Here is a 288,358-nt window from a genome sequence, read left to right on the forward strand (position 1 = left end):
CTTAAAGGGGTTGTTCACCCAAAAATAAAAAGTTGTTCCAAACCTGTATGAATTTCTTACTTTTATTAAGCCCATACAGATGTATGAATAAATTTGACATTAAAAAGGCATTTCCATCATTTACCAGTATGTAAAAATCAGAATATGGAAGTGTATGTCGTGGTACCCTCAGTTGTTAGAGGATTCATTTAGGGATAAGACTTCATAGTTGTATTTATGTGAAAACATTTGCATTTTAAATGCTGTTTATAGTGATATTGTGCAGCTTTAGTGTCTAAACATACAAAAGTATGTGTGCACATTTTCTGCTAATACCTATGAATACGAATGAGATCACCCGTGGTAGCACAAAAGGCTTGCCATCTCATTGTGTTGAGCTATTTGTCATGATGAGTTTAGTTCTTGCGAGAGTTTTATTAGCACATTTATTTGGCATTCACCAAAATGACTGTTAGAGATTTAAATCTATGAAGAACTGCTGACTGTTTGAGCAAAAGCGTAACATTTATAGAATCTATGATTACGTGTATAAGCCATCTGTGTGATATTTGCACTGAGGGGTTCGTAGTAGCTACTGCAACTCACTGGAAAACAATGCAATGAACAACCAAACACAAACCAAGTGAAAATCATTACATAACTTTGAGTGACTGTGTCTTTGGAAGTTTTGGAAGCATTTTATGATTAAGTTAAGGGTGTAATTTAACTGTGACATCAACTTCATTTAGCAATTCACAGAGCTGGTCACTGTGGGTGTTAGTAGACGCCTTTTTAGATGCAGACTTCTCTAGGAGGATTACTTGGCTCGCCATAGGTCTATAAATTGAATTTATCTGGCTATTTTCCTTATTTATTCACAGTATTTATTCATTGTTTGTAATGTGATAATTGTGTTCATTTGATAGTGTGTATTAATATCATTAATATTTTGTAGCAGGGTAAAAAAAAACATTATAAGAAAGATTATATTCCTTATGCTCTGTTTGTAGTGGTTTCTTATGAAATAAACTTAATTTTACCATGAATGATTGCACAAAGGATTGTGGACTGTACAGCTGACTCGATGTGATGTGTCATCTTTTTGTATTTTACTTTTTCCCTAAAGTCCACTTATAATGTTTAAAAAACATGATTTAGTAATACATCACCATTTTTACCCCTGCTTTGGCTGCTTCTCCCTCAAATAGTTTAACCATAACTAAAAATGTCCTCACCCTCAGGCAGCCAAGATATAGATAAGTTTGTTTCTTCATTGGAACAGAAGCAATTTAACATTGGATCACTTGTCCACCAATGTACACTCTGCGGTGAATGGGTGCCGTCAGAATGAGAGTCCAAACAGCTGATAAAAACAATTATCCACATGTAATCCATACAACTCCAGTCCATCAATCAATGTCTTGTGAAGCTGTGTTTTAACTTCAAACTGTTGGTTTTTGCCAAAATAAGAGTCCATAATACATTAATATATAAAACACTTTCTCCAATGTAAAATTCCTTCTCCTGTTGTCTCTAGCTACGTATTTATTTAGAACTGTTTTGGACTGTTTTCTCAGGTAAACATTGGTTGATCTGTGCATATTTCTCTCCTGATTCAGACAAAATAGCTTTTTCAATGGAGAAAGCAATACTGTGGACTCATATATTAGCTGGAAGCAATGGTTTGAAAAAAGTGTTAACAATGGATTGTTTTTTACAAACGTGCAGCTTTTGGCTTCTCCAGATGTTAACTGATGGACTGGAGTGGTGTGGATTGCTTGTGGATTATTGTGATGTTTTTATCAGCTGTTTGGACTCTCAATCTGATGGCACCCATTCACTGCAAAAGATGCATTGGTGAGTGATCTCCAAATCTGTTCTGATGAAAAACAAACTCATTTTCATCTTGGATGGCTGAGGGTGAGCGCATTTTCATTTTTGGTGAACTATTCCTTTAAATATATTTTTTTAATCCTAGTGTTGCTGGTCATTTTGAAATTGGAACAATGTACTTTTTCCTGAAAATGCTATCTTATATTATCACATTGGACTAAAACCTACTGACTTGTGGAATCTTTCCCCACCTTGTTGTACTTGTGGTGATACTAGATACTAGATACTAGATTCAATCTTTTTATAAATACATTATTAATTTTACAAAAAATGTCACTGAAATGAGTTCAGTGAGGCCTACAATCAGTAAGTTAAATTTAATTCATTTCAATTCACAATTATTTGTATTGTGTTTTTCACGATACACATTGTTGCAAAGCAGCTTCACAAAAGATGAAAGTTTCTACATTACAATTAGGAGTAATTTATCCGTGGTGGCTATCTCAAGGTGATATATGGCAGAAATGTACAGTGTTTGCATTTACATTACATTTAGTCATTTAGCAGATGCTTTAATCCACAGCGACTTACAAAACCAACAAAAGAGCCATAGTGCTATGGCACTTGACAAGCCATTTCTTGAAGATGGCTAAAGACTCATTTGCTCAAATTAAGTTTTGAAGGTCATTTGCAGAACGCAAGCTTCTAAAGTCTAAAGTAGTGAATTTAGGTAAAGGGGTGCAGAGCCAGTGGTTGTTTTGTAGGCAAACGTCAAATTCCTAAATTTTATATGAGCAGCTATTTGTGACCAGTGCGAACTACTGAGCAGAGGTGTTACATGCACTCCTTTTAGCTCGTTAAAGACTAAGTTTACAGATGCATTCTGGATTAGTTGCAGTGGTTTGGTAGAACTTGCTGGAAAACCTGCCAAGAGAGCATTTCAATAGTCCAGCCTGGACAGAACAAGAGCTTGAACAAGGAGCTGTGTAGCATGTTCCCACAGAAAGAGTCTGATCTTCCTAATGTTGTATAAAGTAAATTTGCAGAGCTGGACAGTTCCAAAAATGTGGTCTGTGAAATTCAGCTGATCATCAATCACAACTCCAAGTTTCCTGGCTGTCCTTAAAGGCGTTACGATTGATGCACCTAGCTGGATGGTGAAATTGTGATGAAGTGATGGGTTTGCTGAAACAACAAGCAGTTCTGTCTCGGCAAGGTTTAACTGAAGGTAATGGTCCTTCACCCTGTCAGTTAGATGTGCTGAGATGCAAACAACTATTGTCGGATCATCAGAATGGAAAGAGAGGTAGAGTTGACCGTTGACTGAATAGCAGTGATATAAAAAGCCATTTCTGAATGATAGAACCTAGTGATGCCATGTAGATAAAGAAGAGAAGTGGTCCAAACACTGAGCCCTGAGGCACCCCAGTAGCTAGATGTTGTGACTTGGATAGTACAATGACAAGTATTCACAAAAAAGAAAGGCAAATCTTGCTCTAAGGAGAATATGTTGATAAAAAAAGATTAAATCCAATATTTGGTGATAATATAGCATAAAGAAAGATTCACAAGGTCGTGTTTGACAAAGAACAGCAAATTAGGTAAAGGATTTTCAGCAAAGCACAAGGATTAAAGTATATTATTTCCGTACAAGTACTCGTTTTAAGGTTGGCCAAAGTGAACTTCATTTTCACAAGGGATAACTTCACATCGAAAACAACAAAACCAGCTCTGTTCAGTAATATCATGTCTTGTGTGTTATATTACTGCATGTGTTCAAAACCTCTTAAAGAGGTGCTCTTAACCTTCTTAAAGAGACAGTAATCAGATTAACTGGGGCCATAAGATGTATACACTAAGACAAACACATTAAAATGAATAAATAATAGAATACTTTAAGCAAATAATAAATACTTTATTAAGTAAAACCACCCATTTTTTCTACCTTGAGCATTGTAACATGAACAAACCACCCAGACCAATCAAGAACACACTAGCATCATGGTGGCAGGTTTTGCAACAAGCACCAGTCATATTTTCTTGTGTAAATCTAGTTGGGCCTATTTTTTGAAAGCTTTATTTCCTGTCCATCCCTTTCATTTGAAATGTGTCTCTGTGATTGTTTCTTTTCCACCGTTCTCTCTTTGTGTCTCTGTGTGAATCTGACCCTGGATGAGAGTTGTTTAGGATGAGCTCACGTTTGTCCCTCCTCCCTCTTTCTCTCTTTCTGTCTCTCTCGCTCTCTCTCTCGGCAGAGCACAATGCTACGGGGATTACGGGTATAATAGAGCGCAGGCCGCTCTCTGCCGGGCCTCATTGTCTATGAGAGGGGCACTATTGTGGACAGGACGTACACACACTCACCCCACTGCTGTGCTATACACACATATCTAAACAACCACACACAAAACACACAAACACAATTTTTCAAAAATTACATTTACAATAACAAAAAGCAAGTAGCTTGTACAGAAAAAAAGGTTCAAAGCTGTTACTGTTACCCTTAGGTACAAAAGCTAAACAGTACACCTTTGCACCAAATTTCCCCCTAAACCGTATATGTTAGGAACCTTATAGGTACATATTAGCACTTTAAATGTGCATTTTAGTATATAAATGGTACCGGCCCATTGACAGCTTTTGTACTTTTTTTTATGAAAGTGTAGATGAACATACAATATTATGGGCTCTAAAAGAGATGTTGTTTCCATTTCAGCCTCTAAATAAACAGAACGTTTTAGGAGTTTGAACATAAAATAATAAACTAAAATTATAAATGAAAAAAAAGAAGATATTTAAGATTTTGCACTATTTCTGGGTCACTCATCAAATTTGTTAACTTCCTTGCACAAAAGGTCAGATTTCTTTGCTTAATTGAAGCTGTTCAGATAGTTTAACTGATATCAGAGTGAAAAGTGAATAGAATTTTTAAATTTTGAGCACATACAGTGTTAGAACATAAGATCGGTGGGCGTGTTGCTTTTAGGTTTCTTTAACTACTCACTGGCTCACTCACTCACGCAGTATAAAATTAAGAATGATATTAGTGTAAGATTGAGATTTGAATCGTTCTCTGCTGCCCCCTACTGTTAATATTGTTCACTGATTCAACTACATCTGGGGAGTATCTGTTTGATTTATCAGTTGTTGTTTTTGGGGGGGGTTTCGTCTGCTGATCATTCTGAAGATTTATCAATTAAGAAATAAATGTATATCAAATTTGAAAGGCAAGAAAATATTTAATTCATTTATACATACTTTGTATCATTTTATAGGTGTTGGAATAATGTAATGAAATGTATCATTTTTTAAAACAGTTCGATTAAGTAATTCAAACTTTCTGTTTATCAAAGAATCACTTTATTGTGGTTTCATTAAGTAGCACTGATACCAATCAGAAATGTTTCTTGAGCAGCAAATAATTAAAATTAAAATTTCTTAAGTATCATGTTACACCGAAGACTGGAGTAATGATGCTGAAAATTCCGCTTTGATCACAGAAATAAATTACTTTTTTCAATACATTCACATATAAAAACAGTTATTTTAAATCGAAGAAATAGTTCCCAATATTATTCAGTTAACTGTTTTTATCTCCAGGTTGACAGCGCCCTCTGCTGGAATGTCTAATAATATTTTTTCACAACCGATAGTGTAATGGAAGAATATGGAATGATTTAGGGGTCTATAAGCGCCAAAGCAATTGGACCCCATTGCATTTGTACTGTTTTATCATTTATTCATTTCTATCCTAAAAGCAGGGAGTTCATTGTCTGTATTTGCATGAGTCACCTTTATGGTAGAGTACAAGTATATGCCATGTTGACAAATCAGGTCCTTCAATATAGTGTCTCCATAGTCATACCAAGTACAAACAAAACATTTATTTAACACATGTATATTTACTATATGCGTAATAAAACAGGTTGGACATAGTGTCATTTCTTTTACTTTACACACAACAATAAATAATAATGATAAAACATAACTGAACATCATTATTATTTTTGTAACAGTTTAATTACTATTTTTGCTGGGATTGCTGTGAATACATGTAGGATGAGTGTGTAAACTAGGCTATTGGGTCCGATACTATTCTAGTATGTAAGCTAACTAAAACATTATAGTTATAATAACTACATAAAACAACATACAGTATATTAGAATTAGATTTTGTAGGAATTGTAATAAGGCACAGTATACTATAGGCTGAGGGGATTAGATGCAAAGAGATACCTGTTGGGTGCACAGAATCAAAAACATAGAAAGTACTGATGAAGAGGACAAAACCCCTTTAAGCCATGTCATTTCATGAATGTTTATGTTCAGCAGTCTAACGGCACTCATCAATGCCAAAACAATTGAAAAGACCATTTAAATTAAACAAGGTGCACAGAAACCGATCAGGAATTCTGGTCTCCTTTGCCATAACCTGCTTTCTCTACCCAACATGCTTTTCCTCTGTGGTCTCAGTATCCCTTTCCTCCACTAACCACCTTTCTTCTCTTGCTATCAGTGAAGCTGTTGATACTCTCTGCTCCACCAACATCCTTTCTTGATAATAGTTGTTCTCTCAACACCAGGCCGAACATTTGATGTCATCTGCATCCTGTTTGCTGTTCTAACTCATTTTAGTGTATTGCATATAAATGAAAACAGGGAGTTCACAGTGATGCCATAGAAGAAGCATTTTTGGTTCCCTCTAAAGAAAGAAAGAAAGAAAGAAACAAACAAAAAAACTTTTTTTTCTTCACTGTAAAGAACCTTTTGTGGACTGGAAATGTTCTGTGGATGTTGAAGGTTCTTCATGGAACCACTGATGCAATTAAAGAACCTTTATTTTTTTTAAAGTTTAATATTTGCCCAACTAATTGTTACTGTTATTAATGTATCCAATTTATGTGAAAATTGACAAAGTAAGATTGCATACACAATTATTTGTCCCATTTTATGAACTACACACACACACACACACACACATATATACACAATTTATTTATTTATTTATACTTTTTATTTTTACTATTTATATTTACTTTTTTTAAATTATAACAGTACATATTAAATATTAATCCAAAGCAATGTCTTTACTTTTTAACATGTTGAAAAGTAAAGACATTGGGATTTCATTAATTTATTATGGTATTAGGATTTAATGTATTATCTGTTGTTATTCATGTGTTAAGAAAAATGTCATGGCCATTGGCACCATATGATTTTTATATTCTAGATAAATACAGTATATACCAGTGCACTAGCAAAAAAATATTATTTACGACGTTTTACTAATATTGCACAAAAGTCTTGGCGGAAGTGACTCAATAGCGCTTCATGCTGCAGAATAATGCACTTTTAACCGCTTAGAGTTTCACAAAATGTCTTAAAATCTCATGTTTTACTAAATGCATTTTAGTCTCCCACACTGGTCGCTTAAATTATCTTTTTCAGATTAATCATCTTTTATCACCGCGGTCAGACGGATATTTTTTTTTACTTTGGTCCTGTTTTCAGCGGAATTTCTGCTTATTTGGACTGAAGATGGACTGAAAACACAAAGCGACATGATCTGATATAGAATGAGTTAAATTGCCATATGAACTCATGAAATCAGATGTGAAATATTAACGTGTTTTTAAGTGTTGAAGTGACAGAAGTCGCTTAAGTGCAGTGCGCGAGATTAACCTCGTTTGAAGGGATGGACCAACATGAATCATAAAAAGAGTCTATTTATTGAAGGTAAGACACGGGCTTTATCTGTTTGTGTTTATTTGTGTCTTTGTTGTGTTTTAATGTGCAGTTTGCCTTGTGTTAGCGTATAAATATGTATTATCCGTCAGATTTCATCGAGTGTGCGTTAGCGCATGTGCTAACCGAGGAGCTTGCATACACGCTGCAAAAATATAAACATCTGAGGTGATTAAACGATAAATACACTTACATTAAAGTGTATTATGTTACAAATGTGTAGTTTGAAGGTCTGTCCTCTTGTTAAAGTATCTGTTTCAGTGTATGGATGCTAAAACAGACTGAGGCCTGATTCTATGCGACGATATAAACAAACTTAAGAAATCGTTGAATTAAAAAAATATGTCTTAAATAAAACTACATTTACTCATTATACCTTGTCATCAACAATAAATAAGACTATATCTATGCATTTATCGCCGCTGACTTTTTTTTAGCTGTGTTTCTCATTGATTTAACGTGGGCCCCAATCTCATACAGTAATATCAAAATATACATTAAATATTGTTTTCCTCTCACAAACGAATGACTGTTCTTCTGGTTTCATCATCAGCATTATTGCATTGCATCAAAATACATTATAAGGCATTAATTAAATGTTTGCATTTGTTACACTTGGAAAATCTAATTGAAGTGTTTCTAATTTGTATGCATTTTTATTAAGAAACACTTTAATGTTGGTTTGACAAAGCCTTGTCAGAAGAGTGAAAACAGCGCTTTACGCAATAGATATTTTACAGATACTTATGTAAATACAAAGAATGACAGGAAGTTAAAATGGCCATGTTTTTAAAATAAATGAATAATCAAAAACAATAATAGCGTAATTGATTTGTGATAGAAATAGTACTTCTTTTCCATTATGTCTGTCTGTTAACACCGTGTCTAAAGATTGATTGCTTTGTTCTGAAACAGAGACTTAAATTGTTAAAATGTTGCATTTTCTTCATGGTTTGGGTTGTTTTTTCAATGTAACATTTCAGAGCGTACCAAAGTGTGTTTATGCAAGTCTGTAAATGATATGCAAGATTTTATATCATTTACCAGTTAGACCATTAATCAGGATAGCATTCTTGTAATGAACCTGTTTTGGAGAAGAGCAATTACACAGCAATTTAAGACAAAGGCGATTTAAAAGATGTGCCAGGTTCAGATACAAACGCTGTAAATATGCCAGGTGTGAAAATGCCCTAAAACTACGTCAGTTGATGTGATGCAATGGTTTGAGGCTGTCTAAGTGAACGTTGCAAATCCATTTGTCCCGTTGTCGGAAGTAGTGCAAACACGTGCAGTAAATCAATATTTGAGCAGTGTATTTGTTTATTGTTGGTGACTTGGTCCTGTGTGACGCAACTCATCCAGCATAGACCGCCTCATTCATTTGAATGGGTTTTGTTTGCTTTTGACACAATGTGACACACTAATTACACATTGTAAGAAACATTGTATTACATAATCTTCCTAATATGCTGATTTGGCACTCCAGAGACCTGTACCATGTTTGTACTTAATAAAGCATGGAAACAACTATATATGTGACCATGGATCACAAAACCAGTCATAAGGATCAATTTTCCAAAACTGAGATGTATACATCATCTGAAAGCTGAATAAATAAGCTTTCCATTGATGTATGGTTTGTTAGAATAGGTCAGTATTTGGTTGAGATACAACTATTTGAGAACCTGGAATCTGAGGGTGCAAAAAAATCAAAATATTGAGAAAATTGCCTTTAAAGTTGTTCAAATAAAGTTCTTAACAATGTATGTTACTAATCAAAAATTAATTTTTCATATATTTACAGTAGGAATTTTACTAAATATCTTCATGGAATATCATCTTTACTTAATTTCCTAATGATTTTTGCCATAATAGAAAAAACCCATACAATGTATTTTTGGCTATTGCTATAAATATACCCCAGCGACTTAAGACTGGTTTTGTGGTCCAGGGTCACATATTGTCGGTTTCCAATTACCAAATTATTGAGTACACTCTTAAAAATAAAGGTGCTTCATGATGCCATAGATGAACCCTTTTTGTCTAAATAGTTACATAAAGATGCTGTAACATCTGAATAACATTTTTATTTCACAAAAGGTTCTTTGTGGTGAAAGAAGGTTCTTCAGATTATAAAAAGGTAACAGAGAGATGGTTCTTCAAAGACTGAATGGAGTGTACACATTTACTTGCATTTGTTGTAAGTCATTGTACACTTGTGAATCAAAATTTGGTGTTACTCATTTTTGAGAGACTGATTGATATCTCATGCACTGCAAAAGATTGGATGGTAATTGATGATGGTGAACGTAATATGTTTTGCTGGTCTGTACGATCAAAGTCAGTGGTGACCAAAACAGCATTTTTCAAAACATCTTTTGGAAGTAAGTCAAACAGGTTTGGAATGACATGAGGGTTAGTAAATGATGACAAAATGTTCATTTATGGCTATTGCTTTATTCCTTTAATATCTTAAGATCACTGCCGCAAGTGGAGGATTCATTGATGAACAAAGTTTGATGAATACAGCCAGTATGTGATCTAGAAATAGCTCATAACATTAAGAATGTCTTCAAATTTTTGAGCAGTTTCCATGAATCACTGGTGGTTTAAAGTCTTTTTGGAGCTCATTGCATCACAAATGCATATTGGAGTTAAAAATCGATGTATATTTTGATTTTATTTCTTATTCAATTGTTTTCAAAAGAAAATAAAAATTTGATTCCTTTTAAAATCATTTATTTTATGGCCATGTTCTGATGCGTTGTTCTGATGTGTTTGATAGCTCTGGATAAATGTGAGGACAGGAGAGATGGAGGCTTTAAGCAGACCTGGAGGTGTTCTCTCTCAGATGATAGTGAAGACGACAGCAGACATGAGTAAGGCCATTTAGCACAGAGCAGCTTACAGCCCACTCAAGCATCTCTGCATGAACGCTTCCTGCACGCTTAAAGCTGCTTTGACTCAAATGTTATTATTATGCTCAACAGAAACAGCAAGGCCAAATGGAAGTTAAAGCAATACAGAGCCCTACGTGATTAAATGATCACAAATTCTGCTAAAACCATACGTATAGTGGTTTGCTGCACTATTGCCCACTAGTCAATTGTGCCTTAAAGCCATTGGTTTGCCTGTAAGTTTTTCCAGGTCATGGCCAGTCTAGTTTTTGTCATCAGTACAGTCCTTCAAATGGAGGTGTTTAGTCAGTGTCCACTTTTCCCAAAGCAAATGCATGTTCTGAGTGAATGGCCCCTAAGTGTCTCTCTCGTTTTCCACCAGCGCCGCCCTTGTGACCATGGAGCGAGTGAGTGGCCAGCAGGAGCTTTCCCCTGAGGGAATAAAGGTATCCACAGTCCCTCACACATGCTCCATTATCTTTCATTTTCTTTCAATTATCTTTCAGCGATTGAGCTCCAGTCTTCTTTCTTTCTCTTTCCTGCTCCAATCTGGGTCTGTATTGTTTTCTTTCTGTTGGTGTTTTGCATCGTTGGTGTGTAACAGATGTATACCTTAATTATGTCTTACGGTGCAGTATCATGTCACGATTTTATCGCACAAAATAGATCTTTTTAATTTTGAGATGTATTTTTGAGAATATCCAGACTGGAAAATGCCTATCTATTTGAACAATTTAAAGTGCTCCTATTATGCCATTTTAAAGGTTGTTAATATTGTTTTATGAGTCTCCTAAAACAGGTTTACATGTATGCAAGGTCAAAAAACACTTTAGTTTTCTCAAAAAATAGATTTAATTTCACCTCATTTCTAAATGATTTGTAAATGACTCGTGCGAGAATCAGTCTCTCTAAACCCCTCCTTTCCGTGAGCCCTCACTGCTGTGATTGGTCAGATGGCGCAGTCCTTTATGATTGGTTTACCACGTACAGCGTTTGTCGAAAACAAAACGCCCAATGCCATAACTGATTGACAGTCCTGGATACTTGTCAATACATAGAAAAGATGGCATCGATTTTACCTTACTAATTCGAGCCAGAGGGAAACGGTTGAAGTGGCTGATCGACAAGTTAGCACAGACTACCGTGGAAAGTGCTTGCAGTTTGCTTATGTAAGCGAAGCGGGCACACCTCTATGTTGTAAACATCAGCATTGTATAATGCATAAAGCGGTTTTCACACCAAACGCGGAAAGCACTGCGATGGCCGCTGGGTTCATTGCAGCCCTTCAGAGCGCAGTGGCAAAAGTTCAACTAATTTAAACTTTGAGCGCGGCGTGCACTTTGGTCAACGCAGAAACAAGCCGTCCTCGTGCATCGCAAGCAATTGAAATGAATGGGTTTCATAGCGCAGTGCTTTCCGCATTCTGTGTGAAAGCCTATCTGTGCGCCATCCTTTACTCCAACTAATGAGACAGACAGACAGTCAAGCTGCATCAATCACAAATTTTTAGACTACAGTTTTTCAGACCCACAGCTACAGAAGCGTGATTTAGCCGGTTAGCAAAACATGTGCAGGGTTCTTTCACAACATAACATACACATCTATGTATTTTGAACGATCGCTAGAAAATAAAATTTTTGTAGATTCATCTTTTAAAAAGTGAATATAAAACAAATTTACTACAGTGTAGGATACAGCGTCTTCTCGACATGACGTAAACCACATGGAAATTTTACTGTGTTTTTGGGTGGGAATAACAGAATAAGATTTGAATTCCTGACGACTCGTTGAGGCAATTGTGAGCCGACTCTTTTTTTTTTTTTTTTTTTTTTTTTTTTTTGATTTGACAATAACTTTATTTATCGTGCACTGTCGGCTTCACAACTTTGTAGATAGTTTATGTTCACATACAGCTACATGACACACTGCATGAAAGGTCATATTTGAAAAGGAGTAATAGGAGCACTTTAAAACAACACAGTAGGGCTGCAGTGATTCCTCTGTTCTCTTCGAGTATTCGATTTAAAAAAATAATAATAATAAATAAATCCTCGATTGCATTTTGCCTGTGTCGAGTAATTGGCAAAATACTGGAAGTGGCTCATTCTACATATTAAACCCATTTAAAAAAAATAATAAAGCATAATGCTATTAGGAATTCTCAAATGCTATGGTTCAGTTGAATAATATATGCGATGCAGGTTTAATATATGAAGAGTTCAGATGCAAAAGCCTCTAAATCCATCTGACATATTTTTTTTTAAATTAGCATTTCTTTCTGGCTACTTTGTATAGGTTTCTATGTAAGTACTGGTACTTCTGATTGGGCTGAGGCTGGAATTTAGCGAGTTTGAAGTAAAAGTATTTTATGGACGTATACTATATGTCAGGAGCATTCACTCAGTATCATCATCTCATTTTTGACCGAGATGGCTTTTAGCTGGTTTTGCATCTGAACTCTTCATGTGCAATTGTTTACATGCGTACAGGTTACGTACGTGCGTCTCAGAGCGGCTCTGTTCACAGTAAATGCTGACGTACAGCTGTTATCATATACATGTGTGGAGCGTCTTAAACTCCATCTCTGGATTTTGCTGTGAGTTTGGATTTATTCTAACATTCATCTGGGAACGCAACATGAGATTTGTAAGGTAAATCATTTAGAAATTTATGAAGGAAAAAGAGAATACATCAATATCTTTCTCAATATGCTAACTGTTCATTTCAATTTCAAAATAAAAGTTCAAACCACGTTTTTATGTCCACATATTCAAGAAATTACGGTGGTTGTAGCTTTTCTATGATAAAGAAATGGACAAATATTAAAGATTAAGTGGACATTTGTTCAAATTAAATGTTGAATCAATATTAACAAGGATTCGATTGTGCAGTAAAGTGTGAAAACAATCGTCAGGCCGTTGGAGCCCTCTGCATGTATTTGTTATAATGCATGATGTACATTATCTCTATTGTTTATAATACATTATATATTTTAACAGTTTTGTTCAGTAAAACTATTACTTGCTTTTGATACTTTATATGAACTAATTATTATTGCTATTATATATGTATTTTAAGTCATTTTAAAGGCTATTGTTCACTTAGATCTGTTCTTATTGCAAAAAAAAAAATATAATTATCAGATTACTCGATTAATCATCAGAATAATCGTCAGATTACTCGATTACCAAAATAATCATTACAGCCCTGAAACACAGTGTTGCATTAAACAACCAAAATGATCACTAAAGCCTGAATTAAACTTTAAAACACTGCATCACTGTATGAATCAAATATACATTCATTATAATTAAAGGGATAAAGTGATTCAGTGAAGAGCATTGAGCGATTTTCTCCATCTTTTGTTGTTTGATAATCATTGAACTGATGCTAAAATTAGATTTATCATATTATTACTGATAGCTCATGTTAAGTTATTATAATTTTTTTTTTTAGATACGTCACCACACATGACCAGCCACAGTCATCTAATAGGCAGTCATTGCTTTAACATTATTATGAGGACATAAAAGTAGATTGTAGAAGTCTCCAAGATAGGTCACAATATAAAATTGTCAGATCGCCCACCCCCAGTGCAATACCAATTGATGTGTCATGAAGTATTACGGTACCACTTTTGTTGTTTTGAAGCTTTCCAGGGACAGAAATCTACTTTTCCATTTAGGGGGCAATATTTTCACTCTGGAACTGATTTCCAGGTCAAGTACCTTATTAAATGTATCTCCAGTTACTACAATTAGAATACTATAGATTGCTACAAATAAAATAATTTATTTATCAGCATCAACAAAAGTCATTGTTCAGCTGTAAAAGTAAAACAGAAGCTGCAGCTGACATAACATTTATGTTTGTCTAAATCAAAATGGTTGTTCAGACTGAAAATAAATACTAGAAAGCAAACAAAGAGCATTCAACATCACTAACGCAGTCTAAAGCCTGATTTTAAAAAATAGTTTCTAAGACACATTTGAGTTGCAGTTCTTACTAACCAATGTCTGCGATTCCACACATAGATTCAGACAGGACTAACATCTCCGTTTCTTATGGTCTGTTTTGTACATCTTGACTTTTTTTTTTTTTTTTTTTGATCAGTTTGGGGGATTGGGGGATAAAGGACCATCCCCAAAGTGTTAGCAACAAAGTGTAAAGTGCACAATTTTCTAAAATGTCATTATATGATGTAACATTTAAAAATGACTGGAATAGACAAAGGTTTAATTAAAATGGTAATGGTATAATACAACATATGTTCGGCCAACCGTGGTCAGTTACATGCTAATGAACTGTTTGATGGTTGGTATGGCTGGTCTGTTCAGTTGAGTATGACCTTATAACCTGACCACTTTGATCTGTCTTTGGCAGACTCCATCCATGAAGCGCTTCAGTGCTAATGGGTCTGTGGAGACTCATGAACGACGTCCAAATCAATTAAGGCCACTCAACAGAGCTAGCAAGCTTAGGTATTACTATTGTATTGTATTGTATTGTATTGTATTGTATTGTATTGTGTGTGTTTGTTTGTGTGTGTCTATGTATTAGGGCTGCACGATTAATCTTACTTTAATTTCTGCTACTCACAATTATATAAGCATAGTCATGTGAGATATATGCCCTCTGGTTATTTATACAGAAACTATTTCATTTTCTATTTACTTTTGTGTTATCTTGCTTTGGTAACACGCTTCCACTGCCTTTTACACTAATGGTTGCCAGATTTTCAAGATTTTAACTATACACAATAGGGGTGTGCGATATTACACTGATAGAAATTAATCTTTTCCAATAAGTTTAAATACATGTTTACGTTTTATGGGCATTTTAACTTTTTAACTTTTTTCCTAAAAGTGTGCATTACCTTTTGAGTCAAATTCTTACATTTGGGCTGTAACCAAACAAAAATGAAATCAGTATCAACAAAATTCCTCTTTGCAATGCAAAGGAAACACAGAAGCTGCACCTGAAGTGGCATTTAAATGTATTTACACACTGTTTAATGCAGGTCATGAATGCATTTAACCTGCAGTTACAAATGCATAAATAATGTTTTGATATTTTAAACACAAAACGTTGAATGATGATATTTCAAATGATTTAAATCATAAAAAGATACTTTAAATGTGGAACTAAAACCGCCGGTAGGTGTCAGTAAGTCAATTAGTAAGTGAGTCATTGCGATTGAACCGAATCATTTAAACGGTCGAATCATTCAGGAATGAAACACCATCATGTTGTTCAGAGACGCAAAACCAGCCGTAGCTGTGTTTGGAATGATTTTTGTTGACGAAATAGAGCAAAAACAGGCAATATTCTGTCTACGTACGCACTGTTAATGCACACACGCACTAATCTAGACTTCTTGTGATATGTGCACTGCACTCTGTTTTGAATGGTTTTTGCAAAATACTCGATAATGTCAAACTGAACATCGTTCAAACAACAATTATGATATCGCACACCCCTAATACACAAGTGCTGTGAGTTGCAAACAATGGCAAGAATGTATGTTGGAGCTTAGTGCCTTCATTTGAGTGATCTGCTCAAATGAACGATTAATATGTTTTCTTTCACTCTGTTTGCTGCACTAAATCTGCAGGCAAAGCTCAGTGATGAACTGTAATAAATCTGATGTAGTTCTCTATTATGTTGTTTGTGATTGTGTTTATAATAATATCAAACAATTCAATTTTGTTGTTGTTTTAATAGAAAAGAACATAAACATAATTTGGATTTGTTGGAGTTAATATTAGGAATTTCACTGGTTTAGTTACGGAGAGAAGATTCTTTTACCAGTTTTCATAATATGAAGAGTGGTAATTCATATGATGAACATAATACATCAAGAAACTAAATGTAGGAAAATAAATCAGTAAAATAATTCTGATAAAATGTAAAACTTACTAATTTTACTAATTGGATCGAAAATGTCAATAGTTCCGAATAATTGTGATTGCATTTAGAGCAAAATAATTGTGATTATCATATAGCATAGGGCAAATGGGTAAAAAAAGAAAATCTTTTTATAATTATTATAGCTTAAGGACTTAAAAATTCAGTTTTGTTTTCAACACTTGGGGTTGGGGGCAAAAAGTTCTCTTTAGATTGAATGTATTTGCTCACACCCTGTGTTATTGTTGATGGTCTCCCAGTGAAACAGCTCATTCAGTGAGTGTGTCTCCGCTCCCCAGTCGAACCAGCTATCTGATAATGAGTCCAGCGCCGTCTCAAGGAGTTATGGTTCAGGGGCGGCTCTTCCAGCATGCACAGTTTTCTCCCCCTATCAGAAAGCTGGAGCAAAGGTATGGTGCTGGATGAGCTGACATCGCCCAATAAAAACTGGCTGATTCACCTTCAGATATTATATTTTGATTGGGAGTAATACTGTCTTAAAAGTAGTGAACAGTAACAGACAAGCCTTAGCTGTGTTTATGCCTGTACTTTTGGTCAAAGAAGCTTCATTCACATTCTTGGCTGCTGAAAAAAACCTTTAAAATCAGGCACACTTGACTTTCCTGTTACTAAAACTTCACCCACTTCTATTTTGAAGCACATTGTGTGGTTATATGCCACATACAGTATTTCTTACAGCCTGTTGGTGTGATGAAATGTTTTTTTTCTTCGAGGTTCAGTAAGTTGAGCTCTATCTGCAGCATAATATGATTACAACAGATTTACTTTTCTACTCCAAAATGATCACAAATAATATTGATAGAGCTTAATTTGTATTGAACCCGGGACATCGGCTGTGACATTTCTTGAGTGATCTGATGTATTTTATAATTCTTACGCTGCCTGCCAATGTGTTTGTTGTCCAGATCTGATTTGATCCAAGGAGTTGAGCTGGACAACATTCTTCTCACCTGTCCTGAGATTTCAGGTAAGCAGACGGACACGAACCAATCAGTTCTCTCATTGTCATAATTTACAGAAAGCAAAACAGTTTATCTAACAGATAATCTTATATATTAATTGTTAATTTGGCTAATTTTAGTTCATTAATAGTGATTAATCTGAGATGCTTTGAGACCTTTGGAGATCTTAGAAACACTTGGTCAAATTAATGAGTTGTTGTACATGTCTGTTGTTCTACTGTACAGACTCATTAGATTCAGGAGACAGTGTTAAGAGACGCGTCCATCAGAAACGGCGGGCAATGAATGATAGTCCTGCTCCTGTGGGCAAACCAGTTGAGGTAAGACCATACCTTATACTTCTGTTTTACCCCAATAGTCTAAATGCAGAGACAGTGAATGTGCAGAAATCAAATGAGGGTTTCAAAACAAAAATCTTAATTTGCCCTTCCACAAAGTCTTAAGTTAATGGCATTAAATGTTGCATGCATTGCAAATCTTACTCAGTATTTTTGTATTGATTTAAGGGCATTTGTTTGAAAAAGCAAGATACATTTCCTTTAGATGCAAAATGAAGATATGTACAAAGTCTTGTTTACTGAGAATTTATGCTTAAAACAAGAACAAAAAAATGTAACAAAAATTGTTTTCCCTTTAAAATAAGTTGTTTTTTTTTCTGAGCCCATTGGCAGATATTTTCTTGTTTTAATCATAAACATTTTGATCAGTTTCACAGAAAACAAGATTTGTCATTCTGCTTCTCAAGTAAAAGTATCTTGTTTTAAGAATCTTTAGATATCTGCACTGGAAAACAAGACAAAAATACTGAAGAACATCACTTTTTTTGGAGTGTGATCAGAATATTATAAGCATTTGAGAGCAGAGCTAATCAATGCTTAAGGTTTTTTTGTAGTAAAATAAAAAGTAAAAATTCTTGAAAGATCGTTATGTTAAACAATAGTACAATCCATTGAACACGCTGTACTTCAGTAAATATGGTGCTACCCTTACTAAGGTCTATTGATATGTGTTCCTTTCAGTTTATTACTTACATTTTCTTAAGTAATCAATAATCAAAAAATCTGATAAAAAATTAGCCTTCCCGTTACGAAGTGATATTTGACTCCTTAAAGTGATTTACAGGGGAATTTTGTTTTTACCTTTGTAATGGCATGTTTCAAACTTTGTCATCTTTTATGTCAAATTTGTAAAAAAATTATTTTATAAAGCTTTTCAACATGTCTAATTAAAACAACAGCATAAGTTACCAATCAAGTAAAATCAGGATTAACAAAATTAATTTGTACTGCAGAGGTGGCACAGAAGAACACAAAGGTGACTTTTTAGATTTTCATATGTTTAATGAGGCTCAGAGGTGGCATGAGTGCAATCAAATTCATAAATTCATGTTGAGATTGTTTTAAATTAAAAAAAAAAAAAAATGAATATAGAATATTAAATGATTTAAATAACTGAAAAGATACTTTAATAAATGAAATTAAAACTGCCAGTAGGTGTCGGTTTTTGTCATAAAATAACAGACCACTAGATGGTGCAAATGATATCAGAAATGAGAACTGCCGTTAGCCGAGTAAAATTATGAATAAATGACGCATAGTAGTTCTGCTCTAAGCATGGACAAGTTTTGGAAAAGGTAAACGTAACGTTGATGATGAATCTACTTCAAAGATCGCAGCTACAACAAAGTGAAGAAAATATGAGAAAATCTGTTTAAAAAAAACAATTGAATTTTTTTTTATTCTGCAAAAGGGGGCTCGGCAGAAAAAGTTTGGGAACCACTGTCTTAGTTCATCACAATCTCCAAACACAGTTCCATTTTAACCAACAAAGCTCTCTACACTGCACAGTGAATCTCTTATTTACACTCTCTTTACACTTTGTTGATGAAAGGATTGGTGAGATATGCCTGTGATACATTACTCAGCGTTGCTAAAACCTGTAGAAACAGTTGAAGCTCCCCTCCAAACAAACACAGATATGCTGATCGGGTCAGTCGCAAATGCGACTGAAATGGTCGCACTGCAGAGCCCTTATTCACTTGCTAAAACCCTGCACGTTTTTGTCTTAGTTGTGTGTAATGTTAAGTGTGAAAGGTGTTTGAGTATTGTTTTTGGGTCTTTCCACACCCAGCAGCCCCTTCAGCCTGATGATTACCTCACAGTTTGTGGTAAATGTGGCCAGCCAAGTGAGGACCATGTAAAATGTGACCGCTGTGGATATATCCTACCTGCTGAGACTCTGCCCTTTCCTGCTGTTACATCAACGCTGCCCCCTCGCCCCTCCATTCGCTCACAGCCGCCCCCTGCGCCGCTTTCAATAAGCAAAAGCTTTTACGAGTCCACCTCTGGAGGCTGCTCTCAACAGATAGATGTTGTAATGAACCCATCGGTGCGGATCACGCATGGAGCGATGCTTCTCCCGCACAATGGAAGACTCGTTGCCACGTCGGGAAGTTCAGCGTCTAATGGACTCAAGCAAGCCGGAGGCAAGAAACAGCAGATCACCAAACCATGTGAATTAAATGACCCCAGTAAGTACACCTCACACTTTTACACCACATAACACTGTATGCTGCAAATGATCAACATGTCAAACATTTGTTGATTCGTTTTCAGTAAGACTTTTCCATTAGCAATACCCTATCATTAACAAGGACCAAAAGGCAGAGAAGTAACCCGTACGCTTACTGGCCACTTTATTTGGTACACCTTGCAAGTACTGGGTTGTAACCTCTTATGCCTTAATTCTTCATGCCATAGATTCAGCAAAGTGTTGGAAGCATTCCTCAGAGATTTTATATTGTCCGTATTGACGTGATAGCATCACACAGTTTTGTCCAATTTGTCAGCTGCACATCCATGATGCAGATCTCCCATTTCACCACATCCCAAAGGAGGCCATTTGAGTATAGTGAGCTGTCATGTTCAAGAAACCAGTTAGAGGTGATTTGGTGACATAACACCAGGGTTGCCAGGTTTTCACAACAAAACCCACCCAATTGCTACTCAAAACTAGCCCATTCGCGTTTCGAGAGGGGTCCCCTGTTAAAAATTGCATTCTGAGGTATAAAATACATGTTTTTTTGTTGGGGTTCCCCTGGTAAATTCGTACATTTCAGGCTAAATATGACGTTATTGGGGTCGCTTTAACCCACGGCAACAGTGTACAAGTAGCCCAATTCCGCTGGAAAGCCGTGGACTTGGCAACACTGCGTAACACGTAATATCGCTGGATTTATTTAGTTTTTATAACATCTTTCAACAAACCCAAGAACGCTTCATCGTGCATAACAAAAGATCATACAACTTGCAACTAAGCAACATACAATGAATGTTACTATTAATATTAACCATCACAACATAAATATACTGTATTATGTATATTCTTGTACTGTTTAATTGCAACTGAGTTAAAAAGCATATTTGATCAGGCTTAAAGGAGTAGTTCACTTCCAGAACAAAAATGTACAGATAATGTACTCACCCCTTTGTCATCCAAGATGTTTATGTCCTTCTTTCTTTAGTGGTAAAGAAATAATGTTTTTTGAGGAAAACATTTCAGGATTTCTCTTCATATAATGGACTTCTATGATGCCCTGAGTTTAAACTTCCATAAATGCAGTTTAAATGCGACTGTAAACGATCCCAGCCGAGGAAGAAGGGTCTCATCTAGCAAAACAATTGGTTATTTTCTAAAATAAAAAAATAAATAAAATAAAGTACAATTTATATACTACTTAACCTTAAACGCTCATCTTGTCTAGCTCTGTGTGAACTCTGTAATCCAGGTCAATACAGTTAGGGTCAAAAAGGTCATTTTCTCCTCCAACTTCAAAATCACCCTACATCGCTGTTTTATTTTTTATTTATTTATTTTTTATTAAGACTGTTTGATCTTCTTTGCATGTTCACTTTGTAAACACTGGATCAGTACTTCTGCAGAGATGTAGAACGATTTTAAAGTTGGAGGAGAAAATGAGATGGGATTTTTTCAACATACTTTAACTATATGGAATACACAGAGTTCACGCAGGCCTAGACAAGACGAGCAATTGAGGTTAAGTAGTATATAATTGTTGTTGTTTTTTTTGTTTTTTTAATAGAAAATAACCGATCACTAGATAAGACCCTTTTTCCTCGGCTGGGATCGTTTAGAGCCCTTTAAAGCTGCATTTAAACTGCATTTTTGTCGGGGGCACCATTGAAGTCCACTGTATGTAGAAAAAATTATAAAATGTTTTCCTCAGAAAACATAATTTTTTTACGATTGAAGAAAGAAAGACATGAACATCTTGGATGACAAGGGGGTGAGTACATTATCTGTAAATTGTTGTTCTGGAAGTGGACGACGACTTCAACCAAAAACTGACACCAGTAATCCTGATTGTGTCATTCACGTGTTTTCATGAAACGCAGTTGTGCTGTCCAGCGATGAGGATGAAGAAAGTGATGGTGTCAGCAGCACAGGGACCGTTAACCGCTTGGACAGCGTGTCGCCGCGGCCCGCGGACTCTGCCCACTCCTCTCCCGCTCCCTCTGGTGGTCGGGTGGAAGCGGCGGTTAAAGCAGCAGATGAACATGAGGACCCTAACAGTGACTTTTTCACACAGACAAACCAGAGAACCTTGGTGCCTAGGAGGAGTCGCATGAGAGATCCAGTAAGCGGTGTTATGTCTGTTTTTTTTTTTTTTTTTGTTTTTTTTTTCCACACTGTTGCTACATTTTTGTCTATTGAAATCAGGGCTCAGTATTTCAGATTTTCGCTTGCCCTGCCAAAATTTCACTGACCAATTTCTGTTGTTTGAAGTGTGTGTTTATTTTAAACATGTGACAAAGAAGATTCTGTAACAATTTAGTCTTTATTTTGTCTTTCAAACTTTGGTTTGAAAGGATGAATGTGAGTGTGTATGATTTTTATTATTAATATTATTATTATTAAACTCTAATTTTTCTCATGTAGTTTGGGAACACTGTGTGTGAAGATCCATCTGCTAAGAAAAGGAAAATGGGTCAGATGCAGAAGTTGAGCAGTATTATTCTGGATTGCAGGAGTGTAAGAATTGGCACTCTACGCAGGATGGTCACCAAACCTGTTGTGGTGAGATCAACCAAAAAACAGATTCATTTTTCCTGCAGAGATTGGAATTGAGTTTTTAAATCTAGTGTATGTTTTGTTTGTGAGTTTTATTGTTATTCATTGTGTGTTTTCTCTACCTTCTAGTTTACAGTAGAGTACATAAATCTGGAGACTGAAGGTAAGAATCTGCTATAAAAACATTAAAGTAAAAAGCAGGACGCTGTTAAGTCAGTCATAAAATAAGACTTAAGTTGTCATTTCTTTGCTGTGGTGTCATGATCGAAGGTCCCGAGGTAAATGTGTTGGAGTGCGTTTATTTGCTGTCGTCGGAGCTGACCAGATGTGAGTGGTGTACCGTCAAGAAGCTGCCGGTCCTGTTTCTGCAGACCACCGAAAAGGAGTGCCAGCGATTACAGACTCAGCTGCAGATGTCTCAGGACGAAGGAGGAATATGGTACGACTGCAACGGCAACAGTGAGTATCAGAACTCGATCACATTACGTTACTTTTAAAGGGTTAGTTCACTTCCAGAACAAAAATGTGCTCACCCCCTTGTCATCCAAGATGTTCATGTCTTTCTTTCTTTAGTCGTAAAGTAATAATGTTTTTTAAGGAAAACATTTTTAGCATTTTTCTCCATATAATGGACTTCTATGGTGCCCCCAATTTTGAACTTCCAAAATGCAGTTTAAATGCAGCTTCAAAGGGCTCTAAACGATCCCAGCTGAGGAAGAAGGGTCTTATGTAGCGAAACAATTTTTTAATTTTTTTTTTTTTTGGAGGAGAAAATAAGATGGGATTTTTTCGACATGCCCTAACTGCCATGAGTTCACACTGAGCTAGATGAGACGAGCGTTTGAGGTTAGAAAGTATGTAAATTGTAATTTTTTTTTTATTTTTTTTTTTTTTTTACATAACCGATCGTTTTGCTAGATAAGAGCCTTCTTCCTGGCTGGGATCATTTATAGCCCTTTGAAGCTTTTAAACTGCATTTTAGAAGTCACAATTCCAAAATAGAAGGGCACCATAGAAGTCCATTACATGGAGAGAAATCCTTTCTCAAAACACATAATTTGGTAACGACTGAAGAAAGACAGACATAAACATCTTGGATGACAATGGGGTACATTATCTGGAAATTTTTGTTATGGAAGTGAGCTAATCCTATAAAGCATCTCCTTAAAAGTGAAGTATGCAGTTTCTACGCTACTAGTGTTACCAAGGGACATTGCGATAATACTATCGCATTATTTCACTCATCATGCCCCTACAGTTATGCTTATCCCTTTAATATCTTTTGACATGAAAACGTTTTACAAAGATTCTTAAAGATTATTGAAAATATGAAATATGGCTAGCATTTTTTTTTTTTTTTTTTTTTTTAGAATGTTTAATCGATTCTCGATTTTTATTCATTTATCTTTTATTTTTAGCTAATCAACTTGAAAATGTAACTACAACATGATTCAAGTAACTTTTTCTTTATTAACCCTCAGGTTAAATAAAATTCTATTCCAAGTGCACCACACATGAAGTTGTCAAAATGAAGTAAATGTTAAACAAATCACTTGTTAAATATCTTTGCAGAAAAGATGCATGAACTACAACTGCATCTTGTACAGACATGTCTTACACATATTGTATGTTAAGAAATATTAAGAGGAAAATGCTTTAAAAAATCAAAAGTCAAGGTAATTCAAATTCAAAATGACTGTTCACTCCCATCTTCTTGCATGTTTTCCTATTCCACTGCCTGCTTTGCATCTTTGTTAACACAAAAGCGCATTTTGTGTGAATGGCGCCTATTGATGCGAGCGGTTAATCACGTGCGCCGACAGGTGGTTGAATCATTCTTTTCTCTTTACTGTTTTCATTGGCATATTGTCAGATGGTCTAATTCTAATGTTTGGTATTATTTCTATTCAAAATCGCAATTCCTCAATTTCTAAAAAATAAATAATTGATGAAATCTGAAAAATCACCCAGCCCTACATTTAGATCTACATTTAGTTTTATTGTCATATGACCCTGTTTAAAACACTGTCTTTTCAGAACTGGTAGTGAGTTTGTTTCAGGGCCACTTTATGCTCTTGGTTTTTTGTTTGTTGGTGGTTTTACTGCTTAAATTTGGACTAGGTCTGACATCTTACTCCTCTCTTTTTTCTGTCGATGCTCTCCAGCTGATGAGAAGTATATTGTATTGATTTTCGAGATCGGCCCCAGCTTGCAAGAACAGATGATTCTGGAGGATATCCTTGCTGAAATCGGCAAAAACAACAATCTGCAAGATTTCCCTAAGAAGATCACTTTTGATGAGGCCAACGTTCGACTGGTTGAGTACAATAAAGCCTCCAAAGAAAAAGAGAAGGTGACTTATGTTGCGCTCAATCGTGATAATTATGACTTGATATGTATTCAAGCTCAATGCCAGGATGTTTGTCCTTCACCTCAGGTTAAAGAGGTGAAAACTGCAGTATCAGCAGCACCTTCATCTTCAACCGCATCAGCCTCGGCATCCCTTTCGGTTGTCACAGTTACCGTGGCAACAGCAAATACAGCCCCTGGGGCCCCCATCACTTGTGCAGCGACGAGTGTGCGAACGCGCATGTCTGCTCGGCTCCAGGAGTTCTGTGAAGAGGATGACGAGATGGCAGAGCTCCAGCCAACCTTCACTGGTCCTATCATAAAGTAAGATTCTGACCAAACGTAACAGTGTGGCACAGTGATTTTTTTTTATTTATTTATTTATTTTTTCTCTCTCCCTTTTTTTTTTTTAATAATGTTTGGCACAGGGCTCAGTCTGGCCAGTAGTTCACATTTTTATTCCCGTTATTATCTTCTCTTGGCAGCTTGTGTTTAATCAAAATGTCATAACCTGATATTGTGATGAAAATGACAGACTTCTCTCTGCCAATCAACAAACTACACTTTTTTTCAATAATGTGTTGCACTCATACAGTTGAAGTCAAAGTTTGTTAATTTTACCAAAATAAGAGAGATCATACAAAATGCATGTTATTTTTTTTATTTAGTACTGACCTAAATAAAATATTTCACACAAAAGATGCATACATATAGTCCACAAGAGAAAATAGTTTACCATTATAATAGTAATTATAATATAATAATAGCTTACATATGTTAAATGTAACCCTAATGATCCACAGCAGTTTTTTGTTGTTGTTTGTTGTTGTTTGTTTTTTAGTGATAGTTGTTCATGAGTCCCTTGTTTGTCCTGAAGTTAAACTGCCTGCTGTTCTTCAGAAAAATCCTTCAGGTCCCACAGGTTCTCTATGATTTTGAGATCCATCTTTTCACACAGGACAAGTGAGGGACTCATATGCAACTATTACAGAAGGTTCAAACGCTCACTGATGACCAGAAGGAAAAACAATGCATAAAACGTCAGGGGTGTAAACTTTTAAACAGAATGAGGATGTGTACATTTTTCTTATTCTGCCCTTATTTTTGCCATCATATTTTTTCAAATATCATATTTTTTCATTTAGTTTTCCCTTTCAGAAGCTATAGAAGATACTTACAAAGTAGGTTAAATTTACCCTAATCTTCAAATTCACAAAGGTTTCACCCCCCAGCTCTTAATGCATCATGTTTACTTCTGGAGCACTTTTGCTTCTTCTGTAATAGTTGCACATGAGTCTCTCAGTTGTCCTCAGTGTAAAAAGATGAATATCAAAATCATACAGTCATTGTTGGAAAGAGTTCAAATACACAAAAATGCTGAAAAACCAAAGAATTTGTGGGACCTGAAGGATTTTTCTGAGGAACAGTAGCAGTTTTAACTGTTCAGGACAAACAAGAGACTCATGAACAACTATCACCAAACAAAAGAAGAAAAAAAAACACAACACAGTATTAAGAATCAAGTGTATGTAACATTTTGAACTTTTAAACTTTTTCAACTACTATTTTCTCTTGTGGACTATATATAAACATCTTTTATCTGAAATATCTTATTCAAGTCAGTACTAAATAAAAAAACGCATTTTGTACAATTCCTCTTATTTTGGTAAAAAATTAACATTTTACAGATTCTGCAAGGTGTATGTAAATTTCTGACTTCAACTGTATGTACGTCACAACATGTGAAAAAATATTCTCTTCAGAAATATGCATTTTTTGCTATGTTTTGTAAAAATGTTTTGACCTCAAAAATGTATTTACATTTTCAATACATTTTGTCAAAAAAATACATTTTTGCTATCCATATGTATATATAGATCCTAAATGAAAATAATCTGAGCCGATAAAGTTATTGTTGTTTTTCTGTAGGTTGTTGGTTTACCCCCCGCCACCTGCTAAAGGAGGAATCTCTGTAACCAATGAGGACCTCCACTGTCTGAACGACGGAGAGTTTCTCAACGACGTCATCATCGACTTCTATTTAAAGTCATTATCTTTTTTTGTGCCAATAATGACCAAATACAGTGTTTTTCAAAATAATATGTTTACCCCATGAAAGATTCTTTGTATGTGGGCATTAATTTGACATTATCTAATAATTGTGTGCTACTAGATACCTGTTTTTGGAGAAGCTGAAGAAGGAAGATGCTGTCCGCAGTCATGTGTTTAGCTCATTCTTCTATAAGAGACTCAATCAAAGAGAACGGAGAAACACAGTCGACACGTCCAGCTTACCGTGAGCTCACGTCATCTACGCACATGTACACATTTCCTCAGAGTTTAGCGGCTGTGCTGTCGGTTTAATACTAAGATGAATTTCACGTTTGATGTGTTGTAGCATACAGAAGAGGAAACACAACAGAGTGAAGACATGGACACGTCACGTGGATCTCTTTCAGAAAGACTTCATCTTTGTGCCCATCAATGAGTCGTAAGACACTGTTTATTTGTCTCTATTTAACTATCGATTACATGAGGAATTGATCATGACAGGAAAGATGCAGGTGATTGTCTTTCATTGTTATTCAAATGGAAGTTTGACAGTGTAAAGTCTTCCCTCAGTTTGTTCCTGTGGTTTAGAGAAGGGCGTTGCTTGTAGTATCAGCTCGTGTTTTTTAAAATCTTGTGGATTCATAACAATGTGATTGTTACACTTGATGGTAGAAAAAACAATCTGGAATCAATTTTTGTATGGGTCAGGGGAAATGGAAAGCTTGAATTGCTTATTATTTATTAATTTATTGGGTATTTCACACTGAATTAACATGTCAAATTGCTTCAAATGCTTAGTGATTCATTTCAAATCAGCTGCCTAAAGCGATGCATGTGTTGTCATGGTTTTTTTAATTAGACTTTTAATCTCATGAGCTGTCTTTCTATGTCCATCTAGTGCACACTGGTATCTTGCCATAATCTGTTTTCCGGGTCTGGAGAAGCCTCATGTTGAGCCAAACCCACTGTACCAGCCTCAAACTCAAGCCCAGAGCACTGCTGTCTCCTCCAGCCCGCCCGCTGATGGAGGTTCGGAAGAGCCGGACGACATCAGGCAGCACGCGGCCGCCCCGCACAGGTCTACGGGTGATGCGAACAGACAGCAGCAGTACACAGGTGAGCACAAGTGAGTCACACGAGTGAATGAAAGCAGACTGCGGCTGTGTCACTGCTTGATTTCCGTTTGTTTGTAATTCCAGATGGTTTACACAGAATAATCGAGTGTTATGGAACAGATGACTCCCGTCCTTCTGATGACCAAAGCTCATGTCAGGTAAGTCACTTCAGTTTGTGGTATCAAAGCTTACTTTTTAATGTAGTCGTGAAAATGAGGATATATTGTAGGGATGTAAAGATTTATTTGTTTACTTTGTGCAGTGTTACAGAAGATTTCTATTTAAATAGATTTTCTATTAAATAAATGCAGTTCTTTTGAATTTCCTGTTTATCAAGGAATCCTAAACGAAAATGAACACAGTTTTAACAAAAATATCAGCATAATTAAAATCAGCATATTAGAATGATTTCTGGAGGATCATGTGACACTGAAGACTGCAGTAATGATGCTGAAAATTCAACTTTGAAAAACATTCAAAAGCAATATATATTAACCCTAAACTTTTACATGTTTCTGTTCATACTTAAATGTTAAATAAAAATGTTACACATGCAAACTGCTGGTGACAAGGAAACAGTGGAACTATTTTAGTAAACAGAAATTGTAATAAAATAGTTTCCAACACTGCGCATTTGTTTGAGGTTTTCTTCATATTTACATGTAAGGATGTGAGGTCATTCAATACTACCTAAAAATAGTCACATTCAGTTTCTGATATTTGGATTAGGTTACTAGAGTTCACAAAGTTATTAATCAGGCTTACATAATGGAAAAATTATCAACAACAACATTTTATTATTATTAGTGGTGCACATAAGTTTTAAGCCTGACTCTGATAAGAGACCTGGAGATTTGGTTTGGTCCTCACACTACACAGTGTGACCCATTTTATATATATATATATATATATATATATATATATATATATATATATATAAAATAATAATAATAATAATAATAGTGATGATAATATAATTGGACTTTAGTAATAATATTATTATTATTATTATTATTATTATTTTTTAAAATAATAAAGAAAATGTGACCCAGGACCACAAAACCAGTCATAAGGTTAAATTCATATAAAAGCTGAATAAATATTTAAATATTTCATCAATATGTCAGTATGTCATCAATGTATTTTTTATGTGAATTTTCATCATTTTCAAACGTAAATTAGAAAGCTTTTAGCTTGGAGGGTTGCCATCAAGTACGTAATATGGATGGTGCATGGACGTGGACAGCCAAAGTATACTTTGGCCTTCTGATTAAGAGCGTTCAGTGAAGAGCATCACTGAATGAAATGTCGCGTTTTTGCATTGTGCTTTGAAAACGGCAGCGAATAGCCTAGAATTATGCTTTCAGTTCGAATTGAAATCTTATACACTATTGCAGTGTGTCAATCTATAAATGGTAATTGTGCATTAACAGTTGCAAACATGTCGGTATGCAAATGTGTGCTCTGAACTTACGTACACACCACATATTCTTATTTTGGTCACGCATGCGGACCACTTATGTGCAGCTCTTATTATTATTGTTTAATGTGTATTATGTGTGTTTGATTTTTGACAAGAATATGATGTGGCATGGGTACTTGGGTGATGTTTGAAAGTTTTGTTTATCTGTTTTCATGTTGTTATTGTTGTTTTCAGGACGAGTGTAGTGAAGATGACAGTTTGGTTGATGACTGCGGGAGCTTTGACAAAGCTGAGTGGACGTCCAAACCCACCATCTGTAAACAGTGAGAATAAAATAATTCCTTTCAGGCTGTGAATGTAACTTTGCATAGTTGATTTGTTCAATCAAAAATGGTGATTGAATTTAAAAAAGGAAAGAAAAGATCAGTTACATCAAATTAGATAAATGTGTCAAAAACATGTTAATTGCAGACATTAGCTTTGACTACCCAACATTACACCTGTTTGTCTAACCATCTAACAGCACAGTCTAAACCAGTATATTATAAACAATGATGGAAAAAGGGAAACAAAATCCAGGGTTGTGCATTATTCCATTCCAATTCAACTGCAAATTCAATTCCTGAATTTGAGATAAATCAACTTGTATGTATCTTTTGTGAAGCTTTATGTATATTTTTCAGCACTCACTGTCATGTTATTAAACTCCTCAGGCCTTGCATTCTGATCATGGATTCACTGCGTGGGCCGACCCGATCGACTGTGGTGAAAACGCTACGAGAGTAAGTTACTACTTCCACACAAACTACTGAAAATAAAAATCAGCATGAGGGGTCATGAACTGAGCAATCAAAATTTCCTTGATCTTTTGACATATAAGAGGTCATTGTATTATAAACACATCCTGTAATTTTCAGAACTCAAAACTTTCTTGTTAAAAACAGCTTATATTAAAGCCAGTCTGCCAGAACAGCAGGTTGTGGAATGTGCCACTCTATGACGTAATAGTGTGGCTAATTACCACCTCCACAGAAGATGATCAACGCCTGCTTCTGTTTAGCCCCGCCCACCGGTTCACACATGTAGTGTAAATAACAGGGGGGAAATGCAGGTATGCAGAAATCAAGCAATAAAGATGGCTCTGAAGACAAGATGCTGTGCTGTGCAGTGCCAAGTTGTGAAAAAACACAGTCTTTGCATTGACTTCTGATCTCTAAATTAGGAAAAAGTGGATGAACAGTCCCAGACCTCGTCAGTAAGAACTTGTTTTTTTTTTTGTTCGTTTTATCATATACATTTACAAAAATGTACAAACAAGGCACAGTTTGACACAGGATTTTCAGAAAGATTGAAACTAAAAGACGATGCTGTGCAAACTATGTTGGATCTGACAGTAAAGTTGCAACACAAAAGTGTGAGTAACTGGTTTTGTTATGTGATCTCTATTGCTTTGTCTGTTATAGTGTTGCACTATATACTGGTACTTAAAATGTATACCCTGCTTTTAAAAACGGTACGATTATGCATTTTACTAGTAACGGTACTTTTAGAATGTATTTTAATAAGAGCCGTATTTCTGCATGTCTGTGTTAGTGAATGGCGCAGACGCTCAGTTTTGTTTACTAACGTTACACACATACGCATGACGCTCGTGGTGTTTTCAGCCTCTGCCACCACAAAATACGAGTACATGAACACATGAACATTACCCCTAGAACTGCTCTGAGAGTCACTTCATGAGCATTTTGCCATTTCTTTTGCGGAAAACTATCATCATATAATGAAGATCCTGAAGGTCTTCACAGCAACCCGTCAAATTAAAAGTTCGGTTTAACTTGACAGTCAGAAATATATTATTATGTTACTTAATGTAAAGATAGTACTACTACTAATAATAAAAATATTATTAAAACAAGGTTTAAGGAATATTTACAAAAAAAAAAAAAAAATTACCAGAATTGATTTACCAGACAATTCTTTTCAGTATTTCTGAAAAAAAAAGAAAATAAATATCCTATAATAAATTAATTCTTTATCAAACTAATTATCATTTATAAATTAATTAAACATGCTGTTGATTATTAAAATGTAATGAAACGATTTAAAAAGAATCCAGAAAATGAATGGAAAACGGAGATTCATAAAAAAACTGAATTTGAGAAAAATAATGAAACGTATTTCATAGCGCCTTTAAAACATATTTTTTTTAAACTTCTAATAAATTGCTGTTAAATTATGCAAGTTTTTAATGATTTCAATTAATTAGACATACTTTTTGATAAATATTTTTTATGTAACCATTAAAATAGTCTAGAAAAATTAACATGGAATTTGAGAAAAAATAAAACAGATTTCATAGGGCCCTCTTTTATTTCATTTGCGTCTTTGTTTTATTGTAGTTGTCCTTTAGTTTGTTACTTGCATCTAGGTTCTTAAAATAATACTATATCATAAAATAAGATTTGGCTTTATCCTTTAAGCTAATTTACCAATATAGCAAAGATATCTACATACCTGTAGGCTCGGTAGTTGTTTACCATAATCCTGTGTAGTGGCACTGGCATGTGATTATTATTATTTTATTTTTATTTTTTTTTAAAGAGAGAATGAAATGCTTTGTTTTCATAGATAAAAAAAAAAATATGATCTTCATTTGGATAATCTATTATTCAGTTACTTTTCCTGTTGTTCTAAGTTGTTCCATGTTGTTATTCGTAGTATCGGTTCAGTAGTAGTATCGTGATTTTTTTTTTTTTTTTGTCCGTTATCGTATTGAAGTCAAAATTTTGCTATTGTGACAACACTAGTCTGTTATTACTGATTGATTAATATGTACTGATTTTTGTGTTATTTGTGCATTTTTAACCTAAATCACTGCAGCATTCATCTGTGAAGAATGTTGGCTGTCAAACATACATAAGTGTTAGCCAATCATAGCAGTGGGCGTTTCTGAGTCTTCAATCTGGCACGCCTATTCAAACCAAGTGTTCTGATGAGGGGGGGTCAAAAGAGGACAGAATTTTATTATTTATTTATTTTTTTTGTAAAAGTCTTGATAACATTATAAGTAGACCTCAGAGAATGGTACCAATTAATAAAATAAAACAGGAGCTTTAAGCAGTAATAGGAGTGGCCATAAGTTCTCACTTATGCTGGTATCTGTATTAGTGAGTGTTGACCTGATGTTTGTGCAGGTATCTAGAGGTGGAGTGGGAGGTAAAGAAAGGCTCCCAGAGAAGTTTTGGGAAGGATGTGATGAAGGGCTCGAGTCCTCGTGTGCCCCAGCAGGATAACTTCAGTGACTGTGGAGTTTACATTCTGCAGTATGTGGAGAGCTTCTTTGAGGTGAGAGGACTCATGGGAACTTTATATGTAAGGGTGGACTGGTTTCCCCACAATAAAGTCACACAGATTATGAAAGAAAAACAGTTTTTTAACATTTTGTTCCCTCACACTAATTTTTTTTTCCTAACACTCCCAGAGCTTCCTCATTTTCTTTATATTTGTGAGCCTGGACCACAAAACCAGTTATAAGTAGCACGGGTATATTTGTGGCAATAGCTAAAAATACGTTGTATGGATCAAAATTATCGATTTTTCTTCTATGCCAAAAATCATTAGCATATTAGGTAAAGATCATGTTCCATGAAGTTATTTTGTAAATTTCCTACTGTAAATATATCCACACTTAATTTGATTAGTAATATGCATTGCTAAGAACTTCATTGGACAACTTTAAAGGTGATTTTCTCATAGATTTTGTTGTGATTTTCAAATAGTTGAATCACAGCTAACAAACCATTCATCAGTGCAAGGCTCAACAACAATGCCATAATAAATTGTTTACATTGTTCTCCATTCATGTTGATTGTGTCACCAAAAATTGCTTTAGAGAAGAGAAAATTATTACATGCTGATGAAAGTTATAATAATTGATTCTTATTCTTTTTTTTATATATGTATTTTTATTTATATGTTTTTTTCAGAAGCCTCTTCCAAGCTTTCATCTCCCGATGAATTTATTGGATTGGTTTCCCCAGCAACGGATGAAAACTAAGCGGGAAGAGATCAAGGAGCTCATTCTGAAGCTTCAGACTCAACAGCAGCCCAATCCGGAGCGCTCCGAACAGACGGACGGCTGCCAGAGCCCCTGTGAGGATACTTTGGAGTCAGCTGACCTCATCCCTCCAATCAGCTCCTGAGCTCCACCCACGCTGCTACGCTTTCACCATCACATGACTTACGAACACTAAAAGCCAATCAGGGCCTTGTGTGATTGTACGCTGCTGGACAACTCTGCCGTTATTTCTTATGATCTTCTACTAGTTTTGATGATATGAAATTTAAAAAGAGTGTTTTTTTTTTTTTTTATTTGTATCGAATAAATTGTGTACATAAGCTAGGCTTTTTTTTTTTTTTTTATTTTGCTGCCTTTTCAGTTTGACATCTCATTTATTGTCAAGTCATCATTTCAGTTTTGCACCGTCTGTAAAATAAAAGTTTGTGTTCATCCTGATTATTTACTCTAATGTGCCTAGAGGGTTAAAGACAGTACTGTTCAGTATTCTGTTTGGACTTCAAGCCTCTGAAGGAAGCAAAAGCGTTTTTTTGTAAAATCAATATCCAAGCAAACGTTGTGTCCACAACAAAATAGACATTTTTCAATGTTCTGCTACTTGCCGTTCAAGAGTGCACATTTGCCTTGGTACAGTCTAATACAACAATATGAAGTGTCAAAAACCAGGCTTTGCTCTTTTTATGAATATCTTGTGTTCATATTTGAATTGACTCACACCGTTTGAAGTCTCAAGGCACTTTCACATGATTCGTGTTTACATTCCATAAAGCATAACCTGAAGAAGGTCAGGTGTTGTAATGCAAATGCAAAGCTCAAAGTTCAGTCTGATGTCATTCTGACCCTGTTTGCTGTAGGCTTTTAGAAGTGTAACCAATGAAGGTCAAACCATTGCAGCCTTGACTCAAGTCATGTGAAACGGCCCTTAGCTGTGACGTGAGTTTATAGGCATCAGTTCCCTTTTGCTAAGTATTTGTATCCATATAGTCATTGTCTGAAACTGAAGTGTGCCGTTTCATTTAATGTGCTGGTTGACATCCTTCTGACTGTAGCACCAACAAAAAAACTTTAAGTCAAGAAGGTCGAAATCATTGCTGGAGAAAGACATTTGATTTTAAATCTGCCATCTTGGTAGCTTGTGAGTGCTCACCAGTCTATGTCCTTGTCCTTGCACAGTGCATAATACACATTGTTTAAAAGTAGCTTTACAGAAAATCATGATGTTAATGTTTCTAATAGCATATCCTTAATGCCTAATGTAGGGCTATGATTTCCGTGATGTGGAAGACGCGGACAGAATCGCGGAGTCCAGTCGTAAAAACTGGATTTACTGAATAAGGCGGAATGTCACGGAATTTGTCATAGTTTTAATGAATTAATCAAAAGTAGGTCATTACACTTAAATCAAACCGCAATATGGACTAGTATCTGTAAATATTATGCCGCAAAAATACCATTTAAATGTGAATCCTACATGTTTTGCGGGTTTTTAGGGTATAATCACACAATTTAATTTCAATAGTAAATTTCCCTTTGTTTGCAAAATAAAAAATAAAAAAAGTTCGCTTAATTTTCAATAATTAAAAAATAAATGAAATGAATGCTTTTTGCCTTCATTTGATAACCAGAACATTTTAAATACACAACACAGAATTTCTTAGGATAAAAAAAAAAAAAACTTTCATAAGGCTATTTTAAGAATAAATTTTAATAAATTAAGTATGCATTCAAATAATTAGACATGCTAAAACACAGAATTTGATAACAGTAAAACATGGTGAGAAAAAACTGAACATTTCTTAGGGCCCTAAACATGTCATTTTTGTTAAAACATTATTAAACTGATGTGAAATTGTATAAGTTTCATGATTTAAATTAATTAAACATGCTCTTTGATTAATAAAATTTAATTTACCATTAAAAAGGAGTTGAGAAAAATTCAAATGGAATCCAGAAAACTTAAAATGAAAAACGGAATTTGGGGGAAAATTCAACAGATTTCATAGGGCCCTATTATTAGTTGCATTTAGCGTATTAGAGCTGGGAGATAATATAGTTTACATTTTGTAGTGATACAAGCAATCAAGCAGCAGATTTTTGCTATATGGTATGACCCTATGCAAGTGCCACATGTGTTCTGTGGAGGTTCCTTGTTTTTGTCTATGGACAACGACCAGCCAACAAAGACTGAAACACGGGGTGACAAGAGACCTGGGAACAATCAGACTAACCAAGGGGACAGACTGCAAACTGACTACAAATAAAGCACAGGAAACACTGTGAAATAAAAGTCCAAAGATAAACAAAAGGAACCTACACAAAGCACATGTGACAGCAGGTAGAGATGGTTTGCACTTAACGTCATGATTTGGTCAGTTACCTGGATGCACGGCCATATTGGCGATACTCCGATGTAAACAACAGTGTGGATTTCATAGCTAATGTAATATTAAATACATTGTTCTGCTAATTTATGCTGTCTAAACCAATATTTTGACAAACTGAAGTTAATAAGCGGTAAAGATACCACGGGCAGTGTTAATTAAGATTTTAGCCTAATATTTCACCTACCTGATGGGAAATTATAAGAAAAAACATGAATGTTGTCAAGATTCTTGCCCTGAAAATCCTATTTCAATTTGGCCAACCACAAACCCCTCTTGTTCCTCAGACAGTTTTTTTTTTTTCTTTCTTTTTCTTTTTTTTTTTTAAGCACTCTTCTCCTTGATTTGTTATAATTATTGGCAGTCTATAATACTCCAAATGGTTTTCCTGGTCCAACCGGTTAGTAACAGCCCAAAATATGACAATAACTGACCATTTTCAGCAGCAGTTATCAGCAAAATATGTTTTGTTCAGCTCAGTGGCATTGTTTACATTCGGTGCAGCCAGTATGGCTGATTGAAAACACTATGTTATATGTATGTGGCTAAAGTTGGACATACTTATACATCAAACTTAATGTAAAGATTATATTATTATTGTATTATAAAAAATAATATAATTACATTTTACTATGAAAAAAATAAGTCAATTCTTCAAAGTAGAATTAATAAATTGTAAATATTTTATTGTAGGCTATGGGCCTATATTTTAATGTTTTAACTATGTCCTATTCCATTTTAAAAGCTTGTTAAAATGGCCTTTTAAATATAAACCAATCTGACATTTATCCCTTTGGTGTCACGGTCCACTCCTGTTATGATGTAGATTTTTGAGGTGCACTCTTGTCATAAATTAATCTATTACTCTTCATACATAATTTGTAAAAAAAAAAAAAAAAAAAAAATATATATATATATATATATATAGGAGTACTAGACCTTTCATAATTAAAATAGAATTTAATTGTAATATAGTGAAGTAAACTTAGGTTTCCCTCTGAGGGAATGGGTGACAGTTAAAAGGTTAACCACTTACATGCTTTGTTTAAGCTGCCTTATGTTACACTCAGTCCTTTAATTATTATTTCTAAAGAGAACTGATTGATAATTAAACAAACGTCACAGTACAAAAAGGAAAAAAAAATGGGTTATTTGGTAAATCAGGTAATCTTGGATGTGTTCTAGTGAGCATGTGTGTGTGTGAACATCACCTAGAATCCTAAATCACAAATCATATTGATGTATCCCTTTTCTCAGTTCGTATTATTTGATGTGAACATCACCTAGAATCTTTAACATGAGTCATTTTGATGTATTTTCTCACTTTATATTGTTTGATGGCAGTTTTGGAGGAAATAGTCCCTTGCAAACACATGTTACAGACATGAGGGAGCCTGTTATATCAGATGAGTGGGCGCTGAGGAATGACAATAGTGCTTTGTAGAATTTGAGCTATTTAGCTAGCATTTCACATGTACAGTGCTAGACCCATCATCCTGGTCCTCCTCAGAGTTCACACTTTAGTGATGTAATGCCACTTTGACTGTCAGGTGGTCGCCTCAAATGTGCATTCTGGGGGCGATTTCTGAAGATAATGACTGATGCCCCACACATTAACTATGTAAAAAATACGATAATACAATACACCTCACTTGTGTTATTTTGTGTCTCAGCTGCACAAAGATTAGAATTTAAAATATATTTTAAGAAATTTATAAAAATGAACTGGGTGTTTGTAACTGAATGACTTAAAACACACACACACACACACCTTTAAAATACAGTAACTGCACCAAACTTATCAGCTCAAATTTATAAGTTTATATACTTATGTATAAATTTACATATTTATGTGCAATAAATGAATTGGGGGTTTGTTACTGAATGAATACCCTACCTTTAAAATTCAGTAATGACACCAAACTCAGTGATCAGTTCATAAGAATATCCAGTATATAGGTATGGTTTATTTCAACATATTGAATGTTTAAATCAAGACAACAACACCAGTGATGCAGCTTCAATTGAGTCATTTTATGTCAATGAATAATAATGTGCTTTCTAATAGTAAAAAGTGTTGCTGAGTTCGTCATTATTTTGTATATGTGTTTGACTTCAGATCTGTTCGCATGAGGTTTATAGCAGGTGTGAACAGTGATTAATAAAAGGGGCGGGGTCGGGTGGCGTTGCCATAAACCAGTACAGCTTGTGTGATTAGAGAGAGTAACGACTCCGCCCCACTTCTGTTATCACTGTTAAGTCACCCCCCCAAATCCACCCTTTGGGGCACTATTGGGCCCCCCTGCACTCGCCCACCTCAACTTTGGGGCAGGACACAATGGAACAAGCTTTCCATTGATGCATGGTTTGTTAGGATAGGACAATATTTGGCCGAGATACATCTATTAGAAAATCTGCAATCTCAAAAAAAATCTAAATACTGAGAAAATCACCTTTAAAGTTGTCTAAGTGAAGTTCTTAGCAAAGCATATTACTAACTAAAAATGAAGTTTTGATATATTTATGGTAGGAAATTTACAAAATATCTTCGTAATGATCTTTACTCAATATCCTAATGATTTTTGGCATAAAAGAAAAATCGATAGTTTTGACCCATACAATGTATTTTTGCCTATTGCTACAAATATACCCATTCTACTTAAGACTGGTTTTGTGGTCCAAGGTCACAAATGTCAAGTTCAGAAATGTCCTTAAAGAAAACTTTAAAATCACTTTTAATTTTTTGTTTATTTAATATTATTATTATTATTATTTAACAAATATAGTTAAAGATAAGAAAAAAAATTGTCATTCAAATTACAAAACAATTCAAGAATATATCTTTCTTAAATCTTCTTATGACCCATAAATAACTGTGAACAACATTTTAGTCCCCAATAAAATAAATGTTTCTAAACCTATGTATAGGGGAGAGTGGGAGAGTGGGGATGAAAGTAACAAAGTAATTTTCTCAGAGCCCTGACTACATTTGCTTTCCAAGCTACAAAATAATTTAATAAATAAATAAATAAAAATTCTAAACAATTTTGACAAGTCAGGTTTTGAAACATTTGATGAAACTTACATTTAAAATGAAAATGTAATTTGATTTTTTTTTTTTTTTTTTTTTTTTGCAAAAATAAAAGACAAAATGTGTTTGCAGTAACATACTGACAATCATAGTCAGGTACATCTAAATTGTTGTGTTACATTTTGACCCACCTGTGTATTACTTTTTTTTTTTTACAAAAAAACAAAAAACAAAAAACAAAAAAAACAAAACAAAACAAAACAAAACAAAACAAAACAAAACAAAAATATATATATATATATATATATATACATACATACATATATCTGTCTACAACACTACAGCATTATCTTCTAAAATTGTTTTTCTAAAAAAAAATTGTACTTTTTTCCCTGCTCTCCCCTATATACCGTGATGTTTTCAGTTCTGTATAAATAATGTGTGCATATTCCCAAACACTCTCAAAGACATGATCAATTCCCAGCACATACTGGGAAAAAAATACTTTGGATTTTTTGTTTATCATATTTATTTTCAGTGTACCTCTTATGAGTGTCTGATCCACTAGAAGCAGTTCTGCCGTCTTTACGACACTTATTCACTCCTACTTTCAATGCGAGGCGGTTGGCAACTCAAACGAGCTTTATTGTAGCATGGGCAAGTCGCTTTTATAAAACAATGTACCTGCATGTACTTGGGTGTTTTCAATTGGAAAACACTAGAGTGCGCTGTTTTCCGTTCGTTTCATCTAACAAGGCGTTAAAGATCACAAGCCGAACTATTATACTTAATTTCAGATCATGAGAAAATCCAGTGGGTTTCATAAAGCCATAGCATTTCTCAGGCGTAACTTAGGTGAATTCACCCGGGATGAATTAAACCCACACCGCGACCTACCGAGCGGAGGCAGGCGCTTCCATGGACGCGTTTGACGTCACAATGGAGCGTGGACTTCATCCCGGGAGCCGAGGCTGATCAACATCCGGGACACCGGGACTGAGTTCATGTGAATGCCTGCACACTTTACCGACTGACTCTACGGGCAGAGAGCAACGGAGGTGAGTTTCATCAGTACATGATGTTTGCTTTCGCGTTTAAGTTGGATGCGAGTGATTTTGGTTCATTGGGACGAAGCGGAAATTGGATAATTGTCAGTTTTGACAAAGAAAAAATTGTCCAGAGAGTATTGCGAAGCAAAACACAGGAAATCATCCCAGCATGAGTGCATCTAGCGGTGTGCTGTGTGTTCATGTGAGCGAGTGCTTTTATGGTTGTAAGACTAATGCATATACTGATGCATTTACTGTCACACCTCTGTGATCAGCTGATGGTCAAGACTGCTTTATATCACCGTGAGGCATCATTGCTTTGTTTTTTTAGTGTGTTCAAGTGTGTACGACCATTCATAAGGCCTTTACTTTAGAAATACATAATATTTCCCGGTCACCCAGACCTCATTTACCTTGCAAATGTTCGTGTTGTGCTTGTGTAAGGAATTCAAATGTTCAACCCAAGGCAAACTTTCAGTTCCAGACATTGTATTGCACTGTATTGTTTTTTTTGTTTTTTTATTCTATTTTATTTTATTCTCCTGCATGATCATAAAACCCAGAATGCATCTATGGACATTGCTTAGTAGGTTGTCTTAACAGTAAATTGCTCCTGCTGTGTCACAAGAAGTTGTAAATGCCCTTTGCTCCTTGGGAACTTTTACATGTTATTCGTGTCATATAGGTTTGCCTGTCACACATCTGTCAGTGTGTATGGAACTGGCCATTTGGGAACAGCTGAAAGAAAGCAGATATGTTGTTATGCTCTGGCTGTCCATTATAATGGAAGAAATACGAGAAGGACACACACAAACATTGTGCGTGTGTGTCAAACTGTCTGACCGCAGTGACACACCTACAGGTGCGGCTGCCTGGGAGTCATGACTCACTTCACTTGCACGTTAAAGACATTTCTGTAATTTTTGCCACAATTGTGTCTGTAGGCCTGTAATTACATTGGAAAATTTTGCAAATGAGCTGTGTTGTGTTGGTTCTACATATTTGAAATATTGAAATATTTGAATGGCTAATGTTTTTTCAGTAGAGTGATAGCTTGCATTCTTGTCCACATCCATCCAATCAACCACAGGTGGATTGAGCCCTGCCGTCCTTTTTTTTTTCCTTTTCAATAATCACTTTCACTTGGATGTCCACCACAATACTGTCACTACTTCCATTAAATTGCTACTTGTGTTGATTTGGTGTGGTGATCTATAAAAAACACTATAAAAAAACTTTCATTGCTCATTAATACTTTAAAAAAATATATTTTTTATGACAAGGCAAGGTTAGTTCAGGTTGTAAATTGTCATGTGGTGCACCTCCCTAAAATATTTCTGGTTAAGAATTTATACTGTAATATGATATTTATAAAATACTTTTTTATCTTATCCAAACTATTTAAGATCTGGGCATGTACATGGATTCAAGGTGCAAGGAAAATATGTTGTTACTTTTTTATGTGAAGGTTGCACCAGATGAGTAAATAAATTAGCAATTTAAATATATGTGTAATAACATGTGTGTACTGTGTATATTATGTATATATAAACACACACACACACATGCATGTATATATTTAAGAAAAATATGTTATGTTTATATATTAAATATATTTATATATAATATAAATTATATGAATATAAATATATACATGTGCTAAATATACACTGTATGTATGTTTTTATATACATATAAATAAATTAATATACACAGCACACACACACACACATATATTATGTACACAAAAGCTTTTATTTTTAGTGCGATAATCTTTGCCCAGCACTAAATTTTATTTATTAATATTGTGAACATTCTCATACATCATTGACCCACATGCATGCCTCTTGTCAAAGGGACCTCTTGATGGGACCTCTGCTACTATGATATTACCTTGTTCTCTGTACTATTGACAACCATTATTCATCTTTGACAGCATTCAAATATATCCATGCTAGACAGAGAATAACCATGACAACTCACCATTGTGGTAATATTAATGGCAAGCTTTTGTACATCTGTACATCACTGTACATCACTGATGCCTCAGGGTTAGTACAACCCAAGATACATATTTTGTCTTCTTTTTATTGGGTTTTGTATTCCAAAACCTGTTGGCTGCCTATGTAGGAAGCATTTTAAAGAATCATAGGCATGATGCAGACATGTTTTGTCTCTTGGAAATGTACTGAACTTGATTTGGGATGTAAATTTATTTTCTTTAACAACAGTGTAGTGTATGGACAAAAGTATATCCCTCCTTTGCTGCTTCCCATTCATTCAGTAAAGCACTGGTGAGGTCAGGCACTGATGTTGGACGAGAAGGCCTGGTTTGCAGTCTTACTTCCAGTTCATCCCAAATGGAATATCTAGCGGGGATAAAATTTCATGAACTGACTTGCAGAGATGGTGTCCTATCACAGTACCATTCTTGAATTTACTGAGCTCTTTAAAGCAACCCATTTGTCCCTACAAATGTATACACTTGGCAGTGGGTCTATTTAAAACACCTGAATTCAATAATTAAGAGTTGTTCCAATACTTTTTTCCATATAGTATAAAAACCTAATTTTTAAAACGAAAAACCTATTTTTTTTTTTTTTTTTTTTTTCAGAATTGTGAGAGAGAAACATTTTTCTCACAATTGCAAGTTCACATGCACAATTCTGACTTATTTCTTGCAATTTCAACTTCTTTAAACTTGCAGTTGTGATTTTTATCAAGTCCAATTTTGAGGGGGAAAAAGACTATTTTCTTACAATTGCGAGTGGATATCTACAAATAGATATTGCATGTGTCCTTTGTGGAAAAGACAATCCCAGAATGCATTGTTGCAAGATCTATGTAATAAATTGAAGATGGAGAGGTGAGAGAATAAATTAAAAATACTGGCTTCCTATTTCATTCATTTCAGCAAAGTCTCAATTACAATAGTTTAAATCAAAACGGTATATGTTTGATCTTAGAGTATTTGGTTTTGTTAGTCCAGCAATATGCTAACATCTCTACTGAAATCGTATGAGAATGGAGTCTCTAGTAGTGTGTCGTACGGACAGCGTTGGTTTTGTAGAGTTGCTGCCTATGCAGAGTTCCAAATAGGTCACTTATGAGGTTCTATTGCAGTTGATGACTACAGCCTGCTTAGGCAGTGTCCTAAAACACAGCATTATTAGCTTTTGGAACAAAGCCACTGTGTGTGAAAAGCTTTGTGCCGTGCTTAGCAGCCTAACTTGCTGCGAAATCTCTCGGCCCAAAATCAAGTTCCACATAATTATGTAAGGACAATCAAATATGATCTGACAGGAACTTAGGACTGATGTTATCATGTCACTAGTTAAGATAATTAGCATATTATTGAATCATGTGTTTACAGCTTGGGACTTGCTGTATGATTAACTGGGACAGGTTCACCTTAGACAAAAGTGACAAAAGACCGGTTGCATGTGTGACCTTTCTGCTGGCAAACAGGTTGTGGCACTTCAAACTCTTGATGGTTGAAGGACTTTATATTCTATGGAGTCTATATAAAGAAATAAAATCATTAACCGTTCTTTGTCAGAAATGTAGAGCAGTTATTTTGAGAATTGCTTGTCTGTCATGCGCGTATCTTGCGATGTAGAAACCTCTGCCACTGATTAACTTTTTTACCAGTGCTGTCACACCATGGTCAGGTCTTTTACATTAGCCTGAGAGTTTGACCTGTGATCGCGCTAAATAGTCAATCTTTAAGCTGACGTGAAAATCACAGAATACTTGAGCTCAGATTGAACTAATGTGGTAGCTGCTAAAAAGCTGTCAGAATAATGTTGTGCATTGTGTTGAGTGTTGTAACGAACTCCACCTGTTCTGTTGTCATTGTGAGGGTTACAGCTGACTGCACCTGGACCAGCCTTTATATAATATGTGACACCCTACAGTGCTTTGTGTTCAGTCTAACTCCTTCACTGCATGTTTGTTAATCAAGTACTACAGTTGTTCTGATGCTGATGCAGTTACTGGAAAATATGCAAAAGCTGTACATATTAATATTGTCGTTTTTTTTTCCTTTTCTCTCTGAGTATAACATAACATAACAAAACATAACATAACATAACACAAAGAATGGTAAAGGGGGAAAAAATGGCATTGTTTTACTATTAACATCAGAACAACTTTATAATAAATATATAATAATATAATATAAACATAATATAATATAATATAATATTAGTAGAGTAGAGTTTATATTATATTATAAAGTTTTGTTAATGTTGAATGTTACTGAACAAATGCAAAAACATTTTTCTTTACTGTTCTTAAGAGAAGAAATAACAAAAATATAATAAAATATAATATAATTTAATAAAAAAATAAATTAAATTAATCACAGAAGTCCTAAGAGTTATTATATTTTTTGTGTACACACATATTGAAAGTATATTATATTATATTACATTATAAAGTTGTTGATGTTTAAATGTTAATGTTGAATGTTACTGAACAAATGCAAAAACGTTCTTAAAAGAAATAATAATATAACATAACATAACATAATATAATGTAATATTAAATAATATAATAAACAAATTAATCACAGAAATCCTAAGAGTTATTATATTTTTTTGTGTACACATATATTGTTATTTTATGCTATGTTATGTTATGTTATGTTATATTATATCATTATAAAGTTGTTAATGTTCTTAAAATACAGTTCTTAAGAGAAATATACTATAATAATATAATGTAATATAATATAATATATAATAATATAATAATTACAATAAAATTAATCACAGAACTCTACTTTTAAGTTATTATATTTGTGTGTGTACACATTCAAAGTATAAATTATATTATGATATTATATTATATTATATTATATTATTATAACATTATGTTAATGTTGAATGTTAATAGTTAAAGGCAAAAAACATTATTTTTCTTGAGAAATATAATATAATGTAATGTAATGTAATGTAATGTAATATAATATAGTGTAATATATAATATAATATAATATAATATAATATAATGTGTTCACATTTTAATAGTTACTGAAAATATGCCAAAAAATAAAAATCTTTACTGTATAATTATAATTAAAATAAATGACAAAACTCTACTTCTATGATTTATCGCTAGTTCGTTGGAGATATAATTTAGGCACAATAATGTAAGTAAATGGTAATGTTATAATTTAGTGTCATATTTACGTTTCATCGCACATTTTCTCAGAAGTTGTTTAACTGTCTTTATATTCACTTTGCTGAGATGAGTGCTAAACATTTGCTGAACTTCTTTATTTGCTAGTGTTTTTGTGCAGTCAACACAGAGTCCTCTCATGATCTCATGCGCTGTGACAGTGAGCTCTCAGTCCTCTGCCAGCTCGCATTCAACAATCCAGATTTGTGTGCTGTGGAGGAAGAGTGGGCCTGCAGTGGAATAACTCAAACTCAGACTCCACGCTAAACTTTCTGCTGCTGAAATGTCAGTCCAGAACAGCAGTTTCTTTCCTTGCTTTCCCTCTCAGGCCTAACTACGCTTTTTGGCCCTTCGCCGTGTTATCTTTAATCTGTGTCAGTTTGTTTAACTACTGTCACATTGTCATGAATGGATGAGTTATTATTATAATGATATTGTCTCTAGAGAGAGTGATGCCATTATTTAAAAAGTAAGCATAGATTGAATGAGCAAGGTTGAATTTATTAATGACACTTTGAAATAATGTTTGTTGGACTAATTAACTAACTAATCCTAACTAATTAACTTATTGCACTTACATTTTATTCATTACTCATGTCTACCTTGAATTTAAATGAACTTGCATTAATTTTGTATAATAAGTTGTTCAGTATTAGCACTGAACTGCAAATCTGATTTAGTCCACTCTAATGCCCTTTACAGGAACAAACTGGCATGCCAGGGCAGTAATTTATCTAATCAGTTTTGATTTATTGTGCAGACATGAAGCAGTATCACAACATGCACGCAACTGGGTTAGTTACAATTTGAAGTTATGTAGTACAAGTGTTCGCAAATAATCGCTGTATTGTTTTCAATACCTAGAAGTGATAATAGCAAATCATGTTCAAATATTCCAAATGAAAGAGTACAGGGACACATGTGAGTGATGGAAACTATTGATGGAAAATATGCATTTAATCCTGGCAATGACAGCAATTATTGGAGACATAAATAGAAAAAAATAAATAGGGGTCGACACTTTATCGGCCCAGATATAAGGCGATGATTGAGTCCTCACGTAATGACAAAACATGGCTCTTTGTATTTTGATTTTGCCGCCTTGTGCTTTTTGAGTTTTGTAAGAGGCCTGTTATATTATATTATATTATATTATATTATATTATATTATATTATATTATATTATATTATATTATATTACATATTTTTATTATAAATTTGTTCTGATGTTAGTAGTTGCAGACAACATTGCAAAAAAATTCATTTACCATTCTTTAATATAATATAATATAATATTATTTTTTATTAAATAAATATAATATAATATAATATAATATAATATAATATAATATAATATAATATAATATAATATATAAAATAAAGACAAACATATGTTCCCCATTGTCTACATACTATGTTGACATTTACATATGTAAACTTTACTTTTGCTGATAACCAAATATTTCTTGTGCATGTAGTTTACAAAGCTTGTAGTAGTAGATTTTGGGGTTTATAATAATTTCTGATCATGAAACACTGGAGACTGGAGAAATTATGCTAAAAAAAATCTGCCTTTCTGAGCAACCATCTATAATGTGAGTAAATCAGTTGCATATGTGAAAAATGTTTATGCTTGGCGATCTTTAGCCTTTGGCTAATAAGTTGTTAAATTTCACTTACCAGTCATTGAGTTGTAGAAGGCAAATAAATCTGGTATAAGTCTGGCAAAAAAAACAAAAAAAAACAAGGCAATGGCGATTCTATTGCCAAGCTGCTGAGCCTTCTTTCATAAAATGGAAGAAACAAAAAAACTAAACAAAACAATTACCAACCCCAAAATGTTGAACAGTAGTGTAAACACACTTTACTTTTGCCATTGCATTAATAAAAGCTAAGGCTCACAATATTGTTGGACTGATATCGGAATCAGCCAATAATGCTTTTAAATGTAAATATCGGCATTGGTCTGATATGAAAAATAATGCCAATATGTCTTGCCGATAAGAGAAATAACCCGTATGTGCTCAAGGTGTGCTAGTGATTAGATCACGTCAGCAGTGTGGCTCATTTTTAATGCAAAGTTTTGCCTGAATGATGATTAGATTCACTGTTTTGGGTCACTGCATTTGAAGAGCTTAGAAGAGTTCAAATTGAGCAGATGATTTTACCATCACCGTCATCATCAGAACGCACTTCCACAGGACATTCAGCATCTGGCTCATATTCACAATCTCAAACATATTTGCAAAACTGTCATTTACAATGCCTTCAAAATTATTATTTTGATCTCTGGCAGCCTATTCACCACATCCACCATCAAATGACAGTGACATTTATGTTTTATTGCATACATTAACTGCTCTGCAGTAAAGCCATTCAAACTAATTCAAATTTTGCTGATGATATTCTTTTGTTTTATGTTTGTGACAATTACAAGTAATACATTACGTCATTATAGTCTATCAAACAGTGGAGGACTTGAGGACTAAAAAAGAATTGCATGTATTTAGTCATCAGATATTCACATATTTTTGCGCACAAAAAATATACTAACACTATTACAAACCTCCTGTCTCTAGCGACCCTATACACCTTTTACACAAAATTAATCAGAAAACAGACATTCTTTTATATTTTATTATTTTTTTCTAGTTTTATTGTTCATAATTAATAGATTAAAGAATACTAAGAAGGCTGATGCCGAACTTTAAAAAATGAATGAGGGAGAGGGTAGTAAATGACGAGGTGTATATGTGGTATATAAGGGTTAAGAGCATGTACAGTGGCAGCCTCCCCCAGGTCCTAAAGCACGTTCGGAAAGGAGTTTTAATTGTGTACGGGACACTGTTGGCCTACATCTAATAAAATGAAAGTAAAATAAAGAACATTTAAACTGTGTTTCTGATTAAATAAAGCAGTAATTGATGTCGATTATGAGTGTGTTTTGATTTAAAAGTCAAAAGCTATAGCTTACATAAATAAAACAACAACAAAAAATCACAAATGTGACCCTTGTAAATTAAAGGGGTCATCGGATGCTAAGTTCATTTTTTCATGTTGTTTGAACATTAATGTGTGTTGGCAGTGCATGTACAAATCTACCCTATAATGATAAAAATCCATGCAGTGGTTTTTAATTAATCTGTAAAAATAATATCCCCTTTTTCAGATCGAGCCATTCGCAGATGCCTGTCGTTGTGCCGTCACACCCACAGAGGCCGCTCCCACAATAGTTGATTGACATGAGCTCTTACCTTACACCAGCTGTAACAGTCCAGTAACTTTCATAGTTTTGATGCCAGAGCAGGGATGTAAATTAGACAAGAATATCTCCGATTGAGTGATTGAGGTGTTGTGTTGCTGGATGTAATAATGAACATAGTGGTCGTCATTTACTCCCGACATCTGAGCCGCTGAAGATGCAGTGGATTACATTTGTTTGTGAAGGGAATGCACCTCCCGATCTACATATATCCGTCTATGTTCATGCGAATCATTCATGATCCAGCTTCACTTACAGCAGAAGTGAGTATAAGCGTTTTTTATGAATCTTTGCGATCGCCTTTCCTTATAATGTGGTAGTTAGGAAGTTTAGCAGCTAAACGCGGCTAAATGCGGCTAATGTAAACAAGACCGTCTTTCCACAGAGAGAAGAGAGGGGCGGGGCGAGCAGAGCTCATTTGCATTTAAAGGAACAAACCCTTAGAATGAGATGATTTTTGCAGAGCTCATTTTGACAAGGTAAAAAGGGTGTTGTTTTACAAAACCATTGAGAATTTTTAATCAAAGTATATTAGACACTTTTCATTAAGACCCTAAAGAATCATATCAACTTGTGGAAAATGGGCATCCAGTGACCCCTTTAAGTAATTTTATAAATACTGATTTATTCATGAATGTGTAATGTATTTTTTTTTTTAAACAAATTATGAGCTCTAAAAGATTTTCAGAATTTGTACAACTCTTTTGCTTTAGACCATCTACAAATGTTAAATCTTAAAATAAAATGTTAAGGTTACGCCTGCATTTTTTTGAAGGAAAAAAATGCAGCGTTTGATTATATATATCGTCTATTTATAGTTATTTCCAAAGCTTCAATGTACTGCCGTTATAAAAGAACTTCATTATTGTTTATTTAATTCTAACAAATAAGTTCTTGTAAAAAACTAACCAAAATTAAAAATAATTTGCCTATCATTTCCGCACAGGAGAGACTTGGTGTTGTTTCCAAACATAAGGAAATATATCGGTATCGGCATTGGCAGGGGTGTTGCTCTCTGGTCTGGATGGTTGATAAAGAGCATTGCTGATAGTTGCTAGTATATCGTGGGTGGTTACTAGAGTGATCTCAGAAGAATCCACTGCCCGATTATGACAAAACTACTAAACTTGCACTTGTTTATATTGATTTAAAATCAATCATAATGTGCTGTGAATGGCCTCTGAATAATTAAAATGTCATTACAGTACAACAAGAAGGGCACTGACTTATTCAAACAGTCTGAGAAACTGAGACGTGTGGCTACATCAATGCAAGATAAAGCACTTTCTCTAGTCCTGAGGTCATGTTCCACCTCTCAACCTAAATCAATGCCTTCCCTATCCATTCTAATAGAATGACATAACCTGACCGCTTGCAGCTTCCTCAAGTTTCCTCATCCTGTTACCATCACATCAACGAGGTGTATGGAGAAAGTTAGTCTTCGCGTTCATCATAAAGGCAGTTGTTTGGCTGCCACAAGAAACCTGAAATTACAAAATTTGAATTTTACCATCTTTGCTTCGGGGCAAAGCAGTTAGGGGAAAAAAAGCAGTTGGAGAATGGACATCATGACAGTGCTGAATGGCTGATGACCCCCAAGAACTTTTTGTAGTGGCAGCAGACGAGGACAAAATAAATCAATTTCATGAATTTAAAAGCACTCCAAAAATCAATGACTGGCATTATAAGATCAAACACTGTGTTAGTGATATATTGCCAAGACTGTCTATGTAAAAAGATGGGTTTTTTTTGCTAAGTAGCCAAGACTTGACCCTTTTGTTTAAATACAGGGTTGGATAGATAAAAGCATTATAATTAGGGCCCTATGATTTTCGCAAATCACAGAATCCAGTCATAAAAACGGAATTTACTGAATAAGGCGGAATGTCACGGAATTTGTCAAAGTTTGAATGAATTAATCAAAAGTAGGTCATTACACTTAAATCAAACCGCAATATGAACTAGTATCTGTAAATTTTACGCCGCAAAAATACCATTTAAATGTGAATCCTACATGTTCTGTGTGTCTCTGTTTTAATGAATGGAGCAGACGAGCGCTTTTGTTTACTACACACGCTGAAGTGCATGTGACACAGTGATTTCAGCTTTTGACCGTTCCATTTTAGAAAAAACTAGTGTCTAGTGTATCATATACACACAAAAATGTAAAGGTAGACACTGCAACCCGTCAAAATAAAAGTCCGGTTTAACTTGAAGACACTGTGCCAGATATATATTAGTACTATTACTACTACAACTAAAATGAAACAAACATTATTTTTTAGGGTATAATCATACAACATTTCTTCCGTGTTTTAATTTTAATAGTAAATTCCCCTTTGTTTGGGAAAAAAAAAAAAAAGTTTGCTTAACTTTCAATAATTAATTTTTTTAATTTTCAATAATTAAAAGATAAATGAAATTAATGTTTTATGCCTTCATTTGATAACCAGAACATTTTAAATACACAACACAGAATTTCTGAGGGTGAAAAATAAAACGTAATTTGGGAAAAAATAAAACGGATTTCATAGGGCCCTATATAATGCAGCATAATGATACAGCATATGACTATATGTAGATGAACTGTAACGCCGATTGCAAGCCAAAGTCGTCGCCTGAATGGAGCAAAGCTCTGCATCCATCTGTAAACATCCTAGTGAAATGTCTTTCCAGAAGAACAGAAGCTGACGGAGAGATTCATGCTTATTGTCATGCACACATTTAACTATATTTCCATTGTATGGCGTAGCATGCAGGCTTGTTTTGACTGAAATTACACCTCTCACACACAAAAGTCACACATGTATCAGTAAATAGTGGAGAAGATTTTCTTTACATGTAATTTATTACTAAATTAAACCTAGACAGGACATTAGCTAAAGCAAGCACTCTTTGTAGGTTAAATGAGAAGTCCACTTCCAAAACAAAGATTCACATATAATGTACTCTCCCCCTTGTCATCCAAGATGTTCATGTCTTTCTTTCTTCAGTTGTAAAGAAATTGTTTTTTGAGGAAAACATTTCAGCTTTTTTCTCCATATAATGGACTGATATGGTGAACTTCCAAAATGTGGTTTAAATGCGGTTGAAAACGATCCCAGGCGAGGAAGAAGGGTCTTATCTAGCGAAACGATCAGTTATTTTAATAAAAATAATACAATTTATATAATTTTTAATGCCAAATGCTCGTCTTGTCTTACTCTGCCTGGACTGTTTTGTTCCGGTTCATGACAGTTAGGGTATGTCGAAAAACTCCCATCTCATGTTCTCCCTCAACTTCAAAATTGCCCTCTATCACTGTTTTACCATTTTTGTTAAGGGTGTTTGATCTTCTTTGCATGTTCAATTTGCAAAGACTGTGTTGGTACTTCTGCAGTGATGTAGGATGATTTTGAAATGATTTTTGAAGTTGAGGGAGAAAATACCATTGTTACGAGAGTTTTTTGACATACCCTAACTGTCTTAAACCACAATACACAGAGTTCAGGGAGAGCAAGACAAGATGAGCGTTTGAGATTAAAAAGTGTTTAAATATCATTTTTTTAATGAAAACAACCAATCGTTTCACTAGATAAGACCCTTCTTCCTTGGCTGGGATCGTTTACAAACGCATTTGTGATCGTTTGAAGCCGCATTTAAACTGCATTTTGGAAGTTCTAACTCGGGGCACCATATCAGTCCATTATATGGAGAAAAAAGCTGAAATGTTTTCCTCAAAAAACATAATTTCTTTACGACTGAAGAGAGAAAGACATGAACATCTTGGATGACAAGGGGGTGAGTACATTATATGTGAATCTTTGTTTTGGATGTGAACTTCTGCTTTAAAATGAATAAAAATAAAGTGCTTCTGATGCACAACATGTGAAACATCATCCTCTGCATGGTATATGTCTGTATTGTTCAGCCAGGGCTCCAGGACAACCACAAAAACGTTTTGTTTATCCATTTTTATTTTATTTCTCCAGCATGATCAGCAGAAGCGGTCAGATTGGTTCACCTTAAAGACTGCATATTCAGGCATTCTGCTCCTCTGATATACAGCTTTTTGTGTACTATTTAGTTTGGATGTCGACGTCTTCGGATGCAGTCTGTGAGTCATAGATGTTTTGAGTTAATCCACAGACATTGTTGACAAAATAGCATAGATTATTACAATGTGTATATTGGCATCCGGCATAAAACGTGCCAAATCGGCTGTGCGGATCACTCGACTGTGGCGACCCCTGATAAAGGGAGCAAGCTGAAGGAGAGAGAGATTACAATGTGTATATTATAGAAAACAGACTCCAGTCAGACCATGTCAATCTATTTTAATAGTGTTTTTGTCCACCGTGTTGATTTTGATCATTTCTATTCCTCAGAGCTCATGATGGAGACGTGCTATCAATTTAAAGATATGCTTTTATTGTTTTATAGGAGGCATAATCTGTGCCAGTCATCAATCTGGGTCAGTTTGATTAGGACTTTGATTTTGTAGGAACAGAATGAAATATATTTTGCTCTTATTTAAAGATATTTTAACATATTTCAGGTTATAATTTTGTGTAATTTTGTAGTCTCTTCAAAGAGCTGTGAGCCAGTTTGTGAGTAAACCCACACGTGTAATGTCACCCACATGTGTGGAACGGTAATTACATTGAACAGAGTTGCATGCGCATTCTCTAGTTAGTTATTAATTCTTACAAGAATCATTGACGTAGTGTACATTTTTTTGTTAGTTTTGTGAATAACTCTGTCACTCAAAAATACTTTTAAAATGAAATTCATACAGTTAAATGACAGCTGTTTTCATGTTAATGAAGAAAAAAGCCTCATTCAAATAATTAAATTAGAAATAAAATCAAAGCTGTATGGTCTATCACATGATTGTGTGTGTGCGTGTGTGTGCATGTTCTGGAATATATGGTTTATGAGAACACGTGTATAATGACATGGATACTACAGTGTAAGCATGGTTTATGAGGACGCTTCCTGTGCCCTCGTAAACCGAAAGGCTTAAAAACATGCTAAGTGGTGTTTTATGAAATTCAAAAATTGGCAGTAGTTTCCTGTGAGGGGTAGGTTTACTTTAGGTGGTACTTTAGGGGTGGGGCAATAGAAAATACAGCTTGTAAAAACCTTTACACCTATGGAGAGTCCCCGTAAACCACATATGCAAGAGTGAGTGTGCGCGTGTGTATATAGGGGACCCACACACCATAAACCTTTTATTTCAGCTAGTTGTGAAGGCAGCGTTTCTCCTTTTAATTTAGTTTAACCTAAAGTACTAAAATAACTAAAAATGAGTAAAACAAACTAATAAAACAGATAGAGTAGATTCTTAAGAAACTGGCACATGTTTGTTAAATTAGATTTTCCATTATCTTTATCATAGATATTTTTATATCTCACTGACCCATAAATGGAAATGATTATACAGCAACACGAGACCAGGAAGAAATGATGGGTTCGGTTTGCGCAGGTCCAGTGGTACTCAATAAATTTTACAACATTGACAGTAAGTTACTTCATGAACTTTGGCCTTATTTTTGAGCTTAAAGGAAAGAGTTGTCGCGGAAACATTTAAAGAGCGTGTGTATGAGTTTTTTTTTTTTTTTTTGAAATAACAAAGAAATTGGATGTTAATTAAGTCTCCAGGGGAGTCTGAATGTGGATGAGGGTGGTGATACAGTGTGTTGCGGGACGGGTAGTGAGTCCACAATTCCAGGTGGTGGGTGTCTTTGAAGCGTTGATAGTGATCTTGCTCTGATGTGCCATTCCTGGACCCTGAAGCTTTGTTTGCGCTGCCAAACTGGTTTCGGGAGATGTGATGGGGGACTTACACAGAAGGCACAATAAAGCGTCAGGTTTCTGCTCACAGTTTGGCAGCAGTGATTCGTTTTCAGATCTGTGTCTTTGACCTGATACTCTGTGAATGTGACCTACCTGTCCAGGGTGACCTTCTAGTATCTAGTATGTAATCGTCATGCCTGGCTGAAGAATTTACTTATTTACTTTTAACTGTGAAAACACAGATAGTTATTGTCTTGTCAGGAAGGACACACCTAACCCATATAGATCTGACCCAACCCGGCCACACTGACATGTGCTCCACTGCTCAAATCCAATAACTTCAATGATTTCATGTACTAGTTGAACTGTGGTGAGCAAGAGTTTTATAAGACATTATGACTTCAGGCCAGAGTAGTAGATCAGTTAACTTGAACTGACTGAATGTGGAAAATCTGACAGGTCATAAATGAAATCAAAATCTGAGTTTTGTGGTTTTTAGTCTGTGTTTGTTAGTTTTGGTGTTTGTTGTTACAGTGTGTCCAGAGCAGTCGCAATGTGATGAGATTCCAGCAAAAACTAACTGTCTAAAGTAAAAAAAAAAGGCAAGACATGGCAAAAATCAATCACAAAGCCAATCAGAATCAATCACAGCCAATCAGAAGCGGCATGGCCGGGCTCATTCTGCTATCGTGACCAAGTACATAATCAAGTTAATTGTTCATAGTTTCAGTGTTCAACCATTATTTTCAAGTTCTGTCTGGTAAATGATCCATTGTTGCTTCCATTGAAGCTGTTAAGAACATCCAAAGTGATAAGATGTAAAGAAAGACTAAAAGAAAAATCCAAAGAAATGTAAAACATGATCAGTACCTGTTTGTTCCTGTTCCCAGCCACAGTGTCGCAAAAATGAAAATCTAAAAAGCAAAATTATTTTTTTTGGCTCATACGAACATTTTCATTTCTATGCTCAAGATTTTTGGCAATTTTGAATTTTCCAAAATATCTACTTTTAGACAGTTTGTCCAATTTTTACCAAAATTGGCTCAGATCATCTTCAAAGCTACCAAAACTTTTTCATATACCAACCAAAGCATTTTCGTAAAGCATTGGTAACGTTCTTCAAAATGTGAGAGACCACAAACATAAGAACAAAAAATCCTAGATTTAACCTTTTTGCTCCTATAGTATGTGGTGTGCCACGATGTGACAGAGACAGTACACCACACACCAAGATTTTCAACCAGAGTCCTGACTGTGAACATGGGAAATCTTGCAAAATCTCTCGAGACTTGAGAATAAACATCACACAACAATTCTATATTCAATATATAACAATTCGAGCTTTATTTCAACAAGACAGTTTGTCTTTGCCTTATGTTTATTCATATTGAAATCAAGTGACAGACAGTATTGTTTGGAAAAGGCTTTGGTTAATACCTAATCAATATTTCCTGCAATTACAAAAAGGGTTAAGGAAGTATCATTTAAAATTATGCACAGGCTTTACCCAGCAAAATATTATTTGGTCAAATTTAAATCTGATATTGATTTAGTTGCTCCTTTTATGTCAGTTGCCCTAAAACAGTGGTACTTTTATTTTGGCATTGCCCTTTTGTAAAACTATTTTGGCAAAATATCTGTGATTTTGTTGTACAAAATATTGATAATCATTTTTTGTTATGGACATTTGTATTGTATTATTGATTCCCTGCAGAACAGCAAAGAAAAGCGCATTCACGTCTACATGGTAAATCTTATTTTTGTGCATGTACAATTTCATAGCACCTATTCATATTCATAAGTTCTCCTGCAAAAAAAAAAAATTGTTTTTCTTTTAGGAAGGAAATGGAGGATTATAATGATACATTACTATTTGCTATAAAACAAAAGGCAATTAAAACGGTGAAAGTTTGCAAATGCTTTAATATTTTTATATAAAAACTTGTATTTGTATACTGCCCCTCTAGTGTATAATTGTTTATATCATGTATAATGTTTTTCACATACATGTAATTTTATCTTGAAAACAAAAAAAAACACTTGGAGAATAAACATGGTGGACGATAGGCAAGAAGATTATACAATAATAGCGTTTGGAATGATTTTGACAGAAAACTTACGAGAAAAAAAAGAAAAGGCTTTGGATGAAGTCGTGAATTTTTCATCTCTGCTGTCCAAATCCTTTTGTGCTGTGCCATGGCTGTGTTTGTTATGCTTCCGTCTTCTGTCAGCTCGCTTTCTGATTGGATATTGTTTTGTTTCACGTGATAATTCGCATGTTTGTCCTCAGGGTTCCCCCCACACATCACATCACATCCACATTTTGAATATTTACAATTCACGATCGGGGCGCCTCCAACGTTCTTCCGAGCAGATTCAGTCACTTATAACACACCTCACACCGCAGGTAAATCTGATAAGATAATCTTTAGAACCACCAAGATAATCGGACACTACCTAGGATTGTCGGAAGGTGAAAAATCAGCCCAAAATCAGCCCGATTATCTTGTGGTGTGTACCCAGCTTAAGTAGTTTTGACGCAGCACCACCTACTGGTCAAAAGATATACAATATTGACATTTCTGCTTATAACTGTTGTCCAGTTTGGCCAAAAATCAAAAGATTGCTGATTTGAACAGTATCCAATTATCCTATGTTTGCCTTTTTTTTTAGGTATCAGCTATTTTGAGTCTTGTAGTAAAATTCTGTATCAACAAATGTTTTTAACAGGGGTCTTCAACCTTGCTCCTGTAGAGCTACCTCACTGCAGAGTTCAGCTTCAACACTAATCCAGCACATCTGGACCAGCTAATCAGCTGTTCACAGCTACCTAATTACAGACAGGTGTGTTAAAGCAGTGTTGGAACTTAAGTCTGCAGGAAGGTAGCTCCAAAGCCACTAGAAGGCAAGCCTGCAACCATTAGCCGAAAAGGGCGTAGCGGTTAAAGCTGATGCTTCCGGTCTGGCAGTACGTGGGAAAGGAGACCAGAGGCCGTTTTTTTTTTTTTTTTTTGAATGGGTGTCAGTGAAGGAGAGGCTTCACTATGCTGAGTAAACAGCTTTTTAGAGGAAATGGCTTGTCATTTAATGGATCCACAGCCTATCTGCTAATCTTCAACATGTTTTACACTAACCAGTACTTTTGGATTTAACTATTTTAACACAAAAATGCTGTTTTATGAGAGAATTCACTGACTTTTTGCGACAGGTGTTATTCAGCTTACGGCACTTCTCATTTATTCCTATGGTGTCCGTAAAAAAAGGCACAACTCTGACTGAAATTCAATACACTGTATATGTCAGACGTACAGTGCCGTTGCACTACGGGTGTCCCGAGTTCGAATCCCAGCTCGAGGACCTTTCCTGATCCCACCCCCCTCTCTCTGTCCCACTTTACTTCCTGTCTGCTCTCCATGATCCTATCATAATAAAAGGGAACAACACCAAAAATATATATATATCTTACTGTCACAGCTGGTTAGGACGAAAACATGGCAAATACAGCTTTTATTTATCGTGTGTTGCATTGTGTTGCACCTGGTTGCTCAGTGTTGTGCTAAAACATACTCCTAATATTTGACCAAATTAAAGTTTAGTTTAAATATGCATAAACCTTTCATGGTTTACATGGATTATATGTTTGTTTGTTTTTTGTTTTTTTGGTCAAATTTGTGAGTGTTTTAAATGATCTTTTCTTAAAGGAAATCATATATTTACATTTAGTATTCTGGTTATTTATTGTAGAGTAGGTGGTAAGGAGTTGGTGTTTAATTAATAATTAATTCATTTTCTGCCTATATGCAGAAAAAAAAAGTTCCATTGTTTGGATGAGATGTTAAACTGAGTCCTGACTCTCTGTGATTATTAAAAATCCCATAGCACTTCCTGGCCAAATTAACCATTGGCCCATTGGCTGTCGTCCATCATGGCCTCCCAATAATTCCCATCAGTTGAATTGACTGTGGCTTCCGTCACGTCATCCAAGTGGATGCTGCACACTGGTGGTGGTTGAGGAGATGATATATATGATGATAATATGATTAAGCGCTGTGGATATATAGTAGTACATAGTAAAGCACTGTCTAAATGCCTCATTCGTTCAGTTGGCGCAGCATAATAGCATGTTTAGGTATAACATAACCAGCTCTAAGAATCTGAAGAAGTTTCCCTGTCTGCATTCTCTGTTCCCTAAATGGCAGCCAAGCTAGTGTTAACAGAGTTAACTTACATGACGTAAAATGAGTGAACAGCCTTGAGGTGGGAACTCTTACATTCAGACAGCTGGACAGTGGAGATATTCAGACAAACGCAGGGGTCGAATGAAGCATTTTAAAAGTTGGAACTTTTTACTTTAAAAAACACCAAGTGCATCAGTCCAGTGCAAAGCTGATGCAAAAATACATAGGGTGACAAGGTGATTGTTGCATTCAGATGTGGAGACTTGCGCCACAGTCACTCCATTGTTGTTTTGGCTGTACTTTGGCTTGTTGTCCTGCAGACAGATTTGTGTTCATTCTGCAGTCTGAGTTATGTGATCTGGATAAAGCACCTCTCTGTGTTTTGCTCCATTTATCTTTCCCTCAGTAGTCCTTAGTCTTTCTAATGAGGCCCATCCCAATGTGTCTAGCTGCCAGGTTATTGAATTTCATCAAATGTTTATTTGCAATTACCCAGTAGGCCTTGTTATTACTTTGTTGTGAAGGTTGTGGCAGTGCTAATGAGAATTTTCATTCTACGTGAAATGAAATAAATAAGCTGAGAAAATAACTAACACCCCCTTGAGATTTGAATGTAGTGGTGCTACATTTGGCAGAATTTTGCCATTATATTCACATATAAATTTTAGAGTGAAGAGTTTTTTTTTTAGGATATTTTTTAATAAAATGTTTACATTTTGAATTGAAAAGAAGTATCATAAGGCATAACGGAGTAACAGGCAATTTAAACAAAAATATCTAAACAAAAACTTTAAAAGATTTAATTAATCTTATTAATTAATGTAATTTATAGTCTAATTGTAGTAATTTATAGTCTACAAAGGCTCTGATTGTTTTTCTGATGAGGTGCAATCAGTTGTATGACACTACAAACATTACATAATTTTGGATGAAATTGTTGCAAAAAAAAAAATAATAATAAGAATAATTTTATAATAATATTACAATTTTTACTGCAAAAATGTAGGTATTAGAGATGTTCATTTTGGTTATTTTTTCTAACCGACAGCCGACGCTCGTTAACCAACAAGATTATTTTAAATTAGAATTGAATTATTTTAGAGAGGATAAGTGTCTGTGACTTGTTAAAAATACTAAAATTTGTTTTCCAGGGATAAATTTTACATGCGCAAAAAGCAGCAAACAACAGAACATGAGGATTTACATGGACACATCACATCACTCACCTGCAGTGCTTTTGTCGACGGAGAAAAACATAATAAAGCTAGGCTATTCGCAAGTTTCTGGGGGGCACTACTGTAAAAAAGAATGTGGGTACAACTTCCGGTGAGGTGGCGGACGTAGTATACTAATGGTATTTTGTGTGCTAATTAGCAAAGAGGCTAAGTGTTTTTTAGACCATTGTTTACTTTGTAAAGATGCACACCTTTATGAGAGATGTCATTACGTTCTTATGGACAACATATGCTTTTCCAATTTGTGTTTCCACATCATTAGCAAGTTTGGATCACTAAATCTTGAATGACTGTCAACTAGTGAAATGACATTTGAACCGAGACATCAGAGCTTGTGTTAAAGGGCACGGCAGATTCGAGGCTTGTTTAACGTAGAAATCACTTTCGTAGAAGCCTCACTTTCTGTCCAGTCGTGCGTTGTTCACTTCCTTAACTCCCTTACTTTTCGAGTACGTTTTCATTGGGGCCTATTTAATAATTACACTTTTAAATACCCAGTCATACAAATAATATGAAGAATACAAATAATTTCAGGAAAATTAAATATATGCCATAAGCAATTAATATATGTGTACATTATTCTTCTATTTCATCATATTGATATTCGTACTGGCATTTAATGGCACTATTCAGTGGGTAAATTAATTCATCAGAGTCAGAAATTCAACAAACAAACCCAGACACGGTTCATCTTTTATTTGTGCATATAACACGGAGCTTCACAGGCTTTTGGCTGCTTTATTTTTTACTAACCACCAGATCGCGCTGTTTTCGACACTCTCGAAGCTTTGAATCTTTTCACAAAACAGTCACAGGAAAGTCTCGGTGCTTCATGAGGCTTCATTTGGATCGTGGCTGGAAAGGGATACAGCTCTGACCAGAAACTAACAATGAAATGAATTGTTCTACCTATTGGATTGTGTTTGTTTAACGTCTGCACCTACCCCAACCCTAAACTTAGCCCTTACTATAATACAAAAAACAGTTTTATTGTTGTACAGTGTGACAAAAATAACGTTAGATTGATGTGCGCATGCCCAGTAGCTAGAGCTGTATTCCTTCTAGCCTCAACTCTTCATTTGCCCGTCACTCCTGTCAACTGTTGAATGAATGAGTGTCACGTCCCGCGTGTTTACTTTGAACCGGAAGACGCTCCCACTTTTGACGCAAGGCCTCATGGGGTGTAGGAAACTTGTGGATATATAATGAATGAATAGACCTATACAATAAATATTTTTACTTGATTAACAAAACAAAAGAAAAAAATGTAGCTAGTATACAACAAGTAGCTATATGCAGAATTTGGGTTCATTTTGTGCTGCGGGAAGGGAAGACGGCTGAAAGCGGCATCCTATTGTTCTTTGTTTTACAAAAGCAGAATGATTTGTTTTTATTGTAAATGTACACAAATAAAAGCAAAACGTTTCCTGTTTTGATTATCTGTATGACTAGAAGGAGTCGTTTCCACTGTTAGAAAGAAAAAAAAAATCAAGTGATTGCACCGACGCAGCATTGTCAAGTTAGTTTGTGTGTGTCACAGTTAAGCATTGCTAACTTGACAATGCAGCCTTTCCATATCGTAATCAAATACAGTCAGCCAAACATATGGAAAAATCACACAGCTTAATCGTTATTAACGTACTGCCATGATATAATGCCAAACAATTTGGTTTAAATAAGGTTTACATAATAAATAGTACTTTGCCATTCAAATACATCTCGAATACGGAAACATTTGGATTTGTGTCGTATGAGAGACCCAACGGTAGTTTCAGTTACGTTTTAGCCTAAATGAATTTGTTTTGGCTTGTTGTTTATATAATCTGGCTTCTTATACTTTTCATTCTTGTTCTTTTCTGAATACTGTTAAATTGAAAGGATTTTTTGTGGAGCGAGCGGAACTAAAATAGCCTAGCCTGTGTTTATAGTGTTTGTAAACATCAGGTCTATTTCTGAATGTAATAATAAAATGTGAATTAACGTTATAGGCCTACGCAATTTATCTTTTTCTCTCTCTCAAAAAAATGCAATTTTATTTTATTTTAACCATCTAGCAACGTTTTAAAATATTTAGATAAATTACTGGGAAAAAAATGTTCTTTTAAACCGTTTCACTGATTGTGTTAATCAGTCAATATTCTTTCTGTCAATGAGCATCCCTAGTAGGTATACAGTTTTTGTGATATGCCTAAAATTATTGGTATTGTAAATGAGACATTTAAAAAGACATCAAACATACAAATGCATCAATGTTTTAAACATTTTCAGTGATTGTCAGTATTATAGTAGATTATCTGTTCTTCTTCTGTTGGTATTTCATTTGTTCTCCCCTGTTTCTTTCTCAGTGGTGAAATGGATGATGGAAAGCCGGTGTGGGCGCCCCACCCTACGGATGGGTTCCAGCTGGGCAGAATCATCGACATCAGTGCCGATAGTCTGACCATCGAACCTCTCAACCAGAAAGGGAAGGTGAGGAGGAGCTTCTGCAAAAATACAGGGTCACATTTAAAGGAGTAGCCCACTTCCAGAACAAAAATTTACAGATAATTTACTCACCTTCTTGTCGTTCAAGATGTTCATGTCTTTCTGCAGTCGTATTTTTGAGAAATTTTCTCCATATAGTGAACTTCTACGGTGCCTGGAAGTTTGAAATGCAGTTTAAATGCAGCTTCAAAGAGCTCTAAACGATTCAAGCCATAGTGATCGGTTATTTTCTAAAAAAAAAAAAAAAAAAAAAAAAAAAATACGATTTATACACTTTCTAACCTCAAATACTTGTCTTGTCTAGCTCTGCTTGTACTCCAGTGTGTGTATTCCAGTTCAAGACATTTAGGGGATGTCAAAAAACTACATCACTGTTTTACCTTTTTTTTTTTTGTATCGCTTTGATCAATCGTTTCGCTAGAGAAGACCCTTCTTCCTAGGCTGGGATTGTTTAGAGTCCTCTGAAGTTGCATTTAAACTGCATTTTGGAAGTTCAAACTCATGGGCACTACAGAAGTCCACTATATGGAGAGAAATCCTGAAATGTTTTCCTTAAAAAACACAATTTATTTACTGAAGAAAGAAAGACATTTAAAAATCTGTATTTCTAAGTTTTAACGCAGACCAGCTGTTCTCCTGGTTTTGTTTGATTAATTGATTGATTGATTGATTGATGTAACTTTATTGTCAAACTTTTTACGTCTGAAATTTTTCTTGCATAACAGTATGTTTGTTGCACACTCTTTAAAAACAAACAAAACACAATTCACAAACATAGACACAATAAATACAGTATAATTAAAAAAGAAAAATAATTCCTGGCATTTTCATTTTACATGGCCCTTATTCAGCTCTAGGACAGCCTGATATACAAAGGAATGTTTTAATTTCACTTGATTAAATCTTGGGACTTTAAATCGACAATTAGATGATAAAAGCACAAATTCATGATACAACACATGACTAGGATTAGAAACAAGAAACAAACAAACAAACATTAAAAATATCTTCACCTTTTAGATTTCAGTGGATGTCAAATAATGACCCAACACAATATTAAAACTGAAAAAAAAAAAAAAAAATGTCACAGTGAATTTTTTGGCACAAACCATTTTCATCCTTATTTTTCTACTTTGTGTCATATTGCATTTTTTGTTGACAGATTAATTTGCCCTTGTTTCAACAACAAAAGATATGAGAATTTTGCAGAGTTTTATGGTTAGGTGCTTCTTATTATTTGCGTTTAGCCTTGTTCCCCCCCGCCCCCCCCCCGCTGTATGAACAGTTCCACGGCATAAATCATAGTTTATCTGATTCGAAAATGTGAATTTGCAGTCTAAATTAACTGTGACACTAAAATGAGACTGTGTACAGCAAAATAATGGCAAGAAAATGTTTTTCTCACAAACAAATGACTGTGCTTGATTATGAGCCAGTTGTTACAGTGAATGAATTAGTAACTTGCTTTACTTATATGAATATTCTAATGAATCCTTCATTAAATGTGACCCTGGACCACAAAACCAGTCTTAAGTAGCATGGATATATATGTAGCAATAGCCAAAAATACATTGAATGGCTCAAAATACACAATTTTTCTTTTATGCAAGAAATGAAGATATTAAATAAAGATCATGTTCCATGTAGATATTTTATAAATTTCCTACTGTAAATACATCAACTTAATTTTTGGTTAGCAATATGCATTGCTAAGAACTTCATTTGGACAACTTTGCGATTTTCTATTTTTTTTTTTTTTTGCACCCTCAGATTCCAGATTTTCAAATAGTTGTATCTCAGCCAAATATTGGCCTATCCTAACAAACCACATTAATAGAAAGCTTACATTAATTGTATAAATCTCAATTTCAAAAAATTGACCCTTATGACTGGTTTTGTGGTCCAGGGTCACAAATGAACTCCCTAAATCCATCAGAGCAGTTAATAATCATTATATTACTGACTTCAAATATTTAAAATATGCTTAAAATATTGAAATGTTGGGGGTTTATGAAACTTCTGATCAATAAACTGTAATCATCAATGACTCGATTTAATGTTTTATTAAAATAATAATGATTATATTATTATTAGAATAATAATGATTAAAAGTTTAGTTGCTATACATTTCATGAACCTCAAGTACACAAAACATTATTTCAAGACGCTGATTGTTAAAAATAATGGGCAAGGGTGAACGGGAGCTTCATTTCTGTAGAAAACACAGGAAGACAAACATGACCTATACTTCAGACTGGAAATAAAAGTGCTCACTCTCTCACTGGTTGTCAGGGAACAGCGGTAAAAATCTTAATTAAAAACTACATTCCCACGTTTAAGTTCGGAAAGATTTAATAGCTTTTATTAAAATGCTTGTGCTGTAAGAACAAGGAACTGCTAATGTGATCTGTTAATGAAAGTACTCACATTTCTTGTCCTGTTCTGTTTCTGTCAAAAACATTTTTTGCACTTCACAGATTCTTTGCAGAATGATTTAAACTCTTCGGATGAATGCTTCTGTTTTCAGAGCCACTGCAAACACATCCTGTTGCCCATATGGAGTCTGGCGCTCTCTGGAGCTTGACAAACATTACAGTAGCCATAACTCTGTGTGTGTGTATTTGTGTTTTCACGTGTGGCAACTACAAGACCGAGTTTTGTGTGCAGCATTACATCCAGCCCATGTGATTTGTGTGCAGTGTGATGTCGCCGGGATATGAAAGCACAATAGGCTGTCTGTTCACACGCTACAAAATGTGTGTGTGTGTGTGTGTGTGTGTGTGTGTGTGGAGTACACACTACTGTCTGATATTAGAACACAAGCATGGAGGTTGAATACATAGAGCCTAACCTTCACTGTTGCATTTGATGTGTTTTCTAAGGCGAGCATCCGTATTGCTTTTGAGCAATCCAGTCTCTAATCCCACGTATTAAGGGGTCAGTTCGCCCAAAAATGAAAAATGTTTCTCACTCTCATGTTGTTCCGAACTCATAAGATTTTTGTTCATCCTTCAGATATTTTTTATGAACCCTGAAACCTGCCATGCAACCAAAATGAATATATTTCATTCATGCATTTATTTACAATTAAACATCGATCAACACACATACATGAAAAAAGGGGTGCATGGAATAAAGATCATAATCATTGTGGGACCGGTTTTTTGTAAGGTCTATAATGATCATAGCTTAGATTTTTAATTCGAAATGGTGAAATTTAACAAAATTAATTAGCTACTTGCATCTTTCACTGTTGTAACTGAAGCAGTGCACTTTCAATGGAGAGATGTGTGTTTTGAAGATGAACAAGAGTCTTTTGTTGGTTTGAGGATGAGTAAATGATGACAGAATTGTAATTTTTAGGTGACGTACCCCTTTAAGCTTAAGCATGTAACTAACACCAGTTTTCATGTTTTTAGTGTCCTGTATGCTTAACATTAAAGTCTTTGTGTTCCAGACCTTTCAAGCTCCTGTCAATCAAGTCTTCCCTGCTGAAGATGATGTCAGCAAACATGTGGAGGACAACTGTAAGTGACAATGTGTTTGAGATGTTCAAACATGTTGGATAAGATGACAGAACTTACTGATGATTTCATATTTGTGTGTGTTACAGGCTCATTGATGTACTTGAATGAAGCCACGCTACTAAATAACGTCCGTGTGCGCTACAGTAAAGATAAGATTTATGTAAGTATATTCTCTCGTGAAGATTCTGTATGTATGTCCACTCTACATGTCAAGATGTCTGGAGCCCAAAGTATAATTTGCTTGTTTGCAAAGACAGCACATGAAATACAACTCCAATCCCAAAAAAGTTGGGGTGTTTCGTGAAATGCCATAAAATCAAGAATATGTTATTTGTTCATTCTTTTTAACCTTTATGTAATTGACTGAAGTATAAACAAAAAATTCCAATGTTGTCAGTGGCTAACTTTTACTTTTATTTGGTAAATATAACCAAATTTTTCATTGCAGATTTTCATGGCTGCAATACAGTCCAAAAAAGTTGGGACAGAGGCATGTTTTTAACTGTGCCACATTAACTTTTTAATTACAATGTTTAATTGTTTGAGAATTAAGGATAAGAACAGTTTAAATTTTTCAAGTAAAATTGTTGTCCAGTCTGGCTTAATAAAAGATGCTCTGCAGTCTGTGATCGTTGTTGTCTGATTCTCCTTTCATGGCTGGTCATACATTTTCAATAGGAGACAGATCTGGACTGCAGACAGGCCAGTTGAGCACATTCAGTCTGTGTCTATGAAACCATGTTGTTGTAGCACTTGCAGAATGAGACGTGGACGTTGTCTTGATCTAATAACCATGTACTTCCCATGAAAGACGTCATCTTGACGGCAGTCTATGTGTTTGTACAAACCCAATACATGCCTACATTTCAATGGTACCTTCTCACATATTCCAGTCACCAGTGCCGTTTGCTCTGCTGCAGCCCCATACCATGACAGTCGTTTGCGTTTGCATCTGTCGCTGATGAAATCTGGATAGTCCCTTTGATCTTTGGTAATAAAAACTCAACATCCATTTTTCCCGGAAACAAGCTGGAACGTGGACTCGTCTGACCACAGGACACATTTCCATCTTCTTTTTGACTATCTGAGATGAGCTCTGTCCCAGAGAACCACATGATGCAGCTGCAGAATGTGTTAAGTGACAGCAGTTTTCCGAAGTACTCCTGAGCCCATGTGGCTATATTTAAAGGAACTCCACTTTTTTTGAAAATTCATTGTCCAACTCCCCTAGAGTTAAGCAGTTGAGTTTTACCGTTTTTGAATCCATTCAGTCTTTTCCAATTTTAAAACTTGACTCTTCTGTAGTTACATCGTGTACTAAGACTGACGGAAAATGAAAAGTTGCGATAGGCTGATATGGCTAGGAACTATACTCTCATTCCGGCGTAATAATCAAGGAACTTGCCGTACCAGGTGCAATGATATTATACAGCGCCTGAAAGTGACCGGCACTAAGTTTGTGTAGATGCAGAGTTGCAGCCGGCAGAGTTGACTTCTGCACAATATCATTGCGCCTGCTGCACCGTCTTTGTACACGATGTAACTACAGAAGAGTCAAGTTTTAAATAGGAAAAATATTGAAACTCTTTGGTCATTTTTGAGTGAGATGTTAACGGTCTAATCGGATTCAATGATCTATGCTAAGCTATGCTACAAGTGCTACCGCCAGACCTGGAGATCGGCTGAATGGATTCGAAAAGGTTAAAACTCAACTGTGTAACTCTAGGGCAGTTGGAAAATAAGTTTTAAAAAACACTGCAGCATGACGGTTTCTTATGCAATGCCTTCTGAGGACTCAAACGTCATCCACATTCACCTGAGGCGTCTTGCCGTGCCCCACACAGACTGACATTTTTTCTGGATTCCCTGAATCTGTTCACAATATTATGTGTGTGGTAGTTGGTGAAAGACCTGAATTCTTTGTGATTTTCTATTAGGAAATGTGATTTTTGATTTGTTTGACACATCATGTTTTGTCATGAAATTTGGCACAAAGTGATAAGACATGATCCAACTTGTCTTGCAAAGAATGAAATGCTCCTTTTAATACCCAAACATGATATTCTCACCAATTTCCATTTCACCTGCTTACTGTGAACTCTTTCAAAACAGTTTAATTTGGATATTCTATAATCTTTTCACGTTTATTTTGCCTCTGTCCCAACTTGTGTAGAGTGTGTCGCAGCCATGAAAATCAAAATTTGGTTATATTTACAAAATAAAATTAAATGTTGACCACTGAAAACATTGGAACGTTTTTCTTTGTACTTTAGTCAATTAAAGGTTAAAGAGAGTGAACAGATAACATATTCTTGATTTTATGGCATTTCACGAAATGTCCCAACTTTTCTGGAATTGGGCTTGTAAATTTCATAATCAGCCCACTCCACTGATTTCCCTGTGCTGCCACATTTTTCTCTTTACTTAGATTTGTACGTAAACAGCAGTGTATGTGCAAGTGATTTGAACGCTTAAATAGAAAGGTTTACTATGTAGTGCACATACACCATCTAGGATTGTGGTTATTAAAGTGTGCTTTAAAAGTGTGTGAAACAGAGCAGAATGCAGAAAACTAAAAACCCAGGCTTTTAGTGTCACCAGAAGACCGCTTCAGCCTTATGAAGACATTGTTTCTTTATAGTAAATGTAGTAAATGAGTAAAAAAAAAAAAAAAAGTATTTTTACAAAAATGGGACAATAAATGCTATTTTTATATATTTGTTGCATTATATTAATTTATTAAAAAACACAGTACCATTCAAAAGTGTTTTTAGGGAAATTATTTCGTTTTAAATACAGTTTAATGTAAAAATTGAAATGTTTAATTTATACATTAAAATTCACTTTAATTTTTAAAGTAAAAGATAATATAACATACTAAGGAAAAAAAGCCTTATTAAATTTAAAAAAAAGGATAACTATAAAGTACTTGCCATTTTTCATAAAGTCCTAAAAAATCTGAAAATGGTTGACTGCCAAATAAAATAGAAATGCATTCATTGGCTGCTTTCCTTGTGTTGCAGACGTTTGTTGCCAACATCCTGATTGCTGTGAATCCATATTGTGAGATTCCCAAGCTGTATTCTCCAGAGACCATTAAACAGTACCAGGGCCGATCGCTGGGTACTCTGCCTCCTCACGTCTATGCAATTGGTAAGCAAGGCTGCGAGAACAGGCATGGGCTGTGTTTTGTGTGGGTGAACCTAAGTATATGCTAAATTCAATGCAGAGGGAGTGAAATTAAGGCTTCTCAGTGATGTACAAAATAGATATAGAGAGTTAGCTTGTATAAATACTCCATGTATATGCTCATAGTTTTTATTTCTTGTATTTAGCGGATAAAGCTTATCGTGACATGAAGGTGCTGAAGATGAGTCAGTCCATCATTGTGTCAGGAGAGTCAGGAGCTGGAAAAACCGAAAACACCAAGTTTGTTCTCAGGTATAGAAAGGTCTCGTTTATATAACATATACAGTCTCATTTATAAAATGTGAATGAAGCCGTGCACTTCTGTGTAATCATTTATTCTTTGCTTGATGTGTGATATGTTTTATTCAGTTAGTCTTTTCTCTCACAGGTACTTAACTACGTCTTATGGTACAGGTCAAGACATTGATGAAAGAATAGTTGAAGGTACGTTTTAGGGAATTTACTATACTAATAGAAATTAGATTTTTTTCATAACTAATGTAAGTTACAGAAAACATGACAAAGAAGCAATTATTTTTTGTCACTCAATTCTAGCAAACCCACTGCTCGAGGCATTTGGGAATGCCAAAACTGTCCGAAACAACAACAGCAGTCGCTTTGGGAAATTTGTGGAGATTCACTTTAACGAAAAGGTTTGTTTTGTACAAAAGTCTCACTACAAACAGAAAACTGTTCTGCACTGAATGTGTAGTGATGCAGATGTGTGATTTTGTACATGAATTAGTTGCACGTTTATTTGAACGCGATGCTGATTTGTTTTCCAGAATGCTGTAGTAGGTGGTTTTGTGTCCCATTACCTGCTGGAGAAGTCCCGTATCTGCACGCAGGGTCAGGAGGAGAGGAACTATCACATTTTTTACAGGCTGTGCGCTGGAGCTCCTGAAGACATCAAGGGGAAGTTCCACCTCAGCTCTCCAGAAGCTTTCAGGGTTTGTGAATTCTGCATCTCACAGACCCCACATCAGTCTGACACGTACACTTACACTACACTTTAACTACTCTAGAATATCCAGTAAGCAATTTCACAATGTCAATAAAGACAATAACACACACCATGACAGTTATTTTGACATGTTTCAATTCAGGTTGACACATTTATGATGTGATCATGCAAAGTGTTGAAAAATGTGAAATTATTTAAATAGAGTAATCCTTGACTGTTCTTTCAAAGAACATGTTTCTAAACATTTCTTGTATACATTTTCTGTTTCAATCCAGTATCTGAGTCGAGGATGCACAAGGTACTTTTCTACCAAGGATTCAGACAAGCTGGTACCTCAAAACCGCAAGAGTCCAGAGGTAATACACGTATCTTCAATTCATTCTCTGAGAAGATACCACCAATGCAGTTTAAAACATCTTAGGGCCCTATGATTTCCGCGATGCGGAAAACACGTACGGAATCACGGAATCCGGTCATGAAAACGGAATTTACTGAATAACGTGGAATGTCATGGAATTTGCCAAAGTTTAAATGAATTAATCAAAAGTAGGTTGGACTAGTGTCTGTAAATATTACGCCACTAAAATACCTTTTAATTGTGAATCCTGCATGTTCTGTGTGTCTCTGTTTTAATGAATGGAGCAGACGAGTGGTTTTATTTACCACACACAGAAGCGCGCTTGACGCTCGTGGTGATTTCAGCATTTGACCGTTCCATTTTAGGAAAACTAACATCATATCATATACACGCAGAAATGTAAAGGTAGACACGGCAACCCCTCAAAATAAAAGTCTGGTTTAACTTGAAGACGTTGTGCCAGATATATATTACTACTATTACTACTACTACTACTAAAATTAAAAAAAAACATTATTTTTAGGGGTATAATCACACAACATTTCTTCCATGTTTTAATTTTAATAGTAAATTCCCCTTTTTTCCAAAAAAAAAAGCTCAATTTTAAATAATTAAAAGATAAATGACATTAATGTTTTATGCCTTCATTTGATAACCAGAACATTTTAAATACACAACACAGGATTTGTAAAAAGGGTAAAAAAAAAAAAAAACTTTCATAAGGCTATTTTAAGAATAAATCTGAATAATTTAAGTATGCATTCAAATAATTAGACATGCTAAAACACAGAATTTGATGACAATAAAACAAACAAAAAAAAAACGTCATTTTTGTTAAAACATTTATTAAATTGATGTGAAATTGTATAAGTTTCATGATTTTAATTAATTAGACATGCTCTTTAATTAATAAAATTTAATTTACCATTAAAAAGCAGTTTTCATAGGGCCATAACTCCAAAGGTTCACTGGGGAGAGCTCACTTACTTTCCTTTTCACACTAAAACATAAAAAGTAGACATTTATGTTTTTTGTTAGTTTGGGTGGGGATGAATTGATCATGAACATCTGAAAAGTAGGCAAGACGCTACAGGCAAAAACAATTATCATGCATGGGTTAATTTTCAGATTTTGGGCTATTTGGATTTTCATAAACTGTTGTTTTAGACCAGTGCAAAGAAAACATCATTTATATGATTTTTTTTTTTATTGCATGTTATCTATTTGCTTCTGTAGATTTCAAATACAATGCATATCTTTAAAAGGCTTTTTCTAATTTTTATTGCAGTTATGTTACTGTCTGGATTTTGAAAATCTTTACAGAGGCGATTGTTCATACATAATTTGCCCATTTGGCTGGTTTTATACAACATTTTTTTTTTTTTTTTTTTTTTTTTTCCTGGATCTTGACAGTGTTTTCTGATTTATGGAGTGAAAACCTTTGGCTCTAATAGGTCAACAAAATGAAACAGGAACTGTGTGCAAAGTAGCAGATATTTAATTGCATAATGCCTAATTTGCATTTGATTGTTAAACATTTCCAAAAACATAAACTTAGTGCAAAAATGTTTGCAATTCATCAAGTAATCAATCAACTGAGGATGTTTGGAGATATTTGTTACTTTTGTTTATACTATTCACCCAAGATGTCTTGCCTTTAGTAAAACCTCAGTTAAAGCCTCTAAGCCTTTAGCTGTTTTTGACAGATTTCACACTTTTTGACACAAACGTAAATATTCAAAAGAATTTACTGAAAATAATTCACAGTAATATATGTGACCCTGGACCACAAAACCAGTCATAAGGGTTAATTTTTTGAAATTGAGACTTATACATCGTCTGAAAGTTGAATAAATTTAAAGTTAAGTTATGATGTATTTACGGTAAGAAATTTACCAAATATCTTCATGGAACATCCTTACTTAATATCCTAATGATTTTTGGCATAAAAGAAAAATGGATCATTTTGACCCACACAATGTATTGTTGACTATTGCTACAAATATACCTGTGCTACTTATGACTGGTTTTGTGCTCCAGGGTCACATATAATCTTCTGATTTCAATATTAATCAACACTTTAGTAAAGCTTTAGATAAAGGGGGCAGTAGCTGATTGGTGTGATGGTAAAAGAAGAGTCTTTGATGAGGGTCATTCGAGGGTCACTGGGGGATGTGATTCTGGATTTATGGCAGCATTGATTCAGCATGAAAAAATCAGTGCAGATTCAGCTTGTCCTTTACAAGCATCTTCACTTGTTTTTGGTTGGTCTACGGCATGATATTAATTCCCAGAAACAAGGTCCTTTTGTTAATGTCCTTGTGTATCAAATTGTATATAATTTATGCATGATTATGTTCATACTAATCCAATCAGTGCACTTATCATTTGTAACATCATTGTCTGTGGTTGTGTCTGTTTGTGTGTCTCTGATACATCAAAGGATGAGAAGGTGAATATGTGTGTTGTGTGATCAGAGGGGCTTTTTTTTCTTCTCTCTCTCCTTTTGTGATAAATACATGACCTGGGTCCAATGTATTTCTTAGAGGACAGTGAGAAGTCATGGTATGTTATACATACCATGGTTTGGGTTGTTCCTGTAGTTAACAAACCTGAAGGAATATCCTGGGTTACATAACATTTGATTTGTCCTTTTAAAAAAGAAAGCAAAAAATGTGGGTTATGCTGGTTACGTATGAAATCTTTCTGTGTAAAATTATATTCAATTCTGTAACGTTTTCTTGCAGTTTCCATGTAACACTTAAGCGCTTAAAAAAGAAAGATGTTTGACCCAGATCTTGTAAAAAATGGGAATTTTCATTTCTTGGGAGCAAAACTGTTTTGGCTTATCTTGGCTTTTCCTAAGGTAATGGGATATTCCTCTCTTAATATTCTTGTTCATGATTTGCCACAAAATAGTAGTACTATTATTATAGCAGGGTGCAAGTCTAGTGCACTTTTAAAATCCACCACATTGAGGTAAAAGATATTAATGGTGTACTGTGATACTCTTGCTATACTTGCAGTTTTTGTGTCCATTAGCATTATCTGCTCCTCTCAGAAGACACATTTCTCTTTAGCAGGTGCATTTGTGTACTAAAATACCTTCAGGTTCCTTTCAAGTGTTTTTGAACAGAAGGCACAAACCCAAAATGCCAGCAACTTATCAATTTATTGACTATGGTTTTGGCTCGGTTTCTGGGGGATGCAAAATCTTTGTCATTTAAAAATATCCACACAGTTACATCAGACTCATGATTGTTGGAAATTTTGTGAAAGTCAGGATAGTAGTTAATCTGTAGCTGTCACTGAACGTTTCACACCTTAAAGAGACAACTCCCATTTTACAAACTCTGCAAGACAACAGCCACAATGAGACATGAACCATGAGGAATCCTTTCAGCATACCACTGCTGCATTTGGATAAATCAAAACAATGAATTTAGTTCTATCTGCATTCTGCTGCATCTTGATGTTCAGATATGTTGACAACACCAGGCTCAGGATCTACGTCTACACTTCAGTTGAATGGCCACATAAAATTCACATGGGAAAATGTTGAGGACAACAAGTGCCTTTTTTGCGCTTTACAATGCAGAGGGTGGAGTGTCAGACATCAAAGACTGTAGAAAACCTACATGCACCTGCCATTTTCCTTTTTACTCAGATGAACTCCTATGACCTGAAATTTCACATTGTTTCATAGCTTTCAGTAAGGTTAATAAAAATATAAGTTTAAATCTATAGGCTAACGACAAGGTTTGTATATAAGATCGGACTGAAGTCTTTAAAAATCATTATAAAAATTAAAACGAACTTGAAATTAACATTTCATTTTATGAATTTAATTTTCATTCTGGCATATCACAATGGTATGAACACAGTTCCTTAACCCTTGTGGCTTAACAAATCGGCTGGGAGATCATATGTTATTTTATGCACATCACTCCGAAGTCAAAAGAAAGCCGCATGTTTGAGCTGACAACAAACCGACCAGCTCAGAAATCAAGGTAGCTTCTATATGTGGTTGGAGAGTCTAAAAAAAATAAAACAAATTACAGAACAAATTCCAAAAAAGATTTTTCAAAAAGCACAGCGTTCTCTATGACAGTCATGAGTTTCATATTGTAGCTTTGTGGATACATTTGAATGATTGTGTGTCCCACCATAAAACTGATGATGCCTGATACACTACATAGCCAAATGATGTGCTCATGAACGGACCTGGCTGTTTCAGCTACACCAAAAACTGTCAGTTGTGAAAATGATAGAAAAATCCATGCATTATCCTTATGCAAGCATATTTTGTCTGAATTGGAGTTTAGGCATGTTCTAAAATTTGTTGTAAGTTGTCATAACAGTAAAAATGAGGAGCAATTCCTGTTTAATGCCAGTGATTTTAAAATTAAATATTCAAGAGCATATGGTTTCGGTGTTCTGCTGCACCCATAATATGGTTATGTAGCACTGAGTAACAAAACCTTGAAATAAATTGACTCCAGTTGCTGTGCTGAGTTTTATTAGAAGTCAGGTTCCTTGATTAACTCACGTTTCTGCTCTGAGTCTAACTTGACTGTTGCTCCTCAGCATCTGAAGGCAGGTCCTCTGAAAGACCCTCTGCTGGACGATCATGCCGACTTTAACAGAATGTGTGTGGCCATGAAGAAGATCGGACTGGATGACACGGAGAAGTTCAACCTGTTCAGGGTGGTGGCAGGGGTTTTGCACCTCGGAAACATTGATTTTGAAGAGGCTGGAAGCACCTCAGGTAAACAGAGAGCTTCAGTTATAAAACACACTGTTTTTGGTGGTAGCAGTTAAAATCATCTTGCCAACAACTTATTTAAAGATGATGATAATCCAGCCTATGACAGTACACAGACTGAACAACTGTTTGGTTTACAGTAGAATTAGTTAGTGACCATCAGACAAAATATGCTGATACGAGTATATATATATATTTTTTGCATTATTTTTTTGCACAAAAGCTTTTATTCTGACAGTAAACACACAAGCCAGAAGTGGATTTGTGTTGTTATTGGTAACTAAAACTATTAAATATCATTTTTGTTAATTGAAATAAAAATAAAATATAAAAGTTAGATGAAAACTTGATCTTAAAATTAAACTTATTTTATTTTAGTTAGTTGCCAATGCAACATTTCTGAGTTTCATTTTCATAAAATACAAAAACTAATGCTAAATATTGATATGTGTGACCCTGGAACACAAAACCAGTCATAAGGGACAATTTTTGGCAATTGGGATTTATACATAATCTGAAATCTGAATAAATAAGATTTCCATTGATGTATGTTTTGTTAGGACAATTTTTGGCCTGAGATACAACTATTTTAAAATCTGGAATCTGAGGGTGCAAAAAAATAAAAAATATTGAGAAAATCACCTTTAAAGTTGTCCAAAGTTCTTAGCAATGCATGTTACTAATCAAAAATTAAGTTTTTATATATTTACAGTAAGAAATTTACAAAATATCTTCATGGAACATGATCTTTACTTACTATCCTAATGATTTTTTACCCATTTTGACCTATACAATGTTTTGTTGGCTATCGCTACAAACATACCCATGCAACTTAAGACTTGGTTTTGTGGTCCAGGGTCACATTTAAAAAACGAATAAAAGGATAAAAGCACATAACATTACAAAAAACTGCAAATGAAAACTGAACATTTGAAATTAATAGCTACTAGACAATACTGATATGTACTATAATAGTATACAAATTATACAAATTATTATAAAGTGATACTGGTGTTACCAAATGTTTCAACAATGATAGTAAAATTTGAGATTACTTACTTCAAGAGGACATCTTAAGTGTTCCTACAAAAGTGGCTTAATACAGGAACTAAATGATGCTTTAATATCTAAATACCGAAAGATTTCTTTAAGGGTTTGGGTTATTGATCCTATGTAACATATAAAAACAGTGGAAGTCAAAATAAAGTTGCTACCATAATAGAAAAATGGTAGGTTGAGATCTCATTTTAGAAAGCACTGAACATATGCTTTGACATATAGGCTTAAAAAATAATAAAGCCAATACTCAGCATTGAGTGTAAATCGCACAACGGTTCCCTCACAATAAACATAAGGCTGCATTAACCATTACCTTATTTATGTACCACATCTTAATGAAAATGGGAAAAAAAATATTTACTGACCTGTGTTCATGTGTTTGTGTGTTTCAGGTGGCTGTGTCTTAAAGAAGACGTGTGGTCAGTCATTACAGTACTGTGCGGAGCTGTTGGGTCTGGATGAGGAAGATCTGAGGGTCAGTCTGACCACCAGAGTCATGCACACCACTGCAGGGGGCGTTAAAGGCACAGCCATCAAGTAAGAGCTGCTTCACTCTCTCTCTGATGAACAGTTAAACTGAGACGCTTGCAGTCCAGTGGATAACCGTTCACTTCTGTGGTCTTCCGTAGGGTTCCTCTGAAGGTGGAGCAGGCCAGCAGCGCTCGTGATGCTCTAGCTAAAGCCATCTACAGCCATCTGTTTGATCATGTGGTCACCAGGATCAACCAGTGCTTCCCCTTCGACTCGTCTGCTCACTTCATTGGTGTGCTGGACATCGCTGGCTTTGGTAAAAGGCTTATGAATACTCAGTTCAGTACACTGTTTTTGAGTCACCTGAGCCATTAATGTCATGTGACTGATCATTCAGATTTCTTGCAGCCTAGTTGTGGCATTTGCCAGCAGGGACCAAGTGTTAACTAACTCTTAAGCTAACCAACCAAACCCTGATTCATGCTTATGCCACACCTCATTTTGTCTTCCTTTTCCTCAGAGTATTTTGAGCACAACAGTTTTGAGCAGTTCTGCATCAACTACTGTAATGAGAAACTCCAGCAGTTCTTCAACGAGCGCATTCTCAAAGAGGTGAGTGATTGAGCTGACGTGCGTTCACAGGTGTGAGTAAATCAGCTCATTTAAGGCAGCTTCAAATGCAGATTCATCCAGTCAGAATTTACAGCCATTTCTAGATGTCTTTTACATCTGACTATAGTTTTGGTTACATTTTCTGTAAAATGATATTACTACGTTTATAAGCACTAGACTTTTGATACTTTTATTCAGCAAGAACACATTCAACTGATCAAAAGTGACAGTAAAAACATTTGTAATGTTACAAAATATTTCTGTTTCAAATAAATCCTGTTTTTTTTTTAACTTTAGCCTGAACATAGAATGAAAAATCATATCAGTTTTCACAAAAATATAAAGCAACGCAACTTTTTTTAATAAGAATTTTTTCCTTAAGTATTTTCAAATGCATTTATTAACTCATTAACTCATTTGTCAACACAATAGAAACTAACAGTTTATTATTGTTATATACATTAAATACAGATATTACAGAATCAAATTCAACACATATACAGTACAGCCATTTATAGAAGCCAGTTTCTGCTACTTCTGCACTGATTAAAATTGCTAAGTGACTTTGTTAGGCTGAGTTCATTCAAAATTGGCCATTGTAAGGCATGAACTGGACTGATATTATGTTTTTTGTCTTGTGTATGGTTAACAGGAGCAGGAACTGTATCAGAGAGAAGGTCTGGGGGTCAATGAGGTCCATTACGTTGATAATCAGGACTGTATAGGTCTGTGTCTCATTAATCTGCTTTTATATACACACCAATAAACCAGAATACAGAAACTTCTGGCAGCCTAAATGTGATTATTGATTGTATCTTCTTCTGTTCAGACTTGGTGGAGTCAAAGTTAGTTGGCATCTTGGATATCCTGGATGAAGAGAACCGGCTACCTCAACCCAGTGACCAGCACTTCACTGAAACCGTCCACAGCAAGCACAAGGACCATTTCCGCCTGACTGTGAGTCACGCTTTACTCTTCATATCACTTCAGTGTTTCACTCTAGTTTTGTGGCTTTATTTTTCAAATCTTTCACCATCTCGCAGGTTCCCAGGAAGTCCAAGCTGACAGTGCACAGGAATGTCAGAGACGACGAGGGCTTCATCATAAGACACTTTGCTGGAGCCGTCTGCTATGAAACGGTACACACACATTGATCTCTCCATTTAGGGAGAAAACAAGACACACTGTAATTTGTTTGATTAATACAACAGAAAGACTTAGAGAAGTTCACTTCCAGAGCAAAAAATTCCAACATCCAAGATGTTCATGTTTTTTTGTCTTCAGCTGTAAAGAAATTATGTTTTTTGAGGAAAACATTGCAGGATTTCTCTCTATATAGTGGACTTCAGTGGTGCCCCCAAGTTTGAACTTACAAAATGTAGTTTAAATGCAGCTTCAAAGGGCTACTTATCTAACAAAAAGATCAGTTATTTTCTAAAAAAAATTGACCATTTATATACTGTTTGACCTCAAATGCTCATCTTGTCTAGCTCTGTTTGAACTCTAGGTTTTCCGGTTCAATACATTTAGGATATTTCGAAAAACTCTCATCTCGTTTTCTCCTCCAACTTCAAAATCGTCCTACATCGCTGCAAAAGTACCACCCCAGTGTTCACAAAGTGAACGTGCAAGGAGCCCTTTACACCCTTTACAAAAAAAGTTAAAACAGCAATGTAGGACTATTTGAAAATGAGATAGGAGTATTTCGACATACCCAAACTGTCATGAACCGGAATACACAGAGTTCACGCAGAGCTAGACAAGACGAGCATTTGAGGTTAAAAAGTGTATAAATGGTCAATTTTAAACAAATAACCGACCTTTTCGGTAGATAAGACCCTCGACTGGGATTGTTTAGAGCCATTTGAAGCTGCATTTAAACTACATTTTGTAAGTTCAAACTTGGGGGCATCAATGAAGTCCACTATATCGAGAGAAATCCTGCAATGCTTTCCTCAAAAAACATAATTTCTTTACAACTGAAGAAAGAAAAACATGAACATCTTGGATGACAAGGGGGTGAGTACATTCTCTGTAAATTTTTGTTCTGGAAGTGAACTACTCCTACAAAAAGACACTCATTCACAAATTGGTCATGAGTACTTCTGCTTTAGTCAACATACACAAATCTCCCTCACCAGGCAAGGATTTACCAGTTTATCAAATAGACCACAGAGCAGCTTGTTTTTTTTTTTGTTGACTGTGCTCAAGAATCAAGTGGCACACACACTGAACCCATGTTTTTTTTTTTTTAAATGTAAAAATGGCAATTATTCCAGATGCAGCCTCTGTTGAAATGTATTGTTTTTTTCAAATCCATTGTTGAAGATAATTAAACTAAAAACTAAATGGAAATTTTAAAAAAGAAAGAAAAAACAACAAAAATTATATTAAAGTAAAAAAAGCTTTAATAACCTTGTATTCATAATGAAACAGGTGGTTGAAAAACATGTAGCGTCCACTAATAGGGCTATTGGTAGATTTAGAATCTAACACTAGGGGGCGTTAATGGTTCATTTAAACATCTGAGACGATAATGTCAGCATGACAAACTATCAGCCTGGTCAGTGACTCAGATTAGTAGCCTGTGGAGTCTATTAGACACAGAATGCAGTTTTAAAAAAGCATCTTGTCGTATTTAGCAAGTTTAGATAAGGAACACATGTGACCGCACATTCAGTATTACGGTAATGTGCTGTATTAAAGCCGACAGATAAACTGTAGAACTTAAGTATGTGATACTGAGATTATACCACGACTGAGCAAGTTTTATGCACATCACTGTAATGCACAACCATTCATTTGTAAATATTTATAAATATTGTTATTGTAACTGCAGCATTTTACCATAATTTTTAAATGTATCTGCTTTCTAGAAAAGGAATTTATATTTTTGTTCTGTGTTCCGCTCTCTCTTTCAGACTCAGTTTGTTGAGAAGAATAACGACGCTCTTCACACGTCCTTGGCGAGTCTGGTGAGTGAGTCGAAGGATAAATTCATCGGAGAGCTCTTCGAAAACTCCAACCACTCCAAAGACACCAAGCAGAAGGCCGGCAAACTGAGCTTCATCAGTGTAGGCAACAAATTCAAGGTCAGTCTTTATTTGACAGCTATTTGAGGGGAAAAAATGAACAGACATGTTCCAGGTTCCTGCGGTTTCTCAAAATGTCTTGAAAAGATATCTTAAATGGTATAACAAAGGTCATCATTCTCATTTAATAAGTCTTGGAGACAGAAAAACAGGAACTGTGATATGGCCTAATGTGATAGTTAAACTTAAGAAGACTGCTATTTAATTAAATTAGTGTGAGCACTGCACATTCAAAGTCACAACGTGCATTCTACATTCTACAGTGATTTCAGAGCAGTTCACAAAAACCCAGTGCTTATGATCTGCCTTCGATGAATTATGACAGTGTTCATGGGCAGTGCTTTATGGTGTTTATACTGTAATACGATGAAGATGGAAACATTTTTTTGATTTCACAGTAAAGTGTATCTGGCATTTAATTCACCATAAACTGTTTTTTTCCGGGCTGTCCTGTCACAGGAAGGAAGGAAAGACTAAGATCATTATTTAGGACATTCAGTATACAGAATTTACAAGTATCACCACAATAATCTTTTCAGTGCCCTTCTTAAAAAGTGTTATTATCGTATCAACAAAATCCAATATGAGTAGACCTATAAATCATACATATTAATAACAATTTCAATTAATATTGAATAAAACAGCTCTTGCAGACACCTTGTTTTGCAGTTGAATGTTTTCTGTAGTATGTGTAATTAAGTATATTTATTTATTTTGAGATTGTAGGGGTTTATACTATATGGACATACATTATCAATGTTATTTGTTAAGGACTTAGACTTACATTTCATACCCAGTTGTTGTTGCTTAATTTTTTGATTTTTTTCTTTTACAGACACAACTGAATATTCTTCTGGAAAAGCTGCACAGTACTGTGAGTCATCGAGCCCAACTTAGATTTTTGTTATTGTTTTCAATTTTAGCTAAATGCTAAAAGTTACCACATACATTAGTTGAAACAGATGACATGTTTTTGTGAATTACAGCAGGTCATGATTGTGCTGCTGCTGCTGTGTGTTTCAGGGTTCAAGTTTTGTCCGTTGTGTGAAGCCCAATCTGAAGATGGTTGGCCATCGATTTGAGGGCGCTCAGATTCTGTCTCAGCTACAGTGCTCAGGTTAGCACACGCACACACACAGTGCAGCATGATTTACCTGCACATATCAAGTCAAGTAGAGCTTTATTGTCATTCCGCTACATGTGTGGACAGTGGAACGAAATGTCGTGTCTCTCAGGACCACGGTGCTACATAAATAAACTTAAATATAGACATGCAACAATAGACGTAAGAGCAATTTTTAAGCCTATATATTGCTATCTTACAGAAGCGGTAATCTAACTATACATATAAACCGTTGACTATACACATAACCTAAGACCGACTATTCAGTAATATAACACGTTACACAGAGCTGCCAGTGTCATCACATTGTTTGCTACAGGATTTTGCTTCGCCCTTTCAAGTTCAAGCTCAAATGTGTCAAACGTGTCCTGAATTAAATACTGGTTTTGGTACTGAAATAAACATGAGAAAAAATGTATATTGTTAGAAAAAAACGTAATTATCCATGCATTTTTTTTTTTTTTTTGGTCCTGTTTAAATGATGAAAAATATTTTTTTAATTATCTCTCAGTCATTACAGAATTGCATTGCATTATACCTCCCACAATATTTAAACTACAGAGCTTTGATCATTAAAAATAAAAACATTTAAGTATCATCTTACTAAGACATAATATTGACAGATAATGAGTAACCACTGATATTTATATGCATGTTATGTAGATTGTCTGTTACTGTAGTCTGAAGTAGTCAGACACAGTAATAGTAAAAGTAGTCAAGATTGTAATAAATATTTCAATAATTTACATTACATGTTTTCAGAATTTCATCTTACTATTTGTCCACATATATATTAGCATCTGCGCCAAATTGCATGTTTTTGCTTAAAGGAGAAGTCCACTTCCAAAACAAAGATTCACATGTAATGTACTCACCCCTTGTCATCCAAGATGTTCATGTCTTTCTTTCTTCAGCTGTAAAGAAATTATGTTTTTTAAGGAAAACATTTCAGCATTTTTCTCCATATAATGGACTGATATGGTGACCCGATTTTGAACTTCCAAAATGCAGTTTAAATGCGGCTTCAAGCGATCACAAATGTGGTTGTAAATGATCCCAGCTGAGGAAGAAGGGTCTTATCTAGCGAAACGATCGGTTATTTTCATTAAAAAATACGATTTAAATACTTTTTAATCTCAAACGCTCGTCTTGTTGAGGGAGAACATGAGATGGGAGTTTTTCGACATACAGTAACAGTCATGAACCGGAACAAAAACAGTCCAAGCAGAGTAAGACAAGACGAGTGTTTGACATTAAAAAGTATATAAATTACATTATTTTTATGAGAATAACCGATCGTTACGCTAGATAAGACCCTTCTTTCTCAGCTGGGATCGTTTACAACCGCATTTAAACCACATTTTGGAAGTTCAAAATCTGGGCACCATATCAGTCCATTATATGGAGAAAAATGCTGAAATGTTTTCCTCAAAAAACATAATTTCTTTACGACTGAAGAAAGAAAGACATGAACATCTTGGATGACAATGGGATGAGTACATTATATGTGAATCTTTTTTTTGGAAGTGGACTTCTCCTTTAATCCTCACTATATCATACTATATAAAAGCCTGATGTATCCAATATGATACTCAACAGAAAACTTTTTTAAGATTTTGACTGAGGGTTCCATAAACTGTTAAAACGCCACAAGATTGTAAATTCAGGTGTCAAGGAGTAAAGAGTCTTTGCTATCAAAAAAACCTAGTCAGAATTTGCAAGCAGACAGTTGGACTGCTACATCTCAGAAGTGTTGTTTGCTCCAGGATCAAATCTATTTATATTGTAAGTGGCATGTGTGCTGCTTGTATGTTCTCTCGTGGTGTGTCTGAGAGTTCCTGTTTTTGTTTTTTCAGGTATGGTGTCTGTACTGGATCTGATGCAGGGCGGCTTCCCCTCACGAGCACCGTTCCACGAGCTCTACAACATGTACAAGCAGTACATGCCCGCCAAACTGACACGGCTCGACCCGCGACTCTTCTGCAAGGTGTGTTAGATCAGAACATTAACACAATCAGTGTGTAAATACATGTGTAAGATGATATTTAATCTTTGTTCCAGCAACTACTCCAACAACTACTATTGAGTAGATATTAAAAGCATTTTTTGTGTTTTTTTTTTTTTTCTGCTCAACAGGCTTTGTTCAAAGCTCTCGGCCTGAATGAAAATGATTATAAATTTGGTTTGACAAAAGTTTTCTTCAGACCTGGAAAGGTAATGTATTTTCCACAAGAGAAATGATCCGGCTGTTATTTTATTTTATTTTTTTTGTTTAGTGATAGTTGTTCATGAGTCCCATGTTTGTCCAGAACAGTTAAACTGCTGCTGTTCTTCAGAAAAATCCTTCAGGTCCCACAAATTCTTTGGTTTTTCAGCATTTGTGTATGTGAACCCTTTCCAACAATGACTGTATGATTTTGAGATCCATCTTTTCACACTGAGGACAACTGAGGGACTCATATGCAACTATTACAGAAGGTTCAAACGCTCACTGATGCTTCAGAAGGAAATGCAGACAATTGTATTTTTCTGTATTTGTGACCATAAATTCATGCTATTGACTGATTTCATGGTACTCAGTTTGCGGAGTTTGATCAAATCATGAAGTCAGATCCAGATCATCTGGCTGAACTGGTGAAACGTGTCAATAAATGGCTCATCTGCAGCCGCTGGAAGAAGGTGCAGTGGTGTGCCCTGTCCGTCATTAAACGTACGTAACAAACTGATTGTAGCCCTTTAATTATGACCTTAAGTTTTTATACAGAGGAGAACCAATTCTTCAGAAATTAAGAAGAAGAGAAAAAATTACCCATTGGTTCACACTTTGTTTAGATTCAGTCCTAGCACACTCCAGACTTACATAGACCTCATGAGATGCATCTTGGGATGCTTTTGGGAAAAAAAAAAAAAAAGCAATAAAACAATAGATACAAATAAATTAAAAAAAGTAATTACAGAAATGAATAAGGACTAAAATAATAATCCTTTACCCTCAATTTGAGTTTTTCTGTAACATTTTCTTCTTGCTTCGTCAGTGAAAAATAAGATGCTGTACCGAGCCACGGCGTGTATCCAGATGCAAAAGACTGTTCGCATGTGGCTGTGCAAGAGGAAACACAAACCACGGTGGGCGGCACTTCCTCTCGTCTTCAGTGTTTTTTAGTGGTGTAATACAGTGGCTATCAATTACTGTAGGAAATATATTCATATATTATAAATATATTCAATATATTCTATTCATTAAAGAATCCTGAAAAAATGTATAGCGGTTTCTTCAAAATATGAAGCTGTTTTCAACATTGATAATAATAAGAAATGTTTCTTAAGCAGCATATGTGACCCTGGACCACAAAACCATTCATAAGGGTCAACTTTTTGTGATTGAGATTTATATATCATCTGAAAGCTGAATAAATAAGCTTTCCATTGACTTGGCTTGTTAGGATAGGACAATATTTGGCTGAGATACGACTTTGAAAATCTGGAATCTGAGGGTGCAAAAAAAATCAAAATATTGAGAAAATTGCCTTGAGAAAGTTGTCCAAATGAAATTCTTAGCAATGCATATTACTAATAAAAGATTAAGTTTTGTTATATTTACGGTAGAGAATTTACAAAATATCTTCATGGAACATGATCTTTACTTAATATCCTAATAATTTTTGGCATAAAAGAAAAATTTATCATTTTGACCCATACAATGTATTGTTGGCTATTGCTACAAATATACCCGTGCTACTTAAGACTGGTTTTGTGGTCCGGGGTCACAGAATATGTTACAGAGGCTGTGTGTAAAACCTCAGGAATACTTGAGTAAAAGTGAAAAGCATTAATGTGTTTGTGTGTGTGTGTGTGTGTGTGTGTGTGTGTTAGGATCGATGGGCTGGTGAAGGCACGTAACCTAAAGAAGAGGATGGAGAATCTGAATAAGGCGGTGTCTGGACTAAAGGAGGGAAAACAAGAGATGAGCAAACAGATGCAGGAACTCGATTCCTCTATTGATGCCCACATACGTAAAATAAAGGTGTGTATCAGAGATTAAAAAACAAAAACTGTTCCAAACATGTTCAGCACATATTCCTGAAAACTCCTGTTCCTCATCCAACTTAAAAGAGCTGTAGATGAAGAACTATATCCTGTACTGTATCTTCTCTCTCTAGAACACTGTAATGAGCCGCATAGACATCGACCATGAGCACCAGGCTCTGGTCACACGCTCACAGGAGCTGCTCAGCGCCATGCAGAAGAAGAAACAGGAGGAGGAGGAGATGGAGCGTCTGAGACACATCCAAGAAGAAATGGAAAGGGAGAGGAAGAGACGTGAGGAAGAGGAACAGAAGCGTAAACAAGAGGAACAAGAAAGACGCCTGTGAGTATACAACATGAAATGATAGTCAAATTGAATTACTAATTCACCCTCATGACATTCCAACACCAGATTACTGCTACATGAAACAGAAAAGGTGGATTTTTTTAATCATATTCCAGCTAGTATTTTCTATTTAATAAAAGTGCATAAGGATCATAAGGACCATCAAACTATCATCAAAGTGCATATGACTCATGCAATAGTCACCCTATATTAAATCACTGAAAATATATACTGTACCCTATGTTTCTTAAGTAAAAAAGTTCAGGAATGGACTACTTGCACAACTACTTCCGCGTTCTTCTTGTTACGGCTCGGTAGTATCCGGTTAGCGTTCAGCGCACCTACATACAGACAGTTTCTCATGAGAGCGCAGATTATTACTACATTTTAGGGCTGGCATTTCTTTAAAAAACAATTAATCATATTCTCTGCGTTAACATGAATTATCTTCAACCTGCTGAAATGTTACTATAAATATATTTTTTCCCATTTTTAACATTTGTATAGCAACACTTTCACTACAAATAGCCTACCATCATTAAACTATGGACAGTGTAGTAAAACCCGAGTTATTTGTGGTTATATGGTTTAACTTCAATTGAAATTTGTTGGTTTTATTTGTAGTAAAACCATGGCTGATTTGTTTGTGTGCGTTGGTGCTCTTATTCCGAGCCCATACTGCTTGTTCCATTGTTTAATTAACAATGTTAAACATTTGAATAATTTTTAACAGTAACACGCTGACAGTGCGACTATTGAACATTCATATTTTGGCATTAGACTACATACAGTGAAATGATGACAGAATATGACACAGAATAGTGACTAACATATTTAATACAGATAAATAAAGGTTCATTATGATCTTATTCATCAGATCTCACAAACACTGCAGCGTCACGATTAGGCCACTATAGAGCACTGACACCCTGTTGTGAACAATCGCGTATGATTACTAGCCACCGCTTTTGCAGATCTGTTTATGTTGGATTAAAACTTCACATTCCATTGAGTTTGGAAAACTCTGTACTCAGTAATCATCAGAATATGTCTTCTCCTGTCTCCTTAAATTTCCGAATTTGAAATCATCCCATGAAATCTAATTTTAGTAGGCGTTTAAGTCAACTAGATGATTACAGATGATTATATTGAAAATGTTCATAACCAGAAATAATTGAGCCGTAAGATTTCAAAGCAGAAGTGCATCACGAGGCTCAGTGCGAGTAGTCCATTATCTTCATATAGTGGACTTCAGTGGTGCCCCCAAGTTTGAACTTCCAGAAATGCAGTTTAAATGCAGCTTCAAATGGCTCTAAACAATCTCATCCGAGGATGAAGCGTCTTTATTTAGCAAAATGATCAGTCATTTTTCAAACAAATTGACAATTTATATACTTTTTAACCTCAAAAGCTTGTCTTGTCTAAGTCTACGTGAACTTTTTTTTTCTGGTTCAGTACGGTAAATACAGTTAGGGTATGTCGAAAAACTCCCATCTCATTTTCTTCCCCAACTTCAAAATCGGCCTACATTGCTGCAGAAGTCTGACCCAGCCCTTTACAAAAAAAAAAGGTAAAACAGCAATGTAGGACGATTTTGACGTTGAAGAAGAAAATGAGACGGGAGTTTTTCAACCTACCCGAACTGTATTGACCCGAATTAGACAGACTATGCATGTGCATCGCAGAGACAAGACGAGCGTTTGAGGTTAAACAGTATATAAATTGTCAGTTTCTTTCAAATACGACAGATCTTTTTGCTAGATAAGACCCTTCTTCCTAGGCTGGGATTGTTTATAGTCATTTGAAACCGTATTTAAACTGCATTTTGGAAGTTCAAACTTGGGAGCACCATTGAAGTCCATTATATGGAGAAAAATTCGGGAATGTTTTCCTCAAGAAACATAATTTCTTATCGACTGAAGAAAGAAAGACATGAACATCTTGGATGACAAGGGGGTGAGTAAATTATCTGTAAATTTTAGTTCTGCAAGTGAACTTCCAACATGCTGCGCAATGGCACAACATGCGATTAAAGATATCTTTTCCATGTTTTTGTCCTAACTATCCACAATGTTGCACGCAAAATTTCTATTTTAGAAACGTTGCATTTCTATTTCTGCAACGTCACGGCTGGAACAACAACATACAAACTATGACAATTATAGTCTCAGGTACTGATTATGTGCTTTATTCAATGTTGAAAGTGTTTAATGTGAGTTTAAATATCATGTTGTGTGACATTAATAGCAATACTGAAAACAATAATAGATCATTTACCTCAGATCTTGAAAATAAATTTAAGCAAACATATATGTTAAAATTGCAAACTCAGTGCAAACCAACAAGTGTTTTCCATGACAAAGATGGTATCAGTCAATCAGTATGTATTATTATTAATGTTACAAAGGATTGATATTTATGACTGAATCTGTCACGTCATGCTGTCGCGTTTGGCTAATGTGTTTGCATGTGCATTGTGAGGAAAAATCTAAATTTAATTAAAGTTGGCATGAAAATAATATTCACAAGATTTAGATTTTTGATTTAAATGCATATTATAGATCTTACTGTGAATATTATAAATGCATATTATAAATCTTATTCATATAGTCGTATGTTTATTGTATTTTTTTTTTCTTTTTTGATGTATAATCAAAATATCAACTCAGTCTTTCAGTGAAATGTCAGTAAAATCTCTGTACTCTCTGGTGATGGATACCAGACTTCTTCTTCAATCATATAGTCTGCTTAATCTTTAAGATGGATAGAGCCAAGTCCCGCCCTACTTTTTTTCTTTTCTTTTCTAATAACGTTTTCTAATAATGAATATCATTTCACTTGGATATACAGTACAATACAGTACAATGTGGCAGAAAAGATCTGTATTCTATACTAATTCTGACGTTATTGTTTCCAGCTCAACTGAAGCCTCTGTCTGTCTGTTTGTTTTAGGAAAGCGGAGATGGAGTTAAAGAGGAAACAGGAAGAGGAAGAGCGTAAGAAAAGAGAGGAGGAGGAGAGGAGACTGCAGGTGACCTCAGCTTTATACATCACATTATTTCTTCTGCATTTCCCCTTCAAGTTCACCTCTAATTAATCTGAAATTAATCAGTAACACTTCACAATAAGGTGTTAATTGTTAACATTAGTTATAGTTAGTGTGCACTTTTTATTACTCTTTATTCATTGTTTGTTCATGATAGTTCACAGTGCTTTACTTATTTTAACAAACACAACTTGACTAGTACATGCTAAAATTATCATTTAACTAAGATTAATAGATGGTTTAGAAGTATTGTTTTTTAGTTCAATGTTAACTAACGAACCTTATTGTAAAGTGTTACCAGTTAATTTTTAGCCACACCTGCCGATAAGTGAGAATTTCCTGGCCAGGAATGCTTCTTAACAGCCGTGTATTTTGGATTGCTGTTATCAAAAATTTATTTTTGTATGAGAATAAGATTATTAAGCCTTGCATGTATGTGGCAAACAGCAACGTTCATTCCATATGATGATTTCCTGTATCATATAGCCTCATACTAAATCTCGTAAAAATGTTTATACACTCGTTTGGAGCAGCTCTCTATATTAGAGGATAAATCCAGAAGCAGGTGTCTTGTCTTATCTGGATTGATAAGCGAACGCCAAAAATCTGAATAGCAGTTCGAAAACGTACAGTAAATGCGACGTGCATTTTTGTGCCGAGCGTTCGTGTTGGTGTAAACAGGCATTTAGTAGACTTTGATAGAGCAGCAGGTTTTATTTGTGACATGCATCACTGCTGACATGTTTTCAGGAGGAGATGGAGCTGCAGTTCCAGGCAGAGAGGGAGCAGGAGGCGTCCCGGCAGGCTGTGCTGGAACAAGAGCGACGAGACCGAGAGCTGGCCCTAAGGATTGCTCAGAGCGAGGCTGAGCTCATCCCAGAGGAGGTGCCCGTGGAGGCCGGACTGCGCAGGTACAATATTTGCATCCCTCTGAATGCTGCTGCCAGCTCTCCAGCAAATATAATGCCTTTTGATATGCTTACCCAGCACACCCTACAGCTAAACATGCCCCATCTTACATCATACTGAGGAATGGGCTGAGGAAAAAACACATTATACAAATGAATGACAATACATGTACCATTACACATTTAAATGTTGGAGTATGTCCTACAAACACAGTCAATCATACAGCTGCAGGTTAAATGAATGTTCTGGGTTCAATGCAAGTTTAACTTAAAGGAGAAGTCCACTTCCAAAACAAAGATTCACACAAACAAATGGGGTCCCGATTTTGAACTTCCAAAAATGCAGTTTAAATACAACTTCAAACGATCCCAAATGCAGTTGTAAATTATCCCAGTGAAGAAAGAAGGGTCTTATCTAGCGAAACGATCGGTTATTTTCATTTAAAAAAATGAGTCTCAAACACTCGTCTTGTCTTGCTCTCCCTGAACTCTGTGTATTCTGACTCAAGACAGTTAGGGTATGTCGAAAGACTGTATTTTCTCCCTCAACTTCAAAAGTCATTTCAAAATCATCCTACATCACTGCAGAAGTACCGACCCAGTCTTTGCAAAGTGAACATGCAAAGAAGATCAAACACCCTTAACAAAAAAGGTAAAACGGCGATGTAGGGTGATTTTGAAGTTGAGGGAGAACATGAGATGGGAGTTTTTCGACATACACTAACTGTCATGAACCGGAACAAAACAGTTCAGGCAGAGCAAGACAAGATGAGCGTTTGGTAGGGGTGTGACGAGACACTTAACCCACGAGACGGGACGAGACACGAGACTGGGTTCACGAGAACGAGACGAGACGAGATTTTTTTTTAACTTTTCTTAAGAAATCCTCAATGATGAAATATATAGGGAAAATAGTGTTTTATTCAGCTGAAAAATACAAAATGCAAAGAAATGTAGATGCATTTTGAACTTCATGAAATTAAACTTTCATTTTAATTATATGCAGTAACAAACAACATTTAAACAAGAACTTCGCGATTCTGGATAAATTGAGAATCCCAGTTCTCAATGATTCTCTCACGATTCTGGAGAAAAAAGATTAGAAAACTAAACAAAATAACGTAATTTACTAGTGGTTCTGACAAACTGTTCATTGCTTAAGTCTTTTAAAATCATATAGTCATTTAAACAAAATAAAAAAAACATTCAATGAAGCAGTCAGTGTCTCAATTCATTAAGACTTGTTTGACTATTGAAATCTCCCGAATGAATGAATCAATGGCATACTTTTTTTAAACGGGCAGTTGTCTCCACCTGCTGGCGGAAAAGATACTTCTGTTATTTAAATGTCTGTAACACAGAAATAATGATTATATTGTGGTTAAAAAGACTGTTTGTGTTGCTCTTTCTATGTTCACATTTACCCTGACCCTCTGATTCATTAACATGAGCAGCGACAAAAAGTGCTTCTCACGCTCCACTGACGCGATGTGAAACAGTCCTAATAGTCATAGCTCGAGATCACAATATTTTAAGGATTAATCGTGCAGCTCTAATGTAAACACTGCAAAATGTTTCCGAGGAGATCGTCACGAGATCTCGCCAGATCCGACTGGTCTCGCGAGACACATTGGATCTCGCGAGATCTCCTGCCACGAGATCTCGTCACATCCCTAGCGTTTGGCATTAAAAAGTATATAAATTGTATCATTTTTATTAAAATAACCGATCGATTCGCTAGATAAGACCCTTCTTCCTCGACTGGGATTGTTTACAACCTCATTTGGGATCGTTTGAAGTCGCTTTTAAACTGCATTTTGGAAGTTTAAACTCGGGGCACCATATCAGTCCATTATATGGAGAAACTCAAAAAACACAATTTCTTTACGACTGAAGAAAGAAAGACATGAAGGTTTTGGATGACAAGGGGGTGAGTACATTAAATGTGAATCTTTGTTTTGGAAGTGGACTTCTCCTTTAATAGCAGCATCTGTGAGTAGAAACAAAGAAAAATCATATATGTGACCCTGGACCACAAAACCAGTCATAAGTTTTTTACATTTTTGAGATTTATACATCTGAAAGCTGAGTAAATAAGCTTTCCACTGTTCAAGATGCAACTATTTGAAAATTAGAGAAATATTGAACGTTGAGAAAATCACCTTTAAAGTTGTCCAAATGAAGTTCCTAGCAATGCATATTACTAATCAAAAATTAGGTTTTGATATGTTTATGGTAGGAAATTTACAAAATATCTTCATGGAACATGATCTTTACTTAATATCCTAATGATTTTTGGCATAAAAATCGATATATTTGACCCATACAATGTATTTTTGGCTATTGCTATAAATATACCCATGCTACTTACGACTGGTTTTGTGGTCCACATATACTGTAATCCACTTATAATGGAAGTCGACTGGCAAATCTTTGCCGAAGAACTAATGTAAACTGATCAAAAGTTAGCATAAAAACATTTATAATGACACAAATAAATGTTTCTTTTGAACTTCCTATTCGTCAAAGAAAATGTATCAAAATGTTAAAAACTGATTTCAACATTTTTATAGAGCACATTGTAAAACACTGTAAACTCAAATGTGTCAAAATGTCAAGCATAATTTAATTCCTCATGCTTTGACCCCTTTTCCTTGTCCTGAACCTGGAACATTTTTAGAAAGCATTAATGGTGGTGGGATTTTGAGCTGAGCTGAGCTGATTAGTTTCTCCGTCACTCTATGTAATGCTCTTCCTGTCTGTTTTTACAGTGTTGCACCACCACCACAAAAACTCAAGAGCTTGACCATGTAGGTTACATTTTTACTATGTCTCCTATTTTAAATCTTTATTCTTTAATGATCATTTTTAGATTAGTTTAAAAGCAGCTCTTTGTAAGCTTTTCATGAAACTTCAATTTTTTGTGAAAAAGGTTCTATGTATTTTCCTATTTAGCACCATGATTTAAAAATAGATCTGGCTTGCAGGCTATGTAGAGACTTTAAAATCATTCACAGTTAAATTCAGTCTGTTTCAGTTCAAGTCATAACAGTCTCAGCAGACAATCACCATAAATCATGACATTCAGACATGCAGTATTTACTCAAAACAGTAACTATGTAGCAGTTTATTGGATCATAGTTGGTCAAATGCACAAATGGACTATCCTGTGAGCAGTTTACTGATGACATCATATTCTAACATGTGTACCATGGTCCAATAATCATGTCCTTTAGGGAGGAAATGGCCAAGGAAATGTCCGATCTTCTGGCTCGGTGGGTAGAAGGGTTTGTTGTTAGCACTACAGATATACGCCATCAAAAATCAAAACATTATCCACTGAAATAAAAACAAAATGACCTTGATGAAGTCTGAAACTGTATCTGCATGAATATGAAAATCTGAATAATTCTGATCATCCTCAGTCCAATCACAGATATTTCACACAATATCATCTTAATCAAATGAATTCAGAGTCAATTATACTTTTACGTCTATCCATGAATGAAGGTTCCTTGTAATTTGTACTTTGTTCTTTTTCTAAAATTGATTTTGCTGTTATTGCTGTCATGATGTTTTTTAAACTCTTCTTTTCTTTGACAGATCTCTGATACCATCAGTCTTTCACAATTAAATTTAGACATTTTTGTAGCAAAATAATATTATTGGCTTTAATATTTGGGTCATTCTATAATTGTGGGTACATCTCATGTCCGTGAAGTATATTTTTAATATATTTTCATCAGTATAAAGCCAGATGCTTAATTTTCTAGTGCACCATTATATTTTTCCCAATCACACTCCTATATGTTGAAAAAAACATATCTTTTGTTCAGAAATTATGTTCATATTACACACAACCCTGGTGTTCAGCGATTTTCATTTAAGTTCATTTAAACATGAAAATGACCTCAAATATTAATTAAATTAATTTCATAGTTTTGCCTTCACTAAGATTAGGTCATCAAGACATTTGGGTGTGCACTTCAAAAATATACAGTGTTTGTGATATAACTTGTTTTATTTAAGTCCGAAAAAGCATTGTCCACTAAGTTATCCACTAGAGGCTTCTATGTTGAGTATAGGCCAAAAACACTAAAAATGTCAACTAAGTTACCTGTCAACTGTGTTACCCAATAGAGGTAACATAGTGGACAGTAGCAAACATAGATGGTATTTTATGCACATATTCCTACAGATCACCTTTAACACTTTATACAATATATATTGTTTCAGAGCAGCTATGTAAGGTCATGTTTGGGTTTTTGGGAAACAGGAAAACTTTCTTCACATTGTCAAATTCTAAATGTACCCCTAATTATAGAATGACCCATTGTTTGTTACCTTGTATTTGATTTAGCAGAGTGTTTTGTATATTTTATTAATTGTATGTTGTGTAATTTTTTTTTTTTTTTTAATGGTAAGTTGAGATCCTTGTTGTTTTTGTACCAGGAAGTAATTCCACTGTTTTTTAAGTAGCTTCAGTTTCAAAGTATGAAAAGTCAAATGCCTAGCCCTCATGAGACTGTATCCAGATTTTTTTTTTTTTTTAATCATTTGTTTTGTTTGTTTTCTTGTCGTGGGTTCAGAAGTCCACAGGTGACTGCCACAAACGCTCAAGCTGATGTGAAGAAATTTGAACTCAGCAAGTGGAAATATGCAGAATTACGGGATACCATCAATACATCCTGCGGTAAGAAAGCTTACTTGTTTTCATCAATACTTTTGAATGGACAAATAGGCTTACATTTGAATAGTAACCTTAGAATCAGAAATTACTATTTTGGATTTTACCTTTGGCTTTAAATATTAAAAATAATGAAACATTGTATTTCCAGGTTCTTCTTTATGTTTGTGAAACAGGAACATAGCACATAATCTGCTAAAATAATTGTGTTTTGTTACTTACACATTATTATTAACTTAATATAATGTCTGTTTTATTTCAGTTTCTAACTTTGTTTTCATATCCATCTAGATATCGAGTTGTTAGCTGCATGTCGTGAGGAGTTTCACCGCAGACTGAAGGTCTATCATGCGTGGAAGTCAAAGAACAAGAAACGCAATGCTCAGGATGAGCAGAGAGCACCAAAAGCCGTCACAGACTATGGTAAGAAATCCCACTGGAGATCTCCTTGAATAACTGAGATCGGTCAGATCTAGGGTTACAGGGTTCCTACTGGGTTTGACCATGTGTGGAAAAGTATGCAATTTGATTTAAGTATTTTCCAGGTCTGGAAAGCTATGGAAAAAAGAAAGCAGAGTATGGAAAAATATTTCTGTTTCCGGACTTTTGCCCCCATTTAGTTTTTTATATTAGAAAGTTAAGAATTTAATGAAAATAAATTTATCATAGAAGAAGTGAGGTTTCATGGCAGCTGTTTAGTGGGTAACACTTTATTTTAATGTGTCATAATACAGAGTAATTACCTAATTAAGTACTTAGTAGTAGCCGTTGTACTTACATGAAACTACTTGCATGTACTTACATTTTGTAATTATGTTTAGCTGGTCAAAAGATTGTTACATATGTATTGCACACTTTATACAACGTAATTAAAAATGTAAGTATACAGACATAAGCTGCTTAAAATAAAAGGTATCAAGATTGTACTTAAGTGTACTTCATGTGTATCTATACTGTTCACCTTCTCCAGCTGCACCTTAGTTTGTGCCATCAGCCCATTTCGCAGTGTGGTTTTTTGGCCGCCACAAACTATGCATTAAAAAGAGCTTGAAATATGGCATACTGCCCTAATAAAAGCCAAGTTTTAAACAGTTTTTTTACAGTACAAGTCTTTTTTTTATAGACCCTTGAACTCTGCTAATGTTTATGCCATCCGCACATTTCGTGTCATGGTTTCTCCTCCACCACACAGGATGTGTTAAATTGGACATTAGGCCTTGATATTAGAGGTACTACTGTAAGAAAAGCCAAATTTTGAGCAAGTAGATTTCTGTTAATTCATGTGCATCCATGCTCACACTTTATTCATAGTAAGATGGCATTGATGCACAAAGGAAATAGGTTGTATAAAACTAGAAATTGTAATTCGTGAACATGTGAAAAATTGCAATGCACATGTAGTTTTTTAAGGGCACAGAAAGGTTTCTTGTGTGTATTTATTCATTACTTTTTATTTTAGAGGTTCTGTATGTTGTCACTTTCGAGAAAATCAATGAAAAAAGCCTGAGAAAATAAAAATGTTTACAGATGACTCTACTATATACCAAATACAAAGCTGAAAATAATGCTCTATGAACCATTTGTTAAATATGACCTGAAAATCTACTAAGAGTTTTGGAAATTTGAGTCTGGAAAAGTATGGAATTTTGAATTGGAAAATGTGTAGGAACCCTTGGGTTAAGATGAAATGCGAATTAGATACTGTAGACAGAAATAATTTTTTGTGTGGGTTTTGTTTTAATAGTTGACATAATTGAAAGTCAAGGCTTCATTGGTGAGTAAGGCCAAAAAAATAAATCAACACCTAACTAACTCCCCAAAACATAACTAAAGGACCTAATGAAATAAAAAGAGAAAAAAATCCAAGAATTAGCCTAACTCACTCACCTAACAAAGCCAGTAGAAAACAAGATTTATAATAAACGAAATATCCCTCTTTCCCTGCTGCTTCCCTAACTATTTGAAATGTATGCTACTGTTCAAAAACTGTCGAATATTATAAATATTACGGTATATTTTCTATGAGAATATATGTTAAAATATAGTTTATTGTTGTGATCAAAGCTGAATTTTCATTCTAATTCAGAATGATCATTCTAATATGCTAATTTGATTTTCAAAAAAACATTTCTTATGCGTAATAAATTGTGTAATAATATAAGTTTTGCTGTGGCTGGTTGGGACCAAACTTTAGACTATGGAGATTTTTTTAACACTATTAACACTTGTCGTCCCATCCTCCTTCAGCCCAGCAGAACCCAGTTGTGCCTGTACTGCCTCGGCAGCAAGAGATTGTCATGAGCAGACAACAGCGCTTCTTCCGCATTCCCTTCATCCGACCGGGAGACCAGTACAAAGATCCTCAGAACAAGAAGAAAGGATGGTGGTACGCACACTTTGATGGGCCTTGGATTGCCAGACAGATGGAGCTGCACCCGGATAAACACCCCATTCTGCTGGTGGCAGGTCTGATTCACTTTCACTTCAAATGTTTTTCTTTCATTTGGAGACGTCAGTTCATTACATTACCTCGCTGTAATTTCTCACAGCATTACTTTTGCTCTTGAGAGAAGCTGTTGGTGTCAGTGAATAATTGTGTTTCTGATAGAGATATTCAGTATATTGGTAGCTAAGGCTGGGCGATGTGGCCACAAAATGATCACAATAATTTTTTTTTCATATCAGTTGATATCAATAATTATCACGATAAATGTCAAATTTTGATTTCTTTCAAGTTCAAAGACAGATTTTAATAAAAAAATGTCTAATGTTTAATGAGTAATCAAGAAACAGGTGTGTTACCTGATAAAATTAATAATAATAATATAACATTTTTTGTCTCTTAAAAATACACATTTGATAGTAGCTTGAGTTTGGATGCAGATGTAGATTTATGTTCATTATCAAAATCAGTAATATCTGTAAAAATTACCTAGCAACCTAGTTTTTATATGGTGAAAATTAATTAATTCTGACTATTTGAATTTTTTTTTTTTTGTTTTGTTTTTTTTTAATTAACCATTGCTCTTCTATAGTATCATCCATAGATCGTAATAACAGTTAAAACCACAAATATAGCGCCTCATAAATGCATATAGCTTAATCACAGAAAATATTGTAATTATATTCCATTACTCCTCCTTTGATACATTTAATTCACTGTGCAGGTAGCGCTACTACCACGGGGGCAGCCATGGCCTAATGGTTAGGGAGTTGGGCTTGTAACCGGAAGGTTGCGAGTTCGAGTCTCAGGTGTTTCATCTGGCTTTAAACAGACATTTGTGTTCTTCACTGAATTCAAGCGCTGTTCAGTGGCCTTTATCGAACTCTATCGAGGAAATTCCTTATCGACCGATAATTATCGCTATTGGTTTATCGCTCTGGTAGCTGTATCAGTGTTTTCCTTTTTTTTTTTTTCAAATTCTAACATAATGAGATCAATGCAGAGCAGTGTGACTTATTACATCACTACTTTTTGGTCAAATGGACTCTTATCACAAGACTATAATGACATGTTTTTTTATTTATACATTTACATTTATACATTTATTTTGTACATTTACAACACTATATTTTGTATTATATTACCTTTGCATCAAATTACCAAAAAAAAAAACTTGTTAAAGGAGTAGTTCACTTCCAGAACAGAAATTTACAGATAATGTACTCGCCCCATTGTCATGCGTCGTCTTTCTTTCTTCAGTCGTAAAGAAATTGTTTTTTGAGGAAACATTTCAGGAATTATCTCCATATAGTGGACTTCAGTGGTGCCCGTGACTTTGTACATCCTAAATACAGTTTCAGTGCAGCTTAAGAGGGCTCTAAACAATCCCAGCCGAGGAAAAAGGGTCTTATCTAGTTAAACGATCGGCCATTTTCTAAAAAAAATTAACAAATGTTATACTTTTTAACCTCAAATGCCCATCGTCCTACATTGCTCTTTTACCTTTTTTTTTTTTTTTTCTTCTTTGCACGTTCACTTTGTAAACACTGGGTCAGTTTTTCTATAGCGATATAGGGCGATTTTGAAGTTGGAGGAAAAAAAACCCTAACTGTATTGACCCAGATTACACAGAGTACACATGCACATGGCAGAGCTAGACAAGACAAGCATTTGAGGTTGAAATGTATATACATTTTTATTTTTTTAAATTTTTTTAGAAAATAACCAATCGTTTTGCTAGATAAGACCCTTCTTCCTTGGCTGGGATTGTTTAGAGCCCCTTGAAGCCGCATTTAAACTGCATTTTGGAAGTTCAAACTCACGGGCACCATACAAGTCCATTATATAGAGAACATTCTTGAAATGTTTTCCTCAAGAAACATAATTTCTTTACGACTCAAGAAAGACAGACATGAATATCTTGGATGACAAGGGGGTGAGTACATTTTCTGTACAATTTTGTTCTGGAAGTGGACTTCTCCTTTAAATGTAGCTGTTTATCACTTTTAGGTCAGTTAAAATAGGCTACGTTCACACTGCAAACATTAGTGCTCTATTACGATTTAAAGCAATGCATGCTTATTACTTGCATACAGCATGGCCGAAATTGGTGCTATCTTTAACAAGTACTAAATTATTATCAGTACTCACAAAGCAGTCTTTATGTTATTTTTTTTTTTCCTGCATTTTATATTTTGCTTTGATTAGATCTTAGAACATCAGTGTTTTGCACTGTAGTTGTGTGAATACTAGCAAGTATAAATAATTGATATTAGCCAATATATTGCTTCATTCTAGGTTTAGTTTCTAATGTGGAGTGTCTGTGTTCATAGGTAAGGATGACATGGAGATGTGTGAGCTGAGTCTGGAGGAGACCGGTTTGACTCGGAAGCGTGGTGCTGAGATTCTGCCCCGCCAGTTTGAGGAGTTCTGGGAACGTTGTGGAGGCATTGAATACCTTAAAAACGCCATCGAGAGCAGGCAGGCCCGACCCACCTACGCCACTGCTATGCTGCAGAGCATGCTCAAATAAACACACACACATACATCACAGCTCTAGTTGCATAAGGGAAGTCTGCCAACTCCTATGTAACCAGCACTGACTTTCACTTAGTCTTTTTTTTTTTAGACTTTTAATATTCTTTCTGGTTTTTGTTTTTTAGTCTTTCGACATTCTTTCTGTTTTGTTCTTTTTAATAGTTTTCTTTTTTGTTTTTTTTTAAGTAGCTGTCTCAATTGTTTTGGATTTTATTTGAATATCTGGTGCGTTGAATCATCTCATTGATCTTTAATTGCTGTTCTTGACAGTGTAATTGCCTCTAAACTGCCTCTTAATATAATTTACTTAATGTAATATTTTTGGTATGATACATGATGAAAATGATCAGTAATCCATAAATACTTCACTGGCACTGTTCCTTTAGAGAAATTCAACAGTCTTTTCCTAACATTGAAATCAATCTCACGTTGAAATAAAGATGACATGCAGATGTAAATACTGATATTGTTCAGCACTTTACATTATTCTGAGTTTTGTTATTCACTGTGAGTTTAACTGCTTGCATAAAGTATTTACAAAAGCTACAATACAGTAAATACAATAACTCTGGTAAGTAATGACAACTAAATTATGACTTTGAATGAAAAATGTTTAATAAAAAATAATGATTTTAATAATATGATTTCTTGTAATATTGTTATTGTCCCTAATGTTGTGATACTGTAAATCAACGATGAAATGTGTGTTTTGCAAATTACGCAATAAGATGCACAAGAAAAGGGAAGTAATTGTGATATCAGACCAAATATGTATAAGAGCAATATGCAAATGAGATTTATTTCTACATACAAAATCAAGATTTGTATGAAACGAAACAAGGTGCTGGTGTAGGCATGAGATATTCAGCTTTATAAAGCTGTCTGTTTTCTTCCAACAAACACAGTTGAGATTTTATATAGATATAAATCAGCACAATTGTACCAAATGTAGAAGTGACCAATGATTAAAAAAATACATAGAGAGTTATGAGAGCCTCATTTCAGGAATTACCTTCTATAACGTTTCACAATACAACAACAATGAGAAAAAAAATATATTTAATATAGTACAAACAACTATTAAATGCTAATATATAGCAATGTTTTGTTTAGAACTTTTAGAATCTTTTTACAGTTGTTGCTCGTTCAAATAATTTATTCAACAAAGTTCTTTTCACAAGACAACCATGCTACAAAACAAAAAATGTATTCACTATGCATGTGAGACCATTTGTAATTATACACCAAAAGAAAATTGTCACATACTATGAGAAGATTTTAACATTATGACCAAACAGAAGAATAATTTCCTCATTGTGAGGAAACCTGTAAACCTTTCTGGGTGTGAAAACCTGCTCGTTTCTTATGTTCTCATGAGAACGACAAGCAACACAACCAGTAGCAGTTCAGCTTGGCTCTCCATCTGTTCAGGATGTTGGGCCACTCATTCTACAGCTCTTGTGAGTTGTGGGATCGAGGGAAGTCATGGAAAGAAAATGTCTTTTAATGGCTGGATCAGCACCATTGGAAGACAGCATGACGTGACGTCCCACCCCTGTTAAAAGAGAATCAAGTTGATTTGCGTTTTTTGATGTTGTGCAATAAATATAGGATGTTTAGCTAATAGCTACATAAATTATGTTGGACTATTTATTTATTACTATTTATTATTATATATCCTGAAACCACAGAGTGAATAAACAGTTTTACTTACAAAAGTTATGTAATATAGTAATATGTGACCCTGGACCACAAAACCAGTCTTAAGTCACACGGGTATATTTGTAGCAATAGCCAAAAATTCATTGTATGGTTCAAAATTATCGATTTGTATTGATTTTGTATGTTTGCCCACTGACAAAGAAATGATCACTCAATAATTTTAATGATAGGTTTATTTGAACAGTGAGAGAGAGAATAACAACAAAACAATCCAGAAAAATGCATTTCAATGGATTTGCATTTTAATGAGTGAAATTATTATTTGACCCCTTCGCAAAACATGACTTAGTACTTGGTGGTAGTGTTGTCAAAAGACCCGGTACTTCGGTACCAAGTCGGTACTAAAAAAAATTAAATGTTACGGTACCAGGTTTTCTTTAAGTACCGGTGGTACCGAGCACCCGGTCAACCCGGTTCTTGCTGCGCTATGCGAAAAGTGCGCAGTTGCGTCTTCTTCATAAAAGCACAAAGACACAGCGACCGGCGGTGCTGCTGATGCGGCTGCTCTGAATCCGCTTGTTGAAAAGAAAGGAGGAAGGAGCCACGTGTGGAAATATTTTGTATTTGCGACTGATGACAAGAGCAACATCATAGATCATCAGAAACCCACTTGCAAACGGTGTCATCGAAGTTCTCTCTCAAAAGGAGGAAATACATCGAACTTAATAAAACACCTCAAAGACCGACACCCAGATTTAATGAAAGTTCAAGCAGGTAAGTTTTAATTTAATTTTATATTTAGAGCTTCTGTATAAAAAATTATACGTTAAATAAACATCGTCATTTGCTTAGTTAATCGTTAGCATAAGCGCGGCTAATGCTAACGCGAGAATTAGAATAAACTTCTTTATTAAGTGTTTAATGCTCCTATAGCATTTATTAAAAAAAAAAAAAAAAAAAAAAAAACAGGACATGATAGTGTACTATTTTTACACACCTGAGGCTTTTAAATGACCCGTGTAGCTAAAATATGTGTGTTAGAGAACAAATGTACAAATGTATGGTTAATGCCTTAAAATCGGTCCATCAGAAAAGCAGTTCTTGGCTATGAAATATAGTTTGCGCAGTTTGATTAAATAAAAGTACAGTCAAATACAGTCCTGTATAGTTTGGTAAAAGATACTATTCATTAACATGACTTAATATATTATCTAACATCAAGTTACAGTGAGTGAACATTAATTAATGTGTGTGAATGTTGTTTTATACAAACATTTGATCGTTCATGTTTGTTCATTGTGCGTGAAATAATGTCAACAGATACAACTTTTAATTTAAAATAAATTATGAATACATTTTGAAATTAAGAGAATAATTGCTATGTAACACTTGTTTATTAAGTCATGTTAAATGTTATCTTTTTGTAAAGTGTTTTTAATACTACAGTTTCCGTCTGTGTAACATTGATATCTTACACTCAGTATAAGTAATCTTATCTAACTTTGTTATAAAAAGCTGAGGTTTGTTATTTACTGAAAAGTTATATATAAAGTTCTGTTTAGCTGGTGTCAATCTAATATTGCATTTAGTCAGACTCAGCCCATTGTTTTACTGAAGTATATTATATTTTCCTTTTACAGCTGCAGGCTGAAGAAGACCACGAACCAAACTCCTAAGCAGACAATGGTTCCAGATGCTTTTGAGCAGCAGAAGTATGACAAAAAGGCAAGAAAACTGAACCGAGCTGTTGCTGAATTCACATGTATGGATTAAGTGCCAGTTTATACAGTGAAAAATGGGGATTCCAGCAAATGCTTCATCACCTCAGCTCAAAATACCAGCTTCCAAGTCAAAACTTTGTTTTATTTTTGTTTGTTATAAATAAAAATAGTGTGTTGTTCAATTCATGTTTTTGTGTTTTGATTTGGTACCGAAATTGGTACCGAGAACCGTGGATTTTCACTGGTATTGGTACCGAATACTGAAATTTTGGTACCGTGACAACACTACTTGGTGGTAAAACCCTTGTTGGCAGTCACAGAGGTCAGATGTTTCTTGTAGTTGGCCACCAGATTTGCACACATCTTAGGAGGGATTTTGTCCTCTTTGCAGATCCTCTCCAAGTCATTAAGGTTCTGAGTTCTGAGGCTGACATTTGGCAACTCGAACCTTCAGCTCCCTCCACAGATTTTCTGTAGGATTAAGGTCTGGAGACTGGCTAGGCCACGCCAGGGTCTTAATGTACTTCTTCTTGAGCCACTCCTTTACTGTGCCTTGGCCGTTTGTTTTGGGTCATTGTCATGCTGGAATACAGTACCTATCCACAACCCATTTTCAATGAGGGAAGAAGGTTCTCACCCAAGATTTGATGGTACATGCCCCCCTCCATAGTCCATTTGATGTGATGTCCTGTCCCCTTAGCAGAAAAACACCCCCAAAGCATAATGTTTCCACCTTCATGTTTGACGGTGGGGATGGTCTTCTTGGGGTCATAGGCCACATTCCTCTTCCTCCAAACATGGCGAGTTGTGTTAATGACAAAAAGCTTGATTTTAGTCTTATCTGACCACAACACTTTCACCCAGTTCTCCTCTGAATCATTGAGATGTTCATTGGCAAACTTTAGATCTGAGCTGCTTTGAGATCATTGACAAGATCCTCCTGTGTAGTTCTGGGCTGATTCCTCACCGTTCTCATGATCATTGAAACTCCACAAAGTGAGATCTTGCATGGAGCTCCAGACCGACGGAGACTGAAAGTTATTTTATGTTTCTTGGTGTTTGGAGATGGTCTTAAAGGCCATTCCAGCCTTGCATAGGTCTGTAGTCTTGTCCTTGACATCCTTGGACAGCTCTTCGGTCTTTGGCCATGGTGGAGAGTTTGGAATCTGATTGACTGCTTGCTTCTGTGGACAGGTTTCCTTTTATACAGGTAACAAGCTGAGATTAGGAGCACTCCCTTTAAGATAGTGCTCCTAATCTCAGATTGTTACCTGTATAAAAGACACCTGGGAACCAGAAATCTTGCAAATTTTAATTTATAACTTTGCAAATCAATTTATAACTTTTTTGAAATGCATTTTTCTTGATTTTTTGTCGTTATTCTGTCTCTCACTGTTCAAATAAACCTATCATTGAAATTATAGACTGATCATTTATTTGTCAGTGGGCAAACATACAAAATCAGCAGGGGATCAAAAAAAAAAAAAATTCCCCCCACTGTAAGTACAGTAACGATCATGTTCCATGAAGATATTTGTAAATTTCCTACCGTAATTATATCTGAACTTAATTTTTGATTAGAAATATGCATTGCTAAGAACTTTATTTGAACAACTTTAAAGGCAATCTTCTCTGTGTTTTGATTTTTTGCACCCTCAGATTCCAGATTTTCAAATAGTTGTATCTGGCCAATTATTGTCCTATCACAACAAACCATACATCAATGGAAAACTATTCAGCTTTCATATGCTTTCAGCTTTAAATTTCAAAATATGTACCCTTATGTCGTTTTGTGGTCTGGGGTCCCATATCATTTATAATCTCATCCTTAATGGAATTAATGGAATTGCACAAATGTGCAGTCCTGCTAAAACCCTGTGACAAATTTAGCAATTAATTAAACTCCACAACATGAAATTAGAACACAAGAACATGACATTAAGTGAGACCTGTGGCCATACAGTCACTGTTGAGAACTACTAGCAATTATTCAAAGGGTGATCAATCACACTTTTAGAATTCAAATTAAACCAATCTATGCATTTATGTAACTGACTTAAAAAAAATCTGATGACTTGTAAGATTAGTCTAAGCATTTTATCAAATGTTTTACAGATGTTTTACATCCACAACACAAGGTGATATCATGAGAGATCTGAACTTACCTCAGTGACGGTCATTACAATGTGTAAATCTTCTGATTAATTCGTCAGGCCTGGTATGGTGGTCTGGTCTCGGCCTCTATAAAACAGGACAGCACATACAACAATATGAAGCCCAGATTTCGAAAGGCAAACAAAGACATCAATATCACCTGAGGGGGAAAGAACATGTCATATCCCAAGGACAAATTCACAGGTGTGTGTGATGCATCACAATTTCTGTAAAAAAGACACATTAGTAAAGGTTTTTTAGATGCAAAACAGGCTTTGTTTTAGAACATGCTGGATTTGGTTTCCTTGAGTAAAGTCCTGCTTTATGGCAAAACTGGTAGCTTACACCAATCAGGCGTAATATTATGACCACCTTCCTAATATTGTGTTGGTCCCCCTTTTGCAGCCCTGAGCCGTTGAGCCATGGACTCCACTAGACCCCTGAAGGTGTGCTCTGGTATCTGGCACGTCCAAGTCCTGTAAGTTGTGAGGTAGGGCCTCAATGAATCGGACTTGTTTGTTCAGCACATCCCATAGATGCTTGATTGTATTGAGATCTGGGGAATTTGGAGGCCAACTCAACACCTTAAACTCGTTGTGCTTCTCAAACCGTTCCTGAACCATTTTTGCTTTGTGGCGGGGTGCATTATCCCTCTGAAAGAAGGAATTCCACCAGGGAATACCGCTTCCACGAAAGGGTGTACATGGTCTGCAGCATTGCTAAAGAAGGTGGTATACTTGTTAAAGTATCATCCACATGGATGGCAGGACACATGGTTTCCTAGCAGAACATTGCCCAAAGCATCACACTGCATCCGTGGGCTTGCCTTCTTCCCATAGTGTTCCCCAGGTAAGCGACGCACACACACCCAACCATCCACCTGATGTAAAAGAAAACGTGATTCATCAGGCCACCTTCTTCCATTGCTCCATGGTCCAGTTCTGATGCTCACATGCCTGCTGTTTGTGCTTTCAGTGGTGGACAAGGGTCAGCATGGGCACCCTGACTGGTCTGCGGCTATATAGTCCCATATGCAACAAACTGTGATACACTGTGTATTCTGACACCTCTCTATCAGAAGCAGCATTAACTTCTTGAGCAATTTGAGCTACAGTAGCTTATCTGTTGAGTTGGACTGCACGGGCCAGCCTTCACTGCCCACGTGCATCAATGAGTCTTGGCCACTCATGACCCTGTCACCAGTTCACCGCTGTTCCTTCCTTGGACCATTTTTGACAGATACTGACCACTGCAGACCATGAACACCGTACAAGAGCTGCAGTTTTGAAGATGTTCTGATCCAGTCGTCTAGCCATCACAATTTGGCTTTTGTCAAACTCGCTCAAATCCTTACTCTTGCACATTTTATCTGCTTCTAACACATCAACTTTAAGGACAAAATGTTCACTTGCTGCCTAATATATCCCACCAACAGGTGGCGTGATGAAGAGATAATTCATTTCTCCTGTCAGTGGTCATAATGTTATGCCTGATGTGTGTATATTTTCTGTTAAATTATATAATTACAGGAAAACAATGTACATACATGTATAAATGACATTGTACAAAATTATCAAAATGTAAATTAGTTCAGTACTAATTGTCATGAGAGTGTGTTGAATTTCAGTGTGGGAATTCCATGGAACAATGCTGTAGAAGTAGAAACCAAGAAAAAGACCGTTACATCTAACAATTTCCTAACAATAAATGTATATCTAGCAATGTAGATGTAAAGAAGATTAACTCAAATTAACTAATTACTAAGTAAAGTGAGTAAAGACCAAAAATAGTCCACCTAGAGCTGAAAATATCTGTGAGATGGGGATTTCAAAACAGAGCTGCCTTGCAATCCCAAATTAAATATCAAAACTAGTTTTAAGTATTTAGAACAGATTGTGACCTTATTAGATGCCTGTAGTTTAAAACACTGTTAAACAGGAAGATGCGTATTTCTTATGACTCTACACTGTTTTTAAATAGTATTCTTGAATAATTTTATCAGAATTTCTACATGTGGAAGCTTCAGTAGTTAATCCAGAGCGGCTGGAAGGGGAACATCTGATTGTTAAGTCAAAGAAAAGATAATATCCCAAAGATAAAAGGCACAGAATGAAAATGAAGAATGAGATAACTCTAAAGAGGGTGTAAAATGACATGAAGAATATACAGGAAAGCAAGAAAATATTTGAGACATTTTATACACACCAATTTTGTAAATAACACTGTCATCAAAGTGCCATATTTCTAATTCACTGTGAATAGTTATCCTAATATATGTCTTCAAATAAATATAATCCATATGCTTTTTTTTGTCAGGAATAAACAATTTATTTTCTTAGTTTGTAAAACAGTTTGACTTGGTCTACATATAACAGAATCATTGGGTATTGGACCTGGACCATTCCTTTACAAAATAAATACTTTAAAAACTGCTTATGCAGTACTGATGATGCCATTATTTTATTCATCTTTGACTAGTCAATATTTTAAAGATATATTTAACTCTATGTCTTGACTTGATAAAACAAATTATCTGACCGCAAAAATTTCAGAAATTCTGACGAAAAAAGACCTGCTTACACTAGAGTTAGTGTCTTTCTGGTCCGTACACATTTCCTGCACATAGATAACAAGAGAGAAATGATGGCATAAAGAAAGGTGAGCACCCCCACGAGGCACACTAGGGAAAGAAAGGGGTCTAGTGTCACGGAGACCAGCTCTGCACATCTCTCCCCGATAAATTGCCAGAATTTACCTACAGGACATCTAAAAGGGTCGAGAGAAACAGTTAGAACATGTACAGTGGAGGATTATTCTTAAAGAGAACCATCAGAGCTACACATTGACATCATTGTGTTTACATATTTCCACAGAACAGAGTAACGTTTCATTGAAAACTTCAAATTATCAAAAAAGCTACCAAAAATACTGGAGTACTGGCAAAAATGTCAAGTTTGCCAACGTATAGTCAGAAACTTGATTTACCTAATTAGAAAATACTAGATCTCACATTACAGACAAGCATTCTATTCAATTCCAAAACAGAATTGAATTTAGATTGTGGAGTCTAAATGTTCACAGCTATATGTGGTTGTTCTCTGAGGTACCTGCAAGCGGCACCATGACCTGGTACAATCTCACACTCTCCTCCATTGAGACAGAAATCAGGCTGGACCACACAGAGGCTCTGACATGGCAGTCCATCCACCGTTACGTAGCCTGGGTCACATAAACATTGCGCTTCCTTTGTCCAGAGGTTCACCACGCATTTGGAAAATTCATTGCAGGCAAGAAACTTGCAAGGGTCACCTTGATCAGCTAAAATGAAAGAAGAAATTAGACTCATCTCTCTTGTAGCAATTTATTGAGCTTCTGAGAGAAATTCTTTCCATGTTTCTGCTTTCTAGACAGACTGATGCAGTTTGAAATGAACAGAAATGGCCAGCGAACTAATGAACTGATGAAGACTCTTACCTGGTTCTATGTCTAGGGAATGGCTGTCAATCTTTATGTCCAAATTCTGGGATGCAGCATCACAAAACTCCTCCAAGACATGCTGGACAGCCTGAGTAATGTTGTACGGTACAGACTTGGCAAATTTCACCTTGCTATTGACCACCACACTTCCGTTTCTGAAGTTTAAGATCTCTAACTTCTTAAAGCCTGTTAGGTTAGACTGTAGATATGGGAGTAGCTGTGCACAGAGGAGACAAAAACATAGTTTATGTATGTTCACCATGCAAAACTGCAGGAGTTAGCAGAATCATTCATCTTTGAAAAGAAAAAATACTGTGATAGTGATGTTCACTATAAGAAATTGTTTCAACGAATCAAAGAAATAAAGAGTTAAAGTATGTCCTCTTAATGTAATATCTCACTATTAATGAGAAGTCCTTAGTTAAAGATGTTAATAATAAGCTAAAAGAAATCGAAACCGCTGCACTCACCAGTTCAACAAATTTGTTTTCCAGTGATCTGTATTCTTCAGAGCTCTTATTGAAAAGGTCTTCAGAGAACATCATGTTTGTGACACGCAGACTGAAAAACACAACTAGTTCTTTGCCTTTGCTAGCGGTGGTCATTGAAGGAGTTGTGAAATACTTCAGTAATGGTGCTTTTGTTGTCTCCAAGGGATATCCTTCATTTGGAAAAGAATATCCATTGTCATAACTCAAGAGGTCAATGGTCTCTGTACCTACTACATCTATTTGGTCTAATTCAGTGGCTAAGTCTTTTAAATGGATAAATGGGTCTTCAGTTTCCACATTCAGCACTTTGTCATTTTCTGACTCAAATACAATGTCCTGGGCAACAGTTGGTTGTACTTTTTCAGTCTGTGAATCGTAATCCTTTTCTACAGATGGTGGAGTAACGACTGATACATCTGTTGGGACAACTTCCTCAGTTTCCACATTCAGCACTTTGTCATGTTCTGTCTTCGTATAATTAAGTTCCTGGACAACAGTTGATTGTACTTTTTCAGTTGGTAAATCATCTGTAAATGCATCTGTTATGACTACATCAAAAAGTTCAAAGTCTGCAGGTGTAGTTGTCAAAGGTGCAAGTGTCTCCAAGGGTTGTGATGCCGTCTCTTCCGCTTGTTTTACAAGGACACCTTCTGTCAGAGTGTCTTCCTCTGGGAAACCATTAGTGATAGGTTATAAATTACATTTGAAGCAGTAAAATTTTGTGCACCAGTATGACTGGTTGTTTTATTTTCTTTTAGCCTTTTTTATGCCTCAATTCCAGTATTAAATTTAAATAAGAAAAGAATTAGACATTTTTAAAAATGTCTTTGACCAAACATTTGTATTGAGAAACACATAATATAGCATGGATCTCTCACCTGTCTCGGTGAGCTGTGGTTCCTCAGTACCTCCAACAATAGAGGGAAAAACCTGGACAACAGTTGATTGTACTTTTTCAGTTGGTGAATCATAATCCTTTTCCAAAGGTGTTGGTGTAATGACTGATAAATCTGTTAGGACTCCTTTAAATAGTTCAAGGTCTGCAGATGTAGTTGTCAAGGGTGAATCAGTTTCGAGTGTCTCCATGGGTAGCGATGCAGTCTCTTCTTGTTCTATAAAGAGATCTTCTGTCCGAGTGTCTTCTTCTGGGGAATCATTAAAGATAGGTTAAAAATTACATCTGCAGTGCAAAATAGTTAATTTTTTGGAACAGCTTGACTGTTCAGCAATAATCTTAATTCTCTTATCCCCTACAGATTTTAGAGTTTATTTTCTTATATAGCCTTTTATTCTCAAGTCCAGTCTTAAATTTGAATTATAGAGCCTATAGAAATAACTATACATGTGTCCGGGTTTTAGATCATAGCTAAAACTTGGTTATCGTGTTAACAAATTTAAATATAATTCTAAAAATCTCTTTGACCAAACATTTGTATTGAGAAACACATGTAACATATAGATCGCTCACCCGTCTCTGTGAGCCTTGGCTCCTCAGTACCTCCAACAACAGAAGGTAAATCCTGCACAACAGTCGATTCTACTTTTTCAGTTGGCGAATCATAATCCTTTTCCAAAGGAGTTGGCATAACAATGGATACGTTTGTTGGGACTATATCAAAAAGGTCAAAGTCTTCAGGTGTAGCTGTCAAATGTGCAAGTGTCTGCATTGGTTGTGATGTAGTCTCTTTCTCTTTTTCTACAAGGACATCTTCTGTCAGCGTGTCTTCTGGGAAATCATCAATAATAGGTTATAAATTACATTTGATAAAATTGCATTTTGAGTATTAGTATGACTGTTTAGCATAAATCTTAATTCTCTTATCCTAAAAAAAATGAGGTAGAAGACCTAAAGCAGCTGCTGTCACTTCTGTACTTGATTGTCTTATTTACTTTTAGCCCGTTATTCTGCCTCGACTCCAGTTTCAAATTTAAATTAAAGCTTCAAACAGCGTTGGAAGGGCTATTGCACCCGGGCTCACTGCTACCCGTGGCTTTAGGAAAACAGCGAAAGGTGAGCAATATGCATTTAAAGTGGTAAATATAGGAGGAATATGTCAAAGTCATTTATATGTGCCAAACTTCCTGCTGCCAGCTGGTGGCGTTATGACTATAACTGAATATTGGCATGTAGATGTCTTCAAGCCTGGGCTCTTACCAAAGATGTGAAGTCTAGTGTAGGTTGGACATTGCATGTTTAAGGTAGTGGAAAACAAGTAATTTGCTGTTGCCAGCAGGTGGCACTTTAATTGTAACAGAATTTTGGCCTTTAGATGTGTTCAGGCCAGGACTTTTATGGAACAGGTGAAGTTTGAGGCAGATCAGACATTGTATGGCTGAGTTATAAGAACTTCCTTTTACATGGTGAAATATCAAACTTTGTCAGGTCGGCACAGACATGTCCTTTAACAAAAACTCAAGATCTTGGCAATTTAACATCGCAAAGGCCTTTACAGTAAACTGACCAAATATAATGTTGATGTCATTAAATCTCTATGAGAAGTTTGTTACAGCTTAAAAAATGCCACTTCCTGTTGCCAGCAGGTGGCACTATGACTATAACTGAATATGGTCATGGGCATGTGTTATGAAACATGAATTTTGGTGCAGATCGAACATTGTACTGTATGCCTGAATTATAACAACTTGTTTACTGGTGAAACATCAAAGTTTGTCAGGCCACCACGGACACGCCCTTCAACGAAAATGCAAGATCTTTGCAATTTAATGTCACAAAGGGAATTGGATTACACTGACCAAATTTGGTGTTGATCTGGTTAAATGTCTAGGAGGAGTCTGTTCAAATACAACATCTGAAAATGGCACAGAACTGTACATGTATGTGAAATATAGCTTGAGGGGCACTTTGCTGAAATTGTATAGATGACATTTTGCCACACCCACTTCTAAAAGCCATATCAGTAGTACATTTTTACCACTTTTGGTGTGTGCAAAGTTTCACGAGTTTTTGAGCATGTTTAGGCCCTCAAAAATGCGATTTTTGGAGGAGGTTAAGAAGAAGAAGAAACTGAGCACCACTGGTGCTCTGGCCCTAATTAGAGAGCCTGTAGAGTTTTGTAATCAGATCTGTGATTGGGAACTATAAATATGTCACTGTTTCAGATAGCTAAAACTTGACATTTTCTAAATATCTAAAGATATTTCTAAAAATATGTTTGACCAAACATTTTTATTATAGAAACACATATACACTGTAAAATCTAATTAGTTGGGCTTACTTAAAAAAAGCATGCAAACCGATTGCCTTAAAAAAACTAAGTAAAGTGAAATAAGAATAGTATGTTGTACTGACAAATGCTTAGTTAGTATAGTTTACTTACACGGGAGCTCTAGTAACTAAAAAAGAACTGTAGGGGGTACTTGATCATTTACTTTAGGCTTACACTTGACTTTGTATCGCTACTCACTCCCAGAGTGCATTGCGGCATGAATAAATTATGCAATTGCTTTGTTTTACTGTTGTTGTTTTTATTTGCTAATTTTATTTACTGACTTGTGTCAGCAGTAACACAACAAAAAGAGAAAATAAAATAATATAATGGTTATTGTCACAATTAATAAAAATAAATAAAATTGAATTGTTACCATTGTTGTGATTCACATGCTGAATGTTGAAGTTTGTGACTTGAGCACATTACCACAAATATTAAAAGATTGTCTCAACCCAATAAAGTTTCTCAAGGTGTTTATGAAGAACAATAAAATTGAAAAAGATCATTAATAAAAATAAAAAATACATTAGCTAAAGAATTGGAAAGATTTAGCTAATCGAAATATCAGAACTCGAAGGTTACCTTCTAAAAGCAACCAACTTATTACTTTTCTTCCCTTGAAATCAAAAACTATGACTTCATGTTGCATTGCTGCATCAATAGGAAAAAAATTATAAGAAGAAAAGCAAAGTTCCAAGTGCCCAACCAAACGGAACATTAATCACTATAATGGTAAGTAATTAAAAAAAAAATAATAATAATAATAATAAAAATAAATAAAATAAGACACACCAACAACATTTTACGAAAATCAACATCAATTTATGAAGTCAGCTTATGTGATGTTCTCTCAAATATATAGTTGTATTGAAACAACATTCAAGATGACTTTGGGAAATGAGTGAATGTAACTATGAAAAATAACTGCAGATTAACAATTGCCACCTCAAAAAAAAATTGCTTTTCTTCTTCTTCTGTTGTTATTTTGCAAATTAGCAACATATTAGTGCACTGCTGCCTCTCACTGGTTTATTAATGTTATTGGTTCCTTTGTGGCTACTTGAATATTTTAAGTAAGCGTCACTCAAAGTAGTAAGTAAACTTTTACTCGCTTGAAAGTAGCTGTAACTTAATAAAACCTAGTAAGTATAGCAACTAAGTAAAGATAACTAATTAAATCTAAGTAAGGTAAACTATTGGATTTTACAGTGTAGCTCTCTCACCTGTCTCTGTGAGTGGTGGCACCTCAGTATCTCCAACAACAGACGGTAAGTCCTGGACGACAGTTGATTGCACTTTTTCAGTTGGTGAATCATAATCCTTTTCCAAAGGTGTTTGTGTAATGACTGATAAATCTGTTAGGACTCCTTTAAAAAGGTCTAAGTCTGTAGGTGAAGCAGTCAAAGGTGGATCAGTTGCGAGCTTCTCCATGGGTAGTGATGTGGTCTCTTCTTGTTCTATAAAGAGATCTTCTGTCCGAGTGTCTTCTTCTGAGAAATCATTAATGATAGGTTATAAACTAGATTTGAAGTACAAAATAGTTTGGTGTTTCAGACATTTTCAAAGTTAATTCTAAAAAACACATTTTTTATTGAGAATCAAATACTGTAGATCTCTCACCCATCTCTTTGAGCTGTGGCTCCTCAGTATGTCCAACAATAGATTGTAAGTCCTTATCTTTCTTCGAAGCGGACTCTGTGATCATTTCAGGTAGAGATTCTGAGGGAGCTGGTATAGTAGGGAAAACATCCGCCACTTCTGGTTCTGAGGTTTTGTCCTCTGTAACCAGATCTGGTATCTCAAGAACTCCCTCATTAATCTCAGGTCTGGAGAGTTGATCCTCAACCCCAAAGCCTTCCACATGTTCAGGTTTACCAATGTCTCTGCCTGGTTGAATGCTGTCATCTGGCACAAAGGGCAAATTATCACCATCTTCGGGTTGGTAATAATCAATATTCTCAACCAGGTAAATTTCTGTGACAGAAATCTCTGGTGGTCTAATCTTAATCATCTCTGCAGGAGGTTTGGTTAAACCTTCAGTAGTTTTGGGAACTTCACTCGTGATCTCCACAGCGGGCTGTTCAGTTTTGATGCTGCCTTCATATTCAACAACATCAGCAGGTTCGGATTCATCAGCTTTTCTTTCAGGTTCCACCCTCTCGCCTTCTTCTGTTAACTGAAGATCCTCCTCAAGTTGTACTGTCTCAGTTTCTGGCTTACTGGTCGCTTGAACATCATCCTCTTGTTTCACTTTAATCTCCACATCAGTTTTATGTTCCCGAACATCTTCTTTTGATTCTATAATGACCTCTGGTGCTGCCTCTAAAACTTTTTCTTCAGGTTCTGCTACTTCATCCTGTTTAGTTGATTTTCCAATCTCATGCTCTGGTTCTGGTAGGACAGCCGTTCCAACAGGCTCTAAAGTGCCATACTCAGCATGAGTTTCTGTTACTATTGTCACTTCTTCAGGTCGTAATACCTGATCTTCTAAAACAACGTCTTCAGTTACATCAGTATCTTTGTTAGATCCAGTTACTTCTACAGTTTCTGTTGTCACAACCTCTACCTCAGGTAGATCAACCTCAGACTTGGTCTCGTCCTCTGGTTCAGCCATCACCACTATGGTCTCATCTTCCTTTACTGCCATTCCAGTGTCCACTGGTTGAGGCACCTCTGGAATTTCATTAGAATCTGTCACTTCAGTTATTGGATCAATTGGTTCAGTTGAAGGTTGCAGAGTGATGCTAAAGTCGGTTGTGACAGCCATCTTTGGTTGTTCAGACCTAGGACTAATGGTTGTTGCAGTGGTGAACAAAATGTGGGCGGTGGTTACTGGGGGAAATATGATGTCATCTTCTGGTATCGTGTTTAGGTTAAAATCACTATCTAGTGTAGATTTCTCTGTAGTTCTAGGCTGTTCTTTACTCGGGGGTATTGCTGAGGCAGCAGCTGAAGATGTTGGAGTCAAATTGTTGTCTTTATCAGCAATAACATCCGGTTTGCTGTCATCCTCACTTTGAACTTCCTCTACTGGTGGAACTTGAAAAATTTCCTTTATGAGTTCACCAGTTTCCACTTCAATAGTTTCAAGCTGGTGTATAATGACTGCATCACTGTCAGGTTCAACTGTTTCTGATTCTGGTTTTACTGTTGTGGTGCGGTCTGTGTCCAAAGGTGGGTCTAAAATGGTCTCCAAAATATTCTCATTGTCATCTGATGAAAAATGAACTTCAGTCTTTGGTCCTTTTGTTGGAAAACTGAGGTCACCATATGAACCTTGATCGAAGGGCTGCAAATTGCAAACAGTTGTGCAATTATGTTATTGCATTTAAAGATGTTAACTCTGTTTCATAAACATATAAAATAAGTAACAAGGAGAACAAAAGAATTCAAACATATAGATCTGGTCCTGGATGCTGATTGGCTGATACAGCACTGCAGTCTAAATAAAATATGCAATTCACTTGCAGGTATCAAGTGTTCCCCAGCTGCTGTATATATTACTATTAACCCTTAGTTTACATGTATATAGTTTACAAATATATATTTTAGTGGATGATACTTTTAATTTTTTAAGCAATAAAGCACTTGAAGCTATGCTATATGTCAATATGAAAGGCATCACAAGCATTTCTCTGTGACCTGTGGCCCTTTAGCCATGACTATATTGACAGTGTAGAAAGGTCTCTTGTTCCTAATTACTTAATGATAATTGACATTAGTCACCTCAGTTATAATGTCTTCAGAAACCTCAGTGACAGGCAATATGGTTGAGAACTGGTCTTTGCCTGATGAGAGAAAATGTGTACACAACTTATAAATACTATGCAATGATAATCAAACAAGATGTTTTTTAATGAATTGTAAATGGAATTTATTATTATTATTATTATTATTATTATTATTATTTGTTTGTTTTGCATATACATTTACCTGTCTCAAAGGTCAGTGAATTAAGATCAAGAAGAGATGCCTTTTTGCTCAGTGCTTTAACTATCATATCCTTCAGACTTGGTCCTGTAGATGAAACATCCGTGCCAATATCCAGATTTACATCAGCAATGGTAGGTGAGGTAGTCTCAAATACAGCTGTGTAAACTGCAGATAGTCCTCCAGGTCTAGACAAAGAGAAGCAATGTACATTTATATTTGGGCATTTTTATCCAAGCAATAGAAGCTGAAGGTGATGCACACAAAGACTATACACATTATGCAACACATATAAACACATTATCTAACTTTTACCCTTTACGTGCTTCTGCCTCACTTGCATATAGGAAATGAAACAAAGAAAAAGAAAATCAGATGCAACAAGTTATCAGATATGTACCCTAATTAAATGGAAAAAGAATACAAACACAAATAGGCTTATAATTTAGTGTCAATGTAAATAATTATTTTCACAGCAGTAATTCAGAGCTCAGGTGATAAGTTTGTGAACAGTGAAGTCATATTAAATGAGTACACCTACCTAATTCTTAAAACACTGACATTCATAAATCCAGGTAGGTCAGCAAAAGCATGTTGCATCTGCAACAAACAAACAAGCATGCAGTTTATCATCTTATGTTGCCTATATGAGTGTATAGGCAAATGTATTAACCAGTACTGCCAGAATCTCCAGCAGATTCACAGAATGTGAACATTTTTAAATCTAGTTCCCAGCATGCTTGGCATAAGAATGGATAAGGAGAGTCAATGTTGAAATTAAGTGTTATTTTATGTGTTGTGGATGGCTATATGATGATATACACTACACTAACTCTTTTTGTCAGCCTTGTAATCATGTTAATTTGCTCTTGCAATTATAATTTCTCCGAGATTTTAAGGCTTGCAGGAACAAATTACTCCATTTAGCACATAAATGGAGAAATGCGTAAATTATATATACAACTGCATCTCAAAACATTTTAATATTGTGAAAAAGTTCATTTTCAGTGAGGTGTGACATGGAAGTGATCAGCCTGTGAAACTGCTGATGCACTATTGAAACTTCAGCTCATCTGTATGTTGTTGGATCGACTGTTTCTCATCTTTCTCTTGAAAATATCCCATAGATTCTCAGTGGGGTTCAGGTCAGGCATGTTGGCTGGCCAATCAAGCACAGTAAGTTCATGGTCAGCAAACCACTGGTGGTTTTTGCACTGTGGGCAGGTGCTAAAGCCCTACTGGAAAAGGAAATCAGCATCTCCATAAAGCTTGTCAGCAGATGGAAGCATAAAGTGCTCCAAAATCTCCTGGTAGACAGCTGCATTGACTTTGCACTTGATAAAACACAACGGACCAACACCATCAGACGTCACAACACCCCAAATCCTCACTGACTTCAGAAACTTTCACACAGGACTTCAAGCAGCTTGGATTCTGCGTCTCTCCAGTCTTCCTTTAGCCTCTGGGATCATAATTTCAACATGAAATGAAAAATTTACTTTTATCTGAAAAGAGGACTTTGGACCACTGAGCAACAGTACAGTTCAATTTCTCCTTAGCCCAGGTAAGATGCTTCTGACGCTGTTTCTGTTTCAGGAGTGGCTTGGTAGCCCTTTTTCCTGAAGACGTCTGAGCGTGGTGACTCTTGATGCACTGACTCCAGCTTCAGTCCACTCCTTATGAAGCTCTCCCATGTGGCTTTGCTTGACGGTATTCTCAAGCTTGCGGTCATCCCTGTTGCTTGTGCACCTTTGTCTACTCAATTTCTTCCTTCCAGTCAACTTTACATTTAATATGCTTTGATACAGCACTCTGTAAACAGCCACCCGTTTCAGTAATGACCTTCTGTGACTTACCGTCAGGAGGGTGTCTTCTGAACCATTGCCAAGTCAGCAGTCTTCCCCGTTATTGTGGTTTAAAAGAACAATAGATACCTGGAATTTATACTGTAGGGATGGAGGTTTAATAAAACTCAAATGTAAATTAGACTTTTTTTTTCATTTTTGACTTTCATGAGCTGTAAGCTCTAATCATCAAAATTAAAACAAAAACACTTTAGAAATATTTTACTTTACATGTAATGAATCTAGAATATATGAAACTTTCAGTTTTTGATACATTACAAAAAAAATTAAACTTTTTCACGATATTCTAGTTTTTTGAGATGCACCTGTATTATTGAAAGAAAATCATATGCACACTTTCATTCCTCAAAAACACTGAATTGTGGATCATTGTTTGGTCATTTGCACAAACCTGATCCTGAAGATGCCTTGACAGGTCAAGATACTGAGGTGAATCTGTGTCTCTCAGTATCTCCTGATACCCATAGTCCAACAGTGTAACGCTGAATTCTATGACTTGATGTACTGGCTGCTCTGGAACTACATTGTGAAGATCCAACTCCTGCAAATGTATTACAAGAACTATTTAATAATTACTGCAACAATGTATAACTCCCCCATAATTCCCCAAAAGGTTTTCACAACTTTCCGGGTTAAATATTTTATTTTAAACATTTTAACTCAAGAATTTGTGCAAGTGCAGAAATAAGAATTTGAAAAACAATTCCCTTTCCTCCACTACACACCTACAAACTGTTCAGAACATCATTCTCTATACTCCATCCTCTGCCACCACCTTCCAGTTCCTCATCTTCTAGATCTGAGCCACTCTCACTCATATCAACAAATCAACAATACATCTCTCACTACTGAAAAGATTCTATCCGTATTTGAAGGAGCATAAAATTTGCATAAAAATAATACAATTTATATACTCGTCTTGTTTTACTCTCCCTGAACTCTGAAACCCTGAAAAACTCCCATCTCATGTTCTCCCTCAACTTCAAAATCGCCCTATATCGCTGTTCTACCTTTTTTTGTTAAGGGTGTTTGATCTTCTTTGCATGTTCACTTTGCAAAGACTGGGTCGGTACTTCTGCGGCGATGTAGGATGATTTTGAAATGATTTTTGAAGTTGAGGGAGAAAATACGATTGTTTTTCAACATACCTTAACTGTCTTGAACCTGAATGCACAGAGTTCAGTGAGAGAAAGACAAGACGAGCATTTGACATTAAAGGGGTCATCGGATGCCCATTTTCCACAAGTTGATATGTTTCTTTAGGGTCTTAATGAAAAGTCTATAATATACTTTGGTTAAAATTTCTCAATGGTAGTGTAAAACAACACCTTTTTTACGTTGCCAAAATCAGCTCTGCAAAAATCATCCTGTTCTGATCAAGGTTGCTTTAAATGTTGATGAGCTCTGCTCACCCCGCCCTTCTCTTCTCTCTGTGGAGTGACGAGTCTGTTTTCTTTAGCCGCATGTGCCGCGTTTAGCCATTGAACTTGCTAGCACGTTATCAGGAAAGGGAGTAAATGACGACCACTATGTTCATTGTTACATCCAGCAAAACACAACACCTCAGTCACTCAGTCGGAAATATTCTTGTCTAACTTGCATCCCTGCTCCGGCATCGAAACAGTGATCAACATTAATGTTCAAACAACATGAAAAAGTTAACTTTGCATCCAGTGACCCCTTTAAAAAGTATTTAAATTGTATTATTTTTATGAAAATAACCAATTATTTCGCTAGATAAGACACTTCTTCCTCGGGTTGGGATCGTTTACAACATTCAACAATATCATACAACATTACGCATTTGGGATCGTTTGAAGCTGCATTTAAACTGCATTTTGGAAGTTCAGACATGGGGCACCATATCAGTCCATTATATGGAGAAAAATCCTGAATTTTTTTTTTTAAACATAATTTCTTTACGACTGAAGAAAGAAAGACATGAACATCTTGGATGACAAGGGAATGAGTACATTATCTGTAAATTGTTGTTCTGGAAGTGGACCCTTAAGCAGGCTCGGGTAACCCCAATGCAAAAAAAAACAAAACACACTTAACACTTAATTCTACAGCAGTTGAAAGCCAACTTGTCTCGCTGCTTCCTTTACTGTCAAAACCCATAAGGTTATGTTCAGTTAGTTCTCTACTTTCCTTTACAATGACAATCTCAGGTACTTTTTTAAAAAAAGCATTGTTAGCCTATGGTTCTGTTGGTACCAGCATAGCTCTGCGATTCAGTGTTTCCCAAAATCATAGTTCCAATGAACATTCGCAGGCAACACTGCAAAGGTGGGGTTGGAACTACAGCTCCTGACCTGTGGTTAGTATGACATCCAGACTTAAATAGTTAATGCTCAACTGCTGTGGTTTAAACGATGTCCAACAATGTTCCTACAGTTTTATGACCAGCTAGTTTATTTCTCAAAAAAATCATTTTACTATGGTAGTTAGGCACCCCTATCCGTAACTGAATATCTGTGGCTGGCAAGAGCTAAATCCAAATAATCAGTTTTATTCATTCTGCTGGTCCTCTTTAATGCCACTTTAAATCACCAGATCCTCTCTGACCTGGGCATTACAGAGTCTACCAAATAGGTGGCTTTAGTATTACCTAATAAGTTAATCCTTCGACGTTTCCTGGAGAGGAGGGCTGTCTGAGTCATTTACTGGAGTGTCTTAAGGTACAGTGTTTGGTTCCCTCTGTTTCTTTACATACACATCCTCACTGAGCTCGATCATTAAGGCAAATGGCTTCTCTCATCATTTCTTTACAGATGATATGCAGTTTTACCTGTTGTTCCAACCTGACAACACCATCTCAGCTTGTATTTCTGATTGCCTTTCAGACATCTCATCCTAGATAAAGAAATGCCACCTTCAGCTCAACCTTATGAAAACAGAGCTCCTTGACAGAGTCAACCTGTCAGTCAACCACAACATGACTGTTCAACTGGGTTCAACACCAACAAAGACAGCAAGGAACCAAGATATCAGGTATAATGAAACTGATTTCTTCGGGCTACTTCTTTTTCTGGAATGTAGAGATGAGGATGATGCAAACCAGGTATAGCATGTTACTTTAAAATTGTTTGGAAGGCCTATTAGCTATAAGACTCTAATATAGCAAGCATTTAAAAAAAATCCCAAAGCAAAAATGTTCAAAGCTGGAATCAACCTCAGATGACTAAGTTAAACCATGCAATGTACTGGAAAATTCCTGGCTACTTGGAGAGAAAAAATCCAATATTCTACCAACCTACTTAACTGTGTCTTACCATATCAGTGGGCTTTGTAGGGCTAAATAAATCACTGACAATTTTTGGAGGCATTGATCTGCAGTAGTGATCACCAGCAATCAGGCTCCCATGCAGTAATGATAGACTGAAGCCAGATGCTTTGCGATACAAGAAAACCGCACATTGTAAACTTCCATCACCGTGAGAAGCTTGAAAGATTTTCCATACTCAAAGATCTTGCTCTAAAGTTACTTGAGGCAGCCATTTCTCTATTCTAGATGTATCTTTTGGTTTCTAGGATGTGAGAAAATGACTACATTTATCAACACAATTAGGTGTAAAGTTATCAATGTGGTGGAAAGGCATAGGTGCAGATATAAATAGAAGGGTCAAAGAGTTTGCAGGAGAAGTGACTCTCAAATCTACACTATATCCACTAGGTCCATGATACAAAGCTGGAGTAGACCTCTGCATCCACATAGGTAAGATCTATTTCTGAATTGTAAACCAGGAGTGTCTGTTCCTGTCCTGCCAAGTTTAGCTCCAAATTGCTTCAGCATACCTGCCATACAAGGGCTGTATTACAGTTCAGTTTTTGATTGCCTTTCCTCACTAATCTCTCTAACCTCACTTTCCTCACTAACAGGCCTCTGTTTCATGGCCTCAGATGTGTCATTGCTTAAGTTACGCAAAAGCCCACTACTGGCAGAACCCATGCAATGGGTTTAAATGGAATGCAATAGGTCCTAGATGACTTGGAATCCGCTATGGAGCGGTTTTACTATTTATATATTTTTTTCCCTTGCAAATCTATTTATGCACTATTCTATAGACTTATATAGATACTAAGCTATGCAAACCTTAGGAAATCACATTGTGTGATTCATTTTAAATAGTCTCTTCTCTTAAATTTTGTCTTAAAGGGAGACTCCTACATATATTGTTATTTTTGTCACCCGCAAAAATAACCCTTTTTATTGCGCTTTTTTTTAAATTCTGACAATAGTTTTTTAATGCCAAAAGAGGGTTTGCGCTGGCAAAGCTGTTAGTAAATGTGGCCCCTAGAACAACTGTCTACAACAGGGGCATCCAATTCTGCTGGTGGACGGCCACCTTCCTGCAGAGTTTAGCTTTAACACCAGTTAAACTCACCTGAACTAGCTAATCAAGGTCTTCAAGATTACTGAGGTTCTACTTTGCCTTGACACACTCATGAATTCCCTAAACAGTTCCTCTCAGGGGAATCCCTGCTCCCATTTTGAAGTGTGTTCCACCTCATCAAATGGACAAGGGAAGTTTGCATGGACAGACCCTTGACCCTTTGATTTTGAGGGAGTAAAGACATTTCCAAGTTGAGTTCCAAATTTTAGTTTGAACTATAACATTAAACACCTCAGCCACCACCAGCAACCCTCATTTTCCAGCAGACAGTTCAGAGCAGTGCATTGTTGCAGCAGCTGGACCTGCACATAGCTCTGATGGGCTTTGAATTTGTACACCTAATAAAGCTACGAGGTAAATAATGCACAATATATTTAGCAAATCTGTACATTCTGTCTATGTTAAGCTTAGGCCAAGACTTATTGACCTGATGTTCATTGCGTAAAATTACAGCAGAGCAAAGGCTGCTTGTACTTTAAGCAATGTTTTAAAAAATACATTTCAGTCAAGTACTGCTGCCAGTTTTTATAGTAAATGTATATAAAGTAAATGAAGTATGTAAAGTAAATTGTGCTCCAGACCTGTGAGGCAGTAGAGGTGCTTGTTGTAGTGCTGACAGTAGTAGATTGATCTGTGGGAACAAATTCATCTACTGCTGCTTCAGTCAGGACTTCCTCTGAACCTGAACAACAGAGATTGAGATTAGTTAAATTTACTAAAATGATAAGGACTTCTTAGTGAATACTGAAAATAATTCAACTATACCTTGTGGTCGTTGAGTTGTTGGTTCTCCAGTTATATTTCTATAAATGTAAAATGAATATGTTTAATGATATTAAACAATCACGGTTCATCATTTGTTCTATAGATTGTGTGTGTGTGTGTGTGTGTGTGTGTTTAGAAGAGCAGTCTTACCTTTCTGATTTTCCACTATTCATATTCACCCTCTATAAAGGAAGAGCAAACACATTACAAAACAAATTTGGCTTGACTAAACGTTTAAATAGTTCACCCAAAAATGAAAAAGTAATCACCCTAAGGCCATCCAAGATGTAAATGATTTGCTTCTTCATCGGAACACTCACCTTTATTTCTACAGCAACAGATTTGGAGAAATCACTAGTTCACCAGTGGATCCTCTGCAGTGAATGGGTGCCATCAGAATGAGAGTCCAAATAGCTGATAATAGCTGATAGGTTGCTTCCAGCTAAAACATAAGATCTCTGTCTATATTACTTTCTCCAGTAAAAAAGTCATTTTGCCTGTTTACAGGTGAAAACAGTCCAAAACAGCTCTAAACAAATATGTTGGTGGATTTTGATGTGAGAGGACAACAGGAGATGGACCTTTTTACTAGACAAAGATTTACTACAGATTATGAACGTGCAGTTTTTCACTTCACAGGATGTTAATTGATGGACTAAAATGGTGTGATGTTTTTATCAGCTCTCATTCTGATAGCACCCAATCACTGCAGAGGATCCATTGGCAAGCAAGTGATGGAATGCTAAATTTCTTTAAATCTGTTTTGATGAAGGAACACACCAATATACATCTTGGCTGGCCTGAAGGTGAGTCAATTTTCAACAAATTTTTATTTTTGAGATGAACCATTCCTTTAATTTATTTTAAAATATGTTATATGGCATCTTTTGACTGTACAGTATTATGTGAATTTTTTTATTAGTTTACCCTGTAGATCATGTCTAAGTGTTCCTGTGAATTGCTGAAATTCATGGCGAGATCTGAGATGCACATAGAGTCATGCTGGCATTTGTGGACCCATTTCTGGTACTCTAAGCTGCTCGGAATTCTGTCCAGAAAGATCCGGAACGCCTCCCATACAGCCTCCTGGCAAACTGACAAGGTAAATAAATAAGTGTTCAGGTGAGAAATGTTACAGTGTACGTAAAAATCTTTCTGGATCGGATTGGTAGGTAAAATATATTTTTCTAAATTGCAAAGAAATAAAACTGAAGTTACACAACAAAGGTATTTCATATTTCATAAATAATTACTTGTGTAATTTTGACTAATTATACCCATTTATTCTCTGATACATAGCGTACTGGGAATATTTCTCTACATCTTAATACAGTTCTCATAGATGGGTCTATTTTATGACTAACTGCTTATTTATTTATGCATAATAAAACATTTTTTTTCCTCTCTTTTCTTCTCTCTCTCTAACTTGAAAAGAACATTTCAGTGAATACAGTATGTAATTTGGGCATAGTTTAATGTACAGCAGATTTGGACATACTTCTGTTTGATGTACTGATTTTTCAAGGCAGGCATTTTATTGTGGTGAAATTTATGATAATTTACAATGTGAAACAATATGGCTTGCAAGTTTTTGGTCCGTCTCTGTCTGTCTCTGCTGCCTGTTCCCAAACTGTGACTTAAAATGACTGTCCGTTTCACATAGATGTGTCCAGTTTTTGGATCATATAACAAAATTATTTATTTTCTCACTTTAATTCACATACTGAAAAGGGGTACAAAAGCACTTTTGTTTGTTCTTTGTTAATGGTAATTTTATTTACAAACCCAAGCTCAACAGTTCTGAATTATCTAATATAAGTGAAAAACACCCTTAAGGAGAAGGCCAGCAGTACTACTAGCACATGCTACAGGCAAATCGGATGTCTCATTTGTCTGACACACCCATTTCAAGTCTCTACTAATGAGCTAATGACCTGAATCAGGTCTGTTTGTTACAGGAGACATACAAATTGTACAGAGTTTAGAGGGCAGCTTCCAGGAACAGGGTTAAGAGCCAATGCACTAAACAAAACCGCAGATGCATTTAAATGGGTTAAACTTTCTAACATAGACGATATTCCTTTTACATGTTTTACATGCGTGAGTTACCTCTCAGTGTGTAGTATGTTTGATGGCTTGCTATGACTTCCCTCATTGTCTCCTGTGGACATACTTTCACCTCTGAATGGAAGAACTCTGACCTCTTGATGCGATGCTTTTCCATTTCATACATAGTCCTCACCCCCGAATTCTGCTTTGGTGGGTTTGGCAGGTTTGTTAAGCTGATAGCGGGAAGGGACTCTGATGGATTTAGCCTGCTTCGGTCTGTAAGAACAACAACAAAAAATTAATTCGTCAAAAATAAAAGGTTAGTAACTTTGTTGTAGCTTGCCATATTTCGGTTAAAATATTCTTTATGAGATTACGATTTCTCGGCTCCCAAAACCTCCATGGAATTACAATACACAGTCTTTTGCCACAGCTAGGATATTATTCATTGCTTGCAGATTTGTTTCTTCACTGCTCGAAGGTCAAATGCGTTTTGGTGAAAAGAGTGAATCTGAATTTGTCCACATGTTGAATTTGCCTGTTGATTATCATCTAGAGATTTTTTATGTATCTTGTGAATATGCAAAACATTTGTTCCTAAAATCTGTAGACACCAGGTCAATCTGAGGACACATGTTAAATTTTGTTGTTGTTTGGTGATAGAGGGCATTACTGGGAGAAAAAAGCTAAAAGCCCACATGATCTATTCTTTTAAATTTATGGTAATTTTCTCTACTTTCCAATTCTGTTCACATCTATAGTCATTTGCAAGGGTATATTTGAAACTTCTTGTTGTTTTATTTAAAACAATTTGCAAAAAACACTATATGAAAACAACTTAAAACACAATTATATGTTATTTATCAAAACAAAATTTGGTTACATTCTACACATATTGGTGTCCAATAATTCCATATCTCTTCAGTAAGTTACAGTACTAATCACAATATATGTCCAGAAGTGCCGCCTCATTTTTGACCGTAACATTTAAACATTTAAACCAAATTTTCTGTCCTTATCTACCGTCTTGTGATAAAAGTTGACTTTGTTACCTTGAATTCCTGTGACGGACACAATAAAGAAGAAGAGTGTGAAGAGATGCCCACATTTCAAAGACATGCTGACTTCAAGTCTTACATCTAACCCCATGCTGTATTGAAACAGCACAAGTCTTCAGGTGCAAAGTCCTTTTTCTTGGATATATCCGTCAGAAGCAGGAAACTCCATTATGTTCCCTGAGACCTAGTAGCCAAGCACTGAGACCTAAAATGGAAATGAACTAAATTAAAATGGATTTTCGGTGTCTCACAGAAGACAAAAATATGAGTGTGAAAATCAGAAACACAAAGAACGCAAGAGAGACTAGGTACAGATAAACGATACTAAGACTACTAAGACGTAGTCTTGGTGTAGAGGCATGACATTGTGTGACAGATTACGGTGAAGTAGTTAAAAAAGCAAGATCTGTTTCTGGAATAATCTGATTATCTGATGCTCAGACATAATCCTGCTTTACCCGTGGCCACCCACCTCATCCAATTAGTGGCTTTTCCATTCAAGCATCCCAATTCATCTGGCTACCGCACCGTCTCTGACCTCAGGAAGTAGCAGCGCTCACCCCCGTACTGTACCACTCGTACCTTCCATGTGAGTGTATGTGTGGACAGAGCTGCCAATGATTTGTAACCTTATTGTTGGGTTTAAAGTTGGTGCTCATTTTCAAAAATGGATGCTATTTAAAGCCTGTTGAGTCTGACTGCTTTGAACTATGACCGCCATGAAAGGGATGAGTGGATGAAAGTAAGTACCACTTCCATTGACGGTCCAAAGGCTTAGTCTATAAATACAGTACTAATGCCTTGCTGTTGGATAAATTGCATGTCACTGCTGTTTTCTTTTCTTTTTTTGTTTTAAATATCAGTCCACAAATCAACTGGTTTTGAAAAATCATTTTTATGGTCAAGAAGTACTTGCTTTAATCATTTCAGTCTTTAAATAGCAATTAAGTAATATAATTTTAATATAATATTTTATGTGTAATTTAAAGTTTGTAATATTTGTAGTATGTCATATTAATTATGTGTATATGCACATAATTGATCACGCTAAAATTTTAAGGTCAGTAAACCGTTTGTCTTGCTTAAAAAAAAAAACAGTCCTTTGCATGCCTATTTAAGTACATTTTATTTTTTATGTTTCATTTCATCTTTAAATGACACTCTGATCAGAGGTACAGGCTGGAGTGTGTTTACGGGAACACTTCAGATGACGACAGAGAGGTTACGTCATCAGATGCTGAGGATGTCAACGTGACTCTGACCCAGACTCCAGGGTTACGCTGACTGATACTCGTGTGTCCATTTCCGTCAACATGGTGCTCAGTTTTTATACTGTGAACTCTGAAAATCCTAAATTCATTGAAAGCTAGTGTGTAATCTACAGCCGTCATTCAATAATTTGTGCTTCGTCAGTATAGTCCACACATAAACCAAACATAAAACCAAATCATCTGGTCACTGGGGTTCCCCAGGGATCAGTTCTTGGACCCCTCCTCTTCTCCATATACACTACATCACTGGGACCCATCATACAGGCACATGGCTTCTCCTACCATTGCTATACTGATGACATCTTTCATTTCAACCAGGTAATCCAACGGTAGCTGCAGGGATCTCGGCGTGGATGAAAGAACATCATCTGCAGCTCAATCTGGCAAAGACTGAGTTCCTTGTCTTTCCTGCCACTCCGACTCTACAGCATGACTTCACCATCCAGTTGGGTTAATCAACAATTACCCCATCAAGTTCAGAAATCTTGGTGTAATCTTTGATGACCAGCTGACTTTCAAAGACCATATAGCTAAAACTGCAAGGTTTGCATTGCACAACTTTAGAAAGATCAGGCCCTTTCTAACAGAGCAGGCAACACAACATCTTGTCCAGGCCCTGGTCATTTCTAGGCCGGACTACTGCAATGCTCTTTTAGCTGGTCTTCCTTCATGCACAATCAAACCTCTACAACTGATTCAAAATGCAGCAGCACGACTGGTCTTCAACGAGCCCAAAAGGGCCCACGTCACACCTCTCTTTATCACCCTGCACTGGGTCCCGGTTGCGGCTCGCATCAAATTCAAGACACTGATGCTTGCATATAAAACAGCCACAGGCTCAGCGCCCGCCTACCTCCATTCACTGCTACCAATCTACACTTCCTCCTGAACTCTGAGATCCGCTAGTGAGCGACGCCTCGTTGTACCATCACAAAGAGACACAAAATCACTGTCCAGAACATTCTCTTACACCGTTCCTGGCTGGTAGAATAATCTTCCCATCGCTATCCGGAATGCTGACTCCCTAACAACTTTCAAGTCATCTCTTTCGATACTATTTGTTCTACTCTTTTCCTTTTCTTCCCTTTCTAGCTTGTACTTATCTGAACAATGCCTGCTATATGGTATTATGAGCACTTCCTAAGACGTTTTGCCTCTTTAGGACTAATCGCTTGATGTATTCCCCACTTGTAAATCACTTTGGGTAAAAGTGTCTGCTAAATGAATAAATGTAAATGTAAACATAAAGTACATACATCGCAATTAAACTTACAATTATCTCTCAGCATCAGCAAAATGAAACAAACAAACGCAAAATCTGTCTGGCTATGTAATCTCACTATGTAAACAGAATTCCTGATAAAGGGCTAATGATATTTTGTAAGGAAGTCTAATCCGATTGAACTGTTTTGTTTTGGTGACTGGAGAGCTGTTTACTGTCTGGTCAGTGCTTTATTGCTTAATTTGCTTCAGAAATCTTCAAATAGGCCAAAGCCTCATGAATTATTTGTGGTACATCCACTAAAATTGGAATCACTAAGACATTTTTATGTTTTGGAAACAAACAAACATACAAACGACCAAAACAGAAACATATTTTTAAAAACATGTTCAATATTGCAACAGTAATAATCTTAATAATTAGTACTGTCTGAAATAACGTTTTTGTATTTTCCACTGTTATAATGTATTCCATATGTATTCAGACGTTATGGTGTCAGACCCCTTTTACAGCAGCCTTTACTTCATTCTAGTTGGAAAACATTGTGTTACATAATGAAAAACATAAAGCCTTAAGATTATTTATGTTTTTGCTGTACATTTTTGATAAATATAATCCTCCTTTGTTGAATAAAAGTATCATTATCTTTCAAAAACAAAAATTAGTTTTCAAGCAAACCTGTGCATTACATTACTTTGTTTAAACTCTTTAAAACATTAATTATCAAGATGTTTCAACGTTTTACAAACAAAGTTTATTCATCAGTACTTTTTGTCTTTTTCAACAGTAAAACTAGATTGTGAACATGTGTAAATGGATGTTTGTGTTAATTTTCTTTAAATTAAATAACATATGCTGTCATGTTTCATGTGCAGTCATACATTTTTAAAGATTTAGTTCACACAAAAATGTCAGTTCTGTCATCATTTACTAATTCTCATGTTCCAAACGTGTATGACTTGTATGTGTATGTATAATACAAAATAATACATTTCTCTCTCCCTCCAGAATATCTCAGTTTTATTATTACTATTATTTTCCTTTATAAAATAGTATGTATGATACAATATTGTTTGGATCCCACTGGTAGAAAATTTCTCCCCATTAGCGGCACACAGTCACAATCACTTGTAAATCTTATTAATCACTTTATGATGTTTAGAAAACATGCAAACAATATTTATATTGAGGACAACATACATTCAGGCATTTTTGTTTTGCTATAACATTATTTTATAGTCACAACGTGTGACTCTATGAAAATATAGAATATATAAAAAATCATTCACTGTTGCCAACAAATATTCTGCAGTCAACTGCTAAAGCAACACACAGAACAGAATTATGTAAATATACTAAAAATGTTTTTTACCCAACACAGACCTATAGATGCAAACGTGTGTAAAATACACTGTAATGGTGGAAATAATGGTGGAAAAATACAAAATTATTAGTGCATGTACATTAAAATATAAATATATGTGAAAATATAAAAATCATAGTTAGTAGTTACATGTTATTTCCACATGAATGCACATTAACTAATGATTTGTTAACAATGCAGTCAAATAAGGTTTTAAACGAAAGTTGCGTTAGACTAGTCACCCTTACTAGTAACCCTTAACATGCATGGGAAACAGCGCCGTCTAGTCATTGTTTTCAGCATAACAACACTTGACAACTCTTCCCTATCCTTTTCCTACACACGGTAATAATGAATGAGTAGTTTATGGGCTTGGATTGTTTACTGAAAAATAATAGGTTTAAACCTCACAAGCGCTGTACAGAGAAAGAACAGCAAACGTTGTTGGACAGTAAATTATACCTGAATAATGACATTAAATTATGCACACTGAAAAGTTAAAAACGGGTTAAATATGCTTTGACCAAACGTCCCTTTGAGCAATTATATTGCCGCAGTCTGTCCTCAGTTTCTTTATAATGAATATTCATTATAATGGGCGGGACATTAAGGGGCGTGTCTATTCTGTTTAACGTAGCCTGTTTGATTACACTCGTCAATTAGAAGTGAGTTATCAGTGGATTTTCTCGAAAATTACTTGTATTCGACGTTAAATTGATATGTATTAAAATGGTTATACACTACATAAGCGTCTTAGACTGATATCCTAATGTTTGGTGGAGAATGGAGGAGAAATCTTCCTCAGGTTATGAAGGTAATTACTCAGTATACACGCTACAGGTTAATGATATTCTATCAGGTTAATAATATACAAGGTTTTTTACAAAAAACGTTAACTGTTATTGAGTTTTTAAAGCGATTATTAGATGGTCAAATACAAATAGCATGTTGCTGCAAATGTCGGTTTTAACTAGCGTTACCGTCCCACATTAGCTTATCCGTTAAAAAGGGAAAACTGTTCTCACGGATTATGTCGTTTATTTTTTGAACATTTTATGAAGCATTGTGGACATTGTGTTCCTATTTATTTAAGTCTCTTCGGTAATTTTTTTGTATTATAGCTAGAACATAACATTAGAAATGTCTTTGATTTTCTAAATAAAAATATTCCTGTGTTGTCATGTATTATATCAGCTTCAGATACATGCTTTTTAAATAATGAACTTATATTATTATTGTTGTTGCAAATTAAATAGTTCCTACAGTTCACAGTTAAATTGTATGAACTACCATGCTGAAAAAACAAAACACAACAAAAAAAAAAAACATATTAAACTAGCCTAGGCTGGTTGGCTGGTTTTAGCTGGTCTCCCAGCCTGGCTAGGCTGGTCAGGCTGGTTTTAGCTGGTCTCCCAGCCTGCTGACCAGATATGACCAGCTAAAACCAGCCAACCAGCTTAGGCTGGTAAATTTTGTTTTGCTTGAAAATGTGTGCGGCTTGTATCTAGTATGAATGTGATGTCAGAAGTAGACTAAGTCTTGCTTATGATGAATTGTTGCTTTATCTCTGTAGGAGCGGTGAGCTGGTATATGAGTCTCTCTAAACTGGCTCTGGCTGTGGCTATTATTAAGATCAGACCTTCAGGTGGAGCCAGACAGTTTGCTGAGTCTCTGGCTGATAGACTCAGACAGCAGGATGAAAGCTGGAGGTCCGAAGTTAAAAGTCTTCATGAAGATCTGCTGCGTCTTAGACAAGAGCTGCTTCTCACTCGCTTACTCTTCAAGACGAAAACTAATGCTGGGCCAAGACATGGTAGGACTCTATATCAGTCTGTTTTAGACCTAGAAACTATGAGCATTTATTGAATCTAAAAAATAAATTGATAAATATAGCTTTTTTTTGTTCACGTCATGCTCTGAAATATTTCCAACATATTTTTGATACTCATTTTATACTTCAAAAATAAACATTACTATTAAATAAAATAAATTTTCACAACATCTCATAAATAAATCTGTGGATTCTGCATTATAGCAGAAACATTGCCTAGTGTAGGCAATCAGAACTTGGTCTCACCGCAAGAACATTGTGGAAAAAACTGCATGGTAGCATCTTTTCTTGAATTTTGAAATGCCGCAGCATGTTTAGACTAACTACTGCAAATGCACTATAAAGTATATCGAGAGGTGGAAGTGAGGTTGTAGAAAGTTTTGCAGTCTAGAGATGTAGTCAGAAATGCACATGACCACATCCCATTTTTAGTGGAAATGCTGTTTGTCCTGAGCGCATTGTGGACGCTGCTCTGTCACCCAACACATAATTGTGCAGCAAGAAAAGGGTTTCAAAATTCCCTGCATTGAACCAAAACCACAGTGTAAACCGCTGTTTCCTTCTTAATCCTTCACATTGCATCACTTTCTGTTAACTTGACGGGCTTCTTTGTATTTGTGTGCGGCTCTTGGCTTTTCATGAAAGCGATCTAGCGCATGACAAAATAAGAGGAGAGATTTTTGCCACAAAAGATCAGATCACAAACCTGCCTCAGGCAGATGTCTTAGTAATGTCAGGTATATTCTCATTAACCTCACTCAGTAAATGATTGATTTTTGACTGTGTGGGAATTAGTACAGAAGCATTCCATTCAGATTAAACACACTTTAGAAACAGTTATTCCTGCAGGCAATAAGTCACCTAGATCCACTCCACCCAGCCATGACCAGAATGATCTACACAAAATCCCCATATCAACCTCATGAAAAAAAGCACAAATCGTAAGTCAAATTAAGACAAAAGATGGGCAGTTTTTAATCTTTGACTTGATTTATTTTGCCAAGTCTTAACGTATAATGCCACCTATAGTCCCATGTCACAACTCCACCGTCTGAGTCTGTGATTGGATTTTATTTCACCTCAAGAGTAAGGTTGGGTACGGCAGATATCCATGTCTCATATTCGTGCCACTTAAATGCCTGTGCTATCGATTAAAATATTTTTTCCTCTGGTGCTCCAAAACTGACATAAGAAGCATCATTACTGCACGCGATCGCTAGTTAAATTAAGCTGCATTCATGTGATGTCAGAATAACCAGAAAAACAATTACCTGACTGAGAAAATAGACTGAGGTAGCCTACTGTTAGTTGGCTACAATAAACATGCTTAAATTATAATGCATAAAGCTAAACGACCTAAAATGTGGCTGTATTTCACAATAAAGGATTCTGACACCTTGACGTGCAGCAAATGCTTGTAAACGGTGAAACTCATAAAACCTAATAAATCATATGAGAACACACTGTTCACTGCACAGGAATGTATCGTCAAGAATGAGGATGAACTGATAGAAACTCACTAGCCCACACTAAAATTATGCAGATCAAATGCACAAAAGAGCATTTGGAGAAACAAAACTTACATGATTGAACTGGAAAAAAAGTTTCTCAATCAGGACTCCAAATTAAATTTGCAGAGGAGCTATGGCAGTACCATGCTTCCCTCTTCCAAACAAATCTAACTTCTTCTACTCTACAGCCTGGTTAAATAATTGGGGTTTTAGCCGTAAAGCACATTATTGTTATAGACATATTGTTTGTATTTCGCTATAAAACTGACAGATTTTGAAAGCTGAGACTTTGTAATATCTCCCAGTGCTCCCAAACCGGGCCATCTGCATGCACAGTAGGCTGGAATGTACTCTTAAAATATTATAACTTTAATCTCGTAATTGCTATGAATTAATTCTCATAATTTTGACTGTATTTTCAAAATATTTTGACTTTATTCTTGAAACATTTCAAAATTATTCTCGAAATATTTCAACTTTATTCTCAAAATATTTTGACTTTATTCTCATAGTTTCAATTATATTCTCGAAATATTTCAACTTTATTTTCATAATTTAAACTTTATTCTCAAAATAATAATCCTATTTTTTATTTTTTATTTTTTTTTACCATGGCACTAAAATGCCTTCTGACAAAAGCAACTATCAGTGCTGAATAATATAATATAATAAATATATAATTCAACCTTTAATATAAGCACATTTTACACTATGAAGTGTTGAAGACCATTTTCAGTTTGTTTGCTTTTCTCTGACACAGGGGCCTAAACTGTTGCCATGTTGAATTCTTGGTTTGGTTCACTTTGGGGAGGCAACATTTCAGAGTCTACCAAAATGTATTTATGCAAGTCACATGAAAGTCTATCTTCTCACTGGTCAGAGTGCACCTGTTTATGTTCAAGTTACTTCTGCTGGCTTGTTAGCTATACTAATATATAACATTTTTCAGTTAGAGTGGGAATCAAGGCTTCTCGAGACAGCATAGAACGTCTTTTAAACAACATTTGGGGTGTAGAGGATGTAGGCGCTCTTTGATTTGTCAACTGCGATAACTATTGCGATCAGCCACAGAATCAGATGCTGCAAAATGTGTTTTCCATTCTGAATTGTGATTGTTGCGGTGTGGATCTAAGCATGTTCGTTGTGTTTCCTTACCAAAAAGTAGTATACTTAAGGTTCATTTTATTAAGTATACTTAAAGTTCAAGTATATTTTTAGTATACTTTATGTACTAAGTATACAAATATAAGTAGTATACTTGTAAGTGTATTATTTCAGTACTCCTTGGGACTAAATTGGCCCACTTTGTAGTATATAAAAGTGTGGAAGCATCTGTTGTTTCAGTTTCTTCTTTGCTTATGTTTCTTGGAAATTCTATACGGAAGATGTGTAATAGTTCCGAAACATATGCTCTAAATGCACCAAGAGTACAAAACAATGGACAAATATTTAATCTTTATTGTAAAATATTTACAAGATTAGATGGTCTGATTATCACAGAATGATGCTGATTTGCTGTGTTTTGCTTTCACAGGTCAAGATACTGCCAGAGTACTCTCTCAGGAAGACCCACAGCAGTTAAAGAGCGACTCTGGCTGTGACACTGATAACAGCTCACAAACACAGATATATGGTGCTCAGGGACCATGTTTGCCTCCAACTCCTCCAAACAGTCAGAATGTTTCCCTCCTAGACAGGAAATGGCGCCAGGACCACAGGCTGTTAAAACACATGCAGTTCCTGCACTGTTTGAGTGGCTTGCGCAGAGGCTATGAGCCGTCTATGTGTCATGATGGTGATGTGGTCTGGGATTCAGTAGTGCAGTTGCTGGATTCCGTGGTGGAGGTTTTCAGGCAGATACATGTTGGACAGCCTCTGCATCACCCAGAGCAGCTGCGTCATGCCACACAAGTGGTGGCACAGACCCTGAGTCGAGGAGCAACACAGAACGGGTGTTCAGTGCAGCACTTTAGCAAAGTGAATGACCTGTTGAAGGAGATGATCGGCCTATTGCTAACCAACCAACAGCTCAATTCGGTAAGAGAGAGATTTGTGTACTGTGGGTAAAGCCAGTTGCAGCCCAGACAAGAAGTGGGCCAAGAAATTTATAGATATCACACCAGACGCATCTTTCTGTACTTGTGTGCTTAAAGGGGTCATCGGATGCTAAGTTCACTTTTTCATGTTGTTTGAACATTAATGTGTGTTGTCAGTGTATGTACAAATCTACCCTATAATGATAAAAATCCATGCAGTGGTTTTTAATTAATCTGTAAAAATAATATCCCCTTTTTCAAATTGAGCCATTCTCAGATGCCTGTCGATGTGGCGTCACACCTGCAGAGGCCGCTCCCACAATAGTTGATTGACATGAGCGTCTTACCTCAGACCAGCTGTCACAGTCCAGTAACTTTCCTTGTTTTGATGCCAGAGCAGGGATGTAAATTAGACAAGAATATCTCTGATTGAGCGATTGAGGTGTTGTGTTGCTGGATGTAATAATGAACATAGTGATCGTCATTTACTCCCGACATCTGAGCCGCTGAAGATGCAGTAGATTACATTTGTTTGTGAAGGGAATGCGCCTCCCGATCTACATATATCCGTCTATGTTCGTGCGAATCATTCATGATCCAGTGTGTATAAGCATTTTTTTATGATTCTTTGCGATCGCCTTTCCTTATAACGTAATAGTTAGGAAGTTTAGCGGCTAAATGCGGCTAAAGTAAACAAGATCGTCATTCCACAGAGAGAAGAGAGCGGCGGGGTGTGCAGAGCTCATTTGCATTTAGAGGAACAACCTCTTAGAATGAGATGATTTTTGCTGAGCTCATTTTGACAAGGTAAAAAGGGTGTTGTTTTACAAAACCATTGAGAATTTTTAATCAAAGTATATTAGAGACTTTTCATTAAGACCCTAAAGAATCATATCAACTTGTGGAAAATGGGCATTCAGTGACCCCTTTAACAGTGTTGGGAAGGTTACTTTGGAAATGTAATAAGTAGTGTAACTTTTAATTACTTTTTGATTACTTTTCTAAATTTCTAATATTTTCAACTGTTAATCATTTTGAAACATTTAAATCAGGCAGAGTTAACCTTACAGTAGCACTTAAAACTGATTACTGTCAGACTTTCGAAATCCTTTATCACTTGAATTAAGATTATAATAAGTAAGGGATAATATACATCTTTATTTTGCGATAACAACTGGCTGAATGTACATTATCTCACTTATTACACAGCTGCTTGATAGATTATTTAGATGTTTTGTGTCAAAATTATTAGACACGAAACACTGATCTGAGTTGAAATATTTGAAAGCAAAGCTTCCATGAAGAAATCAGTTGCTAGCAAACGGCAAGTTCAAACTAGACATTTTAGGGATACAGTGCAGTCATACACTTTTTCTTACACAACATTTCACCACATAAATAATTAAGTAGTAGTACTAGTTTGTTAGTTATCTTATAACCCATTACAATGTACCAAAAAAAAAAAAAAAGCTGCGTTTGTATGAAACAATAGAGCAAGTCCATGATACCAGGATACCAGGTACAAGAAATTGTACACATAATATTAAATTAAGCTTTAATATTTTATTAGCTAACCAAACTCAAAGCTTCCGCCAAGAAAAATTATCAAGCATATAGCACTGACTTAAGTCTCCCCGAATGAGTCTGAGCTGTGTAATAATTTAATTTAAAGTACAGCCACCACAAATTCAGACTTTTTTTTTTTTTTTTTACTTATATTTTTGGGCTTTTTATGCCTTTTATTGTGATAGGACAGTAGAAAGATGACAGGAAAGAGCTGGGAGGAGAGAGGGGAGCGGGATCGGCAAAGGACCTCGAGACGGGAATCGAACTCGGGTCATCGTGAGCGCTATATGTCATAACAAGATCATAACATAAATAACATCATAACAAGAAACAGTTTAATAGGTATGATACTGGGTTTGAAATCAAATGTTTGCATAGTTATGACAGAAAACACTAGCATCTAACAATGCCTTGGAAAGTTTTGCATAAACCCAAATAGGAAATAAAACAGTTATTGAATAAGCATGTGTCCTATTCTGTGTCCTAAACTCCTGAAACATTGGTGTCTCATTTTAGAGTAGTCAATACAATTTATGAAAGAAGTCAATTAAATCTGTAAGTGGGTGTGTGAAAAAATTCAGATGTAATCCCCTTTGTAATCACTGGCATTTTTCAAAAGTAACTGTAATTTAATTACATATTTTTTCTCAGTAACTGTAACTAATTACAGTTACATTTATTTTGTAATTAAATTACGTAATTCCGTTACATGTAACTAGTTATTCCCCAACACTGCCCTTTAAGGCTGCAGTCCAAAACACTGAATCACAATACAGGCAGAAGTTCACTTCTACAATGAACAAAGCAACATCAGTGAGTTTGAGATTTGGTGTATGAAAAAAAAACAATGAGACAGCTCAAATAAGAAGATTAGAAAGGTACTATATTATTAAATTTCCCAATAAATGTCTGTACAAAACACATTTTCCAGCTAAGAGTGAGGTCATTATGTACATTAAATGAGAAGTCCACTTCAAGAAAAACAATTTACAGATAATGTACTCACCCCCTTGTCATCCAAGATGTTCATGTCTTTTGTTTCTTCGGTTGTAAAGAAATTGTTTTTTGAGGAAAACATTTTTCTCCATATAATGGACTGATATGGTGCCCTGAATTTGAACTTCCAAAATGCAGTTTAATCGTGGCTTCAAATGATTCCAAATGTGGTTGTAAACGATCCCAGCCGAGGAAGAAGGGTCTTATCTAGCGAAATGATTGGTTATTTTCATAAAAATAATACAATTTATATACTATGTCAAACACTTTTCTTGTCTTGTCTTGCTCTCCCTGAACTCTGTGTATTCTGGCTCAAGACAGTTAGGGTATGACGAAAAACTCCAATCGTATTTTCTCTTTGAAATCATCCTATATTGCTGTTTTACCTTTTTTGTTAAGGGTGCTTGTCAACGGTCACTGTCACTCGTGTTATTTCTCTGTCGCTGGTAGTGTGAACGCAGCTTAATAGGTAGCAGGTTAGATGGGTTTGCTGTATGTCTTGAGAAGAACACCCTACTTGCTCTGTAAACATTTGTTAATGTTGCTGCTATCATAGCAGTGAGCAGTGGTTGTTGAGGCTGTGGTGTTATTGTTGTCTTTGATGCATGAATATTTGTTTAAAGTTTTCAATCTCTTCCAATGCATCAAAATACAGTGTTTGCAACATTCTTATGCTTCATTCAAATGTTTCTTGTTTACATCAGAAACTATTTCTTGAGGCAAGCAGCATGTAATTGTTGTCCTGCTACTAATCACCCACTGTCAGAGTGCTGGGGTTCGGCTGCACTCTTAGCAGAATACTGCTGTCTGCTCGACCTTGTGTGTCTGCTAGCTACAATGTTAACAGCTGACTGATGCGATCTGTGCCTGATTATGTTTGAAGATTCTTCATCCACATTTATTAATGCTTCAGATCTGTTCTCAAGATGTAGAGTGGGGGGGTAAGATACCAGTCCGGTCAAAGCCGTATCTGGGGTGGAGGATGCTAATGCATCAATATGTGACAAGCAGTTTGAAAGGATAATGATTCAGTTATAAGGATATTTATTGCTTTTTCCATCTTCAATTGATTAGAGTAGGAGTTTTCAAACTGTTCCTGGAGTTTCCCTAGTACTGCACATAGATATTTACCTTATTGGGCACACGCAGCTCAAATCATGAGATAAATTACTCAGCTGATGGGTTGTCAGCTGAGTTCAGTAAGGGGAACATTTAAAACAAATCATACTGTAGAGGAGAGTTTGCAAAAGAAACTTTCATTGAAAGATGGACCAGCCAACTGTACTGGATCTGAATCATGTGCAAACCGAAAAGGCGCTGATACTCATTTTTATGCAATGATATTAGCCAGTCATTACAGTTGCTGTTTACTGACAAGCCTTATAGAATCTCTACAGAGGGTAAAAGTACCACTAATTTAGTAGTTTATAATAGACCATTAGTGATGACACCTGCTTAACAACTGGAGAAAACAGGTTTGAAATACTAAGAATTGTTTTTGATCCTGCCAGACCTGACTAATGCAGCATAACTCAGAGACGTGAGTTAGGTGTGTGCCTGGCTAAAGAAATGAGTGTTCAGTCTGATTAAATCTATTCTGACAGACTCTGTGTGAGGTTATTTATATAAACTTTGTGATGCCTCAAGGCAGCTAGCAGGCTCTTAGTTAAGCCAGTGTGTGTTTCCTGGCCAGGGCCCCAGTGTGTCAAACTATAACATTTATTAACCCAGATTCCAATAAAGGACAGAGGGACCTTTTCATGAACAATAGATACTGTCAAAAATTTTTAAATGGGTGGGCCTACATAAAACAGGGTGGGCAAAGTGTTTTGTTCATTTAATTTCAACATTTATTATTAAGCTCACAAGTTAACACAAAAAGCAATGAGCAGTTGTTTTTTTATTAACTATAATATTAGCAAAGATTAATACATTTTGTAACAAATGTATTGCTCATTGTTTATATAAGTAATATATGCATCAACTGCTGTTAACTAAAGGAAGTTTATTGTAAAGCATTAATTTAGACTGAGACAACAAGCCTTCACAGATGATCTCATAATGAAGTGTCTCTGTCAGCACGCAATTAGAGTAAACATCGAGGAGCATAGAAATGCACACAGCTCCAAATAGCCTATGCAGTTTGTTGTGGAGAACAGTATCTAGCATGTGTATGTGTTTCTTTCCATGAAGGACGTGTCTGTTAAAGGAGAAGTTCACCTCTAAACAAAAATTTACAGATAATGTACTCACCCCCTTGTCATCCAAGATGTTCATGTCTTTCTTTCTTCAGTCGTAAAGAAATTATGTTGTTTGAGGAAAACATTTTAGGATTTTTCTCCATATAATGGGATGGTCTTATCTAGTGAAACGATCGTTTATTTTCATAAAAATGATACAATTGATATACTTTTTAATGTCAAATGCTCGTCTTGTCTTGCTCTGCCTGAATTCATTTTTTTTCATGACAGTTAGTGTATGTTGAAAAACTCCTGTCTCTTTTTCTCCTTCAATTTCAAAATCGTCCTATATTGTTTTACCTTTTTTGTTAAGGGTGTTTGATCTCCTTTGCATGCTAATTTGGAAAATGCGACTGGGTCGGTACATTCTACATTTGAAATGATTTTTAAAGTTTTTGAAAAAATATGATCAGAGTTTTTCGACATACCCTAACTGTCTTGAGCAAGAATACACAGAGTTCAGGCAGAGCAAGATAAGACGAGCATTTGAGATTAAAAAGTATTTAAATTGTATTTTTTTTTAATGAAAATAACTGATCGTTTCGTTACATAAGACCCTTCTTCCTCGGCTGGGATCGTTTACAACCACATTTGAGATCGTTTGAAGACGCATTTAAACTGCATTTTGGAAGTTCAAACAAAAAACAAAAAAACAAAACATAATTTCTTGAAGAAAGAAAGACATGATCATCTTGGATGACAAGGGGGTGAGTGCATTATCTGTACATTTTTGTTCTGGAAGTGGACTTCTCCTTTAAGCAGATCAAACACCAGTGCTAATATGATGCTTCAGACACGCTTTGCTCAGAAGATTCTGGAGCTCAGAATCTTTAACTCCATCACCCGCAGGTGGTCTGGTTTCATTTGAAGATGGTCTGGATTCAATGCTAGGGCTTAGTTTCAATTGGGATATCAAGTAGATAGTTTTGATCTGATTGATGCTTGTGTTACTGTTTTCAAATTCAGCTCTGCAAACAAGCGCATTTTATTATTGTGTCCTTTCTTCGTAAACATGGCATTCTGGGTGGGACTAGCAGAAACTGACCAATCATCATTTTGACAAGTGTATGGTATGCACCTAGGAAGAGGGGAAAATAAGAAGCCCCCTGTAATTCACCATGAAAAGTTAATATTAAAAAAAAAAAACTAAATATAAAAAGTTATAGTGAAATAAGACATTGTTTATTATTATCGTTTAATAAATTACATCCATTTGGAAAATTACCAACTTCTCATTGGGTGCGCCACAGATGAAAGTGGGTGGGCCTAATAATATAATATCTTACGTAAATTAGAACATCATACACTGGTAATACACAACAATGCCAACGCCAATATTTTTAATATTTTACCAATATACAGTAGGGGTGTGACGAGACACTTATCCCACAAGATGGGACAAAACACGAGACGAGACGAGATTTTTTAACTTTTCTTAAGAAATCCTCAATGATGAAATATATAGGGAAAACAGTGTTTTATTCAACTGAAAAATACAAAATGCAAAGAAATGTAGGTGCATTTTGAACTTTATGAAATAAACCATTAAACCATAAAACTTCCATTTTAATCAGTTATATGCAGTAACAAACAACATTTAAACAAGAACTTTGCGATTCTGGATAAATTGAGAATCCCAGTTGTTTTTAATAAATTGGAGACTATGATTCTCTCACGATTCTTGAGAAAAAAGATTAGAAAACTAAACAAAATAATGTAATTTACTAGTGGTTCTGACAAACTGTTCATTACTTAAGTCTTTTAAAAACATATATTCATTTAAACAAAAAAAACAAAAAACAAAAAAAACATTCAATGAAGCATTCAGTGTCTCAATTCATTAAGTCTTGTTTGACTATTGCAATCTCCTGAATGAATGATTCAATTACATACTTTTTTTATCGGGCAGTTGTCACGAGATCTTGTGAGATCTGACTGGTCTCGACTGTCCAGGGATTTCAGTTTTTTTTTACTTTTACAATGACAAAAACAATGGCTGCGTCTGAAAGCCTAGTCAGCTGACTTGCTGCCTCACTGCCCTATCAGGCAATGACTTCGAAAGCTGCAAAGGCAACTCTAGAAACAGTTTCGGACAGACTTCAGAGGCAGCATAACGTGAAGTTGTTGCTAGTTTACCATACAGTTAAGTTGTACATTTAGTAGAAAAACAATCTTAAACAGTCATGTATAAATGATTTAATACATAAAGACCTCAATGTCATTGTCATTGAAGGTCTGTGTGTCAGAAAAGACGGCAGAGAATGGCATTTTTTGCTTAAAAAATAAAATTATTTTCTGTTGTGTTTTGGAGGGTTCACAACCTGGTTGAGTTTCATCAGATCAGTCTGATACGGTCTCCTTCTGCTCTTAGTGCTCAGTCCATGGCGTGCTGTCAGAGTGTTTGCTGGCTCTGGGAGGAAGTCCTGTGGTGAGAACTGCACTTGTTCAACTCCTGATGTCTCAGATCATTCAGCTTGCACAGCAGCTATGGGATACCTGTAAGGTAAGTTACTCCACCCTATATCTAGAGATCACTGTAAAAATATCACCAAACAAAAAATTCCCCCTATTGAGGGACTTCCTTATGAGGGTAAGTTCAATCTTGTTCAGTCTTGAAAAATATTGTCATAGAATAATGATTAGTAATGAGCAGAAAATGCCTTCATAACAAGCATAACCTGCCAAAGTCTTTCTGTGGTTGAATGGTCTGTTGGCCGAATGAAATAGATCCGGTACAGCTGCTTCTGCACAAAGGTGTATTGGTATCATGTGCAGTGGCCTACACTCTTAAGACTTTTTGTTGTATTTTTGCCACAACTTATTGGCTTTTTCCAGTACTTTTTCCAGTCACTGTAATTGCCCCTTAATTTCACAAATGATTTTACAGTAAGTCAAATCCTGTCATCCTGCATCACCCTTGCAGATTTCATCAGGATCGGACAAAAAAATCTGTAAAAAGATATAACTTCTATGTCCACCCCTAGACTATACAAAAGGTACCATAAAACAGGTACCATAGAACATCTACAACCCCAATTCCAATAAATCAAGAATGTTATCTGTTCATTCTCTTTGACCTTTATTTCATTGAGTAAAGTACAAAGAAAAAAATTCCAGTGTTTTCAGTGGCCAACTTTTAATATATAATATTTATTTAATATCACCAAATTTTAATTTTCATGGCTGCAACACACTTAAAAAAATTGGGACAGAGGCAAAATAAAAGTGAAAAGATTATAGAATATCTAAATGAAACCGTTTTGAAACAGTTCACAGTAAGCAGGTGAAATGGAAATAGGTGAGGATATCATGTTTGGGTATAAAAGGAGCATTCAGTCTTTGGAAGTGAAGTTGGATCATGTTTCATTATCATTTCTCACTTTGTGCCGAATTTCATGACAGAAGTGTCAAACAAATCAAAAAAACACATTTCTTAATAGAAACTCACAAAGAATTTAGGTCTTTCACCAACTACCACACATAATATTGTGAAAAGATTCAGGGAATCCAGAAAAATGTCAGTCAATGTGGATGACCTTTGAGTCATGCTGCAGTGTTAAATATAGCCACACGGGCTCAGGAGTACTTCAAAAAACTGCTGTCACTCAACACATTCTGCAGCTGCATCAATAAATGCAGAGCCAGAGCTCATCTCAGATAGTCAAAAAGACGACAGAATGTGTGCTGTGGTCAGACGAGTGCACGTTTCAGCTTGTAACTTGGAAAAATGGACACTGAATGTTTATTACCAGAGACCAAAGGGACTATCCAGACTTTCATCAGTGACAGATGCAAACGCAAACGATTGTCATGGTATGGGGCTGCAGCAGAGCAAACGGCACTGGTGACTGGAATATGTGACAAGGTATCATTGAAATGAAAGCATGCATTGGGCTTGTACAAACACATAGACTGCCGTCCATGGTTATTAGATCAAGATAAGGGCAGGTCTCATTCTGCATGTGTGTGTGGTTTTGTAGACATAGACTGAATGTGCTTGACTGGTCTGTCTGCCGTTCAGATCTGTCTCCTGTTGAAAATATATGACCAGCCATCAAAAGGAGAATCAACAATTAAACATTGTAATTAAAAGGAAAGTTGATGTGGCACAGTGGCTCTGTCCCAACTTTTTTTGGAGTGTGTTGCAGCCATGACAATCAAAATTTATACAGTTTATACATTTATACATTCATATAGTTATATTTACCAAATAAAATTGGCCTCTGAAAACATTTTATTTTGTACTTTAGTCAATTAAAGGTTAAAGAGAATGAACAGAAAAGATATTCTTGATTTTATGACATTTCACCTTTTCTTGATTTCTGGTTGTACATGGAGTTACAGTTAACGCAGTTACAATTTGGTTGCTACTATTTCAAACAGAAATTGTTACTTTAGACCCTCCCCATCTGCTATTGCCCAAACTGTGGGGGTGTAATGGTTTAAATTCCTCACGGTTTGTATCCCAGTTGTACTGTATTACTGTGTCCTAACCAGACACGACGCAACAGAATCAATCAAAAATCACAGCCAATCAGAAGCACGTTTGGGTGGGATCTGTCTTCAAGAGCATTGAAGACAAAATGGATAAGTACATAATCCTATTTATAAACATGAACGTTTTTTAATGTTATTAAATACAATAATTTTCACAGAATACGCTTCATGAAGAGTTGACAGTTTGAACATGTTTGTTTCCTTAAAATTGTTTTTAAGATCGGAGATAAACTATCTATTGTTGCTTTCAGTTTGATTATAAAGGTCACGCAAAATGATATTCAAACTCATTAATTCCTTTTAATACTGAATGAAGCACATATTCAGTACTTGAGATTATCATTGTCATAGGATGTATGCTGTTGTTCCATAGAATCTGTTTCTAAAAATGAATCCAGAAAAGATACTTTTTGTTGCATGTCACGGCATCGCGTTGCATCTGGGTAGGACCCAGTGTAACGCTTTTTCCTGACCATGTAAATGTAATCAACATTCATCAGTTCATACTCAACTCAAATATATTTAACATTTGAATTAACGCGTTGTTTTTGCCCCATGTGTACTTATTTTGTGTGTGCTTTCTATGCCATAGCTGTCCGTGTCAGTGTAAATGGCTTAATCAGATTTTGGCCATTGCACTGAAAAATATTTTCATTCATCCAGTTAAAAAAAGATAAAAAAAATTCACATCTATATTTTATAACTTGAGCCAATGAAAAATAAATAACTTGCATTAAACAATATTTATATGAAAACTATTTTATAAAACCTGGCATGAAAGTGTATTTTTCTTGTTGAAGAATGTGAATTAATTTACATTTTATTTTTGATCTAAACAAAAGATATAGATGTAATCAAAACAAAAATTCCCATTTTAGAAATATTATTACAGATTATTTATAATTACTGCAACTGACTTCCAGTCACAGCCTTAGATGAAATCAGCTGAAATAAAAGAGAATAAATCTCTCAATATATCAGCAGAGGAGGATTAAACAACTCCACAAACAGCATCATCAGCTTCACTTATAACTAACCAGGGGTGCTTTTTCCAAAAGCAACTGTGGTCGCAAGTTCTGTTGTTACTAACAGAGTTCAATGGAACTTGCATCCGTGACTCGTCTGATCACAGCACATATTTCCATCATCTTTATGACTACCTAAAATGAGCTCTGGCCCAGAGAACCCCATGGCATTACTGCATAGAATTGAAACTGCATATTAAGCTGGAATATGAGATCATGCACATCTAATAAATTACACACTTCTACCGGATTCTGTTTGTCATAGTTTACCCAGATGGCTGAAACAGACTCTTATATACAAACCACAAAAATAAATACACATTCTAGCTTTCCAAATGAAGACAACAATTACTACAAACTAACCCTATCCGACTTAAAATAAAATGTTATTTACTTTATTTGTTAATCATTTTTAGTGTTTAGGACATCCCTAAAAATCTTGGAGGTTTTGTGGAGGTTTGATGATTTAGCTCATTTCTGGAGCTTGACCACAAAGTATAGTCAAGTAAACTCATACTCATAAACACACACCAGAGTACTTAGTTAGAGAGACCATACATGCCATTTTTCCCTGACACGTCCTGACCAGGTTTTTTTGGGGGGCTTTGTTTTTTCCAGTTTTCACACTTGCTGAAGGTAATGACGGAAATATAGTTTGACCAATAACATGCAGGCATTGTACATAATCAACCAATCGTGGCGCATGAGAAGGTGTGATTTACAGAGAATGGTCAAAGCGATGCAAATACATATACATATTAGGTGTGTTTGACTTGAAGCAGCAGTGTGCACACCGATCGTTGTATGACATCAAAGCACCGCAAGAGCAATTTAAAAGCATGAGGAGCCATCTGCTCTCTATAGCTCTCTTTCATGCCATACAATGGTCAGTCTGCACAGTGCAAACAAAACCAAAACCTGGATATTTTAGGCCAGGGGTGCCCAAACTTAGTCCTGCAGGGCCAGTGTCCTGCAGAGTTTAGCTCCAACTTGCCTCAACACACCTGCTGGGAAGTTTCTAGTATGCCTACTAAAAGCTTGATTAGCTGGTTCAGGTGTGTCTAATTGGGGTTGAAGCTTAACTCTGCAGGACACAGGCCCTCCAGAAACGAGTTTGGGCACCACTGTTTTAGGCAATATAGAAATCCTGGCCAGGACGTATCTATGTAAAATGGCAATTATGGTCACCCTAGATTCGTAATTTGCACGCAACAAGATCATTGTGCATGTCTGGCAACTCACTTAAAAAAGACATATCTGAAACACGTCTGAAGTTTGCAAACATGCACTATTTGACAAAACAATGCTATGAAAAAAAAAATATATATTCCTGCTGTACAGTATGGTGGATGATTGGGGCGGCTTTGCTACTTCAGGGCCTGGACAGCTTGCTATTATTGACTAAAATGAATTCCCAAGTTTATCAGGATATTCTGCAGGAAAACATAATGCCATTGTCTGCCAAAGTCAATTGGAGTTGACAGCTTTATGACTTATTGTAAATAACAGAATGGCTTTAAAAAAACAAAAACATTTTCTGACGTTTCTCAACCAGAGTCCTGACCTCATCCTAAATTTAGACTTTGGCATGATCTGTAGAGAGTGATTCACACGCTTACCTTTATCCGAATATTACAATATTAGAGGTCGACCGATATTGGATTTACCGATATATACTTATATAACTAGGTTGGACCACACTGGCTGATACCGATTAATCGAACGATAGTTTTTAAAATGGATACTGAGCGGAAAATAAATAGAGCTCCACTATTTAAAAAAATACTGATCCATACTTTTGAATAAAAAATATTAATATGACTTATATATTGATCATTACGGTTAGTTCATTGTTCATTAATGTTAAGAAAAGCAACTAGAATTTTTTAAATATATCAGTAAATGCTGAAATGATCACACTCTAACAAGGAACAATACTTCTATTCTACAGCTTTTATCAATCTTAATGTTACAAATGGACTCATATTGTAAAGTGTTACCATTACATCAGCAATTAAGCTAAAGATGGCCATCTTTAAATATCTACACAAAGGCCACAGTATTGCAATTGCATACATATGGATATTGTGTTCTTTCACAATTTAACTGCTTCTATTCTAGGATGTTTGTGGAGATGTAATCAAAATATAAAAATATGTTAGTCACACAACAGGCAAAAGGTCTAGAAGAACTCGCAGCTATCCGGTATCACACACACTGGACGCTTCGCGTTCAATTCAAGCGGCTGTCTGCAAGACTTTATTTGATCACCAAATGGGCAAAAATATACTGTTGTCCTTTCTCCACTAATGCAGCATCTAGTCAACAAATTCATCACTTAGTAATGACATAAAAACATGCACTACAGTATACTGTACACACCGTTTCGTTGTCAATGTTTTAAATCTGCCTTTGAAGTGTCCCGCTCTGTGCAGCACGCAGTGTCATGTGTCTTAACGAATGGCACGTGCTGTCAGTGATTTCCGGCACTAGAGGCTGCTCTCGTGCTGTATAACAAAGACTATAGGGACTTTGCTGTATAATGACGACCTTCTCACAGCGCTCCAGCAATGGATCCAACCCAGAAAAAACTATCAGCATGGATTTTTGCAGATAACCAATAGTTCCGCCAATCAACTATCGGTGCCATTTAATCGGCAAAACCGATACATCGGTCGACCTCTATACAATATTGTCTGTTTTTGTTTTATATTCATTCCACTTCACTCATATTCACTGACCAATTTGCAGTGCATGTGTTGTTTGGTGGCATGCAAAACTTTGGCTCATTTTGTAACAAGTTTTTCCTGGTAAAGAAGACATTACCAAACACAAGACATTACACTAATCTTGTTTACTAAACAGTGATTCTGGCTCAAGTCGTACATGTTCATACTGTATATAAAGGCTCGGTAATGGTAGGGACTTTTCTTGTGCAGAGGTCCAGAGAGGAACAGCATCATCAGGTGGACTGGATCTGCTATGAAAATTCCTTCTATGTGTTTTGGCTGCTGGAACATCTTGCCCAGGACAGTGATTATGATGTTAACCAGGAGCTTGTGATCCAGCTGGAAACTAAAGCATTCCCTCTCGCAGATGAGTTTCCCCTATTCTCTCTGTATATGTGGCGGATCGGAGGTCTCTTCAGGGCAGGACACACATGAGCAGATGTAGACTGCTTCCAAAAAAATTTTGCTTTTTAAGAGCTCATTTTACATGTGGTGCTTTAATAAAAAAAAATAATTAACTGTTAATAAATTTTAAACCGGTCAGTTTTTCTTGTGTTCTTTGGATGCCTTGTGTTGATAAATCATGGGTTGTTTTCACTGTGAAGTGTAACACTAAAATCAGTATTACACCGCATCAGCATATTAGAATGATTTCTAAAGATATTTTTCCAATAAATAAATACATAAAAATGCATGGCATCTTAGAGTCAGAGAGTCAGAGTAGCTTTATTTTAAGTAGCACGTGTATATTTGTAGCAGTAGCCAAAAATATATTGTATGGGTCAAAAATTTTTATTTTTCTTTTATGCTAAAATCATTAGGATATTAAGTAAAGATCATGCTCAATGAAGACATTTTGTAAACTTCCTACTGTAAATATGTCAAAACTTAGTTTTTGATTATTAAATGCATTGCTAAGAACTTCATTTGGACAACTTTAAAGGCGATTTTCTCAATATTTTTATTTTGTTGCACTTTCAGATTCCAGATTTTCAAATACATCAATGGAAAGCTTATTTATTCAGCTTTCATGTGGTGTATAAATGTCAATTTTGAAAAATTGACCCTTATGACTGGTTTTGTGATCCAGGGTCACATTTGTGGCAGTCAGTTTTGATGTTGTGGTGGGCTGCCACAAATAAATCAAAGTATGGGAGAAACATCCCACAGTACAAAAAACCTGAGTCCAACTTTACTTAACACCTTAACTACTTTTGTAGCTGGCGCCACTAGCCAGACCTATAAACAAAGACAGACCAGAATTTAACCTCGAGCCAAGCTTGTGCATCTGGTTAAACCCTCTATACAGCCTGTTGTGGTGATATGGGTACGAATCCATACCAGCTTTTGAACCTTGCCTGCAAATTAGGAGGAAATGGCGGAAACAATACAAAAGAGAGGCAAAACAGAAGTCTGGGAGTTAGTGGTGATGAGAATGGCACCTGCAAGTGTGGCCAACCGTGCCAGATTATTTGCTTGCGCCAACTGGGTACTTCAGTTTCCTCTGTTAAAAGCCCCGCCGAAGCTCCAAAACTCCTTTTCCGGCCTTTTATATTGATTGGCCGCCCAGACGCTGCCTGCTTCTCGCAACTGATACACACACACACAGCACGAAAACTTGCACGCATGCACACACCTAGCAAGCTTAATGCTGGTGGAATTATCCCTTTTTGTTGTTTTTTGTTGTTGTTGTGTGTGAACTTTGAACTTTAAGACTGTTTCCAAAAGAGCTGAATTAAAGGGAAACAGACTTTTTTTGGTGTTTTTGTGAACACGAGGACTCTTTATGGTTTCTTTTTCAATGGACTTGATCTTGACAAAATTGAATTTAACAAGTGAAAAGCATGTGGAAATCCTCTTTCTCAACGAATTAATCCTTGTTTGTGTTTTTTTGTAATTATATAAATGTTGTAGAAACGAAGAAAAAAACATTGTAAAATTATTTCGTTTTCCTTTTTCATGTGATGAAAAAGATTTTTCATGTGATGTTTCTTTTGTGTGCATATACTTAAATAACAGTCTGCTCACTTTAAAGGAAAGTTTTTGTGAAGTGTGTTATTTAATACATTTGTACTTTTTGTACTTAATTCATTTGTACTATATGTGAGTGTAGCTGTCAGGCCAGTCACATGGAGTTGAGGAGTCTGATAGCTTGGGTTAAGAAACCTGCACCTTCTGCCAAATGGTAGGAGGGTGGGGAGTTGGTGTGAGGGGTTTGTGGGGTAATTTGCAATGCAGCTTTGTGGATAAAGTGTGTATGTGATGGAGAACAGAGAGATGATCTTCTCAGCTGTCCTCACTATATGCTGCAGGGTCTTGCAATCTGAGATGGTGCAGTTCCCAAACCAGGCAGTGATTCAGGTGTTTAAAATCCTCTGAGCAGGATTGCCTGTAACAAATTCCTGCCATGGATCTAAAGACGACACCCATTCTAGCCACAGAAACAGAGCCCAATTCCAGGCCCAGCACAGTCTCCAGCTTCTCCTGTGTCTTTGCTCCCTCTGGTGTCTCCGCTATCTCCACCTCAGGTCAGCAAGCAAATGGTTCTGTCTTGGTGAATACAATCAATCTTACATACAAAAAAAATGTCCTGGCTCTTCCAAGCTTTATAATGGCAGTGGGTAGTGGTCCAGATTTTAAAGCAAAATAAAGTGCGTCCATCCATCATAAAAAGTGCTCCACACAGCTCCAGGGGGTAAATAAATGTTAAGAAAATGCTGTGTTAAGTTTTAATTTTGTCACTGTGTTTCTGTTTTTTGTCACTGCTGTGTCCCTGCTTCTTTTTATTGTAGTCCTGTTTTTCTCGTGTTTGTCTCCATGGTTCTTAAATACACCTATTTATCTTTTAGTTGCCTGTGTTTGCCCCTTGTATATACAATATAGTCCTGTGTTTTCAGTTGTGCTTGTCAGTTCCCATCATTACATGGTGTGTTTAAATTTCTTATTCTTTTTTTCTATCTATCTCTTACGTGTTTTGTTTTGATTATAAAAGTATTTCACTTTTTTTAATTATCTCTTTGCATTCTTTGTGCTTGTTAACTACACATATTCCTGATGAGACGCCTATGTCAGTGGTTCCCAACCACAATCCTGAAGGCCCCCCAACACTGCACATTTTGCATCTCTCCTTGGTCTAGCACCCATTTCAGGTCTTAGAGTCTTATTAATGAGCTGATGATCTGAATCAGGTGTGTTTGATTAAGGAGACATGCAGTGTTGGTGGGCCTCCAAGAATGTGGTTGGGAACCACTGGTCTATATGAAAATTATGGCTTTCGCTGTTGCTATACAGTGCTCTTGCAACCATGCAATGTTAGAGCTAACAAAAAGGGGTGTTTTTTCTCTAACTTGTCGCAGGGCAACTGGTTCGCCCACATCTCTTTTCAAGCAGTGTTCCAAAAGAAACCGGTCCACTGTAAGAGCTTTTAGGTGCTCAGACAGAAGAGTGTAACAGAAGTCTGCTCATTATGAATTTCTAGCGCCCATCCAGGCACCAACCGGTGTAGTCGTGGCCGAGGGGTTAAGACGATGCAGGTTTGAACTCTGCTGACTACTAGGCACCTTTCTGCTTTATTTGTTTGTGACAGCAACTGTGCTTTCTAATTGTTCTGCGTTGTGGCTGCAGCAACCCCGGTTCAAATCTTGTCACACAGCAACTGGTCCTCCCACATCTCTTTTCATACAGTGTTCCATAAGAACCCAGTTACCCGGAAGAGCTTTTAGGTGCTCTGATACAACAGTGTATAAGAAGCCTGCTCATTATAAACTAATAGCACTAATTACTCCTCTGTCCAGGCCACATAAATGTTAGCAAACTGTCGTGTCCATTCTTTCAATGTCAGTGTTCCAAACTTTCCAGGAGCAGCCTATCTGTCTCTGCCTTAATAGTCTGTCGCCTTCATCCTGTAGTGCCACTTTAAGCGGACAGAGAATGCACACTTTTTGTGAAGAAAGGGCTGTCAAACGCCCAGGGTGCCCCATGTAGCACAAGACCCTGGTTAGCTCAATCGGTAAAGTATCATACTTTTAATCGGAGGGTCCAGAGTTCAAGTTCCTGTTTGGGTGACGGGCTGTCAGTTTGTTGCAGAGGTGATTTGCTGGCATTTTGCCAGCGCTTTGAATTGAACTGTGGCCCCTTAATTGGGAAAAACACTGAAATTTGAGATCCCTTGGCCAACAAGCCAGTGACCCTGTATATTAGGGACTTCAGAGCAGTCCCATGAATGAATGAAGTGCACAAAGCACCAGCCAGTGTAGTCATGGCTGAGCAGTTAATCTGATTTAAAATCCACTGGGATCTCCCTGCGCAGGTTCAAACCTTGCTTACTACAAGGCACCTTTCCACCTTTACTGTTTGTGACAGCAACAGAGCCATCCACAAGATGCATTTTTCTCTAGCTCCACTTGTCGCACCGCAACTGGTCCTCCCACATCTCTTTTCAAGCAGTGTTCCAAAAGAACCCGGTTCAAGTTTTATTTTAGTTCCCAGAATGTTCTGCGAAAAGGCAGGATAACATTCTCGAAAGACATTCTAGAAATAACATTGTTAGAACATTATTCTCTAATATTCTAATAAAGCTTCCCATCACATGTGGACTTACGTTGCTCAGAAAATTTTGGAAAACCCAACCTTTGATTGATGTCAAACCCCAACATCATTAAATAGGCAAGGCAGACAAGGCAAGTTTATTTATATAGCACATTTCATACACAAAGGTAATTCAAGGTGCTTTACATAAAAGGAAGTAGAATAATCATAAAAACAATAATATCAATAATTCACAAAAAAAAAAAAAGATTTAAAAATTGATTTAAAATAAATTTAAGACAGTTAAAAATAGAAAAGGATTATACATAGTGCAATCAGTTTGGACGTAGTGCAGTGCTCATTCAGTAAATGCACAGCTAAACAGATGAGTTTTGAGTCTAGATTTAAATGTAGCTAATGTCTTAGCACATTTGATCTCTTCTGGAAGCTGATTCCAACTGCGGGCAGCATAATGGCTAAAAACGGATTCTCCTTGTTTTGTGTGAACCCTTGGTATTTCTAACTGACTCGATCCTAATGATCTGAGTGGTCTGTTAGGTTTATATTCAGTGAGCATATCTGCAATGTATTTAGGTCCTAGGCCATTGAGTGATTTATAAATGAGTAAAAGTACTTTAAAATCAATTCTAAATATAACTGGAAGCCAGTTATATTTCTGGTTTTAGTCAGAATCCTGGCAGCAGCGTTCTGGATGAGCTGCAGGTGTCTAATGGTCTTCTTGGGAAGGCCAGTGAGGAGACCATTACAATAATCCACCCTGCTTGTGATAAAGGCATAAACAAGTTTCTCCAAGTCTTGACTAGAAACAAAACATCTAATTCTTGCAATTTTTTTGAGATGATAGTATGCTGATTTAGTTACTGCTTTGACATGACTACTGAAACTAAGGTCTGACTCCAGAATCACACCAAGATTCCTGACTTGATTTTTAGTTGTTTGACCCCTAGCATCAAGGTATGCATTCACCTAAAAAACTTCTTTGCTTCCAAATGCAATGACTTTCTCCTTGTTTAACTGAAGGAAGTTCTGGCACATCCAACTGTTAATTTCATCAATGCATTGGCAGAGGGAATCAATGGGGCTGTAGTCATTTGGCGATAAGGCTAGGTAAATCTGGGTATCATCAGCATAGCTGTGATAGGCAATTTGGTTCTTTCCCATTATTTGACTGGTGGGAGCATATACAGGCTAACCAAGAGCGGCGCTAGAATTGAGCCTTGAGGGACTGCACATGTCATGGACGTCCACTTAGACTGATGCTCTCCTATACTCACATAATAACCTCTCCCTTCCAAGTATGACCTGAACCAACTGAGAGCCATCCCAGAAAGCCCGACCCAGTTTTCCAGTCTCTCTAGAAGAATGTTATGATCGACAGTGACAAACGCAGCACTAAGATCTAGTAGTACCAGCACTGATATTTTGCCAGAATCAAAATTTAAGCGAATATCATTTATTATCTTAACGAGCGCTGTCTCTGTGCTGTGATGCGGTCAGAAACCAGATTGAAAATTGTCCAGGTATCATTTGAGTTTAAGTAGTTGTTCAACTGATTGAAAACTACCGTTTCAATAATCTTGCCTATAAAAGGAAGACTTGATATTGGTCTGTTGCTCAAGATGGTGTTATCAAGATTGCTTTTTTTCAGAAGGGGCTTAACAACTGCAGTTTTCAGGGAGTTTGGAAAAGTCCCAGAAAGAAGTGAGGTGTTCACCACTTCTAAGATATCTGCTTCTAAACAGTTAAACACACTTTTGAAAAAAGATGTGGGAAGTGTATCAAGGTTGCAGATTAAGGATTTAAGGTGCTGTACTATTTCTTCCAAAGTTTTGCTATCAATTGCTTCAAAAACAGACATAGTTGCTTCTTTTTGAAATTTGCGGTCAAATCTGGGTGACCTCTGTATAACTTGAGGATGTGTTAATCACCTTTCTGATATTATTGATCTTCTCGGAAAAGAAGGAAGCAAACTCATTGCATTTGCTGTCAGAGAGCATTTCACTGGGAATCTGACTTGAGGGGTTTGTTAGTCTCTCAACAGTAGCAAAATGAGTGCGAGTGTTGTTTAGTTTACTGTTTATAAGGTTTGAGAAGAACTTCTGTCCTCCACCTCTCCTAGCAGCTCTGCAGACACTCATATAAGTAAAGTTAGGAGGGGCTGTTTCATTGAGGACTGTTGCACTGCAGCTGTCTTCAAGCCATGTTTCATTTAGAAACATAAAATCCAGGTTGCATGTGGTTATTAAGTCATTGATCAGAAATGATTTATTTTTTAGGGAGCGAATGTTAAAAAATGCTAATTTGATGCCATTACTTTTTGTCTCTAGATCAGTCTTAGTTTGATACCTAATAGGCCGCAGATTAGATGGGTCAGCTGTACGGCTTGAGAAGGCCTTAGACTTTCTATCACGTGATAAAAGAGAGATAGAGAAAGCGACAGGCACACTGGATTCCCGCTTGTTCTGTAAACATTCCTGACCCGACACATATCACTGAGAGCTGTTATCAGTTGTTTTTGGTTCAACTACAGCAGATGGAGGAGGGTTTGGGCCCTGGCGTTGTGGCAGTGGCCGGAGAGCTCTCGAAGGAGGAGGAGGGCGACCTGGGCCCACAGGCTTTGGTGGTTGTGGAGCCCGCCGTTTTTTAGTTGATATCTGGGGTAGGGCTGCACGATTAATCGAATGCGTTCATGACAAGCTACGCCAAATCGCGCTCATAATCGCAGATGAATCGCATTCGATTATGAGCACGATTTGGCGTATCTTGTCAGTGATTTACGGCTCTGTGAATTAATTGCCGCTCCAGCTGAACGCACGTGATGGAGCTTTACAACTAATCAAAGTACCGGCTTTACTGACTAAGCGCGCCTCATAAACGCATTCGATTAATCGTGCAGCCCTAATCTGGGGGCTTACAGCAAAAGAATGGGAGAGTCTGGTTCCAGCATATACCAGTTCCTCCATTTTCTGTGAGAAGCTTAGAAGTGGAGATGCTAGAGAGAGATATAATGTGTCTGGTGAGCGGGGCTGTGGCTCTGGTGTTTCCGGTGGCTGAAATATGTTGTCCTGGCTTCCCTGGCTGTTTACCAGAAAGTCGTCCTTCGGCGCTGAGTCTTGGAGCTGTTGTAGTACGTCACAGTCTGTCTGTGATGAGCTCTGTGGGCAGGGCTCAGCCGGGATGGTGTCCATGAGCAGTGCTTGTTGTGGCTGTGTGGCGTTGTCAGTGTCCTTGTAGGATGTGTCGACCACATGACGACTCTGAAGCTGATTTGTGGTCACTCATACTTTGTCCAGGTGTGTGTGCGCCATTCATGTTGGGTGGACTGGCACACTCCACTGAAGGATGACGGAGTGAAAAATAGATTATGTCCTTTAGCACTCTTGCACCAAGTTTGTTTGGGTGGAGGCCATCCAGTTTAAACAGTTGTCTATGGCCCCAGAAAAGATTGAAGTTGTCGATGAAGCTGACTCCTTTTAGACTGCAGGTTCTTTGTAGCCATGTATTCAGCCCAAGCAACCATGAAAACATGTTAGTTCCCCTTGCTGGGAGTGGTCCACTGATAAACGGCTGAACTTCAAGTCTTCGAAGTGTTTCGATGAGTTCGCTGAAAATGTACTGTATATGGAACAAAAAAATGCCGAAGATCAAGAGCAGAGAATGAATACACCAGAGACTGAAGGCTTTTTACTGAATCAGATCTATTTTGAAGAATCAATGTCAAACATAACATATGTTATCTTGTCTCATAATTGTACTTTTGACTGGTTGGACTGTAGGGTGTGTGGGAAATGGACCTAGGTCAAGCCATGAGAATGACTGGGCTGTTGTGTGGTAACGTATTCTATATTGTACAGCAGTGCATATTAAGAAGATATTCATTAACACAAAGGTATGTACTTCAAGTGTTTTGGCATTGTGACAAAATGTCATATTGGGGGAAAAAAAAAAAAATATATATATATATATATATATATTAGGGATGCAACGATACAGTTAGTCCACGGTTAAATACAAACCTCGGTTTTCGGTTTGGTTCGGTTCTGATAGGTGAGAAAAACAGCATATGCTGCTGGTAGGTATGTTTTGATGCTGGTTTATGCTGGTCCTTGACCAGCAACATGACCAGCTAAGGACCTGCATAAACCCGCTGAGGACCAGCATAAACTAGCAAAGGACCAGCTTAAACCAACATACCTACCAGCATATGCTGGTTTGTTTCACCTATCAGAACAAACTGAAAACCGTGGTTAAAAACCAAAGTCTGTATTGAACCGTGGACTGCCGTGAAGATTTCGACATCATCCGAAAGCTGAATAAATAAGCTTTCCATTGATGTATGGTTTGTTAGAATAGAACAATATTTGGCCGAGATACAACTATGTCAATATATGGAATCTGAGGGTGCAAAAAAAATCTAAATATTGAGAAAATCGCCTTTAAAGTTGTCCAAATAAACCACTTAGCAATGCATATTACTAATCAAAAATTAAGTTTTGATATATTTACAATAGATATTTTACAAAATATCTTCATGGAACATGATCTTTACCTAATTTCCTAATGATTTTTGGCATAAAAGAAAAATCAATCATTTTGATGTATATCCTTTACAATATATTTTTGGCTATTGCTACAAATATACCCCAGCGACTTAAAACTGGTTTTGTCGTCCAGGGTCACATATATGAAGAGTTCAGATGCAAAAGCCACTAAATCTGTCAGACGCATTTCTTTAAAATGAGCATTTCTTTCTGGCTACTTTGAATAGGTTTCTATGTAAGTACTGGTACTTCTGATTGGGCTGAGGCTGGAATTTAGCGAGTTTGAAGTAAAAGTATTTGAGGGACGTATACTATGTGTCAGGAGCATTCACTCAGTATCATCATATCATTTATGACCGAGATGGCTTTTAGCTGGTTTTGCATATATATATGTCTATTTTTTTTACTTTATTTTTATGTAATTTTACTTTAGTCCGCATCATATTCCCCATCTCTGAAAATGTGGACATTACACATCCACAGTAAATTCATCTGATTCTGTACTTACTTGATCTAATATTTAATGTTTTTTAAAATGTTGTAGATTTAAATAGCAAATGGGATTCTCTAAAATGGATGCATATACACTCTTAAAAATAAAGGTGCTTTAAAAGGTTCTTCACAGCGATGCCATAGGAGAACCATTTAGTGAAAGGTTCTTTAAAGAACCATCTCTTTCTTACCTTTTTACAATCTGAAGAGCCTTTTTTCGTCACAAAGAACCTTTTGTGAAACAGGAAGGTTCTTCAGATGTTAAAGGTTCTTTATGGAACCCTTAACACAAAAAAGGTTCTTCTATGTCATCGTGAAGCACCTTTATTCTTGTGTATATTGAGACAAATGTCTTCTTAATGATTTTCAGTTTTGTTTAAGATAATTAAAGCGAAGTTTAAAGTTTGGGGTAAAAAGGACCCCTGCAACTGGGGCTAAAAGGCACAATAATTAAAATAATTAATAGATGGCTGATTTTTCCATTTGTTGAAATGACATGGTTAGATTCAGATGGTAAATATCATATATTATGTTGGGTGTCTGTCTTAGAGATAATCACCATGTAGGGAATGAAACCATCATATTTAAAAACATGCTATTGATCATATAATATAATACAATATATAAAATATCATTTGTTGTTACTACTGTAAATCTATTTTAAATTATTGTGGAACCTCCTTCAATGCCTTCAGAATCTTTACTTTTTAAAATAATTTTGTCTCTGTATTTTAAAAAATATTTTTATATTAACATATTTTGACAATATATTTATTGAACAAATATTGAACAACTCTTACATTTTTCAAAATAAGCAGAAAATAGTACAGTTTTAAAGAAGTATTAACTTAAAAAAAATGTTATTTTATAAAACATTATTAAACATTATTTTAGCTAAAGTATTTGTGCCTTTTGCCCCATTCTGGTGAGCTTTTTCCCCCTGTGTGTGGAATAAAAGGCCCCCCTTGCCACCTTAACATTTGTAAGATTTTAAATCAAAATGAACGACTTGTATGATTTATTGTCACATAAAAACTGTTGCTCCATAAATGTTTAATATTATTTAATAAAATACATGTTTTTTTTTCTGCAATTGTACATTTTAGGCACGGTGAACGGCACATTATTTCTTAAGGTACGCCTTCAGCTCCTTCTTATTAACGAACAAACCACTTTACAATATGGTAGGTTTACTTGTAAAATAAATGATGAAAGCACAATATAGGCATATCTGCCATCGGAAATAATATGAAAGATGCTTATTAAATGCTCTGTAGTACTTCAAGTCCTACACATGCCAATAAATGTAAGTCCTGTATGTAAGTCAGTAAATGTCCGCGAAGTTGAGTCAATACATTTGACTTTGCAGCACAGTATAGCAGTGCTCGTGCCAAGACAACATTCAGCAGATGATAAATTGCAGGATATGTGGATCTGTTGTGTCCACTTGCAAACAGTAAAGTTCAGTGCATAGTTGCTTCAGAGAGCAGGAAAGGCTGTGCAGATTCAACTTCCTACCAAAAATACTGCAATGCTGGTTCCTATCTAGACATTACAAAACCAGACCAACTAAAATGAATGCTATTTGTCTTTTATAAACACAGAAAGTTCATGGTCATCTTGGACTTTTGTGACTCAAACAAGAAACTATTTTGGTTGGGTTTAGACCTTTGAACTGATTGTTTTCCAAGTGAAGAAGGAACAGCAATCTTTGCTATCAAATCATCTAGGTGAATCCAGTGGTGAATGCTTTATTTTTGCATATTTATGCAACTCATAACTTTATTTACAAAATATTAATCATACAACGTCATCTGCTATAGCGTCAACAAAACACGCATGTGATGTTCTCTGAACGAATGCTGAAAATTAATATTTTGTAAATAAAGTGGTAATATATATATTTTTTGCAAACACAGCACTATGTCGTTAAACCACTGGAGTCACACTGATTACTTTTATTATGTTCTTATACCTTTCTGGGCTTGAAAGTGTTAGTTTTGCGTTTTTGTTCAATTTTATTAAAATATCTTAATTTGTGTTCTGGAAGATGAACAAAGGTGTTATGGGTTTGGAAAGACATGAGTGTGAGTAGGTTGGTAATTAATGACTATTTTCATTTTTGGGTGAACTAATCTTTTATGAATAAATTAAGACACTCCCCGTAAGAAATGTCACTAAATAGTCAGCTGCCTGAAGGAGGCTGGTCTTGGCTCCCTTATTGTGGCCAGTGTTGGGAAGGTTACTTTGGAAATGTAATAGGTTACAGATTACAAGTTACTTGATTTAAAATGTAATAAGTAGTGTAACTTTTCAATTACTTTATTAAAGTAATGTAACTTATTACTTTTAATTACTTTTTGATTACTTTTCTAAATTTCTAATATTTTCATTTCATATCATTTTGAAACATTTAAATCAGGCAGAGTTAACCTTACAGTAGCACTTAAAACTGATTACTGTCAGACTTTCGAAATCCTTTATCACTTGAATTAAGATTATAATAAGTAAGGGATAACATACATCTTTATTTTGCGATAACAACTGGCTGAATGTACATTATCTCACTTATTACACAGCTGCTTGATGGATTATTTAGATGTTTCGTGTCAGAATTATTAGACACGAAACACTGATCTGAGTTGAAATATTTGAAAGCAAAGCTTCCATGAAGAAATCAGTTGCTAGCAAACGGCAAGTTCAAACTAGACATTTTATGGACACAGTGCAGTCATACACTTTTTCTTACACAACATTTCACCACATAAATAATTAAGTAGTAGTACTAGTTTGTTAGTTATCTTATAACCCATTACAATGTACCAAAAAAAAAATGGCAGTAGCTGCGTTTGTATGAAACAATAGAGCAAGTCCACGATACCAGGATACCAGGTACAAGAAATTGTACACATAATATTAAATTAAGCTTTAATATTTTATTAGCTAACCAAACTCAAAGCTTCCGCCAAGAAAAATTATCAAGCATATAGCACTGACTTAAGTTGCCCCGAATGAGTCTGAGCTGTGTAATAATTTAATTTAAAGTACAGCCACCACAAATTCAGACTTTTTTTTTTTTTTTTTAACTTATATTTTTGGGCTTTTTATGCCTTTTATTGTGATAGGACATTAGAAAGATGACAGGAAAGAGCTGGGAGGAGAGAGGGGAGCGGGATCGGCAAAGGACCTCGAGACGGGAATCGAACTCGGGTCACCGTGAGCGCTATATGTCATAACAAGATCATAACATAAATAAAATCATAACAAGAAACAGTTTAATAGGTATGATACTGGGTTTGAAATCAAATGTTTGCATAGTTATGACAGAAAACACTAGCATCTAACAATGCCTTGGAAAAAACAGTCTTAAAAAATGAAGTTTGTGCATAAACCCAAATAGGAAATAAAACAGTTATCGAATAAGCATGTGTCCTATTCTGTGTCCTAAACTCCTGAAACATTGGTGTCTCATTTTAGAGTAGTCAATACAATTTATGAAAGAAGTCAATTAAATCTGTAAGTGGGTGTGTGAAAAAATTCAGATGTAATCCCCTTTGTAATCACTGGCATTTTTCAAAAGTAACTGTAATTTAATTACATAATTTTTCTCAGTAACTGTAACTAATTACAGTTACATTTATTTTGTAATTAAATTACGTAATTCCGTTACATGTAACTAGTTATTCCCCAACACTGATTGTGGCTTTGTACTTTGTACTTTTGTGAAGTAATTTGACTGAACACATTTAAAAGGAATGTTATGAAGCACAGAAACTCTAGTCATGCAAATAGCAACAAAGCTATTTCAAGGTCATTCTTAGTCCACAGTTTGTGCAGTTGTTCCTGGCTTTTTCAGTTATACAGTATGTGCGCTGATAAACAAAAGAGCAAAGAATAGTTTGAGGATAAAGGATAAAGTATGCATTTACCTTGATTTTAAATGCAATCTATCAATTCTATTAAAATTCTTACCCATGTACTTCAATCATTTCAGCCACAACCATAACATGCTTACTTGAAGTGTATTAAAAATGTATTAAATTGCATTTTAATATATTTTTAAAAAGTATACTAGAACTGCCATGTTAATAAACGTGCTTAGATAAGCTTTTAAGAAATATACTAAAGCACAAGCATACAACTTGTAACATTTTAGTATAGAAATCAAACTTGTTTTACTCTTACATAAAGTATATTGTTATGTTTACCTTGTATAAGAACATAGTAAAATGATTCTGTTTTTAGTGGATTAAAAGTGTATGTATCTTAATTATAACCATATGTAGGCTTTACTGCAATATATTTTTTTTTATCTATGTAATGAAAATGTGCTTTAATATGTGCTTTTCAACAGAGCAAAATCAGGCAATAGTGTTATAGTCAGACAATGTAAGTCGCTTAATATTAACTTAGTTTGTCAAAATGTGATGGAGAGCGTTTGGAATTGTTTTTTATCAATATTTTACTGTTGTTTCTGGAGTATAATTATGTATTTTCTGATCTAGCTGAGTGGGCGTGACAATAAGAAGTGCAAACTCGAGAGGAAGCGCTCCTCTTAGCTGATTTATAAACACGTTTGTGCAAAGATGTATTCATCCTCTTTTTAACTGTATGAATGTATATTTACTGTTTATTTACCTAACTGTTGTTCTTAATTTTCCTGTATAAATAGCATGTATAGCATGGAAAATTCCAGCCTTAGTGAAGTAGAAGGGAGTTGGTGCTGTTTTAAAGGGGTCATCGGATGCCCATTTTCCACAAGTTGATATGATTCTTTAGGGTCTTAATGAAAAGTCTGCATCTTCAGCGGCTCAGATGTCAGGAGTAAATGACGACCACTGCGTTCATTATTACATTCAGCAACACAACACCTCAATCGCTCAATCGGAGATATTCTTGTCTAACTTTGTCTAATCCCTGCTCCGGCATCGAAACAATGGAGGTCGGACTGTTATAGCTGATTTGGAGTGGATCTAAAGTAAGTCGCTCATGTCAATCAACGTGACATCATGGGAGCGGACTCTGTGGGTGTGACGCCACACCGACAGGCATCTGAGAATGGCTCGATTTGAAAAAGGGGATATTATTTTTACAGATTAATTAAAAACCACTGCATGGATTTTTATCATTATAGGGTAGATTTGTACATACACTGCCAACACACATTGATGTTCAAACAACATGTAAAAGTGGACTTTGCATCCAATGACCCCTTTAAGTACTCAGTAGTTCAAGTTTAATACTGTTTTTATTAATAATCTGTGTTTTAAGCTCTGAAACTTTTTTAATTGCACATTTTGCACATCTGCCCCCCCCCAAAAAATATCGTTTTTGGACGCCAACTTCGTGATTTTGATCCTCCTGGTGTCCGCTTGGGTCATTATCACACACAATCTCACAAAGTTCCTTTATAATTAACAAGGCTTTCTACACTGCTCAGTGAATCTCGTATTTACACCGTCTACACTTTGATTGTTATATTGAGAGGATTTGTGAGCTTGCAGAACTCAGCACTGAACAAAATGACGGTGTTCTGAGCAGTGAGTGGATTTTGAATAACTTTTTTTTTTTTTACAAAAATCACCAGAAATGTGATACTCAATGCTGCAAAAACTGGAGAACCACCATTCTGCAGAGGTCAGCTATGCACTAATTAAACACACGTCAACTAACTTATCAAGGTCTAAGTGTTGCTAGAAATGTCAGGATATCTGAAGGAGGACTCAAATGCAGAAAGAGTGTTATCAAGTTTATTGACAGAAATTACTGACAGGACACAAAAGGTGGTGAGGAGGGGGGTGAACACGATTCAAACAGTAGGTAACGGGCAGGCACAGGGGCCGCTGATGGTAAGTGGCCACTGAGTCCAGCCTAGGGTGACAGAAGGCTAGAGAGCAGAGAAGGCAGCGCAGCTGGAGGCCTGAAGTTAGCAGCGATGTCCTGACAGGAACACAAGGCTAAACCACTCCACACAGGTGCTCTTACAGCTTAGGTCTAGCAGGACAAGGACAAGACAAATACAGGGTTGCAAGAGACAAAACAATGCACTACTGACTATTAGACCAACAAACTAGCAAACGCAGTTAAGTTGTTTAACAGACTGGCAAAACAAGAGGAAAGGAGAAAACAATATGTTAGAATTTAATATCTAACTTGATTAACTGCCGAGATTCGATTTTAGTTGAGCGATGGAGCACAGAGTCAGGATCCTGGACCATTGAGATAACCACACACAAAAAGGTGTAATTCACTCAAAGGCATTTATTAAAGGAAGACACCAACATTTTATATGGTAAATATGAAGAAGTGAAATCAAACATCACACCCTTCAGGAAACAACAGTACATCATGTCCTATGAGTCTCTAGGCTAGACTTATGTCATGTCTACTTTTCAGGTTAGTATGAGAAGGGCACAGGAGGTCAGGATTGTTACAATCTCACAATGGCCACTTTAAGACAGAATGTCTTACTTAACACTCCTGTGCCTCGTATAAAACAATCGTATTAGTATTCACATTAGTAATGGTATTAATGTCACATCATCATGGAACAAAACAATCACATTCGTATTACTGTTAAATCAAGATACACATGAATATGACTAATATCATTTGCAATTGAATACATGTAATCATCTGGAATATCTTTCTGATTATAATGATATAAAATGCTGTAATCATTTCTATGATTATATCAGTAATCAAACAAAAATCAGACTCAGTTATACTTCATTTAAACTGCACTTTCCGCATTCCGATTATACTCTTCAGGCTCTAACTGATACACACGAGCATACGTATTGTAATCATCTTCATCTTGTTCAATATTAGGCCTTGGATCTGGAGCTGGTGGACGAGCTCCTTCTCGTCGCGCACTGAGCATAACTTGATAAGTCCCTCTCGTTGTAAGCGAAGTAATAGTACGCATAATAGAATTGTTGATACACTGAATTATACATGGAGCGATCAACAACACAATGAACAACAAAACAATAATCGGTATTACAGTGGTGAAAATCCAGGTTCCCCATCCACCCCAGAGGCTGTCCAGCCAGCTAAACCAGGAGTCATCTTTTCTTGGCTCTGGGATGGATTCCCTCATGTGAGTTAGGATGTCTGTGATGTTATCTGAATTGTCTGGAATATAGAAACAACAAGATACCCCCAACATTTTACAAACTCCCCCTTTCTCAGAGGTCAACAGATCAAGGACCAATCTATTTTGGATAACTGCTTCTCTCATTTTCTTTAGCTCGTCAGTGATTAGCCCTAATGCATGAGCGGTATCATTCTCCAATGACAAAACCTGCCATGCTAACCCATTGATTTTATTTAAGGCTACTGTTGTCCCTACTCCAGTAAAGAATCCCGCTAAGGACCATCCTATATTTTCCCCTGGAGTTGTCCATGGATCCACTGTCTTATACCCGTTATATCGCTTAGGCATGCTATTTACATCTCGTTTCTCTCTGCTCTGTTGTGCAGCACTGCCCATGATAGTCTCACTACCTCTTTTTACCAATACTGTGGTTCCTGTGGAGAGTAGAGCAGGATAACAACATCCACGCCAATCTCCTTCATCTAAGTGATAATAAGCCATTCCTCCACAGGTCCAAATCATCCCTGGTGCACTATCAAGATGTGAGAACGGACACCCAAAATGCTCTACTATCCCATTTTGATACTTAACAGTGCAATTACTCTTACTCTGAACTGTGTTATCCACTGTTATGGTGGTTCTGCAATCTGACATCCCCACATAATGTTTTCCCTTAGTTGCACAAATACATAAATCTGCAAGGTGTGACTGCACCTGAAATGCTGGTCCTTTAAAAGGTAGGCCTGGATATGAACAATTATAATCTTTGAGCGCAAACCTCAGTGCCCTATTCGCTCTTATGTTATCTGCCATCTGCATTATCACAGTCATCTGTTTTGGCATATCACACTTGTTTTTCTCAGGGTGTAACATTTCTGAGGTTATTTGTTGTGTTTTCCACACTGACTGTAACTGCATACAAATCCAACAATCTCCTCCTACCTCATTCTTCAAAACACTTCTTTGCAGTAGTGCCAATGCACATGCATAATTTCCTTCACACTTAGCTTTTGCTGCCCTAACTTCCTTCATACCAGCATTCATACCTGAATTCATAATAAATTCTATATCAGTTGGTGAAACATCACGTGGCGTATTAACTGGATTTGGAAAAAGTCCCTTCATTACCTCTCGTATTTTCAGGTCGGGTTCTGGATGGATTACATTAATCTGTACTTCTTGGTAAGCATCCCTATTTTCTCTAGCCCATGCACAATAATATAACCCAGCATCAGTGAACTTAACATTGTATATAGTAACGTTTAACAAGCACATATGTTGTATCTTCTTGTCCCAAACAATCTTATCGACTATGCTCACTTGAAATCGTGGATCTGTACCCTCCAAGACCTCTTTCGGTCAATTGAACAATAAGTTCATCAAATGCAAGAATAGCTTCTACAATTGAACACTGCGTGAAACTCTCTAGTGGCGGATAATCCATCAATTTGGCCCTTAATGCGTACAGGGTTATATAAGGAGTTAGCACTGTTTGGCTCAATGGGCCATCTACCTTCTAGCCTTGGATAACCCCCACCTCACTATAAGAGGTAGTTCCCTCCTCAGCTTAATCAGTGTTTTTCCTCCTACCTGTTAAGCATTAAGGTGAATCCCCTTTTCAGGATTCAATTTTAAATTGGAGCTTTCCTGCTCTCCTGTAGAATACTGCTTTACTCTTGAGGCGTGTATCCACTGTGGCTGGTAGTCCGTCAGAACTCCCGTCCTGGTTACTGCAATCACGGTGGCTGGTCCTAGATACTTCGGCTCTCCTATCCTCGTCGGCTTCAGACTTTTGATCAGCACACTCTGGCCTGGAACAAAAGGATGAGTAGGTTTTTCTGAGGGGAGAGGGAGACACAAAGAAACATCAGCACATATAGAGTTAAGCTTTTCTATTAGGGAAGTCACGTAGTCCTCCTGTATCACCTCCAGGTCTCCTAAGGAAGCAATGCCTGCGCGGCCTTTGACCCATGGGGTCGGGAAAGGCCTACCCATTAGTATTTCAAATGGTGACAGTTTAGTGGTGGAAGATGGAGTCATTCTTATTTCTGTTAACACTGCTGGTAGCAAATCTACCCATTTTTTTCCCGTTTCCAGGACGGCTTTTGTCAGCCGTCCCTTAATGGTTTTGTTTAAACGTTCCACGTTTGAACATGATTGCGGATGGTACGGTATGGAGAAATGCCAATCGATGGACAATGATTTGGCCAAAAACTGCGTTACCCTGGACGCAAATGGCGTCCCATTGTCACTCTCAATTGTAGTAGGTATACCAAATCTGGGAATTATCTCTTTAGTTAGAATTTTGACCACGGTCTTAGCGTCCTCTTTTGCACATGGGAACGCTTCTGGCCACTTTGAAAATCGGTCTACTATAACCAGAAGGTACTTTAAATTACCTATTGGTGGCATATGTGTAAAATCGACCTGTACATGCTGAAAAGGTGCTTCTGGGTGTAGTAATGCTTCATGTTTAATTGGCCTGTGCGGATTTACCTTAGCACACGTAAGACACGAGTCTAGAATGAGCTTGGCTGTTTTATGTACATCTGCGATGCAGTACAAACGATTTATTACTTGTACTACTTTTGCACAGCTTGTATGCGACAAACCATGGTAATGCCTAATGAGGATTACCAATCCTAACTTTGGGAGTGCTATTCTTCCCTTTTCATCTCTCACAATACCATCTTTGTCTGGGGCACACCCGTGTTTACTCCAATGTTCTAAGTCAGTTTGTGTTGGTTGACTTTGCAGAATCTTAATGTCAATTTCAGGTACATTAGTTATGTGCACAGACATAGTTACCTGACTTTTGTTACCCATATCAAATGGAGGTTTAATCTGGGCTTTTGCCGCTTGCTTTGCAGCCTCATCTGCTTTTCTATTTCCTACAGCTTGTTCATCATCTCCTGCTGCGTGACCTTTCACTTTTACAATGGCCACTTCGGCAGGTAGCTGTACTGCTTCGGTTAACTGTCCTATTAGGTTTGAATGCGCTATTGGTTTACCATCTGCTGTCTTAAAATTCCTAGCTTCCCATGTCCTGGCAAAGTGATGCACTACCCCCCATGCATACTTTGAATCAGTATAAATTGTTACCCGTTTTCCCTCCATCAGCTTACATGCTCTTATTAACGCTACCAATTCTGCAGCTTGCGCTGAATTATAGTCTAAGGCATAAGCTTCTATTGTTTCCCCAGTTTCTGACACCACAGCATACCCACAAAGGTAGACACCATCAAAAGGTTTTGAGCATGATCCATCAACATATATGTGCTCCCCCCCATCCAGGGGCGAATCCAAGAGATCGGCCCTGGAAGAACATGAGGAAGTTAATTCAATGATACAATCATGACTTTCATTACCATCTATCATGTCAGCCATTCCAAGAACCCCTAATAAAGCAGGATTAATTGATGATGTTGGCTGAATGGTGAGGTTTTTTGTGGCCAGCAGGATTGCCTCGTAGCCTGAGCGTCGTTGCGCTGTCATGTGTTGCGTCTGCATATTGTGTAGGATTGCTCCCACCTGATGTGAAGTATATACAATCATTGGATGCGACAGAACAATCTTCTCAGCCATCTGCACCACTATAGCAGCCGCTGACACAGCACGAAGACATGCTGGCATGCCTGCAGCTACATTATCCAATTTTTTAGACAGGTAAGCTACAGGTCTGTAGGTGGAACCATGCTGTTGCAGCAGGACACCCATGGCCACCCCCTCCGTCTCCCGGACATGCAAATGGAACTCCTTTTCAAAACTGGGGAGACCGAGGCTAGGAGCCGTGGTGATGGCCTTCTTCAATGCCGAAGTGCATTTCTGCCTCATCAGTCCAGTTCAACGGCGTTTTAGGTGGAGCTTTGCGGTCGATTAGACTTCTCAGATACTTGTCATGTATCGCACAGTCAGGTATCCAGGATCTACAATAGTTCACGAGTCCCAAAAAGCTTTGAAGCTGCTGCACAGTTTGTGGGGACTTCATCTTCCTGATCATCTGGACCCTGTCAGTAGAAATTGCTCGCAAACCTGGCATTATTATGTGTCCCAGGTATGTTACCTTAGGCTGGACCCACTGGAGCTTTTCTTTCGAGGCTTTAAACCCAGCTTGTGCAAGGACGTTGCAGACGATGATGGAGGCTTTCTCACAGTCCTCACGCGTTTCCGAAGAAATGATCAGGTCATCTGCGTACTGGAGGACACAGACTGTGGAAGGCAGGTCAGTCATTTTGGCCAGTGTCCTTTGCGGGGGAGTCCACATAGCCCTGAGCAAGGCGTGTCCACGTATATTGTGCATTTTGGAAAGTGAATGCTAGAATCGGCTGCGTCTCTGGATGCACAGGTACAGAGAAGAAAGCTGCACACAAATCAATGACCGTAAAATAATTATGCGTACATGGTATAGAATTGATAACAATTGGAACATCAGGCACAATTGGTGCTAATGGCATTATCAATTTGTTTATGGCCCTCAAATCTTGAGTCAGACGCCATGTTTTTCCATCAGCTTTTACCACCGGATTAATTGGTGTGTTGTATGGCGAATGAGTCGGCACGAGGACACCCTGCTGGACAAAATTGTCAATCAATGGTTTAATACCAAGTTCCTTGTCTTTAGACAAAGGATATTGCTTAATGTAGACTGGCTGTTTAGTTTTAAGCTTTGCTTTATACGGTTCCATGTCAATAAAACCTGTTTCATCTTTATATTGTGACCATAATGATGGATCAATCATGGTCTCTACCATTGGTGGTATGTCAGCCTTGGATTCAGCTGGTTGTGGGTCACTGGGTTCTTCCCATGTAGGCAAAGGATTCATTGAGGCCTGTAAGCTTGATAGGAAAGAAAACACAACATGATTATCAGTAAACTTAATATCCATATTCAATTTGTGCATTATATCTCTTCCCAGTAAATTTAGTGGAGCTCCTGGTATGATTGTGAATTTGTGAAAAAATGGCTTGCATCCAGGAGCTCTTACTTCCAAAGGGGGCGTTACAGGACATGCAATGTCAGTTCCTGAAATTCCCACAGAGTTAACTATTTGATTAGAAATGGGACCCTCATAATGTGCAGAGGTCATTGAGGACCTATCTGCCCCTGTATCAAAAAGGAAAATTTGTGGTTGACCATGCACCATTATTGTAAAATATGGTAATTCTTCACCATGATTTGAAAATGTAAGGGTCATCATAGATGACATCTGCTGACATCACTCTGTAGGCATCCCTATTGTTGTTTATTATCCCATGTAGTTGGGTATTGGGCTGATGTTAAGCCTCTCTGCTGTGGCCTGTCTCTACCTTGCTGTGGCTGTGGCTGTGGCTGCCTCATTTGGAACTTCCTCTTTATCCAACCTCTTTCTCTTTGACCTTCTGACCGACAGAAGCGCTGTACGTGCCCGGGTCGGCCACATAAATAGCACACCATTCTGGTGTTTTTTGGTTGGACCAATCGTGGTTTCACTTCTACTCCCTGGCCATACCGAATCCCTTTCACTTCCTGGCCTGTAAACATCGCAGCCTCAGTTTTAGCTACAAACCCTCCAGAGGAATCTAGTTCCCTAACTCGCTTCCCTAAAGCATCTATCTCCATGTCAAACAGATTTGTAGTTGTAATTCTGATTAGTTGAGCTTGCTTGCATTGCATGTTGTTCAAGAATGTATTAATAAACAAAGCTCGCATTTCAGCACTCAGTGGGAGTTTAGACTCCTCTACCCAGGCCTTTTTAAACCGTAGGTAGAAATCAGAAGCTGATTTTTTAGGTTTCTGCTTTGTATTTGCAGCAAATGATAGATCAACAATGGAACCGAAGTTCCACTAACGACTAGTGATTACTCAAAACTAGGAACCTACAAGGGGCAAGCGCTGTATTTCCTTTAAGAAATATCAAAAAACACTTACCCCCTTTATCGTAGGCTTCCTGATCCCCGGCGCGTCTTTCCCACTCGATCTCGGGACAGTGTTCCCGGTTCGTAGGGAGATTAGGGAAATAATTTTCCCCCCCTTCGCGGACGAGCCCCCAACTGTTAGAATTTAATATCTAACTTGATTAACTGCCGAGATTCGATTTTAGTTGAGCGATGGAGCACAGAGTCAGGATCCTGGACCATTGAGATAACCACACACAAAAAAGGTGTAATTCCCTCAAAGGCATTTATTAAAGGAAGACACCAACATTTTATATGGTAAATATGAAGAAGTGAAATCAAACATCACACCCTTCAGGAAACGACAGTACATCATGTCCTATGAGTCTCTAGGCTAGACTTATGTCATGTCTACTTTTCAGGTTAGTATGAGAAGGGCACAGGAGGTCAGGATTGTTACAATCTCACACAATATAAAGGAGTAGAGAACACGAGGAACAGGTGAGAACAATCAGACGAATGAGGACTAAACAAGGGGGCGTGGTGACAAAACAAGGAGGCAGGACAAGAGGAGTACATGGCAGACAACAACAAAGACAGAGCCATGTGCTCAGACACAACACAAACATAGAAACATGAAACAAAGACAATACAGACAAGGCTGTCAGGGGAGAACCCTGACAAGAAAGCTACAAGCTACAGGTAGTTTTTGGAGCAAAACACTGCAGGACTGTAGCTCTCTAGGACCAATGTTGGCCAGCCCACCCCTACGCTCCCCTGATTGCAAAAACAAACCTGTTGATCGGGTCAGTTGCACTGGTGCTCCTAAATATGTTTTTTATAGTTGCACATAGCAGTTTTTAGTTGCAAATGCGTGAAAGTGTGTGTATTTCATTTTTATTTAATGAGTTTCGCACTTCTTAATATACCATTTCGAATACTGAAGAAAATGGCTTTATAATAAACTAATAGATGATGAGAACAGTTGATGTGGTGATATGCTATTGAAAATGTTCTTGAAGAATATTAATGTGAAGCTTAAAATATATTCAAACTGTAGTTCAAAAAAGTATAGTTTAAATGAAGTACAATGAAGTACAGGAACCATTCAGTTACACTAAAGGTACACTGTAAAAAACTATAATGGTGAAATATTGTTTAAAAAAACAGACAATGACTGGCATAAGCAGCTGCCAAACAAAAACTGTAATTAAGGTAAAATATCTTCATTTATATCTCAATTTTTATATCTTAAATTTTTTAAATGTTTAACAAAAAAAAAAAAAAAACACACCCTTTTCCTCTAGAGATTTTTTATTATTATTATTATTGTGAAACATTCTCTGTAAAATGTACATCTTTTGCAGTTAACCATTATGTAGCAACAGCACACATGCATATGCTAATGTAACTACATCACCAACTACGCAGTTACTGCCTTTAAATAAAACAACATGCAGCATTCTCCTGGACTGAAGCACAGACTCTTCAGCACAATGGTCACCAACAAAACTCAGACAACCGAAACCCTTTCAATCCCAACAGAACATTAAACAGGTCTCTCTAGATCTCAGCATCTTCTAACCAGTCAAATTTTATTTCTTCATAAAAAACTTCTTAAGAATTAACAGAGGTTTAGATGTTGATGTTTTATTGAAAATAATAAAGTCACCATTAACCTTGACTTTTTTAACATTAGTTTTTCTCTGCCTGCTGTGTCTGTGTATATCTTTTAAGTATACTTTAAGTTTAACAGTACTAAACTTTGAGTACACAACTAGTTTGCATCTATGTTTTCAGTTTGTACTGCAACTACACTAAAAGTGAACTTATAGGTATACTGATAGTTTACTAATTAAAATACTTTTTTATGCATTTTTAGTACACTTTGAAGTATAGTCTCAGTAAACTACTAGTTTAGTAGTTTTATACTGCAAGTATACTGAAGTGTTTCTTCTTTCTAGTGAACTTTAAATCATACTTCAAGTATATTAGTATGTCTCTATTTAGATATTAATTTGTATATATTTTGTTATATGAATAACTGAACATGTATAACACTATAAATAACTTAGTCTTTGGTGTAGACAACATTTTTGTTTGTAAAGCATTTTAAAAGACTAGGATATCCAGGAAATGCACGTAAGTGATTGAAAAGAATCTAGGCCTCAAAACTAGACACACAACCCTCAATAACGGTGGCAATCAGTAAATATTAAAAATATGAGATCTTTATGTCACAGTACAACAAATAACTAATAATAATGACAAAACAACAACAAAAAAAGTTTGTCAGCAAACAGCAAAACAATAATCCTATAACAGGACAATTTATTCATGCTACAATGCATGCTGGGAACTTACAAAGCCTTAAAATTTCAACAATATGAAATTCTTTGTTCAGACAACTGTGACTAGTTGGGACAACATTTGGGGTAATTTTGTTGGTCTGACAAGGGTTTTTATATAGTTTCAAGAAAATAGCATTTTTTTAGTATTTGAGACTAAAATGCTATGTTTCGTAAAATGGAAAATATATATTTGCATTTTTACAGTGTGGAAGCATCTGTTTTGGTTTATTCTTTACTTGTGTTTTGGAAATTACAGAAGATGTGTAATGGCATCTCTCATGTATAACAACGAAAACACGGATTCACAGAGCACAAGTATAGCTCAAATATATTTAGACTTTTTCTAAGTATACGTCAAGCATACTTAAATGTCATTTTAAGTATATTTCTGAGAAGTATATAAAGCACATTTCTGAGAAGTATATAAAAAGTAGACTGAAAGTATACTTCCCTATTTTTAGTTTAAAAGAAGTATCTTTTTCGTAAGGGATGCTTCGGTCCAAAAATACTTTTTAAATCCATTTGACCCATTTTATTGCTATTCTCATTCCTGTTTCTGTCTGTTTTTGCAGGGACGTGTTCAGACACTCTAACTCATCTATCACTTCTAATGCCAAAAAAGTCCAAGCACTGTTTTACCCTTGTCAAACCTGTCTTGCAGTCCATTTGCCCTCATTTGCCTTGATGCCATCTTCTCCATGCCCGATAAAACAGTCTCGTATTGAGACAGCACTGCTTTGATAGCTTTTCCTTGCACTGTCCACCTTGTTGGGCACAGTGGTCTGATATTGACGGTCCTTCTGAACCTGCTGCTACTGCTGAAAATAAGGCTTTGAATTTCCACTTCAGACTGATGGCTTAATATCCCTAGCTCATGGACCCACTGCAAAGCATCACATATCACAGGACTGGCTAGGCAAGCAGACTGTGTGATCAAGTTAAGACACTGTGTTACACAATGCACATGCGAAGCCAGTGGCTACTGTCTAAGTTCTGCTTGTGCACTTGAATGTCTTCCTGGCATATTGGCAGCACCATCATATGTCTGACCCTTTAAAGGAGAAGTCCACTTCCAGAACGAAAATGTACAGATAATGTACTCACCCCTTGTCATCCAAGATGTTCATGTCTTCCTTTCTTCAGTCAATAAGAATTTTTTCTTGAGTAAAACATTCCAGAATTTTTCTCCATATAGTGGACTTCAGTGGTGCTCCCAAGAATGCATTCCAAACTGCAGTTTAAATACAGTTTCACGAGTTCACGCTTACATATAATTAGCCGGAGTATAGAATGCATATTTGGCGTGCTGTCCAGGGACGGGCTCCGAGCTCGGGAATGGTCCGAACCCAGAGTACCCCCTATAGGTGTAGTGAGAACTCGGAGTGAGGAGATGGGGTGGTGGAGGGATTCCGATAAACCATCAGATGGATAAAGGTAAGTCAGGTGTATTTAAACCTATAGGGTTGATTGACTTGTGTGAGCTACTCTTGTGATAATTAGGCTAGGTATCTGACGTGCTCCTCCTGAACCTTGTTAATAAAACATCATTTAAATGCAGCTTCAAAGGGCTCTAAACGATCCCAGCCAAAGAAGAAGGGTCTTATCTAGCAAAACGAATTGACAATTTGTGTACTTTTTAACCTCAAACGCTCGTCTTGTCTAAGTTTTTTTTCCGGTTCAGTGCGGTCAATACAGTTAGGGTATGTTGAAAAACTCCCATCTCATTTTCTTTCCCAACTTCAAAATCGCCCTACATCGCTGCAGAAGTACCAACCCAGTGTTTACACAGTCAACATGCAGAGAAGATCAAACGCTCTTTACAAAAAAAGGTAAAACAGCGATGTAGGACGATTTTGATGTTGAAGAAGAAAAGGTGACAGGAGTTTTTCCGACATACTTGGATTACAGAGACTACGCATGTGCATCGCAGAGACGAGACAAGATGAGCGTTTAAGGCTAAACAGTAAAGAAATTGTCAATTTGTTTAAAAAATGACATTGTTTTGCTAGATAAGACCCTTCTTCCTTGGCTGGGATCGTTTAGAGCCCTTTGAAGCTGCATTTAAACTACATTTTGGAAATTCAAACTTGGGAGCACCACTGAAGACCATTATATGGAGAAAAATTCAGGTATGTTTTTTGCAAAAAACATAATTTCTTATCGACTGAAGAAATAAAGACATGAACATCTTGGATGACAAGGGGGTGAGTTAATTATCTGTAAATTTTTGTTCTGGAAGTGGACTTCCCCTTTAAACCAGACATAGGAATATTTAGCCTCATGAGGACATCAGTAGCCATCAGTAGTCCCTGGGACTTTATACAAACCAACAAAAACCTCTTGTGGTATGAGGTCATAGTCCACATATCTAAAACATATAGATTCTCACTCTGCTCTACTGCAAAACTGGTAGAGACTGGATGGAGACTGCAATACTTCTGACAATACAATTTCTTAACAATTACAAAATCTCATTTTGCACTGGAGTAAAATGGGATAGCCAACTAGAGAGACAACTAGTCATCATCCTTGGCTGTGAATTTCAAAAGCTAAACTAGATTCCCATCTTGCGTCTCATGGCCTCGCAGTGCCAGATCCTGCCTAGCAAGGTAACGTATTGAACTTACAGTATTTTGCAGGCGGTGCCTAGCATTATCTTGTTGTTTTGCCCAGGCACTTGAAAGTTGTGAATCTACTGGGGTTGCTTCTTGTGCACTAACTCTGACTGCATGATGGTGGGATTCACAATTCTGTTGGCATTCAAAGCTAACAAGAGCATTCTTCTAGTTACAGTACCCTTTTGAGGAGAATGCAGGGTCTGCCATTTTGGGCAGTGCAATTTTCTTTGTGTATGTTTTCACACAGTGAAAACAAAGAATTCCCTTCACAATGGGGCTATAGTGAAGCCATGGATACTGCGTATACCAACTTTCCTAAAAATGGAGGACCGTATTTGACAGTTTTTGCATTGCAATGTTCTTGGGGTGAGGTTGGTTTGGCTTGATGTCAAATTCCAGAATATCTCCAGTTCTTCATTGTTGTCACTCTGTTCTTCGTTGTTATCACCCTCACTGCTACTCTGTCTATTGCTGTCTACAGCTGGAACAGTTTCCTTAAAAATACACCACAACACATTATTAACCACTCTGTATCTACACACTCATGAGTCTAGCAACCACTTTATGCCTCTTTATATTTTCTTTATATGCAGTTGTATAAAAAAGTATGTATAGTACTGTGCAAAAGTCTTAGGCCACTAGTATTTCACCAGCTAAAAAATGGTTTAAAGTAAGTTATTTCTATCTTTTGCTGTAGTGTGTCAGTAGGAAACATCAATTTACATTTCCAAACTTTCTGTTTGCCATTAATTGTAATAATCTAGTGAGATTTTTGTTTGCACAAGGAGTCTGACAACAGCCAGTGCTCCACACAGAGATCTGATCTCACCATCATCCAGTCTGTCTCTGGAATGACATGAAGAAACAGAATAACTGAAACAGACTAAATCCAGAAGAACTGTTTCAACATCTCCAAGATGTTTCAAGTAACCTACCTGCAAAGCTACATGAAAAACTCTGCACAAGTGCACATAGGGCAAAAGCTACTTTAAATGCGAAGGATGGTCACATTAAATGCTGATTTATTTTAGTTAATAGAAGTTCATTGATAAAGAAAATCTATTTATGACATTGTTTTTGACAGCATCCTCATTTTATGTGCCTAACTGTCAAAAAATTTTAACAGTACTGTAGCTTTGTAGGTATAGGTCTCTTAAAGCATCTTGGAGATGTTGCCACAGTTCTTCTGGATTTGGTCTGTCTCAGTTTTTTCTGTTTCTTAAGACAGACTGGATTGAATGATGGAGAGATCAGATCTCTCTGTTTGCACAAGGAGTCTGACAACAGCCTGTGCTCCATACAAAAATCTCACTAGATTATTATAATTAATGGCAAAATGAATGTTTAGAAATGTAAACTGATATTTCCTACTGACACACTACAGCAAAAGATAGAAATAACTTACTTTAAACCATTTTTTAGCTGGTGAAAATACTAGTGGCCTAAGACTTTTGCACAGTACTGTATATATACAGTGCACAGCATAAATGAGTACACCCCCTCTAAAACCTAACAAATTCAGCAATTGCTCTTTACTTACCAGACATGTTAAGGTTATTTGGAGATATAATGTTCCAACAAGCCTGCTTGATCAGTTACCAAAGAAGAATTTCAAAATTATTCAGCAAAATAAAATGTTCTCATCAAAGTGCTAAAATGTTGTGTTGCAAAAATGAGAACACCCTCCTGAAAGTTACTAAATAATTTTATTTTTTAAAAATTAACAGATTATTGTTTTAGGGGGGAAAATACAGCAGAAGTAACACTGAATTTTAAAAACAATAAACTTGTGACAAGGCTCCTGAAACAATCAGGTCTTTAGTGATGAGTGATTTTTTGCTGGAAAAAGAACAGGAGAAATACTGAAAGTGTTTCAGAGTCAGCAAAGGCTATGAAAAGAGTGACACTTTATCTCGGAGTACGACACAGCCTGCAGAAGTTGTTGCATGGTTGTTGTCACCACCAGAATCACCTACTGTAACCAAAGCACAATAAACTCATTTAACCTCTTCTAATGCCCATATTTACAAAATATAGACTTCTATAAAACTGGTGAGTGTTTATACATATACATTTGCGTTTAATGTAAAGGAACATGATGACATGATATTAAAGTCAAAGTTAATGGATTAGTGCATGGGTTTTGTCGAAAATTAGTTTGTTTTTTAAAGGCTAGTCAGAGACATCGGCACAGATTATGCTTAGCGGTAAATTAAGAATAAAGTCACTTATGTACACCATCTTACTTAAAATGTAAGTCTTTTAATAACAAGCCATTGTTCATATAGTATATTCTTGAGACAATATAAAGTGTTGTATATTATATTTTGTTATATCGTCTATGTCGTGCCACGAAAATATATCCGCACAGTTTCCAGCGGTCAAATTACTGACACATTACAGTGATGAAGCACAGAGGAATGGGAAAACAAAGAACAGGACGTACTTGACTGATAACTAACTTTAAAAGATGCGAAAGATTGGCACTCCCACGGTTAGACGCCTGTCAGCATTAAAGAACAGAAGAATTAAAGAAATGTGACTCTTCAACACACTGTGGTTCTTCATGGGATTTCTGTCCTGCTTGGGCACAACAGTGAGAGGAAAGGTCTGGCTTGTTTATTTTCATGTTCTTGATTCTGCTGTTATGTTTCCTTGTTGATGCAAGTTGGCATTGCAATATATGTCAAAGGAGTTAGACAATATGAGCAAATGTTTTTGTAACTATGTAAGCTAAAGTATATTGAGTATGCATTCGTTTTGTTGTTTTCTACCTAATGTTGTTCGGGAGGCAGACAAATACTGTTTTTAATTCTAGATTAAAGACCCATCTCTTTAACCTGGCTTACACATAACACACTAACTCATTTGCTACATCATAAGAAGAATTGTATTTAATATTAGTTTGTTTGGTTCGTATTCCAAGGTCACGGTAGCCACCCAGATCCAGTCCGTATCCAGTCCAGAGGGTGGATTAGGACCTAAAGATGACCTCTACAGCCCTGAATGTCAGTGGAGACCACGTCAACTAGAGGAGCCCCAGAAACAGATCCCCAGTGAGGACCTCGTCACCTAGATGGTCATCGGCACAAGACCACGGGAACCTGGTGAGTCCTCTGCACAGTCTGACTTTGCTGCAGCCTGGAATTAAACTGCTGGTTTGTGTTGCCGGTGGACCTGACTGAGCCTGGTTTCTACCAAGGTTTTATTTTCTCCATTTCTGTCACAGTGGAGTTTTGGTTCCCTGCTGCTGTCGTCTCTGGCTTGCTTAGTTTGGGACACTTACGTTCCAGTGATTATCGTCAACTTGATCGCACAGACACTATCTGAACTGAACTGAGCTGGATGACAACACTGAATTCAATGATGAACTGCCTTTAACTGATAACTGAGTGTTGCTGTATTGCTCTGAATATTCTTCTTAAATGTACAACATTTAATTTTTTTTCCTGATTCATGAAGCATTGGTTAGCATTGTTAACGAAAATCTATTAAAATTACAATGTTGATTTACATTTGTTTCCTGCATTTTAAAAAATAAATGTTTTGAAATGCAATGAATGAAGAGCTGTTTATTGCAGTGTTTTTTTTTTTTTTTTTTAACTAGGTATATTGTTTCTCAGATCACAGATTAAGTAAACAGGACTCAAAATAAGTAAGGAACACTTATCGTATATTAGAAAATATGACTTAAATTAGACTTAATACTACTGAGTTAAGATTACTTAGTTGAATTAAGGCAACAAGTTTGCACAATTGAATTAAGTAAACTTAAATCACTTTTTACAGTGTATACAGAGATGTATGAGTGCTGAATGTGTGAGGGAGTTGTGCTTTAGCAGCACTGTGTGATGTAATACAAAAACATGAAACCATGTTTCATGAAAACATGAAACGGAAGATGCTACCCTGTCCTCATTCCCTGCATTGTTGGGCATTTTTTCAACATGACGATGAAGATATTCATTCTCCCAAGGTGAAAATCCTTCAGTGGACATGTATTTCACCCAGTCTTAACACAGTCAATCTTGAGCAGCTGTGGGGGATTCTGTAGAGACAAGCTGAGCAACACTCCCCATTAAAGCTCGTCCTCCAGGAGTTAAACAGGACAGATTTGGCATTTTGTCATGAACTTGTACACTCAGTGCCAAGAAGGGTCAGAGCAGCATACTTAAAGTTCTGGAAGACATACTAAGTACTAGAATATTATAAATATGCTGAATTAAATCTAGGGTGTACTCATTTCTGCAATCCTTCATTTAAACCAAATTGGCAAATTTACTTATTTTACAGAAAATATTGGGATTTTTTTTTTATTAAGTATATGTTTAATACATTTCAATTTTGCTGTCCTTCCATGAATTATATTAGTAATCATTAAGAAAATATATTTTTTTAATGTTTATTTAGAGGGGGTGTACTCATTTAAGCTGTGCACTGGTATGTATGTGTGTGTGTGTATATATATATATACAGTAGTCAACATTTGAAGTGGATCAGAAAGGTTCATCAAAGATGTCGTAAGACAATAACAGGTATTGTTTTAATTTTAGGACAACTTTGATGAAAAGTTTTGATCCACTTCAAATGTTGACTACTATATATTTACACTACTATATAGTTACAGAACACAGCTAATAATTCCTGCGTTTGCTGTTTAAGCTGGAGATGGTATGGGGGAAAAGAACTGTTTTTATGTGTAGATGTTCTAGTGCACAGAGATCTGTAATTCTGCCTGAAGGGGGAAGTGCAAACATGTTGTGGCCGGGGTGAGAGGGGTCTGTGCTGATGTTAGATTTGTCGCTCATCTCATTAATACAGGATTGTAACACAATAAAAAACTGCACTGTGCTTGAATCAACGTGATGTGATTTATCTCATATTTTCACACACAGAACTGTAAATTTATATAGCATAGAGACACGTCCCTAACGCCATCAACTAAGGCTGAAAGAAGTTTCAGTGCTCTAAATAGACTGAAAACATGGCTCAGAACAACAATGGCACAAGTGAGACTGAACAGTACTGCCGTGTGCCATGTCCACCAGGACAAACTGGACAACGCTGACATCAATCAAATATGTCAACAGTTTATTTCTGGACTGTTAATGACTGGCACAGACATGTATTTGGCTTCTTTAAAAAGCAAGGAAGAAGACAGTAGACACATTAAGGTTGTCGACTGCATTTCACTATGAACAAAGTTCTGAATGAAGTTAAGTCTCTGTTAAACTGTCTCCTTGTCATTATTAGTTACTTGTAACATTATGGAATTCATTAGTTAACACATTTATGAGGTCAATATAAACTAAAAACCTTAATGTATTATCTTATTCAATAAGACCAGCAATTTTAAAATTAAACCTAGTCCAGATAGCAAGAGAGCAGGTGAAAACCATTGAATCAGTGTTAAAAATAGTTGATTTGTCAATGTTAATGACACTGAATTAATATCACTTTTGCACCAACTACTAATGTTGCAAAAATGTTGAAATTTCAACAAACCACCATTATTGTGATCAGTGATTGCTTTAGTTGGGCTTTTGACTCTTACTGTTCATTACTTTTCTGTGCTTCCAAAAAAAATAAATAAATAAAAAAATAAGTTGGAGTAGATTATTTTTTGTGGTGCGTGTCAAGCTGTAATAAAGTTGAGAAACAATACTTAATAATATAGAGATTGATTTTTCATTACTGGTATAAATGTTCTGTTTCACAAGTGTAAAGATACACTGTAAAAAAACAGTAATCTACTGGCAGCTGTGGTTGCCAGCATTATACTGTAAAAATACAGTGTGCTACTGTTTTTAAAATTAACAGCAAAATGCCGTTTTGTCATCTACAGTATACAACTGTAATTTAGCAGCATATATGTTAAATTACATACTACTCATAACTCCATGATCTCAATTTTCAATGCATATTATACCCTGCATTTTCTATTTGACTGTATTACAAAAGAGAATGAAGTCAAGTTATGTTTTATTTTATTCTGATATAACACTAGATAAACTTTTACAATATTCCATAAAACAGGCAAACATACAAACATGCATAAAGTCTTTATTTGTTCATACAGTACAAATGTACTCTCAAATCAAGCTAATGTTTTTTGTTGTTGTTTTTTTTTTTTAAACAAATGGTTTATAAAAGATATCAGATGAAATGACTGGTGTCTTTAATTAATCATACTTTTATGTTCCTTTTGGAGCTCAAAGGTTTGGTTCCCATTTGTCTTCTATTGTATGGGTAACATTTCTCTATGACAATATCTTAATTTGTCCTCTAAGAGAAAGTCCTACTGGTTTGAGACAGCATAAGGTTAAGTTAAGGATGAGATACTACTGGACTGATGTTCTTCTTTATCATCTCAGTTTTTCCAGTTATTTTAGACACCTCTTTTCTCCATGCAGCTTTGATCCTCTTTTCTGGATTTATTCCAATAAAGTATCTGAAAAATAAGAGGAGAAAAGCTTTAGAACATATTCTTGTGTATAATTTGATTTGTTCAAATTAAACTTTATAACTAAAAACTAGTCGATAATCAAAAGGAGAAGTCCACTTCCAGCACAACAATTCACAAATAATGTACTCACCCCCTTGTCATCCAAGATGTTCATGTCTTTCTGTCTTCAGCTGTGAAGAAATTATGGTTTCTGAGGAAAACATTTCAGGATTTTTCTCCATATAATGGACTTCATTGGTGCCCCCATTTTGAACTTCCAAAATGTACACTGTAAAAAATGTCCTGTAAATTTTACAGCATTATACTGGCAGCAGGGTTGTCAGCTCGTGACTGTAATTTTTACAGCAGCACTGCTGTAATTTAAATTTACAGCATTATCCTGTATTTCCTTATTATATGTATGCATTATATATGCAGTATATATTTTCCAGATTGCTGAATATTAATGACTGGCAATTTAAACAATTCATTAACTGCATAAGCTTTAAACAATATTTAACTGCATAAAGTGTTGTATAGTGTGAAACTTAGTGCACCTAATATTTAAAAAAATAATAATAATAATTTGACACTTAATCTTGAAAAACAGATCAAATTTTATTTAACATATGACTCTCAATTTTGCATGAAAGAAATGTCATAGAGCAGTGCATTTAGTATTATTTTGAATTCCAAAATAAATTGGGCACAAAAATGTTTACTTGAAGCATATATTAATCTTTAACTTTAAGTTTAAGTTTAACCAACAATTAGCCAAAGTTTGACCAACATCAAGTTAACCAACACGGTCATAATTAAATTGTTCCAAATACCACAATCCCAGTGATGAATTTTGGCAACATGAACATGGCAAAACAACAAGGTCCCAAGTGAGTCCAGCAAAACTTCTGATCAAAAAAGGAGAACAGTTCAGCTCCAGGCGCTGTCCCATCCCAGGATGCAAAGAGTGGCTAAAAATATTGAAAAGGAACAAAGAGGAAAGTACACTAGATATTTTTTACAAAACAATGATATGGTCAGATACAGACAGAGGGATGACAGATACATTCAAAGACAGATTGTTACAGTTAGATACAAACTGACATTAAAATGTTTGGGAGATCAGTATGATTTTTAATGTTCTTTAAAAATATATATATATATGCTCATCAAGCCTGCATTTATTTAAACAAAAATACAAGAAAAAAACTGTAATATTGTGAAATATTATTACAATTTAAAATAAGTTTTCTTTTTTACTATACTTAAAATATAATTTATTTCTGTGATGCAAAACTGAATTTTCAGCATCATTACACCAGTGTTACATGATCTGTCAGAGATCATTCTCGTTTAGTTTCATTTGTCAATGTCATTGTCAGTGCTGTCAGTGTATGTTTTGGAGCCTGTGATACTTTTCATGATTCTTTGATGAATAGGTTTAAAAGAACATCAGTTATCTAAAACAGAAATCTTATCTAACAATATAAGTCTTTACTATCACTTTCAATGTAACACATACTTGTTGGATAAAAAAAAAAAAAAAAAAAAAAATTAATCCATGAAAAAATCCTGATTATTTTAATTTATCCATGATTATTTTAATTTGTAATAATATTTCACAACATTTTTTTTCTGTATTTTTGACAAATTAAATGCAGCCTTGAAGAGCAGAATAAACTTATTTCATAAGAAACATAAAAAATCGTACTAATCCCAAACTTTTGAACGGCAGTGTAGATAATAAAAGAATATAATAAAAGGAAAAAGGGGATGTTGGTGTGTATGAACTTCTTACATTTCAGAAATTCTGCTGAAAATCCTTCACTTTGCAAAGAAGAGTGGCAACTTGGGTTCACTTCAGCTGGTTTCTTCTGTGCCATTTGCCCTGTGGTTTTAGATGGAACTTTTCCTTTCAACTTCTTGTTCCTCGTAAATACCTACAAAACAGTCAGGAAACAGACAATATGTAATTCACATTAGTTTAAGCTTCTGAGACATCTGAATCATTCTCCCTTAAAAAATCGCCTCCCTTCTTGATGCAAAATCGAATCCACGTCAGACGGGTGGGTTGGAGAGGTAACAAATTTATTCAGAAATTTAGCATATGCAAATTAGTCAAAACTGAGAAATTACAATTAACCAATATGAAAAGTCAAACAATCATGTCAATAAGTTGTATAAAACCAATCTATCTTAAGTTATTCTTAATCAATCGGAAAAGGAAGCCAAAGTTAATTTCGAACCTCCAGAGTTCTACAAATCTGAGAATGTTAAGTCTAGAGAAGAGAGTCAAGGGCTATAGCCCAGACGTGACAGAGAAATAGGAGAAGCAGCTAAAGTTCTTCGGTTGCAGGTGCATTTATACTCTGTATTCTCGAGGGGGTTTGAAACTACTATAATTCATAGAAGTATGGTAGTTGTATAGCTGCTTTGTGAGAAATCATTTAAATAACCTCACAATGATTTATAGTCTCCATCATCTGATTTCAATGAATCTTAGCTTTCAATGCCTCATACAATGTATTTCAGTACATTATTACAAGTGACAACAAAAATCTAACATTAAAATACAAAGAGTAAAAAGCCCAACTAAAGCAAATACTGATAACAATGTTGAAATTTTAACATTTTTCCAACATTAACAGCGGGTGAAAAAGTTCAATTATTTCAGTGTCATTAACATTTGACAAATCAACTATTTTTTAACATTGATTCAGTGGTTGCTGGGTTCAGATGTCCGACTGAACAAGTATTATATTCAAAACACTTACACATTAGCATTTATATGAATACTTTGTGTCTTTTGCCACTTGCTGGTGAGCCTACTCTGTTAATGTGGTAAAAAGCCCATCTTGCCACCTCATTCAAGATCTTCAAAAAAAAAAAAAAAAAAAAAAAAAAAAACTGTCATCATTCACTGTGGGAGTAGTGAAAATCACATTTTCCTTCAGCCCCGTTGTACACTACCCTACATATATTTTTTTTTTTTTTTTGGTGCTGCCCATTAACTCCGCCTCCGAACTGAAGCCCACTGAACTCTACTGATGGGACTGTCAGTTCAGAGAAGGCTGCAAAGATGATGCAGTGGCTCAATTCATTATTTTTCATTTGGATTCACTGTCATATGTGCAGGACAGACTTCGAGCTGACTTTACTCCACACTAACGATGTTCACGCACGAGTGGAGGAGACCAACAAAGATTCGGGCAAATGCACTACACCGCCGGCTTGTTTCGCTGGAGTTGCACGTAGATTTACGAAAATCAAAGAAGTTCGTAGCAACGAGAAAAATGTTCTCTTGCTGGACGCGGGCGATCAGTTTCAGGGCACCGTCTGGTTTAACTACTACAAAGGCGAAGAAGCGGCGCATTTCATGAATAGACTCGGATACGATGCGATGGTAAGAACACTATGGTTACATTAATTATGTTATTGTAAGCTACTTAAAGAACTGACTGGCATCGAACAGTTTTGGATTTCTTAGAAGCCGCTAAAAAACGAAAATGGAACAGAACGCTTGACGCTTAAAAAAAAGAAAAGAAACGTTAAACTTTTAAACTTAACAGAGCGCGTTCTGTGTCTGAACGGGCCTCAAACAAATAGATTTATGCGTGCTCTTAGAAAACCAAAGCAGCGATTTAATCCAGTTCAGTCGTCGTGTATTTCTGAGAAGTGGAAAAACAAATTCTGATAGTTCTATTTATTTTATTTTATTTTATTTTATTTGAGAAATTCAAGTGATATTTTAAGAAAGTCACTATAGGACGGACAGGTCATGTTGCCAAATGCAACAGTTCTGTATTGAATTCATGGTACATTAATTCCATTTCAGTGTTTTGCACACATCGAACAGCTTATATACAACATATAGCTATTTTAGTCGCTAGAAAGAATGTGGAAAAAAATGTAGTGAAAAATAGTTTCTGGAAGTTGCTCATCACTGTGACTCATGTGGGATATCTTAGATCAGGTATCAAAAGCGTTGACAGTTTTTCCATCATTATAGGCACCAAAGGGATGTATTCCTCATTTTATCATTGACGTAATATAAAGCAGAAGTGGACAGAGCGTACTGGACAGGTTTTCTTGAGACACTGGAGTCTTCATTACAGTGGACAGAGCACCTGTTCAGGTGTAGTGGGACTCAAACTTGTGGAACATAAACAGAATAGGTGTTTCCCAAATGTAGATTCCCAAATGGTTCCTTATCACCCACTGTCAAAGAAAATTTAGAAATGGTTGGGTGAATTCTTCTATTCTGTTCTCCATATATGTATATCTATCTATCTATCTATCTATCTATCTATCTATATATATATATATATATATATATATATATAATGTAAAATGTAAAAGTTTAAAATTGTCATTAAAGTACTGTAAATCAGCAGTGCCACACAGCATGATTTTACTAATTTTACGGCATTCAAAAACAGTTTTTCTGTAAAATATTATCTTGGAAACCTATAGTAAAACTGCTCAGGAATACAGTCTTGCATACTGTATAATGTAATTGCAACTTCTTTTATCTCTGTTTAAACTGAGATTTGAATTGTGACTGAGAAAATCTTGCTTTTTTGATATTTTCCAATTTTTGTAAAATAAAATAACAATAAATATTAATGCATTTTATATATAAATATAAATATTATAATAAAACATTTTTTTCAATTGATTTATGGCTTGTTACAAAGAGTATTTATATTATGCAGTAATCAGAAATTCATATTATTTCTGACATTTTAACTTCAACTTTATCTAACCCTGATGATGAACATCTTGTAAAATATTGGTTATTGGTTTGTTTTTATTTTATTTGTTTACCAGTTGTCTTCTGGTCTACAGTAGATCATTAGGAGATCCACATATTTTATGCTCCATACAGTAATTAAAGATAAAAAAAAAAAACAAATAAGGACACGAAAAATAGGCCAAAATGCTCATATGAATTTATTTTCCAGAGGCCACAAATAAGGTGCAAAGTATTTTGGCCTGTTTTTCGAGTGCGGATCTTATTTGTTTTTGATTGTTGAGCTGTTTTTGGATCGCTATGCTTTTTCCAGTCTTTCCACACAATAATTAATAAATAATCACGAAGACTAATGTGTTTAAGTTTCTGACCTCTTAACTCATTAGCCTTCTTGATAATTCATTAAAATCTACATTTGAAGCATAAATTGTGAAACCTTCCTTTTGTTCTTATGGTTGGTTACATTATTGGACTTGGCACCTAACAAAAAATATTTGATGTGCATGTTCCTTCAGAACTGTCCTTACCAATCCGCAATTAAAAAGGTCCAGCTTAATCAGAACCGGTTACTGGTGCATTGATGCAAATTGTACAAAAATGCAAATAGCTGTGCCTTTAAACTGATTTTATTTCCACAACATATATGTTATTATTTTTTACTGTTTAAAACACTGTTTTGTGTTTCTTTAGGCCTTAGGAAACCATGAATTTGACAATAAAGTGGACGGCCTTGTGGAACCTTTCCTTCGGCAAGTGAATTGCACTGTTCTTAGTGCAAATATTAAAGCCGATCAAACGATTGCTTCTCAGATCAGCGGCTACTATCACCCATTTAAGATCTTCACTGTTAACTCAGAGAAAGTAGGTGTTGTTGGCTACACGTCAATGGAGACCCCTGCTTTGTCTCTACCAGGTAAGATACTTCAATACACTCATTATAACCAGACCAGGTTTACCCATAATGTTGCAAGTCAGAAGAACTCAAATTACCCATGCTTTAAAAAGAAGAAAGGCTTTTCCAAAAACCAGAATGTAGACTGTTTGCTATTAAGTATAGGTGAAATTTGTAGTTTTGAATGGCTTACTAATTGATTTCTCTTCATGTTAAAATAGGATCGTTTTTTTTAATACTTAATACTGTAAAGCTGCTTGCTTTCAAGAATTTATTGTATAAAGCAGTGGCGAGTGCTGACTTTTTTTTTTAACGAAGTATGCTGAGTGATAATTGAAATAGATATGAAATATCATATCTTCAACATGTGACTGGGTTGTGATTTTTTGCTCTGAATGGCCACTGCTTTAAATGTAGTGAATAACAGGAGAGCACATGACATGCATGATATTAAGAAAACGTGTATATTGCTAAAAGATCGAAGCTCATTTTCATAAGTAATAGTTTTCTATCTTTATTTGATGTAACAGGGTTGAGTCGTTAAGCTTGACAATCACAATATCACAATATTAATAAGTTATAGTTATAAAAGAAGGTGGTAACTTGCCTGTGTTATTCAGAAGATGTTAATGTTGTCACATAAGGATCAGTTCATTATTTTTATGGGGGGAGAATTTGTGTAACAGGGTTGAGGGGTTACTGAGGTACAGAACTAAATAATAATCATCGATTTACTTAAAAAAAAAACATAGATAGATATTTATGAGAACGACAAAATGTATGGATCTTTTTCTAATTTTATTATTCATATCCCAAATACACTTTCATAAAATGTCATGAAGGACAAAAACAAGATCATTTTTACAAGATCATAAAATGTATATTATGTTTTTAAACCTTATTAAGAAAAACATTCAAATTAATACAAAAAACTGTTAAATAAATGTTGGTGATTCAACAGATAAGACACTTTGAAAAAAAACGAAAGAAAAAATAATCAGAAGGGCTCAAATCGTACTGGTTTCATGGAATGACTCACAAACCTCAACATTGGTGACAACCATCAAACTAATTCAGATAAACAGATCAACTGCAATGCATGCTGGGAGTCATGAGCGACTTTTGTACTATGTTGATACTCAGCATGTATTTCTGCATAAAACTTTTCCTTTGTTGATTGTCACCATTGTTGGGTTTCATACGCTGATTCTTGATGTCTAATTGACTCAGCAGCTTAAAGGTTTTTTTTTTTTTGTTTGTTTATTTTCTGTTAATACATAAAAATGTGATAACCATACCACTGCTTTAATCTCACACTGTAGTATCACACACAAAAATCCAAAAACACTTGTGAGCAATTACTTAATCTCAGAACGATTATAGTTTCCATCACCTGAACCCCAACAGATGTTAGTTTTCATTGCCTCAACTAATGTATTTTAGCACATTGTTACAACGAAAACTTAATGTTAGCACACATAGAATCAAGAGCCCAACTAAAGCAATTACTGATCACAATAATCGTGGTTTGTTGAAATTTCAACATTTGTCAACATTAATGGCGGGTACAAAAGTGATTTTAATTCAATGCTATTAATACTGACAAATCAACTATTTTCAACATTGGTTCAATGGTTGCTTGCTATGGGACTCTAATGAAATGTAGTTGCAAAGTTACTTATAGTTAGAGGAATAAAGCTGACTATCAAAATATAGTTTATAGGACTAACACCAGAAAGCAATGGAGTATTCTTGGTTAAAAAGTGATACAAAAGTTCTCTCTTTATTTGTACAGCACATTGTAGAGTACAGATTGTGTCAAAGCAGCTTTGCAGCTCTGAAAGAAAACAGTGTCATTATTTAAGTTAGTGTTGGTTCAGTTCAAATCAAGAACACTGTGAATTACGTTTTGAAGCGACTTCAGTTCAGTTTTACAAAAGGCATCCATGTTGTTATTCAGGTTTATTTAGTTCAAAGTTTAAAGGGCACATATTATGCCCATTTTTACAAGATGTAATAATCTTATGGCTCTCCTGAATGTGCTTGTAAGTCTTAAATCCAAATACAATACAGATAGTTTATTTTAACGTGTTAAAAATTGTCATTTTTAGGGGTGGGTCTAAAAAGTGCTGTTTTAGGGGTGTGTTCCCTAACGTTAGACGTCTCTGTTTTGCCTATGGCAATAAACAGTGAGGAGAAGCAACATGAGCGAGTGTGAGAGGAGCGGTATTTTTACTGTACTTAACAAATATGCGATTTCTTACCAAGAGTTGCTGAACATTGAATCAAAGCCTGCAATCTGTGATCGCGTGCAGTTGCTGACGATCGCAAAAGCATGCGGTCGCTTTCTTATGCATGCTGATTTACCGGGTTCACTATCACGTTTAGCAAGGAGGGGAGAGGATGGACAGGAGATGTCCATCTTAGGCACGACACCTCCTGCTTGACTAGGATGCAAAGTAATCTGTTTAACGTGTTTACATGGCAGAATTTTAATTTTGTTCGGTTTATAGAAGGGTTTAACCCACCCCTCTTTTTTTATCGACTGAGGTGTTTATATGGAGCATTTTCATTCAGATTGGATTTTTAAACCGAATACAATGCTCCATGTAAGCATGAGTGCCAATTAATAGAACATAACTGCAGTAGTAGTTAGATGATCTTACAAAACTTTTAGCATCATGTTTTCCTAGTTAAATCCAATAAATAGTCAATGAACAAGATAAACCCTGTACTTTACTGTTTTGTTATATTCCTCAAGCAATCCATAAAAACTTCAATAATGTAATTACTTTCCTTTATTGACAAGTATAGAAAAATATCAATGAACTTTACAAAAAGATATATAAATAAACTCCTACAAACATTTGTAAAACCAAATCGTAGTTGTGCATAGACTTACAGGAAATGTAGTAAACTCAATAGACATTTACAGCAGAAACACTAACATCTGTGAATATTTTGTGATCACGAAACAGAGCAAGAGTTTCTGATGGACACTGCTTTCGACACAGCCGATCGCACGCAGACAAAATGGCTGATATGGTAATACGCACCTGTCAGTCAATAGCGGTGGCGGGGCTACCAAAATATGACGTTATTTTGCGGACAGGCTCCGAAGTGCTTGTTTTCTGAGCCTGGTTTGATTTTATGAAAAAAAAAAAAAAAAAAAGACTAGATGTATTTTTATCATTGTAAGATGAATGTGTACACACAATCCGACATACATTTCTGTCCAAACATCCTCTAAAAGTGGATTTTGCATAATAGGTGCCCATCAAGTGTGGACTTAAAGGGTACCGAAACCCTGCATTTTTGCACAATTTATATCACATCAGTTTTGAAACATTAACAAAATTAGGTGCGGTATACTTGAGGTTTAGTGATGATATAACAAACATCAAGGATTGGCTTCAGGGTAACGGGGTTGAAGATGGTAATGGAGTTGAAGAGACAAATACATCTAAACATAGTTGTTTGTTACAGCTTTATCAGGGACATTACTACATTCAACATATGCATGTGGTATAAGACTCTTGATCAAATATAATAATTCATTTAAATTACTGGATAACTTTGTCTCACAACCCCATTATGTTCAAATAACGGGGTTGAGTGTGATCGGGTTGTGTTTTTTTGCTCTTAAATTTATTGAACAACAGGAGAACACATGACATGTATGATATTAAGAAAACGTGTATATTGCTAAAAGATCAAAGCTCATTTTCATAAGTAATAGTTTTCTATCTTTATTTGATGTAACGGGGTTGAGTCGTTAAGCTTGACAATCATAATATCACAATATTAATAAGTTACAGTTATAAAAGAAGGTGGTAACTTGCCTGCGTCTGGTCACAAAGTTGTTCAGAAGATGTTAATGTTATCACATAAGGATCAGTTCATTATTTTTATGGGGGGAGAATTTGTGTAAGGGGGTTGAGGGGTTACTGAGGTACAGAACTAAATAATAATCATCAGTTTACTTAGAAAAAAAAACATTACCAGCAAAAAAGCGCAGATAGATATTTATGAGAATGACAAAATGTATGGACCTTTTTCTAATTTTATTATTCATATCCCAAATACACTTTTATAAAAGGTCATGAAGGACATGACAAAATAGGTGGTGCCAACAGAAAAAAACAAGATCATTTTTACAAGATCATGAAATGTATGTTATGTTTTTAAACCTTATTAAAAAAAAACATTTGAATTAATACAAAAAACTGTTAAATAAATGTTGGTGATTCAACAGATTCAACAGAAAAAATAATCAGAAGGGCTCAAATCGTACTGGTTTCATGGAATGACTCACAAACCTCAACATTGGTGACAACCATCAAACTAATTCAGATAAACAGATCAACTGCAATGCATGCTGGGAGTCATAAATGACTTTTGTACTATGTTGATATTTAGCATGTATTTCTGCATAAAACTTTCTTTTGTTGATTGTCACCATTGTTGGGTTTCATACGCTGATTCTTGATGTCTAATTGACTCAGCAGCTTAAAGGTTTTTTTTTTTTTTTTTTAATTTTAATTTTAATTTTAATTTTAATTTTAATTTATTTTCTGTTAATACATAAAAATGTGATAACCATACCACTGCTTTAATCTCACACTGTAGTATCACAAACAAAAATCCAAAAACACTTGTGAGCAATTACTTAATCTCAGAACGATTATAGTTTCCATCACCTGAACCCCAACAGATGTTAGTTTTCATTGCCTCAACTAATGTATTTTAGCACATTGTTACAACGAAAACTTAATGTTAGCACACATAGAATCAAGAGCCCAACTAAAGCAATTACTGATCACAATAATCGTGGTTTGTTGAAATTTCAACATTTTTTCAACATTAATGGCGGGTGCAAAAGTGATTTTAATTCAGTGCTATTAACACTGACAAATCAACTATTTTCAACATTGGTTCAATGGTTGCTTGCTATGGGACTCTAATGAAATGTAGTTGCAAAGTTACTTATAGTTAGAGGAATAAAGCTGACTATCAAAATATAGTTTATAGGACTAACACCAGAAAGCAATGGAGTATTCTTGGTTAAAAAGTGATACAAAAGATCTCTCTTTATTTGTACAGCACATTGTAGAGTACAGATTGTGTCAAAGCAGCTTTGCAGCTCTGAAAGAAAACAGTGTCATTATTTAAGTTAGTGTTGGTTCAGTTCAAATCAAGAACACTGTGAATTACGTTTTGAAGCGACTTCAGTTCAGTTTTACAAAAGGCATCCATGTTGTTATTCAGGTTTATTTAGTTCAAAGTTTAAAGGGCACCTATTATGCCCCTTTGTACAAGATGTAATAATCTTATGGCTCTCCTGAATGTGCCTGTAAGTTTTAAATCCGAATACAATACAGATAGTTTATTATAATGTGTTAAAAACTGTCATTTTTGGGGTGGGTCTAAAAAGTGCTGTTTTAGGGGTGTGTTCCCTAATGTTAGACGTCTCTGTTTTGCCTATGTTTGCCAGTTTTATTTCAAAGCCAAGGAAACGCGACAAAAGGAAACACATACACACTATGTGGTTTTGTAAGCTCAAAGTGCAAAATGGTTTGATTAGTTACAGCTACTGAAGGAGCTCAAAAGACAGTTTGGATAGATTGCATTTGTGTTAAAGGCTCTGTGTCTATAGAAGAGAATTTCAGACGTGGTGAAATGCATTACATTAATGGATGCTAACATTGTCTTGGGAAACGCAAACGTTTCTATTAACATCTAAGAAAATGTACTTCTACAATGTACAATGTAAGAAGTTCCATAGACTTTCTAAGTAATTAGCAGAATCCTAAAGTTGACAACATGAGAGGTATGACAGAAAATGGGGCAATAAAATGTGTAGACAATAAAATGTGGTGTGTGGAAAAAATGATGTGATCATATTTCCTACTGAGTAAGCACTCTAGCTGCTGCATTCGGTTTATTTAAAGAGCTTGTGAGACATCTGTCCAAGAAGTAAACATATTGACAGGCATGTAAACTGACATGTTGCACGTCCTGATTTTGCTGAGTTAGATGTGTTTCTGGGTCAACATATTTTGTTGACCCTGGAACAACATTTTAATCCAAAAATGTAATCTTGACCACATCCTTACACCTAAACCTAACCTTACCCATGAGTAATCCCTAAAATCAGAAGAAATGATAGATGAATGACACTGATTGTAAGCCTAAACTTATAAACTGTTTTTTCAAATCTGATTGGTTAATCACAGTGTTGTTCCAGGGTCAACAAAGATGTTGATCCAGGAAGATGTTGTACTTGGTAAAATCAGGTTCTGCCTGACGGGGTTATCTTGTGGTGACATTATTAAACATTATTGACAAAAATAATGACTTTAAGTCCAAAATAAAAGTGATTAAACACAAAATGTGGGCTATTTTACATTATATTCTATGAATATTGTGTTATAAAAAATGTTACAGTTTCATAGTTAACATTAATATTAAGAATATATTCCCAGTTAGCAAGCAACCATTCGATTTTGATGTGTCAGTGCGAACTGTGTTAATGTTACAAGGCTCCTGCAAATAACGTTGAAACATCGTTTAATGTCAAACAAATCGTAATGTCATTGAATCAACATTATGAAGTGATGACGGTTCAACATCACTTACTCACCCTAATGTTGAAACCATAGTGAATTTTCAAAACAACAAACGGCAATATCATTTTCAGATTTCAGAGATTTAGTAGTTATTATTATTATTATTATTATTATTTATTGTAAAAGTACTAATTTGCAATTTCAAAACGAAAGAACACTTTTTCTGTCTTGTGGTTCAAGTTTTATGCATTTTTCCATTTTAAATGGGCAATCTTTAAGCACATCGAAAAGAAAGTGAAGCCACTACATTAACAACTGTTCAGTTTGTATACATTATACAGATTTTCTGTAAGTGCAATAGTCACAGCCTTTCAGTTTTGGACTCCGTACGGCTCTTTTCTGTTTTCAAATCACACACAACCACATCAAATTCTTCTGGCTTCTCTAGGATGCTAAGCTGCATGCACATAAAGAAATACACTAACATCAGTCTCTTTCTCTTGACTTAATGTTTAGTGCTTTAGCCCATATCTACTGAGCTACTGTACGTAGATTTTAGAATCAGTCGAGATAAGATTTAATTGAAAATGTTTGACTTGGTGGCACATTTAAACAGATCAGGGTCGGTAGACGTATATACAGATTTGGTTACACCGTTCAGTAATGTGATGGTGTTTTTCCAAATTGTTATGGTTTTACAGGCCCACACCTCCTGTTTGAGGATGAGGTTGCTGCTTTACAGCCTCAAGTGGACAAACTCATTGCGTTGGGTGTTAATAAGATCATCGCCCTTGGACATTCTGGATTTGAAGTGGACCAAAAGATTGCAAAGACAGTTCGAGGAGTTGATGTTGTGATTGGAGGCCACACCAATACATTCTTGTACACAGGTATGTATCAGATAATTGCCTATGGGGTTATGTTCATTATTAGTGTAGCAGCATTAGATGATGATTTAATCAAATGCATTAGTATTTCTATTGTTTTCTTTCTTTCATGGAGCACAGTATTATTTAGCAAAATATCCAGTTTGCTCCTTATTCGTACTGATGAAAAAAGACAGGAATATAGTAAAAAAGTGATCCATTTGACTTATATACTACATCCAACCTTCAGAAATCAAAGATTTTCAGAAGACTTGACATGATACAGACAATTAAAAGTTATTCAATGATAAGCAGTTGCTGCTATGGATGTCACAGTGTTAACATCCAATACTAGGATGGTGACATTCAACAGCTACATATTTAAGGACAGAAATGGGGTTTACACCACATGACACAACTTCAAGGAGTCTTTATATGAGGAATCAAATGTTATATGATTTTCTGACATTGGCAGTTAAGAGGTCAGAAGCTGTGGTAAATTTCAGACTGCTAATTTCTCATCAGGAAAAAGAGCATTTGTTGAAGCCAAACTGGCAAATTGTTTTTATTTTCTGTTTAAAACCCTCTGGGCCTCTTCGGTTTTTTGGTTTTTAACCGAAAAAAATTATATTTTGAAATTATAAAAATCATAGCTTCATCGGAATGAGATGACAGTTGGTGACTGTTGTTGCATTAGCTATGTGAACGCACAAAATAATCATGGACGTGATTCGGATTTGTTAAAGGGTCACAAAAAAAAGGTCACACTTGGCTCCATAGGAAATGAATGGGAAATACAAAAAAAAATACGAAAACTCAGAGAATATTTTAGTGGCACCAACTACAAATCAGCCGCTGTGCAGAACAAAAGTGCACAGCAATCAAGGGGTGACACTAAAATATCAAGAGTGCAAAATAGACACCCATGCACACACACACACATAGAAATGAAGCAGAGCAAATTTTGAGAATATGTGAAATAAAATGAATAAATGAAAAAAAAAGTCTCTCTCACAAACACACAAATTTTGAGAATATGTGAGATGGGGAGAGCAATTTTCTTGTAAAATAATTACAGTTTATATGTAAATTGTTACAATTACATTTATTTATGGTTATTGAGATTTTTTACATATTTTCTTAAATTTACTGTGTTGATAATTATTGTTTTTGCTCTTATTTTAGTAGATGTTCCTGATATCTGAGTAACAATAATACTTCCCATGTGAAAAAAAGTAGTCTTTTATAATGTCTAAGTATATATCTAAAAGCAAAACCTAATAAAATATGTCAAAAAATAATGGTAATCCAAAAGCCTCTGTATATATGTATGATATGTATATAGGGAGCTATACAGGAGCTTACATGACATTACACAAGTTTATTTTAAATTTATTCAAAAATGTATTCACTCTGTTTTAATGTGAAATTGTTGCATTTATTGAAAAATAATAAAAAATAATTATATAAATAAATGTATATTAATTCTAATGGGAAAAAAATAGCTCATTAAAATTGTATAAATATTGCATATTGTCATAAAATCCCCTCAAAATTCTAAGTAGTAATCAAAAAATATTGAACAAAAATATTTTACTATGATTTTCCTGAAAAAACACCTAACCGTGAAGGAGCCAAGTGTGACTCCTAAATGAAGAGGCCCAGAGGGATTTAAAAAAAGTAATAAAATAAAATACTTTGTTGTAAGTGAACCTCAAGAAATAATAATAACAAAAAGTGCTTTTTGTTTTGTCTTTTGTGCTGTTTTTTTTGTTGTTGTGAAGTTAACTGTGGAGCTGCATAAAATAAAAAAAATATTGTTTCACAGAGGCCAAACAAAGTACGCATTGTAATAATCACTCAAATAATGAAACTTGAAAGAAGTTGTGGACAGAGGTCAGGAACAGAGGATAATTTGTGAATATTTTTATTTGTTAAAGCTGTGCAAGGGACTGTCCATTCCCAGCATTTTTCAAAACAAAGTGACAGTCATGAACAAAAACTTTCATTTCCACTCTCGTCATAACGGCTGTGTTCAATACAAAAATAAAGTGGTAATGGTGTATGCACAGGTGAATTTACCAAAGGATTGTGCTGATCCCACCACAAAGAAAGTAAAGCCCATATGTCTCGATTTCCATTTCATTAAATTTGAGTAATCTGCGTTTTAATAAAAGACCTGAGCTTTGTGACCATAATGGGTGTGATGGACTAAAGATGAATCAGTATTTTGTCTTATTTTGAGCCAGACAACTAACCAGTACAGCGATGACGTGATTGTTTCCTTTGGCTCCAGAAACTCTGGTCAGGCTGCCAAGAACTGCTAATTTGCATGTTACTCACCCCTGTGGTAGCTTTTGTGTTTTTTCTAGGCAAGCAGTAATAAATCACTAACCCCAAGTATTAAATGTGGGTGTTCGCGTTTGTTCTCTGGGCAGAAATTATGTAATAAATTATGTGTCTAGAAAGAGGTGTGTTCTTTTTTTGTGTTATTAAGCAGTCAGATTTACACAGATTTTCATCTGTTGAGAATATGGGGGAAAAAATGCACAGACTTACATTAAAAGACAGACCAAAGCTGTATCTACACAGCTGAATATAATAGACTTAGAGGTGGAGACTTTTAACTTTCCATGCGTAAAAATACACTTCTTTCATGTGGTTAAAGGAGAGTCCACTTCAGTTTACAGATAATGTACTCACCCCCTTGTCATCCAAGATGTTCATGCCTTTCTTTCTTCAGTCGTAAAGAAATTCTGTTTTTTGAGGAAAACATTTCAGCGCTTTTCTCCATATAATGGACTGATACGGTGCCCCGAGTTTGAACTTCCAAAATGTAGTTTAAATGCAGCTCGATCCCAGCTAAGAAAGAAGGGTTATTTTCATAAAAATAATACAGTTTATATCATTTTAATGTCTTGTCTTACTCTGCCTGGACTGTTTTTGTTCCGGTTCATGACAGTTAGTGTATGTCAAAAAACTCCAGTTGTACTTTCTCCCTCAACTTCAAAATCATCCTACATTGCTGTTTTACCTTTTTTGTTACGGGTGTTTGATCTTCTTTGCATGTTCACTTTGCAAACACTAGGTCGGTACTTCTGCAGCGATGTAGGATGATTTTGAAATGAAATCCTGCAATGTTTTCCTCAAAAAACAATTTCTTTACGACTGAAGAAAGAAAGACATGAACATCTTGGATGACAAGGGGGTGAGTACATGAGCTGTAAATTGTTCTGGAAGTGGACTACTCCTTTAATGCATGACATTTCCCAAATCTACCATTCAATCTATAAATCACATTGCATAAAAACTATAGATGGACTTACATAAGAAGAATATTAGTTAGTGTTTTTTAGACACAACTAATGCTGATTATTATTTAAATACAGAACTGTCCAAAAGTCAGTAACACTTTATTTTATTGTTTTTATACTTATAATAGTAAATTATGCATCCCTTTAGGAAGTACATGTTGTTAATAAACATTACTCAGTACTTAAATGTGTAATTTCACTATAATACACAAAAATGGACTTCTTATAATTAATAAATGGCTTATACACATTATTTACAGCAAAGTTTAATTTGTGAAATTTCTTCACTTTGCCAAAAACTTCACCGTAGTTTGAAGAAGTTGCCACAACTCTATGGATTTATGCGGTCTCATTTGTTTCTGTTCTTCATGATCACTGTGTGAGCCCGTACTATGTATTGCCAGACTCCTTGGGCCTCATTTATAAAAAGTTGCATATAAATCATCCTAAATTTGTTCTAAGATCATTCCTCAAAAGTGCGATTGACTCTGCCTTGTAAACACCCACTAATTAATATCATTAGCATATAAAAGAGCATCAGTCAGCGTCAGAAAATGCTGAGAATGGCGAGTGGCAAGAAAGTTAAAAAAGTTAAAAAATAATTTACGCATGAGAAAAAAAGCGAAACTGTAAATAGTCGACTTTTATTTGTGTACACTCATAATAAAATAAAATACTGTGCTTTAATTTGTAGCATCGAAGAAAAACAGGATGCCTTGTAGCAGTACTGTTTCTTTTTAACCAAAACCAAAACTCAGCGTAGCTTACTTTTTTTCAGTTCCATGATCACACAAAAGCACAAGACAAACACAGGGCAACGTTGCACATCTTAAAGCACGCAGACAGAACAACAACACCAACAACCAAAAAAATGAATTAAATAAAATAAATAAAAACAATAAATAAATAAATAAATGCAGTTACATAAATCTGAAAAGCTTTAGAATTGTTATTGTTTTTATAAGCTTCTTATTTTGTGATCTCATATTAGAAAGGGTTTCAAAGTATGTTTTAAGATCAGTTTTACAAAAGGCAATACTTGATGGTTTCTTTTGAATTATTTTTGACTTACGAATATAAAACTGTGCTAAGATAATTAACAGATTAATCATGTAAATCTGTTCATCAGAAAACAAAAATATCATGAGGTTCTAAATGAAGGGCTTTGATAAATATTTTGTCTATTTTAAAGTCAACCCAAAATGGAAAAAAAGGGCAATAAAAAATAAATGTTCAGTATCTTCAACAGATATGTTACAAAAGGTACATGCTAACAGCTACATTTACAGGATAGCGTCTGTGAATATTTTTGTAAAGTACTTTAACTTTATTATAAATGACATATTTATATGGTAATGTCCAAATGCTGTGCCAAGATATACAATGAGGTTTAAGCCATTTTGATTTATGGAGGACTGGATCCAACATTTAAGGAATTTCTTAACTGTTATTAACACATTTGTCATAAAAGGAGAGACAGCATAGTTTATTACTTTTTTACTTTGCACAGTATTATTACTGTTCTTAAATATTTACTCTCAATCTATTTATTGTGTGTGCTCATTTCTGCAGGAACTCCACCATCCACAGAAATTCCTGCAGGACCGTATCCATTTATGGTGAAATCAGATGATGGGCGCCAGGTTCCTGTGGTCCAGGCCTATGCCTTTGGAAAGTATCTGGGATTCCTAAAAGTGGTGTTTGATTCGAATGGGAATGTGGTGAAGTCTTCAGGCAATCCAATTCTTCTAGATAACTCAACTGTACCAGGTAAGAAAACTCTAAATCTGGAAACAAATTAGAGAATTTAAAGCACATGGCAAATCAATAAAGCTTCCTGAAAAATCCCATCTTCACAGTAGGGAAACAGACACTTTTATGTTCTGCCATTTAAGATTTGTTTTAAACTGTGTTCAGTGGTCAAATTCTCAGTTAATTTTCTGTTATCGTGAAAATGAAAACCGCAAAAAGGGAGCTGAGCGGCAACCACCTACGCCGATGAAGCTTTGCCAAGGATGCAATTAAGCTGGTTCCCAGTAATAAACAGGACAATTAAAAAATCAGTTATAAAAACTCGTCTGTGGAGACAATCAGATTCTGCTGTAAAGAAGCTCTAAAAGACAACAGGGTCACTATTCAGCTCAGTTCAGTTTGGACAGGGCTGCATGATCAAACATATTTTAATTGTGATTACAATTTCTGCTACACTCAGTTTATTTATCTGTGATAGATGAGATAATTCTCTGCCCAGTGGTTTACTTTTTCTTCCAACTGCCCCAGTGAAAAATAAATACACTAAAATGTATTTAAAATACATTTATTTCATGCTAAGTATACTACAAATACATCTACATATTATGTACTCAAAAAAAAAAAAAAAAAACTAATAAGTAATAAACTAATTTTGTACTTTTTGCACTTTAATTGTGTGGAAGTAGTGCTGAACTCCAGCTAAAGATATACTTAAGTATATTAGTTCATGAATACTTTATTTACACTTAAATATTTTGCATTTAAAGACTGATATTATTTAAACATCATACAATCCTCATCAATAGTGATATTAAAACATGTTTTAGGCTTAATATTAAGAAAGTAGTACTCCAAAGAAAGATTAATTACAGTTTTTATATCAGCAAGTCTCGAGCGATATGTCAGTAAATATGTTAACAGACTTGAACTATACTTATATATATACTTATAAAATAAATGCATTTTAAAACTATCACTTTTTTACTAGAATGGTCAACATTCCTATGTGCTCTACCTTTTTGAAAAAGCACTGATGAGCTGAAAACACTGGCAAACATGGGAAGTCAGAGTTTAACGATTACGAACTCTAATGACTAATTCTGCCTAAATAAAACGGTAATACAGCCTGCAACTACTGTGAATCTACAAGCAAATTCTCTTCTTTTGCTGGATTTTTTCCAGATTTGCTTCAACTATTGATTAAATAATTTTTCAGAATCCTTATGGAGAACATGAACAGGCAAAATACTGAAAACACTGAAACTTGGACACTTATTGGATATTAATATACTACTATAATATTTTAGGGTGCCCAGTCATGCTTCTGAAGGGCCACTATCCTACAGAGTTTAGCTCCAATCCTAATTAAACACTCCCGAACCAGGTTTTTGGAAGTACTAGAAACAGCAAGTAACGCGAGTTACGTAATAATATTAATTTTTTCAAGTAACTAGTAAAATAACGCATTACTTTGGAATTTCTAAGAAAATATCTGAGTTACTTTTTCCCCATTTATTGATTGACAAGTCTCCTATTGGGAAATTGGGAGTAAACATGATGTTACTGTATTCTAGAGTAAATGTGAACACGCATTAATTCATCTCACTCACAAAAAAACAGATTCAGTATTCCTTAAAATGAATAAAAACAGTGAAATGCAAACTCAGAATATGACGTGACCCTGCAATAATTAAATATGTTAAATTAAACAAATATCCTTGATGTATTTAATCCCATTTTATTAACCAGTGTCTTTGCTGCTGACCTTTGATGATGTAATTCAGCCATACTAATAAGCAAGAATTACTTTAGATAAGCTAACATTTGTGCTTCTTTTTTTTTATAGCTGAAGAGTGATCTCCTGCAAAAATGTACTTTTCTTTCAGCCTAAGGTGAATTCATTTCACTTTTGGGGTAAAGGGGCTTTTACATTAGAATTGTTTTATATTAAAAACAAAGAAGCAAGCCCTGCCCAGATTTAAAAAGTCACGCAAAAGTAATGTAACGCCTTAGATTCCATAAAAAGTAACTAACGCAATTGGTTACTTTTTCAGGGAGTAACGCAAAATTGTAATGCATACTTTTAAAAGTAACTTTCCCCAACACTGGTAGAAACTTCCAGGACGGTGTGTCGGTGCAGGATTGGACACCTTTGTACTACTAAAATCTGTCAGATGTGATGCATTTCTATTGTGGAATGCCCTATTGATATGCCAGATTCAATCTGTCAATCTGTGACCTGACTTTGTCCAGATCCAGTCATTCAGGCTGAAGTGGACTCTTGGAAGAAGAATCTGGCCAATTACTCATCTCAGTATGTGGGACAGACTCTAGTCTATCTCAACGGAACTTTTAAGGAATGTCGATTTCGTGAATGTAATTTGGGAAATTTAATCTGTGATGCCATGGTGAGTGAATACTGTTAATGTTTTTTGATAGCATTGTTTTGCATATTGTTTTTCATGGACATGAAGACTACTCTAGGTGGGACAAACACCCCTCTACATGTAATCTGTAAAACATGATGTATAAATATTCTGTACAAAATCGTTCAACGTTAACACCTACAAATGCATTCAGTGACAAGGCAGCTGTTAACCTTAGGCAGTATCATTAGTGTAGTGTCATCTGAAAGAAATCTAGGTGTAAACTGCGTCCAGAGTGTTTCGCAGTCATCCAAACACATTTGCCTGATGTCAACATGCAGAGACAAAGATTATGTGATTGTTTTTGATTGCGTGCTTATTTGCATCTTGTATTAACATCTGTCTTGTCTTGACTTGTAATTGTATCACTAAAAGATGTTAATACTAGCTGTAAACAAACACACATTTGAAACAGACTTTGTACCTAAAAAAGTTCAACCTCTTATCAAAACCTCAAACCCAGCATGAACTTAGAGCATGTTAACCATTTTTAGCAAAGTGTAAATAGAAATGAAACTAAATGATAAATTAGAACTCTAAACATAGCTATTTTAAGATAGTAGATTTGTTAAGAATCTTGCTCACGGGACACCTTTTCTTGTTGTATTTCAGGTCCATAATAACATTAAATATGCTGATGAAATCCAGTGGAACCATGTCAGCTCTTGTATTCTAAATGGTGGATTCATTCGATCACCTATTGATGAGCGTAACAGAAATGGTACGGCTTTATCCTGCTTTCATTTAAACCAAAGCAGGGGAAACTGATTCACAATCACTTATGCATCCTATCTGGACAGATTGATATAAGTTTAACTGACTGGTGTTATACTGTGATGATTAAGGATTCCCTTTTTTTAAAAAAAAAAAAAAAAAAAAAAAAAATATATATATATATATATATATATATATACACACACACACACATACACACATACATACATACAGTGGGTATGGTAAGTATTCAGACCCCCTTAAATTTTTCACTCTTTGTTATCTTGCAGCCATTTGCTAAAATCATTTAAGTTCATTTTTTTTCCTCATTAATGTACACACAGCACCCCATATTGACAGAAAAACACAGAATTGTTGACATTTTTGCAGATTTATTAAAAAAGAAAAACTGAAATATCACATGGTCCTAAGTATTCAGACCCTTTGCTGTGACACTCATATATTTAACTCAGGTGCTGTCCACTTCTTCTGATCATCCTTGAGATGGTTCTACACCTTCATTTGAGTCCAGCTGTGTTTGATTATACTGATTAGACTTGATTAGGAAAGCCACACACCTGTCTATATAAGACCTTACAGCTCACAGTGCATGTCAGAGCAAATGAGAATCATGAGGTCAAAGGAACTGCCTGAAGAGCTCAGAGACAGAATTGTGGCAAGGCACAGATCTGGCCAAGGTTACAAAAAAAATTCTGCTGCACTTAAGGTTCCTAAGAGCACAGTGGCCTTAATAATCCTTAAATGAAAGACGTTTGGGACGACCAGAACCCTTCCTAGAGCTGGCCGTCCAGCCAAACTGAGCTATCAGGGGGAGAAGAGCCTTGGTGAGAGAGGTAAAGAAGAACCCAAAGATCACTGTGGCTGAACTCCAGAGATGCAGTCGGGAGATGAGAGAAAGTTGTAGAAAGTCAACCATCACTGCGGCCCTCCACCAGTCGGGGCTTTATGGCAGAGTGGCCCGACGGAAGCCTCTCCTCAGTGCAAGACACATGAAAGCCCGCATGGAGTTTGCTAAAAAACACCTGAAGGACTCCAAGATGGTGAGAAATAAGATTCTCTGGTCTGATGAGACCAAGATAGAACTTTTTGGCCTTAATTCTAAGCGGTATGTGTGGAGAAAACCATCAAAAGGGTGCTTCTACTAAATACTGAGCAAAGGGTCTGAATACTTAGGACCATGTGATATTTCAGTTTTTCTTTTTTAATAAATCTGCAAAAATGTCAACAATTCTGTATTTTTCAAGATAACAAAGAGTGAAAAATTTAAGGGGGTCTTTCCGTACCCACTGTATCCATACATATCCATACACATACATACATACAGTCATGTGAAAAAGTTAGGACACCCTATTGAATTACGTGGTTTTCTGTATCAGGACAACATTAAAAAAACTGGTCCCTGACTGGTCTTAAAATTTAAAAAATAAAACCTCAGATGAATAACAACACATGATAAATTGTGCTGTGTCATTATTTACTGAACAAAAATAAAGCCAAAATGGAAAAGCCATGTGTGACAAAGTTAGGACGCCCTTACTGTTAACATTGAAATCATCTTAGAGAAGCAGTTGTTGCTGCCATTAATCTGAGAAGAGTAATACGGCCATTTCCAAACAATTTGAAGTTTATTCACAAGTGGAAGACATTTAAAACAGACACCTCTCCTTCCAGGAGTGGATGTCCCAGAAAATTCACCCCCAGATCAGACCGTGTAAAGCTCAGAGAAATGGCAGACAACCCAAAAACTACACCTCAGACTCTACAGGCCTCAGTTAACATGTTAAATGATAAAGTTCATGACAATACCATTAGAAAAATATGGGACAAAAATGGCATGTTTGGAAGGCTTGGCAGAAGAAAGCCTCTTCTATCTTAATAAAAGCATTGCAGCACAGTTTAGGTCTGCGTTGCATCTGAACAAAACACAAGTATTCTAGAATAATGTCCTTTGAACAGACGAGACCAAAGTGGAGATGTTTGGCCATAATGCACAGCACCAAATTTGGTGAAAAACTAAAGAGCATATCAGCACAAACACCTCATACCAAAAGACAAGCATACTGGAGGAGGGCTGATCATTTAGGGCTTGTTTTGTAGCCACAGGACCTGGGCACCTCACAGTCATTGAGTTGGCCATCAACTCCTCTGTATATCAAAGTATTCTAGTGTCAAATGCGAGGGCATCTGTCCGACGTCTAAAGTTGGGCCAAAATTGAGTCATGCAACAGGACAATGATCCCAAGCACACCAGCAAATCTATAACAGAATAGTGGAAAAGAAAAGAATCAAGGTGTTGCAATGGCCCAGTCCAGGTCCAGAGCTCATCCTGACTCAAATGCTGTGGTGAGAGCTGTGTATAAACAAATGCCCATAAACCTCAATAAACTGGAGCAACATTGAAAAGAAGAGTGGTCCAAATTCCTCCAGAGCGATGTGAGAGACTGATAAAGTCACACAGAAAATTAGTGCTTCAAGTTATTGCTGCTAAAAGTGGATCTACAGGCGGTTGAATTATAAGGTGTCCTAACTTTGTCACACATGGCCTTTCCCTCTTGGCTTTATTTTTGTTAAATAAATAATGACACAGTGTGATATGTCATGTGATGATGTTTATCTGAGGATTTATTTTCCAAATTTTAAGACCTGCCAAGGACCAGATATTTATAATGTCCTGATACAGAAAACCATAAAATTCAATAAGGTGTCCTAACTTTTTCACATGACTGTATATATACATATATACATATATATATATATATATATATATATATATATATATATATATATATATATATATATATATATATATATATATATATATATACACACACACACACACACATATATATATATATATATATATATATATACACACACACGGTGGGGGGAAAATTATTTGATCCCCTGCTGATTTCGTATGTTTGCCCACTGACAAAGAAATAATCAGTCTATAATTTTAATGGTAGGTTTATTTGAACAGTGAGAGACAGAGTAAGCTGAATTGCATTTTAATGAGTGAACTAAGTATTTGATCCCCTATCAATCAACAAGATTTCTGGCTCCCAGGTGTCTTTTACACAGGTACCGAGCTGAGATTAGGAACACTCCCTTAAAGGAGAACTCCACTTCCAGAACAACAATTTACAAATAATTTACTCACCCCCTTGTCATTCAAGATGTTCATGTCTTTCTGTCTTCAGTTGTAAAGAAATTATGTTTTCTGAGGAAAACATTTCAGGATTTTTCTACATATAATGGACTTCATTGGTACCCCGATTTTGAACTTGAAAAATGAAAAATGCAGTTTAAATGTGGCTTCAAAGGGCTCTTTAAATCCCAGAAGAGGAAGAAGGGTCTTATCTTTTTTTTTTTTTTTTTTGAAAAATAAAATTTTTGTATAATTTTTAAGCACAAAAACGGGTGTAGCACAGGCTCTGGGATGCGCATCCACGACACTACGAATCACGTCTAAGTTCATCGTCTGTGTACTCCAGCTCAACAAGGTAGAGTATGGCGAAAAACTCCATCTCATTTTCTCCTATAACTTCAGAATCGTCCGACATCGTTGTACCTTTTTGTTTGTAAACAGCGTTTGAGTTACTTGCATTTCCTAAGTCTTTGCACGTTCGCTTTGTAAACATTGGGTCTGTAGTTCCACCTACGTTCACCGTGACCTTTCTATGTGATTCAATAGTACATAGCGTCGTGGACACAAATCCCAGAGCTAGTGTTACACGAGCTTTTGTGCTTAAAAAATTTACATTTTTATTTTCTGAAAAAAATGACAGATCGTTTCGCTAGTTAAGACCCTTCTTCCTCGGCTGGGATCATTTAGAGCCCTTTGAAGCTGCATTTAAACTACATTTTTGAAATTTAAAATGGAGTCCATTATATGGAGAAAAATCCTGAAATGTTTTCCTCAAAAAACATAATTTCTTCACGACTGAAGACATGAACATCTTGGATGACAAGGGGGTGAGTAACTTATTTGTAAATTGTTGTTCTGGAAGTGGACTTCTCCTTTAAAGGTAGTGCTCCTAATATCCGTTTGTTACCTGTATAAAAGACACCTGTCCACAGAAGCAATTAGTCAATCAGATTCCAAACTCTCCACCATGGCCAAGACCAAAGAGCTGTCCAAGGATGTCAGGGATAAGATTGTAGACCTACAAAAGGCTGGAATGGGCTACAAGACCATTGCCAAGCAGCTTGAGAAGGTGACAACAGTTTGTGCGAAATGGAAGAAGCACAAAATAACTGTCAATCTCCCTCGGTCTGGGGCTCCACGCAAGATGTCACCTTGTGGAGTTTCAATGATCATGAGAATGGTGAGGAATCAGCCCAGAACTACACAGGAGGATCTTGTCTCAAAGCAGTTGGGACCATAGTCACCAAGAAAACAATTGGTAACACACTGCGCCATGAAGGACTGAAATCCTGCAGCACCCGCAAGGTGCCCCTGCTCAAGAAAGCACATGTACAGGCCCATCTGAAGTCTGCCAGTAAACATCTGAATGATTCAGGGGAGAATTGGGTGAAAGTGTTGGGGTCAGATGAGACCAAAATTGAGCTCTTTGGCATCAACTCAACTCGCCGTGTTTGGAGGAGGAAGAGGAATGCTGCCTGTGACCCCAAGAACGCCATCCCCACCGTCAAACATGGAGGTGGAAACATTATGCTTTGGGGTGTTTTTCTGTTAAGGGGACAGGACAACTGCACCGCATCAAAAGGACGGTGGACAGGGCCATGTAATGTCAAATCTTGGCTGAGAACCTCCTTCCCTCATTGAAAATAGGTTGTGGATGGGTACTGTATTCGAGCATGACAATGACCCAAAATACACGGCCAAGGCAACAAAGGAGTGGCTCAAGAAGAAGCACATGAAGGTCCTGTAGTGGCCCAGCCAGTCTCCAGACCTTAATCCCACAGAAAATCTGTGGAGGGAGCTGAAGGTTCAAGTTGCCAAACATCAGCCTCGAAACCTTAATGACTTGGAGAGGATCTGCAAAGAGGACAAAATCCCTCCTAAGATGTGTGCAAACCTGGTGGCCAACTACAAGAAACATCTGACCTCTGTGACTGCCAACAAGGGTTTTACCACTAAGTACCAAGTCATGTTTTGCGAAGGGGTCAGATACTTATTTCACTCATTAAAATGCAAATCAATTTGTAACTTTTTTGAAATGCATTTTTCTGGATTTTTTTTGTTATTCTGTCTCTTACTGTTCAAATAAACCTACCATTAAAATTATAGACTGATCATTTCTATGTTAGATATATATATATATATATATATATATATATATATATATATATATATATATATATATATATATATATATATATATATATATATATTAGCAGAAAATAAAAATACCTAATACATGTTTCGATTGAAGGCTCCATCACAATGGAGGACCTGATCGCTGTGTTGCCATTTGGAAATACATTTGACCTGGTCCAAATGAATGGATCTACATTGAAAGAGGTCTTTGAGCACTCCGTTCGCAGACATGGAGGAGGCACTGGTGAATTCCTACAGGTGTCGGGTATGTTTACCTTTGGAACTTACTGTAAACCATTTATAAGAATACTCTGTATCAGGGGTCAGCAAACTTTAGAGCATGAAGTGCCATTTTTAATTTTCCTGGAAAACTACTGCACCAAAAACGCACTCACACAAGTTCAAGGTTTTTTAAACAAATCTCTCTCTCTCAAAATGGCTCAGAAAGTCTGAGAAATATGTACATTGCATGACTGGATATACTGTAGCTGATGAACATTTAACATTTCTATTGCAATACAGTTGACTAACATTAAATGATCTGAATTTTGCAAATTGCCATCTTACCTCACTCTCTTTCAATGTTAAATCAGGCCTGCCAACTTCACAGGTATAAACTTTCTAAACTGTATAAAGAAAAAAATGCACAAGTGTGATTCAGAGAAAACGAATGTGCGCACAGAAACTTGTGCGCACGCCTCTCTTCCAGATGTGATTTATAAATCGCAAATGATCTTGAAATTGTGCACAGCTGACTGGTGTCAGATCTCCGCCTTGTAAACACCCCCCAGTTAATATCATTAGCATATAGAAGAGCATCAGTCATCGTCAAAAAATGTTGAGAATGGAGAGTGGCAAGAAAAATAATTTTTGTGAGTTCGAAGTTTAAAAAATAATTTACACATGAGAAAAAACGGAGGGTGAGGTTTTGGTTGTGGTTGTTTTGCAAAATAAATGAATAAATACACTTAAATAAATGAATACATACATACCTGTCCACAGAGTTTTGTCTAACACATATATGCGAACTCATCATAGGTGAAAAAGGCGACAAAGACGCGCAATACAATATTTTGAAGAGTTTATAATTTTTTAACAATACATTTCTGCAGTAAAATTCTTGTCATCGATGGATATGACATAAAACATGTGGCAAAAACCCTAATGGAAAATAAAGACTTTTCATGTGATTGTCATCTTAAATTACCATTATATCCAGTAGATGGCAGCAGAGGATCACTCATTAGCTCAGTCGCCATTTCCACTCCGTAGTTTTCACGTCTTGATTTTGAATTTATTATAAAATAGCTTATAACAAATTTTAGTACTGAAGTAGTATAGCAAGTACAATTAAATAATAATGTGTTAAATATTTTGAAATATTTTTAGATTCAATTTAAAAGCTGCATTTGCCTTAAAAAGGACACATTAAAAAGAGTGATTTAACTTTGATCTTTAACTGTAGAAGCTGCTAAATATATTCAGTCATCACAGTCTATGATTCAAAACCAGAGCATGCAAGCAAAAACTCACAGGGGCGTTTAAAAGCGGTTGACTAAAAGTACAAATGGTACCTTTTGATCTACGAACTATATTCCCCTTAAATTTGAGTACTGGAATGCCACAGACAAATGTTGCCAAGCTCTCGAAAATGAACTTAAAGCATAATAAAACCAGTCCATATGACTTGTGTTGATTCAGATAAACTCGTATTCATTTTATGGTGTTTATAATTCTTCTGCAGGGTTTCAAGTAGTGTATGATTTATCAAAACCGTCTGGAAATCGTGTTAAGAGTGTGAATGTGCTCTGCACCAAGTGTCGAGTGCCCCGTTATGAACCGCTCAACCCCAAGAAGCTGTATAAACTGGTGCTGCCCTCTTACCTCGTGGACGGAGGAGACGATTACACTATGATCAAAGAAAAGAAACTCAAGCACGACAGTGGTAAGTCATTATATACACACACATTTAACTGCACATTTCATCATATACTTTATTTTGCAGCATTACAATATACTCTCAATATACTATGTGCACTGTATTCCGTAGGTGACCTGGATATTGCAGTTGTTGCCAGCTACATCACAGAGAGAAAGAGAGTTCATCCAGCTGTGGAAGGACGGATTCAATTTGCGAGCTCTTGTATTGGACTTCGAGGATATGTGTCTACTATTCTGCTGGTGTGGGTACACTGGGTCATGTTTGTTTAGTCATTTTTTATGTACTTGTGAAAAATACGTAGCCATTTGTGTGTAATTGTACACTCAGAGAGAGAGAAAGAAAAAAATAAACAAACATTTAACCCAAAGGTTAGTTATTAAGATTAGTCATAGAAGCAAACACTGATGTAGTAAGGAGCAAAGGAAGTCACTCATCTCATTACACAAGTTCTTATTCTATAGGCTTTTTCTATACCTCTTCATACATAAAATTCATAGAGGGTATACTATAATGAATCTCACAACGAAATGTCTAGATCATCCCAGGCGAAAAAAACGTGCACTTCCATAATGCACTTAACGTAATGTATTTAGTTGCCACTTGAAGTACACTTGAACCCACTAGCGTATTGAAGATGGGTTCAAGTGTACTACAAGTGGCACGTAAATACATTTTTAAAAACAGAGATAATATGTTAAAAACAAATTTTAGTTCATATTCATGATGTCCCAACATAGCACATTTGAGTACACTTAAATGTTCTTAAGTTTATCTTAAGAAGTACTGAAGAATAATTTTAGTATGTGTGAAAATAGAGCACTTTAAGTGCATTATATAAGTTTTTCACCTGGGATATTTCACTCCAAAATACTTTTTGCTTAAAAAAAGTCTATTTTTAGGCACATTAAGATATTTTTGTAATATTTCATGATAATTCAGCTAATCAAAACCCTAAATTCTCATTGCAATGTGAAAATAAATTTGAAGTATAAAGTAGAATTTACATCATACATCATGGTAGCATGATTTAAGTCATGTTGACTTTAACAATCGGATATTTTTTTGTTGTTTTGTTTTACGGTAAATCAATTATTGTTTTTTTTTTTTTTTAAATTAACTGTCGTGATGTCCTAAAACAGACTACATTTTCTTTACTCAAAAAATATTTTCATATTTTTTTCTCAGTCACTACCTGCACATCTTTTCATTAAATTCTTATAAAAAGGGTAAAGTTATTTATATCTGATTTGTCTGTCATATCTGATGTTTCTTGATGATGATTATGTTTAATTAAGGAGCACGACTTGTGATGATTATAGATAGTTGTGGTTTGTCTGGCAAGAAATCTCCATCCTCTTTCCTAAGGTAGCTATATGTATATAAATAATTCATTTATTGCAATACAATTAATCAGGGACAATGCAGCTGTATATATTAAGATTTTATTTACTGAGTGCAAAGCCAGAACATTTACAAAACATTTTTTCAGTACTTTTTATTTTGCACAAGGCTCTTAACTCTGTGACATGAAATGTCTCAGTTCTGTTTTTGATTTTTTTTTTACTTGTCTGTATTTCGTATTTTTATTTACATCTGGTCTGAAGAATGTCATCACACAATCTACTTGATCCAAACCTTTTGTAGTAATGCTGTTACAATTTAAACTAGACTGGAAAAATAAGGCAGGGAACCAGTGATTCAATGAATAATCATGGCATACAACCCTAACAAAGTCAATAAATAATTGCATTTTAGTAGTGCAGTAAACGCTTTATAATGTTGATGTTCAGTCCGATAATGTTTTACATCCATTTAGTGGAGACGGAGAGACCTCCCTTCTGATTCTACAAAAGACGAAACAGCAGAAGCTCCGTTAATAAACATCATGAGCTGCTCTGTGTCACAGTGCGACTATGGTGCAGGAGGCGTTACCTCACTGAGCTCTGGGAACAGCTCCTGGACGGCGATGTCAAGCAACACGTACGTCATCTATTAGCAAATGAGTGATCAGTGAAAAACGTCAATGAAGGAAAAAAGCAACTTAGCAGAGTGAGAGCGTTTGAGGACAGTGTACAGCAGTTTGTACCTGTTTGTTGAGCAGTGGCTGCTGAATGGCGTTGAAAAGCATCTTGACGCCCTCATACTTTGCTTCCTCACCGATACATTTCCCGACTACATCTGACAAACACCACACATCAATTAGGGATGTTCATCCAATCATGACTTGCTGATTAATGGCCTAACAATATTTGTAGATATCAGTGTGTTTTCTCCTTCCTTCATAAGAGCTAACTGCACTCCATTATATGGTTAGGTACATTTTATTATTTGCATTTATTACTGGTTTAAATGAACCTTAAATTCACAACACATAACCATAAACCTGCTCCATTTTGACAAGGATGGGAAAATATACTCAAGAGGTCTGGCTTCGTCACAAATAGCCGATAGCTGAGGTACCTGGCAAGTAGTTCATCATCTCCTCAAAGGTCTGCTTGGCTCGTCTCTGTTTGTCCTCAGGAGAGCGCTCCTCTGCGCTCTCACAGAAAACAGCATCTGCAGAGGTGAAGAATCTGATCAGTTGAAAAACACATATGATCAACAGTCCTACAAAATTCTTGCTGAATTTGCAGAGATAAGAGTGTTTCCTAACCCTGCTCCGAGAGGTACACAAACAACATAGCACATTGCGTATGTCTTTCCAATAAAACACTTGCTTAAACTCTAATAAGATAAGCTTGTTTGCAGATGCTATACTGCGTTACACTTCAAATATTATTGCCCTTCTCTTACTAACTTTGCTCCACCGTGTGGACTCGATTGCAGCAGAATACAGTGGCTTCAAATGGAAAGTTTAAATGAATCACCCGTGATTTGCAAAGGAGCTGATTTATTATTTACTATTTGTTTCCTAAAGATTGGGTTTTATGCAGCATTCTATAGGCCTATGGGTATGCTTGAGTTGTTTGGAAACACACACACAAAATAGTAAATGACAACATGACTGACAACAGTTCATCTAATAGCATGCTCAAATATCTTATGTGAATGTTCAAATAAAGCTAAAGTTTTATAAAAAGGTAAACCTCACATTTCAGCCTTTAAATAAATGAAAAGTTTTATAAATTATTATATGTATTTTATCTGCTCCATAAATAATTCTAGGTAACTTATCTGAACTGTTTAAATATGTAGAATCCACAAAAATTTACAGCAGGGCATGCAAATTCGGTCAGTTTTTTTGGCCAGAAACTGCAAAACTGCACACAAGCTGAATGAATGTAAGTCACTGTAAATCCACTCTATGACAGCAGGTGGCGCTTATGAAGAAGCTGAATTAAACTCTGTCGACAAAGCAGTATTGCGATTAAGAACACTTCTTTAGGTAAAATATGAAACTGTAATACTAACCGTGGGGAATTTTATCATGATTTATTGCCAAACCGGTAATTGTTACATTCCTAGTACATATTAATACCTTATAATGTACCTATTAGGGGTTTAAAAAAAAAAAAGGTACAAAGATGTCCTTTTAAAGGCACTGCTCCAGCGACAAGCTGTTGTACCCCAAAATGTGCAATTTTAAACCCCTATTTGTCTGTGTTTACTTTGTAACATTAAGAACTGTTTGCCAGCAAGTATAGCTCGCTACCACGGCAACCGCATGCACGCCCGTGTTTAACGGTTCTCATAGCTATGTCAAAAATACCTGTCATCCAAACGCTCACCTATCATTCATTGTCCTCAAAAATGGCTTTTCATCTGAAAGATGTATGTAGAAGCAGCTTTACATGGCCACTTAATCTAATGTTAACCTAGAAAAATGTGCGCTAGTGGAGTGTCTGTGTGGAGTGTGGAAGCTGAATATTAGCGCGCTCACTGCGTGACAGACGGAGGCGCCGGTGCACTCACTTGCTCCTAAAATACTCTTGTCATTTTTGGTCATACAGACAAAAGTAATGCATCTTTCGAATCTGTAAAAACTAGGTTTATTTGTGTACAGTCACAATAAGAATGAAACATGCTTTTGTAAAATAATGAAAGCAAACAGGATATGCTTTCTGCCATCTCGGTTTTTGTGAACTTAAGTGTGAAACTTCGAAACTCTGTGTATACTTATCTTACAGACATAATAGAGTAGAGAAATGTCTAATAGACATAGTAGAGAAATGTCTACTTTTAAAGGGGCGCTATTATGCTTTTTTCACTTTTTGAATTTTAGTCAGTGTGTGGTGTGTATCTTTGGGCTTAAAAATATCTACATAGTTACAAATATCAAAGTCCACTCCAAAGGGAGATATTTCGTTTTTAAAAAAATCTCTTTTCAAGAACTACAACGAACGGCTCCTTTGGACTACAACGTTTGTTTTCCACATGCAATGATGTCACAATGTGGTCCATTAGAATATCATTAAATTAAATCCCGCCCACGGAAATTCGATTGGTTGGGGGTGGGAAGGGAAGAAGTGGGGTATTAGCCTAACTTCAGCAATGCAGCGTGGAGAACCGCTTCAAAAAGCCGCTTCAATAAAGGCCACCTGTAGCGAATCAATGCGGTTTTGTAAGAAAAATATCCATATTTAAAATGTAAGAATCACTTTAATCTAGCTTGCGCTAACAGTTGTAAACGGAACTTACTGAAACACCGTCTAAGCTGTTCGCCAATTGCAACGCAGTGGCAGAGCTAACCAATCAAAACTAATTTCATTTTTTGGAGGGCGGGCCCTTCATTAAACCTGGAACTAATCAAGCCATTTGTGCCAGGCTGGGAGAAATGTATTGTAATATTGTAAATTATGTTAAAAATAATCACCAAGCATGACAGCATGTTCTAGTACACCCCCAAAACAAAATCAAGCCTTTGTAAAAGCATAGTAGGACCCTTTTAAATGAACCAATTAAAATAGAAAACTAATATCTTAGGCTATGTAGGCAATTAAAGGCTCATTATTATGATTTCTATGTATATTTATTATATATATTATATATATTTAACATGCGACTAATAGTTGACTAATCCTTAACATGAATGACTACTAGCTGACTGGAAAAATCTTTAGTCGGGGGCAGCCCTAGAAGTCAAAGAGTATGTGATTACAATGGAAGGAAGTCCTGAAATGCAGAAGCCAGATAAGGTACTGCAGGCATGCCTCCAAGAACAAACTCTTATTCTTACCATGCAGAAATTGTTCATGATGCATCTAGGCAACATTTGAGTTTTTAACAGGTATGATGTATTGAAAAACTCGAAGATTTGATTTTATAAAGGTGGATTCGAGCACACAAACCTCTCAACAGAGTGATGAGGGAGACGAGGCGATGCTCTTGCATGATCTGCTCTAGTTTAAACTGGAAATAATGGCCTACATACGCCTCTAGACTCCTCTTTAAGAGAATACGAGCTCCACTCAGAAAATGATGCAGCCAATCAGGCATGTGGAACACCACTCGACCTGTGGCAAACAAAAAAAAAAAAAAAAAAGGAATTAATTAATAAAAATCACGACATTCTCCACAATCAGCTGTGAAATACTGTTGAGTAAAAACTTTGTCTCCTTGTTCAGTGTGTGAAGAAATAATAAAATAAGTGTCATATCTCATTTGATTATTACACATGGTAAAAACCAATACCGTCTTGAGTCATATGATTTCAGGAGAAAAGTGTCCTATGGAATATTGTTAATTTACTTTCATTGTCCAAACATGGTGACTGTGAACTGTTAAATTTGTGTTCTTTGGAAAAATAACACCAAACAGGTAAGTGCCTTTTTATTTTTTGATGATCTATTTTGTTGAAGAGATTTGCGTTTTGTAATCATACTTAAATTTCTATGTGTTATGAAGAATAAACTGTTTGAATTGCATTCACTTACCTATGTACATCATGTAGTCATATACTCCATCAACCTCCATCAGCTCCATGAAGTAGTTCTGGTTGTGTTTTCTCTCCAGGCCTTCTGGCAGATTGGCATTGTTTCTGTACAACTCATTGAATAGCTAAAATGGTATGAGAAAAATGATATGGTATAGAGACGCACAGACAATATAACAGTCAATTCGATTTCTTTCTTTATTCATTTTTAAATGATGTGTGATCAGTTAATGGATTTCCAAAACTATTAATTGAGTCCAATTTGTACTGATACATCTTTCAATCACCCTCACAAAACAAGGTTTACCCCAAAAATATTTTAACTGCACCTGTCAAAACTTTAATATTTTACTTTTTTTAATAAATTCAAAAAAAAAAAAAAAATAAAATAAAATTAAAAAAGAAAAGAAAAGAAAATGAAAACATTTTGTTCTTATTTTTGCACGCACCGCCAAAATATGTCTGTTGTCAAAGACTTTACCCGAACACTCCTGCATCTGTCATTCGGTTGAGCAAACAGACCAATGACAATAAAGTAATAAAGAAATTAGAGTAATAAACATAGCCTAAACGTGTACATCTGGGAAAACAGACCATTTTAAGGACATCATACAGGGCAGCTCTTTTCTCTGATCAATGCAGAGAAAATGTAAAGTAATGTAAAGATTTAATCTTGTAAAGATTAAAATTTGTCCTTGCTGTGAATAAGCATTTTTAAGCTTGGGACAAAACCCCTATGTGATCTCCTATGAAAAGTGCAAATAATTACAAAAAATCGTGTTTTGACTTTTACTTTTTGTAAAGTATGCATGTGCTACAATGGTTTTAAATGTACTTTTGTAGAGAATCATTTTATTATTTAAAAATAATTTCAGAAAAGATAATTACTTTTGTCCATATCAAATTCTCAAACGCAAGGGATTCAAAAACATTACATCATATAAAACATTTTAAAATAATAGCTAGTAAACACACCTTTTTATTATTTTCTGCAGTGGGGCTGAGAATGGTGAGCTCAGGTCTGCTGGGTTTGGGTTTGGGAGATTCACAGGAACTGAAGAATGACTGGATAAACGGCTCCAGGTTTTGCCCTTTCTGGAGAAAACCAGCAAAAACAAACATGAAGTCATGAAGTCATATTAAAATCATTCTATGTTTGTCAAATTTTGTTTAAAATGTAACAAAATATTTGTCCCTTATTAGAGAACAGATGCGTCAGATGTTTCATTATATTGTTTATATTTACACCCAATGCTAAAAAAAACCTAAACATTTAATTCCATAAGAAGTATACATTCTAAAGAAATCTAGGGACCAAACAGTGAAATGTTATTGTGAACTTTGCTTACCACAAATACTAGTAGATCTGACATAATAAACATCAAAACACAATCAAAGCAACAGTTTGTAATTTTTGCACCACCAAACAAAATTTTAAAAAAGATTCTGTCTGTTGTCAAACTGCTTACCCCAACACTCTCTGCATGTCACTTAGTTGAACAAACAGACAGTCTTGACCAAAGTATAAAGAAATTAGAGTACACTGTTAGACCTTACCAGGGTTTTTTACAGTAATATACTAACCCACCTAGTTACTGTAGGTCAAACATCTACACTAAAATCTTGCCCTGTAAATTAATGGGAAAATACTGGCAACACTGTTGCCAGTAATTCACTCTTAATTGTGCAGTTATTTACTGTAGTCTAGTTTACAGCATTTTACTGTAAAGATACAATGGCTCTTACTGAGGTTTTAAGGCTGATCTTTTCTAAGGCACCAATAGTGTGAGAAGTGTTTCTTTTAGTTGTGCTTTTGACTCTCAGTTCTTAATATTAATTCTTTCTGAATTTAATGGAAAAGGAAAGGAAGGAAGGACGTGACAGTGACTCATACTCGGAATTTGTGCTCTGCACAAACCCATTCAAGTGCACAGTAGTGAGTATTGAACAAACACGCACACACACACACCCGGAGCATTGGGCAGCCATATTGCTATCGCTGCGGCGCCCGGGGCGTATTGTCATTAAGTGGTGTGAATCTGCAAAAATCAATAATGTGCCAAAACATTAGGAATTTACCACTGTTTTCTCACAATGTATACATTACTGCATCAGAGACATCAACAATACACATATGAATCTCAACAATGAAAATGACACTCCACTGAAAAGCTTCATGGGTGCATAGTACCAAACTCATCCATGATTGTTTGTCACCATTGATGAGGTTTGTATGTCAAGTATATAAGAGTGTCTCAATAGCCAGGAAAGACTTTTTTTTTTAAACGGATCTTTTCATTATAACAGCTGTTTTAGCTTTACTAGACACATCTTAAATAACATTTTATTTATTATTGTTTAAACAAACTACTTTTTCTTTTCTGATGTAATTTCTGTTACTAGAAGAGCATAAAGCTGCATTTCTCACAACTCACTACATAAATGTACATTTCTAAACACTAATGCAATTACTGACAGAGAGAGGGGGAAAAGGTTCACAGTGTAAATGACAGTCAAGAGTCAGGAGTCTAACTAATGCATCACCATAATCGTGACTTAAAACAATCAAACCACTATAAACTAAAGCTAAACCTTAATTCTCGATAAAATCTTAGACAGATGACAGAAATAAAGTGAAAGTGGTGTCTGTAATAGATTGTTAATGGTGTTTGTGTTTAATTGTCCTCTGGTGAGATCTTGACAGATTTAATGTGTTCATCTGTTATTTACAGTTGATGTTCGTCTAAGCCTGTGTGAATTAAGTGAGTTAATAGATCCTTTTAATGATGTATCTCCAAACAGCCTTTGTAGTAATTTACTGTAAAAGACCTACAGTAACTAGCTGGTGACAATGTTGCCAGTATCGTACTGTAAAAAGCCTGGTAAGTTTTATCAGTGTAATGAATATATAGCCTGAAAGTGTACATCTGAAGAAACAGACCATTTTAAGGACGTCGTACAGGGCAGCTCTCACTGGTTCAGCTGCACTGAACGACTAACATCAATAGCAACAAAAACAACAAGCCAGACAGCATTCCTGAACAGGCCGGGATAACTGTCATTTACTGTCAACACTGATTCCACACCCTGTTTTTGAATTTTATTAAAAGGCAACTCCTATGATAGTAATTTATTTCAACTGTCATCTGAATACTCCCTACTGAGCATGAATACTGAGTCAGCAAACTGCAGCAGACTGAAACAACACTGGAACACACTTTGAGATAAACACTTTTAAGGAAGCTTTTGAAAGTAAAAAGAGAATTAAGTCCAAGTTTAGTATCCACAACACTGCCATGTATCCCAATCGTTATTTGTTATTACTGACCTTAACTGGCATTAACTTACGGGGAAGATTTTAGACCATAAGACCATAATTTCTACAACAGTTGTTTAAGAGGTAGAGTTAGTTAGTTAGTCAGTTAGTGCGTGTTCCAGTTTCACTCTACTCCTTCCACGCAGGGTTTGATTCAGCAATAGCTAGCAAAGACTGTTTGGAATAATGTGAAATGATAAATCATTCATAACACCAGGAAATGTGTATTTTAAAAAGTAAATAAAGTATTGATTCCATTGTTCCTGAAGGTGGAAAAACATACAGAAAATAAAATCCAAATTCTTACCTCTTTAATCAGTTTTCCTGGCACAGACTTAAATATCTTCCCTGCAGAGACAAACAGAAATTCAGTAAATTCCTTATATTCCAAGCCTACTTTTCCTATGCTTCACAGACGTTTATACAGTACGTTCTAAACTTTTCTAAACAGACTAAAGAGGATTTTTGGCCCCACTTGTTAAATAAACCTTAATTCTACGTGTGATTTCCTCCATTATTGCTAGCAGATGTTCTCAAGTTGTGGCAGACTGGATAAGGAAAATGTGGGATTGTCATTAAGGTTGTTCAGCTGGGTTTCTCACAGAAGACCAAGAATCACTCTGACCATCTGTCTGTTTTATGTTACGGTCCAGCACTGCACAGACTCCTATTAAGCAGTATGTCCTCAGAGACACACTGCAATAATAATGTTAACGGTACAATTTTGGTACCGCTTAATGAAACGGAGTAGGATAGCTACTCTGAGAATAACGTATGTTTCAGCCTTCTAGTGCACAGGAAAGTCCAGTAAAATAATGTCAAGCAAATGTGATAAGATATTTCAGCACACAAGGATCATGAATCTTTACAGCTCACCAGAAAGCGGCACTGGTATGGATCAATCCCATGATTTGGAAGTTTATGCTCTAAATCTTTCTCAAAGGATCCCTCTCTTTTCTCCGACAAACATCCTCACAGCAGTTGTCTCAATAGCAAATGTTTAACTCGTGTTGTCAGGCTGATTTATGGGCTGACTCCATATAGTCTGTTGTAGACTGTTTTCTCAACACTGACTATGTAGAGACTTCACCAGCCTGGCCAACTTCCAATATCCAGTCAGATTTCAGAAGTGCATAAAAGTAGTAACATTTGATGTTGTTTAAATAGCTGATATACTTACACATATGACTCTATATTATTGTTTGGGAAACAATGAATGAAACTGAGCCAATGACTTACAGCAGCCTTAAAGTACTTAAGTGACATGTTAAAGAAATCTGAAAACCTGAACACAAATCTAGTGTTGATAATGAAGATGAAAAGTACTGCGTTGTGGTTATAAAACATTATATATTCACAGAAAAAAAAAATCATGGTGGAATAATTGCTTATTGTGATTATTTGTGATTAATCAATTCAAAATAAAAGTTTAAGTACTATACGTGTGTACTGTGCATATTTATTCTGTATCGCCTATATAAATACACACACACACATACATATATATATATATATATATTTTTTTTTTTTTTTTAATTATTTGTATGTATCACTTGTTTATAATTTATATGTAAATATAAATTAACATTTTTCCTTAATATATAAACTCAGCAAAAAAAGAAACATCCTCTGACTTTCAACTGTTTTTACTTTCAGTAAACTTAATGTGTAAATATTTGTATGAACACTAAAAGAGTCAACACCATAAGACATAAACTAAAAATGTTTCACAATGTGTCCCTGAATGAAGGGAGGCTCAAAATCCAAAGTACCAGTCAGTATCTGGTGTGGCCACCAGCTGCTTGAAGTACTGCAGTGCATCTCCTCCTCATGGACTGGACCAGATTTGTCAGTTCTTGCTGTGAGATGTTACCCCACTCTTCCACCAAGGCACCTGCAAGTTCCTGGACATTTCTGGGGGGAATGGCCCTAGCCCTCACCCTGCGATCCAACAGGTCCCAGACGTGCTCAATGGGATTGAGATCCGGGCTCTTCGCTGGCCATGGCAGAACACTGACATTGCTGTCATGCAGAAACTCACGCACAGAACGAGCAGTATGGCTGGTGGCATTGTCCTGCTGGAGGATCATGTCCAGATGAGCATGCATAAAGGGTACCACATGAGGGAGGAGGATGTCTTCCCTGTACCGCAAGGCATTGAGATTGCCTGCAATGACAACAAGCTCAGTCCGATGGTGATGTGATATACCGCCCCAGACCATGACGGACCCCCCACCTCCAAATCGATCCCACTCCAGGGTACAGGCCTCGGTGTAACGCTCATTCCTTCGACGATAAACACGAATCCGTCCATCACCCCTGGTGAGACAAAACCGTGACTCATCAGTGAAGAGCACTTTTTGCCACTCCTGTCTGGTCCAGCGAAGGTGGGTTTGTGCCCATAGGCGGCGTTGTTGCTGGTGATGTCTGGTAAGGACCTGCCTTACAACAGGCCTACAAGCCCTCAGTCCAGCCTCTCAGCCTATTGCGGACAGTCTGAGCACTGATGGAGGGATTGTGTGTTCCTGGTGTGACTCGGGCAGTTGTTGTGGCCATCCTGTACCTGTCACGCAGGTGTGATATTCGGATGTACCGATCCTGTGCAGGTGTTGTTACACGTGGTCTTCCACTGCGAGGATGATCAGCTGTCCTTCCTGTCTCCCTGTAGCGCTGTCTTAGGCGTCTCACAGTGCGGACATGGCACTTTATTGCCCTAGCCACATCAGCAGTCCTAATGCCTCCCTGCAGCATGCCTAATGCACGTTCACGCAGATGAGCAGGGACCCTGGGCATCTTTCTTTGGGTGTTTTTCACAGTCGGTAGACAAGTCTCTTTAGTGTCCTGCGTTTTTAGAACTGTGACCTTAAATGCCTACTTTCTGTAAGCTGTTAAGGTCTTAACGACCATTCCACAGGTGCATGTTAATTAATTGATTATGGTTAATTGAACATGCATGGAAAACATTGTTTAAACCCTTTACAATGAAGATCTGTAAAGTTATTTGGATTTTTACAACAGTATTGTTGAAATACACAGTCCTGAAAAAGGGACGTTTCTTTTTTTTGCTGAGTTTACATGTATATGTGCGTAATTATATATACATAATAAATATATACAGTACACACACATATAGTACGTAAACATAACCTTTTATTTTGAATCGATTACTCACGACTAATTGTTTTGCAGCCCTGATTATTAAACATAATTTTTTATTGAACACTGGAATTTTAATCAATCTGCTGAAGTGCAACAATTTATACAGTCTTGGTATCAGAAACACCAGTAAACCTACTATTCATGATAGTTCATGAAGCGGTCATTGCAGAAGACCCAGATGGACCCAGATTTACCATAGACAGTTCGCTTAAAGCAGAAGTCCACTTCCAGAACAACAATTCACAAATAATGTCATCCAAGATGTTCATGTCTTTCTGTCTTCAGTCGTGAAGAAATTATGATTTTGAGGAAAAAATGAAATAAAATTTCAGGATTTTTGTCCATATGGACTTCTTTGGTGCCCCAATTTTGAACTTTCAAAATATAGTTTAAATGCAGCTTCAAAAGGCTCTGAACGATCCCAGACAAGGATGAAGGGTCTTCTCTAGCGAAACGATCTGTCTTTTTTTTTTTTTCAGAAAATAACAATTTCTTTTAAAAGAAGTTTACTTCAAGTTTACTTTAGTCAAGTTTACTTTTTAAGCACAAAAGCTTGTGTAGCACAGGCTCTGGGATGCATGGTCATGCACTACTGAATCACGCCAGGTGGTCACGTGGATGTAGGCAGAACTACAGACCCAGTGTTTACAAAGCGAACGCGCAAAGACTAAGAAAGTGCAAGTAAGTCAAACGCTGTTTACAAACAAAAAGGTACAACAATGTCAGACGATTCTGAAGTTGTAGGAGAAATAACGAAGTTTTTCGTCATACTCTACCTTTTTGAGCCAGAGTACACAGACGATGAACTTGTGGTGATTCACGTGATTCGTAGTAGTGATGGGAAGTTTGGATCATTTTACCTACTCGGTTTACCTACCTACCTTTGAGTCTCGTTCAGCAAAATGAACGAATCTTTTTTCAAGTCATTTCATTCATTTTAGCAAAATCAGCATCACATGACAGCCCCATAAGATGAACGAACAACTCGGAAAACCCGAAGACTCGAAACAGATGAACTAATTCCAGTACAAAACCTAATAGGATGTTGCGCATGCACGACTGAACGAATCACTCCCCGAGACGACTTGTTCTTCCCGAGTCACATTAAAGATTCGTTAAAAATGAATGAATCATTCAAGAACGTGCAGCCCTTAGAAGCTGCATTTAAACTACATTTTTGGAAGTTCAAAATCAGGGCACCATATTAGTCCATTATATGGAATTGAAATGTTTTCCTCAAAAAACATAATTTCTTTACAACTGAAAAAAAAAAAGACGAACATCTTGGATGACAATGGGGTGAGTACATTATATGTGAATGTTTGTTTTGGAAGTGGACTTCTCCTTTAAAGGGACAACTTTGTGCCTTATCACTTGCTTTTTTATTGTTTTCTAGAGAAGAAAGCTTCTGATAATGATGTGCATGGCTGGGAACATCCATAATGTTGTAAAATTTTCACATGATCCTCCCTTTCACTCCTCCCTTGTTTCCTCCTCTAAATGGTCACACATGAGGCCCATTACTGGCTGCTTAATAATAGATATTATGCTTAATAATATCATTCACGCACGTCATACCATATTGCTGAAGGCCAAAGGCCGACCAATCCTGATCCATTGAACTATTCAGCCTTGCAGATCACATGGTGAATATTGCAGGGTGTGCAGGAGCCATGGTTAGATTAATTTGCAGTGGTAGTCTTGATTAAATATAAAACTTTTAACAACAACACGCCTTCCAAAGTCAAAGAGTCAGTATAACAGGCAACAGAAAGGCACATGACAATCATGCAGGAGGTTCAGTTCACATTATTTTAAATTCCCAAATCAGAACAAAGAACTATGAATTTAAACTAACTGAAACTTAACAGAACTTTTGCTGGCCAATGTTATTTGACCTAAAGGGCCTTTACAACCTTACATTTTAACTATAATTGAAGTCTCTTTGCTTTTTGTTTATAGTTGGAATCTCTGTATGTCAGTACTACCACCTTAAAAGTTGGGGTGTAAATCTTCACTGGTTTCATGATTCAATTCAATTACAATTTTCATTATCAACTCAATATTTTTATGCAGCACATTCTCAGTTTTCAGTATTACTGCACTTGGCTACACTTTCATGGAAATTCTATATCAAATTTATTTTGTGCAAACTTTATTTTTTATTATATAAACAGGCTACTTTTTAAAACAGTCACTTATTAAAAAAAAAAAAAAAAAGTGTTCTTTAAGTATATGAAAGTTTTCAGACAATGAGTTTTTCTTCTTCCACAGCATTATTGCCTTTTGATTATTACTGATGAGATCATAGACAGTGGCAGCTTTAACAGACTGTATTCACATTAATGCACAGATGTATTTCTATATATTAGATGTTTTGTCCTGCTCTGAAAACATAACTGACTTTGTGAATTTCGTATAAAATTTTTGAAAATGGAACCGCAGCCGCAATCGATCTTCAGGACAACAAACACAAAGCGCACGTAAAAGTCCGTCAGTGCGCGAGTTTTGTGCATCTGATAGTACTGCTTTACAAACGGCATTAATGAAAGCATATCTAAAGTAAAACACTGTAGGTGGACGCACACACTGTCAAGCAATGCGCATGTGTCTAGCAGCTTTCACACCGACCGCGGAAAGCGCTGCGCTATGAAACCCATTCATTTCAAATGCTTACAGTGCGCAAGGACAGCTTGTTTTTGTTTTGACCAAAGCGCACGCGCAGCGGAGTGCACCACTGGCGCACAAGCCGCACATGGCACACTTAAAGCTTAATGCTTTCCGCGTTCGGTGCGAAAGCCGCTTCGCACAGTGCAAATTCGGTGTAATTAAGCCCGCCACACGATGAGCAGAGTAAGCATTTCAGAATACACGGCACATCAGACTTTGAGGCGGATGAGCTACAATAGCAGTAGACCACATCAGGCTCCACTTTTGTCAGCCAAGAGCAGAAAGCCGAGGCTGCAGTATGCACAGCTTCACCCAAACTGGACAGACTTGACAAATACAGTGTGGTCTGATGAATCTCAGAATTTGGCAGCATGAATTAATGGACTGAACCTACTATGCGTGAACAATTCAGGCTGGTAGCGGTGCTTTAATGATGTGAGTAATGTCTTAGCACACTTTAGGCCCATTAATACCAATCTACCATTGCTTGAATGCCACAGTGTATTTGTGTATTGTTGCTGACCATGTGCATTCCATCATGGCCACAATTTACCAATCTTGCAGGCCTGCTTCCATCATGTCACAAAGCAACAAGTCATCTCAAACTTGTTTTACAATGAAATTTAGTGGCCTAACCAACCACTGGATCTGGATACAAAAGTAGAGTGCTTCCCAATCAAGCTCCTGCAGCCTGAAACAACTTGACATACTTTGTATGTCTTCTTAATCAGACAGACCTGATTCAGCTCATCAGCTCATTAGTAGAGACTCAGCACCACTTTTTAATAGAAAATGAAAACTTTTCATGCATTTTTGAGGTTCATTCACACTGGAGGCCTGAAAACGCAAATTTTAAAAATTGGTTTTCAAAGCGCAAGTTCTTGAAAATTGCAATTTAAAAACAAAAGCAAAAATCATGCGCAATAAGTTACCGTGATGATTCGATGATATCGCTAAATATTTATTTTACCATAGTAAACGTCAATTTCTGGCTGAAGTAAATTGTTCATCTCAGTTTTTAGTATTAATTTAAAATAAGACAAATCCGCTATTATTTTAATCGCCAATCTGTTATTTATCAGTTTTGATAGTTTATTAATGCTTGGCAAACCAACAGAAGACATGAACCAGTTTTAAATTCTTAAATTCCAGTTGCGCAGACGGGGAACGTTGTAACACTGCGTTACAATCTGCCCAGCTATTATTAAACTATGCTATTCTATGACATTAGTGATGAAATTTTCACTATTTACTTTTATGGATTTTACTAAGAAACCACAAGAAACAGGTGAATAAAACTGATCAATGTTTAATGTTCAGAAATTATTGTTTCAAGAAATGTAAAGCATTTTGGCTCGTTTATGTGTCTATTTGCGCACATTGGGCCTCATTCATGAAACTTGCCTATATATATATATATATATATATATATATATATATACACACATATATGAGTAAATTCTGAGCTATCTGCGCATAAAACAGACCTTCCCAAAAATTCTCCTCTGGATTCACAAACACTTCGATTTGATAGTTAAACGTGTATGTTAATGAATTCCAATCATTCATAAATAGGACGCTCATTCATAATTAGCATAATCCCTGCTTTTTAATTACAGCTAAGCAATTTGCATGTCCAGAAACACAGTGGAATATTCTGGTCTACTTTCTCAGGTTTGGCTCCAGTATATTGCATAAATGCAAAAAAGAGTAATAGACCATATGCCTAACAATAAATATTCAATAACTTGTGTCCACCAAAGAGTTTTTAGCCAGCTGAAAAAGTATCAGGCGCTCTTCTTAAAATGACCAGCTGGTGGCGCTTGAAAACGCTGTTCCACCATAGCGTTTACAAGCGCCACCAGTTGGTCATTTACGGCTGGCTAAATAGTAACAGTGACGAGCGCCGTGTTTTACATTTGTCAACTTAGATGGAAAAAAAACAAAAATTATAAAAGAGGGTAAGGGCAAATCAACTTGTAATTATTATGCCAGTGCATCAAAATTCAGTGTCATCAGTTTGCCAAAAAGAACAGAACATTTTACGCGCCATTTACACGTGGTAGGGAGCAGGTGGACATTTCTTTCGTACCAACTAACATTTTGAAAATACGAACATTTTTATGAATGTGAAAGTTTCCATCAAAATGGCTTTACAAACTATTTACATAAAAATGAGTTCTGCTCATGTTTTGAAACTATGGTTTGAACTATACTGTATAGCTGTGTTTTGCGATCAGGGCCGTCACATGCATGGTTGCGGTGTGTTCATTGTGAAACTCAAAAATTTGATTATTTTTAATTCTTAAACACCATTATTTTATTTGAAAAAGTTAATCATTTTATTTTATTGACAAAATATTTTAGTTTGTTGCATATATTTTATTAATTCGATCAGACAACATTTAAAAAAATTCAAAAAGTGTTAGGTTGTGCCCCGCGCTTCCCTATTCACAATACAGCTTGCCTCGAGTACCTTATTGCTTTTATACAAATATTAAAAACAAAAAAGTATGCATTGATATGTTACCAGTCCTTCTACAAAAAAAATGTTCCTGACAGCAACAGTAAATGGCAAGAGAATGTTTCTATGTGTAACATTAGAAATTAGCCTCATTTTATGGAGCACAAACAAAAACGAAACAAAACTAAAAGTCCTTTTAGTTTAAAACAGAGTATTTCACAGCACAGCGCGAGTTTGCAAGTGTCATTACAGTGTAAATTCATGGACATATAGTACCATTCCTAAAACATAAAACTTACTTACAGTAATATTCCCTCCTCACTTCAGAAACTGTGGGCTTCCACACAAACGCACATATCAACAAATCTCTCAAATGAGAAGAGTTTCTTTGATGGGGGAAGGACATCTTTTATCACAATCTTTTATGTGTTTCAGCAAAATTAGCAACCCCTACTGGTGCTATGTTTAGCACCAGTAGGGGTTGCTAATTTTGCTGAAACACATAAAATATGGATGCTATTTTTAATAACTGTTGACCAATCTGAATCCAAGACAGGAAATAACGGTTATAATGTGTTCTGTCAAATTGTGACCCTGGACCAAAAAATGAGTCATACGTAGCATGGGTATATTTGTAGCCAAAAATACACTGTATGGGTCAAAATTACAGATTTTTCTTTTAAGCCAAAAATCATTAGGATATTAAGTAAAGATTATGTTCCATGAAGATATTTTGTAAATTTCCTACCATAAATATATCAAAACTTAATTTCTGATTAGTAGGGATGGGCGATACCTCTTAGTTTATTTTCGATCCGATACCGATATTTTCAAGCCCAGTATCGTCGATACTGATACCGATACCGATACCTCTAAACTAAACTGATCTTTTAAATTATTAAAAAAATAAAACAAGTAATTATACTCACTTAAAATTATATTTGAAAGTCTATAAATGAAATGTACCAAAATCGTATTTTAGCTCTTTACTGGGGCAGTAACCCCAAAGGTGCACCTTCTCTACCCCTAAAACCCAGGAAGCATATTAATACCATATACAAGTACACAAGCATTAAGGGTAGATAAGGTAGAAAGGTGTACCTTTGAGGGTACCTGATGAAAAACAACCATAGTGTTACATACATACTAAAATTACTTAAAAATTAATAAAATTATTCTTATTATTATTATCATTATTAATTATTATTACAATGGTTTTTGCTACAAATATTAAGGTAAAATAATGTTCCTGTAGTGTTAACCATGGTAAATTTGTTGTTACTGCAGTTTTACTACAAATATGTGGAAAATGTGGTTACTGTAGTAAAACCATGGTTATTTTTTGTAAAAGGCTGCCAGGCTGTCGTACCCCTAAAGGTGAAACTTTAGCACAAATAGTTAACTAATTAAATAAATATTTCATGTACACTACACTGTTCAAAAGTTTGAGGTCAGTATGATTTTGTAATGTGTCTTTAACCATGCTAACCAAGGCTGCACTTATTTTAACAAAAATACAGTAAAAACAGCAATATTGGGAAATATAACTATTAAAATAACTATTTCCTATTTTAATATTTTGAAAATTTTAATTTAAAAAGCATCTGTGGTCAAAGCTGAATTTTAAGCATCATTACTCCAGTCTTCAGTGCCACATGATCCTTTAGAAATCATTCTAAAATGATTTGCTACTCGAGAAACATAATTTCTTATTATTATCGATGTTGAAAATAGTTGTGCTGCTTCTATTGCCCTGTTTGAACAAGCACTGTAAGCGAGGCGTCAGCAGCGAACGCTATCTGTGATCGATTGGTTCTGTCTTTCAGCATTTGCGTGTGTTCCGATGAGCAGGAGAAATAGTTCTATCCTACACAATAATTCGCTAATGGTCTATTGTTCCTCTTAGAGGCTTATTTTATGCACCTAGTTTCCTGCTAAATAAATTAAATTAATGGTTAAAAATGCACTTTAGAATCGATATTTTTATGTGAGGATCGATCCTTTCGATACAACGTCAGTATCGAAAGTATCGATACTTCAGGATCGATCCACCCATCCCTTCTGATTAGTGATATGCATTGCTAAAAACTTCATTTGGACAAGGCGATTTTCTCAGTATATTTAGATTTTTTTGCACATCAGATTCCAGATTTTCCAATAGTTGTATCTCGGACAAATATTGTCCTATCATAACAAACCATACATCAATGGAAAGGTTATTTATTTAACAGCCACGATGATGATGTCAATCTCAATTTCAAAAAATTGACCCATATGACTGGCTTCATGGTCCAGGGTCACACCGCCAACTACTGGCCTGGCATATATAATACAGCATTTTTCGTTTTTACGGATCAATCTGACAATGCTCAGTGCCGCCGGCAAAGAAGCAACACCACTGCTTTGGGGCGTGTGAAATTTAGGGCAGAGCACACCTCTGAAAACAATGTTCACACCCTGTTTGCATTTTATTATCCTTCTTTTTACGGCGGTTTGCAAACTAAACCCTTTATTTGGCATATAATGAAAGCATGCAAAGTGCATTTACTTTTGCATGACTTGTTCAATGATATGTAATTTCAGCTCAGTAATCCATCAGTTCAACGAACACTCGGAAACATACGTCAAAACCTTGCCTTGCCTACTTTTCACAGCGATTGGTTGTCGCCCGGCGTTTTGCGCTCGAGATTTGCACAAAGTTGAGGAATGCCCATCCTTTTTGCCGCTTTCAGCTGCTCTCAACGCTTTCTCCATGCTGCTTTCAATCCCATAATACACCACAAGAGCGTTTAAGCTCAACCTTCATAGGAATGAATTGAAAACGAATTGTAGCCCTGCTCGCTACACTGTAGTGGAAAAGCACCGTTAGTCAGTACTAGAATATTGTTCCTGATAAGTGGTCAGAGAGTATGTGCAGTTGAAGTCAAAAGTTTACATACACCTTGCAGAATCTGCAAAATGTTAATGATTTGACCAGAATAAGGAGTCATACCAAATGCTCGTCGATTTCTTATCTAGTACTGACCTGAATAAGATATTTCACATAAAATATGTACATATAGTCCACAAGAGAAATTAATAGTTGAATTGATAAAAATGACCTTGTTCAAAAGTTTACACACACTTGATTCCTAATACTGTGTTGTTACCTGAATGATCCACAGCTGTTTTTTTATCCATAGTTGTTCATGAGTCTCTTGTTTGTCCTGAACAGTTAAACTGTCTGCTGTTCTTCAGAAAAATCCTTCAGCCTTCAACTTTGTGCATTTCAAACCCTTTCCAACAATGACTATGTGATTTTGAGATCCATCTTTTCACACTGAGGACAACTGAGAGGCTCATATGCAACTATTACAGAAGGTTCAAACACTCACTGATGCTCCAGAAGGAAAAATGACAATTTAAGAGCTAGGGTTTAAGGTTTAGCTAGGGCTTAATACATCGTTTTTCCTTCTTCAGGACAAACAAGAGACTCATGAACAACTATCAATAAACAAAAAAACACAGCTGTGGATCATTTAGGTAATAACACAGTATTCAGAATGAAGTGTATGTAAACTTTTGAACGGGGTCATTTTTATAAATTCAACTATTCCTCTCTCTCTCTCTCTCTCTCTCTCTCTCTCTCTCTTTTTTCCAATTTATTATTTAATTTTTAAAAAAAAATCCTGAAGAGCACACCTGAAGTAGCAAGCCACATAAAACCAAACCAAACCAAATGTGCAGACGTGTTGTGTGCAGTTAAGCAGATTGTGTGGTTATAGTAAAAGGAAGATAAACATACCCAGGTTAACATCTGGAAGCATTTTATCATTGAACTGAGACTCCATGCTGTGAGGAGACAGGAAGTCTGCTAGTAGCTGACTGTTACTCAGTTCTGGGTGATGCAGCAGTTTCTTTAGAAAACAAACAGATTCATGTAATTCTCTTACGCATTATGTACTCATGACCAGCAATCAAAACATATAGCGAGAGATATTAATAACAACACACGATGCATATACCAAGTGTCTTTGTGTCTGCCTCTGTATAAATATTGTAGATGACCTTTTCTTTTCATTAATAAAGTAGATTAATCTTGCAGCAAACCATTGCTAATTTTATTACATATTTTCCTCTAATTCACTGTCTATTCTTATAACTTAAACTTGATATTGTCACAACGGACTGATTTTGAGATTGTTTTCCCACGTCTTCCCTGACCTAGTTTCTGTCTCCCCTTAATTGTGTCATTATCTTCAGGTGTGCCTTATCAATTATCTTCATTTGCTGTTCTATTTAAAGGAGAAGTCCACTTCCAAAACAAAGATGCACATGTAATGTACTCACCCCCCTGTCATCCAAGATGCTCATGTCTTTCTTTCTTCAGTCGTAAAGAAAGTATTTTTTGGAGAATAACATTTCAGCATTTTTTTCCATATAATGGACTGATATGGTGCCCAGATTTTGAACTTACAAAATGCAGTTTAAATGCAGCTTTAAACTATCCCAAATGTGGTTGTAAATGATCCCAGCCGAGGAAGAAGGGGCTTATCTAGCAAAACGATCGGTTATTTTCATAAAAATAATACAATTTATATACTTTTTATTCTCAAACGCTCGTCTTGCCTTGCTCTCCTCTCTGTGTATTCTGGCTCAAGACAGTTAGAGTATGTCAAAAAACTCCAATCGTATTTTCTCCCTCAACAAAATCGTTTCAAAATCATCCTACATCGCTGCAGAAGTACCGACCCAGCCACAGTGAACATGCAAAGAAGATCAAACACCCTTAACAAAAAAGGTAAAACAGCGATATAGGACTATTTTGAAATTGAGGGAGAACATGAGATGGGAGTTTTTCCACATACACTAACTGTCATGAACCGGAACAAAAACAGTCCAGGCAGAGTAAAACAAGACGAGCCTTGGCAATAAAAGTATATAAATTGTATAATTTTAATGAAAATAACCAATCGTTACGCTAGATAAGACCCTTCTTCCTCGGCTGGGATTGTTTACAACCGCATTTGGGATCGTTTGAAGCCGCATTTAAACTACATTTTAAAAGTTTAAACTCGGGGCACCATATCAGTCCATTATATGGAGAAATACCCCGAAAAAAACAATTTCTTTACGAATGAAGAAAGAAAGACATGAACATCTTGGATGACAAGGGGGTGAGTATATTACATGTGAATCTTTGTTTTGGAAGTGGACTTCTCCTTTAAATACAACAGCAAATAAGACACACCTGAAGATAATGACACAATTAAGGGGAGACAGAAACTAGGTCAAGGAGGACGTGGAAAAAAAACCCTCAAAGTTCATGCGTTGTGACAATATCAAGTTTAAGTTATAAGAATAGACAGTGAATTAGAGGGAAACATGTAATAAAATTAGCAATGGTTTGCTGCAAGTATAATTAAAAGTCCCAGTCAGTGTGTGTGGTTCAGTATTGTAGATGTCTACTGGGGTTTACGTGTGTCACCTGCCCCTGCCTTTTTGTGGAATTACCCTCTGTGTGGATTTATTAAAAAACTATTTGCCTTCATCTTTTTTGTGTGTGTTTATCTTCGACACCGTACCCATGAAAGATACATTAAATTTACATAAATAATTTACTTTGATACATTATTAGGCCTGATTTCAAGTAACCTTATGGCATATTCATGCTGCTTGTACTTCATCTGTCAATAACATGAAGCAAGTGTACAAGGTCAAGCAAATTACCTGTAAATATTCCTCAAATTCACCTCGTTTGGAGGACAAAAATTCGTAATTCTTTGGTCCAATGATTCTTTTGGAAGGGAGCTGAGCATCCTGGAATGGGCCTGTAAGAGAAAAACAAATGAGAGAGATGAATAATCTAAAAACATGAAGGCTCTGTCACGAAGATAAAGAGAATAATCAGCTTTACCATGAAATTCTGTGAGTTTAGATTCCAGCACATAAAACTCCACATATTTTCTGTACACAGACCAGGATTCGGTCTCATGCCCCACTGTAAAACAAATAAGCACTTTCACAAAGTGGCTCTGTTCTCACAGGATATTCCTGTAATAAAAATGAGTTTATGCAATGTAGCTTAAATTTAGTTCTGAAACTCACCATTCTTCCTGTCGTGGCGCTCCACGTCAATGCAGAAGACTGGAGTGCGCTCTTTCTTAACCTCATCCTCAAAAAAATCCACATAAGGGATTGAGATGGTCCAAGCGGCAAGGTTGCGCAATGTTCCTGGAGTCCCAGCCACCTCCACGGGCCCTGGGGAGTCGTCCTCAAACACCATCACTGCTTCCTCCACCTGACCGTACATAACAGTAAATGCTCAGCCAGAGTTCAGCCAGCGGTTTCAAAGAGTTTTAGCACTAAAATGGATTCAGTCAAACTCAAAAAAAGAGCGTCAATTAACATGCCTGCATATTTGCGTTCATGCTCTATGAAAGGCATAAAAGGTTTCGGTTTGCAACATGTTTTTGAAACGTTTCAAGCCAGATACAGAGGCATGTTAAAGTTTGGGAACCACTTGCAGAATCAAAATAAGAGAGATCATACAAAATGCATGTTATTTTTTATTTAGTACTGACCTGAGTAAGATATTTTACATAAAAGATGTTTACATATAGTCCACAAGACCAAAAACTAGCTGAAATTATTAAAATAACCCCCTTTGAAAGTTTGAGAACCCTTGGTTCTTAATACTGTGTGTGGTTACTTGGATGATCTGCGACTGTTTTTTTGTTGTTGTTGTTCATGAGTCCCTTGTTTGTTTTGAACAGTTAAATTGAGCACTGTTCTTCAAAAAAAATCCTCCATGTCCTGCAAATTCTTTGGTTTTCCAGCATCTTTTGCATATTTGAACCCTTTCCAGCAGTGACTGACACTGAGGACAATTGTGGGACTCAAACACAACTATTAAAAAAGGTTCAAACATTCAATGCTCCAGAAGGAAACATTAAGAGAAAAATTCGAAAAGGATGAAGATTATTTTGTTGAAACAGAATATTTTTTTCCATTTAGTACTGCCCATCGGAAACAACAGAAGATATTTGCATGTTTTCTGGAAGACAAATTAAGTACACTGCAAAAAATGCTTTTCTTACTTTGATTTTTTTGTCTTGCTTCCAGCCAAAATATCTAAAAATTCTAAAATCAAGAAGGATTTTCTAGACAAGCAAAAATTATTGTCTTGTTTTCAGAAAAAACAAGTGAAAATTAACTGAGTTTTTGCTTGAAACAAGCCAAATAATCTGCCAACGGGGTAAGCAAAATAATCTTGCTTTCTGACTGAAATAATTTTTGCTTACCCCACTGGCATATTATTTTGCTTGTTCTGAAAACAAGACAATAATTTTTGCTTGTCTAGAAAATCCTTCTTGATTTAAGATTTTTCTTAAATATCTATCTATCTATCTATCTATCTATATATATATATATATATATATATAAAATTTTTTTTTTTCTAAAAAATTTTTTTGCATCGAATGTTTTAACCTTTTTTAATAGTTGTGTTTGAGTCCCTCAATTGTCCTCAGTGTGAAAAGATGGATCTCAAAACCATACAGTCACTGCTGGAAAAGGTTAAAACATGCAAAAGATGCTGGAAAACTGAAGAATCTGCAGGACCTGGAGGATTTTTCTGAAGAACAGTGCTCAGTTTAACTGTTCAGGACAAACAAAGAAATCATGAACAACTATCACTAAACAAAACCAAAAAAAACAAAACAAAAAAAAAAACAAACAAACTCACAGATCATCCAAGTAACCACATGCAGTATCAAGAACCAAGGGTTCCCAAACTTTTGAAGGGGGTTATTTGAATAATTTCAGCTATTTTTTGGTCCTGTGGACTATATGTGAACATCTTTTATGTAAAATATCTTACTCAGGACAGTACTAAATAAAAAATAACATGCATTTTGTATGATCCCTCTTATTTTGTTAAAATTATTCACATTCTGAATGATTCTACTGAAAATGGTGTAAATGCACACTAACCAGCTACTTAATGCATTAATGTATTGTTTACTTAGAATTATTATTACCATTAATCATTTACTCATTTAAATTATTAAGTATGATTAATAATATTTATGTATTTTATTTAAGGTTCAATAGTTCAAACCGTTTTTGCTACCAAAACTAGTACCATGAACCATAAAATTTTACTGGTATTGGTACTGAGTACTGAAATTTTGGTATTAGTTCCATAATAATCCATAGTATCCATAGTAATCTACTGCATCTTCAGCGGCTCAGATGTCAGGAGTAAATGACGACCACTATGTTCATTATTACATCCAGCAACACAACACCTCAATCGCTCAGTTCTTGTCTAACTTACATCCCTGCTCCAGCATCGAAACAATGGAGGTCTGACTGTTACAGCTGATCTGAGGTAAGACGCTCATGTCAATCAACTATCGTGTGAGCGGCCTCTGTGGGTGTGACGCCATCTGAGAATGGCTCGATTTGAAACGGGATATTATTTTACTGATTAATTAAAAACCACTGCATGGATTTTTATCATTATAGGGTAGATTTGTACATACACTGACAACACACATTAATGTTCAAACAACATGTAAAAGTGACCCCTTTAATGTCTTATTCTGCCTGACCATATTTTAAATCCCTTAATTCACCCCATACCTAAACCAGCATGCTAACTATTAATAAGCAGCAAATTAGCAGTTTATTGAGGCAAAACTTAAAAAAATGATTAGTTAATAGTGAGAATTGGTCACCAAACTAAAGTGTGACCTGAATTCTGAAACTGTTCAGTTTCAACATGTTTCTGAAGAGTCTGTCTCACCGTGTCGTCTTCTCCTTCAATCATGGCGTACTGTGGTAGCATTGCGCCCTCCATCGTGCTACTCTTGAACACGCCTTTGATTTTACTTCCAATACGGCTGATCCCAAACGACTCGCCACGCTTTGACGTGTTCCTGTACGCAAAAACACAGTTATTATTTTGTTGCAAATTCAAAATAATTGCTTAAAGAATTAGATCACTTCCAGAAAAAAAAAATGTACAGGTAATTCATTCACCCCCTTGTCATCCAAAATGTTCATGTCTTTCTTTCTTCAGTTGTAAAGAAATTATGTTTTTTGAGGAAAACATTTCAGGATTTTTCTCCATATAGTGGACTTCAATGGTGCCCGTGAGTTTGAACTTCCAAAATGTAGTTTAAATGCAGCTTCAAAGGGCTCTAAATGATCCCAGCTGATAAAGAAGGGTCTTATCTAGCGAAACAATTAGTTATTTATAAAAAAAAAAGTCAAATTATACACTTCTTTACCACAAATGCTCGTCTTGTCTAACTCTGCGATGTGCATGCGTACGCTGTGCACGCCAGTTCAAGACATTTAGTGTATGTCAAAAAACTCCCATCTCATTTTTTCCTCCAACTTTAAAATCATTCTGCATTACTGTTTTACCTTCTTTGTAAAAGGCATTTGACCTTCTTTGTTCACTTTGTGAACACTGGGACGGTTTTTCTGCAGCGATGTAGGACGATTTTGAAGTTGGAGGAGAAAATGAGATAGGAGTATTTCGACATACCCTAACTGTATTGAACCAGTGTACATCGTACGTATGCACATCGCAGGGCTAGACAAAACAATTTTTGTAATTTTTGTTTAGAAAATAACCAATTGTTGAGCTAGATAAAACCCTTATTCCTCAGCTGGGATCGTTTAGAGCCCTTTGAAGCTGCAGTTAAACTACATTTTATATGTTCAAACCACCATAAAAGCCCACTATACAGAGTGTTTTCCTCAAAAAACACAATTTCTTTACGACTGAGGAAAAAAAGACATCTTGGATGACAAGGGGGTGAGTACATTATCTGTAAATTTTAGTTCTGGAAGTGAACTAATCCTTTAAAAATAAAAAGACAAACAACACTGCAACCAAAGTCACACAACCAACATTAGGGCGCATAATACAATGAAAAGATGATCACAGGAAATGATAGGTATACCTAAATGCCTTTAAAAGAACATGAGCAATACATCTACAGGCTCAAACGATGCAAGGCAATGCAGACAGTCTGGTAAACCCATGCATCAATCCTGCTGAACTTGGACCAGTTTCACCTCCAGACAACAACCCTCGGTTCTACAGACAAATGGCCAAACTGGTCTAAGATGAGCAGCAAGCTGGCAGCGTCTTCCACCCCAGACTTACTTCCTGGGGAGGGCTGGTAATACTGTAGGGCGACGTATTAAGATGGATGTGGGTGTGGCTCTGGAATTGACCAATGGGGACCTGTGGCCAGTGATATAATTCCTGGCCAAAGAGATGCTGTCAAGTCTAAATGAAGCAAATAAGCATGCCAGCACAGGTAATGGGAACAAAACGGATAAACATCAGCACTAAAGGACAGCTGGAGATGAACAGATTAAATGCACATGAAATTATGATACATTACTGGCTTCATTTCTATCAATATTTATTAAAAAAGGGATCTGGTGCGTGTAGCCATGTAAATGGGTAGTATGAGCCTCAGATTACACAACAGTGTTTCCCACATACAGACTTTACTTGGGCAGGCCGCCCAGATACATTTATGTCTACCAAAGTATATTTGCCAGCCGTAATTTCATCTCTTTTGCAATTATGTTCACATGACTTTTGCAGTGTTAGGTCATCATGAAACCTTTACATTCTTTACATTAATTTTCTTGGCAATTAAAACTTTTACGAGAGGCGTCAATTTGGTACTTGCATGCTATGTGTCAATGTTCTGTGCACACACACCTTAAGTGTGCACAGAGAAAGCCACCTGCCACATAGCGTGAGTACTGAACTGAGTTTTTCATGGTGTATTGTTTTCAAATGGTCAAATACATAAAAAGTTATGCCAAAATCCTGTCATGACTAGTATTCACATAAACACAGTTGGTTATGTCTTACATGAGTGTAAACATTTAGGAAATGGGGTGGCGAATTCCGGTCCTGGAGAACCGCAGCCCTGCAGAGTTTAGCTCCAACCCTAATTAAAACTCACCTACCTGTTGCTTTCTAGGTACCCTTCAGACCTTGATTAGCTTGTTCAGGTACGTTTGATTAGGGTTGAAGCAAAACTATGCAGGGCTGCGGCTCTCCAGGACCGACGCTCACCACCCCTGTGTTAGTATATTGCATCCGTGCATTAGGTCTTAAAGTGACAGCAGCCTATTAAAACCTCTATAAATAATTTCATAGATTACATAGTTCATATTCAGTGAAAGAAAATGTTATCTTAAAGGTTAGACATTATTTGTCACATGTACTAGCTAGACCAATTTTGTGCCACTGGGTAATGCCAGCCTTTTCTACCACTACCTCCACAAGTATATGTCAGATGTGTGGGAAACACTGCTCACCCACAGTCTATTTGTTGGCAACCCTGCTTCTATTGCACACAAAACTGAAAAAAAAAAAAAAAAAATGAAAATGGCAAGATCCAAACAGATTGCCCAACTGCAGAGCAATATCCATGCATCAGTATGTTAGTCCAACAAAATAACAAAACTGTTTTGGTGACATGAGAGCTTGGGAGGAAGAACTAGTGCTGGATTTGCCAAGTGATATTTAGAAATGTGCTACTCTTTGTTTTTATTACAAAAATCTATATGTCATTTTGCTAGTGTTTTTTTTCCCAGAGTGTTTGTCTCACTGTGGGCAACTCTACTGTTCTTGGTCAAAATAAGATGGTATATGATCCCACAGGAAATCAAAAGTATAATTACACAAGACTAATCAGGAAGCGAATGTTGACAGCTCCACCAAACCCTTGTTAAAGCAGGCACCACACTAGCCCACTCAAAACAACTTGATTTGGATAGGCGGGGGACACACTTGGCAACTGTTGTTGCAGATTTTGCCCTTGACAATTTCTCACAGGAGAAAAGATAACACACTAAAACACTGCATTCAAAATTTTTCCCTCTCATGTCTGGATATGTGAAGTTTACTGGTATAAAATAGGAAAGAAGGCAGGTCTTAACAAAAAACTGTTGTAATGGACTGTTATTATCTCAGCAGAGACTTCACTGCCAAGAAACACACTAATACTCTATGTGTGTCCAGCGATTATGTACAAATTTTTGGCTAAAAAGTCAGTTTGTGTGATGCTGACTTGAGTTAAAAAAAACTGAACTGACTTGAGTTGAAGAATGATACCATTGTCTTCAGTAGAGCCTTTTTACTACTACAGCTGAAGTCTTTTGCAACATGTGGTTTGCCATTCCCAAGTGTTTGGTGTGAGACATTTTAGTAAAAGCAGATGATTGATATTCCCAGATCATATTCCCAACCTTTCTTTTTTTGGAGTTATGAAATGACAAGCTGACTATACTGTAAGATTCATAACTGTGTAAAGCCTATTCTCCAGATGGGAAAACTGGCAGAATAAACATGTAAACACTATAAACCATTTCCTAGAATCCTTCTGATGTGAAGATAAAGGAACAATAACAGCAAAAAAAAGCCGGAACTCTGATGTTTTTACTTCCAATATACTCCTTAAATATCGAACAGAAATGGGCAATATAACAGTATAACTATAAAACTTAACTGGGCAATGTAACTTTATATAAATAATAATTTGATGACAATTCATACTGTATAGTGGGGTCAATTTACTGCCAATTGAAACAACAGGCAAATAAACTACATTTACTATACTGCTTAGTTTCATATTGCCACCAAATCAATATGGACTATACTGATATATTGCCCAACTCTCCCATCAAGCGGTTTACCTATTCTTCATTACATGAGGCAGGTCTTAAGGATTCAGGCAGCTTTATATGGCATGCAGTGAGAGCACTGGACAACAGTCACTTGAACCTCAACAATACACTTACCTTAAATCATCCAAACTCAAATTCCTGAAATAACAGGCAAAAGGGGTTACAGTCTGCCCTACAGATGTCTCTCACTGCTACACATGCACACGTGACTACATGAATCAGTAATACTCATTGTTTGATAATGAAGCTCAGTCAAGTTCATGACGTATTTGCTTTCTTTCTCACACAGAATATACATTTAACCCAGGTGCAAATAGTAGTGTTTGATTAATCTCTGATTAATTTTTCACACAAAATTAAAATGAAGCTGAAATAAATTTTGCGTAAAGAAAATAAAGCCTATTTTTGCTAATACCTATTATTCTAAATCTAAAATACTATAATGCAATAACTATTAAAATAATTATAAATGAAGGCAGCACAACCAGTGTTACAAAATGTATAAACTGCTATTTTTTTTTCACATTGCAGTAGTAAAAGTGAGGGGGATTCTAATAATAATAATAATAATTATTATTATTCTAATAATAATTTACGACTGAATACTACTGCGTGCGAGTATGAAAAAATATTTAGGAGCAGCAGTGTGACTGACCCGATCAGCATATTCGTGTTTGTGCTGAGGGGAGCCTCAAAGGTTTCTGCATGTTTTTGCAACATTGAGTAATGTATCACAGACATACTACACCAATCCTTTCATCAACAAAGTGTAGAGAGAGTCTAAAACAGATTGATTGTGCAGTGTAGAGAGCTGATTATAATGGAACTTTGTGAGATCGCAATGAAGATGAGTGACCGCTTTTAATGATTTTTAAGGGAGTTTGTAAATGAGATATTGATTTAATACAAGTTTAATAAACAAGAAGTTAATATTAAGTGACTTACATTGTCTGACTGTAACACTACTGCCTGATTTTGCTCTATTTTGTTGTCAAAAATAGTCACAACTGAGCCACTTCGCATCTCTATTCAAACACAGCGGCGTTTAATTTATGAATGAACGTGTTTTTAAACGAATCTAATGAGATTCAATTTCCCATTCATAAAGACAGTCACTCACTTTATTTCTGAATGAATCAGCCATTCAAACAAATGGAATGAATGAATGATTCAGTAATCAAATCAGTGACTTGCCGCCACCTACTGGCAGCTTTAGTTTGATTTTTAAAGCATCTTTTTGGTTATTCAACCATTTAATTTTTTTATATTCAAAATTTTATATTTAAAACATTAATCTCAATGTGAATTTATGAATTTGATTGCACTCATGTCACCTCTGAGCTTCATTAAACATCTGAAAATACGCCTACAAGCCACTTTTGTGTTTTTCTGTGCCACCTCTGCAGTACAAATTAACTTTGTTAACACTGAATTCATTTGATTGGTAACTTATTCTACTTGTTCTTATTCTGTTGTTTTAATTAGAAATATTAAAAAGTTTATAAAATACATATTTAAAAAAAACTGACATAAAAGATAACAAACTTTTAAGAAAGATGAAAGTTTAAGAAATGCCATTACAAAGGTGAAAACAAAATTCCTCTGTACATTTTTTGATTATTGATTAGAAATAATCAGTGTTTCCCCTAGGTTCACAGCTTTGGGGGGTGGGGGTGGGTTTAGGGGGGATGAATGGGGCAGGGGTGCCGGTACCCAACGGTACATATATACATATATATATATATATATATATATATATATATATATATATATATATATATATATATTTTTTTTTTTTTTTTTTTTTTTCGGTACGTTACTCTCTGTATAATAACAAACACATTTATTTCAGTGAAAAAAAAAAAAAAAAACCTCTCAAAAAGTCTCAATTTTAACATTTTGAACAACAGGGCCCTACAATCTTTTTCTTTCTTTTTTTCAGAAAGTTTTGTGTTTTAATTTTTGTGATAATCAGATGAAGGCATTAAACATTTATTTATTTTTAATCAAATGAAAATTGAACCCTTTTATTTTTTGACAAACAAACATAGATTTACAAATAAAATTAATACATAGAAGAAAATGTGTGTGAATATTCTGTTAAAAAGTTTTAATAATAATTGTAGAATTTTTCTACAATTAAGTGGTTAATCTGGTTGTAATATTTATTTTCATCATTTAATTGTTTTATTTAAATTGGCCAGAAATATAATTATATAAAGATGTACATTATACTGTACAAAAGTAATATACAAGAGTGCTATATTTCTGTTACACGTTAAACCTTACTTTTATTTTGACAGGTTGCTGTGAAGTTTCTGTGTGTATGCAGTATGATATGATGCTAGTTTTCTCAAATGAAATGGTAAAATTCACATTAAATGACTCTCACAGCAGCTCTGGAGATGAAGTTCATGTCGTCATATAATGAGATGCAGAGGCCGAAAATCACAGCGAGTCTCACGCGTGCTTCAGCACATGTAGTAAACAAAACCGTGTTTCCGCCATTCATTCATACAGAGCCAAGTGGAACGTGCAGGATTCATATCTAAACCGTCTTTTTGCATTTTAATATTCACAGACACTAGTCCATATCGCGATTCGAATTAAGTGACAGACCCAATTTTGAATTACTTATCCAAAAATTTACGGATTCCGTGGCATTCCATGCTATAGAGTGAATTCCGTTTTTATGAATGGACTTTGCAATCCCGTCTGTGTTTTCGCGGAGGAGAAATTGTAGACGCACGTCCATGTAGAGACAGAAATGACATGCCGTCATGTAAATAATATAAATAACATAAGACCATTTAGTTTGTTTAATAAAAGAACAAGGTATAGACCTGTTCTATAAGAAAAGGTAACTGTTGTGATCTGGTGCTATATAGAAAATAAAATTAAATAAAATTAACTTGACCTTCAAGGGGGGTTGGCCGCCCCCTAATATAATGGCAGGAGAAACACTGGAAGGTGCTCCTGAAATTTTGACTGTGCTCCTAATTTTTTTAAGTTAAAAAAGAAAAGTAATGCTAATATTTACTTAATATATCTTAATTTCTGCAATCTCAAATGCATTGTCAGTCTTTTTCATAATCAAACTATGTATGAACAGAACCTTTTTGTAGCAATCTAAACTCTACTCTGCTGATGTGTCAATACAGCAAAAGCTCACACACACACATACAAGAAGAAAACTCACCTGTTTAGCTTTGAATTTCTAGCAGGAGATTCAGCACCCCAGAGCAGATGTCGAAAATACTGAGGAAGAACAGAGACAGGCGGATGGTGTAAAATTCAAACACGGCATCCCAAGCAGCTCTGAAATGGCATTTCCTGGAAGTTACTGTACCTCATCACTGTGGCAGAACATGGGGGTAAAGACATTCTCCAGCAGAGACAGCACATGTTCATAGGCCTCAAACAGACATCGCATTGTCTGGAGCTTCACCACACCTGTATACGGCCCCTCAGCGACTGCAGGAAGTGACAGAGACAGGGAGAATAAGAGGTCGTGGCATACAACAGGTGCAGCACAGAACACTGTAACGTGACTGACTGTTGTGGATTTCCTCTATGATGAAGTGGTCAAAGCTGATCTTGTCGATGCTCTCCTCCAGACAGTACGTCTTATAGATCTTCTGCACTTCCTCATGCAAACGCTGCATCTCTTTGTCACTCAGATCAGGGCAGAGGATCCGGTCATTAAACTCCTCTACATACAAAAACATAAAGGACAGATATTTTAGTGAACTGCTCCACAACCTTAGTTAACATTTTTACATTAAATATTGTATACTGTATATTAGCAATATTGCATAAATTGACATTATTCAATTATTGTTCACAATAAATATTAACTAAATTCTTCTTGATCCACTGAATAATACACAATTCAAATGTGAATACTGATTTTATGCAACAGTTAAATAAACGAAGTTAATATTGTGTTACATTTCAGACACAATATTATTAGTATTGTCTGTTTTGGCTCAATTTCACCAACAAAAACTGTTAAAAACAAAGCCACAACAATACCGTTGTAAGTCTTTGAAGAACAGTATTATTATCCTTGACTTCCACACTGGAAAAAGCTTTGCTACATTTTGTTTGGATCTTGGTGGACTAACATAAACATGTCATCAGATAAGGCTGCTAAAAACACTCTCAAAAAAGTTTACATAAGCCTGATACTGTGTTGTTATCTGAATGATCCACAGCTTTTTTAGTAGTAGTTGTTCATGAGTCCCTTGTTTGTGTTAAGCTGCCTGCTGATCTTCAAAAAAATACTTCAGGTCCCACAAATTCTTTGGTTTTTCAGCATTTTTGTGTATTTGAACCCTTTCCAACAATGACTGTATGATTTTGAGATCCATCTTTTCACACTGAGGACAAGTGAGGGACTCATATACAACTATTACAGAAGGTTCAAATAATCACTGATGCTCCAGAAGGAAAAAACGATGCATTAAGAGCCAGGTGTGAAAACTTTTGAACAGAATGGAGATGTGTACATTTTTCTTATTTTGCCTAAACATACAGAAGATACTTACATGATTCCCAGAAAACAAAATAAGTTAAATTTACCCTGATCTTTAAATTCAAAAAGTTTTTACCCCCCTTATTGCATTGCAGTTCCTTCTGGAGCTCCAGCAAGCATTTGAACCTTCTGTAATAGTTGCATATGAGTCCCTCACTTGTCCTCAGTGTGAAAAATCAGAAAATCAGTTCATATGAGATGACAAGAAATGAGAAGAGCCGTCAGTGTATGACCTCTTCACTTTTGTCATTTGCTCGCTTTCCTCCTTTACATTTACAGTATCTTTTCACGCAATGGTTTGCTAAGCTGAACAGACAACCAGTCTGATCCCTCTCCCCTGACCTTCCCCAGACACTCAGTGACTATGTTTGAAAAGCTTAAAAATGATGTAAACTCAACACATAAACCTCACACTTCATCAGAGAAATATACATTCTTAATGATAAGCTGACGACAACAGTTGTAATACAACACAAATACAAATACAACAGTTCACATAGAAATTAATGGATGCATTGTCCAAATTCAAATTGTAATCTACTTCACATTGGAGAGAAAAGAAGGGATAAATAAACCCTGTGTTTTAATTCTCCAGCTTGTGAGGAAAAAGACAATAAAAAACAGACTATGCTCTGAGTCTTTGTCCTGCAAGACAAACAGCTTATAAATCACTTCCTGATTCTCCATCACAGAGAAACAAAAGCAGATTGATTAGGCAAAAGACAAACATATGCAACCAGAACAAGCTCCAGAGAGCAAACCTTCACTTCAAAGAACACTGACCCCCAGTTTCACAAACAAGGCTTAAGCCTAGTCCTAGACTAAAATGTAGGTCTGAGCTGTTTCAACTAATAGAAACTTGCACTGACTGATCTTAAAATATATCAGCGTCTTTGTTTTGACTTTAGATGCACACCAGTAATGTTTTTTATAAGGCACTTAAAAAAACTTAAACGTCCTAATTGAACAATGGCTTAATCCTGGCTTTGTCTAAGCCATGTCTGTAAAACTGGGCCTATATGACCAAAAGTAGTACTGTGATAGGATGCTACCTTTGCAATAAGTCCGTTCAGGAAATTTCATCCCTGCTAGATATTCCATGGTATTCCATGGTAAGTGGAAGACCATGTAAATTCGCAAAGCTGGTCACTGAGTGCTTAAAGTGCAAATGTTATCAACACTCTGCTGATTCCATAGCTGAAGAGCTTCAAACATCCACTGACATTAACATCAGCACAAAAATTGTGCATCAAGAGCTTCATGGAATGGCAGAGAAGCTGCTTGCAAGCCTTACACCACCAAGTACAACACCAAGCATCAGATGGAGTGCTGTAAAGCACCACTGAACTCAGCAGCAGTGGAAACCTGTTCTGTGGAGTGATACATAAGGCTTATCTGTTTGGCAGTCTGACGGGTGAGACTGGGTTTGGCAGGTGCCAGGAGAACATTAGCTGCCTGACTGCAATGTGCCAGTTTGGTGGATAAAGGTTGCATGAGTATGGTGTGGAAAAACTTGACGAGCCCACACACAGCACAGAGCACTGCATCTCTATCAATCACCGTTGAGATTTTGAATCAGGCCTTCTTGTCCAACATCAGCGTCTGACCTTACAAATGCTCTACTGGATGAATGGGCAAAAATTCCCACAGAAACACTCCAAAACCTTGTGGAAAGCAAAAGAGTGCAAGCAGCAAAGGGGGGGAATCTCCATGTTAAAGTCTATGTATTTAGACTGCAATGTCACTAAAGTGCCTGCTTGTGTAATGGTCAGGTGTCTTAATACTTGTGCCCATATGGTGTTCCAGATTGCTAAAACCCCAGTCGTTTCAACAGAAATCATTGTAATCAGGAATAAAAAAAATAAAAATCCCCATGTGGATTTTGAATTGGATTCAAGTTAAACGGAATATGCGAATTCACTGCATAAACTAATATAAAGCTCCTACACAATACAGGTCTTCTCGAGTCCTAAGATCTATACTTGAGCAAATCACTTCTTATGCATTAATTCACGAGTTCACCTGCCCATCCAGTCATGATGGGCAATGGTAAACAAACTTGGCTTACTGTCCTAAATGGAGGCTCGAACCCGAGGCTCGGCTTGAGCGCCGAGTTCAACCCTCCCCATTGCGATATTACCTAGAGGGAGAATAACAGAAATAGAGGAGGAGAAGGGGAGGTGGAGGGATGCCGGAAGAACTGAGGTTAGGAGGCAGGACTGAATGATTAATTTTTAACATAGAAAAACCCAGCCAGAGACAGACCTGATCAAATTAGACCCAAGTCCAATTTTAACAGATTTAAGAGATTTTTTTGTTTTTGTTTTGTTTTTTTGTGGTTTTTTTTTAATTAAGCTGGACTTGACTTTCTGAACTGGTTATGACAAAGACTAAAATAAGAGACACCTAAGAGAAACACCACAGAAGGTGAAGATTTAAAAGTGTGCTTTGTTTGAAGATGAAATTCATTCTCTGATCCTTCTTTGTAATTTTTACGTTAACGCATAAGTGCTATCTAATGAATACACTTGTACATATTTTGGTAACAGAAATCCACATCTCCCCATCAGGTAATTTACTAATGAGACCATCATGCATTGTGTGCATGTCAGCAGTGAAATTCATGTCCTCACCCACAGTCAGGCAGAACTGCAGGACGTGCACCGCTCCTTCCTCCTTTAGGAAACTCATAAAACGAAACAGCAGATCCTGTTGCTCTCTGATCTCCTTCAAATCCAGCTTCAACACCTGACAGAAAAACAAACAAAAGAAACAACCTGTAAGGTTTTATACAAGACATTCACTAGACGCAAGGACTCAAAAAACAGACATCTCAACCTTCTCAATACAACCCTTTTCACTAGACATCGTATATCCTGAAGGCATTATAGTTAGTTGACAATGTTGTACCCACCGAGGATTTCTTGTTGCGTGTGTCTGCAAACTTCTCTAGGAAGGGCACCAGAGCAGATGGGGGGGTCAATCACTGGCTCAGGCTAAAAGCACAAATGACAGGAAAATGTGAACAAAAAAAAAAAAAACGTGCTTAGCATGAAAGGCTATTATTTTGGCTGAATCACTCACTGGAGTATCATCAATGAAAATAAGCACCATGTGATTCACAGTGTCCTGGGAAAAAAGTGAGTCACGAATATGAGTAACAACCACAAGATTCATACACAGAAGAACAACATCGAAAATATCTACGGTATATCAACGGTCCTAATTTAAGGTAAGCTGTTACACTCACAGGATCAGCCACAAAGTCCATTATAGGCAGAAAAACAGAACCTGTCATGACCTCTCGAATCAACAGGGCCAAAGATCTGAGAACAAATGACAAAGCTTACATGAATATAGTCGAAAACACACTTTTCACACATCATGTTAGAGACATAAAACATTCATGTATAGGATTTCACTATGAAATCCACTTTTTCCTTAATTCCATTTTATTGTTATTATTATTTATTTATTTTACTTTTTCTAGACACTTATTTAATGTTTAAATTTAAAAATATTACTCAAAATTGTCTAATTAATTAAAATCATGAAACTTACACAATTTAACAGCTATTAATTAGTTAACAAAAATGACATTTTTAAAGTCCTATGAAATCCGTTTTACTTACATTAAGTAATAAATTTCTCTCACAGGTAAAGACCTTTAAGCTTCTGTTTGTGGATGAAATGATGATAGATTTTATTGTAAAATTTTGAAGTGATTCTCAGAGCAGTTCTAGAGATTGTTTATGTGTTTCTGTGAGGTGGCAGAGGCTAAAAACAACTCTAGCATCATGCAGGATTTATATTTAACTAGTCTTTAGCATAATATTTACAAACACTAGACTATGTCGTGTTTTGATTTAAGTGTCAATTCAGACATCATAGGGCCCTACATGTATAATGGGAAAACGCACTCTTGCATGATTAAAGATGTTTAACATATCTCTTACGGTTCAAAGCTTTAGGGTAATTAGATTTTTTATTTTTATAGAAAATTTTTAAAGAAGTTAAGGGACAACAAAGACTGCTGCATTGTTACAAAAAAATCTGCTTCAAATAAATGCTGTTCTTTGGAACTCTCTTAAAATTAGATCCTGATGGAAAAAAAAAAAAAAAAAAAAATTGAAAAATGTTTGTCAAGCAGCAAATTTTCACACATTTGGAGTAAAGACGCTGAAAACTCAGCATATTTGATCACATAATAAAATCCATACAAAATATATTCAAATATAAACAATTTCATTTTACTCTAGCGCTGTTTCTACTACATTTCTGATTAAATAAATACGGCCTAATACATGCAGACCCCATACTTTTGAAACGTTGTGCACATTGTGTGAGTGTGAGATGTACCTGCAGTCTGTAGCTTTAGGGGGCATGACATAAGGAAACAGCAGTTCTGTGAGTTTCCTCAAGTACAGCAGCTCATCTTTGCGACTCCGCAGAGCCACATGCAGATCTGCACCATATTCAGCCAGTGCTGCCTGCTGGAGACCCTCTGTATTCTTCACTGTTCACACAATTTGAACGAAAAAAAGATATGGTTAAAACTAAATTTAACTAATGATGCCAAAATGCAAAATGCCCGTTACACTTAAGATAATACCTTGATAAGATAATACAACAAGATACAACAGAAATGCTCTATAGGTGACTATGGGAATGGATGTCCCATGTTTCAGATCAAAGACCCAAATTAGTTTATGTATTTATTGCAATTCTAGACCTAAGCTCCTCTAATACTGAATGATTACATCACAGGACGCACCTTTCTGCTGTGCTTTCGCAATGATTTCAATGTGCTTCATAGCCGCCTTCAACATTTTGTCCATGACAACTAAAGGAACATCCACCTACAAGAGAGTTTTAGTCAGTGTGTCACTTTATAAAACTATAGAAAGCCACAGAATGTGATTGTGATATCAGTGTTGAACTGAAATGAATAGATTGTGTTAAGGTGTATGTACTCTTTGTGCTCGATGGGCCAGAACCGCAGCAAAGAAACGGATTGTTTGTCTCAGTTCATCGACACACGCCTCATCATCTGTAATATCTCTGATTGCAAAACATCATAGAAAAAAACATTTTTTGAATACTGCTTACATTTTTCCAGCTAAAACATTGTAATAAAAGTAAGTTTTGCATTTAAAGCCGCCATACCTGTACCACGGGTACACAAAGTTCTCTAGAACTAACTCCAAGACCTAAAGATTAGTCAAACAAAGGATTTATTAGCTTGATTTATTAATTTACATATATAAGATATAATTTTACTCATGACTGGAATAATGACTCTACCTCTGAAATACTGGCATCCACTTTGGATGGCACTTTTAAGTCCAGCCATGGCTGATAGTTCTCCAGGAGAAGAGTAGGCCTTTGGAATAAAAACACAAATAGTCACATTTAAGTCTTCATTATGCAAGCATGTTTCAAAAAAAAAAAAAAAAAAAAACTGATATTGTCCTTTAATTTGTATTTAATTATTTGTTTGGTCTTTTTCAAGCTACAATTTTTCCTTGCATTTTAAGTATCTTTAAGAGATACTAATTAGATACTACCACTGGTAGCTGCACTTAAATCATCAAAAAATTAATAATGATTTTTTTTTTTCCACATTACAGCAGTTTGGTGGAAAAGGGTTTAAATGTGATTACATGTCAGGAAAATAATGCAACAACGTAAAAAAAAAAATAAAAAAACATCTTTATGGTCCAAAAAAATACACTTCGGTTTCTTTAAAGAGTCCTTAGTGATGTTGTTTGTTTGTAGACCAATCCATAAGTTTGCATCAAGCAGGTTCCCTTAAAGGAGAAGTCCACTTCCAGAACAACAATTCACAAATAATGTACTCACCCCCTTGTCATCCAAGATGTTCATGTCTTTCTGTCTTCAGTCGTAAAGAAATTATGGTTTTTGAGGAAAACATTTCAGGATTTTCTTCATATAATGGACTTCATTGGTGCCCCGATTTTGAACTTCCAATTTTGAAATGTAGTTTAAATGCGGCTTCAAAGGGCTCTAAACGATCCCAGACGAGGAAGAAGGGTCTTATCTAGGGAAACGACTGGTCATTTTTTTCGGAAAATAAAAATTTGTATACTTTTTAAGCACAAAAGCTTGAGTAGCACAGGCTCTGGGATGCATGTTCACATACTGTTGAATCATGTCGAAAGGTCACACCGAACGTAGGATATACAGACCCAGTGTTTACAAAGCGAACATGCAAAGACTAACAAAGTGCAAGTAAGTCAAACGCTGTTTACAAACAAAAAGGAACAACGATGTCAGACGATTCTGAAGTTGTATGAGAAAATAAGATGGAGTTTTTCCACTATACTCAGCACACAGATGATGAACTTAGACGTGATTTGTAGTAGTGATGGGAAGTTCGGATCATTTTACCGACTCCGACTTTTGAGTCTCGTTCAGCAAAATGAACAAATCTTTTTGAGTCATTTTGTTTATTTTAGCAAAATATAATTAAAATGTTATGTGTTACTTCCCTAACACATCTGCTGCTTACACAAATGTTGATCACACTACAAACAACACAAAACTATAAAGCTATAAGAAACAGAAAAGATTAATTCATTGTTTACCTGGGTTTTTAGTCTATGATTAGCTCACCTCATCTCTTATCTGACAAGTTTTCGGGTTTGAAACCGGGTCGAAAAACCCGAAGACTAGAAACGGGTGAACTAATTCCAGTACAGAACCTAATAGGATGTTGCGCATGTGCGACTGAACGAATCACTCCCCGAGACGACTCGTTCTTCCAAAGTCACATTAAAGATTTGTTCAAAATGAAAGAATCGTTCAAGAACGACCCATCACTATTTCGTAGCATCGTGAACACGCATCCCAGATCCTGTGCTACACAAGCTTTTGTGCTTAAAAATTATACAAATTTTTATTTTTTGAAAAAAAATGACAGATTGTTTCATTAGATAAGACCTTTTTTCCTCGGCTGGAATTGTTTAGAGCCCTTTGAAGATGCATTTAAACTACATTTTGGAAGTTCAAAATCGGGGCACCAATGAAGTCCATTATATGAAGAAAAATCCTGTAATGTTTTCCTCGAAAACCATAACTTCTTTACGACTGAAGACAGAAAGACATGAACATCTTGGATGACAAGGGGGTGAGTACATTCTTTGTAAATTGTTGTTCTGGAAGTGGACTTCTCCTTTAAAAAACACCAACGAATTGTTGCAGGAAAAAAAAAGCTCTTTGGCCAACAAAAGTTTCTGATTCCTGCATATTTTGTTCATCATGATCATTTTGAACACAACTATGAATTCTGAAGCCAAAATACAACAGTCACAAGTAAAAAGCTGAATGTAACCTATAAATGAACTACATTGTGGTCGCATGTAATGCAAGTCTTTACTCAAACATTTTTACCTGAAAGTCTGAGTTACAACAGTTCCCAAAAAAAAGGCTTCACAATCACAAGTGGGTATTACCAGTGTATTTTTGTTGCAGAATGAAATGTGAAAATATCTTGATCATGTGTTCACCACAGACATTTAACCAAAAATCTATTCAAAAACTAGAACTGGAAGTGATAAAATACCAACTCATTTCAGGGTTTTGATTAGCAAATATAGATCATCCCTGCAGAACAACATTCTAAACATAAAGTAATCTTATTTCTTTCTTTTGATTTTGGCCTGAGATGTGCCCAAATCAAGTTGATCAAAGGTTTTGTGAGATTTGAGATCATACCTGTGGCGTTTGCACTGGTTTTTCCCACACACTGCACAACTGTGACCCAGCGGGAACAATTCTTGCTGTTTCTGTGGCTGAAGATACACAGATATACAGCATATCAATCATTAATACAGTACAGACATTAAAACAGTCTCAAAAGGGTTTAAAAGACACAAAATTTTCAGTAATATTCTCAATTTGACAGCACTGACATCACTGGATGACAACAAAACTTGAACTTAATTGAGCTGATGAATGACGCTCTTGTCTTCTGTAAAGCTGCTTTAGATCTGATATATCAAATTTGTTTTATAATTGACAAATCAACACCGTTACTGATCTGTACTAAATCAACTGACTTGAGCTGAATAATGACACTATTGATGTCTGCAGAGCTGCTTTATAGCTGGTCTGAACTTTACAAGGTCATTGAACTGACCTGAATTAACATTGCACTGACTGGAGCTAAATAATGACACTATTGACTTAAAGCTGCTTTACAGATTTTGAATTTGTCTCATGTTTGATGAAGTTTGCATCACTGTTTGTTCATTTAATTACTAGGAAGAAACTTGTATTGTAGGGTACAACAGGCTAAAGGCGCCCTGAGGTAAAAGGCGACTTTGATATTATTTTTCTTTACACCACTAGATGGCAGAAAAACGTAGCAAAGCACTTTCCAAAACATCAGCTTTTCAAGATACACCTGCAAACTGGCCTGATTTTTGACGTGATCGGGGGGCAGCAGCGCAAAGTTGATTCTGTGCTTGCTTGATCTAATATTTTCTGTTTTTAAAAATAAGAAAAATAAGAAAAATAAGAAATTTCTTAATATAATTTTTTTTTTATATATATATATATATATATATATCTTGAGACAAAGGTCTCAAGATATAATGATTTTCAGTTTTGTTTAGGATAATTAAAGCAGCAGTTTTTAAAGAACTAAAGAATATGTAAAAGTATGGTATTTGGGGTAAAAAGCGCCCTTGCTGTCGGGGCTGAAAGGCACAACAACTGACATGATAATTAATATAAGGCTGACTTTTCTATTTGTTGACATGACATTGTTAGATTCAGATGGTAAATATCATATATTATGTTGGGTGTCAGTCTTAGAAATCACTATGTTTAGAATGAAACCATCATATATAATAAAATATCATTTGTTGTTACTACTGCAAATCTATATTTAATTACTATGGGATCTCCTTTAATGCTTTCAGAATTTTTACATTTTAAAATGATTTTTTTCCTGTATTTTATAATATATGTTTTATATTAACATGTTTTAATGACAGTATATTTATTGAATACATTTTTTATTTATTTATCAAAATAAGCAGAAAATAGGACAAACTTTAATAAAGTGATTGTTTTGAGGAACTATTAACTTTGTATCAATACTGTGTGCCTTTTACCCCACGCTGGTGAGCCTTTTGCCCCGTGTGTGGGATAAAAGGCCCTCCTTGCCACCTAATACATTTATAAGATTTAAACACAAATGTACAACTTGTATGATTTATTTTCACACAAAATCTGTTGCTCCATAAATGTCACCAGAGATGTTAAAGACTGCCTACTACAAGAATACAGAAAAATGATGGTTGTTGATTACAAAAAGGCAGGCTTTTGTAATTTGTGCTGTAAACAAACAAACAAAGTAAAGAAAGACCAACACAGGACTAAAAAACTCCCAATCTGAGAGGCATACTAATGGGCTTACTGATAAACTGGAAAGTTAGCAAATTGGAAAAAGTGATCAAAGACATATATTTATGTCCTTTTATTTATTTGTTGTTATAATGTGTTTGTGTCTAGATGATGTGTTTGGGGTTCTCTCCTGCTATTATGTGCACTTCTCCGCCTTTTTCAATTGCCTCTTAGCTCAGATAATTACCGTGATTACTGTCCTAGCTGTGAGTGATTCATGTGGTGCACATAAAAGAACATTGAAGACTTTAGAAAAACAAATCTCATTTTCAGTCTCTGTCACTGTTAAAGCTGCTCATAAGTTGTGGAAAACTCTGTAAGTAGTTGGGGGCCAATTACTTTATTTTTCTCCAGATTTTTAGGAGTTAGGAAAGTTTTTGTCGTTGTTTTTCTACTTCACTAGGTCAGTTATCTACTGTGAATAGTTCAGATTTGTTGTTATTTTGCCTTTTCCATCGCCTGAAGATTTTGAGCTTTCTCTGCTTTAATGTCACAGTTCAATCTTAGACCTAGTGCCACAACAATTCGCAATATCTACAGAGACAGGAAACATCTGAAAGTGAGCTGCAGACTCCCAATGAACAAACATCTGTGAGCAAACTTTGTTAGCTCAGCTGCTCTTGCATATGCTCCTCTAGTTTCCTCTCCATATCCAGATCTCATTCCCTTCAGAATGATGCATATGGAAAAGGATTCCTTTCTGTCTGAGACCATCTGGAGGGCTGAAGGCCAGGAGTGAAAGGACATGCTCAACTGTGCCCCCTCACAGTCAACTGCAGTACTAAAAGTAGCAAAGATAGAGAGGAAGCTGAGACCTATTGCAACTACAAACCACCAGACCAAAACCTAACTTAGGGTTAGCTAAGAGAAAAGCTAGGAAAAAGCTAAGAAAGTAGGTGATCATCCATCCATAGGGGATGCTGGAGATTTCTTGGGAAGGCTGACCACAAGGGGAAATTACATCTGGGAGCTGGAGTGGAGAAAGATGCATGGAAAGTGATCTCTCAGTTGCTGAAAGACTGTATTGAAAGTAAAACTGATTTTGACTGGTCCAAGCTAACTTCTGTTAATCACAAGGCCAGGAAAGATGGGGCAGACTACATAGAGAGACTGATGTCAGAATACATTATGCACTGTGATATGGTAATGAGAGACACCGACCCTGATGACCTGCTGAAGCGGCAGAGTAACAAGGGGCCATTTGTTGGGATGTGGCTATAAGGCCTGAGCCCGGAGCCGAAAAAAGCACTAGCACCAATGGTGACTTCATTGCTTGAGCCTACGCAAGAGACAAGCAGGTCAGCTTACCCAGCTGCACAGGCACTTGGGGTGACCCCTGCTTGTCTGAGGTCCCCATGACATGAGCCCGCTATAGATGAGTGTGGCCAAAAGGGGCACTTGGAGACAGAATAAAGAAAAACCAAACATCAAGCAAAGAAAGAAAGGAAGAGCCAAACATCAAGCGAATAGGGCTGAAGGAGGTTCCAGATGATTTTGCTATTGTAGTTGTGGGACTGACCAATATCCACAACACCTCCCCATCAGCTTTGACCAGCATTGTGTATCTTACAGTAAGACTGTATAAAGAAAAAGAAGAACCAAGTTCAAATAGTCATGAATGATCAAAGAGACAAGGAGTTGGGACAAAAGAGTTTATCCCAGAAAACTACTGCGTGCGACTATGAAAAAATATTTAGGAGCACCATGTGTGACTGACTCGATCAGCATATTTGTGTTTGCACTGAAGGGAGCTTCAAAGGTTTCCATGTGTTTTTGCAAAGATGAGTAATGTATCTCAGATATATCTCACCATTCCTTTCACAAAAAAGTTTAAAAAGAGTGTAAATAAGAGATTCATTTGTGCAGTGTGGAGAGCTTTGTTGATTATAATGGACCTTTGTGAGATCAGCTTTAAATAATACTTAAGGGAGTTTGTAAATGAAATACTAATATTGAGTGACTTACATTGTCTGACTAACACTTTTGCCTGATTTTGCTCTATTTCTTCATCAAAAATAGTTTGAAACAAGTCACAACTGAGCCACTGCACATCTCCATTCAAACACAGCGGTGTTTTGTTTACGAATGAACGTGCATGTTTAAACAAATCTATGAAGTCAATGATTCTATTTCCCATCCATAAAATCAATCACTTGCTTTATTCCTAAATTAATCACCCATTCGAATGAATCAAATGAATGATATGATTCAGTAATTAAAATCAGTGATTTGCCGCCAACTACTGACAGTTTTAGTTTCAGTTATTTAAATAATTTAATATTTCTACATTCCAAATTTTATATTTAAAACATTAACCTCAACATGAATTTATGAATTTGATTGCACTCATGTCACCTCTAAACCTCATTAAACATATGAAAATACACCTACAAGCCACTTTTGTGTTCTTCTGTGCCACCTCTGTAGTACAAATGAATTTTGTTAACACTGTTCTAATTCTGTTGTTTTAATTAGACATTTTAAAAAGCTTAATATATATATATATATTAAAATTTGACATAAAAGATGACATGGTTTTAAAAAAGTTACAAAAATGCTATTACAAATGTGAAAACAAAATTCCCATGTAAATCACTTTAAGGAGTCAAATATCACCTTGTAACGGGAAGGCTAATTTGATTATTGATTAGAAGGTGCTCCTGAAATTTTAAATGTGCTCCTAAATTTTTAAAGAAAGAGAAGCGTAGAGCCTTGATTTACAGGCACTCTAGAGTTGTGCACTTGAAAATACCGACTGTGTATGGAGGCGGTGGAAGGAACTGTACTAGCACATCCAACAGCTTGTTATGGGCCAATCCGCCTCCAACAGCTCCGTGTGGACAGTGTGAAAACCTAATGGTACCTGGTGGCTGATTGTTTATTACAGTGTTATCAGTGTATTGGCAAACTGATCCCAGTTGTCACAGACCCATATATCATTTTCTCTGCAGTTCCACTAAAGGCAGAGTTATTTGTGGAGCCAAAGCTGAACAACTGGACAGAGGCAAAGGAATGCATTTGTTCCAGGGCACATTGTCTACAGTAAGGTGTAGACTTAAGGTGTGGGAAGGCCCATATAATGACCTCCCTCTAGAGTTCAGGGAGGGGACAGATGAGCAAACGTCACTGATGGGACTGGGAAGTGAGCAGAACATGATGGAAAAAATCCACCCTGGGGGTGAAAGGTTCCTTGAATGTTAAAGAGTGGATCCAACACTGCTCACTGATTAGCTTCCTCTACCACACTGTGTGGAAGTAAGATGGGAGTGAGAATATAAAACGGACAATTTTGTTTCCCATTACAAACACACACTGTTTTGAGCTTTGTATTTTTTGTGTTTCAGATTCTACCAGATGAACAGGTTAGAGTGGTTGGCCATGCATGCAGATCATTTACTAGACGTGAAGAAAATGAGAATATCCCAGTTCACCTGCACGAGGGTATCACAGTTGTGCTTTAAAGCGACTTTGAGTTTAATTAAGTCCAGGCTCTGTGACCCTTCCCGATTCCCCACCTCCTCTTTTCCCTCTGTCCCACTTCACTTCCTGTCACTTCTAAACTATCTTATCTCAACAAAGGTAAAATACCAAAAAACAAAATCTAAAAAAAAAAAAAGAGACTGAAAAATGTTTTTGTGAAGGATACAAATAAAATAAACAAAAAAGTTAGATTTACACATACTGAAATCTAATAAAATTCAGGATATTTAATTTAAGGACGCAAATATATATATATATATATATATATATGTATATGTGTGTGTGTGTGTGTGTGTATGTGTATGTATATATATATATATATATATATATATATATATATATGACCCTGGATCACAAAACCAGTCATAAGGGTCATTTTTTCAAAATTGAGATTTGTAATCATATGAAAGCTGAAAAAATAGCTTTCATATGATGTACAAGCTTTCCATTGTTGTATGGTTTGTTGTGATAGGACAATATTTGGCTGAGATACAACTATTTAAAAATCAGGAATCTGAGGATGCAAAAAAAATCTAAATATTGAGAAAATCACCTTTAACATTCTTCAAATAATGTTCTTAACAATGTATATGACTAATCAAAAATTAAGTTTTCACACATTTACAGTAGGAATTTTACAAAATATCTTCATGGAACATGATCTTTACCTAATTTCCTAATGACTTTTGCCATAAAAGAAAAATCTTGACCCATACAATGCATTTTTGGCTATTGCTACAAATAAACCCCATGGACTTTTGTGGGCCAGGGTCACATATATATGAAGAGTTCATTTGCAAAAACAGACAAGTCAGAAAATATCACTTTGATTTAAACTGGATAATCTTGTACCATAATGATGTAAAAATATATATTCTTTCATTGTAATTAACAACATGAAGTGCATTAAACATTACATTACATTAAAGAAAAGGTCCACTTCCAAAAAAAAGATTCACATATAATGTACTCATCCCCTTGTCATCCAAGATGTTCATGTCTTTCTTTCTTCACTCGTAAAGAAATTATGTTTTTTGAGGAAAACATTTCAGCATTTTTCTCCATATAATGGACTGATATGGTGCCCCAATTTTGAACTTCTAAAATGCAGTTTAAATGCAGCTTCAAACGATCAGGTCTTAGGACGAAGGGTCTTATCTGGTGAAATCAGTTATTTTAATAAAAACAAAACAAATTATATATACTTTTTAATGCCAAACACTCATCTTGTCTCTGCCTGGACTGTTTTTGTTCCGGTTCATGACAGTTAGGGTATGTCAAAAAACTCATCATCCCTCAACTTCAAAATCGCCCTATATTGCTGTTTTACCTTTGTGTTAAAGGCGTTTTTCTTCTTCTTAGCATGTTCACTTTGCAAAGACTGGGTCGGTACTTCTGCAGCGATTTAGGATGATTTTGTTTACAACTGCATTTGTGATCGTTTGAAGCCGCATTTAAACTGCATTTTGGAAGTTCAAAATTGAGGCACCATATCAGTCCATTATATGGAGAAAAATGCAGAAATGTTTTCCTCAAAAAACATAATTTCTTTATGACTGAAGAAAGAAAGACATGAAAATCTTGGATGACAAGGGGGTGAGTACATTATCTGTAAATTTTTGTTCTGGAAGTGGACTTCTCCCTTAAGGTTTCCCCAACTGGGGGTCGTAAAACTGCAGTGGGTTTGTGAGTTAGTTAATGGCTAACAAGTAATTAAATCATAAAAATGTACAATTAAAATAAACAATTTTAAAATAACAAACAAAATAATACACTTACTAAAAAAAGATTTAAAATTTTTTCTTTACCTACATGCTATATGATGCCCAATGTCAGAGAACCGTGAACGTGCAAATGTGTTAAGTTTTAAAACATTCATTTTAAAATCCTAGGGGTATTTAAAAGGGTCACTAATTATGATTTCACTTTTTTAACTTTAGTTAGTGTGTGATGCTGCTGCTTGAGCATAAACAACATCTGCAAAGTTACAACGCTCAAAGTTCAATACATGATTGACCACTACTTTAAAGTAAATATATTAGGTGAAAGAGGTACAGATGACAAAATGTTTGAGAATGTCTGCAAATTAGAAATAATGAGAATTTGTGCATTTTAATGAGTTGAAAGACAAAAGCCTTTCAATAATACATAATACATGGTTAAATAACCTACTGAGTGATAATTCAAATACAAATTAATGTGTTCATCAGTAGTTGATGCAATGTTGAAGCACTTATTAAACTTAAAATGATTTTTGTAAATCCACTGATCAACTGCTGAGTTGCCACCTGACTAATGACTAGTTTATGTATGAATATCCACAAAACTGGACTTTCTGAGTGTGTATAAGCAGTAGACTATTTTAGAAAGTAAAATTAAAAAGATAAAAAAAGGAATTAGAGAGAATCAATATATGATAAATAATTATTGCTATTGTGTAAATAATATGTAATCACATATCGCCATCCAACAGGCGAAACAGGCGGTCGCCTAGGGCCCCGCCTTACGGGGAGGGCCCCGCGGCCGGGAGTTTGTCAATTGGATTTTCAAGTATGTTCGTCTTGAAGCGGTGCTGCTAAAATCGCTCTTGCGGTACTTTCATGCCATACACCGGTCGGTGTGCACAGCGCACCTTCTGACTACATAACTAAGGTGATGCACCAGGGCTGTACAGTGCGGCATAGCCTATGTGTCGAACGTATCGTGTCGAAAAAAAAAACAGTCTGTGTGTTCTAATTTACCTCAGTAGAACGCGTGCATGGATTTTACATGGGTCCGAGTCTGTTTATAAACCTGTTGTCTATTGAGAACATTTTAATGACATTTTTTTTTGCTCCAGATTCATTTAATAACATCAGTCAAGTGTTTGAAAAAAATTCCTTTTGTGATCTGACGTCGTTTCACGTCACAGAATGAGGCGAAATCATTATATTATATAGTATTCTATAAAGTGATAAAGGCTGTTGATTAGCATTGCGTTGCATCTATGGTTTATTTATATAAAATACCATTTAGTAGCAATCGTATAGATATGTCTCCATGTTCCATCAGTTAAAACGTCTCTATATGAGTTTAATTCAGCTATGCGAAAACCTATACCTTTGTCCATATTAGGGATTTCCTGTATGAATGAAACAATATGGCGGTATGCACCTGATAAGTCATGGTTGTAATCCGCCATAAAACAAAAAGAAGAAGAAGAAGAATGAAACATTATATTACATGTGTGCACTCACTAATGCGCACAATACCTTATTTTCGGTAAAAATAGAAATGATAACACTTCTCTCGTATGTTTTTTCCTCCAGTGTAGAGGAGTTTTTTCCTCTCTCTCAGTGAATGCATAAGATTTTTAATCATAATATTATAATAAATCTTTATACCTTTCTAAACATTTATAGTTAGGCCTCCTGCATGTTAATAGGTCATGCTGCAGTTTTCTGTAAAATATACTGATAATCACTAACAATAATTATTGTTTTGTTTAATGTTTTTGTCATTAGAATTAGTCATATTGATAAAAACAACATTTTGGCCAAATTGTGCAGCCCTACAAACAGGCATAACAAAAAAAAACTTTTTAGTTACAGTTCAGATTTTGTTGCTACGGTTTACATTTTGGAATTCACTTGATATTGCCTCTCAGAATAGTCTCTCGAAATGAAGTCTTGTTACACATTAACGCTATTTTTAAATTATTTGAAATGACAGAATGATAGAGAGATTAAAATTAAGTTGTGGTAGAAATGGAATCCAAACAAGGAGCTGGAGGAAAAGATGTTTTGACTGCTATATACATAATATATATTGTTGAAGCACTTGTTTTACACATGCAATGATGCCCGTGATTAAACCCAGATCCAATGTCTAATGCAATAAAGTTTTTCAATCAATCAATCTTAAAAAACACGCAAAACAGCCAGCACTTCTTATCATTTATGAATATTAGTAGGTCTATGTTTATTTTGTTTATGCTCTGTTTGTTTTACTTCCTTTATTTTTTATTTATTTGTGTTGCATGTGTATCTGTTTACTCAGGCCCACTTGCACTCCTATTTTATTATTTGTTTAAATATTTTTACATACGTTTGTACACAACAGTGGTTTTAAAGTTAGAACGATCTATTTTCTACACTTACTTTCCTCTTGGTCTTTATTGAGATGAGAATATTCGGCAACAGATATTCAGGACTGAGGGAGCAGTAGAATGTGATCACTCCAGCCAGAAACGACCAGAATACCATCAGAATATGAAGATATCTGGAAAAAGCACACAGATAACATATAAAAGACATTTTGCTGCATGTAGGCGTATGCATTTGTTAATCACCAATCACAACAGGGATCATTTACTGTAAGTGTACACTAGTAAAATCAACCTGTTTAATTGTAAGGGTCAGAGAGAGGGTGGAAATAGTAACGAAAAACGAAACCAGTAGAAAAGTTTTGGTGCAATATCATTGATTGACATTACAAATGGAATTTAGGGGAAAATAAAATGCTAAAATCTAGATTAAATATGTGTGTAAAGATACTCACTGGTTGAGGATGATGGTGGAGGTGATCATAAAGGTGAAGATACAGAAAATGAACGGATATTGACGAGCAACATCCTTGAACACATCCAACCGCAGACCTCTCCGCAAACACCCCAGAATTGAGTGATGGTCTGACATTATATCTAAAAAAGACAACCCATCAGATAGTATCACATTATAAATCACGTTTATTGTTTTAGTACAACAGTGGTGTATTAGGCTGATGTTTGATATTGTGTATATCATGGTACTAAACTACCATATTTATGTATTTACATGGTACAATTCCAAAACAATCATGATATTACCATTTGCTAAACAGAGTAATACCATAGTAATATACCTATATACTTTTTACATACGTACACTAACACGTAGAAAAGATAAGCGTTATCATATTCACATGGTATTGACATGAACCTCCAAAGTACCTCAAAGATACTGGTACCTTCATTTTTTTGTTAATGTCGAATAGTATTATAATTGTATCAAATGTTAAATAGCAGTGGACGATGATAGTCTGATTAGCTTATCCTGCAGATGTGTAAACAATGTAAATGACACTAAAACATTTGCTCTTAAATGACAGTTTAAGTGCGATGTTTTAATTCTCTCACCTCACAGACGAAGCGCAGGTCTGACATAAACTCTAAAAACATGTCAACACATCCTAACACAAATGTTTTGATCATTCAGCTGATTGTTTCACATGATCAGATTACTGATCATTACGAGAGCTGCACTACCGGGTTTAACATGAAGGCTGCATCCGAAACAACGTTTCAAAATAAAAGTCCGGCCTCTGACTCACAGCCAATGAAAATAAGGTTATTTAAGTTGCCATTGTACATATTTGAAAAGAAAACTGCAAAATCGGAGTTTTTATAGCGTTTTTTATAGCGTTTCTCTCATAAGTTCGGATATTATAATTCACTAATTTAATCATAATGTGTATCTGTTGATTCTGTTATATACCTTATGAAAATTAACCATGGTTTTATTATAGTAAAAATGACGATGTTTTTTGGCGCATTGATTATCATTTGTATAACCAAGTATTACCAATATCATGGTTAAACGTTAGTATAGCAAGACCATGGTTAATTTGTCGTTACCATGGTTTAACTATAGTGTTGTTGTTGCTGTTTGTTTTGTTTTTTGTTTTGTTTGTTTGTTTGTTTTTTGTAGTTCATGGTTAATTTTCGTAAGGGTAGTTTAACAGTGATCCAAAAGTGAACTTTCATAGTCGCTGTGGTTCCCGCGTTTATCTGCTCAGGTTGAGGGTCAAGCCATAAAACATCTAACGGACTTCGTGAGACAAGTCATATTCCCACAGTCACGATATCTCTCTTACATGGACAAATTCACCATTTTTCACTATTTGAACTCTGTTCAACAAATGGTAAGAAAATGTAAGTGCTTGCTTCAAAAATGGGATTTGTCCACCTCACTAAATGTAAGCTGTTTTACAGAATTTGCTGTTACCAAAATTTAAGTTTGGTGTTAGATTAGATAAAAACGCTGATTTGTGTAATGAAACATATTTTTTCATAATATATAAACAGTAATGAAATCCTTAAAATTTAGTATAAAATAGAAATATCGGGGTATTATATATGAATAAAATATGTCGTCAGGTTTTAATTGGATTATGGATTATTGCCGCTTTTCTTACACACCAGTGCATTAACAAACTCACTAACACCAGTGTGTATTTCACAGTTGTATTTTTTTGCTAGTAATTAATTTAAATGTCTGAAACATTATTTTGATGTGGCTGAAAACACTGAATCGTTGTGATATCGGCTAAAGGCACTGAGCTCGTGTATTTGGCTCAGCGCCAAACAAGACGCAAATGCTGGTTTAAGCTGGTCCTTTGCTGGTTTATGCTGGTCCTTAGCTGGTTTAAGCTGGTCCTTTGCTGGTTTTTGCTGGTCATGTTGCTGGTCATGTTGCTGGTCAAGGACCAGCATGAACCAGCAAAGGACCAGCTTAAACCAGCATCAAAACCTACCTAACCAGCATCCAAACATACCTAACAGCATATGCTGTTTTTTTCACCAGGGTTGTTAGCATAAGCTAGGAAGTTCGGTATAAAATGTTGGTTTATGTTACATTTATGCATTGGCCATGCATAAAAGGAAATATATATAATTTATCACTGAAACTTTTAAAGTTATTATATGATCTTTTATTACAGTGATACATTATAGCTTTTCTTACATATATAATAGTTTCTTTCTTTCTTTCTTTTTTACCAAAGAACATGGGATTTCAGACTTGCTTTAAAAAATTCTGTATAGCAGTGATTCTCAATAACCACACAAGGGGGCCTCAGCAAACCTCTAATGGCAATGCAACACCAGTTAAAATTATTTAAATTCAGTTCTATTAAAATCTAACAGAATAAAAACCTAAAACACACAGTTACATTAATAAATGAATCATATTTGTGGTAATATTTATCATGTCGTAGGAATATGGAGCAATTTTTGGAATTGGAGTTGGAATTAGAGTTTTTGGAAAATGCTATTAGCCATCCTTTTTAGTGTACCTTGGGAGAGCCCATAACCTTGGTTAAGGCTAGAAGGAATAAATCTACGGCCACCAGGGCTTGCCAGGCATGCGCACATCAATATTGCGTCAAAAAAACAATAGAAACCATAACAGAAATTCTGTTTTCCACTACAATACTATCACAGACATTACAAACCATCGGCTTTTAACCATTAAAACCATTAAAAAATGTGTGTTTTGGGACATATTTCATTAGAATTTAGTGGTTTAAACAGGCCACCAATAGAAGACTGGCAGTAGAAACACACACAGGGCCCTTTACAGTTTCCATTAAAACAATCCAGAAGTCCCATTACAACCAGTAAAACCATTATAAATTCTGTGATGCTTTCTGTTATTTTTTTCAGCAGGGTTGTCACAATGAGCAACAATAATTACTGTATTTGCATTATTTTAAGGGGAAGGTTTAGGATTGGGGTAGGAGTTGACATTAATAAAACACACTCTAATGTTGGCAAATACAGCCATAGCTGTATCCCTTCTAGCCACAACCCATAACCTCCAGAGTAAAACTAAATTAAAACCCTCCTGTCTTGTCTCTGTAAATTCTCCAGAGATATTACATATTTTAGATATTATATTATTAGGGACTGCCAGCTTTCTCTAACACTTTACTTGTCATTAACGCTAAAAGTAGATATATCTATTGTTAAAGCAACAACACCATGAGATAGACAATATTTTTATGTTTACCTTTACCAGAGCTATTTCTCTAAGGTAAAAAGCTTATTGTAAAACTTCTCAGCTAACTTTTTATACGTAAACATTATTTATGACTTGGACTGTCTCAGTACATAGAAACCACGTTTCCTATAATGCTTGTAGACCATTAAGGTTTGACAGAAATTGTTCCTGAGTTGTTAATCTGAACATTAAACTGCGTTTCGCTGATTTCTTATAATGGATTTCTGAAAAATGAGAGCGAAATATTGCTTAATGTAAAAATATTATCTTTTTCCTCGTGTTATCGTATAATTCCTTTGCAGATAGTGGCAGGGGATTGTGTTTATGACAAGCGTGAGAGAAATTTTGTTCTGCCGGCTGCTTGTTCTGGTACATTAAACATCAAGCTACGAGTTTTTCTAATGAAGTGTTTAGTATGTCCCCCGGCGTCGTGCACAATCACTGGCCATGCAGCCAATGACACCCTGCTGTTACATGGCCTGAAGTTTTATGAGATGAGTATGCCATGTGTTTACTTGCTATATCAAAAGACTATTTGATATAGCTCTCAGATTCCATTGAAGGTGGATTGAAATAATCGTTAAGTTTAAAATGTACATCTTAAATTTTTATTTATTTTTGTAAATGCTGTTCCAGTGGGATGATGTGCAGATCCAAATCAAATAATCAGCAATCATTTTGTAATCATAACTCTAACATCTTTACTTAAAATGGGATAAAATTGCCTCTAATGTTACTTATTGCTTTCTGTTCTAGAAAGGGACTCTTTTACCTATAAAACTGTAACTGTCCACTAGAGGGAACCAAGAGACAATACCAATATGTGCAACATGACCAGGGTCTGACTCCATTATGATTTGACAAGGTGATATGCAGTTTTAAATAAAAGTATCCCAATACACAGTTTAGGTCAGTACTGACTTTATTAAAAAAACAAAAACTTGAAATGGACTAAACTGTGATACATAAGTGTGCAAGCAGCTTCTGTATTTTAAGACATCACTTCGAGACAGACTTTCAAGAACTACTTTGGGACAAAAGCCACTGTGACGTTTTATGATTTGTAAGCTTTAATACTTAAGTAGATACATTTCAGGTAAAGGTAGTTAAAATGTACCTATACTTTTGAACAGTGCAAACAGAAAGCACCACCACACCATATCACGGTTTAAGGAATATTACTAAACAATCATGATATGTACATTTCAATTGTTTGTTAATTAACTACATGATAAATACAAATTTTTAAGAACAAATATTTATTTTTAGAATTCAAACTTTCCTCTGGGCTTTGTGCATATTGTAAAATGAATTTTACTTTACATCTCAGAGAAATACATCAGCAGAATGACAAAATTAAAATCCAACACAGTTATTTCAGTCACTGTATTATCTGTGACGATAAACCACAATTACAGGCCATCTTGTAAAAAAAATAGTTGAAAAAAGTCCTGTTTTTTTCGGATCCTCACAACAATAACACTAAAGCATCATGTAACGGACCAGATATTCAATACATTTGTTAACCAAACAAAACAAATGCCCTCTTGCTTTCATTAGTCATGTACTTGAGGAGCGACAGAACTTGCTCCACTTATAATACTTTCAATTTGATAACATTTATTTCATTGGCAAAACAAGACATCTCAAAAACAGAGAGACTCTTATCTTTTGTCGTTTATCACGATGATGTTGGATACACTACATCACCACAGAGTTCTACACATATTTACATAGATACCAATGTATATATATCTTTTTTTTAATTCATACTTACATGGTTTTATTAAAAAGATCATTAGCCCCTTATTCCCATGTGAGAAGATATCATTGTTCAAAAACCAAAAATTCAAAGTATAAAAATATAGTAAACTTTCATAAAGCACGCACAACATCCACACGTTACACTTAAATATAAGGGCAAACAATGACAACAACAACAACAAAAAAGCCCCAACAAATTCATTTACTGGGTGAGAACCTCTTACTTCTGAGACACACACAAAAAAAAAAAATCTAATTTGGCACTTAAGTGATGAAATGTCATAGTAAACACTTCATCAAACCAGTGGTAACTTAAGCAGCTTTGTGTTTTGAACTTTATGCATGGATACTTGCATGTAACTTTCCATAAACAGACATTCTTTTAAGAAGCGGTGCATCCGAACGACACCCGTTCCGCCCCGCGGTACAATCAAACAGCTTCGGCCGACGTCTCCGCTGAGACGGACATTGTCAATTTGGCTATTTTCACAGTGGTCTTCACGCAGCTCTCGGCCGCACGGTTGGCGGCGATGTGATGATGCCTCTGACAATCTGACTCCAGGCTGTTGTCCAGCTGCAGGGACGTGCTGGAGGTGCTCCTACAGCCCTGGCAGGTGGCGAGGAAGGCCCTCCGCAGGTCTTTACTCCTGAGAGCATAGATTATTGGGTTAACGGTGGAGTTGAGCAGGGTGAGCATACTACAGAACGCAAACACTGTCTTAATGTTGTCGTCCATCCGCCAGAACAGATCGTACACCATGATGGCCAGAAGAGGCCCCCAGCAGATCACCAACACCACCAGGATCAGAACCAGCGTTTTGGCCAAGCGGATGTCCATGCGAGTCTGATCCGGCCTGGGGGCCTGGACCTTCGTACCGTCGGAGGAGTGGACGACCAGGCTCTTCTGAGACGTGCGCCTCAGCATCCTCACCGCATGGTGGTGGGCCTTCCAGAGGATGTACATGTAAGCGTAGATAATGAAGATGACCAGAACGCTGGTCACACCGATCCAGAACATCAGGTAGTTCTCGTCGATGAGCGGAAAGATGTCGGAGCAAACCGAGTTGAGCCGCTTGCAGTTCCAGCCCAGCAGCGGCAGCACGGCGATGATAATGGAGATCGCCCACATCATGCAGAAGGCCATCACCGCTTTGGTGCGCGTCACGATACGCCTGTACGCCAGCGGACGGTGGATAGAGACGTACCGGTCGATGGCGGTGAGGAACAGGCTTCCCACGGATGCGGTGAACGAGGCCGTCACGCCCCCTAACTTGAACAGAAACACGTTCGGGCTGTCTTTGCGGTGAAAGACGTGGAAGTCCAAGAAGCTGTAGACAAAGATCACGCTGCCCAGCAGGTCTGCGATGGCCAAGCTACCAATGAAGTGGTACGAGGGCCTGCAACGCAGGGTGCGTGACTGCAGTATCACGCACAGGACCACGAGGTTCTCCAATACCGTAAAAGTTCCCAGCGTGAGAGACAACACCGCTATGGCGAGCTGCTGACTAGGAGTCAGTATCATGAAACACTCCATGTCCATAAAGTTCTCCCCGCACTGCAGGCTGCTCCCTTCATCTCCGAGGCTAAAGTTCCCAAACACATCAGAGCTGTTAGTGGGGTAAAAGGGGATACCTTTCACGATGAGCTCCTCATCCGGTCCCACTTTATCTGCGAACGAGCTTCTGCGGTAGGCTGCGAACGGCTTCGGCAGTGGGTATCCGCTCTTGCCGAAGTCGCCGTCGATGATGTGGTCGTCGTAGCCGACGTCGTTCGAACCGATGTACTGCAGTCCAGAAGTGATGGTTCTGAACGTGGTTTCTGCCACTCCGTCCAGAACAGATTTAACATCGGACTTTGAGGCAGGGAACAGCATGATCAAAGATGCTCTAAAGGAAACCTATTGGATGAAATTGAGAGAATGCTTGTTCAAACAAGACTGACTGAGGCATATGGATCCTCATCATTCCAAGATTACAGAGAATATTGAGCTCTCAAAAGCTCAATCGATGCTTCACTGAGCACAGAAATAAATGCCCTCTCAGACGAGCCATCATACGGCTCTTGTATTTTGCGCTTGTTGTTTTTCTTGCATGGATGGGCACCTAGGGATTATTACTCTAAGAGACGGGCTTTGAATAATTGATGCCTGCAGCTGACAGACTCAACCTAAAACACCGACTACAGTTATAAACAGTGGGCAACTTGGACGCAACTTTATATTGGTATGGAAAAAAGCCTTTTTTTTTTAAGTCTCATTTACGAATATGAATGTAAATTAAAAGTAAAATATATATGATTTATAGTTAGAAATAGGAATGTATTATAAACTATAATATAACAAATAACATTTAAGAATAGTCTAGTAGTGCATAAGAATGCAGATATTTATTGCAATTTACACTATCACCCGTCGTGTGCACGTATCAGTGTGTTTTGAATCATTATTCGACATCAAATCACAAAAGAAGTTCAATTCCGTTGTAGATTCAGCATATAGCGCAGCATGTGAGTCACGGAGAACTTCACTTCGATATGTTTACTGTAATGTTACGGTTTTTAATATTTAATAGCGCTTGAGCGTACTGCACTAAGAAACGCATTGTGGATTAAAACTAACATTTAAGATTAAAAGATGTAGATTAAAAACTAACTTTTCTGTTTGTGCTGAAATAAGCGATGTCAAACAGTTCTCCCCAAGCGTTATAATAGGGCTGCAAGTTAATTGAACAAAAGATGAAATGCATCAGGTTGGTAGAGTTGAGAAATGCAGTTTTACCTTCACATAGTTCGCGCAGGTGTTCCTCACTGTATGAACAGATGAGATGATCTCGCAGTGATCCTGCTCCACCGCAGGCTGACGAGTGAGTGAGGGTTCAGGCGCTCTGTCTCTGGGTTTGCAGGTTTGTAGGGAATGAGATGCTCTTCTCCTCTCGCATCATATATGACGCATCCAATGTCACATGACCACCCACATACACGACCATTTTTAATGTCAAAAAATGAAAATAACTCAAAAGTGCAATGTATGTGCTGGGTGGTGGTGGTTAGGGTTGGTTGGCATATCTCCTGCTTGACTAGTTTCCAATGGTTCATCTCTTGAAGAATTTTATTTCATAAATTAGTGCTGTATTGGACTGGCAACATTTAGGGCATCTTTAGACACAACTGGTAAATGCAAAATTGCTGTATGTGACCCTGGACCACAAAACCAGCTTTAAGCAGCACGGGCATATATTTGTAGCAATAGCCAAAAATACATTGTATGGGTCAAAATTTAAGTAAAGATCATGTTCCATGACGTAATTTTTGATTATTATCATGCATTGCTAAGAACTTCATTTGAACAACTTTAAAGGTGAATTACCAAATATTTAGATTTTTTTTTGCACCCTCAGATTCCATATGTTTAAAAAGTTGTATCTTGGCCAAATATTGTCATATCCTAACAAACCATACATCAGTGGAAAGCTTATTTATTCTGCTTTCAGAATTGGGTCACATATTACCTTTGAATAAAAACAGAGTGTAATATGTAGTAGGGAGCGGTCTGTTACATCAGCGTTTTATTAGCAGTATATTAGCAGTACATTAGCAGTCATTAGTCTGTTCTAAAGATACATAAATATAGCCCATCAGTTAGTGATACATCTACTGAATACCAAAAGCTTCTTTTTAAAACCTTGCACCTAGGCTGACCTATATCTATAATAATAGAATCTTAATCTATCAAGAGAAAGAACTACAATACCATAAATAATTGAAAATGATAATCAAATTAAAAAGGTTAGAAAAATATAAAACTGTTAATTTAAAAATGTTGATTATATACATAGAAACAATGTATTTTACTTCTCTTAGAATATGTGCATATTATGCATATGAAGAGTTCAGATGCAAAAGCCTCTAAATCCATCTGACACTTTAAAATGAGCATTTCCTTCTGGCTGCTTTGTATAGGTTTCTATGTAAGTACTGGTACTTCTGATTGAGCTGAAGCTGGAATTTAGCGAGTTTGAAGTAAAAGTATTTGATGGACATATACTATGTGTCAGGAGCATTCACTCAGTGTCATTATCTCATTTTTGACCGAGATGGCTTTTAGCTGGTTTTGCATCTGAACTTTTCATATACATAGGTTACTGAAGACATTTGAGATTGTAGGGAAACTAATTAAACACAATTCAGTGCTTCATTGCAATGGGTGGGAAATAGAGTTTTCTTTTGAAGAATTCTCAGCAGAATCATGGGTAATGTGGTTTTTCACCAATTTGATCATTTAAAGGTTGAAATAAAATAAACAAATGGCATTTTTATCTCCAGAATCGGACTGTTGCACTCCGTTTCGTAGTTTTATATCTTCATCCAGTAGTGCTTTGGTGATGAGCACATCACGCAACTCCCACCCCATCTATAGCCCTAAATTCGTTTATTCAGCCTACACACCGATCCAACGCTAGAAACAAGCCGTGAACAATAACATGAATATCACTTGTCAAGACTAAGGCACAAAGTGTAATTGTTGTTTGTCACAACATTTTAAGCAAATAAAAGAGTCAAAGTTCCCACATAATGTAATAATAATACTTGTTTAGCAGAAGATGACAGAACATTAGCTAGACTGATGTTTATTTCAACCCACCAAAGGAAACTTTTTTCCACCCTGCAAGATGATCAGTTGGCAAATATTTCTAACCTCAATCAGGGCTCAGTGCTAAGGACGGGCCAGTGGTTCAAATTTTTACTTGCCCGGTCAAAATTTTTACTGGCCCTGCACAAAAAAGAAGTTAAATAGTTGCTGTTATCATTGTTTCTGACTCATGTTATCTTTTATTTTAATAAATAAGCTTATATGACACCAGACTTTTACATACCAATTAAAATTGTACAATTCTCAATTCCAATTTCGATGCCACACCTAAACCTACTAGCCTAACTAAAGTTCAAATATTATTTGTTTGTTCAAAATAACAATTATATACATTTACAAATGCAAACATCAAGACCACAAAGGAACTTGTTAATCATTTCCTCCATTTATTCTCAAAGATTTGCGTTTGCAGCCGTAGTGTATATGTGAGTCTTTCCGTTTCTCTAACCTCTGTTACTATTTGGAATCAGTCTTCTCTCGTAGGTGGGTCTTCCTTGTACCATTTCCGGGTTATCACCTTTTTACTTGTTGCCAATACAATTTTAAATAAATATTTATCATCTTTCCCAACCTCATCTGGGATATCTCCCAAGTAAAGAACATAAAATGATTTTGGTAAATTTAGAGTGAAAATATTATTAATAGTAGACCGTACGACCTCCGAAAAACTATGCATTGTTTAACAATGCACTGTAAAATGCAATAGTTTACCTTACTTAGATATAATTAGTTATCTTTACTTAGATGCTATACTTACTAGGTTTTAGCAAGTTACAGCTACTTTCAAGGGAAGTAAAACAATTTACTTACTACTTTGAGTGATGCTTACTTAAAATATTCAAGTAGCCACAAAGGAACCAATGACATTAATAAACAAGTGAGAGGCAGCAGTGCACTAATAGGTTTTTGAGGTGGGGCAATTTCAGTTATTTTTCACTAGTTATCCAAAGTCATCTTAAATGTTGTTTTAATAAAACTGAAATATTTGAGAGAACATCAAGCTGACTTCATAAATTGATGTTGATTTTTGTAAAATGTTGTTTGTGTGTGTGTGTGTGTTTTTTTTTTTTTTTTTTTTTTTTTTTTTTTTTTAACTTACCATTCTAGTGATTAATGTTCCCTTTGGTTGGGCACTTGGAACTTTGTTTATCTCATTATATTTTTTTTTCCTATTGATGCAGCAATGCAACATGAAATCAATTTTTGATTTCAAAAGAAAAACAATAATAAGTAGATTACTTTTAGGAATTAACCTTCTTACTCTTCTAATTAAATCATTAGGTAATTTTTTTGTATTCATTAGGTCTGTTTTTGTATTTATAAATGATCTTTTACAATTTCATCTTAATTAGGTTGAGATAATCCTTTAATATTTGTGGTAATGTGCTCAAGTTACAGACAGACTTCAACATTCGGAACGTGAATCACAACAATAGTAACATAATTGTGTCAATAACCATTTTATTTTCTCTTTTTGTTGTGCTACTACTGACACAAGACAGTAAATAAAATTAGCAAATAAAAACAACAACAGTAAAACAAAGCAATTGCATAATTTATTCATGCCGCAATGCACTCTGGGAGTGACTGAGTAGCTATACTAAGTCAAGAGTAAACCTAAAGGATCAAGTACCCCCTACAGTTCTTTTTTAGTTACTAGAACTCTCGTGTAGGTAAACTATACTAAGCATTTGTCAGTACAACATACTATTCCTATTTCACTTAGTTTTCAAGGCAATCGGTTTGCATGCTTTTTTTAAGTAAGCCCAACTAATTAGATTTTACAGTGTGCCGAAATATATGTGTATGATGGGCTTTTTCTACATCACATTTCCTCCAGCATGGGTAGGAGGTTCTCATTTGTAATTCCTTAATTCTTGGTGTGATAAAAAAAGTTCAAAGATTATTTTATTATTAATATTTTATTACAAGCGAAAAGACATACCGCTATAAACAAAGCAGCGCCGTGCTTATGAACGCTACTTTAAATGCATCATACATGGGCAAATGAAAAGAACCCCCCGTTTCAATATTTAGGATAATATTTCCAATATTTTGCGCATTGTGAACCATGATCTTACTCTGCCTGCTACAGTATTTTTTTCTCTTTGCGTTCATCTTCAGCATCTCTGACCTCTGCTAACGAATGTTTAAAGAGTTCGTAATATTTCCACACACACATGACATTTTGAAAAATGACTGTATGCAGTTCGTGTGCAAGCCCGGAACAGAGATCGGTTAAAAAATATGTCCGGTCGATCGGTTCATCTGTAGCCTACTCCACTGTATTAATTAAGTATGAATTAATCATTGTTAAAGCTACAAAACTAATCCTAAAAAGAGTATTTTGACATACTTTTGTAGGCTATTTGTCCGTCTCTTTGTGATCGTTAATTATCAGACTTAAAGGGGTCATCGGATGCCCATCTTAATGAAAAGTCTATAATAAACTTTGGTTAAAAATTCTCAATGGTAGTGTAAAACAACACCCTTTTTATCTTGCCAAAATCAGCTCTGCAAAAATCATCCCATTCTGGTCGATTCTGCTTTAAATGCAAATGAGCTCTGTTCGCCCCGCCCCTCTCTTCTTTCTGTGGAAAGACGAGCCTGTTTACTTTAGCCGCGTTTAGCCGCTAAACTTGCTAACTAGCACATTATTAGGAAAGGCGATCGCATAGATTCATAAAAAAAACCCTTATACTCACTTCTGCTGTAAGTGAAGCTGGATCATGAATGATTTGCACGAACCTAGACGGATATATGTAGATCGAGAGGCGCATTCCCTTCACAAACAAACGTAATCCGCTGCATCTTCAGCAGCTCAGATGTCGGGAGTAAATGACGACCACTATGTTCATTATTACATCCAGCAACACAACACCTCAATCGCTCAATCAGAGATATTCTTGTCTAACTTACATCCCTGCTCTGGCATCAAAACAAAGAAGGCGGACTGTTACAGCTGATCTGAGGTAAAACTTTCATGTCAATCAACTATCGTGGGAGCGGCCTCTGTCAGTGTGACACCGACAGGCATCTGAGAATGGCTCGATTTGAAAAAGGGGATATTATTTTTACAGATTAATTAAAAACCACTGCACGGATTTGTAGCATTATAGGGTAGATTTGTACATACACTGCCAACACACATTAATGTTCAAACAACATGTAAAAAGTGAACTTAGCATCTGATGACCCCTTTAAAAACGCGTCCAAATGATAACCCTCCGTGACGACGTGGCAGTGGCGCGAGCGTCTTTCACGCTGGACCCGGGCCATTGGGCACTCCTTATTGTCGAGCCCTGCCTCAATGCATTTTCTGACTTGTTTCAGCAGACCATTGGAGGAAGATGTTTTGCTTGTGAACAGAAGGAAGCTGATTATCTAAGACACTGCAGAAGGCATCAGAGTTTTATCAAGGGAGAACCACAGTGATTAGTTCTGCTCGCTTCCTTTAACAACACCTGTATTTGGTGGCCCCAACAGGTCTGGATTTAGCAAGGAACAATATTGCAAGACCACTTGATTGAAGCCCAGCATACTCAGTAATGAGGGTACAACAGCATGTGAATATCACCTTGGTGACTACCGTAGGTCTTTTTCTGGATATCTAAATGTAAAACTGCGAGGTTTTGGAATCTTGTCAGGGAGACTGCTGTGCTGCTGAGTCATTATCTTCCCCAGAAGTACTACCTTTGCAGCAAGGGTGTCCTTTGGGTATTGACAGATTAGCCAATACAATGACATCTTCACAAACAAACCAGGTTGGGCCACTATTATAAAACACAAAATCCTCACCCCCCACAGAGCACTAGATGTCTACTGAGACAAGGATTCTACAAACAGGCATCACTTGAAGTCGCTGAAATCTCCAAGTAACTCATAAACCTGACCACTTTTGTCTTAACTAGAGGTTATTTTAGAGTATGGGTTAACAGTACCAGATTCTGCCTTTTTCAAAGCATGCCTTTCATAACCTTTCAGAGCATAATGGATGTGATTCTAAGAACTCGCCTGCAGCTCGCAGGAACCTGTTAAACCATCGTCCACACTGAAAGCTGGGGCGATGACCACATTTTGTGTGACTCTGAAAGGCGCTAGATGAATTCTGAATGGCTGGACTGACTGCACCATTTGCATGACTTGATTTCCCATTTTGCAGAATGGTGTCGTGACAAATTACACCCTCCCTCAAAATCAAGTCTCCATCAACTATTAGTTGACAGTTATACATACAAACAAGATTATTTTAAAATAAGCATATACCAACTTACTATATCCCAGCTAAGGGGGAACACTGTCACAACATTAATGTTTTTTAAAAGTTACACAAACGTAAACATTCAAAACATTCTTACAGTAATGTTTATGGAACATTCTTAAAACTTTATTAATATTTGATATACAGCAGATTCTCATTACGCTGAGAGAAAACGTTCTGAGATCCTAATGATGTCATCTGTACTTGAACATTCTCACAATGTTAAGAAAATATTCTTAGAACATTTTACTTCAAACATCCTCAAAACGCCCTTGTAACCTTTAAATAACATTCTAATCGTCACAAGGACTTTTTAAGATTCTTGGAGTATTCAAAATATACATTCAAATAACATATTCTGGGTGAAAATAGAACATTGTAAGAAATGTTTTTGTAACCTTTAGATTATGTTCTAATCACAACAAAAACTGGACTTCTTTAACTTCAAACCAATGCTCCTACAATGTTTTTAACCTAAATTTGTTACCTGAGACCTGTTACCTTTCTTTTACTTCATCAAATTTCCAAATTTTTTACTTCATCCAGACGCCTGAATCACCAATTTAAAAGGCTGTAAGTGCACTTGACTTCGTGGCATACTATTATAACACTCCTTTCCATCATTTAATCTTTATGTAGTGCTTGGTTAAAATGGATTAGAGGTGGTTAGTCAATAAGACCAGGGGTTTTGCACTGAAATACCACACACACACAAAGGTGGCATGATTTATCGAATGCCACCTGACTCTCCAAAGTTTACTTGGATTGTGACCAAAAGAATGAGGCATAATAAAACCGCAGGTATAAATAAAATTAGAAGCTCTCTGGAAAGTTCTCCAGCCCTAAACAAAAAATCCTGCCCCCTCACCAACCGACAAGCACAGCCAGAGACGTCTCATTCTGCTGCTACAACAGTGCAGTTATATTGTATGAGTGGGTAACAGCTTTACCAATCAAACGGTGACTCACCAGCTCCCTGCTGTTTGGGCCTCTCTGGACGTACATCCTGTTTTATGGAGGATCCTACTCACAGTCCCTTCGTTCATTTGTTTTTGTGAACATAGAGCTTTACTTAACTGAAAGGTACAATCTTTCTGAGAGTGTGAACAGGGATTATTTCTTGAGAGTTAGCATTGCTCTTTATGGAGCCTTTTCTATTCTAATCATATTTTTTCACCATGCAAGCAGGTGAGCAACAGATTACCATGATCTGGCTTGCTTTACTGGAACTATACTGCATTGCTCCATCACTGCAATACAGACACACCTGAATCGATCAGCTCGACTGCTGAAAGTGCATTTGACAATATGCCACATCTCGATATATGTCTGGTTATAACGCACTTCATCATTTGTTCATCATATTGTGCCTGGATGAAGTGGATTGCGAGCATTTAGTCAGTAAGACGCAGATTTTTGTGCTGATATATCACCGTATCATAGCATAGGATATGCTGGTTCTGAATTTGAATTTTGAAAGTTTTAAAGATATTGATGTGTGTGGGGGAAGCTGGGAAAATTTATTTGTAAGTTTCCCACAAAATGCACATATTTTTACAAAATCAGTAACACTTTACAATAAGGTTCATTAGTTAACTTTAGTAAATACACTAGTTAACATGAACTAAAAACAAACAATACTTCTTCAGCATTTAGTAATCTTACCCTCTTAAAAAATAAGGTGCTTCACGATGCCATAAAAGAACCTTTTTTGTTTAAATGGTTCTATAAAGAACCTTTTAATATTTGAAAAACCTTTCTGTTTCACAAAAGGTTCTTTGAAGCAAAAGAAGGTTCTTTAGATCATAAAAAGGTAAGAACTGACTGAATGGTTCTTTGTGGAACCAAAAATGGTTCTTCTATGGCATCGCTGTGAAGAACCTTTTAAAGCACCTTTATTTTTAAGAGTGTAGTTAATTTTTGTTTTGGTGGCTTTTTTGTATTTATATGATAGGACAGTAGAGCAGTAACAGGAAGCAAAGTGGGAGAGAGAGAAGGCCAGGATCAGGAAAGGTCCACGAGCCAGGACTTGAACTCAGGATGCCCAGAGCACAATGGCGTTATATGTCAGTGCACTGTCCACTAGGCTACCGGTACTGACATCTTAGCTAATGTTAATTTCAGCATTTACTAATGCATTATTAAAATCACAAGTTGTGTTTGTTAACATTAGTTAACTGTGAACCAACATGAAAAATGTATGACTGTATTTGTATTAATTAACATTAACAAAGATCAATATATAGTGTAATAAATGTATTGTTCATTGTTCGTTCATGTTAGTTAATTCAGTAATTAATGTTAACAAATTAAATTTATTGTAAAATGTTACCAAAAAAATAAATATATTTTTTAAAGTTCAGAATGTTCTTTGTGTTATTTGTCTATTGAGCTGTAAAAAAAATAAAGGGTTTACTAGTTATTCACTGTAAAAAAACAAAACAAAAAAAAAATATGGTAAAAAACGGCAGCTGTGGTTGCACTTTACCGTTAAAAATACAGTAGCAACATTTTAGGTTTTACAGATTTAACTTAAATTTACATTTAGATACCGTAATTTCGTTAACTGATATAACTGATATATACCAACCTATTGAAGTACTGAAATCTGTTTAGCACCTTTATAATACACTGATAAGCACCAAAGCAGGAGGTGATCGAGAAAGTGACATGATGAACCAAAGCTCATCACAAGCAGCTTTTAAATACTAACAAATATAGAAGGTGCACAGTGTCATTCACACAAACACTAAATGACGGCACTCTGCCCACAAGGCTATCAGCGGAGACAAACTATATGCTCTTTTTCACCTCCAAAAATGGTATACTACTGTAAAATGTAACGTCCAATACTGTTTTTGTATATTCATATAGTAACTTACTGTTAACCAAGTTATTACTGTAGCATTTTTACAGTTTTTTACCTGGTCATTTTTTTACAGTATATTCTCAAACTTAATTTGTATGTGGTAACAAGAAAAAACACCGTCCCTCTGCCTGATGCAACAAATGCAATAAGGTGTCAGATCTGAAGTCTTGTTTGTGTGGGGGGGAATTGGAAAAACAGCCTATGGCAATAAAGTGAGACAGAATCTTATGGGCAAGCAAGGGACTCGAAAATCCACATACACCTCTTCCTGTGGGCTTTTGTAGATGGGATTGTGACAAAATGTCACGTAACGTGGAAGGAATGGGCGAACGAAGATGACGGTTCAAGATAAAGTCTTTATTATAATCCACAAGTAGTTACCCAAACAGGTAAATCCACAGGCAGGGTAGCATACATACACATTCACATTCACGTTGACGTTGACGAGACCGGACGACAAACACAGAACTGAATGCAACTTATTAAGACAGGTGATAACGATTAACATAATTAAGGCACAGGTGAAACAAGGTTAACTAATGATGACTAAACGAGGACAGGAAGCAGTAATGACCAAATATGGGCACAATAGGGAGAAAACAACATAGACCGTCTACGGGGGTGTGACACAAAACATGAAAGTAGCAGGCAGGAATGAGACAAAATATGATATGTAAAAATTCCATCCAGCACAGGCCTGTGTGTTGCACACAGAAGTCTTACAAATCTAGTGAATTTGCTTAAAAGTTTTGGTGGCAGGTCTGTTTTCTTCCTACATTGGAAGCTTGTTCCCGTAGTCCTACATTGAAAACACCACTTTGAGCTGAGGAGTATGATCAATATGTGAAGACTATGGAGCCCTGAAATGCTTTTATATGTCCCATCTCATCCAGCTTTACATAAGACTCAAAAAGCACAAAGTCCTAATTGCAGGAGTTTTGCTTTTCTGAGAAAAATGTTTTCGCACATAAGAACATTTTCTTTGAATATTTTTCTTCACTGCAAGGTTTTATTCCACAAATTCATACAGATAAACATACTGTCTCTTGTGTTCACCATTACCTTGAGTATCGCTGTGAAAGCCGTTGTAGATGAGGTACTTTGAGTTGACTACTTTTGTCTATGCCTGGCTTGTGAGCTTCTCCTCACGCAACAAAGAAAACTTGCGGCAGGAATCATCTAAACAGCCGATGATTACCAGAGCTGATACAATATGTGCACAGACGAGGAGTGTGATTTGTTGTGTATGGAACAAAAAAAAAAAAATCCTAGCTTAGCCCATCTGCCTCCCAGAAGACAACATTCTCACCTACTGTGCTGTAATTCTGTCCAACTCTCTGCATATGACTCTTCAAACTATCCATTTCTCTCTCTCTTAATCTAAAATACATAAACGGCATGACAATAATCATCACGTACTTGCTGTCATGGCAACCAGGCTGTTATTAATGAGACCTTCCTTCATCTTTGTACCAAATGGCTGCGAATGAGATGGGAACTGTATTCTTTGATGCAGTGAAATTGGCCGTCTCTATCTCATAATGATGCGGCGACGCTCTACAAATCCCTTAATCACACACACAGACATTACAAACAAATATTAACGCACCTGTTGGCATATTCACCATCTCCCTCGCTCTGTCGCGCTCTCACGCATACAAATAACAAGTGAGAGGTTTCTTGATGACTGTTTAGACCACTTGTGGTTTTGCCTTAGAGCAGGGGTTGCCTCCCTAGAGCTGAGTGGATTACTTGCAAATTGCGCTGAGTGATAATTCAAACGAAAATGATTTGTGTTCATCAGCAGCTGAAAAATTGAAATGATTTCTGTAAATCCAGAGGTCAAATGCTCTGTGGCCTCTCAGTTTTTCTGTGTAATTACAGCTGGTGTAACTGGTCTTTGTGCGAATGTCCACAAAATTGGATGGCAGGCTACTTTAGAAAGGATTTCTAATCACGTGATCAATAAAAAACTGATTACGAGTATTTTAAATTGTAGTTTAATCAAATTACAAGTACTTAATTTTTGGAATCTGATTACATAATGCAGATTACATGTAATCAGTTACTACCCAGCACTGCTTCTTCCACCCAGACTATCAGCCAAACCAGGCAGAACCTAATATAAATATAGCTGCAAGCAGCAATTAAGGGGCCAAGCACAATTGGAGGCAAAATAAGGAGCTAAGCATGCCATGGAGCGGCAGACCAACTGCAACGATGAGCAATTAAAGCAATTTTAGGATGATTTTAGTCAAAATGGCTAAAAAAAAATCATAATTATGTGAGGTGACAATAGCACACAGTGTCAAATATGTTTGCAAAAAAGCTTTGCAAAGATTCAGCCTCAGGCATAGTCTGGCATCATGCATTTTGTTAGCATAGTCTGAAGATGATCTAATTAGATTTTGGTGAAAATTAGACCAACAGTTGAGGAGGAATTAGAAAAAGTAGGTTTTTAATGTAAATCAAAATGGCGGACAGAAAGTTTGGTTGACTACGGCATAATTGGTATTGATGTTGTTGGCATGACCCAAGGATTATTTAGAGACCAGTTTCATTACAAAAGGCTTATGCAATTAAAAGTTATAAGCATTTTTGGAAATGTCATTATCAATGGTTAATGAATGGTTTATCAATCTTGACCAATAGGTGGCGCTGTTGCCAAATTCATGTGGCGCGGTCATCGTGAGGTTACAATGGCACACACAAAGTTTGGTGTAAATATGTCAAAGCTTTGCAGAGATACAGCCTCAGACGCTGTTTGGCATGATTCCAGCCAATCTGTTGTGTCAAATGATAACCGTTTCATATATCGACACGAAATACACAACTTTTTGTCAGCATAGTCTGAAGATGATCCTAGTCAAATTTGGTGAAAATTGGACAACAGTCTAGGAAGAATTCTAAAAAGTTGGTTTTCAACATGAATAAAAATGGCGGACATCAAGTTCGGCTGACTATGGCAAAATTGGTATCGATGTTCTCGGCATGAACCAAGGAATATATTAAGATTTCATTACAATAGTCCAAATTAATCAAATGTTATTAGCATTTTTTTTTTTTTACTTCTTTAAAACTTTTGGCCACATACTGAGTTTCACAATAATATGTCAATGTACTGGTAAAATATAGCATTTTACGACAAAATTGAGATTGCCTGATATCCAAAATGGCTGATATGGGGAAATTATGGTTTATGGGTATGCCTGGACTCGGCATGCTGCACCGAATCTAAAGAGACCAGTTTCGTGACTTTTGGCCAAACCATTAAAAAAAAAATAGCCATTTTTCATATCTCCTGACCACTAGGTGGCGCTGCTCCAAAACTGTGCAAATAGGCTCAGATCATGCTTGTTACAGCACACACCAAGTTTGATGCCAATACGCCAAACTGTTGCGGAGATATAGCTTCACATCCATTTTTACGTGCTCAAATTCGTCAAATTCGTTCACGTGTTATTCCAGAGAACAGTTTGTTTAATCAACTTTCTTTCCACAACTTTTAGCCATAATTGTCTGAAGACGCTCTGAGCCAAATTTGGGGAAATTTAGACAAACCAGCTAAGATGAGTTTGAACAAGTTGATTTTTTGAACAAATAAAAATAGCAAAAAAAACTAAACCTTACGATTTTTACATTTTGGCGTTTATTAGACTCAGAATGATCCAAGGATTCAGAGGAGCCAAGGTCAATTTTCCTTCTAGACCTTACGGTTCAAAAGTTCCTAGCATAAACATGAGTGACACTTTGGACAAGTGGTGGGGCTACAGAGTTTGAGTTAGAGACTCCAAATTTGCTATGGTTAATGTTGAGACTGTCTTCTATCTGTGTGCCAAATTTCACAACTTTCCCACAAGCAGTTCTATAGGCTGCTATAGACTCGAGAGCGGAAGAAACAAGAACTAAAAATGCAATACTGTATAATAGTGCTCCTTAGTAACATAAACATGTGAATTCAATAAAGCTATACTACTTTAAAATTAATCTTGAAACAAGACATTTCGATATGTTTTATATATCAGACCCGCCTGCAGAATGTAATCTGCCCGAGGAGCCCTGCTAAGACAGCCAGACAAAATGTCTATTCTCATACTCCATGAAATGAAGTGAATGGAGAAAGACAAGTGAGAACTTGAGATTGGCACTTTCACACGAATGCGTTCAGTAGCTGAAGTGTACCCGTCACCCGTTAACTCAAAATCTCACACGCGGTCCTCTGGTGAGATGGCCCAGAAAGCACAGTGAGCGGCAGCCACCTGTTCTGGACTCTCCTCCGCTGAATGGAGACGATATGGAAAAGCTAATCGAGGACAAATTATCTGCCTATTTTTACCATTTTAGTGGATGCGGTCATTTGGAACTTCAATGTGCAAGGCTTCCAGGGTCATTCAGTTATTTTAGCTGTACAAAAACAGTTAGTTATGCTGCTTGGTAGTGCAAACTGGTATCTATTATCATTTTATTTTAGTTTTTTATTATTATAATCATGAACACACTGGTTTGCAATGCAATGCAAATAGTTTTACCTTTTACTGCACAGTTATTTTTCTAGTTATTTAGTGGCTAATGAATTGGAAATCATGTACATTCAAAGAAAATAAGCTAATTCCACAATGCATGATAAGGTGGATAGAAATGAGTTTTGTTCGGTATAATATAACCTCATTGCTGATATTCACTTCAAATGCTAAATCAAAACTATAAGGCTAGTGCTGTAAGCACTGTTTTTAATTACTTTTAATGTCACACACAAAATGTCCCTAATACCTGACAGATCTCACCCGGATCCAGTCTGTGTCCAGTCCAGATGGTGGATCAGCACCTAGAGACGACCTCGACAGCCCTGAATGTCAGCGGAGACCATGACAACTAGATGAGCCCCAGAGACAGATCCCCAGCGAAGAGCTCGTCACGTAGACCATGGGAACCAGACGGGTCCTGTGCACAATCTGAAGCCTGGAATTAAACTGCTGGTTTTGTGTGGCCAGAGGAGAACTGGCCCTCCAGACTGAGCCTGGTTTCTCCCATAGTTCCCTGTTGAAAAATCCAGCATATGCTGGGGAGGTATGTTTTGAAGCATGGCTGCTGGTTTAAGCAGGTTCTTAGCTGGGCATGTGCTGGTCCTAAGTAACTAGCTCCTGCTCAGGACTAGTTTAGGACCTGCACATGACCAGCTTAAACCAGCTCATGACCAGCTAAGCACCAGCTTAAAGGGGTGCTATTATGCTTTTTTACTTTTGAATTTTAGTCAGTGTGTGGTGTGTATCTTTGGGCATGAAAAAGACTGACAAAGTTGCAAATCTCAAAGTCCACTCCAAAGGGAGATATTTCATTTTTAAAAATTCTCTTTTCAAGAACTACAACAAAGGGCTCCTTCGGAATATAACGTTTGTTTTCCACATGCAATGATGTCACAACGTGGTCCATTCCCGCCTACGGAAATTCAGTTGGTTGGGGGGTGTGTAGGGACGAGGTGGAGGATTAACCTAAACTTTAGCGATGCAGCGCAGAGAGCCGTTTTAACAAGCCGTGGCGGGTTTAAACACAAGCTTTGACTAGAGTGGCCGCTTCAGAGCAGTAAAACACCACAGACGTGAGCAGTACAGGGGGTCGAAACACATGCAGAAGCCACGATCTACTCCGGATGCCGCATCGGAGCCGTAACGCGCCGCAGACGTGTGCAGTGTGTGGTAAGAGATTTATTCATTATACAGTGTAGATAGCTTCACTTATAACGCAAGTGTTTTTTAAAATGCATTAACTTGCACTAGAATGGGCTAGGCTAATCAATGATGATGTTCTTTGATAATGTTAGGCTGCTTTTAGCCTTATGCTGGAGCTGGTTTCAGGCAATGAAACTAAGTATGTAAATAATTAAATAAATTATTACGATAATATCATGTATTGGTGATCTTGCAGGCTGATGATAGGACCCAACACTACTGCAGCCTATTTTTTACTCACCTTCCATGCATCCCAGGTGTATATGACTTCGTTCTTTCAGATGAATACAATCGGAGTTATATTAAAATTTATCCTGGCACTACCGAGCTTTAGAGCGGCATAGACGGGTGTTTCTCCTCATCAGTCAAAAACAAGTCCAATAATATGCATCCATCCGTAATAAAAAGTGCCACATGGCTCCGGGGGGTTAATAATGGCCTCCTGTAGCGAATCGATGTGTTTTTGTAAGAAAAATATCGTAAAACGTAAAAACGTATCGTTAAAACATAAGAATCACTTTAATCTAGCTTGCGCTAACTAGTTTGGCAAGGGGCGTGGCAGTACTGAAACACCGTCTAAGCTGTTCACCAATTGCAACGCAGTGGGACAGCTAACCAATCACAACACACTTTGCTTTTCAGAAGGCGGGCCTTGATTAAACCCGGAACTAATCAAGCCATTTGTGCCAGGCTGGGAGAAATATTGTAATAATGTAAATTATGTTAAAAATAGTACGTTTTTCAAACCACCAAGCATGAAAGCATGTTCTAGTACACCCCCAAAACAAAATCAAGACTTTGTAAAAGAGCATAATAGGACCCCTTTAAACTAGCTCAAACCAGCAGCCATGCTTCAAAACATACCTAACCAGCATATGCTGGATTTTTCAACAGGGCTTTTTTTCTCCATTTCTCTCACCGATGGAGTTTGGTTCCTTGCCACTGTCGCCTCTGCCTTGCTTAGTTGTGGACACTTAATTTCCGGCAATATTGTTGACTTGATTGCACAGATACTATTTGAAGTGAACTGAGAAATTTGAATGTTTACTATTGTTCTTTTGCATTATTGACACACTATTTTCCTATCTGATACTGTAAAATTGCTTTGGCACATTCTGTGGTGTTAAAAACACTATATAAATAAAGGTTATTTGACTTGACTTGATAGATATAAATAAAATAGATATCCTGAGAAGTGTGTGTGACAGCTCTGGGTGGGTTTCCCACTTCATCATGGGAAGCTTTCATTTTCACCACATCTCAGAGGAACACTTTATTGCTCAGAGTGCTATTTTATAGCTCAGGAGATCCTCATATTGTTGCAATCTCTTCTAAAATTCTAGCCCTTGTATTAGGTTAAACATCATGGGGACAGTCATTATGGTATCAAATTGACCTTAATTTGATTCAATAAAAATAAAATAAAAACATGAAATTATGAACTTATATTATTTTTAAAAATGAGAATTAACATCAGTTAAAAAGGCAGGATCTTGGCTCAGTAGGTAAAAAATAAAAATAAAGGTGCTTCATGATGCCTTAGAAGAACATAATTTGTCTAAATGGTTCCATAAAGAACCTTTAACGTCTGAAGAACCTTTCTGTTTCACAAAAGGTGTTTTTGTGGTGAAAGAAAGTTTTTCAGATTATAAAAGGTAAGAAAGAGATGGTTCTTTAAGAACGTTTGACTGAATGGTTCTTTGTGGAACCAAAAATGGTTCTTCTATGGCATCGAACCCTTTAAAGCACCTTTATTTTCAAGAGTGTGATACTCTGGTTTTCCCCCATTTGCAGCTTAGAAGAATTGGAGACACTAAATTGTCTCTAGGTACAGATGTGTGTCTGTGTGCCATGTGACGGACTGGCTGTCTGTCAGAGGTGTCCCTGGCATGGAACCAGAGATGCTGGGATAGACTTCAACCCCTTGTGACCATTTAGAGGAATGGATGGATGGAGCTGTAAAGCATGCTATTTGCTTTTTTTTTTTTTTTTTTTCTGCTATAAAGATCATGGGTATGATTCCCAGCAAACTGAACATGCATAAATTGATTAAAAAAGTACTTACATCCCGCAACACATCAGCATTTTTGACAATTTGCAGGCATGTTCATGAAAAAAAGTTGAATTGACCCACAGCATAATATAATATAATTATAATGCATAGATTTAACTAAAGCATTGGTGGCATGTGGCTTAACATAATTCTCCACAGTCTCAGTTAATGTCTGCACTGGTATAGAAAAAGATGCTTGGATGAATAAAGTCCTAAAAACATCTGCGCCATCACTTTGGTTTTAGCTCATATGTACATTAATGGACATTACTGCATCAGTTATACAAATAAATGAACTGAATGCACTACAGCGTCCCACATCATTACACACATCTCAATATATCTTCTACCTAGGCAAATTATAACACTAGTGAACTGTGACTGTATATAAATATTTCAAGGTGCAGCGCTTCACAGCTGCACTCATTTTTCCACATGGACTTTTTCTCACCTCTCACAGCAGCAAGAACGTGTTTGTCCTTCAGTACAGCTTCGAAAACACAGTTTATTAAAGTTCACAGTGACCGCAGAGCATCTGTTTCTTGAGTCACTGCACTTGTTTTTCATTATGGTGAATATCAGCTCCATGTTGCCTGGGTTCATGCTGTACGTTGAGAAGATCTGCTGCTTGAGGCTCTTTCATCCATTCAGCCAGTAGTTGATGCCTTCCTTTCATCCCACGCCGTCGCCGGCATCTGCGTAATGCTGGACCAGTCAGTGTCAGGGCTTTCGCACAATTTACGGAAAAGTATCTCACTGTCACACAGACTTATGCAAAATTGATTAAAGAGCAACAAATAATGAAGCATC

At 36.0% G+C, this 288,358-nt stretch overlaps 8 protein-coding genes across 25 annotated transcripts in view; 5 read left to right on the top strand and 3 right to left on the bottom strand.

Moving 5' to 3' along the window:
• nrl (neural retina leucine zipper) overlaps nucleotides 1-895 on the top strand; it is an 11,618-nt gene extending 10,723 nt beyond the window's left edge. Inside the window, exon 5 of the mRNA XM_051104516.1 lies at nucleotides 1-895. This exon is cut by the window's left edge and continues 719 nt beyond it. The gene's annotated coding sequence lies outside the window, so the exon portion shown is untranslated.
• A 6,240-nt stretch (nucleotides 896-7,135) lies between these two features.
• senp6a (SUMO specific peptidase 6a) lies at nucleotides 7,136-34,651 on the top strand. Of its 5 annotated transcripts, none has more exons than XM_051104488.1 (23): nucleotides 7,136-7,548; nucleotides 10,343-10,436; nucleotides 10,837-10,900; nucleotides 14,838-14,935; nucleotides 16,622-16,771; nucleotides 17,288-17,349; nucleotides 17,570-17,664; nucleotides 19,475-19,874; nucleotides 21,760-22,001; nucleotides 22,304-22,441; nucleotides 22,565-22,598; nucleotides 22,706-22,894; nucleotides 24,601-24,788; nucleotides 24,873-25,108; nucleotides 26,714-26,830; nucleotides 26,958-27,080; nucleotides 27,183-27,275; nucleotides 27,735-27,952; nucleotides 28,036-28,109; nucleotides 29,609-29,697; nucleotides 30,088-30,156; nucleotides 32,569-32,719; nucleotides 33,361-34,651. In XM_051104488.1, exons 1-23 carry the CDS (start codon nucleotides 7,518-7,520, stop codon nucleotides 33,574-33,576), a joined length of 3,171 nt encoding a protein of 1,056 aa, XP_050960445.1. In that variant the 5' UTR covers nucleotides 7,136-7,517; the 3' UTR covers nucleotides 33,577-34,651. The 5 variants fall into 5 exon arrangements, with proteins under 5 accessions (XP_050960445.1, XP_050960446.1, XP_050960447.1 ...); XM_051104489.1 differs by having other exon boundaries at nucleotides 19,478-19,874; XM_051104490.1 differs by having other exon boundaries at nucleotides 16,661-16,771.
• A 5,142-nt stretch (nucleotides 34,652-39,793) lies between these two features.
• Nucleotides 39,794-99,829, top strand: myo6a (myosin VIa). 5 transcript variants are annotated; one of them, XM_051104482.1, is made up of 35 exons: nucleotides 39,794-39,922; nucleotides 61,896-62,019; nucleotides 65,492-65,561; nucleotides 65,648-65,721; nucleotides 68,585-68,714; nucleotides 68,897-69,002; nucleotides 69,139-69,194; nucleotides 69,306-69,403; nucleotides 69,536-69,700; nucleotides 69,990-70,070; nucleotides 74,660-74,840; nucleotides 76,289-76,433; nucleotides 76,526-76,683; nucleotides 76,888-76,979; nucleotides 77,632-77,704; nucleotides 77,809-77,936; nucleotides 78,023-78,118; nucleotides 79,901-80,071; nucleotides 80,907-80,945; nucleotides 81,095-81,188; nucleotides 83,051-83,181; nucleotides 83,331-83,408; nucleotides 83,775-83,904; nucleotides 84,230-84,320; nucleotides 85,068-85,218; nucleotides 85,355-85,563; nucleotides 88,519-88,597; nucleotides 89,363-89,523; nucleotides 92,292-92,330; nucleotides 92,757-92,795; nucleotides 94,110-94,213; nucleotides 94,499-94,630; nucleotides 95,952-95,981; nucleotides 96,455-96,673; nucleotides 98,984-99,829. In XM_051104482.1, exons 2-35 carry the CDS (start codon nucleotides 61,903-61,905, stop codon nucleotides 99,181-99,183), a joined length of 3,867 nt encoding a protein of 1,288 aa, XP_050960439.1. In that variant the 5' UTR covers nucleotides 39,794-39,922; nucleotides 61,896-61,902; the 3' UTR covers nucleotides 99,184-99,829. The 5 variants fall into 5 exon arrangements, with proteins under 5 accessions (XP_050960439.1, XP_050960441.1, XP_050960442.1 ...); XM_051104484.1 differs by lacking the exon at nucleotides 95,952-95,981; XM_051104485.1 differs by lacking the exon at nucleotides 92,757-92,795.
• A 40-nt stretch (nucleotides 99,830-99,869) lies between these two features.
• Nucleotides 99,870-126,338, bottom strand: LOC127161758 (interphotoreceptor matrix proteoglycan 1). Of its 8 annotated transcripts, none has more exons than XM_051104477.1 (20): nucleotides 125,982-126,338; nucleotides 124,990-125,205; nucleotides 123,808-123,974; nucleotides 123,031-123,062; nucleotides 122,881-122,918; nucleotides 122,697-122,797; nucleotides 118,110-118,259; nucleotides 116,395-116,453; nucleotides 116,169-116,189; nucleotides 115,857-116,041; nucleotides 115,650-115,711; nucleotides 113,544-115,212; nucleotides 113,147-113,410; nucleotides 110,162-110,419; nucleotides 109,572-109,838; nucleotides 108,673-109,361; nucleotides 108,200-108,419; nucleotides 107,833-108,043; nucleotides 104,737-104,812; nucleotides 99,870-100,743 (listed from the first exon to the last, which is right to left on the bottom strand). In XM_051104477.1, exons 1-19 carry the CDS (start codon nucleotides 126,076-126,078, stop codon nucleotides 104,773-104,775), a joined length of 4,746 nt encoding a protein of 1,581 aa, XP_050960434.1. In that variant the 5' UTR covers nucleotides 126,079-126,338; the 3' UTR covers nucleotides 99,870-100,743; nucleotides 104,737-104,772. The 8 variants fall into 8 exon arrangements, with proteins under 8 accessions (XP_050960434.1, XP_050960435.1, XP_050960436.1 ...); XM_051104478.1 differs by having other exon boundaries at nucleotides 110,162-110,416; nucleotides 113,147-113,413; XM_051104479.1 differs by having other exon boundaries at nucleotides 109,572-109,601; nucleotides 110,192-110,419; nucleotides 113,147-113,413.
• A 4,103-nt stretch (nucleotides 126,339-130,441) lies between these two features.
• Nucleotides 130,442-148,810, top strand: mei4 (meiosis-specific, MEI4 homolog (S. cerevisiae)). 3 transcript variants are annotated; one of them, XM_051104510.1, is made up of 5 exons: nucleotides 130,442-130,657; nucleotides 131,417-131,656; nucleotides 134,720-135,222; nucleotides 142,395-142,526; nucleotides 148,485-148,810. In XM_051104510.1, exons 1-5 carry the CDS (start codon nucleotides 130,627-130,629, stop codon nucleotides 148,707-148,709), a joined length of 1,131 nt encoding a protein of 376 aa, XP_050960467.1. In that variant the 5' UTR covers nucleotides 130,442-130,626; the 3' UTR covers nucleotides 148,710-148,810. The 3 variants fall into 3 exon arrangements, with proteins under 3 accessions (XP_050960467.1, XP_050960468.1, XP_050960466.1); XM_051104511.1 differs by having other exon boundaries at nucleotides 130,465-130,508; XM_051104509.1 differs by lacking the exon at nucleotides 130,442-130,657 and adding an exon at nucleotides 130,838-130,944.
• Nucleotides 148,811-185,267: 36,457 nt separating this feature from the next.
• nt5e (5'-nucleotidase, ecto (CD73)) lies at nucleotides 185,268-212,210 on the top strand. The gene is made up of 9 exons (XM_051104469.1): nucleotides 185,268-185,645; nucleotides 187,686-187,908; nucleotides 195,158-195,346; nucleotides 200,209-200,406; nucleotides 202,642-202,796; nucleotides 203,427-203,535; nucleotides 208,949-209,098; nucleotides 210,578-210,778; nucleotides 210,884-212,210. The coding sequence occupies exons 1-9, from the start codon at nucleotides 185,322-185,324 to the stop codon at nucleotides 211,042-211,044; spliced, it is 1,710 nt and encodes a 569-aa protein (XP_050960426.1). The 5' UTR covers nucleotides 185,268-185,321; the 3' UTR covers nucleotides 211,045-212,210.
• snx14 (sorting nexin 14) lies at nucleotides 212,202-263,734 on the bottom strand. The gene is given in 31 exon segments (XM_051104468.1): nucleotides 212,202-212,619; nucleotides 212,708-212,764; nucleotides 212,862-212,953; nucleotides 213,236-213,331; nucleotides 216,064-216,228; nucleotides 216,649-216,772; nucleotides 217,623-217,742; nucleotides 220,271-220,311; nucleotides 232,041-232,152; nucleotides 233,966-234,066; nucleotides 234,153-234,236; nucleotides 234,344-234,536; nucleotides 237,048-237,180; nucleotides 241,091-241,114; nucleotides 244,176-244,234; nucleotides 244,326-244,450; nucleotides 244,533-244,688; nucleotides 248,147-248,261; nucleotides 248,428-248,490; nucleotides 248,492-248,509; nucleotides 248,598-248,642; nucleotides 248,764-248,839; nucleotides 249,873-250,029; nucleotides 250,288-250,372; nucleotides 250,487-250,574; nucleotides 250,680-250,723; nucleotides 250,818-250,896; nucleotides 253,251-253,327; nucleotides 262,568-262,688; nucleotides 262,968-263,109; nucleotides 263,584-263,734. Coding segments are annotated over 30 exon segments (2,829 nt in total). The 5' UTR covers nucleotides 263,105-263,109; nucleotides 263,584-263,734; the 3' UTR covers nucleotides 212,202-212,577.
• Nucleotides 263,735-267,126: 3,392 nt separating this feature from the next.
• On the bottom strand, nucleotides 267,127-270,923 carry cnr1 (cannabinoid receptor 1). The gene is made up of 2 exons (XM_051104521.1): nucleotides 270,768-270,923; nucleotides 267,127-269,888 (listed from the first exon to the last, which is right to left on the bottom strand). Exon 2 carries the CDS (start codon nucleotides 269,862-269,864, stop codon nucleotides 268,422-268,424), a length of 1,443 nt encoding a protein of 480 aa, XP_050960478.1. The 5' UTR covers nucleotides 269,865-269,888; nucleotides 270,768-270,923; the 3' UTR covers nucleotides 267,127-268,421.
• Between the last annotated feature and the right edge of the window lie 17,435 nt (nucleotides 270,924-288,358).

The sequence above is a fragment of the Labeo rohita genome, unplaced genomic scaffold (assembly GCF_022985175.1).
Source record: "Labeo rohita strain BAU-BD-2019 unplaced genomic scaffold, IGBB_LRoh.1.0 scaffold_73, whole genome shotgun sequence".
Taxonomy (NCBI): Eukaryota; Metazoa; Chordata; class Actinopteri; order Cypriniformes; family Cyprinidae; genus Labeo; species Labeo rohita.

Bases quoted from the DNA above. Each gene is read 5' to 3' on its own strand.
- senp6a (XM_051104488.1), top strand. From the start codon at position 7,518: ATGAATCATAAAAAGAGTCTATTTATTGAAG. The intron at 22,002-22,303 runs GTAAGCGGTGTT...TTTCTCATGTAG, and splicing joins GGAGTCGCATGAGAGATCCA to TTTGGGAACACTGTGTGTGA. The intron at 25,109-26,713 runs GTAAGATTCTGA...GTTTTTCTGTAG, and splicing joins TTCACTGGTCCTATCATAAA to GTTGTTGGTTTACCCCCCGC.
- myo6a (XM_051104482.1), top strand. From the start codon at position 61,903: ATGGATGATGGAAAGCCGGTGTGGGCGCCCCACCCTACGGATGGGTTC. The intron at 69,003-69,138 runs GTATAGAAAGGT...TTTCTCTCACAG, and splicing joins AACACCAAGTTTGTTCTCAG to GTACTTAACTACGTCTTATG. The intron at 83,409-83,774 runs GTAATGTATTTT...CATGGTACTCAG, and splicing joins TTTTCTTCAGACCTGGAAAG to TTTGCGGAGTTTGATCAAAT.
- LOC127161758 (XM_051104474.1), bottom strand. From the start codon at position 126,078: ATGGGGTTAGATGTAAGACTTGAAGTCAGCATGTCTTTGAAATGTGGG. The intron at 118,260-122,696 runs GTCTGGAGCACA...ATACATTTGCAG, and splicing joins GCACCTCTACTGCCTCACAG to GAGTTGGATCTTCACAATGT. The intron at 109,362-109,571 runs GTGAGAGATCCA...ATGGTTTCCCAG, and splicing joins ACCACAGCTCACCGAGACAG to AGGAAGACACTCTGACAGAA.
- mei4 (XM_051104509.1), top strand. From the start codon at position 130,899: ATGAAGCATTGTGGACATTGTGTTCCTATTTATTTAAGTCTCTTCG. The intron at 131,657-134,719 runs GTAGGACTCTAT...TTGCTTTCACAG, and splicing joins TAATGCTGGGCCAAGACATG to GTCAAGATACTGCCAGAGTA. The intron at 142,527-148,484 runs GTAAGTTACTCC...TTTCTTGTGCAG, and splicing joins AGCTATGGGATACCTGTAAG to AGGTCCAGAGAGGAACAGCA.
- nt5e (XM_051104469.1), top strand. From the start codon at position 185,322: ATGATGCAGTGGCTCAATTCATTATTTTTCATTTGGATTCACTGTCAT. The intron at 185,646-187,685 runs GTAAGAACACTA...GTGTTTCTTTAG, and splicing joins GACTCGGATACGATGCGATG to GCCTTAGGAAACCATGAATT. The intron at 210,779-210,883 runs GTAAGTCATTAT...TGTATTCCGTAG, and splicing joins GAAACTCAAGCACGACAGTG to GTGACCTGGATATTGCAGTT.
- cnr1 (XM_051104521.1), bottom strand. From the start codon at position 269,864: ATGCTGTTCCCTGCCTCAAAGTCCGATGTTAAATCTGTTCTGGACGGA.